General features: G+C 43.6%; 3 protein-coding genes, 1 long non-coding RNA gene and 2 other non-coding genes across 14 annotated transcripts; 4 read left to right on the top strand and 2 right to left on the bottom strand.

The window, feature by feature from the left end:
• The first annotated feature begins 69,029 nt into the window (after nt 1–69,029).
• Nucleotides 69,030–69,136, top strand: LOC133041072 (U6 spliceosomal RNA). Its single transcript, XR_009689131.1, has one exon. It is a non-coding gene; the product is annotated as a U6 spliceosomal RNA (small nuclear RNA).
• A 35,404-nt stretch (nt 69,137–104,540) lies between these two features.
• On the top strand, nt 104,541–131,103 carry TMEM45B (transmembrane protein 45B). Of its 3 annotated transcripts, XR_009696951.1 has the most exons (7): nt 104,542–104,691; nt 124,386–124,581; nt 125,056–125,262; nt 126,227–126,411; nt 126,863–127,008; nt 128,030–128,274; nt 130,465–131,103. XR_009696951.1 is itself a non-coding variant. In XM_061166617.1 (6 exons), the coding sequence occupies exons 2-6, from the start codon at nt 124,401–124,403 to the stop codon at nt 128,139–128,141; spliced, it is 831 nt and encodes a 276-aa protein (XP_061022600.1). In that variant the 5' UTR covers nt 104,542–104,691; nt 124,386–124,400; the 3' UTR covers nt 128,142–128,534. The 3 variants fall into 3 exon arrangements, 2 of the variants coding, with proteins under 2 accessions (XP_061022612.1, XP_061022600.1); XM_061166617.1 differs by lacking the exon at nt 130,465–131,103 and having other exon boundaries at nt 128,030–128,534; XM_061166629.1 differs by lacking the exons at nt 126,863–127,008; nt 130,465–131,103 and having other exon boundaries at nt 104,541–104,691; nt 128,030–128,534.
• Nucleotides 131,056–164,599, bottom strand: NFRKB (nuclear factor related to kappaB binding protein). 3 transcript variants are annotated; one of them, XM_061166605.1, is made up of 26 exons: nt 164,482–164,599; nt 161,690–161,845; nt 158,993–159,194; nt 154,074–154,201; nt 153,204–153,378; nt 152,564–152,665; nt 151,894–151,967; nt 150,986–151,070; nt 150,467–150,647; nt 150,146–150,254; nt 149,791–149,917; nt 149,468–149,533; nt 146,924–147,003; nt 146,772–146,818; nt 143,441–143,501; nt 142,649–142,823; nt 141,739–141,845; nt 140,878–141,001; nt 140,637–140,716; nt 140,326–140,546; nt 139,963–140,230; nt 139,147–139,359; nt 136,171–136,938; nt 133,466–133,572; nt 132,707–132,842; nt 131,056–132,599 (listed from the first exon to the last, which is right to left on the bottom strand). In XM_061166605.1, the coding sequence occupies exons 2-26, from the start codon at nt 161,822–161,824 to the stop codon at nt 132,474–132,476; spliced, it is 3,897 nt and encodes a 1,298-aa protein (XP_061022588.1). In that variant the 5' UTR covers nt 161,825–161,845; nt 164,482–164,599; the 3' UTR covers nt 131,056–132,473. The 3 variants fall into 3 exon arrangements, with proteins under 3 accessions (XP_061022588.1, XP_061022590.1, XP_061022589.1); XM_061166607.1 differs by having other exon boundaries at nt 140,640–140,716; XM_061166606.1 differs by having other exon boundaries at nt 143,441–143,498.
• On the top strand, nt 143,223–143,294 carry TRNAC-GCA (transfer RNA cysteine (anticodon GCA)). The gene has a single exon. It is a non-coding gene; the product is annotated as a tRNA-Cys (tRNA).
• Nucleotides 164,600–165,618: 1,019 nt separating the features above from the next.
• Nucleotides 165,619–257,401, bottom strand: PRDM10 (PR/SET domain 10). 4 transcript variants are annotated; one of them, XM_061166601.1, is made up of 22 exons: nt 257,273–257,400; nt 226,836–227,017; nt 224,344–224,508; nt 222,360–222,419; nt 206,329–206,554; nt 204,293–204,534; nt 202,067–202,270; nt 200,421–200,493; nt 197,844–197,961; nt 194,879–195,008; nt 194,141–194,383; nt 188,388–188,735; nt 186,221–186,376; nt 184,248–184,427; nt 182,877–182,987; nt 181,211–181,411; nt 180,392–180,535; nt 179,338–179,508; nt 177,070–177,210; nt 173,975–174,143; nt 171,032–171,135; nt 165,619–168,550 (listed from the first exon to the last, which is right to left on the bottom strand). In XM_061166601.1, the coding sequence occupies exons 2-22, from the start codon at nt 226,902–226,904 to the stop codon at nt 168,353–168,355; spliced, it is 3,453 nt and encodes a 1,150-aa protein (XP_061022584.1). In that variant the 5' UTR covers nt 226,905–227,017; nt 257,273–257,400; the 3' UTR covers nt 165,619–168,352. The 4 variants fall into 4 exon arrangements, with proteins under 4 accessions (XP_061022584.1, XP_061022585.1, XP_061022586.1 ...); XM_061166602.1 differs by lacking the exon at nt 257,273–257,400 and adding an exon at nt 227,134–228,073; XM_061166603.1 differs by lacking the exon at nt 177,070–177,210 and having other exon boundaries at nt 257,273–257,401.
• Nucleotides 257,402–266,650: 9,249 nt separating this feature from the next.
• LOC133066428 (uncharacterized) lies at nt 266,651–278,183 on the top strand. 2 transcript variants are annotated; one of them, XR_009695136.1, is made up of 5 exons: nt 266,651–266,725; nt 268,359–268,450; nt 273,567–273,759; nt 274,801–274,988; nt 277,588–278,183. It is a non-coding gene; the product is annotated as an uncharacterized LOC133066428 (long non-coding RNA). The 2 variants fall into 2 exon arrangements; XR_009695135.1 differs by lacking the exon at nt 277,588–278,183 and adding an exon at nt 275,336–276,299.
• The last annotated feature ends 10,175 nt before the right edge of the window (nt 278,184–288,358 follow it).

Here is a 288,358-nt window from a genome sequence, read left to right as displayed (position 1 = left end):
ACCCTCTCTACCCTATTACCCAGACTGGAGCTAACCTTCTCTTGATCAGAAGTAATCAACTCCAAGAGTCAGAATGTCCAGTGGTTTCTTTAACAGACACGATCGGTCCAATTATATGGGCAGCGTACACACCGTGAAGCTCACTCATAATGGCATAAGAGTACGGATGAGGAACTAGAACCCGTGAAAGGAATACTTGCTTGCCAGAAAACTGTGCAGCTCTATGCGGTGGGAAGAGAGACATCTACGGAGAACTCCTCTGACACACACGTGTGCGCTTCCTCCTTGAATGCGTGACATACAGGAGATGCCTATCAAAACGATTCACTGAATACAGTGAAACTGACCAATTGCTTACTCAACTTAACAAAAGATATCTGATCACATTTAAATTGCTTTCCCGATGGACGACTGCACTCGTGACGTTCATAAACCAAGCAGACACTCTGTTTGAACTAAGAACCTCAATGACTTCTTACTGCATTTAGAATCAAATCTTACCATTGACCTCCAAGCCAGCGCATGACATGGTCCCCCTCTTTCTCTCCAGTCAATCTCTCCGTGACTTACTACATTTTGTCCATCATGTCTGACTCTTTTGCCATCCCATGGAATACAGTCTGCCAGTCTCCCCTGTCCATGGGAATTTCCAGGCAAGGATACTGGAGTGGGTTGCCATTTCCTTCTCTGACTTATTATGTTTGCTAACTTGTGATTTCTTTACTGTTTCAGCTCTTTCCCGTGTTTGTGTGGTGCTGATCCCCCTGCCCTATTCTCCACCCGAATAATTCCCACAGGGGTTCAACCCTGTTGAAGCACGTATATCAGACTGATGCTAGGACATGGCAGGAATGTATCTGCCAAAGAGGCTCCTGAGACAACGCTCCTCTAAGGGTAGGAAGCATCCAGCTACTAAAAGGAGCTCAACTGTCAGCACTATTCGTTGAAATAAAAAGTGATTCTAGACTGGCATGGGCCTATCACTATTATTTGTTTCATTAGTCTCACTAACAGAGACCTCTGATTTAAAGATTGTTGTGTAAAATCAGGAATAGCTTTTTTCTCTTCTGAGAAATTGGTTCACTACATAAGCAAAAATGAGTTGAATCCCTTCTCATTTAGTTAGTTGCTTGTTCAATGCTCACTTCCTCCTCCTCCTTTGATGATTGAACCTTGATTTTATTTGGGGTGGTGCTGCATGAAGCTAAATGCTTGCTTCTGCATCTTCCCTGAAAGCTCCTAGTGTCTGGGTGGCTGATGATACATATGCAGGATGTTCTTGTGGAAAAATTATGTTTTCTTGGGGAAAGGAATGAATGTACCTGACAAAGTCTTTCCCCCTTTCCCACACTTTCCTCCCTTAAATGTGGACATGATGTCTGGATCTCCAGCAGCCATCTGCTCACCGTGAAATAACAAACACGAAGCAAAGGTCAAGAGATTCTCAGAGACGCTGGCCTGACGTCACAAGCTCCTGAACAACTCTATCATGTATTTATTTCCAGTTCTCCATGACCCTTCTCCATTTATTTAGAGAATCAAACATGTTCATAGAGTCTAAATAGCTGCTGTGTTTTTGTATTCAGGTACGACTGCTGTGTATGTGACCCCATGCTTCAGTAAAGCTAGAAAGCCCTCGAAGTTCTGAATCCTCATGGTGGTTTGTGGGGAAGCAAAGGGGACTATGTCTTTTCTTACTTGTCTCAAATTCAGTGTAAAATGACAATTGAGACAGTTTCCTGAAACTTTCATTTCCAAATTGGCAACGACTACAATTGGCAGTGTTCAACTAAGACCAACTTACTGAATTCTGGAAGTGGAGACATGGACAGAGCCCATAAGTGAAAGAAGTCTTAGTCCACACCCCTCACTCCATGATGGATCAAGGGACTGCCTATAACCAGTAGTGATATCAATGTCCCAAATAACACAAACAATAGGATATCCATACTTATTATGGATACTTATTAAACTCTTTATTCTGAAAGGAGAGGACATGTTTTATTTTTCAAGCATCCATGGAACTGTCATATGGATTGGTTTCTGAGGCCTGTTTAGTAAGAGGGCTTTGGATAAATGTTGATTCTCCAATTTTACCAAAACTCTAGAGATGCTCTGTCCAACATGGTAGGCACTAGACACTGGCAGCTATTTAAATTTAAGTGAGTGAAAATTACATAAAACTTTAATTAGAGTTCTTTAGACTTGCTTGCCACCTGTGGCTACAGATATAGAACTTTTCCATCATTGCAGAAAGTTCCACTGAACAACGATGCTCTAGAGACTGAGACACAGGCTGCATGGCTTGGATGTTCTTCAGCAAGTAGCATATACAACTGGTTTGATTACCACCAGAATGTAAGCTCTGCAGGGGAAGATATTTTTGTCAGAATTATGCACTGCTCTATCTCTAATGCCTAGATGATCATCTGCACACATCTGGTGGTCAATAAATAATTGGTTCTCAATTCAGTTAGGAATAGCACGAAGTATGTCTTATTCTCAAAATTGCTTGCACTTTTCTTGGCCTTGAACACTCAATCTGGCTAGAGCACTCATCTCATTTTCTTTCCAATCTACTTCTATTTAAATTTTAGTCCAGTCTAATTATTTCCATAATCTGGTTAAAATGGAAAGACTCACTCTTTCCCTCCTGTTGTAGGGGAAACCCCAGTTCTTCCCCACTGTGTTTCTCTCCTATGTGTCTCCTTGGCTGTGCACACAGAACCCTTCACTCCAGATGCTTCTGGTCAGAGGATGTCACTGCTGCTGCTGCTAAGTCGCTTCAGTCGTGTCCGACTCTGTGCGACCCCATAGACGGCAACCCACCAGGCTCCCCCGTCCCTGGGATTCTCCAGGCAAGAACACTGGAGTGGGTTGCCATTTCCTTCTCCAAAGCATGAAAGTGAAAAGTGAAAGTGAAGTCGCTCAGTCGTGTCCGACTCTTAGCAACCCGATGGACTGCAGCCTACCAGGCTCCTCCATCCATGGGATTTTCCAGGCAAGAGTACTGGAGTGGGTTGCCATTGCCTTCTCCGGGTCAGAGGATGGGTAGAGGCTTATCCCCACCACAAGCAAATCTCTGTGACACCAGCTGGGTGTCCCATGGTTTAACTCAGTTCTGATACTATCTACCTGGAGGCTGCATTGGGTCCCACAGATTAAGGACTCAGCCCCACAAGATCACCCCCCTACACACATATACACACTCTCTCTCTCTCTCTCTCTCGCCTCTTTTCAGATGCCAGTCACAAACCCAGGTTGTCACCTGTGCTTCTGTTCAGATTGCTACAGAACACACGTCCCAAGGACCCCTCCTTTGGTGTGACTAGTTTGCTAGAGTGGCTCACAGAACCCGGGGAAACACGTTTACCAGTTCATTAAGGGGTATGATACAGGATCCAGATGGGCAACCAGATGAAGAGATGCGCAGGGTGGGGTCTGGGAGGGTCCCGACACAGGAGGTGTGTCCCTGTGGGCTTGGGGTGCATAAGTCTCCCATTGTGGACGAGTTCACCCCTGGGAAGCCCCTCAACCCGCACTTCAGGGATTTGATGAAGGCTTCATTGCCCCATTTCCAGCCCCTCTCCCCCCTCTGGAAGACGAGGGTTTGGGCTGAACATTTCAAGCTTCTAATGATGGTTTGGTCTTCCTGATGATCAACCCCCCTCCAGGAACCCACCTAGACTCACCTCATTAGAACAAAAGATGCTTCCCATACTTTTATTGCTTAAGAAATTACAAGGGTTTTCAGGAGTTCTGTGCTGGGAATCAGGGGCAGAATCCAATAGAGGTATTTTCTGTTATCTCACCTTCATCCATTTATTAAAATCTCAGTTTCATTCAGGAAAATATACTGTCCAATTCAAATGCTACTTTTAGAGTCCCATGCATCTTTTCTCTCCAGTGTTCACATAGGACATTCACTCTAGCCTCCTCTCTCTCTCTCTCTTTCTCTTTCTTTCTTCTATTGCTGGTTCTCCTGTCCTCATCTGACCCCCAGAGTGCAAACTTCAGGAAGCCCTTCTCTCAACTGTCTTGTTCAGGTGAAGAGGCAGAAGCAGGGGAAGAAAGAAGAGATTCTGACTTACAGTGGGCAGAGGCGTCTCCAGTTGTGGTCATAGCTGTCAAGGTGATCTTATTGTATGAGGCTGTATCATTCTCTTGGGGCCTCACTGAGGCCCCCTTCATCTTGGAAGAGGTTCTTTAGCCTCTGCCAGAAAAACAACCACTATTGCCAGGGGTCTTCCCTGGTGGCTCAGATGATAAAGAATCTGCCGGCAAAGCAGGAGACCTGGGTTCGATTCCTAGGTTAGGAAGATCCCCTGGAGAAGGGAATGGCAACCCACTCCAGTACACTTGCCTGGAGAATTCCATGGACAGAGGAGCCTGAGGGGCTACAGTCCATGGGGTTGTAAAGAGTCAGACACGACTGGGCGATGAACACTTTGACTTCAATGCCACTCTGGCTTTTCTTTCTTTTTTATTTTGGCCACACCACTCACCACACAGGATCTCAGTTTTCCATGAGTTTTCCAGGGATCAAACTCATGCCTCCTGCCTTGGGAGCGTGGAGCCTTAAACACTGGACTGCCAGGGAAGTCCCACTCTGGTTTTTCCTAACAGCTGCTCATTTATGCTTCCCGTTTTCAATATTGGTATTTCTTTTAAAATACTTCTTATACTTATTTTAAATCGTTTGTTCCACTCCACTAATTATCCTTCTAGAATAAGCACCATATTGTGCATCTTCCTTTTTAATCCTTAAGTGACTCAAATGGTTGCTTGTTCTTGTGAGACCATATCCGTTTGACAGCGTCAGTTTCTTTGGATGCTCAGAAGAAGATAGTGAGCTTGGATATATAATTTGGCATTGTTGACATATATGTGATATTTAAAACCGTAGAAATGGATGAGATCACCCAGGGAGAAAGGATGGAGAGTGAGCCAAGAGGATTATGATAGAGCTGAAAGGAATTCTAATATTTAAAGGCTAGAGAAAAGAAGAGGAATCAGCAAAAAAATCCTGAGAACCTGGGGTAAGAGGAACACAGGCAGGCCATGGTGTCAAGAAGTCAAGAGTGTTTCAGAAAGGCGGGCGTGGGCTTTGGTGTCAAATTCTTGTCAGATCTGTTTTAAGTGAAGTGAGAAGTGAAAAGCCTGCCTTTGCAAACAAAAAGCAACAATTTCACTCAACACTTTGGACTTCATGAAGTCTGTGGAGATTTTCTTGTTACCGTTTTTCTGTATGGCAAGCACAAAGACAGACGTGAAATAGCAAAAATCTCTGCTTTCCACCGCAGAGTAAATTCACACCCACAGCCACCTCAATCACCACCTACCTCAAGAGGGACTGCCAGGCAGTGCATGGAAGAAGCTGACTTCTGCCGTGGGCTTCTACACACAAAAGAGAAGAAGAGCTTTGGCCCAGAGGTTAGTCAAGATATGGATGCCTCTTGACATGCTAACCCTCAGAAGCAGGGAGATTACCTACTCCCCAGAGATGAGTTAGATTCTCAGTTAACATCTTACAAGCAGTCAGACAGAATGTGAGAACTGGATGAAACAAACAGTCCCAAGGTTTCCAGACTGTGTCCTGCCAGGTTTAGGGGGATACTCGACATCTTGATCCAAATGATAGATAGGAAGATAGATAGATTAGATGGACAGATAATAGATAGGGAGATAGGAAAATATATAGATAGGTCACATAGAGAAAGAAAAAGATAAGATAGATAGATAGATAGATAAAGAAATGTATATATTTAACAAAATAGTGTGTACATACAAATATAGTTTATGTCAGTTTTTAACGCACTGGAGACAAACAATTGCATTAACTTGTCGGATGACTGTAGGTGAATTTTGGACAGACCTCAGTTGAAAGCATAGCCACCATCTTGAAACTGTAAGACAAGCTGCTTAAAAACATACAGATCATTTGAACTACCCATCTTTGCGTTTCAGAGACTTATTGATACAAAATAGGTCAATGGGACAGAAATGCAAATATCATGCATAAATGCAGATTTCTAGTAATTAAAATAGCATGACTGTTATAATTGAACTTTGTATGTGTTGTTTAACATAGAAAATGGTATCTAATAACAAAACACCACGTTTGTTTTTTTTTTTCTTTTCCTCGGGGGGTCCTTTCCTTAGTTTCCTCTTTTTTTTTTTTTTTTTTTTTACATTTTTTACTGAAACGTAACAAACACACAGAAAAGACCATGAATCTTAAGCTTCATGAAAGTTCATAAAGAAAACACATTTATGTAATATTAGCAGTAGACCCCCGACCAGATGCCCTCTCATACCTGCTCTTCATCACTCTCTTTCTCCTCCCTAAAGATAAGTTCTACTCTGACACCATAAATTCATACTACCTATTTTTAAACTTTATATAAATGAAATAATACAAAATAGACCCTTTCAGGACTAGATTCTTTTGATAACATTGTACTTATAAGAATTACATATTTTACTATGTACAACAGTAATTCATTCTCACAGACATTTAGAATTTTATTATATGAATGTACCAAATTTATCTGTTTTACTTTCAATGGACACTGAAAGTTTTGTCTGTTTTTTAATTATTACAAAGGACAATTATGATTATTCATTACACATATTTTGTTATGAAAGAACTTGGTGTTTATAGGATGTACGTACTTAACATGAGTGGACTCTGTGGACTGTGTTAGTCCCTCAGTCGTGTCTCACTCTTTGCGACCCCACGAACTGTAGCCTGCCAGGCTTAGCTCTCCATGGAATTCTCCAGGCAAGAATACTGGGATGGATTGCCATTCCCTTCTCCAGAGGAACTTCCCAACCCCGGGATCAAACCCTGGGCTCCTGCCTCGCAGGCAGATTCTTTCCCATTTGAGCTACAGGGAAGTCTACTTAACATGAGTAGATAAAGACAAATCATTTTTCAAAGTGGTTGTATGACTATCCAAAGCCATCTATAGATTTGATGCAATCCTTACCCAAATCACAAAGGCATTTTTCACAGAAATAAAAGAAACAATCCTAAAATTCATATGGAACCATAAAAGACTCTGACTAGCCAAAGTAACATCTAAAAAAAGAACAAAACTGGAGGCTTTATACTTCTTTATTTCAAATTTTATTATAAAATTATAATAATAAATAAAAGCAACATGTTATTGTCATTGAAAACAGACATAGTAACCAATGAAACAGACTTAAAGCCTAGAAATAAACACATACATATACAGTCAACTAACCAAAGAGTCAAGAATACTCAATGGAGAAAGGACAGTCTCTTCAGTGATTGGTGCTAGAAAAAACTGGATATTCATAGGCAAAAGAATGAAATTGGATTTCTCTCTTACAACCACCATAAAAATTAACCTGAAAAGGATTAAAGACTAAATGTAAGACCTGAAATCATAAAACTCTTGGAAGAAAACATTAGCCTTTGACACTGGTCTTCACAAAAATGTTTTTGGCTGTGATGCCACAACCACAAACAACAAAAGCAAAAATAAATAAGTGGGACTGCAACAAGTTAAAAGACTTCTGCAGAGCAGAAGAAGCAACCAACAAAATTAATGGGCAACCTACAGAATGGGAGAATATATCAGCAAGCCATATATCTCTGATAAAGTGTTATTAACCAAAATATATAAAGAATTCATGCAATTCACTAATAATAATAATATGATTTTTTAAATGGGTAGAAAACCTGAATAGATATTTTTTCAAATAAGACATACCCACAGCCAACAGGTACCTGAAAAGATGTTTAACATCACTAAACTTCAGCGAAATGCAAATCAAAATCACAGTAAGGTATCATCTCGCACCTGCCATTACAGCTATTATCAGAAAAGGAGAGATAAGAAATGTTCCTGAGGATGTAGAGAAATGAGAATCCTCGAGCACTGTTGGTGGGAAAGTAAACTGGTGCAGAGTTGAGTTCAGTCATCAAGTCGTGTCCGACTCTTGCAACCCCATGGACTGCAGCACACCAGGCCTCCCTGTGCCTCACCTTCTCCCAGAATTTGCCCAAGTTCATGTCTATTGAATCGGTACAGCCACTATGGAAAATTGGTGCAGCCACTATGGAAAACAGTAGGGAGGTTCCTCAAAAAATTAAAATATAATGATTTTTACTATATAATATTGAAGAGCTCTCTGCACCCCCTCCATGCTAGTCACAACATTATTCACAATAGCCAAATTATGGAAACAACCTAAGTTGTTCTATGGGTATCTATATTTCAAACAATCACTAAGTAAATTATAACATTCTAAGGCAGAATTTTCAGAGTCTGCCATTACATGTGGGAGAATTAGGGACCTGTGACAAGATGTTAAAAAGGTCTTTCCTTGTGGCTAAAGGCTCAAAGCCTAGGGTAAAAGTAATAGAGGCCCATATATTCTGAAGAGGTACTGCACGGCTATAGCACAACCTACTAAAAAGTGGCCAAACTGGCCTCATGACCATTACTTTCAAAAGCCTATATAACATAATGCTAGAGATTCATTGAAGGAAAAATTCTTTGGAGGAAACTCACAGGAGTAAAGAAAGTTACCTCATTTCCCTTTTCTCTCTATAGCTAAAAAATTATTGATCCAGCAATTAATGAGTACTCACCATGTATTAAAACTGCACTAAGTCCTATAAAAGATTTATCTCATTTAATTATCACAGTATTCCTAGGAGGTAAACACTTGTACCTGCCTGGCCCTGAGAGTGAGCACCTCTGTAAATTTCATGCCCTGGATGCCTTTCTGCTTCACCCTGGTCCTGCCCTCACTAGAGAGAAATAAATACTAAAATAAAAACAAAATCCCACACTCCCCAATCTCTCAGACTGTGTCCAACTTGGGTTTTAACCATTGGATCCACTTGAGTGGTCCAAAAAGGTGGGAGTGAACAGAGGCTCCTTTTCTTTGCTGTTTATGTCAGCAGGTGATGTCCTGAACATCTGAGAATCAAGACACAGTAGTGACAGCCTGGCTTGGCATCCCAGTGCCCAGGGCCCAGTTCCACGGGTGTCCAGCGACATTTGTGACAAAGACAGTGGCTTCCTGATCCCTGGATTGCAGCTCTTGTGATGTGCTCTTGAGCACAACGATTTCAACCCTTGACTCCATTTTGCAGCAATTCCAATTATTTTGAAGCACCTAATTTTGCATATTAAGTCCCTTTCTGCTTAAGAGATCCAGAGTGGTTTGTGCTTCATGCACTGAACCCTGAAAGCAGCAATGGATACAGAATAACACTGGTATTTGATTTCATTTTTTTGCTTTGCCTTAATAGACACATCAAACACATTACCTAGATAGAGTCAAGCTTTTCCCATCTGGAACTCACTCTGTTACCATGAGCCAAAACAGCCATGGAAAGCAGGGTCAGCTGGTACTCCCATCCAGGCACCAAGAGCTGGCATGTTCTTAGCTCTGCATTAAAGGCAACTCTGGGGAAAGACACCATTCTATTGAGCTAAGTCAGATCACCCTGAAAACTATTCACTCTGCCCTTATGGCCAGAGCCATACACTCTTTCCCAAATTACTGATATTCAGGTTTCCTTTGTTAAAAAAGAAAGAAAAGAAAGAAAATTAATAAACAGAAGCCTCAATTAAATAGAGCTGGAAGATCAGAACAAGGCACTCTCATGCCCTTAGAGAATAGCAGAGCCCAAGAAGAAGACGCAAGACTCTTATTTCCTGGCAAGGATTCAGCCAATGAAAAACTGTGGACTCCTGGTTCACTCCAGCCTTCCCAGCTTCCTTGTCCCCTCTATAAAAGGGTTCTCCTTCTTGGCCACTTGGGGAGGCGCACACAGCTCGCCATGGCTGCAGACCCGGAATTGCTATTCTCCACCGATCTTGCATAAACCCACCTTTGTTGAAAAAAATACCAGGCCGTCAATCTGCTTCAGATCAACACCTTCTTGGCCATATCTCTAGCCCTTCCAGGGTCACCTCTCAAGTCTCCCTACTGAGCTTGACCTTGGTGGTCCCCTTGAACTCTGCCTCCGGGCACACATAAATCTTTGTTCGGTCTCTGCTTCCATCACATCCACCCTGTGCATCCCAGTCTTTATCCTGCCAACCTGCATACTGGGGCACTAATATTCCCGTTCCTATTTTTGATTCGGGAAGGAAAATCACCAGAAATCTGCAGTAAATAAAAAAGCAGTGATGTTTTTGGCAGGACTCTAGCCTTCTCTCAGCGGGATCTTTTTTTGCCTGCAAGGCAGCTTAATCATAACTTTAATGATGTCTCCCCACTGCTTAATATGGTGCTGCCCTTGTCTCTAGAGCCAGGCATAGTGTGGACACAGGGCACCTGGGGCTTCTACATGTTTGAGTTGTCAGACTCAGTTCTTGGAAAGCTGTTAATTTCCTCTGAGGTAATTTGACTGTGATTAAGTTAAGCTGCCACCAGGTGGACATGGGAGCCTTCGTTAAGCCGTTTTAATCTCAGTAGCCAGACTCCCTATAGGCATAATAAAGTGAAGAGAAAATGTAGTTTGATTTCCACTTAATTGAGTTTAAAAAAATAAACAAAAAGAAAACATAGCAGTTTAGCATACTACTTAGACAGAATTAAAATGGAGTAGTATAAAATATATCTCACTCATGTGTTTAACCAATATTTATTGAATACCTGCAATGTGAAAAAGATGGCTTTAGAATCAGGGATGGGGCAGAGAACATAATAAACCAAACACCTGACTTCATAGAGCTTATGTCATGGGGAAAAAAACACAACAAACAAATAAAAATACATATTTCCCTTATATAACATTATAAATTATGATCTATGATAGCATAGTATATAATGATATGATACAATGATATAATACATGCCCCTATGCATACTAGCCTATAAAGACAGATAAAATCACAATAGTGATTTTACTAACTCTCATGCCCCACCAAGCTGTCCACGAAAGACCTTACCACACTACTGAATTTCTCTTGTCCCCAGCGCTGAAGTATTTCTGGAATTTTTTAATATATATGTCAATTATACTGATGCATAGTCTGGGCAGTAATTTCAGTCAGCTACCACGAGGTTCACACCAGCCACAATGAATGTTTATACCGAGTACTCATCACCCACCAGGAGCCATTGAAAGCAGGTGCCTGCTTTCATCTTCTCCTACTTACTGGTCAAATAGACATTTATTAAATATCCACTTTGACCCAGCAGGAAATAAGACAGCTATGCCTCTGTCCTCAGAGAGCTTATAAACTTGTGGTGAAGAAAGACAAGGAAAAGAAACAGAACTATGAATGAGAGTGACTTGAAGTACAGAATACCATGAGTTCATCTAAAAGGGGAAGCTACAAAAGGACAGATGCTTGGAGAACTGGATTCTGAGCACAGTCACATGTGGCCTGAGACGTAGAAGATGAGCAGGAGGTGACTAGGGGAACAGAGTGGAAGGATGCTCTCCACAGACGGAATAGCACACCCAGCAATTCTGAGATGTGACTCAGTTCAGGCAGAGCGTCTCCTGCCCAGCACATCTATCCACGTTCCAGGGCACTCAAGACACAAACAACGAGCTGAGAAGAAATAACAGCAACTGGATACAATCTCCCACCTAAACCAACTAAAAATCAAGACATAATAAAATAATGAAAGCATTAGACATTAGGCATCAAGGGACAGTGCTGAGTGACTAGAAATAAACAGACTTAACCCTATCATTTCCCATTCTACTTCCTAGAGAGAGTTCAGCAGAAAGAACCCAGTGGAGCCCAGCACCTCAACAAGTTAAGGAAATAGAGTTAGATAAGAGACAGGAGAAACAGAAAAAAAAATGGAAGAAATAAGGATTATACATTATCCAAAACTACAATCCCACTGCTCTAAGAATCTCAACAAATCTTAAGCTCAAGAAATGTGAGGAAAACTACACCATGACAAATTTCTTAAAACCGACGATAAATAGAAAACCCAGAAGTTACATAGAAAAGAACATATGTCAGAAGGACGACAGCAGATTATTCATTAAAAACAGTACAAGCCAGAACTACTTTAAAGTACTGAGAGGAAAAAGACTTTGATGCTACATTTTTTTTAACCCAGTGGAAATATCTTTCAAAAATGAGTGTGGAACAAAAAATATTTCAGACATTAAAAATCTGAAAGAATTAATTACCAGAAGACCTGCTCTACAAGAAAAGTTAAAGAAACTGTTTCAGGTTAAAAAAATAAACAAAACAGATAATAGTTCCAATCTATACAAAAGCACCAGAAATGGAAACTATATAGGTCTGTGTGAAGCTAATTTTCCTATTATTTGAAGACCTTTAAGAAATATTATACTGCTAATGCAAAAATAACAATACATTATGGGTTTATTAATACAACATACATAGAATAAAAATATGTTAAAAATAACACAAAAGGAAAGAAAAGAAAACTGAAATATACTGTTGGAAAATTCTTGCTATGCATATAATATGCTATCACTGAAAAGTGGATTTTGACAAGTTAAAGCTTCATATTATAATGCAACTGAACACAACAAAGATATATAGCTAATAAGTTACAGAGGTATAAAATGGCATTATAATAAATACACAATTTAAAGGAATGCAGAAAAATATGAAAAGAGAAAATAAATAATTGACAGGACAAATAGGAAACAAATAGTAAGATAGTAGATTTAAATCCAGCCATATCAATAATTAAATTAAATGTAAGTGGCCTAAACACATGAATTAAAAGATAGGGATCTCAGATTGAATAAAAATAAATAAAACAAGAAATAACATATTATTCAGTCTCCAAAATCTCTCTTAAATATGAGACAAAAGCAGATGAAAATTAAAAGGGTAGGAAAAGATACAACACTAATCAAAAGAAAGTTAGAATAACAATATTAACACAAGACAAAGTAGATTTCAGAGGAAACAATATTATCAGAAATAAAGAGCTCATTCATAAAGTTAAGTGTATTAATTTATTGAAAGGATATAAAAATCCTAATAATTTGTGCACCTAAAAATTTTTCAAAAAATATTTAGAAAAAAGCAGAGAGAACCGAAGGATGTATAGACAAATTCACAATAGGAGGCATCAATGCTGCTCTTTCAAAAACTGATAGAACAACTAAACCAAAAATAAGTAAGGATATATTAAGGATATATCAACCAATTTGATCTAATTGACATTTACAGAATGTGCCACCTAACAATAGCAGAATATATCTTTCCAAATTTATACAGAACACAAACCAAGGCATATCATATTCTGGACCAATATATAAAAAATTTTTAAGTATTCATGTCATACAAAGCAAGTTTTCTGAACACAGCGAAAGTAAATTAGAAATAAACTGCAGAAAAATATGTGGAAAAATCCCCAAATATTTGGAAACTGGTGACACACTGCTAAGTAGTATGTTAAACAGAGTAAGAATCAATAGCAAAATTAGAGAGCATTTTGAACTAAAAGTATTATATATAGTATATTATATAGATAATACATAACACAAACATACATCATAATATGTCAAAATTTGTGAGATACAGTTAGTACAATAGTAGGAGGGAAATATATAGCACTAAATATCCATCTCAAAAATAATCTCAAATCAATGACTTCAGCTTCCACCTTAAGAAAAAGAAAAACAAATACCCCCAAGTAAACAGAAGAAAGGAAATGATAAAGATCAGAATGAAGTCAGTGAAACAGATAATAGAAAAGCAACATAGAAAATCTGTGACAACGGAAGTTCATTCATGGAAAAGATCAGTGAGATTCCATGCATATTAAAGTGATTATAGGGCAAAACTATGAACAACTTTATGTAAATAAATTCAACAATCTACATGAAATGGAATAATTTCTTTAAAGACACAAGCCATCGGACTTCACTCACGAAAAAAAAAATAGATAACCAGAATAGCCCTAAATCTATTAAGAGATTGAATGTATAGCTATAAACCTTTCTACAAACCTTCCTACTAGATACCCAGACAACCTCACTGAAGAATTTTATCAAACATTTAAGGAATAAATAAAGATTAACTTTGATACTCTACTCCTAGTTATATATCCAAAAGATACAAAAGCATGTGTCCATGCCAAAATTTGCATGTGCATCTTTATACCAAATTTTCAATAGTCAAAATCAACACACAACCCACATAGAGATAAACAGGTAAGTGGGTTAACAAATTGTAGTATATTCATACAATGGAATATTACTCAGTAGTAAAAAGGAAAATGCTTTTAATATTTTGATATGTGCAACAACATGAATGAATCTCAGAATAAGTATGTTAAATACAAAAGGCCAGGAAAAATGAATTCTTCTATTTCTAGAAATTTCTAGAAAATGCAAACTCACTTGTAATTACAGAAAGCAGATTAATGGTTGCCTGAAGATATGGAGGTCTACGAGATTCTTAAGGGAAAGATTAAAATGGGACATAAGGAAAGTTTTGAGGTAATGGATATGTTCATTATCTTCATAACAGTGATAACTTCACCTTTGCTCAGTCATGTCTGACTCTTTATGACCCTTTGGACTGTAGCCTGCCAGGCTCCTCTATCCATGGGACTTCCCAGACAAGAATACTGCAGTGGATTACCATTTCCTCCTCCAGGGGATCTTCCCAATCCAGGGATCAAACCTGTGTCTCTTACATCTTTATATATAAAATTGGACACAACTGAGAATTATATATAATATACAAAATATTTTCAAATTGAAATGTACAGCTTATTATATATGAATTTTATCTCAATAAATCTGTTTCTTAAAAAATCAGTGTTGCAAGATTGTTTTTGTCTGAGAGGTAAGAGAGCCCCAATGCCACCCTTGAGTAGACTTGGCCAGAATGACAGCAAGGCCTTGCCCTGGTGCTTCCAAGTCATGAGAAAGTACCAATGAGGGAGTCTGCTCCATTTTCACTTCTGCACTCACTTCTCTTCAGAGGACACAGAGCAGAACCTGGGGCATTTAGGGTCGGGGTGCTACACGCTCTGTGCTCCTACACATCCATGCAGCAGAGACTGCACTGTGCTCAGAATCACTCCCCTTTAAGACCCTGAGACTCTCTGTTGAACGCAGTTCAAGATTGTAGGCCAGGTTCCTCTTTCCTGGGGATGAGCACCCTCCTGGGAATCCCTATCATTTCACATCCCAAGTTACATTTTGTAGATTCTTTACTAGGTTGCCAAACTTTTTTTGTTTTTGGCCATGCTCCACAGAATGTGGGATCGTCGTTACCTGACCAGGGATCAATCCTGTGCCCCCTGCATTGGAAGTGTAGAGTCTTAACCACTCGACCGGCAGGGAAATCTCAGGTTGCCAAACACTGATGGACTTGTCTGAACTCTGCCTATGACTTCTATCTTCCACATTTAAAGGGAAAGGCAATTAAAGCAACACTTCTGAAAAATAGAAATAATTACCCACTTAATTTATCAATCATTGCTTAATCTATGCTTGGTTTTCCCTGCAGGCTTGAGTTGAATAATTTCTTCACTTCAGCTAAGTCTGTAGACCTCAGTTAAAAGCCCCTCTGTGCATAGATGCACAATTCTGAGTTTTTAGCATTTTCACCAGTTTTCTCTCGGCAATGTTTCTTCTTTAGAGGCTCTAATTCTCCTGACAAGGGTATATAATTTTAAAAGGCTTTTGTTACGGATCCTTTTCTAAGCACTCTGGGACCCAGCTTGTGGAAGGCTGGGATGGAATCCTGGTAAACAATGAGGGCGCCCCTTTGGGTGTGAAGGGGAGACAGCAGCAGGACAGGCCATATTCACTCCCATAGGAAATCTCATCTTGCCTCATGAATTCCAAGATATACGTAGCAAGCAGACAACAGGGGTCCATTGTTCTAGTTAACCACTTGCTAAGTCTCCATTTTCAACTAAGCAGGGAAGACAACACAGACTCTTAACCATATGCTATGATCCTTTCTTATAACTGCTAAGTCTACCATGAGTCTGTTTATTACAAAATTCTGATTACATTCAGATACCAAAAGCATCAAGCATATGCAAACAAATAACCTTAACCTCAGAGACAATTGAATGTGCTGCTCATTACAGAAAACTCGGATCCACTGAAAAATTCTGTTTTAATCTGTCTTCCTCTTTCACTCTTTTTCGTATTTTTTTCACCCAGAGATCTCTCAGGCTTTCATCTCTAATATAAATTTTCTGTGCCTTGTAATAGCCTGAAGAAACCATCTGTAAAAAACATTTCAGTGAATCCTGTCATCCCCAGCCATCTGATTTTCCTGCTTACCTTGGGTGTTTTCATCTTCCCTGGGCAAACACACAGACTCACAGTCCTACACTAATTCATCTTTCCTTCTCCCCTTCACTTTCACAACACTTCCAGAAGCCAGACCAGTCCTGCAGCAGAGAATCACCTAAGTTCACATCACAACCAAAACTTCAAATGGGTAAAAGACAAACATAAAATGATATAATACCATCACAAGCACTTCTTACACATGTTTCTTTGGAGGAAGAGAAAGCCAGTCCCTTGTTCTGCCCAGTAGTCCTCCCACCTTGCCCCACAGTTCCTATCAGATAAGGGAAATCTCAATATATTGCCTAAGCTTACCTTTTAAACAAAAGTGCGTCTCCTTGCCAGTGTTTATGATTCAGCTTCTTTTGAAAAGTTATGTCCCTGTTCTGTTATAAATTCAAGCTTATATGAATTTTAAAACATATTTAAGCTGAACGTGAACATATTCTGAAACAAACACAGGCCCAAGGAGGTGAGAGAATCTCAGAATCTTTATATATGAAATCTCAAAATCTACCCACTGGTTAATGGTTTATCAGAATATGAAGCTGTAAGCTGACCATGCCTCGGTGTCCTGCATTGTGGACTGGTATTGTAAGGACTCTGTAAGGACTTTTTCTAGTACTGTAAGGACCCTGGTCCCAAGATGCTGGCCCTAGAATCTTAGCATTCAAGAAAATTCTTTGACAATACAAATATTGAAAATTTAATAGAATTTTCCTATCAGAACCTGTTGCATTTCTATACACTAATAGTGAACTAAGAGAAAGAGAAATTAAGGAAACAAACCCATTTACAATTGCATCAAGAAGAATCAAATACTTAGGAATAAACCTAATTAAGGAGGTAAAAGATCAATACTCAAAAAAGTTTAGGATATGAATGAAAGAAATTGATGACAACACAAATAGATGGAAATACATACCATGATCATGAATTAGAAGAACGTATATTGTTAAAATGACCATACTACACAAGGCAACCTTGTGATGTGATGCAAGCCCTATCAAAACGGGTGCATGCATGCTCAATTGCTCAGTCAAGCCCAGCTCTTTGACCACATGGATTGGCCAAAACAATATGATACTGGCAAAAAAACTGACATTTAGATTAACAGGACAGAACAGAGAGATCAGAAATAAATCTACACACTTATGGTCAATTAACCTACAACAAAAGAGGCAAGAACATACAACAAAGAAAAGACAGTTCTTTCAGCAAGTGGTGCTGGGAAAGCTAGACAGCTACATGTAAAAGAATGAAATTAGAACATTTTCTCACATAAACAAAAATTAACTCAATGGATTAAAGACCTAAACTTAAGACTGAAAACTGTAAAACTAATAGAAGGAAACATAGGCAGAACACTCTTTGACATAACTCATGGTAATATTTTTTTGTATCTGTCTCCTAAAGCAAAGGAAACAAAAGCAAAAATAAACAAATAAGACCTAATTCAACTTCAAAGTTTTTGCACAGAAAAGAAAAACATCAAAAAATGACAGTACTCTTTACAGATGAGGAAACTGAGGCACAGAGAAATGAAAGAGCTTTTCCATGGGCATATAGACAGGAAATGGAAGAGCTGGGATTGAAAATATGTGAAACATGCTTTCACACTTAACCACAAAACTGTCCAATGTGATGACCAAATTTTTAATAATACAAACAAGAATCAAAAACAAAAGGAAGGAAGGAAAGAAAGGGTAGAGGTAAAAAAGAAGTCTAAGTAGGAGGTGAAAGACTTCCAGATTAGGAATAATTTGTAAGACAGGGAGTAGAAATCAGAAATCAAATATGAGGCCAGAGAAAAACATGATCTGAAAGGATACATGCATCCCAACATTCAATGAAGCACTGTTTACAATAGCCAAGACAAGGAAGCAAGCTCAGTGTCCATCAACAGAGGAATGAATAAAGAAGATGTGGTATGTTTATACAAAAGAATATTACTCAGCCATCATAAAGAATGAAATAGCACCATTTGCAGCAACATGGATGGTCATAGTAGAGATTGTCATACTGAGTGAAGCAAGTCACACAGAGAAGGAGAAACATTGTGAGACATCCCTTATAGGTGGAATCTAAAAAGAAATAATACAAATGAACTTATAAAACAGAGACTCACAGACATAGAGAGTGAATTTAGGGTTGCCAGGGGGAAGGGACAGTTAGGGAGTTTGGGTGGAGAGGTACACACTGCTGTATTTAAAATAGATAACCAACAAGGGCCTATTGTATAGCACACGGATCTCTGCTCAAGGTCATGTGGCAGTCTGGATGGGAGGAAGTTTGAGGGAGAATGGATACATGTACATGTGTGGCTGAGTCCCCTTGCTGGCCACCTGAAACAGTCACAACACTGTTCATCAGCTTTATCCCAATACAAAATAAAAATTTAAAGAAATCAGATATGAGGGAGCAAGATCACACAGGGATAAAAAACCATGCACAGAGACTCAGAGTCAAGAATAGACAGGCACATCCCACAGACAGAACAGAACCACCGCAGTGGTGACTTGGGATGAATTTTGACCTTGTGGATCAAGCTGAAGAATTCACACTTCATTTTATTTTGTCCGCTCTAATCCCTCCACCATGCCCCAGAAACATACACAGCTAATTTCCCATAAAAGCTATTCAACCATGTTCACAGTTCATTGGAAATTAGAAGAATGCAAATTATCCATAAACACTGCCCTGTACATCAAAGCCAGCAGATTCCAACAGAGAACAGATATCAACTCACAACTCTCTCCTTTCACTTTAGCAAAACAGCTGGATTATGTCTCCCATTTACTGGCAGACTGATAGAGCTTAAATCTCTCTTCTCACTTCTGAACATCTTGGAGCCTATGTCTTTATTGACATTTACCCTGGAGATGACAGCCAACAACCCTGGCTGTCATATCATCACTGGGCCTAGAGTAAGTATAACCAAAGTTATAAGAGAGTGATCTGATTCACTCATTGAATACAAGAGTATAAAAAACTTAAACCATATGAAAATTGAATAAAATGAAGCATTAAAGTGCTTGGTATGACTATGTGTGTGCTAAATCGCTTCACTCACGTCTGACTCTTTGCAACCCCCTGGACTACAGCCCGCCAGACTCCTCTGTCCATGGGATCCTCCAGTCAAGAATACTGGAGTGGGTAACCATGCCCTTCTCCAGGGGATCTTCCTGACCCAGGGATCGAACCCCCATCTCTCATGTCTCCTGCAATGGCAGATGTGTTCTTCACCACTAGCGCCACCTGGGAAGCCATAATGACTGGCCCATAGTAAGAGCTTAAAATGATAACTGCTATCATTAGCCACAGCAGCTAGATAACTTGGAAATTTCAACTCATGAAATCATCACCATACTATCAACATTTTATTATCTAGCCCACAGAACACTGAAGTTCTTGTAGAAAATACATAACACACTCCTCTGATAAGGTTCTTTTTGAATCCCTAAGTCTGCAGAAGACTTCTCTCAAGTGCCATGGGAGAGGGGACCCCAGTAGTCCTGAGCTAGGATATTCTTGAACAGTCAAGGCCAAATTCCAGTTGCAGCAAAAGGTTTTGGCTCTCAGGGCCTAGACCTGCTCCCCAGCTGTCCCAGCTCAAACAGAAGCAGCAAGAAGTACCCATAACGTTCCCCATAGGCTATGCTGATGAACATACTCTGCACTGGGATTCCTGCCTGGAAGCAGGAGGATGACGGGCACTGGATACCCAGGAGGCAGGAAGAAGAAATCTGCGCTTTCCATATGCGCAAGCCCTTTTATCAAGGCCTTTATCAACCAACGATCAGCATTAAGTCAACAGAATGAGTGGGGTGGCTGTTCTTCAGCCTGGAGTTGGGTAAGTTTTAATTCACGAAGTCTTCAGATGTGCAGGCCTTTGATGAGTTGGGGGGGAAAGATGAGGAGATGGGATGATCTAGGACTTTAAGATGAGAAAGGATGGTGCAAAGAGGATGAGCAGCTGTGTTCCATTTTCTCCGATGACACATCGGAAGGATGGACTGAGCTGCAGCAGGAATATCTGGGTGAGTATCCCAGTGCCCCAGCAAGCCTGCAGCCCCACTGCCCTGCAGCCCTGCCGTGTTCACCTCCAAGTCTCCAGCCTGGATGCTTTCTCTTTAGAGGTGCCCAGTACCTGGTGGGCAGTTTCCACCTGGCAGGTGGTCCAGCTCAATCCATCTGGATGCTGAGTTTTCATGCTGCCTCCATTACCTACCAGTTCTGTTCCACCTGAGAACTCCACGCTCAGACAGTAATAACCAGCTGCCAGATTGGGTTTTATACTGGATATAAATTAATGTTTTAATTGGTTTTATTTCCAGTCGAATGTGGAGTATGGGACAAGAGAAGGATACTGACAGGATTTCAGAAAAGCATTTGATTTCACTCTATCACAGCATCCTAGAAGAGATACACTAAAAATGTGGACGCCCCCCCTTTCCCCAGAACCCGTCTGCATCTCAGAGTAATAAACTTTCCATTTCGGTGGAGGAATGAAGCTATTTGTCAGTTCCAATGTCAAGAATGAATGCAATTCAAATTCTCCAGCCATTTATTTCAACAATTCTCTACTCTACAGCTGCAATAACTTAACATAAGAAATAGCTGTTCACTCGATGTAAAACTTGCAAACCTGGTTCCACAAGGCATATTTCTAAAAAAAATAATGAATCTGGAAGGCCTGCTGGGTAAGATGCTCCATCCATCTTGGTGCAGTGGTAACACCCAGGACCACTGGAGCACTTTCCTCCTCCATCCTAGGCTCAGGAGAAACATCCCAGGGGGCCAATCTTCACTTCCCTCTTCATTACCATTGTGATAATTGCTGCCGTTTTCTCACAAACATTCACGATTCATCATCCTTCCTCCTTAAACCTGATGTGTTGATGACACCCAAATGGCCCTAAATGTGAAACCTTCAATGACTGAGACATCGAGAAAAATTAGAGATAATGATAAAATTTTTCATTTCACCCCCGACAAGTCGCTATTGCAGATGGCTATGGAAGACAGACCTGAGTTGCAGCAGGAGAATGGCTCTGTGTGACTGGCAGGATGAGGAGGAGTCTCCTAGGAAACCTACTGACAGAAAGTACAAGGCATCCATATTCAGTGTCTGGCCTGGGGCTGAGTACCACACCTTGATGTTGGGAAGAATCTTCTAATTTTATTCAGCATTACAAAGAAACAAGCTGTCAATCCATGAACAGCCATAAAAAAAACTGAACTGTATATTAGCAAGTGAAAGAAGACAATCTGAAAAGTCTGCATGCTTCATGATTCCAAACTCTATGACACTCTGGCAAAAACAAAACTATGAAAACATTAAAAAGATCAGTGGTTGCCAGTGGGGATGATTGGATGCAGCACAAAGGATTTGGGAGGCAATGAAACTATTCTAGACAATACTGTAATTGTGGATACTTGTCGCACATTTGTCAAAACTCACAGAAAGTACAACACAAAGAGTGAACCCTAATGGAAACATGGCCTTTGGGTGATAACAATGTCAGTGGAGGTTCATCGATGATAACAAATGCACCTCTAAGGTGCGGGAGGTCGGGAGGTCAACAATGCAGACGGCTTTGCACTAGCAGGGGTAGAAGGCAGTTGGGAACACTCAGTAGTTTCTGCTCAGTTTTTCTATGAACTTCAAACTGCTCTAAAATATTAAGTCAATTTTCTGCAGAGTGAATAGCGAGACCCTCTCTCGTGACAGATTCTTCTGAAGTCCTCATTCCTTTGATTGAATTATGACCGACTGAAGCAGCAAAGGGTCACAGCACATCGTAGAAACTCTTTCAAAAATCATTTATCCACTACTTCACCAACCAGTTACTGAGGCACTGGAGAAAGCTCTGAGGGTCTAAAAATAATGCAACCCTGAGCCTGGCCTTGAGGAGCTCATGGTAAAGTGGAAGAGACAGACCTGCCAATGACTGTACTGAGAAGCAGTACTGTCTTAATGCAGTAAATGCAAGTAGTTGTGGGAGCCCAGAGGAGAGAGAGAAAGTGGCCTGGAGGAAACTTCTGGTAAATACTCAGTGAGATATCACTCACGGTCCCTTCCTAGGTGCATTTGGTGACAACTGTTCAAGGTCAGGAGGGGCGGCCATGAGAAGATACCCCTCGTCCAAGGTAAGGAGCAGCAGCTGTGCTTTGCTGGAGCAGCCGTGAAGAAATACCCCACATCCAAGGTAAGAGAAACCCAAGTAAGACGGTAGGTGTTGCAAGAGGGCATCAGAAGGCAGACACACTAAAACCATAATCACAGAAAACTAGCCAATCTGATCACACAGACCACAGCCTTGTCTAACTCAATGAAACTAATCCATGCCATGTGGGGCCACCCAAGACAGTAGGGTCATGGTGGAGAGGTCTGACATAATGTGGTCCACTGGAGAAGGGAATGGCAAACCTCTTCAGTATTGTTGCGTTGAGAACCCCATGAACAGTATGAGAAGGCAAAATGATAGGATACTGAAAGAGGAACTCCCCAGGTCGGTGGGTGCCCAATATGCTACTGGAGATCAGTGGAGAAATAACTCCAGAAAGAATGAAGGGATGGAGCCAAAGCAAAAACAATACCCAGTTGTGGATGGGACTGGTGATAGAAGCAATATCCGATGCTGTAAAGAGCAATATCGCGTAGGAACCTGGAATGTTAGATCCATGAATCAAGGCAAATTGGAAGTGGTCAAACAGGAGATGGCAAGAGTGAATGTCAACATTCTAGGAATCAGTGAACTAAAATGGATTGGAATGGGTGAATTTAACTCAGATGACCATTATATCTACTACTGTGAGCAGGAATCCCTTAGAATAAATGGAGTAGCCATCATAGTCAACAAAAGAGTCTGAAATGCAGTACTTGGATGCAAACTCAAAAATGACAGAATGATCTCTGTTCATTTCCAAGGCAAACCATTCAATATCACAGTAATCCAAGCCTATGCCCCAACCAGTAATGCTGAAGAAGCTGAAGTTGAATGGTTCTATGAAGACCTACAAGACCTTTTAGAACTAACACCCAAAAAAGATGTCCTTTTCATTATAGGGGACTGGAATGCAAAAGTAGGAAGTCAGGAAACACCTGGAGTAACAGGCAAATTTGGCCTTGGAGTACAGAATGAAGCAGGGCAAAGGCTAATAGAGTTTTGCCAAGAGAACGCACTAGTGGCAAACACCCTCTTCCAACAACACAAGGGAAGACTCTACACATGGACATCACCAGATGGTCAACCCCGAAATCAGATTGATTATATTCTTTGCAGCCAAAGATGGAGAAGCTCTATACAGTCAGCAAAAACAAGACCAGGAGCTGACTGGCTCAGATCATGAACTCCTTATTGCCAAGTTCAGACTTAAATTGAAGAAAGTAGGGATAATCACTAGACCATTCAGGTATGACCTAAATCAAATCCCTTATGACTATACAGTTGAAGTGAGAAATAGATTTAAGGCACTAGATCTGATAGACAGAGAGCCTGATGAACTATGGACGGAAGTTCATAACATTGTACAGGAGACAGGGATCAAGACCATCCCCATGGAAAAGAAATGCAAAAAGGCAAAATGGTTGTCTGAGGAGGCCTTACAAATAGCTGCAAAATGAAGAGAAGTGAAAAGCAAAGGAGAAAAGGAAACATATTCCCATTTGAATGCAGAGTTCCAAAGACTAGCCAGGAGAGATAAGAAAGACTTCCTCAGCGATCAATGCAAAGAAATACAGGAAAACAACAAAATGGGAAAGACTAGAGATCTCTTCAAGACAATTAGAGATACCAAGGGAACATTTCATGCAAAGATGGGCTCAATAAAGGACAGAAATGGTATGGACCTAACAGAAGCAGAAGATATTAAGAAGAAGAATCCACAGAAGAACTGTACAAAAAAGATCTTCATGACCCAGATAATCAGGATGGTGTGATCACTCACCTAAAGCCAGACATTCTGGAATGTGAAGTCAAGTGGGCCTTAGGAAGAATCACTACAAGCAAAGCTAATGGAGGTGATAGAACTCCAGTTGAGCTATTTCAAATCCTGAAAGATGATGCTGTGAAAGTGCTACACTCAATATGCCAGCAAATTTGGAAAACTCAGCAGTGGTCACAGGACTGGAAAAGGTCAGTTTTCATTCCAATCCCTAAGAAAGGCAATCCCAAAGAATGCTCAAACTACTGCACAATTGCACTCATCTCACACGCTAGTAAAGTAATGCTCAAAATTCTCCAAGCCGGGCTTCAGCAATAGTGAACCGAGAACTTCCAGATGTTCAAGCTGGTTTTAGAAAAGGCAGAGGAACCAGAGATCAAATTGTCAATATCTGCTGGATCACAGACAAAGCAAGAGAGTTCCAGAAAAACATCTATTTCTGCTTTATTGCCTACGCCAAAGCCTTCGACTGTGTGGATCACAACAAACTGTGGAAAATTCTGAAGGAGATGGGAATACCAGGCCACCTGACCTGCCTCTTAAGAAACCTGTATGCAAATCAGGAAGCAACAGTTAGAACTGGACATGGAACAACAGACTGGTTCCAAATAGGAAAAGGAGTACATCAAGGTTGCATATTGTCACCCTGCTTATTTAACTTATATGAAGAGTACATCATGAGAAATGCTGGGTTGGAAGAAGCACAAGCTGGAATCAAGATTGCCAGGAGAAATATCAATAACCTCAGATAGGCAGATGACACCACCCTTATGGCAGAAAGTGAAGAGGAACTAAAAAGCCTTTTGATGAAAGTGAACGAGGAGAGTGAAAAAGTTGGCTTAAAGCTTAACATTCAGAAAACTAAGATCATGGCATCTGGTCCCATCACTTCATGGGAACTAGATGGGGAGACAGAGGAAACAGTGTCAGACTTTATTTTTCTGGGCTCCAAAATCACTGCAGATGGTGACTGCAGCCATGAAATTAAAAGACGCTTACTCCTTGGAAGGAAAGTTATGACCAACCTAGATAGCATATTGAAAAGCAGAGACATTACTTTGCCAACAAAGGTCCATCTAGTCAAGGCTATGGTTTTTCCAGTGGTCATGTATGGATATGAGAGTTGCACTGTGAAGAAAGCTGAGCACCGAAAAATTGATGCTTTTGAACTATGGTATTGGAGAAGACTCTTGAGAGTCCCTTGGACCTCAAGGAGATCCAACCAGTCCATCCTAAAGGCGATCAGTCCTGGATGTTCATTGGAAGGACTGATGCTGAAGCTGAAACTCCAATACTTTGGCCACCTGATGCGAAGAGCTGACTCATTGAAAAAGACCCTGACACTGGGAGGGATTGGAGGCAGGAGGTGAAGGGGACGACAGAAGATGAGATGGCTGGATGGCATCACCGACTCGATGGACATGGGTTTGAGTAAACTCCGGGAGTTGGTGATGGACAGGGAGGCCTGGCATGCTGCAGTTCATTGGGTCTCAAAGAGTCGGAGATGACTGAGTGACTGAACTGAACTGAACTGAGTATCAAGATATACAGGAACTCATACAAGTAAATAGCAAAAAACAAACAAAAAATCCAATTAAAAATGGAAAATCACCTGAATAGACATTTTTTCCAAGGAAGACATACCTGAAAATGTATGTCTTTCATCATCACTAATCAGGGAAATGCAAAAAAATGAAACCTCACCTCACATCTCTTAGGATGTCTATTCTCAAAGAGAACTGACCTGAATTGTGCTGGGCATCGCACAGGGGGCAGTAGTGGGCCAGAGGACACAGCCCCTGTGTCAGGGAGATTACAGTTTAAAAGCCTCTATTTTAATTACTGAAGAACAGATATTTAAGCTGAACCAGGTTAATAAAAAAAATTTTGTGTGTTGAAATCACAGATGATTAAGAGGGAGATTAGACGTGGTCTGTTACAGTGGTTCGCAGACCTAGTCACACACAAGCACTGCATGGCAACCTTTAGTTAACATCATAGGCAAGTTTCAACACAAATTTAATCAGAATGTCTGGCAGCTGAGAGTAGGTACCGTGTTTCTTAAATCTCCCTGATTCTGGTACATAGTGAGGATTGAAAGTGCCTGCTAACCTAGCCCTCCCTTTTTCCTGATTATGACTCCAAGTCCAAAGGTTGAGGTCAAGATGACAGAGCTAGTCAATACAACAAATCCATAATGCAACTTAAGAACGATAACATTACCAGTTTTGTTGTTGTTGTTTAGTCACTAAGTCATGTCCTATCTTTATAGCCCCATGGACTTTAGCCTGCCAGCCTCCTCTGATCATGGGATTCTCCAGGCAAGAATACAGGAGTGGGTTGCCATTTCCCTCTCCACAGGATCTTTGCAATCCAGGGATCAAATCCACGTCTCCTGCATCTCCTGTATTGGCAAGTGGGTTCTTTACCAACACCTTGCATCTACATGATTCAATCCCGCTGGTCCTGGTTCCCCAAATAGTAACCACTACACCGAATTTTATAATTGCCTTTTTTGTAATTTTACCCCATATATATGCTCAATTTACCTAAATAACGTTTCTTGGTGTGGCTTGGTTTTGTGCTCCATAATGAAGCTATTTGCCATATGTAGTCGTAGGACCTTGCTTTGGACCAGCAGCAATAACATGACTCAAAAACTTGTTAGAAATGCAGAATCTAGGGCATTAGCCCAGATCCACTCAATGAGAATCTCTGTTTTAACACTATGCCTGCATTATACATTTGGAGAAGCACTGTTGTTTTGTCACTGAGATTTATCCAAGCTGTTACATGTAGGTGTAGTTCTGGGAATGAGTAGTTAGGGTGTTTCCTTTTTTTTTTTTTTTTGTATTATGAAAACTACTGCTATGAACAATTTTATCTGTCTCTTAGTGTATATATGAAGAGTTTTTACCGGATATATACGCTGGAGGGGGACTGATAGGAAATAAACTACATAAATGTTTCATTTCACTGGGCCAAATTGTTTTCCAAAGTTCTTTAAAATTCACATACTTACCAGAGTGTGTAAGAGCTCCTGCTAATTTACATATATTCTAATATTAAATATTGTTAGATCTTTGATTTTTGCCTATCTGATGGATGTACTTATAATCTTGGTTTATATTTTTCTGATTTACTAATGAGTTTTTAAATAATTTTAAGTGTTTTCTCATCATTCTTATTTTCTCTTCTATGGAATGGCTGTTCACTGACTTTGCCACTTTGTTCACTGAGTTATTTGGATATCTTTCTTGATAGTTTGTAGTGTCTTTTTATATTTACAGATACCAATGCATTTTCAAATACGTGTTACAAATAACTTCTGCTAATACATGGCTAGTCTTTCCACTTTCTTTATCATGACTTTGATGAACAGAAATTCTAAGTTCTATTGCAATAAAATTCATCATTCCTTCTATCTTAGTGATTTCTGTCTTTTTAAAATATATTTCTTTACCCTGAGATTTTAAACACATTTTCCCACATTTTCTTCAAACAGTCTTAAAGTTTTGTTTCCATATTAAGTCCTTAATCCATCTGGAATTGATTTTTGTGCTCTTTTCACAGTCAAGATTTTATGTCATTTTTTTTGGTGTGGAAAAAATCAATTGTCCCAGAACTGTTATTGAACACTCCCTTCTTTCTGCTTTCCTCCAGTTAATCTAGAAGCTTCTTGGATTATATATGTTCCTCAATCTGTTTCAGGACTCTTTCTTGTTTCATTGGACAATATGCCAGTCCTCACACCAAAGGCACAGCCTTAACTACCATAATTTTGTAAGAAATTTGACCCCTGGTGGGGCAAGTTCTTCTGCCTATTCTTCTCCTTTAGTATCTGAGTATTTAATTTCCGTTTATATTATAAAATCAATCTGTCATGTTTCACTCAAAACAATGTTGGTATTTTCATTGGGATTTCAGTATAAATCATTTTGAGAAGAATTAATTTCTTTATAGTATTGAGAATTTCTTCCCCATGGGCACTGATCATTAATGTCTTTCAATCAAATTTTATAATCTTCTCCACACAGTTTTTACACATGTTTTGTTAGATTTATACTTAATTATCCCTTTTAAAATTTTATCATAAATTTTATTTTTTAATATTCTTTTCTAATGTTTTATTGATAATATGTAGAAATGTAAGTAATTTCTTAACACTGTTCTTTAGAAGTCACTTAGATAAACCCTCTCATTACTTCCAATAATTATTAATAAATTATTTGAGGTTTGTATATTGATAAGTCACTACCACTGAAAAGACAACAGTTTTGCTTCTTATTTCCAATTGACATGTGATGCAGAGACTGCTATATATATGTAATTATACTTATTATAGTATAGTTATATATGCGGGCTTCTCTGGCGGCTCAGTGGTAAAGAATTTGCCTGCCATTGCAGGAGACATGGGTTCAATCGCTGGGTTGGAAAGACCCCCTGGAGAAGGAAATGGCAACCCACTCCAGTATTCTTGCCTGGGACGTCCCATGGACAGAGGAGCCTGACAGGTTACAGTCCATGGAATCACAATCAAGCTGGACACAATCAATCGACTGAGCACACACACACAACACACAACTGCTACCTAGGTGTGACCAAATAATCGAGTTCAGGGCAATAGGTCACGAGCAGAAGTATTATGTGACGCTTCCATGCCATAACCTTAAGACAGGCTGCAATCCAATTGACTAAAACTAAGATTTGGGGTCTGGCTGTCTTAGAAAAGTCAACTGACCTTATATCCCCAAACAAGAGGCAATGAGCTTGCTACCCAGAACCTTTCTCAAGATCCCCCAGTAAATGTTCTACCAACTGGAAAACAGGAGATAATCCAGTGGCACAGATCAGATTAAGGATGACACCTTCGCACACCAGACTATCTTTGCAAATGGCCCTAATACAGCTACCATTCAATAAAGAAGGCTGAGCACCAAAGAACTGATGCTTTCCAGCTGTGGTGCTGGAGAAGGCTCTTGAGAGTCCCTTGGACATCAAGGAGATCAACCCAATCAATCCTAAAAGAAATCAACCCTGAGTATTCATTGGAAGTACTGATGCTGAAGCTGAAGCTCCAATACATTGGCCACCTGATGCGAAGAGCTGACTCATTGGAAAAGGCCCTGATGTTGGGAAAGATTGAAGGCAGGAGGAGAAGAAGGTGACAGAGGATGAGATGGTTGGATGGCATCACCGACTCAATGGACATACATTTGAGCAAACTCCAAGAGATAGGGAGGGATAGAGAAGCCTGGCATGCTGCAGCATGGGGTAACAAGGAGTTGGACACAACTGAGTGAATGAACAACAATAATCACTCAATTGACCGAGAGCTATGAGCTGAGCACAAAAATTAGTAAGTAAAACAGATTTCAAAGATGTAAAAACTACAATCCACAGTGATCACCAGATGTGTTTACTTTTACATGGAACTCATTAGAAACTCAAAGACTGAAAGCTGTTTAGTTTGTGAGGCATCACATTAATGCAAAATCCAAGCCCCTTGCCTATAAACGTGTAAGACTGTTTAGTTCTTAAAGCCACACTCAGGCCTCAAAACTGTACTAGCAGGAACTGGGCTGTGAAGAGTGTGCAGCTCCAAAAGGCATATTTTCCAATACCTTTTCTAGATACGTCTGTACAGAACAGTGGGAAAGGAAGAAACAAAAGCAAAAATAGAAACGGGATGAAGACAATGAACTGATACTGGACTAACTTCCAGAGAGCAAGGGCAGTCAGCTGGCCTAGGCAAGCTCCAGCCCTGCTGCCAAAGTGGGTGCTGTCCCAACTCACGTCCAGCAAGATCTGATGACCTTCGGTGTTTCTCATTCTTTGCTTTCCAAGTAGGAGTTTCATTCTAATTATCTTTCCTTATTTCCTTGTTTGTATTAGTAAAGATAAAGGCTAGGTTGTTACAGAAAACAGACACCAGAATAGAAGTTTATTTTGTTCTGAGCTAATATTCCTAAGAAAATGGACTCTAAGAGTTAATCCAAGATCTTAGGCTGGCAGGGCAGAGCTGTCATCCTTAACAAAAGTTGTAGCCTCTTTTCCTGAGTCTACAAGGAATTTGTCCATTTCTTGCTGGCTAGGAGTCCATAGTGAGTATCTTGTCATTAAGGAGGTAACATAAAAGGTACTCACATCACTTTTACATGTATTGCACTGACCTCATGTTTGTTATATGTCCACCCCTTACTGCAAGGGCTTCCCTGGTAGTCCAGCTGGTAAAGAATCCACCTGCAATGCAGGAGACCCCTATTCAATTCCTGTGTTGGAAAGATCCGCTGGAGAAGACTCCAGTGGATAGACTACCCACTTCAGTATTCTTGGGCTTCCCTGGTGGTTCAGCTGGTACAGAATCCACCTGCAATGTGGAAGACCTGGGTTCTATCCCTGGGTTGGGAAGAGCCCCTGGAGAAGGGAAAGGCTACCCCCTCCAGTATTCTGGCCTGGAGAATTCCATGGACTGTATAGTCCCTGGGGTCACAAAGAGTCAGACACGACTGAGCCACTTTCACTTTTTCACTACAGGGGAGTTTACAAAATTTGGTCAGTTACCAGAGCATCTATGTGTCTGTCTAAAACTCTACTATATTTCTTTTTAACTTTAAACTTTTTATTTTGTATTGGGGTATAGCCGATTAACAATGTTGTGGGAGTTTCAGGTGAACGTCAAAGGGACTCAGCCATACATACACATGTATCCATCCATTCTCCCCTAAAACCCCCCTCCTATCCAGGCTGGCACATAACATTGAGCAGAGTTCCATACAATAGGGCTTTTTGTTGATTATCCATTTTAAATATAGCAGTGTGTACATGACCTTCCCAATAAATCTCTACTATTAAAATGAGGAAACGGAGAAGAAATTTCTGGAGACAATTAGCAAGCCCATTTACCCATTTTTTACACTGAGTGTGAAGTTTTGGGATGTAGGTAGTCTGCCTCTTAATTTCTTGTCAGTAAACCACGAGAAGGTAGAAGATGACCTGAAAGAACATCACCCAGATAGTTAGATTTTGAACCAGGTGCATGACCTGAAGAAGAGTTTTGCTCTATGTGTGGGGAGAAGAGTTCCCATAAGGGGGACAGTGGCAGTTTTCTCAGTTAAACCTAGGAGAGAAAATGTACAAGGATATCCATCATGCCATTATTTGTTGACAGGATGTGGAAGGAAATCTAACCATTTGTCTCTGGGAGAGTAAATACATAAACGTGTTAGATGCACACAATGGTTTCCTATATAGCAGAGAGCAGTAGTCGATTAGATGTATGCATGGTTACATAAATGAAACTTAAGGACATGTTGCTAAGTTTCAAAAATGATTTATGCCTTAAAGCCATTTGTATAAATGTAAAATACACAAAAATCCCACATGCATATCTGTATGAACTCCAGCAAAAATAATACAAATTAATTTGTTATAGTAGTGACTCGTGGTAGGGGAAATAATGAGGAGTCAAAAGAAAAAGATGGAAAATTAAAAGAGAAGGTCCCTTCAACATGTACACACTGCTATATTTAAAATGGATAACCAACAAGGTTCCCATGTAGAGCACAAGAATCTCTGCTCAAAGTTTCGTGGCAGCCTGGATGGGAGGGGATCTTGGGGGAGAATGGATACGTGTATATGTATGGCTGAGTCCCTCTGCTGTCCACCTGAAACTTACACCACTCTTAATTGGCTATACTCCAATGCAAAATAAAAAGTTAAATATAAATTAATTTTTTAAAAGAAAGATAAACTTAACTTCTTTAGAAAATAAAATATCTTCTGCCCAAAACAAGAAAAAAGTTATCTGTATAGACCAACCTTACCTGCCATGAATTGCATGGTTCACCATGGTGAACCATGATTCACCCTTTGCATCTGAGATCTGAAAAGAAAAAAAAAAAAAGAGTGACTTACGAATGACTCAGAAGGTAAAGAATCTGCCTGTGATGCAGGAGATCTGGTTCAATCCCTAGGTTGGGAAGATCTCATGGGGGAGGAAATGGCTACCCACTCCAGTATTCTTGCCTGGAGAATCCAATGGACAGAGGAGCCTGGCGGGCTACAGTTCAAGGGGTCATGAAGAGTTAGACACAACTGAATGACTAACTGTGATAAAAGAGCAGTGAGACTTTCACATTGAAAAAGATGAAGTAAGAGGGTCATATCCCCCCTCCCTCCTGAAACAATTATAAAATAAGAAAAAAAACATATGAAACGATGCCTCTAAGACACTTGACATTAGACAACTCACAATGTGATCCCTGAGAAACAAGAAAAAACAAGGTGATATCTATAATCACGTTGCTAATCAATGGCCTAAAGAGGGTTTCCAGATCACACTGTAGGCAAGAACTGGTGCTCTGATTTGAGAGGCTGTAACTGGACATCTTAAGGCCAAGGTGGCTAGAGCTTGCAGGGCAGCGTACTGGAGAGAAGAAATCTGAACAAAAAGAGAGCAAGAATCTCTGCAGAGAATACCTCTAAAATCTCCCACTGAGCACTGATCAGCACACGCAAGGGAGGAGACTGCCCAAAACCAGCGGAGCAGACTCTCCAACAGATCAGAGGAGACGGCACCCAACACTGACGCAGGGTGAGAAGAGTACAGTTTGCTGGTAAGCCACACTAGAAAGTCTAATAATTCAAAAAACATCAGGTATGGTACCCAGGTGCCTCAGTGGTAAAGAATCGGCCTGCCAGTGCAGGAGACCTGGGTTTGATCCCTGGGTTGGGAAGATTCCCCTGGAGAAGGAAATGCAACCCACTCCTGTATTCTTGCCTGGAGAACCCCGTGGTCAGAGGAGGCTGGCGGGCTATAGTCCATGGGGTCGCAAAAGAGTCAGACACAGCTTAGTGACTAAACAACAAATGGTCCCCAGAAGGATTTAGTTGGGCAAAATTAGCCCCAACCCAAACATTGCTCTGGTCCTACCTAACAATGCTGAAACATTAAGACCTAAAATTATCAGTTGATTCCAAGTAACTTAACCATGTCTTAGAACAAAGCTCAAGAATATTTATAGAAGGGACATATGTGTACACACAACCCATTCATATTGTCATACAGAGGAAATCAACACAACGTTGTAAAGCAATTATCCTCCAATTAAAAATAAATTTTAAAAAAGAATATTTATAGGAATAGAAAATATCTAGCATATAACAAGATAAAATTTACAATTTATGACATCCAATAAACAATTACCAGGTGTGCAAAGAAGCAGGGAAAAATACGCTAAATGTAATTTTAAAAATGAGTCTCAATAAAAGCCATCTAGAAATGATACAGAACATGGGATCAGTAGACAAGGACATAACAATATCCCATGTGTTCCAGAATCTAGAGGAAATATTTACCTGTTAGAGATGGGGAACGTCTTTTTCAGTTCCCAAATTGGACTTCAAGAGATGATAACTACAATTTCTGAGATAGAAAATACAGTAGGTATATTAATAGTATATTAGATATTGCAAAAGAAAATATGAGTGAGTTTGAAGACATAGCAATAGACAACTATTCAGCACAAAATGTGGAGAGGAAAAAGACAAAAACAACTAAAACTGCACAGAGCCTCAGTGAGCTGTTTGGCAGTTTCAAGAGACCTAATATATGTATTTTTGGAGTCTGAAAAAAGAGGATATAGTGCAGAAATACAAGTGAAAAATAGTAACCAAAATTTTCCCACAACTGATAAAAGCTATACTTCCACAGATCTAAAAACCTCAAGCACAAGAAACACGAAGAAAAATACAAGAAGGAACATCATAATCAAACCAGTAAAAAACCAGAGTTTAAGAGAAAAATTCAAAGCAGTCAGAGATAAAAGTTGTGTTTTATATAGTGGAACAAAGGTAGAAATGATAGTAGATTTCTCATCAGAAATTATGGAATCCAGAAGAAATATCCTTAAAGAACTGAGAGAAAAAAAAGTAGCTGTCAACAACTTTGAAATCCATTTCCAGAGAATACACCTTTCAAAGGTGAAATAAAGACATTTTCAGGCATAAAAAATTGTGGACATTTTTATCACCAGCGGAATTACACCACAAAGAATGTTAAGGACTCTTTCAGGCAGAAAGAAAATGATTCCCAAAGGAAATATGTCTCTACCAGAGAAATGGCCCCCAGAGATGGTAGCTACATCTGTAAATATTTAAAAAAATGTTTTTATTACCTAAGTCTCTTTAAAAGACAGTTCACTCGTTAAAGCAAAAATAATAAAATATATTTTGGGACTTACAAAGTGTGCTGAAGTTAAATGCCTGACAATACTACCACCATGGTCAGGAAGAGAAAGATGGAAGTAGACCGCTGCAATATTCTTAAATCATATGTAAAGTGGTATAATGCTACCTGAAAGTAGACTGCCTTACATTAACTATGTATCTTATAAACCTTAAATGAAGCACTTCAAAAATTATAGCAAATGAGGTAATAAAGAAGAAAATAGAGTATCATTAAAATGTTCATTTAATCCAAAAGAGGGAAGACAAACAGAAAAAAAAAAAAAAAAGAATAGATGGGACTAATGGAATATAAATAGCAAGATGGTAGACTGAAACTCAAATATAAATTGGTATATTAAATACAGAATGTCAGAACATCCACATAGATTTTAAAAAGCAAGAAATAACTACATGCCTTCAAGAAACCCACTTTAAACAAAACACAAATGTGTTAGAAATAAATGCACAAAAACTACATAATCATTTTAGCAGTAATCAAAAGAACACTAGATGACAGCTTGAAAGATCTTGTTAGCTAAATTTGTAGCAGAGCATAAAAAAAGAATAACGGCAGAAAAATGGAAAATGAGGGACTTCCCAATTCATTCTTTAAGATCACCATTCCTCTGATATCCAAACCTAAGAGATTTTAAGAAAAGGGAAATATAGCTATACACATCCATCAAAAATATAGGCACAAAAATTCTTCACAAAATTTTAGCCAATTTAATCTAATAATATTTTTAAATGGGCTTCCCTCATAGCTCAGTTGGTAAAGAATCCGCCTGCAATGAAGTAGACCCCAGTTCAATGCTTGGGTTGGGAAGATCTCCTGGAGAAGGGATAGGCTACCCACTCCAATATTTCTAAAAGAATAATATATTATGATCAAAAGGGGCTTATCCCAAGAATCCAAGGTTGGATTAGCATTAGAATGTTAGGCAAAGAAATGTATTAACAGACCATGTGATTATCTCAATAGATACAGAAAAATTATTAGATGATGTGAATATTAGTTTCAATGCATTGACTTGGCTAGGCATGGTATCCAATTATTTAATCAACATCAATCTAGGTGTAGCTGTGAAACTGTTTTGTAGGTGTGGCCAACATCTACAATCAATTGACTTTAAGTAAAGAAGATTGCCCTTGCTTATGTGGGTAAGCTTCATCCCAACAGTTGAAAGGTCTTCAGACCAAACACAGATTTTTCAGATGAGAACTTCTGCCTCAACACTGCAGCATAGGTTTCTGCCTGTGATTTGCCCAATAAATTATGGATATGCCAGGTGTTACAGCTGCATGTGGCAATTCCTTGAAATAAATCTATAGATAGATAAATCATTTATACATAAAATATACATTTATTACTTAGATAATATATTCAAGTGAAAGTGGCAGTCATTCAGTCCTGTCCAACTCTTTGCAACCCCATGGACTGTAGCCCACCAGGCTCCTCTGTCCATGGAATTTTCCAGGCAGGAATACTAGAGTGGGTAGCCATTCCCTTCTCCAGGGGATCTTCCCCACCCAGGGATCGAACCCGGGTCTCCTGCATTGCAGGCAGATTCTTTACCATCTGAGCCACCAGGAAAGCCCAATATATTCATAATATATATTATCTATAATAATATGTACTTGTTCTTTAAATTCTCTATATATATGTAGGATGTGTCTATATATAAATGTGTGTGTGTATATATATATATATATATATAGAGAGAGAGAGAGAGAGAGAAACAGAATCTTAAGTATAAGTTTTATGAATTGGTTCAGAACCTCTGGAATTGGTTCTCTAATCAGACTATATTTAAAGGCATTAATGACTATTATGAGCGGTAAAGAAGCACTGATAAGATGCAGGTGTGATGTGGCAAGAGATACACAAATATCTTCTTTGGATACTCTAATCAAATACTTATGAAAGGCAAGTTTCTGGGTGACCATGTATCTGATATCTAGCTTAGTTAAAAGAGGGGCTTCCCCAGTGGATCAGTGGTAAAGAATTCACCTGCAAAGCAGGAGACGTAGGGATCCCTGGGTCAGGAAGATGCCCTGGAGAAGGAAATGACAACCCACTCCAGTATTCTTGCCTGGAAAATCCCATGGACAGAGGAGCCTGGCGGTCTACAATTCACAGGGTCGCAAAGAGTCTCACACAACTGAAGTGACTGAACATGGATTCATTAGTTAAAAGAACAAGGATGATGAGACTGACCAGCTGCTCCTCAGTGCACTGGAAAAGCAGGAAATTAAGAGTTCAGGGCCTCGAGTTCCCAGATCAAACTCAGCATCCATTACCTGAAAGTGTCATCCCCGAAAGAAAGCTGCATCTCCTAGAGTTGCAGAACTGAGATTTCCAAAAATCTAACCCAGAACTTCATCCTACAAGCAGCTGACTTACAAAGCAAACTGAATTCTCCACGTCACAGCCTATGTTCTGTTAAACTGAGGGCACTGTCTGGGAAGGAAGGGGTTCCTAAATACTGGAAAGGAAACTGATGAAGCTGGCAGGTACTGAACCCTTAAATGCCCATCTTCTCTGCCAGGAGAAGCAGCCCTCCTCCCCTGTCTGAAGAGGGTGGCCCAGTTTTGCCCGAGGAAGCTCTAATGACCCGTCCTGAGTAAATGCCCTGCAAGATGCTGCTGGTTCCCCTTGGCTACACGCCCCCGCCCCCCCCCCCAGGATGACTTATTTTTGCTCCTAGATCTAAGGGTGTGCGTGCTAAGTCACTTCAGTCATGTCCAACTCTGCGACCCCATGGACTGCAGCACGCCAGGCTTCCCTGTCCACCATCTCCTGGAGTTTGCTCAAACACATGTCCATCAAGTCGGTGATGCCATCCAATCAGCTCATCTTCTGTTGCCCTCTTCTCCTCCTGTCCTCAATCTTTCCCAGCCTCAGGGTCTTTTCCCGTTACTGATACTAATGATGAATTACAATTCATGTTCACTCCTAGGGTTAAGAGGAAAGAGCACCTCTGGTTCTTCACCTGCTCTTGAAATTCAGACCATACCTTCATAAACTCTCCATGAACAGTAAAGGTTTTTCCAGTTAAGAAAATACACATCAGGGTCTTTTCCAATGAGTCAGCTTTTCAGATCAGGTGGCATGCTGCAGTCCACGGAGTCACAGAGTCGGACACAACTTAGCGACTGAACAACAGGGAGATAACCTGAGCCCACCCATCTGTGAAGGGCTATAAGGAAGTGATACTGAGGCATCCCTCTGCCTGCGCCTGCCATTCTAGGAGATATTTGCAAGAATTAAATGGTCTTTTTACTTTGTCTCCTCACTGCCTCCATCTCTGATCCATAAAAGAACATGTCATCCAGGCTCCAGGAGGATGGTTATTTGGAGCTGCTGGTCTGCCCTCTTCTTGAACAGCTGGTTTTCTGAATAAAGTCATATTCCTTGCCCCAACACCTCATCTCTCGGATTTATTGACCTGTCTTGCGGCAAGCAAAGCGAACTTGGGCTCGGTAACAGCATCAGTTTTTCCATTCCTCCTATAACTGTATCACATAGTATTTGTCTTTCTCTTCCGACTTACTTCACTTACTAGAGTTATCTGTAATTTTATCTAGGTTCCTGAAGTGTGCATTATTTGATTCATTTCAAACCTGAGTCATATTCAATTGTGTACATATTTCAGTTTTCCTTTATCCATTCAGCTGACCCTGGATGGTGAGCATCTTGTAAGATGCTTTATGGCCATGTGTATGCCTTCTTTGGAGAAATGTTCATTAGATCTTTGGCCCACTGTTTTTATTGCGTTGTTTGTTTTTTTGATATTGAGCTTCAGGAACTGCTTTCATGTTTTGGAGATGAATTCCTTGTAGGTATTTTCATTTGCAATTTTTTTTTCCATTTTGCGCATAGTCTTTTTCTGTCATTCATGGTTTCCTTGGCTGTGCAAATGCTTTTAATGTTAATTAGGTACCAACTGAGCTATGAGGGAAACTGTTAACTAGGTTACATTTGTTTATTTTTGTATTATTTTTCATTCTTGTAAGAGATGGGTCTGAAAAGATCTTGCTGTGATTTATGTCAAAGCATGTGCTTGCTATATTTTCCTCAAGAGTTTTATACTGCCCTAACTCCCATTCGGATGTTTAAACTCTTTGGGATTATTTTTCTGTATGGTGTTAGGGAGCATCCTCATTTCATTCTCCTTTTCATTGTTTCAGGAAGCTGCACGCTGTCCTCCACAGTGGCTGGTCCCAATTTCCATCGCCAGCATCCATGGAGGAGGGTTCCCTTTTCTCCATCCCCTCTCCATCATTGACTCTTTGTAGAGATTTTGACAGTGGGCATTCAGGAACCTCACACGATGATATCTCGTGGTAGTTCTGATTTGCGTTTCTCCAGTATTTAGCAATGTTGACATCACTTTATGGGATATATTTTTCAAAGGGTGTGAGTTAAACTTGCCCTCTGAAATTGGCTTCTTGGACGTCTGCTCTGTTTTGAATTCTATTTCCATGAACCACCCTCCCCCCCAGGACATTTCTTCAGAGCAGGTGTATTTTACTGACAGCCCTCCCGGCCTCTGTTTTCATCAGCACAGCTTGTCAAGTTGTTGTTACAGAACATGGCCACAAGGAGGCAGCATTTCTCCACTCCACACCTTTTTTTTTTTTTTTTTTCGTAATTTCATTTTCAAGTTATATTGGAGTAGAGTTGATTTCCGATGTTGTGTCTTAAGTGTCCAAGAACCTCATTCAGTTATACAAGGACATAAATCTATTCTTGTCCTGGGTTCTTTCTGGTCATATAGGTTATTGCAATTTCTTTCTGTAGAGTTCTGTGTATAACTCAGTCGGACAGCTTTGATTATCTATTTGACATATTTTATATATTATATATTTATTATATTATACATTATATAATATATATTATATTATATTATTGTACATTATATATTTATTATATTATTTATATATTATATATTATATTTAGCATATTATATATATGCTAATGGAGAAGGAAACGGCAACCCACTCCAGTGTTCTTGCCTGGAGAATCCCAGGAATGGTAGCGCCTGGTGGGCTGCCGTCTATGCGGTCGCACAGAGTCGGACACGACTGAAGCGACTTAGCAGCAGCAGCAGAAGCATATATGCTAAATCCAAAAAGTTTATCCCTCTTCTTAAATTTTTTTTATAATCATTAGTTGGTTTTTGAAGTTTGTGAGTCTGTTTCTCTTTTGTACAATAGTTCATTTTTAAGGATTTATTGATTCCACCTGTATCTTATGATTTTTGTTTTTTCTCAGTGATTTACTTCATGTGATGATAATAATTTTCTCAGGATCTGAGCTGGGAGTGGGATTGCCAGATCTTAAGGTACCTGTCTGTTTAGTTTCTTAGGGAAGCTCCTTGCTGTTTCCCATAGAGGCTGCATGCATTTAAGCATTTACATTTCCACCCAGAGTGTAGAAGGAGTCACATTTTCCCTACGCCCTCCGCAGCGTTTATTCTTTGTAGATCTTTCTGTTAAATGGCCATTCTCACTGGTGTGAGGTATTTCATTAATGGGGTTTTGATTTGCACTGATTTAATCATTCATGAGGTGGAGTGTCTTTTAGATCTTGTGAGTACAATTTACCTCTTGAAATTGGCTTCTTGAACATTGGCCCTGATTTGAATTCTTTTTTTATTTATGCCAGGAAGTTACCTGAGGGCAGGTGTCATTTAAAGCCCTCAGGGCCTTGTGAGTATTAAGAGCCCATTCAGTTCAGTTCAGTCGCTCAGTCGTGTCCGACTCTTTGCGACCCCATGAACCGCAGCACGCCAGGCCTCCCTGTCCATCACCAGCTCCCGGAGTCCACTAGCACTGGTTTTAAACTTGTTATGGCAAAGGGCCACGAGGCAGCAGCATTTCTTCCTGCCCAACTCTGGTTCCTTAGGCAGCAACCACAGCCTGAGGGAAAGTCTTGTTCCTGGATTGTCAACCCCAGAGGAATGTGCCAGAAGAGAAACCAAGGCTTGCGTCTCCTGACTTCTTCCCTGTTACCCAGTATCCCCGGGACACATCCCAATCCCCCCAGCGCCTGTGGGAGGCGCTGTCATCCGTAGGTGCGGTGACCCTAAGGAAGGAGGCTGGAGCTGGGAACCCCACCCCCAAGAAGCATGGAGCCCAGGGGACCATTCGGAGCTCTTCCAGCCCAGAGGCTCCAGTATCCTCTGCCTGCTGGAGGCTTGACTTCAGTGTTGGAGGGCCGGGGCAGAGCTCAGCAGGTACTCCAGGCCCACGGGGGCTCCGTGGCTGGCACACTTTGTCCAGCTCCCTCAGCCCCAGACACTCCAGCCCTGGGACTGCAGCCTACTCAGGCTCCACGGATGTGGCACCAGCAGAGGTCATCAAGGCCTGAGGGACATAGAGTCAGCATTTCTTTTTTCTTTTTTTTTTTTAAATTTTAACGTCAATTGATTATATCAGTTCAGTTCAGTCGCTCAGTCATGTCCAACTCTTTGCGACCCCATAGACTGCAGCAGCCAGGCTTCCCTGTCCATCAACCAACTCCCGGAGCTTGCTCAAGCTCATGTCCATCGAGTGGGTGATGCCATCTAACCATCTCATCCTCTGTCATCCCCTTCTCCTCCCACCTTCAATCTTTCCCAGACTCAGGGTCTTTTCCAACGAGTCTGTTCTTCACATCAGACGGCCAAAATATTGGAGCGTCAGCTTCAGCATCTGTCCTTCCAATGAATATTCAGGACTGATCTCCTTTAGGATTGACTGGTTGGATCTCCTTGCAGTCCAAGGGACTCTCAAGAGTCTTCTCCAACACCACAGTTCAAAAGCATCAATTCTTTGGTGCTCAGCTTTCTTTATAGTCCAACTCTCACATCCATACATGACTACTGGAAAAACCATAGCTTTGACTAGATGGAACTTTGTCAGCAAATGAGTATATAGGCGATTTAGAACATTGTGGGGAGTTGGGATGGGTTTCTGTTAGATGTACAGCAATTTGATTCACTCATACATCACTCATATACATAAATGTATATATGTTCTTTCTTGGCTTCTTTTCCTCTATAGATCATTACAGTAGGGTTCTTTGTGCTATCTAGGGGTCCCTGTGGGTTACTATCTAAATAGTAGCGTGTGTGTGTTTATCTGAACTGTTGCTTGCCAAAATCTTGGACGTCTCTGCCCACTGAAGCTGAATAAAATATATGGAGAGAGAGTTTGGAGGAAATGGAAAGTTGGCTTTTATTCTCAGCCAGCAGAGAGGGGAATACAGTAGACTCTTGCCTCAAGAACTGTGCCCCCCACTCCATGAGGGGTCTAGAAACTTATATATGGCAAGAGCTCCTAGTCAGGAGTCAGTGATGAGAAACAAAGGTGATAGGATCTTGATTTCTTCCTCTCACATTGTTTCAAAGACAATCATAGGCTGGTGTCAGTAACCCAGTAATTGAGTCTGGCAGTTCGGTGGCTCTGCAGCCTGCTTTCTGATATGTAACTACAAGGGGAAGGGTGATGTAAGGGTAAACACTAGTTAGGGGGTGTATTTAGCATAGAGTCAAAGGAAAATAAGTTTGAAGTGTAGCTCCTGTGGAGTTAGGGGGCAGAAAAACAAACTTAGTTACAGGCATGCAGAATTAAGAGCAGTTACAGTAAAACTAGGAATTTTTTAAAACAGACCTGTTCACTGTTCTCTTTATCTCCTTTGTTCTCAGAAAAGGGAAAGAAAAAAATACTCCTTCCTCCTTTTTCCTTTTTACTGCAACAAAATCCCCCCTGTCGGGGTACTCCCTCCATATCAATGGAGGAAGGGAATTAGGTATCTTTCTTGTCTGGCTGAGGACAAAACTTCAGGTTTTCTCTGACAATCACCAGCTGTTCAGCCCAGGGGCCCATCTATCTCCTACTTTAAATTTTCCTTGAGAGATGTGAACCCCAAGAAATCTTTATTGGGGTGATGAGGACAGATGATCAGTCTTCTGTAACTTCAATGCTGACACAGGACTCATAGACCCTACCTAGTTGGGATCATGGAGCTCTTGTCCTGTTTTATTAAGGGGACCCAGGGTTATTTTTGTGGTATTCCCACAGGATCTGTTCAGAGGAGTGGCTGTGATCTCTTTGGGGGCATGGGTTTTCTTTCCACATCATCATTATCTTGATATAAATCTGTTGTCATCTGGAGGAGACAAAACAGATACTGAAAAGAAAGTGAAAAAGAGGGCATAGTTCAGTAAAAGATTTACTGGTAGCTCAGATGATAAAGAATGAGCCTGCAATGTGGGAGACCTGGGTTCAATCCCTGGGTTGGGAAGATCCCCTGGAGAAGGAAATGGCAACCTGCTCCAGTGTTCTTGCCTAGAAAATCCCATGGACAGAGGAGCCTGTCAGGCTGCTGTCCATGGAGTTGCAAAGAGTCGGACATGACTGAGAGACTTTCATTTTCAGGGGTCAAAAAAGGAGTAAGAACCAAGTTATGTTTTAAGACAATTTTGATTGTGGTCCAGGTAGGGTCAATGTCTGGGTCTTCCTGTCCAAAGCAATGGAGCCATTTGGACTCAGAAGTAATTGAAGGAATGACAACCTGAACATTAATAGACAAAATAGAGAAGGCTGAGGTTAAGTCTGAATCCTAATTTAGACTTAACACTTCAAGGAGACTTGGAGTCAGGTAGCCAGTTGTCTAGGTTTATCTAAGTAGATCTTAACCTTTAATATGCTTATTGGTCATTACACATGTGGGGTTTTTTTTTTTTCAACATATGATCCAGAGCAATTTCATTGTCTAAACATGTAAGTTACAAGAAGAGATCTTTAAAAAAATATATATATATGGTTGTAGTCACCTGCTGCTGGCAGATTTTGTTTTTAGAATGGCTGATGGCATCCTAAGTCTGACAAAGCTCAGACTTAACAATGCCAAGACGTGTCTGAAATCACACCACAGCGTCACCTAGTTATTTCCATAGCTACTCTGTTTTGACTTTAATTGCAATTTGTCTTTATAGCCAAGCAACTGTCACTGTCAATAATGCTAGTGTTTCTCTAGGTATGAGAAGATAGATGCAAGAATCACGGGTCATGAAAATAAACAAATGGGACCTAATTAAACTTAAAAGCTTTTGCACAATGAAGGAAACTATAAGCAAGGTGAAAAGACAGCCTTCAGAATGGGAGAAAATAATAGCAAATGAAGCAACTGACAAAGAATTAATCTCGAAAATATACAAGCAGCTCCTGCAGCTCAATTCCAGAAAAATAAATGACCCAATCAAAAAATGGGCCAAAGAACTAAACAGACATTTCTCCAAGGGAGACATACAGATGACTAACAAACACATGAGAAGATGCTCAACATCGCTCATTATCAGAGAAATGCAAATCAAAACCACAATGAGGTACTATTTCTCGCCAGTCAGAATGATCGCTATCCAAAAGTCTACAAACAATAAATGATGGAGAGGGTGCGGAGAAAAAGGAACCCTCTTACACTGTTGGTGGGAATGCAAACTAGTAAGCCACTATGGAGAACAGTGTGGAGATTTCTTAAAAAACTGGAATTAGAACTGCCATATGACCCAGCAATCCCACTGCTGGGCATACACACTGAGGAAACCAGAATTGAAAGAGACACGTGCACCCCAATGTTCATCGCAGCACTGTTTATAATAGCCAGAACATGGAAGCAACCTAGATGTCCGTCGGCAGATGAATGGATAAGGAAGCTGTGGTACATTCACACAATGCAATATTACTCAGCCATTAAAAAGAATGCATTTGAATCAGTTCTAATGAGGTGGATGAAATTGGAGCCTATTATACAGAGTGAAGTAAGTCAGAAAGAAAGGCACCAATACAGTATACTAACACATATATATGGAATTTAGAAAGATGGTAACGATGACCCTATATGAGAGAGAGCAAAAGAGACACAGGTATATAGAACAGTCTTTTGGACTCTGTGGGAGAAGGCGAGGGTGGGATGATTTGAGAGGGTAGCATTGAAACGTGTATATTATCATATGTGAAGTGGATCACCGGTCCAGGTTCGACGCATGAGACAGGGTGCCCAGGGCTGGTGCAGTGGGATGACCCTGGGGGATGGGATGGGGAGGGAGGTGGGAGGGGGGTTCTGGATGGGGAATACATGTGCACCCATGGCTGATTCATGTCGATGTTTGGGAAAAACCACTACAGTATTGTAAAGTGATTAGCCTCCAATTAAAATTAATAAATTAATTTTTTAAAAATAAATAAAAAGAAACAAATATCATATCTTAATGCATGTTTATGGAATCTAGAGAGCTTGCACTGATGAACCTACCTGCAGGGCAGCAACAGAGATGCAGACACGGAGAACAGACTTGTGGACAAGACAGGGGAAGGAGGAGGTGGGACAAACGGAGAGAGTAGCAAGGGAACATCTGCACCGTCATATGTAACATAGATGGCCAGTGGGAATGTGCTGTATGCGTCAGGGGGCTCAGACCACTGCTCTGTGACCACCTAGAGGGGTGGGATGGGGTGGGAGGTGGGAGGGAGGTTCAAGACGGAGGGGACATATGTTCACAGATGTGTACCGATGGCTGATTCATGGTGATGTATGGCAGAAAGCAACACAATATTGCTAAGCAATTATCCTTCCATAGAAATTAAATTTTTAAAATATATTCATCACCTAAGAGTTGAGAGTTATGCTTTATTCAGCAGGAACTTTTAGGACTTAAGCAAGGAGACAGCATCTCAAGTAACCCTGAAAGAAACGGTTTGAGGAGGTTGAGGGAGGAGCTGGGTTATATAAAAGTTTTGCTGCAAAAAGGCAGGTAGTTGGAATGTTGAAAATATTTTTGTGAATTAACGGAAACCAGATATCCAAAAAAAAAAAAAAAAAAGAATCAGGGGACATAAAAATCCTTTTCTTAAAGTGTCTAACTATCTGAAGTCCTCTTCTGCCAGTTTTTCCAGAGCACAGAGTGCCTCATTCCTAATTTCCAGCCTGAATTCCTTTCACAGGGAGTTGAAGGTCAGCAGCTTCAGTGGCCATGATTTAATCTTTGTAGAGATAGATGGCAAGTGCCAATTTCTAGTTGGCAGAGCCCCTTTAGGGTCATGAATCTGACCATGGTTTGGGGACATTACAGGACCATCTTGTCCCACAGTGCTAGGAATGCTCATTCCCAGGTCTGGTGACAATTTCATTGACAGGCCACTCAACGTGCTGTTATTAGACTAGGCCATAAAACAAAATGGCATTCAAAATTCTCTAGATTACTTGTACTTCCCAGTCTCTTGTGGCCCAGGAAAATATTCCATTGATTGACCAGGTGAGGGGATCTTATGATATCAATAGTGGCCTGAAATGACTATAAATTTTCTCTTTTAAGATAAGTTTCCTAAGAGTCAACCAAATAGAGCCATGGAGTGGAGAAACCCACCAAGGTAACTCAGAAGTGCTGGACACAGGGAACTGGTACAAACCCAACAATGGGACTGACTTTTAAAACTAGCATAGGATCATGTCTATGGGAGAAAAACATTTGATTCATATGCAAAGGCCCAAGAGGTCAAGAAAACATTATAAAGGATCACATGAACCAGGTCGAGGATCTCGGGCAAGTTGGCTACTACTGATGTCATTTTTTTATTCTCATGTGAGTGTAGTTTTTCCCTTGAGCATTGTTGGAAGGTGATTTTGAGACCAGCAGTCCTCTCTACAGTTTCTCTCTATAGGCCAGTCCAGTGCAGGGAAACTTTGTGAGTGGAAATTAATCCAAGAGTTCATTCGCTTCAGTTCTACTGTGCATCAGCTATGTTAAGAGTGCCTGATAAGGGTCCTTCTGTCCAGGTTAGTGATAGTCCTGTGAATTGTGTCTTTTCCAGAATGTGTGATCCTCTGATTGCAGGTCATGAGGCACCTGATCTTTATCCAAAGATAGATTAGTGAAATAAACTTTAGGAACAAACTTGGAGTGTCCCTTAACAGTTCAATTAAGCTTTTCAGCGATATAACACAACAGCAAGGAACTAATTGGGAAGTGAGCCTTGGCAAACACAGACCCTAATTAACAAAACTAGAATTCAATATTTCGTGAAACAAACAAACAAAAAAATTCTGTGTGTATGTGAGACCATTAACCTCACAGCCAGGGAATACTTTATCCCATCAAATAAAATGAGGTTTGTCAGGCGGGCTGGGAAAAGCCAAGCACCCATCTTGGATTTCCCATAACACTGACTGTTTGATTTAAACATAGTTACTCACTTAGCCAGAGTAAGTGAAAGATTTCAGAGGGAGTTCAAAATCTAAAAAAAAAAAAAACTTGTACCATCGACAAAATTCTTTTATTGGGTTCTACTTTCCACAAAACTTCTTTTTACTTTCTGTCTCTCTTTCCATTCAGAAACAGTCACCTGTAAGCCAGGTCTACTCTTTTTTTTTTTTTGGTTTAAATCTCAGGCACAGTGGACTGTGTATCTCAAGGACATGATAAGAGTTAATTTCAGGTTTTTTTCTAGGCATGTTTTTAACAAGCTAACTGTTCTTAATTGCATATGCAAAAAGAACTGTTTTTTTAATTTTAAAAGAAATTTTGTCTTAGACAATTTTCTCCAGAGTCTAAAGGATTTTGTGGCCACACTGTTTTTTCTCTTTTTGTAGTCTTAATTTTTATATTACTTTTTAGAATTAGAGATATCTCATGTATATAATCTGTTCAGTTCAGTTCAGTTCAGTCGCTCAGTCGTGTCTGACTCTCTGCGACCCCATGAACTGAAGCACACCAGGCCTCCCTGTCCATCACCAGCTCCCGGAGTTTACCCAAACTCGTGTCCATTGAGTCGGTGATGCCATCCAGCCATCTCATCCTCTGTCATCCCCTTCTCCTCCTGCCCTCAATCCCCTCCCAGCATCAGGGTCATTTCCAATGAGCCAGCTCTTAGCATCAGGTGGCCAAAGTATTGGAGTTTCAGCTTCAACATAATGAACACCCGGGACTGATCTCCTTTAGGATGGACTGGTTGGATCTCCTTGAAGTCCAAGGGACTCTCAAGAGTCTTCTGCAACACCACAGTTCAAAAGCATCAAGTTGTCGGCACTCAGCTTTCTTTATAGTCCACCTCCCACATCCATACATGACTACTGGAAAAACCATAGCCTTGACTAGACAGATCTTTGTTGGCAAAGTAATGTCTCTGCTTTTTAATATGTGTCTAGGTTGGTCATAACTTTCCTTCCAAGGAGTAAGCGTCTTTTAACTTCATGGCTGCAATCACCATCTGCAGTGATTTGGGAGCCCAAAAAAATAAAGCCAGCCACTGTTTCCACTGTTTCCCCATCTATTTGCCATGAAGAGATGAGACCAGATGCCATGATCTTAGTTTTCTGAATGTTGAGCTTTAAGCCAACTTATTCATTCTCCTCTTTCACTTTCAACAAGAGGCTCTTTAGTTCTTCTTCACCTTCAGCCATAAGGGTGGTGCTATCTGCATATCTGAGGTTATTGATATTTCTCCTGCAATCTTGATTCCAGCTTGTGCTTCCTCCAGCCCAGCGTTTCTCATGATGAACTCTGCATATAAGTTAAATAAGCAGGGTGACAATATACAGCCTTGACGTACTCCTTTTCCTATTTGGAACCAGTCTATTGTTCCATGTCCAGTTCTAACTGTTGCTTCCTGACCTGCATACAGGTTTCTCAAGAGGCAGGTCAGGGGGTCTGGTATTCCCATCTCCTTCAGAATTTGCCACAGTTTATTGTGATCCACACAGTCAAAGGCTTTTGCATAGTCAATAAAGCAGAAATAGATGTTTTTCTGGAACTCTCTTGCTTTTTTGATGATCCAGCAGATGTTTGCAATTTGATCTCTGGTTCCTCTGCCTTTTCTAAAACCAGCTTGAACATCTGGAAGTTCACAGTTCACGTATTGCTGAAGCCTGGCTTGGATAATTTTGAGCATTACTTTACTAGCGTGTGAGATGAGTGCAATTGTGCAGTAGTTTGAGCATTCTTTTGTTTGGGATTGGAATGAAAACTGACGTTTTTCCAGTCCTGTGGTCACTGCTGAGTTTTCCAAATTTGCTGGAATATTGAGTGCAGCACTTTCACAGCATCATCTTTCAGGATTTGAAATAGCTCAACTGGAATTCCATCACATCCACTAGCTTTGTTCGTAGTGATGCTTTCTAAGGCCCACTTCACTTCACATTCCAGAATGTCTGGCTCTAGGTGAGTGATCACACCATCCTGATTATCTGGGTCATGAAGATCTTTTTTGTACAGTTCTTCTGTGTATTCTTGCCACCTCTCCTTAATATTTTCTGCTTCTGCCAGGTCCTTACCATTTCTGTCCTTTATTGAGCCCATCTTAGCATGAAATGTTCCCTTGGTATATCTAATTTTCTTGAAGAGATCGCTAGTCTTTCCCATTCTACTGTTTTCCTCTATTTCTTTGCATTGACCACTGAGGAAGACTTTCTTATCTCTCCTGGCTATTCTTTGGAACTCTGCATTCAAATGGGTATATCTTTCCTTTTCTCCTTTGCTTTTCACTTCTCTTCTTTTCTCACATTATATGTGTACACAGACATAAACGGGCACACTGGAGATCTCACGGCTTCAATTAAAAGCATAGTTATGAATCAGGTATTACAATATAAACTTACTAGTATCGGGGGAATGTGTAATTTTCCCAGTTCTGTCTCACCGCAGCAAAAATTTGAAGCAGTGGACTGGTGTTACAGTTCAGTTACAGCTCAGTTTTATTTGGCAAGCAAAGGAAAATACATCCTCAAGGCATGAATGGAGGCCAACCCAACAGACAAGAAGAGAAGAGAGAGGCTCAGTTGTGGCTCCTCTTTTTATGTTTTTTCTTCTCCCCCCGAGTCTGCACTATGTAAATTGGGCTAGCCAGGAGGGCTGTTTGTTTCACCTGAGGTTCTCACTCAGGTCCTCGGACTGTCCTTTGTTGTATATTCATGGGCTTTATCCTTTCTTTGTCTTTTAGCCATCCCTGTTTTGGACTCCTTTTTCCTATTCTAACTACCTAACACTAGTTCATAAGCATTTGGTATACATTAAGCCTGCTAGTTCAGATGACCAAGGCCTTCTATCTGTAAATTTGGCTGAGGGAACTTTATTTAAAAGTGCCATGCTTTTCCCTTGGTTGCAAATACAAAGAGAAATACCATATGTTATCACTTATCTAACTGAAATCTAAAATATGACAAAAATGAACTTATCCATGAAACAGAAACAGACTCGCAGATACAGAGAACTAGTGGTTACCAGTGGGGAGAGGGAGGTGGGAGGGGCAAGATAGGTGTAGGGCATTAAGAGATAGAAACTACTATACATAAAATCAATGAGCTATAAGGATATATTACACAACACAAAGAGATATAGCCTTTATTTCTAATACCTTTAAATGGAGTATAATCCATACAAGTACAGAATCACAGTTGTACACCCAAAACCAATACAGTATTGTAAATAAACTGTACTTCAACTTAAAAAATTGTTGATGGCTATCTACAAAAATAAATTAATCAAAATGAAAAAAATTAGCAAAATAAAAATGGGATTTTTTTAAAAAATAGAAGATTCCATCAAGAAACTAATTTTGATGAGAATTTTAAAAATCACACAAAGTAGCTTTACTTTTTTAATTTTTCCTTTCCAAGAACTTATTAGTCAAGTCAAGCCAATTAATCTAACTAACACTGATCCTTACCAAGCTAAGAGCAGTAAGCACATTTTTATCACGAAGTGTTTCCAAGACACCTCTAGTTGGCAAAGTCCTTGAACTCTAACCTTTCTTGTCACTAATTGTAGCTACTTCAGGAACAATATTGTTTTGGTGGCAATATCATGTGGCCCAACAGGTCCTAAGACCCATTACCAAGGGTTTTTTTAACTAAGCAACTGAAAAAAAAAAAAGAAGTGCTGTTTTTTGTCTTATCACTGTTAAATTCTCATTGGAGAGAGTCACGTGTGAAGTTTTTAGCCCCAAAGCCTTCTATTCTCATCCCAAAGTGTGCCTGTCTTGCCTCACTAGGAATCTGGGAACTGCGAAGTGAAGAGATTACCCTGTTGAAGGAGCTGGGAAGTGGCCAGTTTGGAGCAATACATCTGGGCAAGTGGAAGGGGCAGGGTGATGTTGCTGTGAAGGTGATCAAGGAGCTCCGTGTCAGAAGATGAATTCTTCCCAGAGGCCCAGACCACGAGGTAAGATTCTTCTGGGGAATCGTGGTTTAGTCCTCACCATGAGAGGACCTTCATGCCAACAGGTTGCCCCTAATATCTGTAGGGCCTGAATCAAGAGTCCACATATCATAGAATATACAATGGAATACTATTTGGCCATAAAAAATAAAATAATGCCCTTTGAGCAACATGGATGGACCTAGAAAAAAGCATATTAAGTGAAGACACAGAAAGACAAATATCATATGTTATTACTTAGGAGTGGAATCTAAACTTTGATGCAAATGAACTTCTTGACAAAACGGAAACAGTCTCAGACATACAAAACAAACATAGCGTTATCAAAGGGGAAAGGGATGGGGGATGAATTAGGAATTTGCCACTCACATACACACTGCTATATATAAAATAGATAAGATCCTGCTCCATAGCACACCAGGGCTTCCCTCGTGGCTCAGATGGTAAAGAATCTGCCTGCAATGCAGGAGACCCAGGTTCGATCCCTGGGTCGGTAAGATCCCATGCAGAAGGAAATGGCTACCCACTCCAGTATTCTTGCCTGGAGAATCCCATGGACAGAGGAGCCTGGCAGGCGACAGTCCATGGTGTTGCAGCGAGTCAAATACAACTGAGTGACTAACACCACTTCACTCTATAGCACAGGGAACTATACTCAGTATTTGTAATAACCTAATAATTGGAAAAGACCCTGATGCTGGGAGGGATTGGGGGCAGGAGGAGAAGGGGACGACAGAGGATGAGATGGCTGGATGGCATCACCAACTCGATGGGCATAAGCTTGAGTAAACTCAGGGAATTTGTGATGGACAGGGAGGCCTGGTGTGCTGCGATTCATGGGGTCGCAAAGAGTCGGACACGACTGAGCGACTGAACTGAACTGAACTGAACAATCTGAAATCTAATAACCTGAAAGCATGTGTGAGGATGTGTTTATATATATATACATATGTGTATATATTTATATTTATATGACTGAGTCCCTTTGCTGTACCCCTGGAGCTAACACAACAACATAAAACAATTACTCTTCAATGGAAAATGTCCCAGTTTTCATATCATTGATACAAATATTTGGAGTTCTAAATCAATTTAACACACTATTACGCAAAATCGGCTCTATGTGAGCAGAATCCTTTGTCTGGGCCCGTCTTCATGAACACACACTCTCCCAGTGTCGGCGGCTCCTGCACTCAGAAGGGCTCCGTGCTTGGTTTAAGGCTGTGCTGGCAGCATCCACGTTCTTAATAATTCCTACACAAGGATTCCTGCATTTTCATTCTGCCCTGACCCCTGCCAATGATGCAGTTCATCGAGTCTCTGGCAATTGTGCTGTCATAAAATCGGGGAAGGGGCCTTGATGTCAGAACAGAAAAATCTGCAGAAACTCCCTCAGGCTCATGGTGTAAGCCCCGCGTCCTGGTGTAACTTTAAAACATATATTTTGCGATTAGAGTGCTGGTAATCCTATAGAATCTGAAAAAGTTATTAACAATTGGCCTAGACATACAGAAAGAGGTCAAGCTATATCACCAGGGCAAACTGTTCCACCTCAGATGGAACGGTCAAACTGAGGCCTGAGATGTGGGAAGTGTCAGGTGACATAGTGGTCTCACCATGGGTCCCCTGGGCAGTGACTGAATTTGCTCAAGGGACAGCTTTCATTGGGAGGTGGACCTCGGTCCCAGCACAAGCCTTCCCTTTGAAGGGACCAATGCACATCTTTAAGGGAGCAATGCACATCTGCTCAAAGATGCATAACAAGCTCATCACCTTGAGGAACATGATAACGCATGTCCCTATAGTTAACCAAGAAGAAAAGGAATAACCAAAGATTTTATAAATCCTTATCTGTGAAAAAATTGTCAAGTTGGCATGTTAAACTTAGTTTACACATCTGAAATGTAAAGGATCATCCTATAATGCTCCTCGTTGTTAATTATCAGAGAAATGCAAATCAAACCTACACTGAGGTACCACCTCACACTGGTCAGAATGGCCATCATTAAAAACTCTGAAATAACAAGCATTGGAGAGGGTGTGGAGAAAAAGGAACCCTCGGACACTGTTGGTGGGAATGTAAATTGAGAACAGAGAACAGCATGGTGGTTCCTCAAAAAACTAAAATAGAGTTACCATATGATCCAGCAATCCCACTCCTAGCCATACATTAAGACAAAGCTATAATTCAAAAAGATACATGTGGTATTAAAAAAAAACAAAACTGTATATACCAGCTACAGATCTGACAAGAAACCTTTACTCGCACATGTGAGATATCAAATTTGCCTTCACATATTGCCTGCTATATGTAGACCCTTGGTTCATACTCCATGTAACCACACACTGTCATAAATAAATCCAATTTGAATTTGAGCCTTAATTTTAGGATGCAGTTTCCCTCTAGCCACATAGGAGCATTCCCTTTTCTCCAGGCCCTGTTTCCCTGGTATGACATTTCAAACCTCAAAAACTGTTACTTGTTGATATGAATATCAATTTCACTTTAGCTCAGTTTGAACAGAGAAGCAAAAAATCAGGGGAGGGACCTATTTTTTCTGTTTTCTTCATGGAGAAAAATGAAACTGTCAGAAGAAAAATTACCTGCGGCTCATGTGCTCTTTGAGTCACTCATTGTTTGCAGGAATTTGCTTTTATTATTTTTTTCAAGTGTGAGCTTTGATTCATATAATAACAAATAACAGAATTAAAAGACATTAGTTTGAAATGATGGCTTGTTTCTGCCTAGAAATTCTGAACCAAAGGAACAAACGGAAACCACAAAGATCAGGGTGCCAAGCTTTTAAGAATATTATTTTAGGTTGCAAATAACTAGTGTGGTTGAAATTTCAGCAATACATCTTTATTCTGATAATATATATATATATATTCTTTTCCAGAAGGTTTGCAGTGTGGCCGCCTCCTGCTGGAAGCCTGGGATGCTGGAATCAGGCCACATCCTGTGTGTCTTTGACACTGGGCTGCACTATAAAAAATTCCCAGCTCGCCCCTGGATCCTGAATGTAGGGAAAAAGCAAATTAGCCAAGATGGCGATGTCAGGCTCTCTCACCCCACGGCCTCCCGCTCCGGCCCCACGTTTTGTAAATACGTGGTTAGTATCAGCCGAGCGCACTTACAGCACAGCGCATGCGCCTCACGAGGTACCCGCCTGGCCGCAGACCTCTTTTGCTCTGCAAACGTCAGTTAAGTTCCACCAAAGAAGCCCTTGCGGCTGTGTTATGGCCGCGTCCGCTGGATCACCACGAGACCAGAGAATACAGCGAGTCTGCTGTTGCAGCCGTTGCGCCAGTCAGGAGACATTAAACGAGTCTGCAGTTCCTACGGCTCCCCAGGTTTTCTTCCAGCTTGCCTGCTCGCCCCTTGCCGACCTTGGGTTCAACGAACAGTGAGATACAGTCAGACGCTGACCATCACGTGGCCAAAGCAATCGGTAACACTGTGTTTTGCCTGTTGGAACGTTCAGTGACACAGATTCTTTCAGTTTCACCCTGACCTGATGTGGGTGAAGGGTGAGCTCGCGGATTATTTCCTCTTCAAGAAATGCACATCCTAGTTCCCACGCGAGGGTGAGCTACCCCGTCCAAAGATGAGAGACCCTGCATGTGTGTGACCTGTGCGTCCTGGGAGAGCAGCTTTAAGCTAGTTTAAACCTGACCAAGGTCTGTGAAAAAGTTGGCTTAAAGCTCAACATTCAGAAAACTAAGATCATGGCATCCAGTCCCATCACTTCAAGGCAAATAGATGGGGAAACAGTGGAAACAGTGGCTGGCTTCATTTTGGGGGGCTCCAAAATCACTGCAAATGGTGACTGCAGCCATGAAATTAAAAGACGCTTACTCCTTGGAGGGAGTTATGACCAACCTAGACAGCATGTTAAAAAGCAGAGACATTACTTTGTCAACAAAGATCCATCTAGTCAAGGTTATGGTTTTCCAATAGTCATGTATGGATGTGAGAGTTGGACTATAAAGAAAGCTGAGTGCCGACAACTTGATGCTTTTGAACTGTGGTGTTGGAGAAGACTCTTGAGAGTCCTTTGGACTGCAGGGAGATCCAACCAGTCCATCCTAAAGGGATCAGTCCTGGGTGTTCATGTTGAAGCTGAAACTCCAATGCTTTGGCCACCTGATGCTAAGAGCTGATTCATTTGAAAAGACCCTGATGCTGGGAAAGATTGAGGGCAGGAGGAGAAGGGGATAACAGAGGACGAGATGGTTGGATGGCATCACCGACTCGATGGACATGGGTTTGGGTGGACTCCGGGAGTTGGTGATGGACAGGGAGGCCTGGTGTGCTGTGGTTCATGGGGTCACAAAGAGTCAGACACGACTGAGCGACTGAACTGAACTGAAGGTCTGTCTACATGGCAGATTTAGACCTCTCCAAGTCCTGTCTACACTGAGGATGTTTAAATGAGACCATGTGCTTCTACAATGAGAACGTTTAGACCTGACCCTGTTCTGTCTACAGGAGGACTGGAGACCTGGGTAGAGACCTGGCCTGGCCTCTGTCCTGGAAACTCCACGCCTATGTCTGAATGTCAGAGCTCAGACGTCGGGGGTCTGGAGCTGAGGTGGGCTTCTCTGGGTAACATGCTCTTCTCTGAGTGGGTTCCATGGCTCTCCCAGGGGTCAGTGCTGCAGCAGGCTCTGAGTCTCTCCCCTGCCAGATTCACCTTCCCTGGGGCTCCTGGAGATGCCTCAGGTGGGCTACCTGGTAACCATTCCAATTTTCCAGCACATTCAGGTTGAGTAGGGAGGCAGGTTCACCGGGTGGATAGACTGCAGGACACATGGATCAGGCAAAAAGCCAATGGGATCAGGTGAGGTTGCTGCCGTGACCTCCTTCAGGTCGACCGTCCTACTCAGCAGAGACCAGCCCTGCCCCTCGTCTTCCAGCCCTGCGTCTGGCGTGTTTTCTCAGCTCCTCAGCGGGAGGAGAAAGGACCGAGCCTGCCAGAACCAAGGTAGTGCGCTCAGCATGATCATGACAGCTGTAGAAACAGTTACTATCACAGAACCAAAGGGAAAAGGGGAGGACTTCTCTGGGACAATGTGGGGAGAGGAGACCGACCCTACACTTCTTTCTACCAAGCCAGGAGGTTACAGGAACCCCCTCGTTTCTGCCTTAGGGGTCCAACCAGCAGAGACCTGGTGTCTTAACCAAGGGTCGCGGGGCCCCAGGTGCAGGTAGTGTCGCCTTGGAGACTGTGGACGTGTGTCCCCGGTTCAGTCCTGGGGATTGTGTGGGTCTCACCCCAGGCACATGGGTCAGGAACCTGTACCCGGAGACCCCCTGTCTGCTCTTTACCTGCTGTGTGTCTCGTCCTCTCTGAGATTCCCAGCATCCGAATTGAGGGTGTTGCCCTGATTAACCCGTGGTCCTTTTTCTCCTCTTCATCTTGTCACTTTCATTTGAGGTCAGGCAGCTTCAAGTGGGTTCCTGCTCTGTATTCTGCTGAGTGAGAACATTTGGGGTGTCACATTACTGTCATAACATATCACATCTAATCATTGGGGTCACCCGTGTCTGGTTTCCCCTACACCAAGCTGAGGTAATTTAATTTTTATTTTTTATTGGAGCAGAGTGAATTTTCATTGTTTTGTTAGTTTTATGTATACAGGAACTCAATTAGATTTTACCTATGTGTGTGTCTATTCTTCTTCCTCTTTATCCCTCATATAGGTTATTACAGTTTGTTCAAGAGAGTCCCCTGTTCTATTCAGTAGGTCATAATTGATTATCAATTTGATATTAGCATGTATGTTTTAACTCAAAACTCTTAATTTATCCTTCCCTTTTAACTTTGCTTTGATCATCATAATTTGGTTTTCTTAGTGTGAGAGTCTATTTCTATTTTGTAAATTAGTTTTTTGGTATGAATTGATAGATTCCACTTGTGTGTGATATCTTATGATATTTACTTTCCCACCAAGATTGTATGAGGATACCCTTTTCTGTACATCCTCTGCAGTATTTATTTTTTGTAGCTCTTTTCCATGATGATGGCCATTGTGATTATGTGAGGTGATACCTCATTGTAGTTTGATTGGCATTGATTTGATCATTATTGATGTGGAGTATCTTTCCATGTGCTTTTATTATTTTACACCTTCTGAGTACAATTTACCTCTTGAATCTGGCCCCTTGAAACTTGGCCCTTTTGGCAATTTGGAATTCTTTTCTGATGATTTGCCCCAGCACATTTCTCGAGGGCAGGTGTCATTTAAAGCCCTGTTGAACTTGTTACTATTAGAAGCCCTTCAGCACCTGTTTTAAGATATGTATATAAATATGACACAGCTAGTTGCCCCCTGCCCCCTCTCAACTTTCTTTTTTGGTAACCACTAGATTCTTTTCCAAGTCTGTGAGACTGTTTCTCTTTTGTAATAAGTTCTTTGTATCCATTTATAGATTCCACCAGAAATGATATCCTATGGTGCTTTCCCTTTCTCACTTCACATAGTATGATCACCTCTAGTTTCTTCCCAATAACCGGATATGGCATTATTTCATCCTTGTTTATTTCTGAGTAATATTGTATTGTGTATAACCCCATCTTTGTATCCATTCATCTGTCATTGTACACTTAATTCGCTTCCCTGTCTTGGCTATTGTACCTAGTGCTGCCATGATTGTTGGGATGAAGATATCTTTTAAATTTTTGGTGTTTTTCTGGATCTATGCCTAGGTAAATTATGTTAATGCCTATGAAATTAAAAGATGCTTGCTCCTTGGAAGAAAAGTTATGACCAACCTAGACAGCATATTAAAAAGCAGAGACATTACTTTGCCAACAAAGGTCTGTCTAGTCAAAGCTATGGTTTTTCCAGTGGTCATGTATGGATGTGAGAGTTGGACTATAAAGAAAGCTGAGCACCAAAGAATTGATGCTTTTGAATTGTGCTGTTGGAGAAGACTCTTGGAAATCTCTTGGACAGCAAGGAGATCCAACCAGTCCATCCTAAAGGAAATCAGTCCTGAATATTCATTGGAAGGACTGATGTTGAAGCTGAAACTCCAACACTTAGGCCACCTGATGCAAAGAGCTGACTCATTTGAAAAGACCCTGATGCTGGGAAAGATTGAAGGTGGGAGAAGAAGGGGACGACAGAGGATGAGATGGTTGGATGGGATCACCAACTCAATGGGCACGAGTTTGAGTAAACTCCGGGAGTTGGTTATGGACAGGGAGGCCTGGCATGCTGCAGTCTATGGGGTCGCAAAGAGTCAGACACAACTGAGCAACTGAACTGAACTGATACCTAGGTATGGGGTTGCTGGGTCACTTGGTACTTCAATGCTCAGTTCTTTAAAGAACCTCCATGGTGTTCTCCCTAGTGGGTGTATCCATGTACATTCCCACCCACAGTGGGAGGGTTTCCTTCTCTCCACACCTTCTGCAGAGTTTATTGCTATGAATTTTTTGAGATGGTCATTCTGACCAATGTGAGGTGATACCTCAATGGACTATTGATTTCTCCTTCTCTAAAAATTAGTGATGTTAAGCACCTTTTCATGTGCTTTATGGCCATCTCTGAGCCTTCTTTGGAGAAATGTGCATATAGATCTTTGGCTGATTTTTACTGGATTGTTTGGGGTTTTTTTTTTCCATTTATTTTTATTAGTTGGAGGCTAATTACTTTACAATATTGTAGTGGTTTTTGCCATACATTGACATGAATCAGCCATGGATTTACATGTATTCCCCATCCCGATCCCCTCTCCCTCCTCCCTCTCCATCCCATCCCTCTGGGTCTTCTTCCCAGTGCACCAGCCCTGAGCACTTGTCTCATGCATCCAACCTGGGTTGGTGATCTGTTTCACCCTTGATAGTATACTTGTTTCAATGCTGTTTGTTTTTTGATATTGCTCTGTAGGACTTGTTTGTATGTGTTGGAGGCAAATTCCCCTGGATATCTTCGTTTGCAAGAATTTTTTCCATTCTGAGGGGTTTTTTTTTTTTTTTTTCACTGCAGGTGTCTTTGTTGTGCAAATGCTTTTAATGTTTATTAGGTCCCATTTGTTTGTTTGTTTTATTTGTCCTGATTTTAAGAGGTGGATCAAAAAAGAACTTGCTGCATTTTATGTCGATGTGTGTTCTGCTTTTTTCCTTATAAGTTTCATTGTATCTGTCTGTTTATTTAGGCCGTTAATCTACTTGCAGTTTATTTTTGTATGCGGCATTAGGAGTTTTCTAATTTCATTCTAACTTTCTTCTGCCCAGTGTCCTACACAGTGGGTGCTCCCATTTTCCATTCCCAGCAACAGTGTAGGAGGACTCTCTTTTCTCCACACCCTCTGCAGCATTTATTGTTTGCAGAGTATCTGCCTGTGACCATTTTGACCAGTGTGAGGTGATAACTCATCAGTGAAGTTTTGATTTGCATTTCTCTCATATTTAGCAATGTTGACATCCTTTCATGTGATTTTTTTTGAAACTGTGAGTTAAAACTTATATATTGAAAATGGCTTCTTAAAATCCTGCCCTATTTTTAATATTTTTCCAATGCCCTCCCCTAGGACATTTGTTGAGGGCAGGTGTGTTTTACTTACAGCCCCACAGGCCTTGTGAATATTAAGTGCCCATCAGCAATGGTTTCAAAGTTGCTGTGGAAATGGCCACAGGGCAGCATGTCTTTATGCCCAACTCTGCTTACTGGGGGGACCAGAGCCTTAGGGAAAGTCCTGTTCCTGGATTGTCAGAGTGGAAAGTGACAGGAGAAACACCCAAGGCTTGTGTCCCATTCCTTCTTCCTTCCCCCATCCCCTGGACAAATCTCAGTTCCTTTAACACCACTATGTAGATGGTGCTTTCATCCATAGGTGGGGAGACCCCCAGGAAGGAGGCTGGAGGTGGGAACCCCAACACCAGGAGACGTGGAGCCCATGGGGCTTTTCAAAGCTCTTCCAGCCCAGAGGCTCCCCATCCTTCGGGAGCAGTAGGCATAGTTTCACTGCAGGAGGACCCCCTGGGTCTGGAGGTTGTGGGCCCGTGCAGAGGGGAGGAGGCACGCCAGGTCCACGGGGCAGGGCTCATTGGCTGGTACATCCTCCCCAGCTCCATCATCCCCAAGACAGTCCATCCTTGGGAAACAAGCCTGCCCAGGCTTCAGGGATGTGCCAGCAGCCCAGGTCTCCAAGGCCTGAGGGAAATAGAATCAGTTTCTCTTTTTATAATTTGTATTTCATAGTGGTATATAGGTGACTTACGATGTTTTAGGATGTGGGCTTTTTTTTTTTTTTTTTTTTGATCTTTGTTTTAGGTATGATTCCCTTTGCATAGATGTAGACATGTCCTTTTCTGGGTTCCCTTCCCATATAGTTTATTATGCGGTGTTGATTAAGGGTCCTCACTGACTATTTTATAAAGAGTAGTGTGTGTTATGTTCATTTGAAAGTGAAAGTCGCTCAGTCGTGTCTGACTTTTTGCAACCCCATGAACTATATAGTCTGTGGAATTCTCCAGGCCCGAATACTGGAGTGGGTAGCCTTTCCCTTTTCCAGGGGATCTTCCCGACCCAGGAATCGAACCGGTGTCTCCTGCATTGCAGGTGGATTCTTTACCAACTGAGCCATGGGGGAAGCCCACTTACACCTGCTCATTTCTCACCACACCACCTTTCCTCGTTGGTAACCATAAGGTGCTTTGCTATGTCCTGAGGCCCTTTCTATTTGGTAAATAAGTTCATTTGTGTCCATTTTTAGACTCCACCTCTAAGTGATACCATATGATGGTTGTCCTTCTTTGTCTGACTTCGCTTTTTATGATCCTCTCTACTTCCTTGTTGCTGGACAGGGCATGATGTCATCCTTTTTATGGCTGAGTGATATCGCTCTGTGTGTGTCCCCATCTTCTGTATCCACTCATCTGTCCTTCTCTGATTAGCCTGCTTTCTTATCCTGGCTAGTGGGACCGAGACCGAGGGTTACCTGTGCTTTAAAATTTTAGGTTTGCTCTGGATTTATTTCCAGGTATTGGATCGCTGGGTCCTAAGGTACTTCTGTGTTATTTTTGGAATGAACATCCATACTATTCTCCCTGTTGGACATACTATGTGATTGCAAAGAACGCTGCAGGAGGGTTCCCTTCTCTCCACACCCTCTCTAGCATTGATTGTTTGTCGAGTGTTTGGCCATGGCCACTCTGACCAGTGTGATGTGGTATTTCGCTGTAGCTTGGATTTGTATTTCTCTAATGTTTAGTGATGTTGACATTTTTTCATGTGATTTTTTAAAAGCCTGTGAATTAAACTTACATCTTGAAATTGGCTTCTTCCAAAATTGGCCTGCCTTCTTTTGGATTCTTTTTCGATGACAACCCCTAGGATTTTTTTCGAGGGCAGCTGTTGTTTACTTCCAGTCCCTGGATCCTTGTGAATATTAAATGCCCAACAGCACGGCTCTTCATGATGTTATTACAGAAAATGGCCACAAGGCGGCAGCACTTCTTCATGCCGAATGCTTTTTTTTTTTTTTTTTTTTTCTTGTAAATTCCTTGTTATCTTCTACTGGAATAGAGTGGATTTCTGGTGTTGTGTTTGTTTCAGGAACTTGATTCAGTTATACATAGATGCTTATTCTCTTTAGGGTTCTTTTTTGCGTATAGGCAATTACAGTATGTTCAGTAAACTTCCTATGCTGTTCAGTAGGTACTTTTTAACCCTCTAATTGATATGTGTGTGTGTGTGTGTGTGTGTGTGTGTGTGTATGTTACTTCCAATCTCTTAATTTATTCCGCTTGTATCTGGAGGTGGGGGTCTCTCCAGAGGGAAACAGGAGCTCCAGGTTCATTTCGGGGACACACCATCTGCTACATGCTCCCAGCTCGCTCTGCCCCAGGACACTCCAGCCTTGGCGCCCAATCCAGTCGGGCTCCAGGGATGTGACACCACAAGTCACGATGCCTTGAGGGGAACAGAGTCGGAATATCCTTTCCGTTTTATCTGTCTTCATCCCATCATTTGAGCTGGAGCATACAGGTGAATTGCAACCTTGTGAGTGTTTTGCTTTTTCCTTTTCCTTCTGTGACAAACCGTTTCACTTCTACATAGTGAAATATGAATATGTGACTTGTTGGGGTTTTTCCTTTATAGGTGAATACAGAGCGTGGAGTAAGTTTCCTTCTGTTACATGGTGGGTCCCGCTCACTTGTTTTATCAACAGAAATGTTCATGTATTAGTCTGAAGCAGCTCATTTCTCCATGCCCCTCATCTTTATATCTTAGTGACCAGAAGTTTCTTTTCTAAGTCAGTGAGCCTGTGACTCCAGGCAGTAAGTTCACTTGTATCCATCTGTAGATTACATGGAGAAGTGATATACTATGGTATTAGTCTCTCCCTGTCTCCCTTCCTTCACTTGGAATGATCATCTCCACTTTCTTTCCTTAAGCTGATCTGGGCACTTTTTCCTACTTCTTTATGGCTGAGATATATCGCACTGTGTACACGTACCCCACCCCACTGTGTATCCCTTCACCTGTGCTTCCACAACTAACTTGCTTTTCTGTCTTGGCTGTTGTACATAGTGGAGCCAAAGTTGCAAGGTTTCCCAACTCTTAAAATTTTGGTGTCTCAACCTGGCTGCCTCGACCCCAGATGAGTCCAGACATGAGACCCAAGCCTGCTCAGGCTCCTGGAATGGAAGAGCAGCCCGTCAGGGAGGTGGGAGGGGATAGGCTAGGCATTGCTTTCTATTCCTTTTCTCTAGTCTCATGCCTGTGCTACTTTGGAGTATAGTCTATTTGCAGTTTTGTGCTTGTCTTCAGGGTACAACCACGTGATTCACTAATGACATATACATACAGCTTATCTGGTTTTTTTTGGATTCTTTTCCCATAGAGGTTATTGCAGAAGGTTGAACAAAGTACCCTGGGTTGAACATCAGGCTCTTCCTGAGAGTCTATTAGAGAGACAGATTTCTGTGTATATTTGGTGGGAAGGAAGGAAATAATGATTTTGCATTATCCATTACAGATAGAGATTTCTCTGTATATGTTAGGGGTACAAATTTCTGTCTATTTGGAAGAAAGAAAGGACAGAGATTTGTTATTACAGATACAGATTTCTGGGTATATGTTAGCCCTGACCTACTAATTCAGCCTTGTTTTTTCACGTTTTCTTTGAACATTCTATTTGTGTTTGAATTCTCAGAGTCGCTTTTGTGGTGTAAGTTTGTTCCTTTGTATCTCTTTTTTTATTTTGCCTAGAAGGGACATCATATGCTTTTTTCTTTCTCTGTCTGGCCGAGTTCACCTAGACTATATTCCTCCAAGGTACATCTTTGTGATTATTACTGGGATAATTTCATAATTTCAGTGGCCTCTTTTCATGGCTGAGTGGTACCCCATTGTATACATGTACCACATCTTCTTTAACTTTTAATCTGTTCAGAGATATCTTGCTAGTTCTATGTCTTGGCTGTAATAAGTAGTGCTACAGTGAATGTGGGGTAAATGTGTCTTTTTGAATGATGGTTTTCTCAGGATATAGGCCCAGATGTGGGTATGTCAGATCATCGGCTGCCCTCTCTTGAAATCTTATTTTCTGGCATGCAGACAAATAAACTTTCTAGCAGCTGTTGCTAATGTCCATTCCAATGACCATGTTGGGAGGGTTCACTCTTCTAGCTGTTGCCCACATTTATTGTTTGTAGAATTGTGAGTATGGCCATTCTGACAGGTGAGCTTTTATCTCTTACTGTCACTTTGATTGACATTTACCCTGTCATATTTAGGGATATAGAGCATCTTGTTCTCTGGCCATTTGGGGGTTGTGTTTTTTTTTTTTTTTTTTTTTCTTTATCTTAAAGGTGTATGGAGAATTTACCTTACAGTTGGCCTCTTCAAAGCCGGTTGTGTTTGCAGTTGATTTCTGCAATAATCGCCCCAGGTCGTTTTCTGAGGGCAGCTGTCATTGACAGCCCCACAGGCCTTGTGACTTGGAGGTGCCATAAGCGCAGGTGCTAAAGTTGTAGTTACAGGAATGTCCACAAGGCGGCAGCACGTCTTCATGCCCATCTTCGCTTCCACCTGAACCAGAGCCTTAGGGAAAGGCAGCTTCCTGGGCTGTGAATTAGTGTGGAATGTGCTGAGCAAACACCCAAGGGCTTGCGTCTCACTATTTCTTCTCCCTGCAACTTCACCTCCCACCTCCAGAATCACGCGTACCTGGGACACCCCTCCCTGCTGAGGTGCCTAGGAGGCCGCACTCTCAGGAAGGAAGCTTCAGCTGGGCACCCCAGCCCCGTGGATCTGGATACTTGGTGACTTTGCCCTGGTCCTCGTGGCCAGACGGTCGTGTCACCGTCACCAGGGTGCACAGGGCGAACCAGAAGGTTCAGGTATAAGAGGGGCCTCAATGCGGGGCAAACGTCGGGCTGTGTCAACACTGCAGGTCCAGCCTCGGGACTCAGATCTACTCTGCTTCCAGGGATCAGAGAGCATCTCAAGTCAGGGAGGCTGGAGGGAATAAACTAGGCATTGCTTCCTTTCCTTTCATTTTTCTTTAATCTCATGCTGATGTTATGCTGAAGTATAGACCAGTGTATTTTGTTCTTGTACAAAAGACTGATTCAGTTATGAAATATACATCCACAGATTTGCATTTTTTTATTCTTTTGCCATAGAGGTTATGGAACAAGGTGGAGTAAGCTCTCTGTGGTGAACAGAGAGCTTCCCAGAGAGTCCCTGGGAAGTAACAGTTAGAGAAGCAAATCTTTTGTACAGGTGCAAGGAAAGAAGAAAGGAGATAGTCCTTGTGGATTATCTATAACAGTGATAGATTTCCTTGTATAAGTTAGAGATAAATAATCCTGTATAAATGTGCATGAAAGAAAGGAAGGAAGGAGAAAATCCTTGTGGATGATCTAATAGAGGTACAGACTTCAGTGCATATGTAGAAGGAAGGAAGGAAATAATCTATGTAGTTTTATCTATACACACATAGATTTCTATATACAGATCAGTTCTGACTTAAATTCATGCCTGGTTGTTTCCTTTTTTTCTTAAATTTGATTTGTGTTTGAATCTCTAGAGATTCCCAGGTGGCTCAGTGGTAACGGTTCCACCTACCAATACAGGATACGTGGGTTTGATCCCTGGGTCAGAACAATCCTCTGGAGGAGGAAATGGCAACCCACTCCAGTATCCATGCCTGGAGAACCCTTGAACAGAGGAGCCTGGCAGGCTATATAGCCCATGAGGTCACAAAGGGCCGGACATGACTGAGCACGCATGCAGTAAAAATGATACCTCAGAGTCTCTCTTTGTGCCTTAAATCATTGCCCCTGTATCTCTTTGTTTCTTAATATTGCCTAAAAGGGACATCGATGAAGGGAAGATTTCAATGACGGGCACCTTGCCAGGCTGTGTGGAACCCATCCCTGTCCAGCCCTGGGAATCAGGCCTACTCCGGTTCCGGTGATCAGGTGGCATGCAAGTCAGGGAGGGTGGAGAGAATACACAGGCATTGCTTTTCTCCCCGCTCTGTTCTTTTATCTCATGCTGATGCCCTGCTGAAGTGTAGTAAATTTGCAGATTTTGCATGCCCTCAGAGTACAACAGACTTATTCAGTTATTATATATAAATAAAGCGTATTTGTACCTTTGGTTCTTTTGCCGGAGAAGTGATTGATAAAGGTGGAGTAAAGTTCTCTGTACTGAACACCAGGTTCCTGTGGAGTAACTGGTAGAGATCCAGTGTTTCTGAATCATAGAAGGAGCAAAGGATGGTCATTGTGGATTATGGATTAGAGACAGATTTCTATATATTTGTTAGTGATAAATATTTCTGTGTCTATTTGCATGGAAGGAGGACGGAAGGAAGGAGGTAATCCTTATGGATTCAGTTCAGTCACTCAGTCGTGTCCAACTCTTTGCAACCCCATGGACTGCAGCACGCCAGGCTTCCCTGTCCTTCACCAACTGCTGGAGCTTGCTCAAACTCATGTCCATCAAGTTGGACACAGATAGAGTTCTGTGTATACATTAGAACCAACTTCTAAACTATCTGTGGCCGTTCCCCTGCCATATTTTTTTTTAATTCCTGTTTTGTGTTTTAATCTAAGAGCCTCATTGTGTGTTTTTAATTACTTCCCATGTATCTCTTTTTAAAATAGTGCCTAGAAGAGACATCATATGCTTTATTTTCCTCTGTTGCTGAGTTCACTTTTTGTATAATCCTCCAAGGTTCATTCTTGTGGGGAGAAGTATCATAATTTCATAATTTCAGTGGCAGTTTTTCATGTCTGAGTAATAGCCTATTGTATATAAGTACCACATTTATTGACCATTTAATTTTTGACGAACCTTTTCTTGGTTCTGTGTTCTGGTTTTTGGAAGTAGCAGTGCAGTGAACGTTGGGATGCATGTGTCATTTTGAATGATGGTTTTTCATAGCACTGGCCCAGGCGTGGGTATTGAAATCCTAGGCTTTGCTCTCTTGAATTTTTTTGTTTTGGCCAGTGGAGGCTATTCTTTCAGGGGTTGTTGCCAATTTCCATTCCCCTGAAACTTGCAGGAGGGTTGAATCATCTCCCGGCGCTCTCCCCCATTTAGGGTTTGCAGAAGGCAGGATGGCCATTCTGTCAGATGGAATGTGGTTTCTTGTTGTCAATTTGATTAGTATTCCTCCTGTAATAATTAGCAATGCTGAACATCTTGTCCTGTGACTGCTTAGGGTTATCTTCCTGAAAGGGTGTGGGGAAATTTATGTTTGCAATTGGCTTCTTGAAAGCCGGTTGTGTTTGGAACTGATTTCTGCAGTACTCACCCCAGGTCTCCTTTCCTGAGGGCAGCTGTCATTAACAGCTCCGCAGGCCTTGGTACTTGGAGGTGCCAGTAAGCACCTTGTAGTTATAGGAAATGTCCACAAGGTGGAAGCACTTCTTCATGCTCATCTCTGCTTCCATCGGGAACCAGTTCAGTTCAGTTCAGCAGCTCAGTCGTGTCTGACTCTTTGTGACCCCATGGACTGAAGCACTCCAGGCCTCCCTGTCCATCACCAACTCCTGGAGTTTACTCAAACTCATGCCCATCGAGTCGGTGATGCCATCCAGCCATCTCATTCTCTGTCGTCCCCTTCTCCTGCCCTCAATCCCTCCCAGCATCAGGGCCTTTTCCAATGAGTCAGTTCTTCACATCAGGTGGCCAAAGTATTGGAGTTTCAGCTTCAACTTCAGTCCTTCCAGTGAATATTCAGGACTGATTTCCTTTAGGATTGACTGGTTGGATCTCCTTGCAGTCCAAGGGACTCTCAAGAGTCTTCTCCAACACCACAGTTCAAAAGCATCAATTCTTCAGCACTCAGCTTTCTTTATGGTCCAACTCTCAAATCCACACATCACTACTGGAAACCCTGCTTATTTAACTTATATGCAGAGTACATCATGCGAAATGCCAGGCTGGATGAAGCACAAGCTGGAATCAAGATTGCTGGGGGAAACATCAATAACCTCAAATACGCAGATGACACCACCCTTATGGCAGAAAGTGAAGAAGAACTAAAGAGCCTCTTGATGAAAGTGAAAGCAGAGAGTGAAAAAGTTGGCTTAAAACTCAACATTCAGACAACTAAGATCATGGCACCCAGTCCCATCACCTCATGGCAAATAGATGGGGAAACAATAGACACAAGGAGAGACTTTACTTTGGGGGGCTCCAAAATCACTGCAGATCGTGACTGAAGCTGTGAAACTGAAAGATGCTTGCTCCTTGGAAGAAAAGCTGTGACCAACCTAGACAGCATATTAAAAAGCAGAGACATTACTTTGCCAACAAAGATCCATCTAGTCAAAGCTATGGTTTTTCCAGTGGTCACCTATAAGCACAGCCTCAGGGAAAGGCAGCTTCCAGGGCTGTGAATTAGTGTGGAATGTGCTGAGCAAGCACCCAAGGGCTTGTGTCTCACTCTCTTCCCCCGAAGCTTCACCTCTCCCCTCCAGAATCACATGTACCTGGGACATCCCTCCCTGCCGAGGTGCCTAGGAGGCTGCACTCTCGGGAAGGAGGCTTCAGCTGGGGATCCCAGCCCCGCAGGTCTGGATACTTGGTGACTTGACCCTGGTCCTTGAGGCCAGACGGCCATGTCACCATCAGAGTGCACGGGGTGAACAAGACAGTTCAGGTTTAAGAGGGGTCTCAGTGCAGGGCACCCTACCACATGTGTCAACCCCAACCCAGTCCAGCCTTGGGACTGAAACCTACTCTGGTTCCAGGGATCAGCTAGCATCCAGGGACATTTGAGGGGATAAGCTAGGCAATACTTTCCTTTCTTTTGTTTTTCTTAAATCTCATGCTGGGTCACACACCTGGGTCTTAATCACCTGGGTCACACAGCCTGTGGCATAAGCCCTCTTGGAGGAGGTCGCCATTAATCCCATCATAGAGCAGATGACCCACAAATCGCAGAACGATTATACCAAAGAAATTCTTGCACTGTTGAGAAAGTTCAGGACCCACAACAGATTTCCCAACCAGGGTATCTGACAAAGGGACTGAGAATGCCCAGGGAATTTGATTTTGGAAGCCAGTGGGATTTGATTACAGAACTCACACAGGACTGGGGAAACAGACTCTTGGAGGGTATAAACAAAACCTTGTGCAACTAGGACCCGGGAGAAAAGGGCAGTGACCCCACAGACATTGACCCAGACTTGCCTGTGTGTGTCCAGGAGTCTCCAGCGGAGGTGTGGGTCAGCAGTGGCCTGCTGCAGGGTGGGGGGTGCTGAGTGTGACAGTGTGTGCAAGGGACCTTTTGAAGGAGGTTGTCATTATCTTCATGACCTCCACCATAGTTTGTCTCAGGTCAAACAACAGGGGGAGAATACAGCCCCACCCATCAACAGAAAATTGGATTAAAGATTTGCTGAGCATGGCCCCATCCATCAGAATAAGACCCAGTTTCCCCTCCAAGTCAGTCTCTCCCATCAGGAAGCTTCCATAAGTCTCTTATCCTTATCCATCAGAGAGCAGAATGAATGAAAACCACAATCAAAGAAAACTAATCAAACTGATCACAGGGACCACAGCCTTGTCTAACTCAATGAAACTATGAGCCATGCCATGTAGGGCCACCCAAGACAGATGGGTCATGGTGGAGAGTTCTGACAAAAAATGATCCACTGGAGAAGGGGATGGGAAACCACTTCAGTATTCGTGTATTGAGAACTCAGTAAGTAGTATGAAAAGGCAAAAAGATATGATACTGAAAGATGAACTGCCCAGGGTGGTAGGTGACCAATATTCTACTGGAGAAGAGTGGAGAAATAACTCCAGAAAGAATGAAGAGACAGGACCCAAAGTGAAATGATGCCCAGCTGTGAATGTGACTCATGATGAAAGTAAAGTCTGTGCTCGCTTTGGCAGCACATATACTAAAAGTGGAATGACACAGAGAAGATTAGCATGGCCCCTGTGCAAGGATGACATGCAAATTCGTGAAGCGTTCCATATTTTTAAAGCAATCTTGAGAAAGAAGAATGGAACTGGAGGAATCAAACTGCCTGACTTCAGGCTCTACTACAAAGCCACAGTCATCAAGACAGTATGGTAGTGGCACAAAGACAGAAATATAGATCAATGGAACAGAATAGAAAGCCCAGAGATAAATCCACGTACCTATGGACACCTTATCTTCAACAAAGGAGGCAAGAATATACAATGGAAAAAAAACAACCTCTTTAAGAAGTGGTGCTGGGAAAACTGGTCAACCAGTTGTAAAAGAATGAAACTAGAACACCTTCTAACACCATACACAAAAATAAACTCAAAATGGATTAGAGATCTAAATGTAAGACCAGAAACTATAAAACTCCTAGAGGAGAACATAGGCAAAACACTCTCCGACATAAATCACAGCAAGATCGTCTATGACCCAGCTCCCAGAATATTGGAAATAAAAGCAAAAATAAATAAATAGGACCTAATTAAACTTAAAAGCTTTTGCACAACAAAGGAAACTATAAGCAAGGTGAAAAGACAGCCTTCAGAATGGGAGAAAATAATAGCAAATGAAGCAAGAGACAAAGGATTAATCTAAAAAATATACAAGCAACTCCTGCAGCTCAATTCCAGAAAAATAAATGACCCAATCAAAAAATGGGCCAAAGATCTAAACAGATATTTTTCCAAAGAAGACATACAGATGGCTAACAAACACATGAAAAGATGTTCAACATCATTCATTATCAGAGAAATGCAAATCAAAACTTCAATAAAGTACCATTACACACCAGTCAGAATGGCTGCTATCCAAAAGTCTACAAGCAATAAATGCTGGAGAGGGTGTGGAGAAAAGGGAACCCTCTTACACTGTTGGTGGGAATGCAAACTAGTACAGCCACTATGGAGAACAGTGTGGAGATTCCTTAAAAAACTGGAAATAGAACTGCCATATGACCCAGCAATCCCACTCCTGGGCATACACACTGAGGAAACCAGATTTGAAAGAGACACGTGCACCCCAATGTTCATCGCAGCACTGTTTATAATAGCCAGGACATGGAAACAACCTAGATGCCCATCAGCAGACGAATGGATAAGGAAGCTGTGGTACATATACACCATGGAATATTACTCAGCCATTAAAAAGAATTCATTTGAATCAGTTCTAATGAGATGGATGAAACTGGAGCCCATTATACAGAGTGAAGTAAGCCAGAAAGATAAAGACCAATACAGTATACTAACGCATATATATGGAATTTAGAAAGATGGTAACGATAATCCTATAGGCAAAACAGAAAAAGAGACACAGATATATAGAACAGACTTTTAGACTCTGTGGGAGAAGGCGAGGGTGGGATGTTCTGAGAGAATAGCATTGAAACAAGTATACTATCAAGGGTGAAACAGATCACCAGCCCAGGTTGGATGCGTGAGACAAGTGCTCAGGGCTGGTGCACTGGGAAGACCCAGAGGGATGGGGTGGGGAGGGAGGCGGGAGGGGGGATCGGGATGGGGAACACATGTAAATCCATGGCTGATTCATGTCAATGTATGGCAAAAACCACTACAATATTTTAAAGTAATTAGCCTCCAACTAATAAAAATAAATGGGAAAAAAAAAAAAAAGCTGAGCACCAAAGGAAAAAAAAAGAAAGTAAAGTCCATGCTATAAAGAACAATATTGCATAGTAACCTGGAATGTTAGGTCCATGAAACAAGGTAAATTAGTGGTCAAACAGGAGATAGCAAGAGTGAATATTGACATTTTAGGTATCAGTGAACTAAAATGGACTGGAATGGGGAAATTTAATTCAGATGACCATTTTATCTACTACTATGGGCAAGAATTCCTTAGAAGAAATGGAGTAGCCCTTACAGTCAACAAAGGAGTCCGAAATGGAATACTTGGGTGCAATCCCAAAAACAACAGAATGATCTCTGTTCATTTCCAAGGCAAACCACTCAATATCACAGTAATCCAAGTCTATGCCCTGACCAGTAATACTGAAGAAGCTGCAGTTGAATGGTTCTATGAAGACGTACAAGACCTTCTAGAACTAACACCCAAAAAAGATATCCTTTTCATCGTAGGGCACTGGGATGCAAAAGTAGGAAATCAAGAGATACCTCGAGTAACAGGCAAAATTGGCGTTGGAGTACAAAATGAGGCAGGGCAAAGGCTAAAAGAGTTTTGCAAGAGAATGCACTGGTCATAGCAAACACCCTCTTCCAACAACACAAGAGAAGATTCTACACATAGACATCACTAGATGGTCAATACCGAAATCAGATTGATTATATTCTTTGCAGCCAAAGATGAAGAAGCGCTATTGGTTCAGTTCAGTTGCTCAGTCATGTCCGACTCTTTGCAACCCCATGAACTGCAGCATGCCAGGCCTCCCTGTCCAACACCAACTCCCAGAGCCCACCCAAACTCATGTCCATTGAGTCAGTGATGCCATCCAACCATCTCATTCTCTGTCATCCCCCTCTCCTCCTGCCCTCAATCTTTCCCAGCATCAGGGTCATTTCAAATGAGTCAGCTCTTAGCATCAGGTGGCCAAAGTATTGGAATTTCAGCTTCAACATAATGAACACCCAGGACTGATCTCCTTTAGGATGGACTGGTTGGATTTCCTTGCAGTCCAAGAGACTCTCAAGAGTCTTCTCCAACACCACAGTTCAAAGGCATCAATTCTTTGGCGCTCAATTTTCTTTATAGTCCAACTCTCACATCCATACATGACCACTGAAAAACCATAGCCCTGACTAAATGGACCTTTGTTGGCCAAGTAATGTCTCTGCTTTTTAATATGCTGTCTAGGTTGGTCATAACTTTTCTTCCAAGGAGCAAACGTCTTTTAATTTCATGGTTGCAGTCACCACCTGCAGTGGTTTTGGAGCCCAAAAATATAAACTATGACCATTTCCATCGTTTCCCCATCTATTTGCCATGAAGTGATAGGACCAGATGCCATGATCTTAGTTTTTTGAATGTTGAGTTTAAAGCCAACTTTTTCACTCTCCTCTTTCACTTTCATCAAGAGGCTCTTCAGTTCCTCTTCACTTTCTGCCATAAGGGTGGTGTCATCTGCATATCTGAGGTTATTGATATTTCCCCCAGCAATCTTGATTACAGGTTGTGCTTCATCCAGCCTGGCATTTCGCATGATGTACTCTGCATATAAGTTAAATAAGCAGGGTGACAATATACAGCCTTGACATATTGTTTTCCCAAATTTGGAACCAGTCTGTTGTTCCATGTCTGGTTCTAACTGTTGCTTCTTGACCTGCATACAGGTTTCTCAGGAGGCAGGTGAGGTGGTCTGGTATTCCCATCTCTTGAAGAATTTTCCACAGTTTGTTGTGATCCACACAGTCAAAGGCTGTGTAGTTCTAAATGTCCAAAATGTGCTTTTAGGTTTTAAAGACACATATCTGTTCACATTTGGACTTTCCCCATACTGTTTATGAGATATTGTCAGTAGAAATCTTTTGGTATACCTAGGTCCTTATTGGGAGAAGGCAATGGCACCCCACTCCAGTACTCTTGCCTGGAAAATACCGTGGATGGAGGAGCCTGGTAGGCTGCAGTCCACGGAGTCGCTAAGAGTCGGACACGACTGAGCGACTTCACTTTCACTTTTCACTTTCACTCATTAGAGAAGGCAATGGCACCCCACTCTAGTACTCTTGCCTGGAGAATCCCAGGGATGGCAGAGCCTGGTGGGCTGACGTCTATGGGGTCACACAGAGTCGGACACGACTGAAGTGACTTAGCAGCAGTAGGTCCTTATTGATTTTCCTCTTTATATGGAATGACTATATTTGTTTCATCTAAGACTTTGGATTTATTCTTGCACCACTCTATCTCCTTTACTATGGGTAACTTTGGTTTTTAAGTCTCTGAATCAATTCTGTTAGTTCGTTGGTGTGTATATTTAGATTCTAACTGTAAGTGATATGAGACTTTTCTGTGACTGACTTCTTCACTTAGTTAGATTACCCCTAGTTTTGTCTATGTTCTTCAAATTTAATTATTTCATTCTTTCTTGGCTGAGTCATATTACATTGTGTACCTGTGTCACATATTCATTATCTATTCACTTCTCCCAAAATACTGTGTTTGCCTCCATTTGTTGGATATTATAAATCTAGTCCAGTGCAACTTGGCTGCATGAATTTTTCAAAATTTTGCTTTCTCCTCAAGCACTGTTTGTTGTGGTTCTGCAGAATTTTATGGTAGACCTATTTTTATCTCTTGAAGGCAGTTCTATACTTCTCTCTATAGTGACCTTTATCATTTACATGTGACTAGGACCTTTGTGTTAGCTGCTCTGTTCTGTCTGACTCTTTGCAACCCCATGGGCGGTAGCCCGCCAGGCTCCTCTGTCCATGGGACCCTCCAGGCAAGAACACTGGAGTGGGGAGCTGTTAGCGATCAAGGGATAGAGCCCCTGGTCTCCTGAATTGCTTTACAGGATACCATTTTCTCCATGCCTTTCCCACCATTGATTCTTTGTAGGTTTTTCATGACGGCCTCTCAGGTTGATGGAGAGTGATCCCTCCTTGTAGTTATGATTTGCGTGTCTGTCATAAGTCACCAGGTTCAGCAGCTTTTCATGGACTATTTTTTTAAACAGCATATGAAGTTACTTTAGAAATTTTCTTCTTGATTGCTTGCCCAGTTTTTATTATTTTCAATTGGTTTCCCTTAAAAATGTTTCAAGTGCGACTATCAGTTAATGCCCAGTAGTCCTTGTGAATGTGAAGTAACCATGAACAATAATTAGAATGTTGATTTTTCGGAAAGGACCACTGGTGGCCGAATTTCTTCTTGCCCTACACTTGTTACTATGGTAACCGGAGACTTAGCCTTTAGTCCTGGTTCCTTGTTGAAAATCAGTTTGGAATGTGAGAGCTTGTGTGTCATTACTTCATCTTTTTTTCTTTTTTTTTTTTTAAGTAGAGGTAATGTGTATTTTTATTAAAGTAAATTTGACTTACATTGTTGTTTTTCCTCTAGAGTTTCGAAACTTTGTTCTTTTATACTGGTGCATGTATCTATTCATGTTTGTTTTCTTTTTTTCCCCACATATAGGTTATTTTAAAGTATTTAATACACTTCTCTTGGTAATGTAGTTCCATGTAGGTTATATATTTTACATGCTTCTTTGGTGTAAGTTGATCCCAACCTCCGCCTAATTAACCCTTCCACCACCAATTTAACCCTTCCACCACCAATTTTTTTTTTTTTCTGGTGGATAATTAAGATTTCCTAAGATATGTGGTTATTTGGAATCTAAATGAGCTTATTGGGAACAATTTCCCAATCCTCCCTGCAAGTGATATCATAATTTCTATTTTCCTAGTTAATGACTTCTCTTACTAAGATTCTCTCTCTACAAATGACGTATGTCTGCAAATGACATTATTTCAATTTCTTCATGCTTGAATCATATTCCATTGTGTAGATGTATGATTTTTCCTTCACCCATTCATCTGTGCCCATGAAATTTCTTTCATTTCAGGTCTTCCTGATTGTGTACCCTATTGCAATGCACTCCTTGGTGCATGTGTGTTTCAAATTCAGGTTTTCTCGGTGTATATTCATAGGAGTGGGACTATGGCGTCTTAATGCACTTTCATTTTTACCTTAAAAATGCCCTTCCATGTTGGTTTTTATAAGGCTGTTACCAATGACATCCCACCAGCATGAAAAAGGGGCCCTCTTTTCCTAACCCCACTGCAGCATTCTTGAATGTAGACTTTTTGATAGTGGCCTTTTGCCTTCAATACGGTGGTACATCATTGTCATTTAGATTTTCAGTGTCTCATGATTTGCCTTATTGTGTAACTTTTTATGTGCTATATTCTAAACATTTACCTTCTTATATTTTCTTGTGATAGTTTTCCCTGTTGCATTTTTTCTATTATATTCCTTTTTTTTTTTTTTTTTTTTTTCTGAGTGTAGGTAGAATTTAAGTTCCCTAAAGGACAGGGAAGGCTGGCATGCTGCAATGCATAGGATCACAAAACAAGCCAGTTTAGCAACTGAACAGCAAAGCAATTATTTATAGGTTGCTCTGTGGGGGCAGGATTCCCTCGTGTCCAGCTGATGTTACTCATGATATGAGAACCTAAGTGAAATTTCTGCTTTGGGATTGTAAATTCGAATGGAGTGTGCCAGAACAGACACCCAAAGGCTTGTGTCTCCTTCCCAATTTTTTTCATTAAATACAATTTTATTTCTCATTGTAAGTAAGAAAGTGTTAGCTGTTCAGTCATGTTAGACCCTTTGTGACCCCATGGACTGTGTAGCCTGCCAGGCTCCTGTGCCCGTGGAATTTTCCAGGCAAGAATACTGGACTGGGTTGCCATTTCTTTCTCCAGGTATCTTCCCAACTCAGGGATCAAACCTGGGTTTCACCATCTGAGCCACCACAATATGTATGTGTGTGTGTGTGTGTGTGTGTGTTGATGTAGGTTGCAGGTATACAAAATCTTCTTTTTAATTTTAAGTATATATATATTCACATTGAATTTCTTTCCTATCTAATTTATTACGCAATGTTGATAATACTCGCTTGGTATACCTAGGTCCTTGTGGATTATCTATTTCATATGGAATGGTTATATTAGTTATGTCTAACCTTTTGAATATATATCTCTTGCCCCTTCATTTTCCTTCAGTAAGCCTAAGTTTGTCTTTAAATCTGAGTCTTTTTATGTTTTACTCAGTTAATTCATTGGTGTATCATTTTACTTTCTACCTATAAGTGATAGCATATATCCTATGATAATTGTATTTTTCTCCTTCTGACCTTTACATAGTTTGATTATCCCAAGTTTGTATATGTCCCTGAAAATTGCATTATTTGACTTTTTTTTTCCTGGGTGAATCACTTTGTGTCTATGTGTCATTTCTTCTTTACGCATTCATCTCTCCATAAATGTTTTGAATGCTTCCATTTGTTACATACTGCAAGTTGTAGGCCAGGACACACTGGCTGCATGAGCCTTTTCAAAATCTTGATTTTCCTTAAATACTGTATGACATGGTTCTGCAGGGTCTATTTTCCTCTCATAAAGCAGTCCCACACCCCTCCCCGTAGTGATTCTTACCATTCAGATGCCACTAGGCCATAACAGGGTTCCTTTTTCTCCATGTCTTTTCTACCATTACCCTTTTTGAATTTTTCTGATGCCTGTTCACACAGGTCCAGAGTGACCTCCTGTTGTTGTTTTGATTTTATGTCTGTCATAATTCAGCAGGTTTACCTAGGCTCTTTATTAAATACTGTGAGCAAAATTTGCTGAAGAAATATCCTTCTTGGTAGTCTGTCCTGTTTTTTTACTATTTTTAATTTGTTTCCCATGAAAAGGTTTTAAGTGCAGGTATCTTTTAGAGCCCAGCTATTCCTGGGCTCTATATGAAGTGCTCGTGAACAATAGTTTTAAGGTTTTTGTTTAGGAAATAGCACAGGGCATTACTTCATGACCTGGTGTGGGTACTACGGTAATCGGAGTGTTAGGGGTAGTCCTGCTTCCTGGTCATAAATTAGAGTGAAATGTGAGATTATTAGCCACCACACTTTGGGTCTGATTATTTCTTCTTTGTTTTCTTAAATAATGTGTTTTTTATTGGAGTAAAGTTGACTTACAATGTTGTGTGGGCTCTAGTGATACAGAATCTTGTTTACTTATAGCCAGGCGTGGATCTTTTCATGTTGTTTTTTTTTTTTTTTTCACAACTAGGTTATTACAGAATGTTTAGTACAATACTCTTAGTACTGTCAGACTATGTTGATGATATATTTTACATTAGTCATTGGTATAATTTTATCACAATCTCTTAATTTAGTCCTTCAACCTACCATTTCCTTTTGGCAATTATAACTTTATTTACTCAGACAATATGGTCATTTCATATGTAAATGAGTTCATTGAGAACAGTTTCTCCTTTCCACACACAATAGATATCATAGGATATTACTTTTCTTGTTGTGATTTAGTTCAGTTCCTGTGATTATCTCTAGACTGTTCTATATTACTGCAAATGACACTAGTTCATTTTTGTCATGGCAGAATCATATTCTGTAGTGTACTTTATGACTTGTTCTTTATCCATTCGTGTGACCATGTACATCTTGTTTCCTTCCTTGTCTTGGCTAATAGACATCCTGTTCCAGTGTACTCTGGGTGCTTTAGTTATTTAAATTCTGATGTCTCTGCATTTATTCTTAGGAATGGACTGCCAGATCATGTGGCAGCTCTATTTTTGACTTTAAAAGTTACTTCCCTATTAGTTCATATAATGGCAGTGACCAGTTACATCCTACCAGTTAAAAAAAAAAAAAGTCCCCTTTTTAAAACCTGACACCAGCATTTCTTGAATGTAGATTCCTTGTTAGTGGTCTTTTTTACTTCTCTGAGGTGATACTTTGTTGTTGTTTAAATTTTCATCCTCTCTGATTTGCCACATTGCATAATTTTAATGAACTCTTTCTTTCTTTAAGCACTGGAAATTTATTTACCTTTTGATATTTTGTTCTCATAGTTTGCCCTGTTTTACATTTTTTATTAGTTTCCCTTAATTTTTATTTTATTTTTTTTGATGGCAGTTAACATTTAGAGTCCATCAAATTTTGCAAATCTTAACTGCCTATAGGGAAGAGTTTTTAGGTGGCTGTTGCAGAGCATGGTCAAAGGTAACAGAGGTTCCTCTTGTCCAAGTGTGGTTACTGAGGCAATGAGAGCCTTATCAAAGTGCTGAATTAGGGTTTTACATTAGAGGGGAGTCAATTGTAACAAACACACAAAGTTGTGTGTTTCTTTCACTTTTTAAATAAATATACCTTAAGTCCTTATTGTAATTATCATTAAGTATACTTTCTCATTCTCCAATGCAAGTTCCTTTGAATTATAGTTGTTCAAAATGTGATCTTTAATTTTAGATATACATATATCTATTCATGTTCATACTTTTCCCCATATTGGTTATTAGAGATTGTTGATAGAACTCCCTTGGTATACCTAGGTCCTTGTTAATTATTTTACATGGAATGATTATTGTTACATCTAAAGTTTTAAATTTATTCCTGGCCCCATTCCTAACTCACTGAGTAAGCATGAGTTTGTTTTTTTTAATCTTTGAGTCTGCTTGTGTTTTCTCAGTTAATTCATTGGAATGTATTTTTAGAGTCTAACTGTAAGCAATGTATTTGTCTTTGTCTGATTCTGACTTCTTCACTTAGTTTGATTGTCCCTGGTTTTGTCTGTGTTACTGAAAATATCTTTATTTCTTCTTTTTCCTACTGAGTCATATTGCATTGTGTACATGTGTCCCATCTTCTTTATCCATTCACCTTTCCAAAAACATTTTGTTTGCCTTCATTCATTGTAGGTTGTAAATTTAGGCCAGTGTACCCTTGGGTGCTCTTTTCAAAAGCATACACAGTGTACATTTCTCAAAATCTTATTTTCTCCTCAAGCACTCTTGGGTGTATTTCTGCAGGATTTTATAGTAGGTCTATTTTTATCTCATGAAGGCAGTTTCATACTTCTCTCTGTAGTGATCTCTACCATTTATGTGCTACTTATTCTTTGCAGATTTCTCATGATGGCCTTTCACAGTGGCACTGAGTGAAGCCTCATTGGAGTTATGATTTGCATGTCTGTCATAATTCGTGACGTTCAACAGCTTTTCATGAATTTTTTAAAAGTTTTAAATTTAAGAAAAAAATTTTTAAACATCTTTTCTCCTTGAGTGTCAGCACGCTTAGTTGCTCAGTCCTGTCCTACTCTTTGTGACCCTATGAACTGTAGCCTGCCAGGCTCCTCTGTCTAAGGGATTTTTCAGGCAAGAATACTGGAGTGGGTTGCCACTTCATCTTCCAGGGGATCTTCCTGACTCAGGGATCAAATCTGCGTCTCCTGTGTCTCCTGAACTGCAGGAGGATTCTTTACCCGCTGAGCCATCAAGGAAGCCCTTGATTGTCCTCTTTTCTTATTTTCCGTTTGTTTCCCTTACTTTTTTTTAAAATGCAGGCATCTCTACGAGCCCAGCAGTTCTTGCGAATAGGAGCTGACTGTGAGCCATAGATTAAATGGTGCTTTTCTGGGAATGTCCGCAGGGCGGCAGAGTTTCTTCCTGCCCTGCTCAGTTCAGTTCAGTTGCTCTCAAGAGTCTTCTCCAGCACCACAGTTCAAAAGCATCAATTCTTCGGTGCTCAGCTTTCTTTATGGTCCAACTCTCACCTGCATACATGACTACTGGAAAAACCATAGCTTTGACCAGACAGACCTCTGTCGGCAAAGTAATATCTCTGCTTTTTAATATGCATTGCCTTAATAAGCAATGTAGACAAAGACATTTGTCCTTTGCTCCTCCTTGAGAGCCCCAGACTCCTTATCAACCTTTTAATATGTGTCTCATTACTTCATCGTTTTTTTAAAGAGTTAATCTCTATATTTTTATTAGAGTAAATTTGATTACAATGTCATTTTTTCCTCTAAAGTTCCCAAACTTTGTTCACATCTTACCATGCGGGTATGTATTCATTGTTGGTATTTTTTTCGCATAGAGATTATTTCAGAGTGTTTAATATTCCTCCCTTGGTAATGAAGGTCCATGCTACATATTTTATATCCTTCATTGAATACATTAATCCCAGTCTCCTAATATAAATTTAAACCCACCATTTCCTTTTGTAATTACAAATTCATTTCCTATGATGTATGGTTATTTCAAAAGTAAATATGCTTCTTGGAAACAATTTCTCAGTCCCACCTGTGAGTGATAGAATATGACATTTCTATTTTCTTCCTGACTGACTGCTTTTACGATGTTTATCTCTGGATCTGCGTTCCTGCAAATGAGATTAGCTCATTTTTCACAGCGGGGTCATGTTCCATCATGTAGATATGTGCCTTGTTCTTCATATATTCATCTCTGCATGTGTATTTTCTTTCATGTCTTACGTAAGTGTACGTCCTGCGACAGTGCTCTTTTGCGTACATTTATTTATCAAAATATATTTCCTCTGCACCTATTTGTACAAGTTTGACTGCCAGATCATAGTGCCCTGTGTTTTTATAGTCACTACACACTTCCACATTGGTCTTTATAATGGATTTGCTAATTACATCCCACAAGTATCCGAAAGGGATCACTTTAATTATCCCCACTGTATAATTTCCTCAGTGTAGATTTATAGATACTGGCCTTCTGATTTCCCTGTCTTGATCTTGTTTTTTTTTTTTTTATGTTAGTGTCTCTAATGAATTGCATTATGGTGAACTTTTCTATGTGTTATTTTCTTAAACATTGCAGTTGTATTTACTTTTTGATATTTTCTCTGATAGCTTCCCTATTTTACATTTTTTATTCATTATCCCTTGTATATGTTTTTAAGGGTGGGGTCATTAGGGCATGGAAAATCTTGTGACTATTAACTGCCCATTACCCATAATTGTCAGGTTGCGACAGCAGGAAGCGCCACAAGACGGCAGAAGTTCCTCGTGTTAACTGTGGCCACACAAGCAATGAGAGCCTAAGGGAAAGTCCTGATTTGGGGCTATAATTCAGAGCGGAGCATACCACAGCAATTGCTGAAAACTCGTGTCTCACTTTTTTTTTTAATTAAATATGCCTTTAGTTATAATTGAAGTAACATTGACAGACAAGGTGATATAGGTTATAGTGTATAAGTGGTTATTAAATTTTAAATATACATATATAGATTCACATTCAGGTATTTAAGCAATTTATTACTACAGAATATAGACAGATCATACATAGTATACCTAGGTTTGAATTGATAATCAATTTTATAGGACACTGGACATAAAGAGCTGAGACTACAAGAGGTTTCATAACATACACAACCGGAGAGTCATCAAGAGGTCTCACAGACAACAGGAGCTGAGTGTCTGCATAGAGGTCTCACAGCTATATACAAGGTGAGCATCTGCCGAGGGGCTTCCTTGGAACACCCGCTGAGTGAAAGCCTCCAGGCCCCATAGGTGCACAAAAGATGTCTTACTCGAAGCCATGCAGCTATAAACGAGCTCAGCTTTGCCTAAAGGCCTCATAGTAAGACACGAGCTGAGCATCTGCCTAGAGCCCTCACGGTCCCACAGGAGCTGAGCATCTGCCTCGAGGTCTCTAGACAGGCACAAGCTGAGCATCTGGCTAAAGGCCTCATAGGCCCACAGGAGCTGAGCATCAGCCTAGAGTCTTCACAAGAAACAGGAGCTGAGAGTCTCTCTAGAGGCCTCTGAGGCTCACAGGGTCTGAGCATCTGCCTAGAGGCCTCATATTATACTCAAGATGAGTGTCTGCCTTCACGTCTCTAGACAGACACAAACTGAACGTCTCTCTAGAGGCCTCATATTATACTCAAGCTGAGCATCTGCCTTGAGGTCCTTAGACAGACTAAAGCTGAGGTCTGCCTAAAGGCCGCATAGGACCACAGGAGCAGAATGTCTGCCTAGAGGCCTCAGAGGCCCACAGGATCTGAGCATCCGCCTAGAGGACTCATTTTATACACAAGCTGAGCATCTGCCTTGACGTCTCTAGACAGACACAAGCTGAGCCTCTGTCTAGAGGCCTCATAGGAAAACAGGAGCTGAGCGTCTGTCTAGAGGCCTCTAGGCCCACAGGAGCTGAGAGTCTGCCCAGAGGCCTCATAGGAAAACAAGATCAGAAAGTCTGCCTAGAGGCCTCACAGAAACACAGGAGCTGAGCTTCTGCCTAGAGAACTCATAGTTATACTCAAGCTGAGGACCTGTTACAGGCCTCTGAGTTATACATCAGCTGAGTGTCTGCCCAGAGGCCTCAGTTATACGTGAGCTGAGCGTCTTCATAGAGGCCTCATGGTTATACACAAGCTGAGCGCTAGCCTGAGTCCTCATAGCTGTATACAAGCTGAGCATCTGCCTAGAGGTCTCCTAGTTATACACCATCTTAGCCTCCTCTTTGTGGCCTCGTATTTATACGTGAGCTGAGGATACGCCTAGTGGCCTCATAGTTATACATGAGCTGAAATTTTGCCTAGAGGCCCCATTGGACAGATGATCTGAGGGTGAGCCTAGAGGCCTCAAACTTATACATGAGCTGACAGTTTGAATAAAAGTATCATTGTTATCCACAAGCTGAGAGTCTACCTACAGGCCTCGTAGTTATACAAGCTGAACGTCTAACTAGAGGCCTCATATTTGTGCACAAAGTGAGCATATGCCTGGAAGCTTCAAGGTACAACACCAGCAGTTCTATATCCCAAGAAAACCACCATTCATAGACACACACCCCGCTGTTCACTGTAGCACAACATCCAATAGGCAAGGCAGGGAACCACAAAATTTCCACTCACAGCTAAAGCTTAAACAAAATGTGGTATATATATACAGTGGACTATTACTCAGTCATAAAAGGCATTACTGAAATTATGGTATTTTCCACTCTTCTCTACAAAGTTGGACCTTGAAGGATCACGTGCTAAGTGAAATCCGATATACAAAGAAAGAAACTAGCAGATAAAGAACATTCCAGGCAAAATTAAAACAAGATAAAAAAGGAACTAATTTACAACATAAAAGGAGCCTTTGAAAAATCAAACACAAAAAAATATTAAAAAAAAAAAAGGTCAGTATGATATGCAGGAGATTGGGATTAACATACACAAAGAAATCCATTACTCCAACATATACACCAAAATCTGTATATGTATAGATAATCCACAAGAATTCATTCCTCCTTCCTTTGACATTCACATAAAATAGGTATCTCTGATAGATACTGCACAAGAATCTGATGATCAGCCCAGGGAATTTTTCTCTACCTTCTGCAATCACCTGTGTGGAAAAAGAACCCGAAGAAGATGAATCAAGCATCTGTAATGCTCAAAACAAACTCAAAACCACCAATCAGCTCTATTCAAATGTAGCACTGGCATGAGACTAAAGAAAACATAAAGAAATAACAGCAATATCTATCTCATTCCTTCCAGCCTCCCTGATTTGGGCTGCTGCCCCTTCCCTGGAACCTGAGCAGGCTTGGTTCCCATGACTGGGATGGGGGCGTGACCCCGGAGAGGGGGCCCTTAGTTTAGAGCCCGAGTACACCCGCTCTGTCTGGTTTGCTCAGTCTGGGACCACACTCCCTCATGCACCCAAAGGATGGGGGCACACCCTCTGCCTTCGAGGACCTTGGAAAGCTCACCTAGTCACCAGGGGTCCTGGTGATGGGGTCCCCAATTCAAGTCTCCATCCTGAGAGTGCAGCCTCCTAGGCCCCTTAGCAGGGGTTGTGGCCCAGGCTGGGATGAGTCTTAGAGGGGAGGGGAGGGGAGTAGCTTTAGGGGAAGAAGCAGTGAGACACAAGCCCTGGAGTGTTGCTCAGGCCCATTCCACTCAAATCCCTGTCCTTGGAAGCTGACTCTCAAGGCTCCGGTTTGCAGGAGGACCAGAGTTGAGAATGAAGAAGTGCTGCCGCCTAATGGACATTTTCTGTAACTACAACTTGATCACTTGGGCTGACTGACACCTTTCAATTCATAAGGCTTGTGGGCCTGTGACAGCTGCCCTCAGGAAATGTCCAGGGGCTGGTATTGGCGGAGATCAATTCCAAACACAACCAAGTGTGCACAAGCCAACTACAACAGGTATATTCCTCAAACCCCTAACAGAAAAAAAAAATAAGAGGAAAACAAAACCAAACGGGCACAGGAAAGATGTTCAGCATCTCTAATTATGAAACAAGGAATGTCAACACACCACCAAGACATCAAATCCCACCATGGAGAATGCACATCCTCACATGTCTACAAACAGTAAATGCAGGAGAGAGGCAGCAGATGATGGAACCCCACCACGTGATGACTAGAAACGGACAAAGCCAAAAACCCCATAGAAAACATAGCCTCTCCATACCGGGGGAAAAAAAAAAAAAAAAAAAAAAAACCCTTTCAAGAGACCTAAGCCTAGGATCTGACATACCCACACCTGACCTCATATCCCAAGAAAGCCATCATTCAAAAAGACACGTGACCCCCACATTCACTGCAGCACCACCTTCAGTACCAGAGCCAGAGTCCCAAGAACATTTTAACTGACAGATTGAAGCTTCAGGAAAATATGGTACAATATACAATGGCGATTACTCAGCCAGGAAAAGCCACCACGGAAGTGATGCAGTTGTGCCATTGGTCGACACAAGGATGATCCTTGGAGGAGCACACACTAAGAGTGTGATGACAGCCAGAGAGAGGAAGAGAAAAGGAAGTGATATCCCTTGTAGGAAAACTTTAAGACTTTATAGGGGAAGTGATTTAAACACAAACTAAGTCCATTAGAATTCAAACACAACCAAGCATTTCTTTAAAAACACACACAAAGGGTCAGGAATAAACTTTGTGCATCTACAGCAAAGTTTCACCTCACACTGGTCCCCATCACCATCATCGAAGAGATCTACAGAGAATAAATACTCCAGAGAATGTACAGAAAATGGAATCCTCCTACATTCTGGAGGGAATATAAATGATGAAGCCACAATGTAAACAGCGTGGCGGTTCCTTAAAATGCTAAACACAGTGGTGATATATGATCCTATGATCCTATTCCTGGCCATAGATCCAGAGAAAATAATGATCTGTGCACCTTGATGTTTACCGCAGCACTATTTACAATAGCCAAGACATAGAATCCACCAAAATGACCATTGACAGAGAAATGAAGACTACATTGTCTTCATTTTTTTCACAGGAATACTATTCAGCCTTAGAGCAAAATAATTAGACTGGCAGCAGCATGGATGAACTGATAAATTTCATCTAAATGATGTAAATCAGAAAAAAGACAAATATCCTAAGATATCACTTACAGGTGGAATCTATAAAACCATACCAATGAACTAATGTACAAAAGAGAAACAGACTCACAGCCCGAGAAAACCAAATTATGTTTACTAAAAGAAAGGTAGAGGAGAAGGATAAAGTAAGAGTTTGAGATGAAAATATATACACTAATATATATTAATTTGATAATGAAAAAAGAGCTACTGAATAGAACCGGGAACTTTACTGAATAAACTGTAATAACCTATATGAGGAAAAAACAGAAAAAGAATAGATAGGTGTCTGTGTATAACTGAGGGCTTCCCTTGTGGCTCAGCTGGTAAAGAATCTTCCTGCAATGTGGGAGACCTGTGTTTGATCCCTGGATTGGGAAGATCCCTTGGAGAAAGAAAAGGCTATCCACTCCAGTATTCTGGCCTGGAGAATTCCATGGACTGTATAGTCCTTGGGGTCACAAAGAGTTGGACACGACTGAGCGACGTTCACACATGTATAACTGAATCAAGTTCATGTACACGTAAAACAAAACACTGAAAATCAATTCTACTACAATACAAAATGAAAATGAAATTACATGAGGTCAGTCTGGAGGATACCAGACACTGGTGACCCTATGAATTAGATATATGACACGTCATGATATGAATAAGACACCACCAAAGGTTTTCACTCAGCAGAACACACCGCAGCAACTCACTCAAAGGTCCTGACCTCAAATGAAAGCAACAAGAAAACAGAAGAAAAAGGACCATGGGTTAATCAGGGCAACAGCCTCAGTTCAGAGGCTGGGAATCTCAGAGGAGAAAGACACGCTGCAAGTAAGGAGCAGACGTGGGGTCTCCAGGTTCCTGACCCATGAGGATGGGGTGAGGCCCACACAGTCCCCAGACCCCGCACCTGGGGACACACGTCCACAGTCTACAAAGTGATGCCCCCTCCCCAGTCCCTGCACCTGGAGTCGCATGACCCTTGCTTGGGACACCAGGTCTCTGCTGGTTGGACCCCTAAGGTTACATTCCTGTAGCCTCCGGGGACAGTAGAAAGAAGTGTAGGGTTGGTCTCCTCTCCCCACTCTTGTCCCAGACAAGTCCTGCTCTTTACTCTGGTTCTGTGTGATATGAACGGTTTCTACAGCTGCCATGATAATGTTGAACACACTATCTTGGTTCTGGGTGGCTCTGTCTGTCTTGTCCCGCTGAGATGATGAGAAAACAGGAGAGCTGGGCTGGAAGTCAAGCAGCAGCTCTGTCCTCTTCTAAGGAGAGTCGACCGGAAGGAGATCACAGCGGCAACCTCACCTGCGGCCCACCGACTTCTTGCCTGATCCCTGGCATCACTTCAGCAGGTGAACCTGCCTCCCTACTCAACCTGAATGTGCTGGTAAATTGGAATGATTACCAGGTAGCCCACCTGAGGAGCCTCCATGCCCCAGGGAAGGTGAACCTGGCAGGGGAGAGACTCAGAGCCTGCCGCAGCACTGCCCCTGGGAAGGCCATGGAACCCACTCAGAGAAGAGCACGTTACCCAGAGAAGCCCACCTCAGCTCCAGGTCCCCGACATCTGAGCTCTGACATTAAGACGCAGGCGCGGAGTTTCCCAGAACAGAGGCCCGGCCAGGTCTCTACCCAGGTCTCCATGTCCCAGTGCACACAGAACAAGGTCAGGTCTAAATGTTCGCATTGTAGAAGCACACGGTCATGTCTAAACGTCATCAGTGTAGACAGGACTTTGTTCACTCGCTCTACATTCATATATAAATAAAAGAAATTCTACCACTTTCATATATGAAATATGCACCTCTACTTTCAAACAGAAAATATAGAAAAAGTTACCACTTTCATATATGAAATGTGCATCTCCATTTTCATATATGAAATAGAGAAAATATTAAAATAATGTCATTTTCAGCAATATGAACCTAGAGATTATGCTACCAAGTGAAGTAAGTCAGGAAGACAATGAAAAATACCATGATATCATTTTATGTGGTATTTAATATATGAATGAATTCATATGAAATGAATTTATCTCTGAAGCAGACTCACTGATATAGACTACTAACGGTTACCAGTGGTGAGAGGGGGCAAGGTAAGTAAGGTACACATACCACTGTATGTAAATACAAAACTAGGAAGTCAAGAGATACTTGGAGTCACGGACAAGTTTGACCTTGGAGAACAAAATGAAGCAGGGCAAAGGCTAAATCAGACTTTTGCCAAGAGAATGCACTGGCCATAGCAAACACCCTCTTCCAACAACACAAGACTCTATACATGGACATCACCTGATGGTCAATATCAAAATCAGACTGATTATATTCAGCCAAAGAGGGAGAAGCTCTATACAGTCAGCAAAAACAAGACCTGGAGCTGACTGTGACTCAGATTATGAACTCCTTATTGCAAAATTCAGACTTAAATTGAAGACAGAAGGCAAAACCACTAGGCTATTCAGGTATGATCTAAATCAAATCCCTTACGATTATACAGCGGAAGTGAGAAATAGATGCAAGGGATCAGATCTGATAGAGTGCCTGAAGAACTATGGACAGAGGTTCGTAACATTGTACAAGAGGCAGTGATCAAAAGCATTCCCAAGAAAAAGAAATGTGAAAAGGCAAAATGGTTGTCTGAGAAGCCCTTACAAATAGCTGAGAAAAGAAGAGAAGTGAAAGGCAAAGGAGAAAAGGAAAGATATATCCATCTGAATGCAGAGTTCCAAAGAATAGCAAGGAGAGATAAGAAAGTCTTCCTCAGCAATCAATGCAAAGAACTAGAGGAAAACAATAGAATGGGAAAGAGTAGAGATCTCATCAAGAAAATTAGAGATACCAAGGGAACATTTCATGCAAAGATGAGCACAATAAAGGACAGAAATGGTATGAACCTAACAAAAGCAGAAGATATTAAGAAGAGATGGCAGGAACACATAAAAAAACTGTACAAAAAAGGTCTTAATGACCCAGATAATCACAATGGTGTGATCACTCACCTAGAGACGGACATCATGGAATGTGAAGTCAAGTGGGCCTCAGGAAGTATCACTGCAAACAAAGCTAGTGGAGGTGACGGAATTCCAGTTGAGCTATTTCAAATCCTAAAAGATGATGCTGTGAAAGTGCTGCACTCAATATGCCAGCAAATTTGGAAAACTCAGCAGTGGCCACAGGACTGGAAAAGGTCAGTTTTCATTCCAATCCCAAAGAAAGGCAACGCCAAAGAATGCTCAAACTACCACACAATTGCACTCATCTCACACTCTAGTAAAGTAATGCTCAAAATTCTCCAAGTCAGGTTTCAGCAATACGTGAACCTAGAACTTCCAGATGTTCAAGCTGGTTTTAGAAAAGGCAGAGGAACCAGATATCAAATTGCCAACATCCTTGTTGGATAATATAAAAAGCAAGAGAAAAAGAAAAACATCTACTTCTGCTTCATTGACTGTGTTAAAGACTTTGTGTGGACCACAACAAACACCAGAAAATTCTAGACATGGGAATACCAGACCACCTTACCTGCCTCCTGAGTAATCTGTATGCAGGTCAAGAAGCCACTTTTAGAACCAGACATGGAAATTGGGACTGGCTCCAAACTGGGAAAGGAGTACTTCAGGGCTTATATTATCACCTGCTTATTTAACTTATATGCAGAGTACATCATGCAAAATGCCAGGCTGAATGAAGGACAAGCTGGATTCAAGATTCCTAGGAGAAATATAATAAACTTAGATATGCAGATAACACCACCCTAATGGCAGAAAATGAAGAACAACTAAAGAGCCTCTTGATGAAGGTGAAAGAGGAGAGTGAAAAAGGTGGTTTAAAACTCAACATTCAAAAAACTAAGATCATGGCACCCAGTCCCATCACTTAATGGCAAACAGATGGGGAAACAATGACAGACTATTTTCTTGGGTTCCAAAATCACTGCAGACAGTGACTGCAGCCATGAAATTAAAAGACGCTTGCCCTTTGGAAGAACAGCTATGACAAACCTAGACAGCATATTAAAAAGCAGAGACATAATAAAAATAAATGAAAAATAAATAAATAAAAAGCAGAGACATTAATTTTGCAACAAAAGTCTGTATAGTCAAAGCTTTCATTTTTCCAGTAGTCATGTATGGATGTGAGAGTTGGACCGTAAAGAAGGCTGAGTGATGAAGAATTGATGCTTTCAAACTGTGGTGCTGGAGAAGACTGTTGAGAGTCCCTTGGACACAAGGAGATCAAACCAGTGACTCCTAAAGGAAATCAACACTGAATTTTCATTGGAAGGACTGATACTGAAGCTCCAATACTTTGGCCACCTGATTCGAAGAGAAGGACAGAGAAGCAAGGTATGATGCAGTCCATGGGGTCACAAAGAGTTGGACACAACTGAGTGAATGAACAACAGGAATTTCCTCACACAGTTCACAACCACCATTGTCCAAATGTGAACAAACATAAATGCTGGAAAAAGTGAAAAAAAGAGAACCCTCCTACGGAGAGCAATGTACAGGTTTTTTAGGAAATGATAATAAAATGAAATTAGAATACTCTCTAACAGCATACAGAAAAATAGACTAAATAGACTAAAGATCTAAATAAAAGGATATATATATAATGAAACTCTTGAGGAAACCAGCAGAACACTCTGTGACATAAAATGAAGCAAGTCCTTTTTTAACCCATCTCTTAGAATCATGAAAAGTAAAACATAAATAAATGGGACCTAATTCCCCTTTAAAGCACTGGCACAGCAGAGGAAACCATAAACTTAACAAAAGACAACCCTCCAAATGGAACTATATTTGCAAACAAAAATACCCATGAGGAATTTCTCTCTAAAACATACAAACAGCTTGTGCACCTCACTATCAAAGAAACAACCCAGTCAAATAGAGGCACAAGATTTAAATGGACCTTTCTCCACAGAAGACAGAGAGATGGCCCTGAAGCACATGAAAGCATGCTCAGCATCTGTAAGTATTAGAGAACTGCGAATCACAAGTACAGTGTGGCATCACCTCACCCACGTCAGGAAGGTCAGCACAGAAAATCTACAACAGTAAGTGCTGGAGCGGGAATGGAGGAAAAGAGCCCTCCTCCCTGTTGGTGGGAATGAAAGACAGGAAACCCACAAAGGAGAACAGGACAAAGTTTCATCTAAAACTAAACCGAAAAGTACCATAGGACCCAGCAATCCCAGTCCTGGGCACAGATCCAGAGAAAACCATAATCTTTTTTGTTTTTATTTATTTATTTATTTATTTTTTATTAGTTGGAGCCTAATTACTTCACAACATTTCAGTGGGTTTTGTCATGCATTGATATGAATCAGCCATGGATTTACACGTAGTCCCCATCCCGATCCCCCCTCCCACCTCCCTCTCCACCCGATTCCTCTGGGTCTTCCCAGTGCACCAGGCCCGAGCACTTGTCTCATGCATCCCACCTCGGCTGGTGATCTGTTTCACCATAGATAATGTACATGCTGTTCTTTCGAAACATCCCACCCTCACCTTCTCCCACAGAGTTCAAAAGTCTGTTCTGTACTTCTGTGTCTCTTTTTCTGTTTTGCATATAGGGTTATCGTTACCATCTTTCTAAATTCCATATATATGTGTTAGTAGGCTGTAATGTTCTTTATCTTTCTGGCTTACTTCACTCTGTATAATGGGCTCCAGTTTCATCCATCTCATTAGAACTGGTTCAAATGAATTCTTTTTAACGGCTGAGTAATATTCCATGGTGTATATGTACCACAGCTTCCTTTTCCATTCATCTGCTGATGGGCATCTAGGTTGCTTCCATGTCCTGGCAATTATCAACAGTGCTGCGATGAACATTGGGGTGCACGTGTCTCTTTCAGATCTGGTTTCCTCAGTGTGTATGCCCAGAAGTGGGATTGCTGGGTCATATGGCAGTTCTATTTCCAGTTTTTTAAGAAATCTCCACACTGTTTTCCATAGCGGCTGTACTAGTTTGCATTCCCACCAACAGTGTAAGAGGGTTCCCTTTTCTCCACACCCTCTCCAGCATTTATTGCTTGTAGACTTTTGGATAGCAGCCATCCTGACTGGCGTGTAATGGTACCTCATTGTGGTTTTGATTTGCATTTCTCTAATAATGAGTGATGTTGAGCATCTTTTCATGTAGAAAACCATAATCTTAAAAGACAGGTGCCCCTCAACGTTCATGGCAGCACTATTTACAAGAGCCAAGACATGGATGAAGCCTAAGTGGATAAGGACAGATGAATGGGTAAACAAGATGAGGTACACGCACACAGAGCAATATCAGTCAGTCATAAAAAGGATGACATCATGCCATGTCCAGCAACAAGGAAGTAGAGACGATCATACTAAGTGAGACAAAGAAAGACAAGTATCATATGATAACACTTAGTGGTGGAGTCTAAAAATGGATACACATGAACTTCCTTACCAAAGAGAAAGAAGATGGTGGTGAGAAATGAACAGGTGGAGATGAACATACACACTCTTTATAAAATGATCAACAAGGACCCTTAATCAACACTGCATAATAAACTATATGGGAAGGAAACGCAAAAAAGGACATGTCCACATCAGCACAGGGAACCATGTTTGGTGTACACCTAAAACAAACACACCCTACAACATTGTAAGGCACCTCTACACTAATACAAAATACAAATTATAAAAAGAGAATGCTGACTCTATTTCCCTCAGGCCTCGGTGACCTGGGCTGCTGGCACATCCCTGAAGCCTGGGCAGACTTGGTCCCCAAGGATGGACTGTCTTGGGGCTGATGGAGCTGGGGAGGATGTACCAGCCAATGAGCCCCGCCCCGTGGACCTGGCGTGCCTGCTCCCCTCTGCACAGGCCCACAACCTCCAGACCCAGGGGGTCCTCCTGCAGTGAAACTATGCCTACTGCACCCGAAGGATGGGGAGCCTCTGGGCTGGAAAAGCTTTGAAAATCCCCATGGGCTCCATGTCTCCTGGTATTAGGGTTCCCATCTCCAGGCTCATTCTTTAGGGTCACCCCATCTGTGGATGAAAGCACCCTCCACAGAGTGGGATTGCAGAAATTGGGATTTGTCCAGGGGATAGGGGTAAGGAAGGAAGAAGGAATGGGACACAAGCCTTGGGTGTTTCTTCTGGCACATTCCACTCTAATTGACAATCCAGGAACAAGACTTTCCCTAAGGCTCTGGTTCCCCCAGTTACCAGAGTTGGGCATAAACACATCCTGCCACCTTGTGGTCATTTCCCACAACAAACCTTTGAAACCAATGCTGATGGGCACTTAATATTCACAAGGCCTGTGGGGCTGTAAATAAAAAGCACCTGCCCTCAAGAAATGTCCTAGGGAAGGTCACCAGAAAATCAAAACAGGGCAGATGTTCAAAAAGCCAATTTGAGTAAGCTAACTTACACTGTTTTTAAAAAGAATGACATGAAATGATGTCAGTATCACTAAATATGAGAGAAATGCAAATCAAAACTTCAGATACCTCACACCAGGTCAGAATGGCCATAGACAGAAACTCTACAAACAGTAAATGCTGGAGAGGGTATGGAAAAGAGGGAACTCTCCTACACCCGATGCTGGAAATGGAAATAGAAAACAGCCACAGTGGAGGACACCAAGCAGGTTTCTTGGCAATAAAAATGAAAATGAAATTAGAATACTCCCTAACACCATACAGAAAAAGAAACTCCAGACAGATTAAAGATCTAAATAAAAGGAGAGATACTATGAAACTCTTGAGGAAGAAAGCAGAACACACTTTGACATAAAGTTCAGCATTTGTGATCATGAAAAATAAAAAGAAACAAATGGAACCTAATAAGCATTAAAAGCATTTGCACAGCAAAGGAAACCATCAGTTAAAGAAAAAGACAACCCTCAGAATGGAAATAATTCTTGCAACCGAAGATACCCCCAGGGAATTTATCTCCAACACATACAAACAACCTGTACAGCTCAACAACAACTCACCTAACAAAAAATCGTCCAACGATCTAAATGCACATTTCCCCAAAGAAGTCAGAGATGGCCATAAAGCACATGAAAAGATGCTCAGCATCACTAGTTCTTAGAGAAAGGCAACTCAAATATACTATGAGTTATCACTTCACATTGATCAATCAGAATGACCATCTCAAAAAATCTACAAGTATAAATTCTAAAGAGGGTGTGGAGAGAAGGGAACCCTCCTACACTGTTGGTAGGAATGTAAATCAGTATACCCACTAGGGAGAACATTATGGAGGTTCTTAAAAAACTCAAGTGATGCAGTAATTTCATACCAAGGCATGAATCCAGAGAAAACCAAAATTTATAGACAACTACACACAAACATCATGGTACCACTGGGTACAATAGCCAAGACGCAGAAGCAACTTAAGTGTTCATGAACGGATGAATGGATACAGAAGATGGGGTACATACACACAATGCAATATTACTCAGACATAGAGAAGGGTGAAATAATGCCACATCCAGTTACAGGGAAGAAACTATAGGTGATCATACTAAGTGACGTGAGATGGGAAAAGACAGTATCATCTACTATTACTTCTGGTGGAATCTAAAAAAGGGTATGAATGAACTTCATTAGAAAGAGAGACAGATCCACAGACTTAGAAAAGAAACTTATGGCTACCAAATAAGAAAAGGGTGAGGAGTAACTAGCTCTGTTCCAGTCAAAATATACACCTTAAAACAAGTGCTGTTGTTGTCTAGACGCTCAGCCGTGTCCAACTCTTTGCCACCCCGTGGACTGTAGCCCACCAGGCTCCTCTGTCCTTGGGGTTTCCCAGGCAAGAGAACTGGAGTGGGCTGCCAAGCCCTCCTCAAGGGGATCTTCCCAACTCAGGGATCAAACCCGCGTCCCTGCATTGCAGGGGGATTCTTTACCACTAACGCACCGGGAAAGCCTCACACTGGAATGTTACTCAGCCATAAAACAAAACAAAACAATCATACTGGCAGCACCACTGATGGACTTTCATACTAAGTGAGGTAAGTCAGAGAAAAACAGACAAATATCCTAAGATATCACATAGAGGTGGAATCTATAAATTCATACCAATAAACTAATGTACAAAACAAAACCAGACTCACAGCCTGAGAAAACCAAATTATGATTATCAAAAGAAAGTTATAAGGGAGGAATAAATTAAGAGTTTGGGATGAAAATATACACACTAATATATATATCAAGTTAATAATGAAAAAGGACCTACTGAATAGAATAGGGAACTCTACTGGAAAAAAAATCTGTAATATCCTATATGAGGAAAAAAATAAAAAAAGGATAGACATCCATGTATAACTGAATCAAGTTCATGTATACTTAAAACAAACAAAATATTGGAAATAAACTCTAGTCCAACATAAAATAACAACAAGTTACATATTAAATTACATGAACTCTTTCTAGAGGAAACCAGACCGTGGTGACCCTATGAATTAGATGTGATGTGTTATGACATTAATATGACACCACCGAAGGTTTTCACTCAGCAGAACACACAGCAGCTACCCACTCAAAGGCGCCTGACCTTATATGAATGCAACCAGAGGAACAGAAGAAAAAGGACCCACAAGTTAGTCAGGGCAACACCCTCAACTCAGAGGATGGGAATCTCAGAGGGGACAAGACATGCTGGAGGTAAAGAGCAGACATAGGGTCTCCAGGTACAGTTCCTGACTCATGAGGATGGGATGAGACCCACACAATTCCCAGACCCAGCACATTTCCACAGCCTCCAAGGTGATTCCACATCCCAGACACTGCACTTGGGGTCACACAACCCTTGCTTAGGACACCAGTTTCTGCTGGTTGGACCCCTAAGGTGGAAACAAGTGGGTTCCTGTAACCTTCTGGCTTGGTAGAAAGAAGTGTAGGGTCGGTCTCCTCTCCCCACATTGTCCCAGAGAAGTCCTCCTCTTTTCCCTTTGGTTCTGTGATATTAACTGTTTCTACAGCTGTCATGATCATGCTGAGCACACTATCTTAGTTCTGGCAGGCTCAGTCCTTTCTTGTCCCGCTGAGGAGCTGAGAAAACACGCCAGACGCAGGGCTGGAAGATGAGGGGCAGGGCTGGTCTCTGCTGAGTAGGACGGTCGACATGAAGGCACAACCTCACCTGATCCCATTGACTTTTTGCCTGATCCATGTGCCCTGTAGTCAATCCACCAGGTGCCTGCCCCCCTTCTCGCCATGTTCGTCCTGGTGAATTGGCATAATTACCAGGTAGCCCACCTGACGAGTCCCCGGGAGCCCCAGGGAGGGGGAACCTCTCAGGGGTAAAGAGGCAAACAGGTACAGGCCTGTATAAAGTGAATACACTAAAGAATTAATTCCTAAACACAAGTGAAGCTCTCGCATGTTCTTCCCTCTCTCTTAGCTTTGTGTGTGGGGTCTCCCTGCACACGATCCTGACCCACACAGATGGGGTGAGACTCACACAGCCCCCAGACCCCCCACCTGAGGTCACACCTCCCCTCGGTCAGGACACCATGGCTGTGGTCAGCGGGCCCCCAGTGTGTAAACCAGCCAGGTCCTGGGGCCTCCCGGGCCCCTAGAAAGAAGTGAAGGGTCCCCTCCTCTCCCACAGTGGTCCCTGAGTAAGTCAGGCCCCTCCTGTTTCCACTTTGGTTCTGTGTGATTTTTTGCTGGTTTGAAAGCTCGTGCTGGAGGTGAACACACTACCTTGGTTCTGGGTGGCTCTGTCTATCTTGTCCCGCTGAGATGATGAGAAAACAGGAGAGCTGGGCTGAAGGACAAGCGGCAGCTCTGTCCTCTTCTGAGGAGAGTCGACCAGGAGGAGCTCACAGCGGCAACCTCACCTGCTGCCCGCCGACTTCTTGCCCGATCCCTGGAATCAGTTCACCAGGTAAACCTGCCTCCCTTCTCAACCTGAATGTGCTGGAAAATTGGAATGATTACCAGGTAGCCCACCCGAGGAGCCTCCATGCCCCAGGGAAGGTGAATCTGGCAGGGGAGAGACTCAGAGCCTGCCGCAGCACTGCCCCTGGGAGGGCCATGGAACCCACTCAGAGAAGAGCACGTTACCCAGAGAAGCCCACCTCAGCTCCAGGCCCCCGACGTCTGAGCTCTGACATTAAGACGCAGGCGCGGAGTTTCCCAGGACAGAGGCCAGGCCAGGTCTCTACCCAGGTCTCCAGTCCTAGTGCACGGAACAGGGTTAGGTCTAAATGTTCTCATTGTAGAAAGTACACGGTCATGTCTAAACATCATCAGTGTAGAGAGGCTTAAATCTACCATTAACTGGTAGATTTAATTTAAACTTGGTCAGGTTTAACTTAGCTTAAAGCTGCTCTCCCAGGAGGCACAGGTCACACAGGTGCAGAATCTCTCACTGTTGGAGGGGGTTCACCCTCATGTGGACTAAGATGTACATTTCTTGAAGAAGAAATCATCACTGGGTTCCACATTTTACCCACATCAGGAAACAGAAAGAATCTGTGTCATTTCAACAGGCAAAAGAAACTGTCACCAATTTCTCTGCCCACATGATGGTCAGGATTCAGGAGACAGCCAGGAATTTCTTAGAGTGCAGCCCAGTGTCCTGTAAAGACAGACAGATGCTGATTCCAGCATCACAGGCTTCCAGCAGGAGGTGGCCATACTGCAAACCTTCTGGAAAAGGATATTCTTTATCAGAGAAAAATGTATTGTTGAGATTACAAGTGTACTAGCTATTATTTGCAAACCTAAAATATTCTTAAAACCTTGGCACCCTGATCTTTGTCATTCCCGTTGGTTCCTTTGTATTCAGATTTTCTGGTAAAGCCTCTGCCTGCAATGCGTGAGACTCGTGGTCAATCCCTGGGTTGGAAAGATCCCCTGGAGAAGGAAATGGCAACCCACTCCAGTATTCTTGCCTGGAGAATCCCATGGACAGAGGAGCCTGATAGGCTACTGTTCACGGGGTCGCAAACAGACAGGACTGAGCGACTTCACTTTCACTTTCTAGGTAGAAGCGAGCCATCATTTCAAACTAGTTTCTTCTAATTCTGTATTTCTTAGCATATCAATGAAAGGTCACACTTGAAAAAAATATATAAGAAAATTCCTGAAACAATTAGTGACTCAGCCCACAAACTGCATATATTTCATCTTCTAACAGTTTCATTTTTCTCCCTGAGGAAACCTGAAAAAATAGGCCCCCTGATTTTTTTCCTTCTCTGATCTCTGTTCATTTCCAAGGCAAAGCATTCAATAACACAGTAATCCAAGTCTATGCCCCAACCACAAATGCCGAAGACACTGAAGTTAAACGGTTCTACAAAGACCTTCAAGACCTTCTGGTCAGTTCAGTCAGTTCAGTTGCTCAGCCATGTCCGACCATGAACTGCAGCACGCCAGGCTGCCCTGTCCATCACCGACTCCTGGAGCTTGCTCAAACTCATGTCCATAGAGTCGGTGATGCCATCCAACCATCTCATCCTCTGTCATCCTCTTCTCCTCCAGCCTTCAATCTTGCCCAGCATCAGGGTCTTTTCCAGTGAGTCAGTTCTTCACATCAGGTGGCCAAAGTAATGAAGCTTCAGCGTCAGCGTCAGTCCTTCCAATGAATATTCAGGACTGATTTCCTTTAGGACTGACTGGTTTGATCCTTCTAGAAATAACACCAAAAAAGATGTTTTTGCATCATAGGGGACTGGAATGCAAAAGTAGGAAGTCAAGAGATACCTGGAATAACAAGCAAGTTTGGCCTTGGAGTACAAAATGAAGCAGGGGAAAGGTTAACAGACTTTTGCCAAGAGAATGTACTGGTCGTAGCAAACACCCTCTTCCAACAACACAAGAGAAGACTCTACACATAGACGTCACCAGATGGTCAATACCGAAATCAGACTGATTATATTCTTTGCAGCCAAAGATTTAGAAGCTCTCTACAGTGAGCAAAAGCAAGACTGAGAGCTGACTGTGGCTCAGATCATGAACTCCTTATTGCCAAATTCAGACTTAAATTGAAAGTAGGGAAATCCACTAGACCATTCAGGTATGACCTAAATCAAATCCCTTACAATTATATAGTGGAAGTGGAAAATAAATTCAAGGGATTATATCTGATAGACAGAGTGCCTGAAGAACTATGGACTGAGGTTCATAACACTGTACGGGAGGCAGTGATCAAAACCATCCCCAAGGGAAAAAAAAGTGCAAAAAGGCAAAATGGTTGAGGAGGCCCTACAAATAGTTGAGAAGAGAAGTGAAAGGCAAAGGAGAAAAGGAAAGATATATCCATCTGAATGAAGAGTTCCAAAGAATAGCAAGGAGAGATAAGAAAGCCTTCCTCAGTGATCAATGCAAAGAAATAGAGGAAGACAATAGAATGGGAAAGACTAGCGATCTCTTCAAGAAAATTAGAGATACCAAGGGAACATTTCATGCAAAGATGGGCTCAATAAAGGACAGAAATGGTATGGACCTAACAGAAGCAGAAGATATTAAGAAGAGGTGGCAAGAATACACAGGAGAACTATACAAAAAAGATCTTCACGACCCAGATAATCAGGATGGTGTGATCACTCACCTAGAGCCAGACATTCTGGAATGTGAGGTCAAGTGGGCCTTGGGAAGCATCACTGAGAACAAAGCTAGTGCAGGTGATGGAATTCCAGCTGAGCTGTTTCAAATCCTAAAGGATGATGCTGTTAAAGTGCTGCACTCAATATGCCAGCAAAACTGGAAAACTCAGCAGTAGCCATAGGACTGGAAAAGGTCAATTTTCATTCTAATCCCAAAGAAGGGTAGTGCCAAAAAAGAAGGGCAACGCCAAAGAATGTTCAAACTACCACACAATTGCACTCATTTCACATGCTAGCAAAGTAATGCTCAAAATTCTTCAAGCTAGTCTTCAACAGTACATGAACAGAAAACTTCCAGATGTTCAAGCTGGATTTAGAAAAGGCAGAGGAACCAGAGATCAAATTGCCAACATCCATCGGCCCATAGAAAAAGCAAGATAATTCCAGAAAAATATCTACTTCTGCTTCATTAATTACACTAAAGCCTTTGACCGTGTGGATCACAACAAACTGTAGAAAATCCTTCAAGAGATGGGAATACCAGACCACCTTAACTGCCTCCTGAGAAACCTGTATGCAGGTCAAGAAGCAACAGTTAGAATCAGACATGGAACAACAGACTGGTTCAAAATTGGGAAAGGAGTGCATCAAGGCTGTATATTGTCACCCTGCTTTTTTTATCTTATATGCAGAGTACATCATGAGAAATGCCATGCTGGATGAAGCACAAGCTGGAATCAAGACTGGAGAAATACCAATAACCTCAGATATGCAGATGATACCACCCTTAATTGCCAAAAGTGAAGAAGAACTAAAGAGCCTCGTGATGAAGGTGAAAAAGATGGCTTAAAACTCAACATTCAGATTACTAAGATCATGGCATCAGATCCTATCACTCCATGGCAAATGGAAAACAGTGATAGACTTTATTTTTTTGGGATCCAAAATCACTGCAGACAGTGACTGTAGCCATAAAGTTAAAAGATGCTTGCTCCTAGGAAAAAAAGCTATGACCAACCTAGACACCGTATTAAAAAGCAGAGACATTACTTTACCGACAAAGTCCATGTAGTCAAAGCTATGGTTTTTCCAGTAGTCATGTACGGAAACAGATGTGAGAGTTGGACCATAAAAAACAGAGTGCCAAAAAATTGATGCTTTCAAACTGTGGTCCTGGAGAAGATTCTTGACAGTCTCTTGGACTGCAAGGAGATCAAACCAGTCAATCCTAAAGAAAATCACTCCTGAATATTCATTGGAGGGACATATGTTGAAGCTGAAGCTCCAATACTTTGGCCACCTGATTCGAAGAGCCAACTCACTGGAAAAGACTCTGATACTGGGAAAGATTGAAGGCGGAAGAGAAGGGAAGACAGAGGACAAGATTGTTGGATGGCATCACTGACTCAATGCACATGAGTTTGAGCAAACTCTGGGAAATGGTGGACAGGGTAGCCTGGCGTGCTGCAGTCCATGGGGTCTCAAAGAGTTGGACATGCCTGAGTGACTTAACAACAACAACATATCATAGAAAGGGCATGCTACACCATATTTAACTACTCGCATATTGAGAAACATTTGCTATAATAAATAATTCTGCAGTCAGAATCTTTAAGGTTTTTTTTTTTATGCTATACACGTGTGTGTGTGTGTGTGTGTGTGTGTGTGTGCACTTAGTCACTCAATCATGTCTGACTCTTTGTGACCACATGGACTGTAGCCCACCAGGCTACCCTATCCTTGGAATTTTCCAGGCAAGAATACTGGAGTGGGTTGCCACTTCCTACTCCAGGGGATCCTCCCAACCCAGGGATTGAACCTGTGTTTCTTGCATCTCCTGCATTGACAGGTAGACTCTTTGCCACTGTGCCACCTGGGAGCCCCTAAAGTTCTTAGGATTTATTGAGTCTATGCAGAGTCTCCAAACTGTGATTACTGGTAGATGGTATGTTTAGATCTTCATTTAATTCATTTAAAAAATATTTATTTTAGGCCATGTGATATCTTAGTTGCAATGCAGAGGATCTTTTGTTGTGACACTCAGGCTTAGTTGCCCCGTGGTATGTGGAATCTTAGTTCCCCAACCAGAAATGGAACCCAAAGCCCAGCATTGGAAGGTGGATTCTTAACCACTGGACCACCAGGAAAGTCCCTATTTAATACATTTTAAATTTTTGTTTGTTCAGGGTATCAAGCAGGAAGGAATGTGTTCTATGTTAGGTTATGGATTTGGCTGCAGGTGAGATGGCTGGATGGCATCATCGACTTGATGGGCATGAGTTTGAGTTAACTCCGGGAGTTGGTGATGGACAGGGAGGCCTGGTGTGCTGCGATTCATGGGGTCGCAAAGAGTTGGACACGACTGAGCGACTGAACTGAACTGAACAAAAACTTCCAATAGCTATTACTTATATAACAGTCAATTATGTCAGCAATATTTATAAAATAAACCATTTCCCATTGAATTAAAATGCCCTCCTTGTGTTTATTTAGGCAAACCTACAATTGATCTGTTTCTAAATGCTAATTTGTTCCCTTTTTTTTTTTATGTAGACAATTTTTAAAGTCTTTATTGAATTTGTGGAATATTGCTTGTTTTTTTAAATTGCTGTTAGTTTTTTTTTTCCTTTTTTTAAATTTTATTTTATTTTTAATTGAAGGATAATTGCAATATGGTGATGGTCTGCCATACATCAACATAAATCAGCCATAGGCATACATATGTCCCCTCCCTCTTAAACATCCCTCCCACTTCCCTCCCCCCTCCCAGCTCTCTAGATTATTACAGAGCTATTGCTTCTATTTTCTGTTTTTGTTTTTTGACCTCAAGGCATGTGGGGTTTTAACTCCCTGACCAGGGGTTGAACCCTCACCCACTACATGGAAGGTGAAGTCTTAACCGCTGGACTGCCAGGGAAGTCCCTAAACTGTTCCTTTGTGTGTGTGTGTGTGTGTGTGTGTGTGTGTGTGTGTGTGTGTGTGTGTAATAAAGTTTTATTAAAGTATAAAGGAGATAAAGAAAGCTTCTGACATAGGCATCAGAAAGGGGCAAAAGAGTACCCCTTTGCTAGTGTTAGCAATGGAGTTATATACTCTCCAATGAATCCAAAGAATGTCTAGAGGTTGCAAAGACCTCACCAGACCCACTCCCATAATTTACATTTTAAGATAACAGAGTTGGCTAGAAGGTTTAATCCAAAGATTGTCCTCAGGCAGGATACATCCTTGTAAAGACCAGACCTACTCCCATAATTTACATTTTAAGATAACAGAATTAGCCAGAGGGTTTAATCCAAAGACTGTCCTCAGGCAGGATACATTATTGTTATATAATCCTAAGGAATGTAGAGGGAAAAAAGTGAAAAAGTTTGTCCTTTCTTCCTCCTTGAATATCCCAGACCTCTCTCTCCTTGGGGACCCCTAGACTTCTTATCAACCTGCCTAGGAAATGACTCTCTCATTTTCCCCTTTCCTTTTAGGAGAATTATGTTGCCTAGGGAAAAGGGGCGTCGTTCTCATTCCATAACTGCTTCCGAGCTGACAAGGGGCGTTTTCCCTAAATTGGTGAGGCAACATATTCTCCTAATCCTCATAGTGAGGATGTCTGATCCAGGGGCTCCAAGTAATAGTTGGAGGAGGCTGTGGCACTCATAGGAGCTCGGACAACTATTTGTAAATTAAAAGCTTTTAGACGGTTAGAAAACCCATTATACAGTTACAGATGTAAGGCAAAATAGTCATTAAACCAAGTTAAAATCAAAATGAAAAGTCACATTATGTCCATAGTTACATCAGTCCATCTTAAGGTTGTTAGATGTCATCAGTTTAAGAAGAGGCATCACATGCGATTGTTGAAGGTATTTGCAGACTTGGAGAAAGTCCTTTCCTTGAAGTGGAGATGTCCACCATGGGACGCCTTCCACTGATGAAGAGGGGAGTGCTCCGCAGACCCAGCAATTGTGGAATGCAGCACAGGAGTGAGCCCAGGACAGGAAGGCATTGTCTTGAGGATCAAACGGCAGACTCAGGATTTCTGGAGTCAGCAGAAGTAGACTCACATAGATTATCAGGCCCATCTTGTCCTGAGGATCCCGGACGAGCCCCCAAGATGAAAGGTTGTTGCTGAAACGATGAGATGCGGGATTCTTGGCCTCCAGAGGAGATGAATTCAATCCGGGGCCAGAGACGAGGCTGGATCGCTAAGAGCTTTTGTGTAATAAAGTTTTATTAAAGTATAAAGGAGATAGAGAAAGCTTCTGACATAGGCATCAGAAGGGGGCAAAAGAGTACCCCTGTTCCATTTTTATATTAAAAGAGTTTTATAATAATTGTTAGCTGCTCTTATTATATTAATTTATAGTTGTTGATATCTTAGTAACTTATCTTCTGTTAACTGTTTGATTTAAGCTATTTGATTTATACTATTTCCACAGATCAAGTTAAAGTCGGTCAAACTTGTTTTGTAAAAACTGGTTTGTCCTGGCACCTGGATATTATCATTTGAGGCAGAGGTCATTTTCTTAGTTCCGGGTTTTCAATGTTAAGAAGCATCTCTACCCCCACTGTGACTACAGCTAAGACATCACATATTTGTTTCATCAATATAGCCTTAGAGGAAAAGAAACCATTACTGAAGTAAAAGCCTGATCACAGCAGAGATCTAGAGAGAGGGACCGAATTTCCCAGGGTAACTGGACTCCACCTTACCACTCATTTCACAAACAATGGGTGTGAGCAAGCGTCAGGACGAGCTCTAATGTTAAATCAATTCCCAAGTTGATGGGAAATTGAAGAACTGCTCTCCAGCCCCTGGCTCTGGCACACTATCCATCTCAAGTTTGTGGCTCCATTAGCCTCTTAACTGACAGCACTGCCTCTGGCATGGTCTCCTGATAGCACTGCCTCTGGCATCGTCTGTCTATAGAGGAAAATTTTGGTCAGGTTTATGCCTTATGCGCAAAAGTCCTTCCTTTGACTTCGGAGAGAAGCTATGTGATCAAAAGAAGCTGCACTTGGGATCCTGTCTCAGTCATGTCCAACTCTTTGTGACCCCATGGACTGTAGCCTGCCAGGATCCTCTGTCCACGAGACTTCCCAGGCAAGAATACTGGCGTCATTTCCTTCTCCAAGGGATCTTCCCCACCCCTGGATCGAAGCCACATTTCCTACGTTGGCTGGCGGGTTCTTTACTACTGAGCCACCTGGCAAGCCCAGAGAATACCCTTTGTCTCGCTCCAAAACCTAAATAGAGCATCTCTTCTGTGAACCCTTCCTGGTTTCCAACGCCTGCAACAATGAAGTGAGCTGGAAAGCATATGGCTTCTCGGGTCTCAGCCCTGACTTCCTGTGGCCCCTGTGAAGCTTTTACCAGGGGCATCTGTCCACACTCCTCTCCCAAGTTCTGATCGGTGGGTCTGAAATATAGCTATGGCTCTTGCATTATTTTAACTTCCACAGGGGCTGGGCAACAGATGGGGTGGGAATAAATGCAATAGGCCAACCCTTTAACTTAGAGATGAGGGCATAGAGACCACAAAACACTACACAGACAGACGTGTGTTCCCTCCTGGAAATAGATCCTTCAAAGACTGGGACTTGAACTCCTCTGCAGCAGTGTCTCCAGAACCTAGAACTGCATCTACCTAGTAGGCTGATTTGTTGGCAGAATTGTGCAGTGAATGAGTGAATATAATGTCAAGCTTCAGCCAGAAAACTGGTCCAAGATAGCGCACTGGAGCCTGTGGAAGGTGCTCCCCCACTAGTTTGCTGGGTTATTTACCCTGTTTGCTTGACTTAAACAGTCTTCCTTGCACCAGCCTGCGCTGTCGCCTCCCAGGCTCTCTAATTGCGTTGCATCATAGGAAGTCAAGGTTAGTCACAGCCAGCCATAGGTAACCGGGCCCGGTCCCTGTGCGAGCACACGCCTTAGGGAGTGTCTGGAGTCTGGGGAAAATGGGGCAGGAAGGTCAGGGGCGTGGAGACCAGCGCGGGCTTTGAGACGGGAGGCCCAGCACCCGGGCAGTTGCGGGAGGTGGAGCGGGAACGGGGAGGGCCGGTTGGTGGCGGCCTGGCTGAGAGGGAGGGGCCGTCAAACCTGCTGGGTGGCGGCTGCACTCTGCGCGCAGCAAGGCAACGGACCGACGGCCTGGAGGCGCTCGGCGCAGGTGAGACGCTGGCTGCGGGCAGAGGGCTCGGAGAGCGGCCAACGAAGGGGGCTCGGTCAGGGGAGGCGGCGCGACTCGAAAGGGCAGGGAGGCGCTGGAGGCCGAGGGATGGGAAGCTGACCCGGGGCCCCCTCGGGGCTGGCCGATGGCGCACCTGGCGGCTCCCACCTCGCCCCGAACCTGTGTCCGATCGCGGGCTGCCCTGGGGTGAATATTGCTGCGTCTCCAGCCTGGCAGGGCTACCGTGTCGCCCGGGGAGACGAGCTCCCCAGTGTGAAGCCCCAGCATCCGTTCCGCCCCAGAATCGGAAACTCCCGCGGCGACGGCTGGCGTCCCGCCTGGAGACCAGAGCTGTATTGCGTCCGAGGCTCATGGTGCATCTACAGCGACCCTCAATGGGCAGTTCCACCCCCAGGAGGGCGCCCACCACACCCCTCCTTAGGCCAGGAGGTTAACAGCAAGAGGCGATTGACAGATATTGTCCCCTGAGCCATTATTTAGCTTCCACGAAGAGGCTAGTGGGCCGAGAGATGTGAGGGGCAGAGGGTGAAGGTTAGCGGTGCTTGGAGAGGTTTTAGGTGTTCCTGTCTGGGTCCAGAGGGAGAACCCCTGGAGACAGGAGCTAACCCTAGACGTGAGAAGGGTTTGTGTTGCAACAACGGGGAAACCAGTCACTTTCTGAAATAAATCACTTTAAAATTTTAGCCAGGCGCCTGTCTAAAAGTAGCGGAAATGACCCCTTCCTTCACGTTCTCTTCCACCACACGGCCCTCTGCGACTGCCGTTTTCCTCGCATCTCTGACCCTTGGCACAGTCGCCCCACCCATGGCTCTGCTTGGCTCATAAACTGACAAATGGATTTTACCTGTATTTTTACATTCACTTTAATAGGTAATGTAGCTTATGGTTAAAGGAAATGTGTCCTGTTTTTAACCCGATGTGCAACACATTCAATACAATCTGGGTTTTGCTCCATGTTGAACACCCCGTTGGGGAGAAAAATACTACACTGTGAGCTATGCAGCCGACACCTGCTCTTCATGACTGAGAGCTTGTCTGCTTGATATGATGTAGTTACCCTCTGTTCCAGCGTCTCTGGAAAAGTTGTGGGATTAATATGAGGGCTCTATTAATATGGCCCCTTAATTTTACAAGGGGAGGGCACCTGACATCGGGTGAGAAAGAAGGTGTGGTTTCTGGTTATGAATTATCTGTTCCGGTACTACAGGAGGCAAACATTCAATTTTCTTTTCAAAGACCTTGGATTTCCTCTCACTTCATCCATACACAGTGGAAACAGTGGCTTGCTTATCTCACACTCTGCAATTTTCCTTACATTCTATGGATTCCTCCCTGCCCCTACTGGGGGGTGTTGGTCATGATGGGCTAGGTGAAGTTATTGAATCTCACCAGTAACTTTATTTAAAGCATGACACCAATATATCCTTGGTAATGCGTCTTCCCTAATCTTAGCACAGGGCATTTCAAAACTGTTGGGATTTGGCCAGGGCTGAGGGAAAAGGGGGATATAAAGAAAGAAAAACTTCCGCTTTCTTATCTCACCACCACCTTCAAGGTAACGTTGGCTGTCATGCTCAGTTGGTCAAAGTACAGATGTTACCTATCTATGTAGGCTGTAATCGAAAGATTATCTCTTTCCCTCAAGTGCATCTGCTCATTGAAAATGGATAAAGGCAATTTTCCTGTACATAGGGCCACTCCCGTAGCCAAAGTTCCTGTTATTGCAAACCTGTTTATGATTGTAAGAGAGCAGAAGTCACTATTGTGTCATCAGCTAATGGCTGCATCTGTAGACAAATCTCCAGTCTACACTTGTTTCTATAGACAGGTTTTATAGCAAAAACTAGATTATTCACAATACTATACAATATTGAATATGGACAATTATTAGCCAAAGATAAGTGATGTAATTCCCACGTTTTGTTTGAACCCAGCTTCCCTTTTAACCAGCCAGCCCTCTCCCCTGGGGTGAGAAACAGAGATGATTTTAATTTTAGCTGTTTTTGTTTCTCTTGTCTGCTCGCCTACATAAAAATAAAATGGGTCTCAAGGTACACGACAGAAGGAAGAAGGAGACTCGAAAGATCTATCCACCTTGTGTGAGGAATTAAGCAGCAAACATCAAAGCACGCTCGTGTATTCCCCTGGCAGGATTTAGATGTCTAAGCCATTATCCATCTCTTCCTGGTATCAGATCATAATGGGGTTTTACAGAGTACGGGGCACTTTCCTTAATAAGCAGCATTGTGAGGTCAGAGTGTTGTTGTTGCTCTTTAGTCACTAAGTCGTGTCCAACGCTTTTGTGACCCCACAGACTGTAGCCCGCCAGGCTCCTCTATCCCTGGGATTTCCCAGGCAAGAATACTGGAATAGGTTGCCATTTCCTTTCCAGGGCATCTTCCCCACCCAGGGATTGAACCCACATCTCCTCCATTGGCAGGCGGGTTCTTTACTGTTGAGTCACCAGCGAGGTCAGGGTTACAGCCCTATTTCATAAACGAGGAAACAGACAGAAAGACAGTTTCTGTCCCAGGCCTATGTGGCAGAGCCAGATTTCAAGCCAGAAATCCCTCTATGACATCACAACTCCTCATGTGTTCTTTGTCGCTTAGTTTGTTTAATTTAGATTGGGGGGTGGTTTGTGTTTTGTTTGGTTTATATTTTGACTTGAACTCATAGAGTCTAAATATAGAAACACTCTTTTGGGTACATTTCAGAGCCATCTTTGTTCAATGTGATCACAAAATATTTTAGGGCTGAGGATAGCCTTAAAGATTATTAAGACCAATCTTCTTGTTTTCAAAGAAGAAAAGTGGATTCAGGGAAAATTAAACAATCCCATGAAGCTTCCCCAAATGTACTTTGCTAATGGATTACAGAGAAAACCTAGGTCTCCCAGTGTCCAGACAGTTGCTATTTCTGACATGTGGTCTCCTAAAGACTTCCTACCTACATAAATTGAATGGATAATTTCCATTGACTCTGTTGCTTTAGGGTCTGTGACAGCAAGCCATAGCCCCTCTGAATCCTGAACTCAGATACCTGTAGATTCTTCTACTCTAACTGTATTCCACACTACATGAGGGAAAGAATCTTATTTATCAGGCCTATTGTGTCATTCCTAGCACACTGCCAAAAGCACTAAAAAAAAAAGTGTTCAATATACAGTATATCAAACACACTTTTGAATAAGTATCAGATGTCATGAGGACTTCGTGTAGCTACAAGTCACAGAAGACCCTGCTATGGGGGGCTCAGTAAGTAAGGAGTTTGTTCTCCTCAGCACCAGATGTCTGGAGGTGCAAAGTCCAGAGCTAGAGTAGGCTCATTCCACTCTTATCATGCTTTCAGCCTCACCTGAGGACAGGCAGCTCTTCTGTGCTTAATAGAAAGAAGGGCAGAAGCCATGTACCACTTGAGTCTGTCCCTTTTTTATAATATAATAAGTCTCCTGTATATGAACCTTCAAGTTGTGAACTTTCAAAGATGTGAACATGCCTTCCATCACCATCACGTGTGAGGGTAACTGCAGCCTGCCCTCTGTCTCTTGTTGCTGACGATCCTTCAGCTCAACTATCTCCCCTCTCCTCTCCTTCCTCGTCAGTAACTCTTCTTGCCTGTTCACGCAACACCAGCCCCTGTGTGCCTGCTGTCTAATGTACTACTGTACATTTCAAGGGACTGTTCAGTTCAGTTCAGTCACTCAGTCGTGTCTGACTCTCTGTGACTCCATGGACTGCAGCATGCCAGGCTTCCCTGTCCATCACCAACTCCTGAAGCTCGTACCAACTCCTGGAGAAGTACCCACTACAAGATACTGTACTATAGGATTAAAAATATTTTCATTATTTTTGTGTATGTTTTTTATACATTATTTGTGTGAAAAGTATTATAAACCTATTACAGTACAGTACTATACAGCCAATTGTATTGGGTACCTAGGCTAACTTTATTGGATTTACAAACAAATTGGACTTACAAACACACTCTCAGGGCTTCCCTGGTGATCCAGTGATCCTGCCTAGCAAGATACTGGTTTGATGCCTGCTATGGCAAGATCCCACATGCCATGGAGCAACTAAGCCCATGAGCCACAACTACTGAACCAGCACTCCAGAGCCCTTGACCCATACTCCGCAACAAGAAGCCTGCACACCTCAGCTACAGGATAGCCCAGGCTCGCCACAACTAGAGAAAAGCCTGATGCAGTAATGACGACCCGACTCAGCCTCCCTCAAAAAGGGAGAGACTCAGAACCGACCTTGTTCATATGTAGGGGACTTACTGCAACATTAAGATCTTTCCAGGAAGCTCCACTCAGTAGACCCCTTACATCTCACAACCACCCCAAACTGTAAGGAGCCTGAGAAAATCTAAATCTAGTGTTTTAGTTGGATGTGTTGCCAATACAGCAAAACAAGGATCCTGTGAATAAGGAAGAAAGGATATCTGGTAAAGCAAATAGCAGCATCTGCCACAGTGTGTTTTATGGGTCACTGACTCTGTTTTCTACATCTGCTGTTGTTTTTCATTTTATTTACTTTTTTATTGTTTGGTTAACTAAAAAGAAATAAATAAGACAGTGGATCTAGGGAACTTTTTGAAATTGTAGGTTCCAAGTCTGGCCCTGAGAAATGCTGATTATTTAGGTCTGGGATGGGTCTATGAATCTGAATTATAAACTGGGCACTGCAGGTAATTTGAATGCAGTTGGTCACGGGACTACAACTTGAAAAACACTGAATTTGGAGGAGTTTGGTAAAGGCTGCTTCATTTTATTCCAACAGCTTTCTGTCTCACTCCTCTTGAGGCTATCACTTTTTTTTTTTTTAATTCCCCATTTTGGTCAAAACAAATAAAATAGAAAAGATAGGAAAATTAGAATTCGGATTCAAGAGATCCAACATCTAAGTAATTAATGTAAGTTTCAGGAAGAATAGTAGGAATTATATAACAGAAGAAAACCACCCACAACTGAAGAGTATGATTTTTAGATTGAAAAGGTAAAGTACTTAGAACAATAACCAAACCAAACAAAAAAAGCCCAACATCAATTTACAACACTGAAATATCAGAGCATGAGGATAAAAGAAGAGAAGGCCCTACAAACATAGTTTTAAAGAATCTGCCTGCCAATGCAGGAGGCACAAGAGATGTGGATTAATCCCTGGGTCAGGAAGATTCCCTGGAGAAGGAAGTGGCAACCCACTCCAGTACTCTGGCCCAGAAAATTCCATGGACAGAGGAGCGTGGTGGGCTACAGTCCATGGGGTTGCAGAGTTGGATATGACTGAGCACACACACACATACACAAAAATCTGTTAAGTTCTACAAGGTTTTTACGGAGTCAATACTAAGCTACCTCTCCTAAAGCAACCACTTTCAATGCTTTTTGCTATGTTTTTCTTATATTTACTACCATTTTCCCAAATAACATGCAAATATTGGCTCTTTTTTTGTACACCATTCTGGATAATATCTGCTGACATTCTACCTTGAAGGATGAGGTTATTTATTTTTTTTTATGCAGCCATCATCATGGTTTATTTTTTTTCCCAGTTATTTTTATTAGTTGGAGGCTAATTACTTTACAATATTGTAGTGGTTTTTGCCATCCATTGACATGAATCAGCCATGGGTTCACATGTATTCCCCATCCTGAACCCCCCTCCCACCTCCCTCCCCATCCCATCCCTCTGGGTCATCCCAGTGCACCAGCCCCGAGCACTTGTCTCATGCATCCAATGAGGTTATTTTTTAAATTAATTTATTTTTTAATTGAAGGATAATTGCTTTACAGAATTTTGTTGTTTTCTGTCAAACCTCAACATGAATCAGTCACAGGAAGGATGAGGCTTTAGCTCTCTTAAATGCTATAATTCTACCTCACATTCACTTCCCTTTCTTGCAAGGTCTCTATATAGTTATATTCTAATATTTTCTGATATAGTAATATTTAGGGTTTACATTTTTATGCCTATGTAAATATTCACAACTCAACCATGTGATAAACCAAGAGTTTTTACACCTCTTTTCTTGTATACCTCTTCTCTGCCCACTGGAGTTAGTCATTGCTGCATCTTCTTCAATTGCTTACGTTTTGGGTACGCATTACTATTAAGCTGGCCAATACGTTCATTTGTGTTTTTCTGTAACATGGAAAAAACTGAGTGAACTTTTTGATCAACCCGGTACTTCCAGTCTATCCTTTGACAAGATGGTAAAATCTCAGTAGTTAATCAACATCAAGTAAGTAGCCAGTTTGATTTTTTCTTTCTTGGAAACGTCTCTGACTCGCCAGCCCCCATTCCTTCTCTGAGCTCCTTCTTATCCTGGGAGCTCCTGGTTGGCCCTCCTTCCTGACTTTTCCTCCGGGTTCACCAGCTCAACTTGGAGGGTTGTGATTGCCAATGACTGTGACATCTTTTGCAGTTGACATGGCAGGAAACATTCCACTGCTCAGTGTTAATAGAGTGAGAACAGGTTTATCTGGCGTAGGCTGAACTCAAGTTTGAGGAAAGCTAAGTGTTTTCAAACCTGTCTATGGGAAATGGGAGAAAGAGCTTGCCAGAGCAAGAAGGGCCACTAGTGAAGCCAGAGGCTGGGCAGCCATCTTGTTCACTGAGAAAGTGCTGGACAACTTCACTGAAAGTGGGGTAGGGAAATATGTTAAACTTTTTTTCCCTTGTTGCTTGAAAAATAACCCATCTTTCAAGTCCAGATATCCCCCTTTTACTCTAAGTATGTTGAAGTGGCAACTGGTAACTGGCCCTCTGTTGATGACATCCGTAAGCTGACTTTCATCTTCCTTCACCATGACTCAACTGGCTCAAATTCTGTTAACATAAGTTCTTAAACTGAAATGTCAGAGTTTGGAGCAGAGAAAGGTTTATAGCTAGGCCACATAAGGAGATAAGGTGGCTCAAGTCCTAAAAAGCCCAAGGTCCCTTAAGGGTTTCAGCAAAGCATCTTTAAAAGGCGGGTTGGGCGCGTGGGGGTGGGGGTGGGGGTGGGGGTCTCAGAGTAAAGGTGCACAATTCTCTGACTAGCTGATGGTGAGGCAATAGGGTGATGTCACAGGAGTTAACCTTATCCGTCCTTAGGCTCCAGGAGGTCTGTGGCTATATGCACAAGGTCATCAAGTAGTTAACATCTTCCACTTGCTAGAGAAGGGGAGGTTTTTACATCTGCAAAACAACTCAGGAAATGTGCATCAAATACTGTTATCTGGGTACTTCAGTTCAGTCTCTCAGTCGTGTCAGACTCTTTGCAACCCCATGGGCTGCAGCACGCCAGGCTTCCCTGTCCATCACCAACTCCTGGAGCTTGCTCAAACTCATGTCCATCAAGTTAGTAAGGCCATCCAACCATCTCATCCTCTGTCATCCCCTTCTCCTCCTGCCTTCAATCTTTCCCAGCATCAGGGTCTTTTCCAATGAGTCTGTTCTTTGCATCAGGTGACAAAAGTATTTCAGCTTCAGCTTCAACATCAGTCCTTTCAATGAATTCATAAAGGAGCTAAAGCAGAGGATATGGGGAAAGTTCCCATAGGGTCCTTCTCAGTTACAGTTCATTTTTTGTTTCACAAAGGGATTTTAGAATTAGGAAGGTCCATGGAAATTACCTCTTCCAAACTATATCCATTTAACTGTAGAAAAACACACATACACACACAATGTGAGAGTTTCCAATTAAGTTTTATTTAGGACAAAATGAGGACCACAGGCCAGGAGACAGCATTTCAGATGGCTCTGAGAAACTGCAAGGGAGGAACTGGGATATATAGGAGTTTTGTAACAAAGGACAGGTAGTTTCCTCTGTGCTCAGGGAATATCTCCTGGAGAAGGAAATGGTGACCCACTCTACTAATCTTGCCTGGAGAATCCCATTAAAAGAGGAGCTGATGGGCTACAGTTCATGGAGTTACAAAAAGTCAGACACGATTGAATGACTAAGAATTTCACTTCTTCCTTCCACCCTGTTGGAGAGGGGAATTGTTCTTGGACTGTTCCTGAGTTGGAACTGGTTCATTGGAGAACTATTTCTCATGAGGTATAAGCCTACACTAGTTGGAATTAGTCCATTTGTTTTGTAGGGTAAGGTTTATTTAGTTGGGAACCAATTCAATTGGAATCAGTTCTTTGGGGAACTAGTTCTTGTCTGGATAGGCGGCCTAGTTGGAATTTGTTCATTTATTTTGCAGGGTAAATTTATTTACCTGAGTTGGAAATTGGTTCATCTGTGCATCAGTGTTGGACTGTGTCATTTGTGTAGGAATTTGCCTACATCTTTTGTGTTTTGGTGCTATCAAACTTATAAAAATGGGATTTATTTCACCTATCCCGAAGCAAAACTCTTTGGGGCATATATTAGATACATTAAGATCAGAAGAGCAATGGACCCTGAATGGCTCACAATTATACAGTCTCACAGTTAGAAGCATTTTGCAAAAGAGAGAAACACTGATAACGAACCAAGGCCAAGGGCTCCCCTGGTCATGAGGCATCCAATTCTGTTGACTTAAAAAACAGTCACAACCTGAAAGTTGAGAGTTATGTTTCATTCAGTGGGAATTTTTAAGCCCGGGAAACAGCATCTCAAGTGACCCTCAAGAGAACTGCTCCAAGGAATGAATGGAGAAGCCAGGTTAAATAGAAGCTTGCAACAAAAAGGAGGTAGTCTGAACATCATAAGTATTCTGTGAATTAAAGAAAACCAGATATCCCAAGTTAAGGAATTTAGTACTTTTCTATGTGTGGGAAGACATAAGAGTCTGGGCTCACTGAAATCATTCCTTTCATATGCATCTCAGCTATCTGGGGCCAGTGTCCTGTGTTTTCACATCCTGAGTTCCTCCAGGCTTACCATAGGGAGTGGCTGCAGCCTGATGGTTATGAGATCACGCAGGTATTCTCCTCCTTCCTGGATGCCCTGAGGGCTCAGAAGCTTACACTGGAAAGCCAGATTCACTGACGACTGTGAAATCCCTGTTTACAGTGTGGCAGGAAATATTCCATTTCTCAGTTCTGATTTCCCCTACAGGAGCCCCAGGTAAACTGACAGTGGAGAGCTTCAGCTCCAGCTTGGGGAGCTCTGCCTGTGAAGAAAAACTCTCTGTACAAGGCATTTTGAACAAAGGCCACAGGTCTAGTGGGACTGGGAAGTCACATTAGTGTGGCTTTCTGACTGGCTCTGGTTTGGTTTATTCTGGTTATTGTGGCAACACACAGACATCTAGTACTAACTGCTGGAGCTTAAACGAGAAGAACTTCTTTTAAGGCTCCCCCCTCCCCACCCCCGCTTCTCATTTCTTTCTCCTCAAACTCTCTGCAAACAGGCAAGTGGCTATGGAAGCAATTGAGGAACTCTGAGCCAGGCTTACTCTCTGAAATGTTCTGAAGGTCCCACAGCCCACTGTGCCCCAGTAGCTGCCACCCAGTTGAGTGAGGACTGTCCTCTCCTCTTTCTCCTTTAAGCTGAGCAACAGGCCAATTAAAACTGTGTGGGCATGGGTCAGGCCTTAAAAGCCATTAGGGCACCTGCCACTTGAAGGCTCCCATGACAGGATAAGCGGGTCACAGAACAGACCAGGCTACCAGGCAGGGCGTCTTCCCCCACAGCAAGGTTCCCATGTGCCATCTGGCACATACTGGTTCAAGCAAAATACTGAGCCCACTCCCCTGGCCACCACTTTCCTGGCAGAATCATAAGGCAGCCTGTCTTTCCTCTTACCTTCACCTCTTTCCCCTTGGTATTAAACAACGGGGAAACCTAGTCATCCTAGGAGAAACCTGCCTGTATCTTTGAGATGTAAATGTCCCATCTGGGTCTTCTCAGGAACCCTCCTCTCTGTTGTCTTTTAAAATGCCAATTTTAGAGAAGGTAATTTAGAAGTTGGCCTGTCCAAGGTAACTAGAAATCCTAAATTCTCTTCCTGCAAATATTCAGCTGTCTAACAGGTGAGCTTGACTTGTTCCATGTGGCAGTAACCCAATTTTAATACAACCTCTTTTGTAAACCGATCAGTTTTACATTGCTGTACCTAACTCAGGGCTTACATCTTGAAATAAGAAGCAAGGCTTCTCTATTTGTGTGTTTGTATGTGGTGATGGAAGTTTATTGAACAGCTAGGTCACTCCCAAGTAAAGTAAGTAAGATACTGAAACATTAATTACTGAATACTGGCTTCCTTTTACAGAGAAACTAAAGATATCTTTGACTATTAATGAATGTTTGGTGCCATCTTGAGATGTTCTCTAAGAAAGCAAATAATTTAAAAAATTATCACTGGTATTTATGCTCACCAATAAGGTCAGTTCATGGTTGCTGAAGGAAAGTAGGATGTGTGTTTTCAGTAAAGAAGGCATGTAGAATGGAATTGCTTTTTTTTTTTGGAATTGCATTTTTATTAAGGAAAAAGGAAGTAAGTCTGATTTAGAGGTGACTAAGTTACCTCTAATGATAAGCAAAATAAGTGATGACTACAGAAAGGTTTGTGGAAAGTGACACTGAGGAAAGAATCTTGCACATGCTACAAGTTTTCTGATGATGTTGAACCACGTTTATAACAAATTTTAAGTTCTTTACTTTTACACGATTTGCTCTGTATTTGCTTTTGAAATCTTTGTTACTTTGGCTAAGTAAATAACTATTGTTTCACAATGACCTATGACCCTATTGTGTTTTAAGTTTTTTTAAGTTTCTTTGGACAAAACTTTCCAGATCAAGTTATAATAAAGTTCTTTTGACCTCTAGCTAACTTTGGGATGCTTCCAAGAGCCCCTGAAACACCCCAAAGGGAGATATTAAACTAATTAGGTTCACTTACTGTATTAAATTACATGGGAAGTGTTGTCAAATGAGTAATACATCGTCTTAGGTTATATAGTGTGGTAAATGGTACAGGGATTCTACATACTATGTGGAATTCTGATATGTCTTGGCAATATATTATCAATCATAATTCTAGTTGTTATCTGAAGCAGTTGCATGTCACAACAGCAACTGGGCTGCTTTGTCAACTGCACTGTCATCAGGTTTAAACCCGAGTTCTTAAGTCTTTTGTTACTATAGACAGTTATGGTTTCACTGTGATGCCTTTGCAAAAATACCTCCCCTTCAAGATTTATAAAAAGGACTTTGGGATAAATACAAGTTTCTGACTTTCTGACCATAGTGCTGAACTGAGTAAGAAATTGAAGAATTCTAATGGGAAACCTGTTGGCTTCATAAAGCTGTTAACAAAAAGAAATAGTTACCTAGGACTGAGTGAACTGGTAAATATGGTCATAATTTTTGTGGTTTCCATCTAAAAATTACTGGTTCAAACCTATGTTTTCCAGGTATAAGAAAAACCTCCTCCTTAAACTAATTATGACTTACAGTAACTTGGTAAATTTTACCTTTTGTGAGCAGAAATGAAACATTTACCTTTCTTTCCCCGCCCCCCCCCCCCCCCATCTGGTTGATCCTGCCAGTAACATATGCTTGTCTCAAAGATTAAGCCATGCAAAAGTTAAGTGTGGCCAGTACAATGAAACTGCAAACAGCTCATTAAATCAGTTATGGCTTCTTTGGTTGCTCGATTATTGCAACTGGATTACAATTAGTTACACTGATCACTGTTTGTTCTTTGGTGAGCACTGTGTCTCCCTATGCAGTATATCACTGTCCAATGTTACTAGCTGTTATTACTTACATCCTGCCTAAAGTTGAAGATTGTTGTTTCTGACAGTAATCAAAGTGTAATCAGGCCTCCAACAAAACTTCTATGGCTAAACATCTTGAGAAAATAGATCATATTTATAACATAAAACAATTGTTAATAGTGTGATTCTAGGTATGGGATGACGCAACAAGGGAAAATGTCTTCTGGATTATAATTAGAGAGAACCCAGAGAATCTTTAATTATTGATGGGGCCTGGTCCAAAATTTAGCAACTGGAATGGCATATCAAGAATTTTTGCCTGAACTGGGATGAGTCTTCCAGCACCATGGGATAAAAGTTGATCATGAAATGTCTCCCAAATATTGGTCAAATTCCTAACCAAGAAGGGAAGACCTGGGAAGTGCAATCAGCAGTTGCAGCCCTCCAACATGAGCCAGCGAGCCCTGAGGAAGGAGAATACCTGCCATCTGGCGATCATCAGATGGAGGCCACTCCCTAAGATGAACCCTGAGGAATACAGGACCGCAGGGCCCAGATAGCTGACACTATCAAGGAAACGATTTTAATGAACCCTGACTCTTGCATCTTCCCATACACAGAAAAGCACAATTCTTTAACTTAAAATGCTGGCTCCTGGGTTTGAAGTTCAATATTTCCAAGTCTATAGGACTAAAGTAGGGACTCTCAAGGGGAACAAAGGAAGACAAGTCTCAACATTTGGGACACTGGCATTGGTGGTGGACACTCTGAAAAAGACCCATGGGACAGAGCAATTAGAAGAGTCATTGCCCCCTTTCCCACAAGACTCTGGAATGAATTTGGACAGTGGGAAACTGTTTCAGGGAAAAATCAATTCTAACTCCAAGTTGGAACTGTTTATTTGACCTGCTTTTCATTGCTTTTTTATCATAATCATGCATAATGGCCTGCCTCAGAGAATCCTGCCCCTCTGCCTGACTGTTAAAAGTGCCTTTGTTCAGGACTGTCCACCATAGATGGCAGAAACGGAGAAATTATCACATTCTCTGCCAGAGGCTTACCATTTAGGAGATGTTTGCAAGATTAATGGTCTTTTTACTTTGTTTCCTCAATCTATAAAAGAACCTAGCATCCAGACCCGGACAAGATGGTTATTTTGAGACAATAGTCTGCATCTTCTGTCTCCTGGCTCTCCAAAGTAGCATTCCTTGCCTCAATACCTCGTCTCCAATTCATTGGCCTGTCATGTGGTGAGCAGAGCAAGCTTGGACTCGGTAGCAGCAGGAAATATTCCATTTCTTATATTAAACAAAGAAATTCTGATCCTAAGAGCTTATGCATCTTACTCAAGATCATGGAGTAAGTTCGCAGCAAACTTTGGACCCAGGTCTTCTGACTCAGAGGCTAAAGTTCTTTATTAGAGCTTCAGAAATAGTGAGACTTAGCCCAGGTTTGTTCTTCAGTCCTTAAGATCCCAGTACCACCTGATTTTCAGGACAGTTTGATAAGGCAATCAAGAAACATCCAGCTCCAATGCCAGCCCTTCTGTGGAGCCTTCTCAAATTCTCTGTTGAGAGTTACTCTATGTTCCCAGGCAATCACTGTCAGTATACCTCATGATGTTCAACTTTTCACAAGTATCTAGTTCCCTGCTAGATTATAGACCCTTTGCTAGTAGGGATCCTTTCTTATGCATCAAGTCTTGTATTTCATAGGTGCATGTCAAGGAGAAAAAAAAGGTGGAATGAGATCATCTTTTTTTGAGGAATTAAATGAAGCTGGGAGGTAATTGAGCTCATTTTTTTTGTTGTTTTTTGGCTGTACTGGTTCTTCATTGTGGCAAATGGGCTGCTCTAGTTACGGCACTTGGGCTCCAGAGCATGCAGGCTCAGCAGTTGTGGCTCACAGGCTTAGTAGGATCTTACGAGTAGGATCACTCACGTAGGATCTTAGTTCCCTTACCAGGGATAGAACCCATGTCCTCTGCACTGGAAGGCAGAATCTTAACCACCAGACCACCAGGGAAGTTCCTAACTGAGCTCTTGTTCATGGTAATTCTGTTCCATATCATAATGCATTCATGCCAGAACAAGGTTCAGACTCATTCTGGTCTTACTCCTTTTGACCATGCTGTTCTAAGAACCCATCTCACAGAGAAAATAACAAAGGTATACTAACTGTCAAATTCTGAAGACAAGTGATGGACTTCAGAGGTGCTTGAGGTCTCCTAGGCTAGCACAGAGTAGGGATACACCTTGCCTGAAGTTCAGGAGTAAGCCACAGTCACATTGGCCTGTTGGGACTTTCAACACCACACCCTGTGATTCTCCTGCCTTCTATTGCTTAAGCAGCTCACAGGGCTGGTAAACAAGGAGCGGTGTGAGCAAAACTGAGTCAGGCACTGCTGGTTCTATTCCAAAGTAAACGCAGACCAGAAATCCTGAGTGTTTCTCCTGGGAAGGACAGATTCAGGAAGTATAAAAACCATGCTCTGCAGTAGAAGAATACGCTATATTCTTCCCATAACCTATGCCCAACTGGCCAAACACATCCCCTGTTCCCATTTAAAAAAAAAAACCACCACCCAGCCACTACCATCTGCAAGGTGACATGAAGGTTCACAGTGACGTCCCCACCTCCGGGTCAGCCACTCAAAGCAAAGGACGGTAGCCTTCGTTCTAAGAGAGAGGACTCAGTTTCTCCTTCATTGAACATGGGAACGGGAATTAGAGGATCATGGAAGAGACAAAACTGATACTTATTACATACTTGTTTCTAGTTAGCTCCTAGACATTTTCAGTTCATCCTCACAAGATCCCTGTGAGGTAGACGTTAAGGTCCCTTTTTAGAAAGAGGCGTACTGAGATTCAGTGAGTATAGGGGACTCAGCCAAGGTCTTTGACTTTTGAGTAGACTGTTTTTTTCCATTCCCAATAGAGACAATTTCAAGACTTAATGCATTCTCCCCACCCCTGCCCTCACATACATACCTCATGGAAGAGAATAACATCTGGTCTTTTTGGTAAAGACAGTAGTTGATGGTAGGGCACAGAGAAGAGTGCTGGGCAACATCATCCAGCCACAGGGATGCCTGGCTGCAACCACCTCTCGGCCCTTGTACCCACACTATATGCAATACTTGTTTTTCAAGTAAGCTTCAGTGATATTTCCCTCTATAACCTTCCTCCTCTTTCCCTCAGGCTGGAGTTCTCCCTTTATTGTCACAACACTGTACACTGTATTAGAATAGTTAATTTGTGTGTCACAGTAGCTAAATTACCCTTCTTCAGCACAGTTTGACGTTATTGTAGGCAAAGCCCTCCCCTGAAGATTGATGAAATCCATTTTCAAGAATAAAAAGGAGATAAGGGCACCAAGACAATTCAGTGGGGGAAAGAAGAGTCTTTTCAACAAATAGCAGGGATAACTATATAATTATAAAGCAATCATACCACATGCCCAGGGGACAGCCAGAAATGCTTAATGAACAGCATGATATACTCTCAAGTTATCTTCCATATTGTTTTCCCTGTTCCTGCAACCACATACCCATACACATGTATACAAATACCTGGGACATTCAGTGCTACATAAAATAGGATTGTATTATAAGTGGTCTTTTCCATCTTTCCCGTCTCCGCCAACAGAACCTCATGGAAAGCCTTACAGAAGAATAGGCGTTAACACTAATTCCTTCTTGACAGTGGTCATATAACATTCCACAGTGAAGACTATCCCATGGTGAAGCAGAGGTCCAGCCTGTGACACTTGGTAGTCTACGCATCTGTATCCTGTCATCACAAATTTGAGGAAATTGGCTTTAATGCTCCCCTTGCTGTGGATGCCAAGTCCTAGATTCTGCTAATTTTGAGAAAGAAAATGAAACACCTGAGAAAGAAAATGAAATTCATTTTTCCTGTTTCTTTTTCTGATCCTCTCACTCACCTCCATACACCCTTTCCTTCACAGTTCCTACTTTGCCCATCTACAATAGAGGGAAGCACTGGATTTGTTTTAAAAGGCACCGTATTAACTACAGGCAAACGGCGCCACCCGTGGCTTCTCCTTTCCTCTGCACCACCTCCCCTGCTCCTAGGACTCTCCTTTCCTTGCTCCCGACTCTTCCCCACTCTCACCTCCTCTTCGTCGACTTCTACCTTGTCTTACATTTCAATTACCTTAAATGAGAAAGAAGGAATACAGATGGGGGGGGGGGGGGATGGTTAAAAACTAGGAATATAAGGAAAGAGATGAAGCCTTAATGTTCCATTTCCAGTGATCTCTGCATGAAAAGTTGCCCAAACCTCTAGCCTTCTTGATTTCCAGCCTTAGCTCAAAGCTACTATCCCTCAAAACATTTAAACCTCCCTTCATACTCCCATTTTATCTCATGTGATATCAAAAGAGAATAAACATATTAAAAGCAAGGAAATTTGTCTTTGTGGAAAGAAAGTGAAAGTTGCTCAGTCATGTCCGCCTCTTTGCCACCCCCGTGGACTATACAGTCCATGGAATTCTCCAGGCCAGAATACTGGAGTGGGTAGCCTTTCCCTTCTCCAGGGGATCTTCCCAACCCAGGGATGGAACCCAGGTCTCCCGCATTGGAAGCAGATTCTTTACCAACTGAGCTATCAGGGAAGCCCATCTCTGTGAAACCACTTTCTAATGTTTTCCTATCTATAGCCTTTCCTTAGATTGAAGTATTTTACAGGATTCTGTGTATTCAAGGACCCTCACCCCTTAAATGTTTACTATTTAATATTTCACAATTTTTTTTAAGCTGGACTTTTCAAGGACTTAAGTCTATCTGAATAGTATTGTACAAATTATTAGAAGTCTACATTTTTACTGTTCTGTTTGAAATTACTTCATTTCCTCTTTTTCAAGACTGGACCCATCGTCACTCTCTAGACACTCTATAATGTAGCTAATCTAATAACCTATTGGGCTTCCCAGGTGACTCAGTGGTAAAGAATCTGCCTGCCAATGCAGGAGACGTGTTCAATCCCAGGGCTGGGAAATCCCCTGGAGAAGGAAATGGCAACCCACTCCAGTATTCTTGCCTGGGAAATCAAATGGACAGAGGAGCTTGGTGGGCTGTAGTCCAGGTAGTTGCAAAAAGAGTTGGACATGACTGAACGACTGAACAACAACCTATTAATTTGTGCTTTTTAAACTTTTTATTTGATATTGGAGCATAGTTGATTTACAATGTTGTGATTGTTTCAGATATACAGCAAAGTGATTCAGTTATGTATACACATGTCCTATTCTTTTTCAAACTCTTTTCCCATTTAGGTTGTTACATAATATCGAGCAGAGGTCCCTGTGCTATATACAGTGGGTCTTTGTGGCAATAACTTATTGATTTAATGGAAGAAACTTCCCCTGCTCCTCTCCCCTGTCAAATCAGGATACTTGGCCTTCCAAGAAGAACACAGGAAGTTAAAACTGGTTTCTCCAGACAAGGTGCAGGTCCTAGGATCCATTGGTGTGAATTTTGAAACAGGTAGATGGGAAGGGTGAGGCTGGACAAACTGGGCGGTCGCCACTCAAGCAGACAAGGGCTGTTTCCATTTAGGGTTCTGCTTTTCAGAAAAACGGGGAAGGGCAAGGAGGATTTGCAAAGGTGGCTTTCTGTTCTCTGATTAGGAAAGCAAAGGAGTGTCACAGGCTTGATCAGGAGAGGAACAGGGTTAACCATTACATGAAAATATAAATTTTGAAAAATGTTTTCCAGTAGAGGATTAATAAAGAATGAGAAGGGGGCCTTCCAGTAATGGCAATGGATAGGCAATTCCTTTCTGCAGCCCCTGCCCCCCTCCCCCTCCACAATAAGCATACCGCTAGACAAATTTACCAAAACCACCTATTTCTAGGAACTGGAAATTGGCCAAGGTAGACAATAAATGGAGAAGCTGTGGTGACTGTTAAGGTACTTCTTAAATAGGGTCCTGGAATGCCGCATGGTGAGCCTGTTGACAAAAGCCTACAAGAGAAGTGAAATAGAAAAACTGGTTACCCATGGGACCTGGATGAGCCCATTATGGGGGGCAAGGTGGGAGGAGGACAAGGCAGTGTGCAGGCAGAAGGGGCAGGACTGCGGACACACGCCCTTACTAGGGTCCACAGATGGACTGTTTCAGGGTTCCCAGGGAAGCCAAACTGGTCAATTCAGACCAAAAAGAGCAGGGTTTGGGTATGCTTTGCAGGCTTCTCATCCGAGGGGTACACTGTGGGGAAGGCCCTGGGACATCACATTGTTTATCACTGTGACTCAGCAGCTGTTTCAAGGGCATGCTCACAAGAGGTTAGTGTCAGTTCAAAGCCCCTGCAAGCCACCTGCCACACAAAAGGTGCCAAGGCAGCGATGTTACGGAGGAGCTCAGCTAGACTCTCACCAGCAGCATTTATTAAGAAATGATTTAGACCTTCAGGTAAGAACGGTGGGAGACTGTGGCCTTCTGGCTGCACCCTAATGGGGTCCCCCCCACCCCGACTCAGTCCACATGACTTACTAAGATTTTTGTTTAATGGTTGACCATTTTTTTTTAAGCTTTTATTGAATTTGTTACAATACTGTTTCTGTTTTAGTTTTTTGGCCACATAGCATGTGGGATCCTAGCTCTCCGACCAGGGATCAAACCCCAAGTAAATATTAACCACTGGTTTACAAGGGAAGTCCCCCTCAGTCTGTGACTTTTACATAAGGTGGTGCTGGCCATGAAAACAAGTCACTCGGCTGCCTGTACAGACTCAGCTCATGACAGTGATGGGGGCAGGCTAAGAAAAGTTTGGCTTCATGGCATAAACATGGGAACGAATGCTGGGCAGTAAGCAGGGGAAATAAATGCACAGCTTTGCTAGCCTGAAGTCACAGCCCCAGCTGCGTGAGCAGCAGGCCAACTTGGAATTTAACAGGGAAAACCCTAGAAATGAGTCACAGAATAGTTGAGATAAAGCTCTCTGCATATCTCTGGCTGAATGACAGGCTTTGTCATTTTAGCAAATCTGAATGACCTTATACTTAGAGGGGTATAAAAAAAACCTTAATTTTTCAAATTAGGTGAAAAAACAGTTATTTTCAACAGAACATCTTTACAGTATTAATTATCAATTAGCATTCCCATTCACATCTTTTGCCCATTCTTATGTGGTCTTTTCCTTACTAATGTGTAACAGCTCCGTAGCAGAATAGCCATTTATCACAGCTCCTGCAGACGTCTTCCTGAATGGTTTGCCTTCTGATTGTTTCATATGTAAGATGCTTATGCAGGTGACTTTCTCTTTTTGAAGTCCCTCTTTACCCTTATGTTTAGGAAGGTTTTTCTATTCTAAGATCAGGAAATATTTACCCATCCTCTGTTCCCTCCGTTCTATTAAAAAAAAAAATTTAGCTGCTCCTGATCTTAGCTGCAGCACTGATTTTCTAGATGCGACATGCAAACTCTTAGTTGCAGCATGTGGGATCTAGTTCCCTGACCAGAGATGGAACCTGGGCCCTTGCACTGGGAGCTCGGAGTCTTTGCCACTGGACCACCAGCGAAGTCCCCCCAACCCTTTTATTTTACCCATTTTTTTAAAGCCTTGGACTTCCCTGGTGACTCAGATGGTAAAGAATTTGCCTGCATTGCAGGAGACCCAGGTTTGATCCCTGGTTTAGGAAGATCCCCTGGAGAAGGAACGGCTACCCACTCCAGTATTTTTGCCTGGGAAATCCCATGGACAGAGGAGCTTGGCAGCCTGTAGTCCTTGGGATCACAAAGAGTCAGACATAACTGGGCAACCAACAATTTCACTTTAAAAAAAAAAAAAGCCTCAGAGCTAGTATATTCTCCTGGGCTTGTTAACTTACTGAACAGATAAGACTTCAGTGATATAACACAGGTTTGTTCCATGAGAAGGAGGGGCTCTTTCTTACTACAGCTTACAACTTGGAAGCCTGAGTCATGGATCATGTTTCCTACAGAAACAACTACTTATGTCTTCATCCAGCCACCTAACAGCTGTCACCTTACTCTTTAGGTGTCCTGGGACTTGATGGCGAACTTCAAGGGCCACGCGCTCCCTGGGAGCTTCTTCTTGATAGTTGGACTGTGGTGGTCGGTGAAACACCCACTGAAGTACTTTTATCAAAAGGAGAAGAGCAGCCAACTAACCCATCACTACCAGCGTCTCGAGATCATCGAAGCTGCAATCAGAACTTTGTTTTCAGTCATCGGTAAGGTTGGGGGTCATCTGACTCAGGGAATTCTCATCAAACCCAGAACCCGTAAGCCATCTCCTGGCCCCTGTGAAACAAGTTTCTCCATCGGTAGGGGTAACGGAGAATTTTCATGTGGGGGCTAAATATCCTACCATAGCGTCCACTGTGTACCAAGCTTCGGTAGGCTGACAGTTGATAGCACCTTTGGTGTTGGTTGTTTAGTCACTAAGTTGTGTCTGACTCTTTTGCGACCCCATGGACTGTGGTTGTGTGGCTGCATTCCTATTGCTCTTTGTCCCCCTAAGGAACAACACAGGCACGTGTCTGCAGACTTCTTGGCAAATAGCTTACATGGAAATAATGGCATCAGGCAGCAATGTGGGTCCACAGGGCCGTGGCCACCCCCACTTGTCCCTGAGGGTCACTTGGCCATCTGTTGGTCCTGGAGCGGTTCTCCCCTCCCTGACCTCCATTCTCGTTTCCCTGCAGGGATCCTGGCAGAGCAGTTTGTTCCTGATGGGCCCCACCTCCACCTGTACCACGAGGACCACTGGGTAAAACTCATGAACTGGCAGCACAGCACCATGTACCTGTTCTTCGCAGTCTCGGGCATCGTGGACATGCTGACCTACCTCATCACCCACGTCCCCCTGGGGCTGGACAGACTGGTTATGGCTTTGGCCGCCTTCAATGAAGGTAACGAAGTGGTATGGATGGAGATTTAGAGGGACTGGACCACAAAAGATCAGAAATATTGAGACTTTAGTTACCTTCCCCAGAAAATCCCACTCTCTGAACTTGAAAACCCTACACAGGACCTGATCCTGTGCCCTGGATGGTACAAATGAGAGACTCCATAAAGCAGTGCAGGACAGTACGGATTTTTAGCCGAAGTCAGGTGGTGTCAGTGGTAAAGAACCCGCCAGCTAATGCAGGAGATGCAAGGGACACAGGTTCGATCCCTGGGTCAGGACGAGCCCCTGGAGAAGGGAATGGCAATCCACTCCAGTATTCTTGCCTGGAGAATCCCATGGATGGAGGAGCCTGGCAGGCTACAGTCCATAGGGTTGCAGCATTGGACAGGACTGAAGCAACTTATTAGCACGCTAGGCACAGACGACTCCTGCCCGCCTGCGCGGCCCCTCCACACAACATGAGGCAAGGGGGTGACCCTCTGGTTAGGGGAGAAGGGCTCTGCACCTCACCCTGATGCAGCGCAGTCACTGTCTGGCTCCATCAGAAGGCCCACCAGCAGCCAGCACACAGCTCCCAGGGTAACTCATGTTAACTGGGAAAATGCAAGCATGTCGTGATCCAACCCCTTCATCTGCTTCTGTACTGCAGGAAGAACTGAATAAAGGCGGAAGGAGGGTAAGACTGAATTTCAGGTATACACAGACAATTTGTCACACCTCAGCAACATCTCACCATCCTGTATTGTATCCTACCATCTCGGTGAAGAGGTGTTACGATTCATCCTGTGCTGCTTACACACTTACACACGCACACACACACACATCCTGCATCAGAGGGTTGCCCCCGAGCGTGACGTGAACTGACTTCCTGAGTGCTGGAAGCTCCAGCTTTCACACAGACACTTCCCAGCAAGGCTGAGGTCGGGAGAGGACCCTCGGGCCTGATGGTCCTCTGCTCCGCTCAGGCTTTCTCTTCTACTACCACGTGCACAACCGGCCGCCGCTGGACCAGCACATCCACTCCCTGCTGCTGTGTGCTGTATTCGGAGGCGCCCTCAGCCTCGCCGTGGAGGTAGTCCTTCGGGACAACGTCGTGCTGGAACTCTTCCGCACCAGCCTCCTCCTCCTTCAGGGCACCTGGTTCTGGCAGGTAAGCCCACGCTCCTCACCTGCTGTGAGCCAGGATGAAGCAGGTGTGCTGAGCAGGCCAGGAGAGGCAGCACTGATGCATCACGCGTAGGGCCTTAGGGCCCGCTTCTCTGCCCACTGCCCATGACCTGTGTGACCTTAGCCATCCACATCCTGCTGACGCATAAACAAGAGAGCAGGCCAAGGCTGTCCCTGACCGACCTTCCCAGCAGAGCTACTAATACCGTTATCAGGCTCTCTTTGAGAGACTGCTCATCTGCAACGTGGGCCCTGAAACTTTAAGCAAGAACCCAGACCTAACTGAGAGCGATTGCCTGCAGAGGCCGCTCAACACCAGCAGAGGGGTGGGCTGTGAGCTGTCTGGGTAACTGCGAATACCCTGGCGGGCTTGTGGGCTTCGCGGGTCCAACTAACCTAACGGCAAAGCTGGCTCCTCTGTTTTAATCTGCCAGATTGGGTTCGTGCTGTTCCCACCTTTTGGAGGCCCTGAATGGGACCAGAACAATGATGACAACATCATGTTCATCACCATGTGCTTCTGCTGGCACTACCTGGCTGCGCTCTGCATCGTGGCCGCCAGCTACTCGCTAGTTTACTGGTAGGTCCAAGAGGAGGTGACTCTTGTCAAGTGTGTCTTCCTCACCAGCCCTGTCCTGGAAATGTAGCACCCCACACTGTTCTTATCTCCAGTGACCACCTCTCCCAAGTAAGCAGTGCAAACATCCACCACGTGATGAGGGCCAGCCATATGCCTACTTCTGTGTGCCTGCACACGAGGGTGATGAAATCTGAGAAGGCAAAGGACCTCTCGGGTCACAGAGATCGGACAGACCCGGGTTTTGAAGGCAGTTCTGGTGGGTTTCAGGTCGGAGGTTTGACAGGAGCAGCTCTGCATCAGGACTCTGTCCTGGTTCACTCGGAGCCCATCACCTACGTGCTGGGTCCAGGCACACACGCCCCTCAGGTGAGACGTGACAGCAGCAGGCGTTCACTACAGCACTGGTACTCCAGGTCACGAGAGCAGCTCTGAGTGCCAGGCACTGCCTGTGCCCCAGCACTGTGGTTACGCTTAGTGTATAAGTCACCTCGCTTCACACTCCCCTGTGAAGGATGCACGTGATGTCTGTAGCTGGGGAAAACAAGGCTTCGCAAGACTGGGTAACTGGGTCAAGGTCACCCCAGGAGTAAACAGCAGAGCCCAAGTCTAACCACCATGCACCTGGTCCTACTAGTTCTGTGTTGTCAGAGATGCCACGTTCTCTCCTGGTTCCTGATTTCCCTACCCAATGCAGAGATGCTTCACCCAGAGAGTTCCACACACATTAAACAGCAGGCAAACAGGCCATGGTTCCTTTCAGTTCTACTGCCCGGTCTGTGAAATGATTACCTGGGGGTGGGGGGAGACCGAGGTCCAGTCTCAGCTACAACACTAACCTGTAAATACTACTGACTGTGAGGCCCTTCATCTACCACAGAGTCCTGTCTAAGCAGCCAGAAAGGTAGTATTTGAAAGAGACAGAGAGAATGCCCTGAGAGCCGGGGAATGCCTCTGCACCCCTGGGTGAGGGAATATGTCAACCTGGGGGCTCACCCATCTGCCCTTGCTGTCCCCGTTACAGCTTCCTGACGCGGGTGAAGAGGCTGGAAGACAGAGAAGTCATTGGGATTCAGAAGCTGAGGTCGGATCACACATACCGGAAGGCCCTCCTGAGTGGCTCAGATGAGGAGTAGGGGCGGCTCCCGGTCAGCAGCGGAGGGTGGCGTGTCCTGTAGGCGCGCGGTCAGCGGGCCAGCTCCCTGCCTCCGCTGCTGCCCTTACTGTGATCTGCTCCCAGGGTCCCACCTTCTCGCTTAACCAACTAAGGTCCGTTGGGTGTGCTATTCTGTGGAGAAAAATGAAGTCAACCTTTATGTGCGTCTCAGAATAAGGAGAAATCAGAGTGAAAGTTTTAGAACAGAAAGTGACCTCCTGGATGAATTCAGGATACAAACCCAGAAGAATTTACTGTTTTGATAATTTAGCCCTGTTTCTCTCAAATGAGGCAGGTACTTTCCTATCAGAAATCAAGTCAATGACAGAACCTTTAGAGAGACAATTCTAATTTAAGTAAAATAATACACAAGCTTTGGTATTTTAAGTATTACTTGTTAAGCATCTCCTAACTAATCCTAATACTCCAGAAGATTGTATTACCACTCACTATTGATAAACAACGAGGTTGAGCCAAAGTGACTTTGTATTTAACCAGGAAGCCAGTCTGGTCCAGCTGAGGGCTGAACTCAGATGTTCTTACTTCTCAGAAGTACCTAATGACAGGGTGCTGAGAGACCTCCATGAGGCAGAGAGAAAAGTCAGGTCAAGGGAGGCCTTGAATTTAAATATAGCTGAAAGCAAAGAATAAGAATCCTGCAAATCCTTCAAAGAATGTGAATCTTGAATAGGTAACCAACACTGGATATGCAAGTCTTAATTCTGGATCTTTTTTTCTTTTTTAAACTTCCTTCAACAAATATTTATTAAAGATTTACTTTGCACCAGCATAGCAATGGTTGTTAAGGATTATAAAATATGTGTCCAGCATCGAGTTCAGCTAAAGGGAGAGCTATAAGCAGTTCCATGCAGGGTGACTGGTGTCCCCAGGACATGAAGGCGGGGGCAGTGCCCTGTAGAAAAGCACATCCCAGGCAGTGAGAATCCAGCTATGAACTCTCCAGGGAAGAAAATGTAGAGTTAATCAGGCTCTCTAAGAGTGGGTTAGGACAGACGTGAAAAGCCGTGTGGACCCCCAGTGCCACTCACTCGTACAGGATTTCCCAGACCTCGAAATGCACTCAGTCTCGTGAGGTTCTCACAACTGCCTGCACTGCAAGAACATGGGGCACTTCATGGAACAGGACTAGCCTAAGGCCACAAAGTCACTAAGCCCCTAAGGCAGTCCTCAGCAACACTGAGAGGCCAGCTCCTCTGTCCTGCACCCTCCACTACTGCACACCAACCCGGCAGAGGCCACTTGTGTGAAGCACGGATGCTCTGTGGAAGGAATGCTATACTTACATGACAGGCAACCAGCCTCCCAGGGTGAGCCAGCAGCTCAGGGATTAAGAACGAGCTACCTGGAGACACTGACTGAATTCTGAGAGGAGAACCCTTGGATTCCCTTTCAGGATTCACTTTGATCTGCCTGCTAAGTAGGAACCCAAACGTTCACTGGTCAAGTCCTGAATGAAGCAAGTTCTATTACTGGTAATTAATGTAAAACATGTTCTTTCCTCAGGGACTGGAGATGAGAAGAAAGAACCCAGTCCCAGTCTTCCTTTCACTGGGAGGGGACAAAACACTTTAGGGAATTGCAGCATTTTCTCCAAAGTGAGGGACCGAGGTGTCGAGGGTCACACAATATGTTAAAACTTGTTTTGACACCCTCTGCACAGCACAGGTTGAGACACCTTCACGGGGGTGTGTGTGATGAAGTACCAACCCATCACGATGCCCTGTACCAAATCTAGTCTCAGATATGTGATCTGAATACCTACACCAGCCTCTGAACCAAATTCTTCTGGATTTGTTCCCCCCAAACCCCCATGATAGTTCCCATGTCTCTATAAGACCCCTGAGGGCTGCCAGAAGCAGCCAGAGCTGCTGGCAGCGTCACTCGAGCAGCTTGGGGGGAGGAGGGGCTGCCACCCCGGGGACCCACAGACAGGCTGGGCAGGTAGCACCAGGTCACACATCACCAGGGTTCTGAAAAAAACCTGTCTGCTAGGATGTAAATGTCTGTGGGCACCAAGGAGACAGTCAGAGTCAGGTGACTTCAGCAGAAAGTGGGGGTGAGGGTTGAGGCTGGACACGTCATTAAATCATTTGTTAAGTAAATTCAGAAGGGGTTTGTTTTAACCAGCAGTAAACAGCAGAGCCAGGATTCCTCAAATTACTGCCTCTTTCTCACCCGGAAACCAGGACCCGGGGTTTCCACGTGCAATGTGCTGCAGGCAGTGACGCCATGTGGACACACTCTCCTTTACTCAGCTCAGAGGCCGTTTTCCCTCCCTGCAGGCTCCTCATCTCCCCATCACCAACCTCCTCTCTGCGCCAGCCCTCCACCACCCATCAAGAGCTCCATCCCGCCCCGCCCATTCACCCCTGCAATCTGGCCCCCAGGTTCACCCCTCCCGGCTCAGGGCGGCCACCAGGTCTCACCAGAACACATCACTTCCCCGCAGAAAGGCAGCAAAGAGGGCGCTTGACCTACAACCAGAAGACTGCACTCACATCTTGGTTCTCTCTAACCTCAACTCGGACACAGATTCTCTCAGTTGAAAGAGGGATGACTGCGCCTGTTTCACAGATCTGCTTTAGGAATCAAACGTCTTTGAGTCCAGTGATCTGCTCTAACTTTCTCTGCACCACTGCAACTTGCCTGATACTCAACTTCCAGCCAGCAACCCCTCCCAAAGATGCCATTCCACTTCTCTGCCCTCCAACTCCACTTCCTCACCCTGACCCCGTCAAAGATTGTCACGGAACTTTCATGGGTGAGGAAAACATTCTTAATAACCCAGATACTTTTCTGAGAGACAGAAAAGCCCCATGGCTGCAGAAAAGCTTTACCACCCAACGCCCATTCCGATATGAAAGAGGCACATATTGTTGACAACCAGTGGTTTTAATTACATTTTAAAACAGCATTCTGAGCTCTGCCTATGGCTCAGTGGAGACTGAGAACCGTGAACAGTCAGGAGCTAATGACAATAAACCCAGACCCATCTCCTCTGCAGCTGGTGCTGCCTTGTGGCCACATACCCCCCAGCCCCACCATATTGTGGTGCAGAAGCAGCAAAGTTCTACTCAATGGGTCATGTAGGAAATTTTTTGGACTTGAGGCTGTGCAGTCTCTGTGACAACTACTGAGTTCTGCCTTCTAACTGGAAGCAGCCACAGACCATACCTAAGTGAATGGGTGTGGGCTATGTTCCAGTAAAACTTTATTTACAAAACCAGGTAGCCAGCCCAAGGAGCAAGATTTGCTGACTCTTGCTCTGGAGCAAAGCAAAACGTATCATCTCTGAACCACAATAAAGCTTGTGCTGCAAAAGCAGTTATGTATCCTGGCCTCTGCCTGCTCTGTCCACTGGCTCTGGACGTACATGTAGACAGGTTTGACAAGGACGACAGAGTCAGCAGGTGAAGGGTGGACCACAGTCAAGATCCTGACTGCCCGTCTTTAAGCAGAGCTACCACATTAATTCCACTTCTGGGACCCCACATGACCTCACTGCCCACGTTTCTCCCCCACCTCATGGCCACTCTGTTACCAGGCAGCGATCAAGTCAGCCTCTAACTTACTAGGAATCTTGCCGTTCTTTCACTCTGGTCAAAAAATTAAGTAAATCTGCCTGCAATGCAGGAGACCTGGATTCGATCCCTGGGTCAGGAAGATCCCCTGGAGAAGGAAATGGCATCCCACTCCAGTATTCTTGCCTGGAGAATTCCATGGACAGAGAAGCCTGGCTTGCTGCAGTCCATAGGGCTGCAAAGAGTCGGACACTACTGAAGCAACTTAAGACGCGTTTTTGGGGGTGGGGGCATGTCTAAGCCCAGGTTTCTACTTGATAGAGATGTACAACAGCTTTTTGCAAAAAATGTCACATAAAAATATCTGGACACAGAACACCGACCCAGACCACCAATCACAGACAAGACCAGGGTAAACACAATCCCTGCACAGAACAAGTCTCGCTCACCATCCACATACCAGTGACATCAGCCCGTCCCCAGTGTCTCCTCTCGGGAGAGCTGGGCTCGTGTGACCACGGTGAGTTCACACGCCCCCACCAGAGACACTTCTCCTGGACCAGACAAGACAGAGCCCGGGGGCCCAGGACACCTGGCGCGGCCCACTCCCCGCGGAGCGCGGCTGGGCGGCCAGCGTACTGCTGCTGGCCTTCCTCAGACAGACCCCCACCCAGCCAGGTGGAGGGGGGCGAGGCAGCCACCACGCTCCTGCCTTCCCAGCCCGAAGGCCGACTGGCGTGGCGTCCCGCCGCCGAACGTCTTCCTGAGAATCACTGCTGCTCAGGCGCCTGCTTAGGAGATGGGGCCGTGGTCACGACGACAGTGGAGACGGCCTTGGAGGAACCGGAGGCTGTTCCCTGCTGGAGGTGGGATGCGGGGACTGTCTGGATGCGCACCTGTTCACAGAAAGAGTGTCTGGTGGGCAGATGGCCAGCGGCCCGCAGTGAGGATGAGCACATGGGGAAGGGAGCAGCCCGAGCCCCGCCAGGGCCCTGGGCCTCACCTGCGTGGCCTGACCCTGCTGCTGGAGCTGCTGCAGCTGCTGGGCCGTGAGGAAGCTGACCGGCTTGTTGCCCGCGATGAGCTTCGCGCCCGCCGGCATGGTAGTGAGGATGATGTTGCGGCCCAACCCACCGAGGCTGTGGGGAAGAGGCGTGAGGCCAGGCCCAGGCCCGGGGACCTCAGCCCTGGACTGACAGGACCCCAGTCAGGTCCCCCCCTTCTTCCAGCTGCCACACTCTCATGTCAGACAAAGGCCCCTGGTGCTCTGGATCAAAAGGCTCGACGTCTACTCGGTGCCCGGCCGGGGTCAGGATGGGTGTCGGGAGGTGTGCGCTCCCAGCCAGAAACCCGACCCCAGGGCAGCTGCCCTGAGACCCAGACTCCTGCCTTCACCTTCGCTCTTGTCAAGTCAGAGCCATAAAGGCCTGGCCCCAGGGAGGCCCTCGCCATCTGCGCCATCACACCCTAGGGTCTGACTTCAAGGGGAGCTTCCCTAACAGCACGCTGGTCACCGCCCTCTCCACCCAGTAAGTCCTGTCGGTCCCTTGCTCTGTCCCCAGAGACAAGGTTAGTTCACTGTTCCTACAGAATGAGCCTGATGGCAGTACTGACCTCACTTTATCCCCAGCACCTGAAACAACTTCGGGTGCTTCAGACACTGTCAAGCACAATGAAGGAGCCCAGGAAACCAGCCGCCTTCCCCATACCCTCATGTCCAGGAGCCCCCAGCACTGCCTCCCCCATTCCCCACAGCACTTACTTGGCCCCCAGGTTGCCTTTGATGATGGGGGCTGTGACCACACTCTTGCCCTTCATGGGCTGGCTGATAACAGACAGCGGAACTGTGATCCGTGTAGGCAGCTTCCCCTACAGAGAAAAAGAATCAGGTTTATCGGAAGGAGGAGGCAAGGACCACCACCCAGCGTCACCCAGGGGCCGCAGGAGCCGAGGGGTTCTCTGCGGGGCCCAGTGCTCCTATAGCTGGGGTCCAGATATAGACCAAGGGGTCGTGTGTCTGTGAGCCTCCTCCTTCCTGCCGAATCAGAGCAGCAGAGTGCACCTGCCGGCATCAGGATAAAACGTGCTCCTGAGCCACAAGGGAAAGCGTGTTCCCTTCAACACAGTAGCGTCAGGGCTCCCAGAGGGGAGGCTCTCACTCACCCACGCACCCTGACACTTGGCACACAGCAGCCTGGCGGAGGACCCGAGCCGGGACAGAGGTGATCAGTTGTTGTCACGGTTAGGTGCAGAACAGCGGAGCGCACAGCAGGGCACATTCCTGGGTGCCGTTCTTCCCAGAGATGAGGGAGATGAGCTGGGGACACTGATACTAACCACACCCAAGAGAGAAGTGCACCCCACAGTGAAGAGTGTGGGAGGAGCGCAGAGGGAGCTGGACACGCCTGGCGTGTCTGGGACTTCAGGATGGTCGGCGTAGGTCACCACGGCCACCAGTTTTTAGGTTGCCTGGTTTTAACCTTTGGTTGATAAAGTTTATATATGGTAAAATCTTGTGTAAATCTGACTTGAAAACTTGAAAAAAAAACTTGAAAAACTCGAGAGGAGCAGTTGACAAGATGCAAAGAAAAGGAATCAATATTTCCTACAGGCAAGCTGATTCTACAGGAGCCAGGCACTCAGGAGGAAACCTGTCTCCCGGGCCAGACACTGATCTCCAAATGACTCAACCGCATGCAGCCCCTTAGAAAGCACTGAACAATGCCAGCAGGCCAGAGAACACAGCCAGGCGGTGCCTTCAGGGAACCGACTGGGGCTGCACTGCTGTCTTAAGAAGCCCAGTGCTGGGAAGACTTCAGAGCAGCATCCACCGACCAAGCGTCCCTCTGTGAGCTAAGTAACCAGCTGCCTAGGCACCACCCCTCAACCTGCCTGCCCACCCGGAGCTCTCCGCTTACAGTCACCCCGACTGATGACCACAAGCTGGATGCCGTGGGACACACCTGTGTCAGAAGGACTCAAGAGAAAAGTGGATCAAGTGAGCGCCTCGTTGCTTAATTCTCTGATGTGAGAACCTGAACAAACATCTCCTTTAAAGCCACACTGCACTTTAGGGTTGGTTGGCTGGCTTTACTACCGTATTGGTCCTCCTCTCCCCATCACTCTGGATTTTATCTTAATTGGTGAGGTTTTACTATACGGCTTACTTAGAGAAGTCAGACTGTGTTCTGTACTGTCAAGATGCACCCACCATACAGAAGAGTGCCCCTTACCTGGAGGCTAAAGAATAAACACCTGCACCCCAAAACACACCTGTTGATACAGGGATCTAGCTTATGGTAAGGGTAGTATCTCAAATTAATTGGGAAGAGACATACTACTCAACGATGCTGGAATAATGTGAAAAATGTAAGATGAGCTCTATCACACATGACATTCACAGAAATACATTTCAAGTGGATTTATCCACTATACTTTTTTTAAACTCTAAAAATATTTTATGAAAATGAGAACCGACGTCTTCATAACCCTGGGCTAAGGCATAAGACGGTGAAACCTAGGAACCAGAAAATGCTGATGATCTAATCAGATAAAATACCTGCAGAGCAAAAAGGCTTCATATGCAAGGTTAAAAAATGACAGACTAGAAGAAAATATTTTCTACACATATGAGAACTAATATGTGGGAAATATAAAGGTCGGTAGAAACTCACACAACATGGAAATCCCAGAAAAACACCCCAGAAAAACAATGGCAAAGATCCCATTCACTCCTGGAGAGCCCTCACCAGCCCCCCAACGAAGGGACGCCCATCCCCCTCAAAGACGAGGAAGAGAGAAAAAGAACTCTCTTCACCAGTAAGACGGGGACATAAAGATTTACAGAACAGGCTCTCAAGTGCTGGTTAGGGGATAAGGGAAACAGAAGGCTAGCTGATGGAGCGTAAGCTGGTGTGGTCTTTCTCTGAACACAGCGGGAGTGTCAGAATGTTTGAAGCGTACCTCCCTGACCCACTCCAAGAACCTCCACTCCCGAAACACTGCCCCGTGTTCACACACACAAACAGGCCACGTAGCACCGGTGTTAACAAGGGACAGCGATGTCACTAAAAGGGCACAGTCTCTGCGTAGAATCTGCAACAACCCCCAAGATGTACTTTTAAATGAACAAAGCAAATAACAGAACAATATATAGACTGAGGTTTCTCATAGGAATCTTAAAATTGTACATATGTATGAAAACGCTCAGAAAAAGGACTTGGAGGATAAATGGCAAAACAACACTAGTGACGAGCCTCATGAAAGGGGAACCAGAGGGTGGGAAGAGAAAGCTTGTCTTTACACCACGCACCTCCACGCTGCTTTGCTGTTACGGGAACTACTGCCTGTGCCACACTTTCGTAAATGTGTTTCAGAACTAAACAAGAGTCATCTAGTGAATAATCCTGTCCGGGTCAAAAGAGGAGACAGACTGGGCTTCTAGTCTACACCCCTGAAATTACTCACGGCCTGCGAAGTGGAGACGACCGCGGTGCTGACTGGGACCTGCCGCACGGCAGGGGCTCCGGTCCCGATGCTGATGGGGGCACTGGCCGCCCCAGAAGCCACAGCCACAGTCTTGGACACGGCAGCGTTCACACTGGGCAAGGACACGGCCGACGTATGAACAGTTCCAGACCCACCGGCCACTGAGGGCCCCTGCTTGGTGTGGGCTGCGACCGTGATGGTCTGGCCTGCTTTGGGGGGCATCACCCCCAGGCCCTGCACGATGCGAATGGTGGCAGCTGGTTTTGCTTCCGATGAGGCCACTGTGTTTTTCCCCTTCTGGTCGGCCACGCTCACGCCAAGCGCTGGCATCAAGCGAAAAGCTGAACTCGAGGCTTCCGCCGGCTTGAGATCAGGAGTCACTTTGACCACAGTGGTCCCTGTCGGAGTGGACGACGGGGCAGCAGCCACACCGGCCTTGGCAGGGCTGTCAGTGGCATGAACGGGGTTGGATGTGACGTGGAGGGTCGCCGAGATGCCTTTGCCCGTGGCGCCGGCGCCTGTCCCAAAGAGGTCCTGGGTCAGTTTGACTGTGGTGACCTGGGACTTGGCCAGCGTGGCCATCATGTCTGGGGTGATGCGCAGCACCGTCTGGCCCTTGGCGTCCGTGGTGATGGAGGAGGGTGGGAGACGCAGCACATCCTTGCCCTGGATCCGGAAGTTGGTGGCTGTGAGGGGGACACTGCTGCCCGTCTGGGGCTTCACGCCCAGCTGCCCAGTGATCGCCACCTGCAGGGGAAGCAGCACACTGACAGAGGTCTTCTCGGGGCTCAACGGGTTTCAGGGGAAAGCTGGGGAACCTCCATTGCAAGAGATGTGTGTTTCATGTACTTTCCTAACTTTTTATTTTGAAAAATGGAGGACGGTCACCAAAGCAGAGAACAGACTAACAAATTCGCGTACCACCAGCTTCAGAAGTCACCAGATGGCCAAAAGTATCTACTTTTCCCCACTCTTCAGGGGCCTGGGTGGAGGGAGGGAGGAGTCAAAATATTTAAAGTAAACTGGTAACTATCATTTTGCTCATCAACACACTCGTCCCTGGGTAGCCAAGGCTGCTCCAGGCCTTCACATAAAATAGCCCAGAACCAAATTTAAAATAACTATCTTTTCTTATCTAATAACTACCTGGTAAATATTATAAGACACGCTCACATTTCTCCTACTGTCTCAAAAACATCTAATTATGGCTGAGCCAACCTCCACTTTGAGGCAGCACCAGGCTCGGTGCTGAAGGGCATAAGCCCTGGGGCCAGACTTCCCAGGTTTTCACACCACGCCTACTGACCTACGGCCAAAGTCCACATGCAACAGGTGTGACCCTCCTAGCTGGGAACTGTGTCTAGTGAGCCACCCCCCACCTCTGCTGGACCACTAAGTGTCACAGTGCTGCCCCCCCCCCCCCCCCCCCGCAAAAGCATGCCCACCCCTGCCTCACTCCACATCCCCCTGCAGCCTCAGGTCTCTGCTCTCAGCGAAAGCAAGGCTATCTATCACTGTCTCCCCTGTCACGCCTCACATTCTATTGTGAACCTGTTCCCCAAAATTCATGACCCAGTGTTCCGGTCAAGTTCACTCACTACCCCTGTCCACTGAGTGCTCACTTCTCAGGCCTCGTTTCACGCCCTACACATGCCTAATGCTGGAGCTACACGGCTGCTACCCCCACCCATGTGGGTTCCCTACTTCTGCTCTGGGCTCCCAGCGCCCACAGTGCCAAGTAGGGTTTTCTTTTTTTTAATTTATATATTTTTAATTGAAAGACAATTGCTTTACAGTATCATGATGGTTTGTATCAAACATCAACATCAATCAGCCATAGTTACCCTATGTTCTCTTCACTTGAACATCCCTCCCAGCTCCCTCCCCAAGCAGGAATTTCTTTAAGTGAAAACTAGGTCAAGTCATCCCAGCCCACAATCTTTCCACATCTCCCATCATATCTAAATTAAAGGCAAAGTCTGACCTGACTTAACTGCTGGCAACCTCGCCTTCTAACACCTTCACACTTGCTCAGGAGCTTCCAACTGCTTTCTTGTCGTTCCTCACACACTCCTGATGGAGGCCTCCTCACGTGCCATTCCCACGCCTGGGAGGCTGGGCCCGGCCAAGCGCAGCATGGCCTGCTCCCCAGCTTCGCTCACCTCGCTCAAGAGGCCCCTCCCCAGACGGGCCTTCTCTCATCAGCCGCCACCTCAGCCTATCGCCCTTGACCCTGCCACACCGCTGACCGACTGTCACGGCCTTGTACCGACCCGGAAGTACTTGCTTGTCCCCCATGTGACAGGTGACACTACAAGCCCCGGGACAGCAGGGACCTGGTCTGTGTGATTCGCCCCCTGACCCCACACCCTGCACAGTGCCCGGGACACAGAAGGCACTCAAGAAGCCTTCGTTTGATGAAGAAATAACTTTGCTTCATCGTTAGTGGTTCCGCTTCTTCACAGTAAAAGGGGAATAACGAAAGTGGCGGCCCCACGGTGTCATGAGAACGACAGCTCTCAGCATCTACAGCACGTTCAGCACCGCGCAGGCCCTGCCCTCAGCAGTCGGCGCGATTCTGCCCAGCCAGTCCCTGCAGCTCAACGGTTATCTTCGCGCACACACCTCCATGAAAGCACAGACAGACATGTTCCGTTTCTACAAGTAGAAAGTGAAATGCCAACAATGCCTGTCCAGCTATTCTACAGGCTTTTAGGTAAGTAAATCCGTGAAAAGTTGACTCCAAATCCAAAGACTCAGCTACTAAATCCTGAATTTCATGGAAAGAAACGGAAAACCCAGCATCAGGATCTCCCAAGCTTGCACTGCCCTTGCTGGAAACTCACACCTGAATAGAAATGAACTCAGAATCAGAGGTCACAAACCACTAAGGTCTCCAACTGTCCTCTGATTCTGGACAAAGGACTCGGACCCGCCCAGGGAGGCTTCGTGTACCTGCTTGATAATGTTCTGTCCTGCGACGTTCTGAAGAACGGCCGCCGTGGGGGTGCTGGGAGCAGAGCCCCCAGGAGAGCTGGTGGCAGGCTTGCTCGCAGGATTGGCCGCTGCAGAGAGACTTGTCACCGTGAGCCCCGCCGACCCGGGTCCCGGCCGCTGCACGGTGGCTGTCGCTGTCTGCGCTTTGACCGGAACGGTGGCCAGGACTGTCTAGTTCCGGGCAGGAGGCCGAGAGCTTAATTAGACCGGAAGCTGCAGACCGGCACCCAGAGAGGTCTCCAGCTGTCACCACCCAAGACGCACTCCCCCAGGAGGTCTTCTAAGCTTACAGTGCTGAGCGCTCACTACCCCTGAAACGGACAGTGTGGAGCTCTGACGTGCTGGTAGAAGAGCTTAACTTGCAGAAACACTTTCATGTCTAACATCTCACGTTAACCACGCAAGGAGAGGGGAGACACCATACCCCTTCGCAGCACAGGAGCCTGAGGCAGGCCCTTGTCTACGGCCCCACAGCCAGTGGCCTGGAGAAGGTTAGAGTCAGAAGGCGCCTGACACCGAGAATCACAGGCCTCTCTCGCATCCCACCTCCACGCACCACGTTCCTGATGTCACAAACTGGGGTACATCACTAAACTTCCCACAGTTCTGACTCCCAATGTGCAAACACCACTCACAACTCAGCCACCGGGCTCTGGGCATTAACTGAGCTGTTGTGATAAATGCCGTCAGCAGCAACAGTGACGCAGGTCCTTGGTCCCGACCTGGACTGGCCACCGGACTCAGGAGCCCACCCGAGCAGCCCGTCCCTCTTACCTGGGGCCCGCCTTTGGCCTGTGCGCCAGGGGCCGGCATTCGGATCTGCGTTCCCGTAGGCATCGGTGGAAGTGCCGGGGCTGGCCCCGCTGGCTGCGTCACGGAGGGAAGGCTGGGTGGGGCCACCACCCGCACCTGGGGGAGCCCAGCCGAGCCCGAGTGGCTCACGACACGGGCAGCAGCCTGAGAACTCGGCGGGGTCTGGCTGGATGCTGGGGACAGCATGGTTCCCAGCTGCGGCATGGTTGGTGAGGACACGAGAAGAACACTGCAAGGAGCACCCAGGGAAACAAGACACAACTCAGGACACCATGCGGAAGGAGCCTGCAGGGAGAAGGCCCGACAGAAAGCAGAATCACTCACCCTGACGTAGACTTGGCCGGTTCTGAGACTGTCGTGGGGCCACTCTTGTTCACTGGCGGCACTGGCGGTGGGGAGATCGGCGTGGCAGGCAGAGCAGGCGTGGTGGGCGTCACGGGCGTGACTGGGGTCGGGGGCATGCTGGAGTCGCTGAGGCTCAGCTGGCTCTGCTCGGACGGGCCGCCGCTCAGGACCTTCACCGGACCCTCCTTGCTGCTGGACTTCTGCACACACACGGGAGGGAACACACGTGGCGTCAGCAAGGTGGCAGGGACAGCTCGGCCCCTCCACCGCCGTCCCACGAGGTCACTCACCACCTTGGACGGAGGCTTGGGCTTCTGCTGGAGGGCTTTCCTGGCTTTGGCTGCAGCTGCTTGGGCTTGGTGGATCCGCTCTGTGGGCAAGAGTGGGCAGCTGAGCTCAGGAAGGAGGGTGGTCTCACTGAAAGCCAGGGCTCCGTCTCCCTGCACAGTGGCGTCCTGCCTGAATGCCAAGAAGGAGAAGGGTGGGGCTGGGACAGAACATCAGGGCACCCTGGGCTAGCGGGGCACAGACCAAACTCCTCCTCGCTGCGGTCCCGATGCAAGTAGATCCACAGCTTCCGCCCGATGTCATACTTCACGCATGGGTCCTTCTCATAATGCAGCCGGTCCAGGGCGCCGCTCACCACTGTGTTCACCTGAGACCCAGGACAAGGGGAAGGAAAACCACCGGCTCAGATGCCAGAGGAAAACCCGGGGTCGGGGAGAGGAGGCACAGCCCCCACACAGAGCCTACTCCCAGTGGCTCACCTGTCACTCGGCAAAACAAGAAACATTGAGTCCTGGGGGATAGAGTCACCCTGAGGACGGTGAGTTGAGGACCCTCAGCAGATGCTGAAGCCAAGCCTCACCGTCAGCAAGGTCACAGGGCAGCTCTGCTCACCCTTCTCCAGACTCCTTTCTTTTGGGTTTTTTTTTGGCCACGCCGCTCAGCTTGTGGGATCTTAGTTTCCCAACAGGAGACTGAACCTAGGCCCTTGGCACTGAAAGTTCAGAATCCTGACCACTGGACCACTGGGAAATTCCTCAGCAGTTTTATTAAATTTGTTATTCCAGTCTGTATTCCCTCATGTGGGCTTCCCAGGTGGTTCCAGTGGTAAAGAACCCACCTGCCAATACAGGAGACATAAGAAAGGAAGGTTCGAACCCTGAGTTGGGAAGATCCCCTGGAGGAGGGCATGGCAACCCACTCCAGTATTCTGGCCTGGAGAATCCCCATGGACAGAGGAGCCTGGCAGAGTACAGTCCATGGGGTTGCAAAGAGTAGCAAAGAGTCGGACACGCCTGAAGTGACTTGGCACGCACATTCTGTATCCCCCTGTAAGGATCCTTAAACAACCCCCGAACAAAACCCGAGCAGCGCCTCCCCTCACACCTGCGTGCTGGTGACGTCGGGTGCCAGGAACTGGGAGTCCTTGAGCAGCTCACAGATCTCCGCCCGCGTGCCCTCCCCGTTGGGCAGCCGTGCTGCCGCATCACGAACTGACACCAGAAACAGCAAAGAGCACGTTAGCAGGGTTCCTGGGGGAGCCATCCCTCAGCTGCTGACCCAGCAGCAGGGGGACACGGCCCTCTGGGGGTGGCTTCCTCCACACCCCTCACACTTTCAGCCAAGGCTGAAGGCCCTGAACTTGACAGTTCACGGGGTCCAGGAGAAAATTACAACTTAAACTGAAACTTAGCATTTCCTCCCACTGTGAGCCAAGGCTGGCACGACCTTTGCTGGCATACGTTGCCAACCACACGCTGGCAGTGCTGTGATGTTCTAACAGAAATCAGACGATTTCTTACCACAGCACAGCTGCTGCAACAACTCAAAGTATCATTCCTACTCATCACTACGCAGGAATCAGAGGAGCCACACCACCTGCGGCAATGTCACATCATTTATCATAATAAAGACCTATTTCTGCACCATAAACCTGCTTGAATATTTTTGCAATATGACTGGTTTCTTTCATAACTGTGCATTTTATTTCAGGCATTTAAAAACCTAATTCTGAGAAGGGGTCCAGAGGTTACCAGACTGCCAAAAATTAATGGTACAAAAAAGGTGAAAAATCTCACCTTTAAAAAAATCCTAGTCTGGAGGAAGCAAATTCTGGCACCTAAGCTAACTGAACAATTCCTAAAGGAACATAAACTTGAGCACAGAATGCAGGAAGAAAACAAGGATTCCCTGTGACTCTCTGGGCAGGAGCCCACCCTCCACGTCCCCACTGAAAAGCTTCCTGGAGCTACACTGACCCTCCAGCCTTTGCTGGGGGGTAGGGGTGGGGGCGCACCCAGGGACAGGATGGTGACGTAGGCGGGCCGGTCAGAGCGCAGCAGGGAGTGCTCCCGTGCCTTGTTGAGCGAGGTCTCCTTGTCGAACACACCCTTCACGGGCCCCACCACGGACTCGAAGCCGTGCATGCGGAAGGTAAAGGCTTTGTGGGGCTGGCTGTACCGGTAGCGCTCCTGTCAAGAGAACAGACAGAGCTCCTGAGTCAGTCAGAGGGGTCTCTCCAGCCACCCCAAGCAGTAAGGGGTTGGCCTGGAGAGACTGGAACAAGGAGGAATCAGGCTATTCCACTAGGACCACTAAGCCGACCAGAGTGGGGAAAGGATGACCCCCAAAGGCCAGGCACTAGCAAAGTCATCAAGAAGTCAGTGTGTTTGGTTATCTGCAGAAAAACCATCAAAAGGTTTCTCATTCCCCTCCTCACATCATCTCTGCTCCGGAAAAGCAATCCAGACTAAAGCAACAGCTTAGGTTAAGAGTGTGAGCTGCTTCCAAGAATTTTGGGCTCAGAGCATCTCTTCACCTGGTCTCGCAGACACAGAGATTTACACTGGGTTCCAGTTTGTTCAAGGATTTCCCTGGTGGCTCAGATGGTAAAGCGTCTGCCTGCAATGCAGGAGACCCAGGTTCGATCCCTGGGTCGGGAAGATCCTCTGGAGAAGGAAATGGCAACCCACTCCAGTACTCTTGTCTAGAAAATCCCATGGATGGAGAAGTGTGGTAGGCCCACGGGGTTGCAAAGAGTTGGACACGACTGAGCAACTTCCCTTCCCTTCTTCCAGTTTGTTCTCACCTGCTCCTGAAAAACTCGCTTCTCCTCCCCCGTGCTGGGCCGCACCACGTAGTCAGTCCTTCTGGAACACAAAGACCCATGGGTACACTGCACTCCACCAGCGCCCAGAACCAGCGGGCCCATCACCCCTTCTCCAGCGTCCAGAATCACCAGGGTCCATCACCCCTTCTCTAGCACTCAGAACCACCAGGGTCCATCACCCCCTCTCCAGTGCCCAGAACCACCAGGGTCCATCACCCCTTCTCCAGCGCCCAGGACCACCAGGCCCATCACCCCTTCTCCAGCGCCCAGAACCACCAGGCCCATCACCCCTTCTCCAGCGCCCAGAACCACCAGGCCCATCACCCCTTCTCCAGTATGCAGAACCACCAGGGTCTATCACCCCTTCTCCAGCACCCAGAACCACCAGGCCTATCACCCCTTCTCCAGCGCCCAGAAGCACCAGGGTCCAACACCCCTTCTCCAGCACCCAGAACCACCAGGCCCATCACCCCTTCTCCAGCGCCCAGGACCACCAGGCCCATCACCCCTTCTCCAGCGCCCAGAACCAGCAGACCCATCAGCCCTTCTCCAGCGCCCAGAACCAGCAGGCCCATCACCCCTTCTCCAGCACTCAGAACCACCAGGCCCATCACCCCTTCTCCAGCGCCCAGAACCACCAGGCCCATCACCCCTTCTCCAGCACCCAGAACCACCAGGCCCATCACCCCTTCTCCAGTATCCAGAACCACCAGGGCCATCACCCCTTCTCCAGCGCCCAGAACCACCAGACCCATCACCCCTTCTCCAGTATCCAGAACCACCAGGGTCCATCACCCCTTCTCCAGCACCCAGAACCACCAGGCCTATCACCCCTTCTCCAGTATCCAGAACCACCAGGGTCCAACACCCCTTCTCCAGCGCCCAGAACCACCAGGCCCATCACCCCTTCTCTAGCACCCAGAACCACCAGGCCCATCATCCCTTCTCCAGCGTCCAGAACCACCAGACCAGACCCATCAGCCCTTCTCCAGCGCCCAGAACCAGCAGGCCCATCACCCCTTCTCCAGCACTCAGAACCACCAGGCCCATCACCCCTTCTCCAGCGCCCAGAACCACCAGGCCCATCACCCCTTCTCCAGCGCCCAGAACCACCAGGCGAATCACCAGGCCCATCACCCCTTCTCCAGTATCCAGAACCACCAGGCCCATCAGCCCTTCTCCAGCGCCCAGAACCACCAGGCCCATCACCCCTTCTCCAGTATCCAGAACCACCAGGGTCTATCACCCCTTCTCCAGCGCCCAGAACCACCAGGCCCATCACCCCTTCTCCAGCGCCCAGAACCACCAGGCCCATCACCCCTTCTCCAGCGCCCAGAACCACCAGGCCCATCACCCCTTCTCCAGCACCCAGAACCACCAGGCCTATCACTCCTTCTCCAGCGCCCAGGACCACCAGGCCCATCACCCCTTCTCCAGCGCCCAGAACCACCAGGCCCATCACCCCTTCTCCAGCACCCAGAACCACCAGGCCCATCACCCCTTCTCCAGCGCCCAGAACCACCAGGCCCATCACCCCTTCTCCAGCACCCAGAACCACCAGGCCCATCACCCCTTCTCCAGTATCCAGAACCACCAGGGTCCATCACCCCTTCTCCAGCACCCAGAACCACCAGGCCTATCACCCCTTCTCCAGTATCCAGAACCACCAGGGTCTAACACCCCCTTCTCCAGCGCCCAGAACCACCAGGCCCATCAGCCCTTCTCCAGCGCCCAGAACCAGCAGGCCCATCACCCCTTCTCCAGCACTCAGAACCACCAGGCCCATCACCCCTTCTCCAGTATCCAGAACCACCAGGGTCCATCACCCCTTCTCCAGCACCCAGAACCACCAGGCCTATCACCCCTTCTCCAGTATCCAGAACCACCAGGGTCTAACACCCCCTTCTCCAGCGCCCAGAACCACCAGGCCCATCAGCCCTTCTCCAGCGCCCAGAACCAGCAGGCCCATCACCCCTTCTCCAGCACTCAGAACCACCAGGCCCATCACCCCTTCTCCAGCGCCCAGAACCACCAGACCCATCACCCCTTCTCCAGTATCCAGAACCACCAGGGTCCATCACCCCTTCTCCAGCACCCAGAACCACCAGGCCCATCACCCCTTCTCCAGTATCCAGAACCACCAGGGTCCAACACCCCTTCTCCAGCGCCCAGAACCACCAGGCCCATCACCCCTTCTCTAGCACCCAGAACCACCAGGCCCATCATCCCTTCTCCAGCGTCCAGAACCACCAGACCCATCAGCCCTTCTCCAGCGCCCAGAACCAGCAGGCCCATCACCCCTTCTCCAGCACTCAGAACCACCAGGCCCATCACCCCTTCTCCAGCGCCCAGAACCACCAGGCCCATCACCCCTTCTCCAGCGCCCAGAACCACCAGGCGAATCACCAGGCCCATCACCCCTTCTCCAGTATCCAGAACCACCAGGGTCTATCACCCCTTCTCCAGCGCCCAGAACCACCAGGCCCATCAGCCCTTCTCCAGCGCCCAGAACCAGCAGGCCCATCACCCCTTCTCCAGTATCCAGAACCACCAGGGTCTATCACCCCTTCTCCAGCGCCCAGAACCACCAGGCCCATCACCCCTTCTCCAGCGCCCAGAACCACCAGGCCCATCACTCCTTCTCCAGCGCCCAGGACCACCAGGCCCATCACCCCTTCTCCAGCGCCCAGAACCACCAGGCCCATCACCCCTTCTCCAGCACCCAGAACCACCAGGCCCATCACCCCTTCTCCAGCGCCCAGAACCACCAGGCCCATCACCCCTTCTCCAGCACCCAGAACCACCAGGCCCATCACCCCTTCTCCAGTATCCAGAACCACCAGGGTCCATCACCCCTTCTCCAGCACCCAGAACCACCAGGCCTATCACCCCTTCTCCAGTATCCAGAACCACCAGGGTCCAACACCCCCTTCTCCAGCGCCCAGAACCACCAGGCCCATTACCCCTTCTCTAGTACCCAGAACCACCAGGCCCATCACCCCTTCTCCAGCATCCAGAACCACCAGACCCATCAGCCCTTCTCCAGCACCCAGAACCACCATTCTGCACGGGAACTGAAGGGAGACCAGGGAAAAGCACACACCTGTAGGTGGATCCTGCCACTCAGGCTCCTGGGGCAACACTCCTACTCTGGGAGCATGCTGCCCCCCGGGGAGGCTGAGGCGGGCAAGGACCCAGGGACCCAATCTCTCTGGCTCTGACATACAAGGACATGTCAGCACAACCAGGGCGGGACCAGGACAAGGGTTTCCTGGGGCACCAGCCTCAGTCAGGGCACTGCTATACTCACACCCGAGGAACAGGCGTTGTGGCATCTGAGCTGTCTTCAGTTTCTTGCTGGAGAAAGGAAAACAGTGACAGGTCAATGGACTGAAGAATTCCAGTTAACTCAAGGGTTCTGGAAGCCCAAGACGAGAGAGCTGGCGGTTCTCAACAACATACCTTACAGAAGGCCTGGTCTTTGGTTTCCAGCCACAGCTGGAAGAGTGCAGCTAACTCCTTTTCATTATCTTGGGACTGGCCTATTAGAACAAAAAGGCAAAAAGTAACAACAGTGTGATCTAAAGGCACAGTGTAAGGACCCCACTTCCTCCTCCTCACTGTACCTATGCCCGAGGAAGAACCTGCCAGGACCATGGCAATGGTCCTGTGTACAGAAGAACCCTCGGCCTGGATGTCCACAGGCAGGATGAAGGTGGACTGCTGTCTGACAACACTCAGAAATTAACTTGAAACCAACTTGAAGGGATTAAAAGCCTGACAGGATTAACTTCAAGTGTCTGATGGACATCCACACAGGCTGTCTAGTCAGCACCTTAACTCCTCAGCCACTCCCACAATCACAACTAGACCTTGACATTCTCTAAAACAGGAATCTTCAAGATGCCTAATCCAGTTTCTCAACCCTGGTAATGCGGGATTACCTGGAAACTTTTGAAAATGCGAGGCTCAGGCTCTCCCAAACCAACCAATCAGAACAGGTGTGGGGAAGGCCCAGGCATCAGAATTTTTTAAAGTTTCCCAGGACATTCCTGGCAGTCCAGTGCTCAAGACTCCATGATTCCAATGCATGAGGTGCTGGTTTGAACCCTGATCAGGGAATGAAGATCCCACATGCTATGCAGCACGGCCAACAAAAAAATTTTTTAAATAAATAACAACAACAGATAACACTGCAGAAAGCGTGGTCCAGATCCACTGTCTCCCTAACTGGAGGAGAGCTGCAGGAGAGGGCCCTGAAAGCCAGGACATGCAACTCTCCACAGCGCACGCAGAGGTCAGCTTTGTGGTTGTTTGCCTACATCCGGTCTCTGGCTGCCCTGCACAGGGCAGAGCTGAGCAGCTGCAGCAGAAACATCTGACCCACAAGCCCCAGACACTCCCTGGTTGGGTCAGGCCTATCGCCCCCAGCCCCACGCCAGCTGGACCCATGGCCTCAGCACACCTCTGCCCACAGCCTGCATCACTCCTCCAAGAGCATCACCATTTCTTCCATGTCCACAGGCCCTGTCTTGACCTCCTGAGCTGTAGGAACCATGGTGGCTAATGAACACTCCCCATCCCGAGTCAGACCTCATGGCTTCCTCCCCACTCTGCGGTCACTGCTTCCGGTGTCCCCCTCTGCCTCTCCCACCTCAGAGTCTCTCAAGGCTTCATCCCAGGCCCTCCGGCCTCCTCAGTGGGCCCATGCCTCAGGCTTCTCTTACTGCACATGCCCACAGCTCTCTACCCTGAGTCTCCGGTCTGGACTCTAAACCCACCATCCACTCAACACCCCAAAGGAAGCTCAAGGCAGCATGTCCATAACCACACGCATGCTCCTCACCCTCACCAAGCCTGACATCCTCCCCAGCTGCCCATGGTGGAGTCCGTTCACCAGGTCCAAGTCCAGCACCAGTGACACTTGACACCGTCTTCCTTCACTCCCCACACAGTCCATAACCACCTCTCTAGCTTTTACCTAAAACTCTGAAGTTCATCCATTCTCCCTACCCAGGTCCAGATTATCATTATCTCTTTGCAGGCTGGTGTGATCCTGAAAGGAAGCTTCCCCGCCCCACTGACCCACACCACTCCCTCCACGGGAGCCTCTTCCCCTCTCGCTGCCGGGCTGGTCCCCAGCCATCGTGAAGAACTCTGCTCAAATGACCTTTCCCAGGACAGCTGTCTCGAACTCTGCATGCACACCACATCAATGCCTCATTACTACCCCTACCAGCACTTTCCCTCACAGAACGTGCACGTTTGCTATTTGAGTTATTTGTTCCCCAAACAAGTCTTAAGATCCACGAAGGGAGCTCACTGTTTACGTCATCAACCATTATACCCCCAACACCTAACACCGCCTGACACCTAGAAGGTGAATCACTGTTGTAAGGAAGGAATGAACCTACTGCTTCACAAGCTTCTCTCTGTGTTTCTCTTCACAGACCACTGGACAGAGTGGAGAGAGATCTGAGTATTTCCACAGGAAATCAACACGAATCTTCCTCTCATCACCAAGTTATTTCAAGTACACGTTACTACAGCTTATGTGGTAAGTGGGACTTTACAAGTTTATAACAAAGGAAGCCTTTCCTGTAGAAACAGCTTACTTGGGGCTGCCTGACACATTATCCTCAACAACAAAGCCCATTTTAGGAAAGAAAAGCAATTGTATTACTGTAAGTTACCCTAAAGGCACAGATACAAATGATAGAAACACAGGTGCTACTCTAAGACACCCCACAGATTTCGATTCAGCAGCCCTGGGGAGCATCGGGACACAGGCAACTTCACCTTAGCCAAAACCCAATGGGGTTCACGAACTTAGACCGTGAGAGTTCCTAAGGGCCTGGAAGGATCCTCTTACTAAGCAAAACAAGGCCTAACACTGCCCTTCTCAACATTCTCGTGGCCTGCACTGCCCGGAAGGCACCAGAAGCTTAGGGGAGAAAACAAGAGAAAGAGAACCTCTGTGACAGGTCAGTGGTGTGCAGTACTCACCAAGCAGTTTCCACTGCTGGGTTTTCTCCTTGAATTCAACAAACGGAGAGAAGCTGGATGGCACAGCTACAAGAAATGGACACCCGTGAGCAAGCCACACAGGCCAGAGAGTGCTGAACCCAGAACCACCGACTGCCCAGGGCTGGGAGGTCACTTCTGTGCATCAGTGGCGTATCAGGGCAGCACAGCCCATCGCCACATGGCGTCAGGCAGAGTCATGATGGATCCAAGCAGTGAGGCTGCATTCTAATAGGAGAATCAGATAAAGGCGAGGCTGGGTGGGAGGGAGGGAGATACTGACCCTACAGAAAAAAGCACCTTACCACGGCTTTCTCCAGCAAGATACTGCAGGGCTGGTAATACCAACTCTGCCCAGTTGGGGGCCGAGGAGAACCAGCTATTGAGGGAGCTGGCTGGAGAGGACTGCCAGTCCAAAACCCGCTCTTCTAGCTGAGGGAGAGAGAAAAGGCAGGACGGGGTTAGATTTCCCCTGTTTCAACACACCAGCAATTCTATGGCTGTGCTGGAACGAGCCAGCGGTGTCTGCCCAGTGAGCCCAAGTCACAAAGCAAGCTGGCTGCAGAACTCTGGGGAGAGCCCAGAATTCTCAAGCCACAGTCGGCTGAAGATTTCTACCACCTGAAATCGCAGTGCCCTTGGCTCTTCCTAAACTCTCACCAAAGGAAGGCTAGCCTGTCCCTCCAGCAGCAGGATCTCCAGCAGGAGAGAGAAGAAGCTGGAAGATATTTCATTGATTCCAAGGCAAGGCTTGAGATCTTCGAGAGGCCTAGTAAGGGAAGAAAAAGATAAGGACCACCAAAAAAAAAAACACCACACCTCTCAGTTGCTGTAGGCCCTCCAAGCCTACTAGCAGTCACGGATGCAGTTCAGTGAAGGACCACACCACGCACTTTCCCCAGGACCCTGGGAGGACTCGGGGCTTAGAGGAGGCACCCGCACAGGGGTAGCCCTGAGCCATGAACCCCTCTGCTCACTTACTCTTCCTTGATGGCAGGTATGGCCAGAGGGGATGGAGCCTGCGAGAGGGGTGGGAGCCCTTCGGGACCGCTCAGGGATTCGGCCAGGTCCTCTACCTCTGACTTGATCAATTTTATTTTCTTCTTCTTCCTTTCCTCTTTTTCTTTAACCTTTTTTTTAAGGACAGCCAAGTCATATAGGGCTGGAGGAAAAAACAACATGTCATAAAACTACAACTTCTACATCAGGAAATGAGGGAACTTATCTGCTTATTATTTTCCCAAGGCCCACTAGCAAATGAAAGAAAAGCCTCAGTAATAAGACACAGTTTTGTTTTTAAAACCAAACCCAATGAGTGCTTTAAAAAGCCAGTGATCTGTTGATCTGATTTAATAACCATTCTCCACCTACAAATCCATAAAAGGCGATAACGAAACAAAGACCATCAGCAAGGAGGAGGCTGCAGCTACATCTCCTTCTGCGCTATGCAGAGGCCTGTGTGAGCAGACACCAGCCAGACGTTCTGCAGGATGTTCTTACCTGCTAGCGAGCCCTTCCGGCCGGCGTTCACTCGAGTCATGATGTCATTCAGAGTCAAGTCCCCTGTCAACAGGTCCGGATGATCCTAGACACGATATTCAGAGATGTGTTATCAAGGCCCCAGAGAGGAGCCAGACATTGCTGGTGATTTTGCCCATGTACCTAACAGACACAATTAGATGGTAGGTGTGCTTGAGGAAACTGTGTTGAGTTTAAAACACACACAGAGAAAAACTACTGCTCTTTCTAACAGGGCAGAGGAGAACCTTTCATGTGTGGCATTCAAAGTTCATAAAGCTCTCGTGCATTCTTTATATGTTCTTCAAATAGTACTGTTAGGTGATGCTATATTTTACAAAGACTGACAATGTCGCTCAGAGAAATGAAGGGATTCACCCAACATCATGGTGAGCGGAAAAGACAGAGACAGAACTTGGATTTAACTCCCATGGAGACTCTGCCCATCTCGCCCCTCTGCCTTAGAAGGACTGCCTTTCCTTCCTCCACTGCACTCTCTGGCTTGGCGTTACCTTGATCTGGTGGTGTGGAGCAATAGAAACATAAAATGTGGGAGGAGCTCAGGCTCTGATGCTTGGCTCTGCTGCTTGCTAGCCATCAGGCAGAAGACAAGCCCCCTGGCCTCTCTGAGACCTGCAAACTGGACATAGTGATTCACACAGCGGTACTGTCCTAAAGGCTAGATCCGACAACACGGTGAGCATGTCTTATGAAGTCCAAGAGTTTGCCCTCTCCTCACATTTTCGGTGTTCCTGGGCTTCCATGCTGCTCCTGCCCTCTAACAAGTACAAGGAAAGGGGACTGAGGACGCAGTGACTCCATGTATGGTCCTCAGGACGCCCGCTCGGAGATCAGATTGACAAGCTACCGACCACCCCCTCCAATCTTACTGGTTGGTATTTCCGCTTCTCGTGGTGCTTCTTTAACATGATCTTCAGGTCGCTGTCCCCCAGCTCTATTTTATCTGAGGGAAAAGGAATTAAACCACATGGATAGTCCTTATTTCCAGAGGGCTCAGACTCACATTTTCCTGGCCGCTTTAGTATTCAAAAGGAAGACTTTTCTGGGTTTCCCTTCTGAATCGTGTGCTGCAAGTACCGCAGTCTTAAAATATGGACAGTCACTGACTCAACTCTGCAGCTCTTCTGTAAGCTGGTCAGTAACAATAACCTCCGTACTCAGCTGCTCCTGAAACGCCTAGAAGTTTCTCCAGTCTTCTTTGATTCCTATCCAATTAAAAATATTCTCTAATTCCATGGACGTGCCAAGAAACTGTTATGCCTCTGGTTACCACTCTTGTTCTATTATTAAACTGTCCCTTAGTATTATTAAGATTCTGCTTTCTCTAGGCCAAAATGCCAGCTGATCAAATCCTAAGGGAAATTTTCATAGTAAAGGAAGAAATGCTAGCTGGCCTATTTGTAAAAAAGTAGAGCCAAGCAAAAACTTCTCCAAACCTCCCGGTTCTAAGGAACACTGATCTTTCCTGGCAGGAAGAAGCCAGTGCCGCTCCCACCACCACACCCCCCCGCCACGCCCCGGCCCCCGAGCAGCGCTCACCTGCAGTTTTCATGTCCGTGGTGGAGAGAGTGGGCACCACCCTGAGAGGAACAGCCGGGCTCGGGGAGCGTGCTGGGGAGCTTGGAAGCCACGAGCTGAGATCTTCAAAAGAAAAGTTTCCTTGTAAATCCAACATGGCCTTGGACCCCGGCAGGGGAGACCGGCCAAGTGGTCGTTTGGGTTCAAGATGGCTAGGCCAACAAGCAGGAAGCCAGGTTCCAGCACTCCCTCCGGACGCCCCCCACCCCCACCCCGGTCGGACTGTAGCTCTGAGGTCACGTAAGCAGCTTTTCCAGGAGGAGAGACATCCACGGTGTTGGGTCACTGTGGAGGCCAGGTCACTACGCCCCTCCTGTGGGGAAGCAGTCCTCTCGAGCAGCTGGCAGAACCAGAGAGCCCGCAGTAGGGCCGCGGGCACCCGAGCGCCAGGAGTGAAGTGGTCTGCAGTCACAGCCACCCAGCGGGAGTGCCTCAGGGCGGGAGGACCAGGGACTCCGAGCTCCACTCCCGGCCCAGACAGACCACAGTGCAGAGGCATGTCTTCCTCATCGCGGGGGTGGGGAAACGGTGCCCACCGCTCCAGGCGGACAAGCAGCTGCGGTGGAGACGGACGCCAGCCCCAGGGCCCGAGGGCACGCACCCTCCTCGTCGGAGGACAGCGCCGTGTCCCCACACTCCTCCTTCACCTCCCGCAGGACCTTCAGGTAGCGCTGCTGGGTGCGCCACTCCCGCTCCTCGGGTGCGCGCGACGGCCAGGGCCGCTTCTGCCGGCATGGGAAGGCAGGGCCGCTCCGCCGGGCCATCTCCAGCAGGTCCTGCAAACACAACAGACAGGATGGGGTCCTGGCAGCGTACTCTGGCTGGTCCCCCAAGTCCCTGCTTCCCTCTCTTCTTCAACAAGCTCAATTCCCTCCCTCCGATCACAAAGATGCTCATGGATGAATACGTTCAAATAAAAGGGGCTTCTACTGATTATGGTGGAAAATCCCAAATCGGAGAGCCACTCCATCGAGAAGGAATACTTACACCAGACACCTGAGTATTTTCACACCGAAACTTACAGGTCCTCTAAGGATCATAACTACCTGACCCTGAGGCCTCCCGAGGCTGGTCCAGACCTGGGGCCACTAAACCTGGCTCCCCTTGGCACCCAGACGTGAAACTGAGGGCAACCTGGTTCTCCTGAATGACCCACCACGGACTTGAAAGCCACCTCTCTGGGTAAATAAAGAAGCTATGACATTTCATCGATTCTAAGACGTATCCTTTTTCCCCTCTGTCCTAACATCTGAAAATGCAGCTGGTATGACAAAACCCACTGGAAAAAAATAATAATAATAATAAAAAAAAAAAAAAAAAGAAAATGCAGCTGAAGAAGGAAGGGTGCACTTGGCCGTGTTAGGGGTGGACAGGCAGCTTCCGTCCTCGTGGTCTTTCCTTGCTGCCCCGCCCCGCCGCTTAGGGTCACCAGGTGCGTGTCCGCGCAGCTCCCAGGACGGGGGACACTTACACTGCGCGAGGCCAGGATCTGTTTCAGCAGCCGGTGGAAGTACTGCTGCTGGGAGCTGAGGTAGCGCTTGTACTGCGACCGGAAGCACAGCTGCCGATACTTGACCACCTCGGGGTTGAAGTGTCCGTCTGCAGGAACAGGCACAGCCACGTCAGCCACCGTCCACGTGGGCTGGGGTGGGGACAGCTCTGCACTGACCAGGGGACGGTGCTGGGGGAGGGGGCGCGAAGGGCGGTGGGGAGACACAGGAAGCACACACGCCGGGACTCGACTCCCTGAGGCTGTGCGGGAACCAACCTGGAACAATCCTCAAGAGCAAGAAGAGTCGCCCGAGAGGCGGCGACATAAAATGAGGCCTGATTAGAGCAATCGTGGGAAACAGCAACTAACGAACACGGGTCAGTTTCATGGGTGCGCATTGTATATGCTGTTTTTCAGCTTTTCTTATGTTTAAAAAATTTCAAGATTGGGAGTGATATATATATATACTACTACGTATAAGATAGATAAGATAATGAGAACCTACTGTATAGCTTGGGGAACTCTACGGGTTTGAAGCAGGAGAATAACACAACCAAGAGCAAAAGATAAAGATGGTCACCACCGCAGTGGTCCAGGTGAGGGCCGACAGTGGCCTGGTCCCACCTTGTCCCCCCACATCCAGTGCAGAGCCGAGGCCCCAGGAGGCCTACAGACCCTGCTGTGCGGGCCCCATGCATCGCAGCCTCTTCTTCCACCAGCCTCCCTTCTGCTCCCTCCACCCCAGCCCCACTGGCCTCCATGCTATTTCCCAAGTGCACCATACTTCCCCGAGGCCTTTCTCCTTCGCGCCCTTCCACCTGCAAGGCTTCCTGCTAAGACCCAGTGTCTTCACAGCTTGCTCCTCAGATCTTCACGCAGCCTCTGTCCAAATGCACCTCATCAGAGAAGCCCTACCCAACTACCACCCAAGACAGCTCCTTCGTGTCACCCCCAAGCCCACGACCCTTCCTGAGTCTCTGCAGTGCGTAACACCGAGACACACTTGCTTATCTATCATCTTGTTTTCCCCTATTAGAATTAAGAGCATGACTACAGCTCCAGAACCTTGAAGAAAGGCATATGTCAGCTGATCAGTTAAGTAGTGCTTAAGTGAGCAGCAGTAGAGCCCTGAGATGTATTTCAAGGGACAAAGATTAGACCTGCTGACAGCCTGGATGCTGGGGCAGGAAGAGGAGCGTGGTACCCAGATCACTCGACACGGGCAACTGGTGCCATCATGGGAGCTGCAGTGAGAGAAGTCCGTTTTGGAATATTAGATTTAAGCAGGGTGCTACAATGTGAACTTAAGGAGACAGATGGAACAGCTAATCTCAGAGAGCTAAAACATGGCATCAAAATGTCTGTTTTTATTCGAACCGCCTTGAATGACATTCCGACGTAATCAATAAGAGCAAACACTTGGAACAGCACCTGACACATAACTGTCACCGTATAAGGGCCGTGCATATAGTAACTCACCTCATCTCCACAACCCCTCTTCCCTGCATAAAGAAGATACCACTACATTCTCACATTCCAGAAGAGCCTGAGGCGTGGGGAAAGTATATAACTTGTCCAAGGTCACACAGCTGAAGGGGGAAACTGAGTCTGAAAACAGGCCATCCAGCTCGAGAGCTCAAGCTCTCAGCCACCACGTTGTAACGCTGCCTGCTGTAGAGAAATAGGGAATTTGACTTTTAAGGAGAGAGGCAAGAGTTTAATGCTACTGATGCTGACATACAGGAACTGGATGGAAATTCTACTTCTTTACCTCTGTACTTCTCTGATGTGACCTTCCTTCAGTCTTTAGCTTCCCCAACTTTTGACAACCACAACAGACAAATGCTCTGTTAAAATAGAATTCTGAGTACATCAAACTAAAGAAAACACATCATTAAAATCAACTGGTTTTAGTATTCTTAATGTGGTCACTGTAAGTTTTTTACCTGAACATGTGGCTCACGTAGTATTTCCATTGCCCGCGCTGAGCCACAGAGCAGGGGAAAATGCAACTACAGCTCTGGGTGAGGTTGGTAAGAGGGCAAAAGAGCCTGGTAGGTGGTGGGTTTTATTCCAAGTGAAGACAATTGGCAAATATTCTGAAAACTGAAACTTTGAGATGCTCCCGCTGGTGGCTGTGTGGAGATGGTGTCTGAAGTAGCCCCAGTAGGAGCTCCCAGAGAAGAGCTAGTAGATGGGAGCAGGCAAGTAAGGAAGGAGAGTGGGCCTAATGGCAGGAGCAGAGGCAGGAACAGTGAGTCAATGAGGACTCAGCAGAGAGGGGTATGCTGGAAGGGTGTGCAAGGCCCAGAAGGAAGTCAGGAACGGGAGGGCCACGAGTGCAAAGTGGGGAGGCGAAGGCCTCACTTCAGACATCAGACATTATGGTCAAGACATCAGACATTACGGATGGGTTAAGAAGAGAACTGAAAATCATCTGCTGATCTGCAAATTGCATTTTCACTGAAAAGAAATATGGACCAGAGGAAAAAATGAGCACTGGCACAAGTAGCAAAATAAGAATATGGGCCACACAGTAGCATAATAGTGTTAAATTTCATACTAACATTCAGAATTTAAATTCAATACAGTACTTTATGTATTTCTGAACTTGATCATTTCTGGTTACCTAAGAGAATGTTCGTGCTTTTCAGAGATGAATGCTGAAAAATTAGGATTTTTCAAGTGGTTCAGGCAAACTAAAAATAGTGGTAATAAGCACAATAAGGACAAGAAAATAAATGGGGCAAAATGTTAATAGTTGGTGAACCTGGTGAGGAGTATGTGGGTGTCAATTACAGATTTTTATCACTTTTCTGTAGGTTTGAAGTTTAAAATTTAGAAAGATACTGACAGGTGCAGGGGACAGCCCCCCAAGGACTGCAAGCTATGATGTCTTGCCAGAAGTTTGGAGAAAAGGGAAAATGACAGATGATGATGAAGGGGACAATGGTTAAGGACTTTTTCAGTGTGAGATCCCTGATCCCATCTACAGACTGAAATAAGAACAAGTACAGCAAATACACACGGTGGAACAACTGCTAAGAAATGAGGTCCCGGAGGACGCAAAACATGAAAAGAGCAAGAGCTGGCGTCAGCTTTAAACGAAGAAAGGTCCTTCCTCCAAGATAAGTAGGTGAGGGGGCAATGACCACAGTGAGCTGGGGTGCGGCTATAAGTAGGAAGCCGAGTCCCTGGCAGATGAGGCTTTCCTCAGAAACAGAAGACCGGGGAGTCTGAGAAGCATCTGGGCTTAAGAAGAAAAAGGAGTCTATCTAAAACATTACCAGGAAAACAAAACCAAAGGTAAGAGAACTGGCAGCAATGCCAACTCGGTCAAGACACATAACCACAGTAACCATGGTGACGCAGCCATCCTGATCAACACTGGACCTGAAACACGATGCAGGACAGTGAGAAGCACAGAACTCCTACCTTGACGTTCCTTGTCTGCATCCTCACCAGGACCATCACTTTGATTTGGAAGGAAACATGCCAACGTCACAGACAGTCCCTGACATGGCCTCAACCACCAACCAGGCCTACTACTTAACTCTCACCTGAGAAGTGGCTTCAGCCACATAAACCTTGGCCAACCAGAGGGGAAATCCTCCTTAATAACCCACCAAAGAAGGGAACACTCATTTGAACCCCCAAGATAATGAGGTATGAAATGATAAGCTTTTTCTCCCCAATATTTCTGCAGCTGTCAAACTGTCCAGTTTAACAAAACTCAAGAGGTGGTGTTTTTCAGGGGCTCCTGCCAAAGCAAAGTCACCCCAGAAATCGCGAAGGGGAGAAGCACCTTCTGTGACTCTCCATGGGACAGGGAGCAAAGGGGACTTTAGAGTAACCCCTAACCCATTCTGGAATCTCCAGTGTCATTACGGATTCAGGAAAGGATTGGTGGGTGCTAAAACCACTGGGGAAAACAAAGGCTTTTTGAAGATAAGATTATCACATGGTCCCTAAATATGACCCTATAGATTGCATATTAATTACAGGAGGAGAAAGGTACCCTTACAGTCAGTAGGCCCGGCAGACACCACAGAACCAAGTGATCAAAACCAAGACTGACATCACATGCCCTCTGTGGGGGATGGGTGAGGGGATGAAATTTCCCATTTCCTTTCTTGGCAAAATGTTTAACCCAAATTTAAATCGTGAGGAAGCAATGGTAACTCCCCAGAAAGCAAGACATTTTACAGTTCAAGTGTCCTGGGCTTGTCACAAATATATTTTGAAAGACAAGGGGGAAAAGGTCCTAGATTTAGGGAGCTGAGAGACAGGAAATCCATACACCACACACAAACCATGAGCACAACCTGGATTTCAAAGTTGACCATAAAGGACACTGAACCACTGGGAAAATCTGAACAAGGACTACTATGCTATTACCTGTTCACTGTGAAGTTTCTCGGGTGTGGTATTAACACTGTGATTATGTGGAAGGACGTCTTTGCTAAGAGATACACTACATGCTAAAGCGCCTGGTGGGAAAGTGTCAACTTTTCTGCAGGAAAAAAGTGTATGCGCATCACACACACATAAATATGTGCAACAAACCAAATGGTAAACTGACATGAATGAATGAATTCGTGAATTCTTTAGTGAATTCTGATGACTGTTCTTAAAGGGTGTCCTCAAGATGCTAATAATGTTTTGCTTCTTAATCTCAGTGGTGGCTACACAGCTGGATTCATATAACAAATCAATGAGCAATGTCTACTATGATTTACGTTTCCTATTAAGTGAAAATTTTTTATTAAAAAGAAGAACAGCCACTCTGAGTGGACAGCGTCTGCACATAAAAGCAGAGTAACGTGAAAGGAGTACGCACAGAAGGGGGCGTGTTCCCACTCCCAAGCCTCTAAAGACAAGACTGTGGGGCTACATACCTCGGAAAAGCTTCTGGGCGATGTGCAGAGGGTTCCCAAAGCGGAAGTTCTCGCCACTGAACAGGGCGAGGATGAGCTGATTCTGCTGCTCCATGCTGTCTTCAGGAAAGCGGGGCAGAAACTGCTGGAGATGTTCACGCTGCGAGTCGCTCAGCACTTCCTGCCACGTTGAGAGGCTGACTACATCGAAGAAGATCTCGGGCTGGGAGAATCAGAAAAGCAGGAGGAAAGCAAACGAGAAAAAAAACAGTTTTTAAGTTTTCTGTGCATAAGTGGTGAAATACACATAACATGAAATCTACCATTCTGTCCATCTTAGGGTGTACGGTTCAGTGGCATTAAATACACTTACAATGTTGTGCAATCATCAACACCATCCAAGTTTTTATGTTTTTTAAACAAACTAAAATTCCTTTGATCTTTACCCAATTCTGAAATCTTGAGAGATTTGTCAGGAATCCCCTGGCAGGCCAGTGGTTAAGACTTCGTGCTTTCACTGCTGGGGCCCAGGTTCAACCCCTGGTTGGGGAACTAATATACCAAAAGCCGCACAGGACAGCCAAAAAAAAAAAAAAAAAAAAACTTGAGAGATCAGTAAAGATTACATATAAACCACAATGTTATACCCAGCAGTAAATAATAATCCTCAGGAAAATGAGCTCAGCAGAGAGAATCTCATTTAGAAACCACTTCTGCCAACAGGGGATAGGATGGTGAACATCTCAGTTCAGCTCAAGATGAGGGGCAGAAAAAGTCCATGTGGGAGGCAAGAACTCTAAGAGCTGAGGGCATCTGCTGAGAACACGAAGCAGCAGGACCAGGTCTGTTCTCCACTTGGCAGTTATGTACAGGACACATCCTAAGTGCCGTGTGCTAAGATGGACGAGTGCGTATACTGTCTGGAGGGAGAATAATTAAACAAGCTATTGCAATGGAGTGGAAGTTTACCCGCGAGTACACGGGAGAAGCACACTCCCCAGACTTACAATCTCAGAGAACACCTTTCACATGAGGTGACTTATCTAAGACAGCAAGGGATAAGAGGAGAATGCGCTGAGGCAGAAGGGTTAAAAACCCACAGAGCAAAACCCAGAGTAATAAAAGAGTAACTACTACAAAACAAAGGACAGCAGCAACCTTTAGGGGCAATAGAGAGGGAGAAGAGGAGAGTTAGCATTCAAGTGGGGGCTCCACAGGTGTTTTATTACTGCTTAAACCTCATACATATATATATATATATGTGGGTGTGTGTACATGTGTGCACTTTATACATTCTTATGTGAGACACCTTTCACTTTTTAATTTAAAAAAAAAAAAAAGTTCAGGGGACTTTCCTGGTGGTCCATCAGCTAAGACTCCACTCCGCCCTAAGTAAGACCCGCTTCAACCAAGTAAATAAATAGATAAACAGAAGTCCAGGCAACATCAAGAAGCTCAAGAAGAAAGGGCAAGGGAAGCAGCAGACAGTAAGACAGGAGCAAGGGACCTAGGAACACGGTGAGTACTTATGACTTTATCCTAAATGACAAGGACAGACAGCAGGGAGACAGTGAAGGGTATAAGCAGGAGACACCCAAGAGACCAACCACCTGCAGGTGTCTCAGCAGGCAGCCAACACAGCACCTCCAGCTCCCTGTCTCAGACCTCCCTGCACAAACCTGCTTCTGCACACCACGTTACTACTGGCATCTCAGCATCTGGCACAGAGCAAGCACTTAGGGCAAACAAGTGCTTGCTGGCTGACTGAACGACATACAGAGGTTTACTTGAAAGAGCATGCAAAGAAAACATGGATGGGAAAGACATATTCCAAGTCCAGTAGCTGTTACTTTGCGAAAGGAGGCAATACGGGCAAAATGCTGGCTTTAATTTTATCTACAATTTTTAACACAAGATGAAAGAAAAATCTGAACACAAGATGAAAGAAAAATATGACTAAATGAAAGTATCTTCCCAAACTGAATGCATGGATGTTCACCACATGATACTCTATACCTGTCCGTATATTTGAACTTCGGCAAAATAAACAAATAAACACATGTTTCAGCATACCTAGTGCCTTGCACATAATAAGCATTAAATAAATGGTAAGCCACCTTAACAATGATGACTGCACAGCTCAACTGTGAAAAGTGGTCAAAAGCACACTATTAATACTCTCTCAAGAAATGAACTATTAATTGACTAGAAAGCTGGTTACCTTATGGACAGATAATGTATGCATTCTGTATCATGATTCACAACTTGGGTAAACATCTAATATAAAAGATATACACAATTCAGTCCTTAAATATAAAACTTCTTGGGACAGCTCTGGCGATCCAGTGGTTAATAAGACTGCTTTCACTGCACAGTGGTGCAAGTTCAATTCCTGCTTGGGGAACTTAAGATCCCGCAGGCTGAGCGGCCAAATAATTAAAAAAGAAAAAAAATCTAGCGAATTGTTGAAAATTGTCTTGTTAAAATATGGCTTATGCCATATTATCGAGTGAACATGTGATTAAACATGTAGAATGAAGCTTATACTTTCTTCCTTAATCAGAATATTAAACAGATTTACACTTAAAACATCGCTCTGGTTGCAATGTAGAAAATCAGAAAGAAGGGAGCACAAAAGACTGAAAACTTGCAGAGTGTATTAAAGAGTGTAGAGAAGAACTCTTAGACGGAAACAACAGTGTGGCTGTCACTACTCACGTCCTCCAGAAGGTCCTCAGGCAGACTAACCCTGGTGCCCCCCAGGAGGCAGTCCTCCATGATCCGCGAGCCGTGGCCATCCCCACACGGGCCCAGTTCCAAGGGATCCGTCAGCATATGGTCCAAGGAATCCATTGTTTATGTTCCACAAGTAAGCTAGACAAATCCATGCAGTCAAACCATGAGACACAAAGGCAGAAACCTCAGGGATCTCTTGACACTAATGTTCCTTCACAAAATATCCAACCCAGAAAATATTCAATCTCTAATTTCTTCTTTTACCTTATCCTTAAAACCAGCTGCTGCTGCTGCTAAGTCGCTTCAGTCGTGTCCGACTCTGTGCGACCCCATAGACGGCAGCCCACCAGGCTCCCCCGTCCCTGGGAATCTCCAGGCAAGAACACTGGAGTGGGTTGCCATGTCCTTCTCCAATGTGTGAAAGTCAAGTCACTCAGTCGTGTCCAACTCCTAGCGACCCTGTGGACTGCAGCCTACAAGGCTCCTCCATCCACGGGATTTTCCAGGCAAGAGTACAGGGGTGGGTTGTCATTGCCGTCTCCGTCCTTAAACCCTAACCACTGCCAAACAGCTCTTCTCCCTCCCTCTCACCACACCCTCATCAGAATTTCACATCTTATCCAGTAGGTCTCCCCCAATACTCAGAACACTTCTACAGCAACTCCCCAATTAACAGAATTTCTTATACCTTCATTTTACACACAAGCAAAATGAGACTTATAGATTAAATGATAACTAGGTCAGAGTCCACCATTTAGACTTCCCTAAGGGACTAACACTTTCACTACTTTTGGGGCTTCCTTGGTGGCTCAGATGGTAAAGAATCTGCCTGCAATGCAAGATCGACCTAGGTTTTGATACCCGGGTCGGGAAGATCCCCTGGAGAAGGGAATGGCTACCCACTCCAGTGTTTAAGAGAATTCCACAGACAGAAGAGCCTGGTGGGCTACAGTCCATGGGGTCACAAAGAGTCAGACATGACTGAGCGACCAACACTTGAAATCTCTCACACTAATATAGTTTACTTAATATTGTTTTTTTAAGCAACTCTTTGTTGTTCCCTCATAAAAGAAATGACTGAAAATCCAGAGACTAGTGAAGTTCAGAAAGTAACACTAAGTTAATGAGGGCCTGTTAAGTGCCAGGCCTTTCATGTACCTGATTTAATTCTTGTAAGTGTGCAAGACAGGGTTATTACATCTACAGATACTAAAACCTAGGATCAGAATAGGTAAGCAACTTGCCCAACCCCAGACGCAGGACTGAAATTCAGGTGAGCAGGACTGCAAATCCATGTTCTTAACATTAAAAGTCAGTGGCCAATGCACTTTAGTTGGTCCAGCTGATATGTATAACCATGTAAACATCATGCTATTTTTCTCCTTCCTATAATAAGTGAACACTGTTGGCTACCTTTAGAAACATACATATGAAAATTTTTTCAGAGAGCATCTCATAAGGCTGATGGCTGGAATTAGGTGCAAAGCAGAGGCCATAGTTATTAACAACTGGTCCAAGGGGAGGCTGAACTCAACCACTCTACAAACATTTGCTAAACCCCTTCTCCAACTCTGATTCCTACCAAATGGAAAGGAATAAAAACAGGTTTAATAAACACCAAACTCCTAGTCTCATCTCAGTGACTCTGAGCACATCTTACCTAACCAGCTATCAAATTCTTTACCTAAGATGAAGAGGAGCAGGACCTGGTCCTCTGGTCCTCTCTACAGTTATTTCCAATCATGAAATGCAGTGAATCATTTCCAGATGGATGCATTCATATAGCTTAATGCAGTCATGTAATGACTTCTCATTCTGAAAAACTCTCAAAGGATAAAGAGCAGGCCTGTAATATTACTGTTAAAACAAGCACCTTTCCCCTAATTATTTCAAGTTATCTGGAAGAGATGTCAGATCTACATAATGATATAGTGGAAAGACTCCTGTTCAAAGCAGCTGAGTGGTCCCCAAGGGACTATGTCCCATCACCCTTCAGTACACGATGAAGGACAGCATCTTGAACACCTCTGACGCCTAAATTACTGACACCATTGAGAAAGCACAATGCATTTGCCTTTAATAAAACTTTTATAAACAAAACAAAAAAGTAGATGCAACCTGATGCCCAGAATAAAGCCCTCTTAACAGAACTGGCACCGAAGAGGGTAACAGCTGCAGGGTTTTACCTGACTCTTAGGAGAACCACCTGTTTCACAAACTGCTCACCAGTTTCTTCAATTACACTGAACGGATCGCTAAATGTAACCTATCCCGGTGGCAACCTTTGCCCTGCAACTACTCTTTAGAGAATCTCAAAACACAAGAAAGCAGGCAGCTGCCAAAGGGTCGGGACCCCGGAAGCCAAGGGTTTTTTTAGGGTTTTTAACTCTTGCGACGTCCTGCACCGCTTGACCAACCAGGAAGGCCTCTCTCCCCAAGGCCCTTCCTCTGCACCTGGGAGAACCTTCCCTCCCGGCCCCTCCCCAACACAGAAGTTAAACTCCAGGCTCTGGCCGCGGCAGCCGCCCGCTTCAAACTGCAAACCCCTCCGCAGCCCCCAGGCCCGGGTCCCGCGCCACCTCCGCGCCCAAGGCCCCTCCCCCACACCGCGCTAACCCTAACCCCCACCCACCCAGGCCGCCCGGCTCCCACCGCGCCCGCTCCCCTGCCTCGAGCCCGAGGGAGCAGCGACCCTCGGAGACCCGGCCGATCGCTTCCTCCCTCTGCTCCCCACACAACACTTTAACGCTTTCGCCGCCCCGGCCCGCCCTCACCTGCGCCGCGGGAGCCGGTCTCGTAACCCGCCGCACCTCTCAGCCCGCGGGCTCCCAGACCGGACGCGCTCGCTCCCGCAAGGCGTCTCGGTGCGTGCACGCTCCGGGGTCGGGCGGCGGAAGGGGCGGGGCTGCGCGGGGCGGGGCCTGGAAGTGCAGGGGGCGTGGCTTTCGGGGCGGGGCCGGAGGTGCCGGGGCGGGGCTCGCGAGGCACACAGCCTGTAGTGCCGAGAGCCCGCGGGGCTGGACTTTAGAGGGCCGGCTGCTGCCTGGCTCGTTAATCTCACCAGGCTTAGAAGTGTCCGGAGGGCGAACCCGGTGTGGCCAGTCTTTACCTGGGCGCGAGCTCCAGAGCCCATAAGTGAGTGAATGCAGTTTTATTAGCTAACGTTTGCAGAGCGCAATACCCTGCTCCTGGCACCTGAGCACTTTCCATCCAAGAATCTTTGTACCAGCCACGTGGTGCGCTGTTAGCTCCTATTTTGTGATTTCTCAAGTTTCATCGAGGAGAAGGCTGATCAGAGCCTGTGCCGCTCCCACTAACCCCGGCGTGGCCCCAGTTCTCTCTCCCATCCCTGGACCCTCGACGTTCAGAAAGAAAGTACACACATTTAAAATACATTTTAAATCAAACTCTATAGTCTTCTCTCTATTACTATACCTTCTCTCAACTATTCTCGATAGTTAAGAACCTAGGCCCCTTTCTTCTAACTCGCTAGGTTTTATTTTGAACGGCTTCGAACTTCTTATTACACAGGTACTTCCAACCAGTTGTTCAGGGACTGTCCTCTGTTCTCTGCATAGAAATAAGTCAGACAAGCTGGCAGGCCAAACTAGTGCTCCTCCCTGCTTGGAAAATAGTGGTTCCCAAACAAAGCCAATCTCTGTTCCCTCGCTGACTGCACGCCTGCCTCTAGTTCCCTTTAGACTGTTGGGAGGCATCTGGAATCACACACCACCAACTAAAAGGACAGGGGAACAACGTTCCATACTGTCAGCCATAAATTCCCAGACCTTGTGTCTCTGACCACACCAAAGTAAACCAAAGAGTCAAAACAATGCAAGTTGTACTATTAAAAAAAAAAAAGTAACTATCAGAAGCTCTTATATTTTGTACACATACAAACAAGAAGGATGTTTATTAAAAAAAATATTTATTAATTTTTACACCTGCTGAGTAGCACAAGACTATTAACACTATAACTCACTGAATGTACATAAATGTTCACATTTAAATAACAGGGTAGGGTCAATATTTCCAACCTGTGGGTCAGCTTCAGCATCTCACGAAGTGCTTTTTAGCCCTATACGTCCTAAGAGTTTTTTGAAAGGATAATTCCAAATCAGAAAACAATTCAAGAAGACCAAAAGAATAGATTTTCCCAGAATAACAGTAAGTTTACATGATGAAATATCTGTTTATGTGGGCACAAATCAAACAGTAAAAATGTAAAATCTGTATGTAACCTACTCCAAAATTTCCACACTGCACTGAAGTCTACAGTGCCAGCGTGTCCTAGGAGAGACCACAGTATAAACAGTGGCTACAAAATTTTTTTTCAAATTGGGTCTTAGATGGCTTATCATCTGCCACCTCTTCAAATCCAAGTCCTTTTCAAAATCCATTACCTTAAAATAAATGTGCTGAATACCTGATCTTAAAGCAAAATTGTTTGGCTCAACTGCCACACCTGCATCTCTGGTTGATAATATACAAATTATCAATAGTTCTAGAGTCCTTACTTATTCCACATAAGGACGAAAAAAAAAAAAAAAAGGAAAAGAAAGAACTTAAATGGGAAAGAAACAGAAGTCCTTCCACAATATTTTTTCTCTTCTGTGTATCTTAAAACTTGAAATAGCTGGCATAAAATGAACATTCCATTCAATGATAGTTTTCCATCTTAGTCAATAAGTTATTCCTGAGGGGAGGGAGGTACATTGCTGGTTCAAATAAAAAAAGGAACCCAACAGGGCCAAAAAATTAACTGGACCTTTGGGAAAGCTTGATTTTCTTTACCTAGCAAATCTTTTGAGGCTGAACACTAGGAGATTTGTAATCATCACAGTGGAGGACTGTGGGACTCAGAATCTCTACATTGTGACACACAGTCTGTATTTTCTGTTGAAAACATCAGCATTACCTCTTTGTTACCAAAGATACAGAGTCCATTTTCATTTTCCACACAACTACCTAAGAACTCTCAGGTTCTCTTAGTGCCTAAATTTTCAGGGCTAACTACATGAATGAGGTCTCAGTAATAAAGTGCAAAATCTACATATTAGTAAAGTTACTTCAATAGAATTGCTTACTTTTCAGAAAGGTATCTTTACCATAAAGAAGCTACTATACTTCTTAATTTGTAGAGCCAGTTTTTACCCAGAAATGTAAATAAAATAAATTAGTTAACTTCATTTGAAACTGAAGGTCGGTCTTCCTGTTCTGGAATGATAAATTCTACCATTTCCATAATTATTCTAAAAAATGTATGTCACAAAAAGTTGCTAAAATACCTACTGGTTTCTGTAATGTTTTATGTGCACAACTGGAATGTACAGTAAAAGGAAGGGAAATACCTTCCCCCACTGAATTCATAGCTACTAAGACTCCCAAACTCCAGGAACAATGATAAGAAAAACTATCATTGAGGCAGAATTTTCTCCCTCTCCCAACTAACAATGTAATATGAAGACTGGGTTTCTTCCAGATCCCTTATAATTGCCCTAACAGACATTATAAATGGTCCCACCTTTTAAAATTTTCCCCCAAGGTGTGAAGTTAGTTATCTTACCAAAAGGCCCAGATGAATTGCAATATATTTAAAGTGTTAAGAAATAAGGATGACCACCTTTCCATCCAACCTGAAAGAATGTTCATTTTAAGACAGTATTGGAAGGACTAAAATACACTGCACGCACGCTGTGAGCGAGGGTTGCAGGTACACCTGGGAAGGGCAAGGGTTCGCCCTTTATCAACGAGTGGTAAACGGATCCTGAAAGGCAGGACAAGGTCTCAGTGCTTCTCACTCTCTGTATAGTTGCTTTAGCCATTTTTCTTGATACTGTCATCTCCAGTATCTCCTTCATACAAGTTCAACCAGAGAATGGGAGAGCAAGCTTTAAGGTGGGAGTTTAAATTCCGCTGACATCAGGCAACCTTTCCTTGTACAGGGAGTCCATAGTTGTGGAGTAATAAAGTAAGATCTATCAGAACACAAGGTTCTGACCTAATCTGCTAAGGACCAGGGTCTGTGCAAAGCACTACCAACAGCCCAACAGTGCTTTTCCCCAAAATGGCAAGTTTTTTAAAAATCAGCAATAAGAAAAATTTAGATGACAGTTTTTCCTTCAGACCATCATAAGGTTTCATCATTGTAATTTTCATATTCAGTGGGCTCCCTTTGTTATATTACTGAAAATGCAAACTCACAAGAGGAAGCAGTTCTACCTAATATGCGCCTACAAAATGCCCCTTTGCCTTTGGTGCCGTGGCTTGGGATTAAGAAGTCCAATGGCCGTGGACTTGGCACATCCTTTCTCCACCTTTGGTACAACACAATACATCTTAATATTTCCACAAAGGAAAAGTAAGGCTTATCCATGTGTTAAAAAACCAGTTCAAGAGCAAGGCAAAGTTTTTCCATCTTGAAATCTGAATGACCTCCATTCCATGGCAGGAACTCCTAGGGTTTGAAGAGTCCACTTGGTAAAGATGATCTGGATAAAATAAGCCCTGGTGAGGATCAAAACTGTGATTTCCAAACTCTTGAGTGAATGATAAATCTTAAAAAGGAGTTGTGTCAGAAGCTTCCAGACATATGAATAAGAAAAGACATGATGTGACTGCTTGATTCTGGCTTGAGGGTGGGAGTTAGGGTTTAGTGATATGCACTTCACTGTTCCCATTCCCGTTGGTGGTGGTTGTGATGATGTACTGGGTGGGCTGTTGGCTGGTGGTCTGGGGGTCCAAGTCACTGTGTGCAGCTGGCTGAACCTGGACTCCTCCAGAGAGAGCAGATGCTTGCTTTTCCTCCAATTCTGATTGACTTTCTGATAACACATAATGACCCTAGAGCAGGAAGAAAAGGATCTTTAGAAATCTGAGGCCAGAAGTTGGGGTGAGAGCCATGGGGAGGGTGGGGGGCGGAGGAGAGAAGGAATATGCAAAGAAATGTTCTAAGGGGAACCCAAAAAGGCACCTATGGGGGGAGATGGTTACCTAAGTCCTTTAGAGGGGATGGTCCAGCCACAGAAGTAGACTACAAAGGTGACTTAAAGGAGGACCTTGGTTGTCCTACCAAATGATAGAGTGAGGAACATCAAGTACAGAAATTTGCATCATGATGGTAACCTACCTGGCAAATGAAATGTGCTATATATTGTCCCTAAGGATTTAGAAATTCATAAAATAAGGTGACTGTGTCAATTAATGTCTAAAGGCAAATACAAAATGGGTCAAAGAAGAGATAGTTAAATTATCCTTAAAGAGGCAGAATGACCCCCCCAAGTCAAGATCAATGGTTCCCAGAGTTCAGAATTTCAAAGACCCAGCAAAATTAAGGTAAGAATTAATGTTCCCAAATTTTAATTTGCCAAGTGAAATCATTTTTTAAATGCTGCTGTCAAATGAGAGACATTTTAACACTCAAAAGCACAGGAAGAATACAGTCTTAGAATAAAGTCCTTTGCATTGAATAAATTTGACTTTATGAAGACATACACTGTTTTAATTTTTCCTCATTTTTCCCTCTGATCATGAAAAACATCTCCATGTCAGCTACCTTAACATTTTTAAAGAAAAGATGTGTCTGTCAGAAGGAAGATTGATCAGCTATATAGATTGAGAGAGAAAAAAGCCACGGAGGAAAACTCTGGTAGCAGCCTTTCCAAGGACTGTCCAGAGAGAAAGCCACAGCCAAATATGAATTTGATTTATCTGGGGCATATGTTCTGAGTCCATGCTCATCAAAGCAACTCTCTGATCAGCATTTGGTTTCCCAAATGGGTCTTCCTCTAGCTGCAGGGGGCTGGTTCTCAACCAAGGGTCCATGGACACCTAAGTGGTTCATAGGTGGGCTGCAGATAATCTATGACCAAAACTGTTTAGTCGCTCAGTCATGTCTGACTCTTTGTGATGCCATGGACTGTAGCCCACCAGGCTCCTCTGTCCATAGGATTTCCCAGGCAAGAATACTGAAGTGGGTTGCCATTTCCTTCTCCAGGGGATCTTCCCGACCCAGGGATTGAACTCAAGTCTTCTGCATTGGCAGGCAGATTCTTTACCACTGAGCCACCAGGGAAGCCCCATGTATACTGTGGCAGGGCCTAAAAAGAGTCAGTAAGTCCTTGTGGGACTCACAAAAAAGAGCAAAAACTTCACTCACCATGCCAAGGAGACCATTCCATTCTACATTAGTTACTGTTCCCATGACAAAAGTGTTACTCCAGATTTATACAACTCTCCTTAGTCTAGTTAATATGAATTCGTGTGCTGAGAAATGAGTGAGCTCTTGGTGTGATTTGGGGGAAAAAAAAAAAAAAAAAGCCAGGTTTCTGAGGCTACTAAACTACCCTGTTACACATTGAGGCCTCTTGGGCAGTAATCAGTCTTCCCCTGGGCACATCCCAATATCCCAGGCCAGTTAAGAATATCTTTCTTAATTTAAATTTCAAACTCTGTCTTCCAGAGGCAGGCCAGAAGAACCCAGTGAGGATAAAAACAGAGTAGCAGATGCAATACAACAAAATAATTTATGGCAGGGAATTCCCTGGCAGTCCAGTCAGTAGGACTCTGCTCTCACAACTGAGGGTCTGGATTCCTGGTCAGGGAATTAGGAACCCACAAGCTGCACGGCATGGCCAAAAAAAAAAAAAGAGAGAGAATTTCATAACACATTCATTATATTATTCTCTCCCTACTTGAGGATCAACAATCATGAAGACTCATATACTTTCTAAGAAACACATAAAAAGATGATCAATTATCTACATGTATCTATATGTATGGGCTTCCCTGGTGGCTCAGTGGTAAAAGAATCTGCCTGCCAATGCAGGAGATGCAGGTTCCATCCCTGCGTCAGGAAGATCCCCTGGAGAAGGAAATGGCAACCACTCCAGTATGCTTGCCTGGAGAATCCCATGGACAGAGGAGCCACGCAGGCTACAATCCACGGGGTCACAAAAGAGTCACGCATGACTTAGTGACTAAACAACAACACAACAAATACATATATGGATCCAGAAGGTTCACTGTTGTTATTAATTGAATACATCTTTCTTGAGCATTTGCTATAGCCCAGCTTCCTGTGCAAGACATTAAGGATAAAGACTAAGACCCAGCTTTTGAGGAATTCATTGCCTAGTAGAAAAAGGTGGTGAACCAATAATTGAAATAAGCTGTGCTATAATACAGTACCACAAGATATTATGGGAAAACAGAAGATATACTTCTAACTCAGATATGAAGAGTTTGGGAGGAGAAGAGTTTGGGAGGAGGGCGGGGCTGGTGCAGCACGGGAAACAGAAAAGCCCTCCAAGCAGCACAGCTTACCGGAGTGACCGCCTTCACCTGGCCAGTGGTGACTGGAGTTGCCACACCACTGTCTGTAATCACAAACTGACCTGGGGGAAGTGTCATCATTTGAATCTCCGATGCTGAAAAACAGGAAAGAACCACAGTTCGGTGGTCTCACATTTCAATACAAGTGGTAGAAACAAATATCTCACCAGTGACCGCATTTCCTACTGAGTCATTTTCCATGGGTTTGCTTGCTCCCAGAGTCTTATGTTGATGTGATTAGATAAAACAAGGAGACAATTCATTATTTTGAAAACTGGTAAATTAAGGAGATGAGCCAAGTATTTAAAGCATTTATCCTGCCATTCCTGTGCAAATCATACCCCACAATAACCTGACAGTTAATATAAAACTGTTTTCATTATGGAAGTTTCCCAGCAATAAGTGTATAAAGGATGATAGAATCAAGGGACTTCCCTAGTGGTGCAGTGGCTAAGACTCTGCTCTCCCAATTCAGGGGGCCCGGGTTCGATCCCTGGTCAGGGGACAAGGTCCCATATGATGCAATTAAAAGATCCCGTGTGCTGCAGCTAAGACCCAGTGCAGCCAAGTACATAAATGTTTATTGAAAAAGAAGAAGAGTGTGATAGCATCAGAACAGCACAACTCTGCAGTGCCTAATGAAATGGCGGGGTAAAGGAAACAAACAAGCGTCATGTGCCTCCTGATGGAGGTACTATCAACAGATACGGAATGTTTGGAGGGCAAAAAACAGAATCTGATCTGATCAAGCCTCTAGATTTAACTGCCCATCTATAGGAAATAAAAGAGACAGAGGAAAGCATCTTAAATGACAATACAGGGATGTCAACAGCAAAATTCGGAAGGTAGGGAACACAAGTGACCCAGTTTCTTCAACATATTAACTGCAACTTAGGAGAAAGAAAGAGAACACATATATAAACAAAACTCAACAGACATGATCAATGGCAATGTATGGCCCTTATTTGGAACCCAATTTGAAAAACCAACTGTCAAAAAAAACATTTATGAGACAGTCACAGAAATATGAACCCCGGATATTTGACAGCATTAAACAGTTACTGTAATTTATTTTTAGGTGTGATAACGACACTGGAGTTGTGCTTTTTGTTTTCACTGCCTTGATTTTAGAGATAGATACTAACATATTTATGGATGAAATGATGTGGATTATATTATATAGTTGGAGGACCTGGGAGAGAACGACAGTGGGTACATAGCAAACAAGACTGCCCGTGAGCTGGTAAGTGTTGAAGCTGGATAATTGGTACAGGGGAGTTCATTACTGTTCTATTTGTGTGGGCATATTTTTGTGTTTATATATATGGTTTTGGGGGGTTTTTCCCCCAACACTGCACACCTTTATGTGATCTTAGTTCCCCCACCAGGGATCGAACCCACACCCTTCACAGTGAAAGCGCTGAGTCCGAACCATTGGACTGCCAGGGAATTCCCTATTTTTGTATATTTTAAACTTTTTTCCCAAATAAGAAATTTCAGATCATTTCACCAGGTTAGAATGCTAGTTATTACTATGACTACCATGACTGTCGGCATCATTCCATATTCTTCTCACGGGAATGAAACTGAGTGTAGTCTATTTACCAGGATTACTGGGGTTCATCATGAGGAAGAGTACTTCCCTGACACACACTAGGCTCAGCTCCCATTGTGACCACCAGTATTTAAGAGAATAGATTGTAAAGAAACAGTAGCATTTGAGCCTGTCTCCACACCAAATCTACGTAACACAGCCTAAGATCAATCACAGCAGAGATGGACCCAAAAACAAAATCAGTAGTAAGACAGAGACTAACACAGCCCCTGTTCTCCTAGTTCCTGCTATGGAGCTCTTAACTGTTACTATTCCTGTTTCTTCCATGTCCTCAGTGATAAAGGTCTCATACTTTTCAGCTGACACCCAAAGCTGTTGTCCCCACCAAGATTTCTACTTGTTCTGACCTTTGGCAGCCAGCCCAACTGGTTCTGGTAACACGAACCTCAGGGTTTTGAAATCAGCTACTCATGTATCTGTCTCCACCTGATGCGAAGAGCCGACTCACTGGAAAAGACCCTGATGCTGGGAAAGGTTGAGGGTAGGAAGAGAAGGGGACGACAGAGGATGAGATGGTTGAATGGCATCACCGACTCAATGGACATGGGTTTGAGCAAATTCCGGGAGTTGGTGATGGACAGGGAAACCTGACATGCTGCAGTCCATGGGGTTCCAAAGAGTCGGACACGACTGAGTGACTAAATAACAATGAGATAACAGTTTCTTTGAGCCCAAGACTGTCTGGTGAGGAGGAGCAGCACAGTGTGCTGGTTTAGAGTGTAAACTCTGCACCCAAGCTGCCTGGGTCCTAGTCCTCTCTTTAGTAGCTATGTTCCTTGGATGAGTTACTCTGTGTCCAAACTGCCTTACCTATAAAATGCAAGTACTGATAACTTATCTAGGAGGCTGCTGTGAATATTAGATGTGATATAGATTCAGTTTAGAATCCTTCCTCGCACACAGTAAAAGCTTAATGAAACTTGGTTAGCATGATTATTGTGTGGTGTTACGTGTATGAAAGTCAATATTCATCTTTTGTACACACAGGGTCTTGCACAGTGATTGATATATACACATTCTATAAACACAGCTAGAACAGATCAACCATGACCTGAAATCCTAAATGCAGCTACTGTACTACTTAAACCGCCTGCCTTCACTTGCTCCAGCAATATTCCTGACTTATCAGAAAAATGTCATTTCAGGGTGGCCCTGACATCAGACGCTGCCTGAATTGAGAAACGCATTGAGGTACAAGCTCCGCAGAGTGTAGAAAATGGCTAATGAACCTTTAATCCAGAAAATCGATGATAAAGCCGATGAAATTCAGCCCTGTAGCTGCAGGTCCCCCACCTGCAGTAAGTGCCAGCCTTACTTACGGTAGCCACGGAAGGAATTCCAGGTGTTGGGGAGGTACGTGTGCTGGACCGTGGAGCCCTGGGGAGGCGGCTGGAGGGCCTGGCCCTGTGAGGAGCTACCTGCGACATGCGAGGGGCTGAGCCCCTGCTGAGACTGCTGTGGGGAGGGACTCAGTGGCTGCCCAGTCACCTGGGGAGAAAGAGAGTGGGATGCATGAACTGTCAACCAGTTGCTGAAGAAAATAAATCATGCTCATGGGAATTGTAACGCTGAGTGCAAAACTGTTAAAATAGTAAATTTTATTCTGGACTGCACCATATTGCATGCAGAATCTTAGTTCCCCGACCTGGGATTGAACTCATGCCTCCTGCAGTGGAAGGGTGGAGTCTTAACCACTGGACCACCAGGGGAGTCCCTAAAATTAGACCTATTTTAAATAAGAACAGAATTAATGAAAAGCAATCATAACCATGAAATCCTAATTACTTTCCAAAGGATGATTATCTACAAGGGTACCCAAAGACTTAATTGTTAGAAAAGTAAATGAATGGAAAAAAAAAAAAAAGAAAAGTAAATGAATGGAAGTATAATTATCTTCATTGCATAGTTTAAAAAAAAAAAAAACTAAAAAGCTCAATGACTTTCCTATGTCACAAAGCTAGCCTGTAATTTAACACAAACTGAAGTTGAACCCAGAAGTTGAAATCTCCATTTCCGTGTACTAGATACCCCCCAGTTAGTGGAGATAAACACAGGGACCCATTCTGTCTACAGGATAAACAAGCCCCCCCCCCACCACCACCACTGTCTGCCACTCAAGCCGTCCACCCTTCAGTTCCAAAACACCTTCCTGGCCTTGTTTCCAAGCACGATTTCCTGTCACTAACACACCACATCACAATTTACAGACACACCACAATTTCCCACGTCTGTGTCTGTCTCACTCATCCCCCCGTGTCTTTCTCACAATGAGAGCATATTCAGATCATACAGCCTCCCCCAGTTACCATGTCAAAATCACACCCTCCTCTAAGACCTAACTCAGACACCACTTCTACATGATTTTCTTTGATTTCCTGCTAAGCACCATCTTTCCCTCCACTGAGCTCCCATAACTGTATGACATGTCCACGTCATCCTCAGACGCGGGCCCGTAACCTAATGACACATCCACGTCATCCTCAGATGTGGGCAAGAGGCACCCTGCAGGGATGTTGGCCGGCCCTTCTCAGGTGAGGCCTCCTGGACCTTGGAAATGGCCCTGTACCCACTTCCAGGACCCACACAAGTCCCTCCTCTGAGCATGGCCTCCCGCAGGGGTCCTGTCTCCCGCACAGGGCTCCTCTAACTGTATTCAGGCACCTGAGACCAATGGGGTGGCCTGGATTGCCAATTGCAGGGGTGTGGATAGAGCTGAGACATGTGGGTCGAGGCCCCGTGAGTGCAAGATGGAGCCTGGGTGAGGAGAAGAGGGCAGCAGACAGCCCCTGCTTCCCAAAGGAAGATAGAACAGCCGCCTCATCCTGACAAGGGACTCTGAGGAGCCCGTCCTGGTCCTTCAGCCTCCAGTTCCTTTGAAAAACTCAGAAGTGTGATGTTAGTGGGCCAGAGAAACTCATGGCCCCTTGTGGATAGAGCCCAAGCTGCCTGTCTTGGGCTGGGACAAGTCACCAGAAACCTCACACTAGAAGGAGAGGAGGGGCAATCAGACAGCAAGCAGCAGAACCCCCCCTCCACCCGCCACCAAAAAAAAATAAATAGGAGGGCAGAGAAAGTGCATGTTTATCCTACGGATTTCCATAGCAGTTGGAGCCAGGAAAAGAGGGACACAAAAGAGGAAGCAGTTGGAGACCACAAAAAAAGGGCTTCCCTGGTGGCTCAATGGTAAAGAATCTGCCTGCCAAGGCAGGACGTGGGCTCGATCCCTGAGTTGGGTAGATCCCCCGGAGGAGGGCATGGCAACCCACTACGGAAGAATCCCATGGACCGAAGAGCCTGATGGGCAACAGTCCATGGGGTCCCAAAGAGCGGACACAACTTAGCAACTAAATGTCAACGACAACAATCCTGTTCCCTACTTCCTCCCACCTCTACCTGGCCACTGCCAGTGCCAGCCATGTGTTTGGCAGAAAAACACATTTAAAATTTTTTAATTGTTTTTTAAATTTCATTTTTACTGTTTTCCAGTGCACACTATTTTGGTATAACAGCTAATTTTGCACAAGTCTGTAAATATTATCCCACTGCATTGTGGATTTAATTTTTAATTAGCACTATCCACTTTATTTAATATCCATGGTTACTTCATGTATATTTTCCAATGTGATTATTATGAAAGTACCTATGTCAAGCAGGGAGACAGAACATATTTATTTAATGGTTGGTGGGTTTGAGTGAAACCTTTAACTACTCATACAATGACATGCGGCCTTCATATGTGCTCTTGTCCTGGCCCCTGTGAATGTCAGGAGAGAGTCTATGGGCATCCTTTATGGTTCAGGTACCTTCCCTTCATGCCCTGTTTGCTTGTGTGCATGTGTTACATCCCTACCAGACTCTAAGCTCTTGAGGGCAAGATGTAGAAAAGTTTCCTGCAAAGAGTAATAATTTAATAAATATTTTGCAAGCAGATGCAGCTCTGCTTTTGGAGAAGGAAATGGCAACTCATTCCAGTGTTCTGCTTTCTCAATGAAGGCCTCTATCACTCAAACACAGTAATCCTTCACAATATCACTGCTCTAAAATTACAGAAACAACACTGCTCTTGCCAGCCGTCATCCAGCCACCCAGAACAGACCTCTAGGAGATCAGAGGTCAGGCTCCATCCAGACAGGGGAGGCTGAGCACTCAATGGTGTGTCCCTAATGCAGGCACACTCAGTCACTCAGGGGATCCTGCTGACCCAGGGATGGAACCTGGATCTCCTGGCAAGCGATTCTTTACCAGTGAGCCACTGGAGGCAAAGATGACTTTTAAAGGCCCCCAAATAAAAGATATCACTCCCATAGTCAAGGAGACTAGGTCTGAGATAACGTCTCTCCGCTCTTAGTATGTCTTCAGAGTCCCTGAGGCCACGTTATCCCGAGACTAGTCCCTGGAGCAGGGGCCAGCGTACCTGGGATGTGGACACAGCAGGCGCAGGGGGCTCGGTGACCTGGATGTGCTGCACCTGGATGGCGTGCTGTGTGTAGGTCTGAGGGTCGTGGAGCTGGGCGACATCCACCGTGGACTGCTGGGACTGGTGTGGGGAAGTGGCCTGTGGGAGGAGAAACCCAGACCCATGCTGAGTACAGTTCAGGGAAAGCCTTCCAGAGAGAAAGTGCAGCTGAAACCATGTCTCCCAGAAGAGATGGGACTTCAGAGCCAGAGCTCGGTCCCAAGAGCCCACACTGAAGCCAAGCTGGCAAACATCGGAGGAAAATACAGCCTTAAAAATTATGCTTGCTAGCCTAGATGTCCAGCAGCAGACAAACGGATAAGGAAGTTGTGGTATATATGCACGATGGAAAACTACTCAATTATAAAAAGGTACACATTTGAGTCAGTTCTAATGAGGTGGATGAAACTGGAGTCTATTATACAGAGTGAAGTAAGTCAGAAAGAGAAACACCAATACACTATATTAACACATATATATGGAATTTAGAAAGACGCTAATAACGATCCTATATGCAAGGCAGCAAAAGAGACATAGATGTAAAGAACAGACTTTTGGACTATGTGGGAGAAGGTCAGGGTGGGGTGATTTGAGAGAATAGAATTGAAACATGTATATTACCATATGTAAAGCAGATGAGCAGTGCAAGTTTGATGCATGAAGGAGGGCACTCAAAGCTGGTGCTCTGGGACAACCCAGAGGGATGGGGTGGGGAGGGAGGTAGGATGAGAATTCAGGATAGGGGGACACGTGTGCATCCAGGGCTGATTCAGGTCGATGTATGGCAAAAACCACCACAATATTGTAAAATAATTATATCCCAATTAAAATAAATTAATTTTAAAAATTTTGCTTACTAACCATGAAACAGTAATGTGATTTAATACTGGAAGGGAAACGAGGGAATATAGCTCCTAATAAGAAGCTGAATGAGAAGCTCTCAGGAATCAAAAATCTTTTCCCCTTAAATTTCAATTAAATGTAATGGCCTACCTACCCTTTATCAGCTAAAAGAGATCAAAGTAGAGAAGTTGCTTTTGGCTTGTCACTCTTGATCACTAGAACAGTGGTTCCTAACCTTATTTGTAGCACAGACATCTGTGAACATGTGGCCAAAGTAGAGATACTTTTTCCAAAATAATGTACATATGTATCACAGATTACAGACAACTTCAGATATTCAAAGATTCTTCCAAAGCCTAGAATCAGTAACACTGCTATATATTAAAAAAATAACCCTCCTATAAAAAAAATAAAGAACAGTCAATGACAACTTCCAATTTCCTGCTTTCATACTAGCTTTAAATCTTCAGAGTCCAGTTTATTTCAAAGCAAAACATTTGTTCATGTGTGCCTTGAGTACAATTTCTCAGCATAATTAAGTGAAACAATAGTTTGGGGAGGATTTTTTCCTTTCAGCTCCTGAATCAGTAAGAATGAGCTACTAATTACCTTTCAGAAGGAAAAATTATACCTCACTACTAATAAGGTACTGATACTCAAAATTCACAATTATTCCTTATAAGCTCCCACTGATAGACATCATTCAATGCCCAGGTAGGGGCTGATCAAACAGGTTCCTCAACAAGTAGTCAGCCTGGATGCCCAAGGTAAGGGTTCAGAAGAGGCTCACACCATCCTGCAGTAGGACAGGATAATGGTACACACCACAGCCAGTATGCTAGCTAGCTGCACGTTTTCTCTAGCGTCTAGAGAAAATCTCCTGGAGAAGGCAATGGCACCCCACTCCAGTACTCTTGCCTGGAAACTCCCATGGACGGAGGAGCCTGGTAGGCTGCAGTCCATGGGGTCGCCGCTAGGAGTCAGACATAACTGAGCGACTTCACTTTCACTTTTCACTTTCATGCATTGGAGAAGGACATGGCAACCCACTCCAGTGTTCTTGCCTGGAGAATCCCAGGGACGGGGGAGCCTGGTGGGCTGCCGTCTATGGGGTCGCACAGTTGGACACGACTGAAGCGACTTAGCAGTAGCAGCAGAGAAAATCTCTAGACACTATTGACAGAAATCCCTTACACCGCTGAGTCTAGAGCCATCAACAGCAGGGTCTGTACAAATGCCTCCGACTCCAAGCTGACAAGCACAGTGATGTAGGGCCCAGCTCCAGCTCTGAGCATACGGTGCTTTAGGTGACCCCCACTGCCCTACTGACTGATGGCAATACGGTATTCACGCAGGTAAAGAGAAATAAACGCAGGACAGTACCGGAGCCACCTGCACCACTTGAAGCTGTATGTGCTGAGGCTGCTGCAGGCCGGACGTAGACTGTGACACAGGAATGTACTGGATTCTCTGATAGTCCCCTTGTGGTGTTCGGTAATCCGTCGTTAAGGTCTGGGACAGCTCTGTCATTGCCTGGGTTAGCAGGTCTGTCGTCTAGACAAATGACAAGAAGCACATTGCTAATAACACTGCTGGTTGTAGCTTTTCAGTGCTCTGAAATTCTACAAAATTTGGTTTGTCTTGGGACTTCCCTGGTCCAGTGTTAAGACTCTGGGTTCCCCATGCAGGGGACATGGGGTCGATCCCTGGTTGGAGACCTAAATTCCGACGTACCACACAGCTCAATCAAAAAAAAAATTTTTTTCTTTGGTTTGTCTTACTGGTGGATCAGGGGACTACAGATAAGTCCTAAGCACAGATAGAAAAAAATCCAAAGTTAAGAAGATGTTGGGGGACTTCCTTGGTGGTCAGGTGGCTAAGACTCAGAACTCCCAATGCAGGGGGCCTGGGTTTGATCCCCGGTCAGGGGACAACAGATTCCTCATGCTGCACCTAAAAGAGTTTACATGTTGCAGCTAAAAGATCCTGTGTGTGTCTGGCAGAAACCAACACGACAATGTAAAGCAACTATCCTTCAATTACAAATAAATAAATTTAGAAAAAGATCCTGTGTGGCACAACTAGGATCTGATGTAGCCAAATAGATAAATAAATATTAAAAAAAAGAAAAAGTAGAAGGTGCTGGAAGATGACCTCTCTATCTCAGTCTATCTGTGTCGGGCAGGGGAGTTACCCCAGAGGTTCTGAGAGCCTTGGGATGAACAGGCAGCATTGAGGACTTCCTGCTGTTCCTTTCACAGACAGCTTTGGGAAGCACCAACTGGGAGACCCAGGCATAAACATTATACCTTGCATAGGACACTGAAGGGTGGGGGGCTACATCTCCAGCCAATTAAATGCCAAGAGACACGTGGCCTTGGCACTGGAGCTGTGGCAGGCAGGAAGGATAGGAGAGGCGCTTTGTGCTCACACTTACCACCACAGTCTCTCCAGTGGCGCTGTCGGTCGTCAGGACAGCGGGCGTGGCACTGATCACAGCCGTGGTCAGAGGTGTGTGAATGGTGTTGGGGAGCTGGGCGTACTCTGGGTGCTTCTTTCGAATGTGTTGTACCATCTTGGTCTGAAAAATGGCAAAAAACAAGAATAATTACTAGAATTGGTTATTTTCAAGCTTTCCCAAATGCAAATCCTCCAATGGTTCCTAAAGTCTTTCATGTTATGCTTTTTCTTAAAAAAAAAAAAAAAAGTCAGAGCAACACTGACTCTACTTGCCTTTCCAGAAGTGGGACAATGGCATGTATGAAAGGGAAAAAAGAGGTGTGTGACTCCTCCCGCCTCCAGCTCCGGCCCCCCACCCCCTGCCATGCTGTCAGGCAAGGTCAGGATACCTCACATAAGCCCTCATCCCACCCAAACCTGCAGCAATCGGTGATAAGCCCCCAAGCAAAAGTGACTCGCTTTTCAGGAACCATCATTTAAGTTCTTAGGTAGTGCTGCTGCAAGCCTGAGCTCATAAACCACGAGCACAGAATATTCAAATCCGAGGCCATCCTCGGACCAAGGGAAAAGGACACCATTGGAGGGCTTGGGCTCTCAGATGCCGCTAATTCTGGAGACAGTCCATCTGTATTCTCTTCCTGTCCTGTACTGTGGTCCCTGATCACAGAAAGCAGCTCCTCTAGCCCCCCCACCAACGCAGAAGAAGCCATCACAGCACCCGGACGAGAAGCTGTCTTAAGTCAGGTTTCCCTAAACTGGGACCTCGGTTCCCAGGCGGCCCGAGCCGTCCACGTACCTTGCTGCTGTACTGTTTGGAGCAGTGAGGGCAGCAGACGGGCGGGGTGGCTATGGTGCCCGTGAGCTGGGTGTGGGTGCTCAGCATAGGGTCTGGCTCTCCGGGGCCCGCGGGGCGAAGTTTCCGAATGCTTGGCGGAAGCTCGGCCCCGGGATGGTTCTTCAGAATATGGGCTTTTCGCTTGCTGGCACTTTTGTAAACCTGAAAATTCAAAAGTTTTGCCGTGAAAGCAGTATATAGTTCTGCTGTCTTGCTTAAAGTCAACTAACAATTTCACTACAAGGAAATGAGAAAGAGCATTCATATAGCCCAAAATAAAATATATTAACAGACATATTGAAGGATAATGAGGATATAACATACATTAGAATAACATAAGAACATAATATGGGACTTCCCAGGTGGTTCAGTGGTAAAAGAATCCACCTGTGAATGCAGGAGACGGAGGAGATGTGGGTTCGATCCCGGGGTCAGGAAGATCCCCTGGAGGAGGAAATGGCAACCCATTCCAGTATTGTTGCCTGGAGAATCCCATGGACAGAGAAGCCGGGTGGGCTACAGTCCACAGGGTTGTAAAGAGTCAGACACGACTGAGCAACGGAGCACAAAACGCAGGGCAAGAACATAATAGATACGTGAGGCATCTTCTTGAAGTTATGCGTCTAAGATAGAAATAGTAAAAATATCTCTACCTTTATCTAAAGTTTAAGAGGTAGATACATAGTCACAGAAAGAACTGCTTCTAAGGCCAGCTCACCCTTTAGACTTTCTGAGAAAACTCTCGTGTGATGCATGTAGTTGACTCATACGCCAAAGAACCTTCCAAAACAGCAAGTCTAATAGCAACTAGAACCCACAGTGGTGAATCTGTGCTTTAAAAATGTTTCTTGCTTTTAAGTTGACACTACTTATATATAGCTTACACCTTATACAGCTAACATTGGATAAGGGAACAATATTACAATGAAACAATAAACGTATATTCTATTCCTATCTTCTTCCTAACTACTAAAAATCAAGAATGTACAAGTACAAGCAGAGTATTACACCATAAAACTTCTTCACATCCTACTCAATCTTCTAGAAACACAAAATGCACTGTAGGATGATAAGCACTCTCATTTGAGAGCTTGCGAATTTAAAACCAATTCATAAACCAAACTCTTGGCAGTAAGCCTCTTCTTCTATAGCAAAAAAAAAAAAGAAAAATCACAGAGAGAAGAAACAACCAGAAAAGCAAAGTCAACTAATTTTGAAGAAAAAAAATTTGACTTAAAATGAGGGTGCATTTCTAGTCCTTTCTTGTCTAAATGGAAAACTGCTGAGACAGAGAACTATCTGTTAAGAGAAACTGCGAGATCCTAGTATGTATTTGTGTGTGTGTATGCTCAGTCACTCAGTTATGTCCGACTCTACGCGACCCCATAAACTGTAGCCCTCCAGGCTCCTCTGTCCATGGGATTCTCCAGGCAAGAATACTGGAGTGGGTTGCCATTTCCTTCTCCAGGGATCTTCCCGACCCAGGGATTGAACCCATGATCGATGGCAGGCGGACTCTACTGCTGAGCCGTGTAGGAAGCCCAGTATGAATTTATACACGCAGACAAGCCAGCCCTGAGAGGAGCTCCCACAAAGGTCCGTCCTCCTGCGGGCCGTTTCCTTTTACCTTATCACAATACTGACAGAAGTAGTCACGGTTGGGCTTTATGATGGGTAGAGTTAACTCTGGCACCTCTTCTATCTTCATGTCTGGGTGCCTCTTTGATAAGTGATTTACCTAAAAGGAAAAAAAAGCAAATGAGAAAATGAGATCCCATTACAAGCACTGAACAAACACCTCCGATATTGACTGCTGGAAGTTGAAGTTCTCTGAAGCAACGTCCCAAAACGTAAGGCATTCGGCCAGAACCAGCATGGCCAGGTCCCTCTGAGACCAAAGCATTAACAGGAGTTAATGGTAATTCAGCAAATTACTGAAGGTGAACTGGGTTGCTGTGGATTCCATTAACAGCCTTTGACCAAAAGAAAAGGAAAATTACACTAGCAGGAATTTCTTTAGTGAATTCTACTGATGGAAGCCTGTCTCTCATTACTTAGGGCCCTAACCTTACTGAGGATGTTGAATAGAATGCAAACGAAGGCTCTGTATTATAAGTAATGGTCTCCGAAAGAGAAATATCAGAAATATCGTATGATATCTCTCATATGTAGAATCTATAAAGAAATGATACAAATGAACTTATTTACAAAACAGAAACAGACTCACTGACTTAGAGAAAGAATTTACAGTTGCCAGAGGGGAAGAATGGAGGGAAGGGGTAGTCAGGGAGTTTGGCATTGATGTGTACACACCACTATATTTAAAATGGATGACCAACAAGGACCTGTTGGAGAGCACAGGGAACTCTGCTCAATGTTAGGTTGCAGCCCAGGTGGGAGGGGAGTTTGAGGGAGAATGGATAAATGTATATGTATACAGCTGAATCCCTTTGCTGTCCGCCTGAAACTATCACAACATTGTTAATCAACTATACCCAAATATAAAAGTTAAAAGTTAAAAAAAATTAAATAACGGTCTCCAACTTTACTGGCAGGTTCTGGCAGAAATACATGTTGCAAAAACTGTCATCGGAGCAAAATGAATTGAGAACCAGCTCTGCTGGTGTCTCTGCTAAGCTGGTCCCCATGCCCTGCCTAGATGGAAAGTCCCGTCTACTGTTGTGTCATATCTGGGACAATCAGAGTGGGCGGCTGGGGGAGAGAACCCCACCAGAAAGGCCAGTTTAGGAACACAGAAGAGAAGAGGGAAAGAAAACACACAGCAAAGCAAAGCAAAACTATCGAGGAAAAGTGATCACAAAGACCCCTTCCAAGAGACACCAGGAATGAACCATGGCGAGGGTGGGCAAGGGGCCTGGGGAGGAGAGGAGCCCCAAGCTGGGAACTGTCTGTCTCCCTGTCGTGCCCAGCCAGTGAGGAAACCCGGTGACAGGTTGCGTGCAGAACTCTGTTTAGGTATAGGGCAGCGGACACTGACCAGCATGCCCCGCCTCCGGAAGCCCATCATGCAGAGGCGGCACTTGAACGTGAAGCTGTCGTAGTCGGTGGACGTGATGCGGGGCTTGAATGTCTTGGAGCGGCTGCTGCGGTCGGCTTTCTTGGCCTCCCTCTCAGGATTGTGCATCCTTTGCATGTGCTCCCGGAGTTTGTCTTTCCGCTGTTTGCAGAGAATTTTTGAGAAGGCAGTAGGTGGTGGTGGGGATAGAAAAATTTTAATTGAAGAGATTTAAAGAAAAAAAATCAATACTAGTTAGCAGTAACAGGACCCACCAGGCTGCATCCAAGTTGCTAGAAGGTACAAGGATGCGGCAACACTGGCTGGGAATCATTCCATTCACCAGGGAGTAAGTGCATTGCAGTGAGCTGGGCTTTAAAATAACCATTCAGTTTGAAAGCTACACACTGACTTCTGAGAAGAAAGACTTGGCATTTATGTAGAAGCAATCAAAGGGCACATGGAATAAATTTGGTATTAAGAACTGCAAGATAAATTGATCATGAATGGTAGGTGATACTGGATTTACAAAGCCATATATGTACTCAATTCCCACATGTTTTGTTCTTTTAAAACAATTCCCACAAGTTCTCACACACATCATGGCATTCCTCTAAACCCCGAGTGAATTTAAGTGTTTTTCACCATACGGATTTACAAGTGTGTAAGCAGTTATACTACCCGCTATGGATGGGGTACACGATCTAGGTCAAAGTCACAGCTTTCAGTCTGATGATGTGATCGAGGGATACAGGTTGACATGAGTCCACAGACAGAAAATTAGGCAGAGCCCATCCTGAATAAAAACAAACTCCAAAAATGCCAGCTCCCTGATCCAATGAGACTCTGCTGTCAGACATGTAATTACATGGCTGTTGGTCTTACAGAGACTTTGAACCTTTCCATCAGACCAGTTCTTTCCACATTTTGGCTCAAGGATGTTTCTGTAACCTCCTTCATTTTTCAGCACATCTATGTAACAAACATTTCTTGAATGCCCACCGTGCTAAGTTCAGAGGTACATGGCCAGGCAGCCCCACCAACCTCCACATTCTACACAGGCCTCCTTTTCAAGGCAGTTTTCCCCTCCTGAATCCATTTCTGAGTCTTTTCTAGTTTCTACGACAGGATGACCTACACTCATATTCTGCAGAGTGTCTCTCAGTGACATCTTTGCAGAAACATCTGGCTTCCCAAGGAAGCTTGTTTTACCATTTTCACAATGATTTGTTTAACTCTTATCTCTGAGTCTCCTATGGGGTTTTCCTTTGCTTTCTTCTAAATTCTAGGCATGTTATTATACTTCTTATCTTTTATCTTAATCCCAGAAGTCATTAACATTCCCCAAAGGAGCCTAACCCTCTCAACATCCCATACACTTCCCACTTCCACTGGATGATGTCCTGATGACCTAGGGCTCAATTATCAGACTCTTACACTTCATAAATGCTCAAGAAAAAAATCTCTTGATTTGATGGGTAAATATATTGTCCTCTTAGGAATTCCTTGATAGCAGTTTAGTTCTATTCATCGTACACTTGGATTCTTGTAGGTGATGCATTATTACTCTATTTGGAGATATGAATTAATTATTTGGGGAAATTACAGTGAGTTTCCTCTTTAATTTTTGGGCTTCCTTGGTGGCTCAGTTGGTAAAGAATCTGCCTGCAATGCAGGAGAACTGGGTTAGATCCCTGGGTCAGGAAGATCCCCTGGAGAAGGAAACGGCAACCCACTCTGGTATTCTTGCCTGGAAAATCCCATGGACAGAGGAGCCTGCTGGGGACAGTCCATGGGGTCACAAAGAGTCGGACACGACTGAGCGACTATCACTTTCAAATCAAACATAGACACAAAGAACAGCTCAAGTCCCTGCTGTGAGCACAGGGGAAACACCCTCAAAATGAGCAGGCTCGTCCTCGGCGTGACAGCCTCAGTGGTCCCCTGGGTCGCACCTTAAACTGCTTCCCACACGTGGAGCACAGGAAGTCCTTGCGGTCCGAGTGCCGGAGCATGTGCAGACGCAGCTTGTCGGGACGGCAGAAGGCCTTGTCGCACTCCGTACACTGGTAGATCTTCTCTGAGTGGAAGCTGCGCACGTGCTTCTTCACCTGGCAGAGAAGACACGGAAAGTCAGGGAAAACGACAGGAGGCAGCTCGCCAACACTAGAGGGAGCCAGCTGCATTGCCTTGGATTCTCATCAGCCTGGCCTGGGAGCCAATCGCGTGTGACTGATAACTAACCTCAGTGAGAGCATCCTTTCCACAGTGGCCAGAAAACCTTACTGGCCTCCACCTCCCAGGACTTGAGAGGAGGAAGAAAATGCTTGCTTAGTCCAAGCCCTGATCGCCTGGGCCACATTTGTCTCCCTCCCTCTTTTTTTTTTTTTTTAAAAAAAGATTAAAAGTAAGAGTTTCTTTGGATTTAAATGAATCTTGGCAAAAATTAAATATAAGAAGACAGAAAATAATTCTTTCTCGCTTTTTCCTGCTTCCAATATGGATACAAACAATCTAGCCCCTTGCAGTAATAGGTCCTTTTACACCCTTCCATAAAATCAGCTTCTGAAGAATTAAAGACATGCGTGCATGTGTGCTCAGTCTCTTGTACGTGTCCGACTCTTTGGAACCCACCAGGCTCCTCTGTCCATGGATTTTCCCAGACAGGAATACTGGAATGAGTTGCCATTTCCTCCTCCAGGGGAGTCTCTTGCATCTCCTGCATTGGCAGGTGGATTCTTTACCATTAAAGACACGAATTCAATGATACAAAACACATTACCCATTTATGAGGACTATACAACACCAGCATCCTTTCCCCTTACTTGAGACTTATTCCCTGTACTTTCAGATAACTTAAATAAAAGAATATGGCCTCTGAAGTCTCTCAGTCATAAATATCCAGTGAAGAAGAGTTATGTATGGGGCCTAGGTATTGAGCTATCAAACCATTCCTATAAGATTTGTCCTTTATTATTTTCAGAGTCTCTTGTGCCATTAAATTCTACACTAATGCAACTCTTCAAGGTTACAAAATTAAAATTAAAAAAAAATTTAAGCAGAAACTTACTTAAGTGTTTTTGTAAAGTGAGAAAATTACCAAGACTCTCAATACTAGCAGAGTGAGTGAGTGAGCGAAGTCGCTCAGTTGTGTCCAACTCTTTGCAACCCCATGGACTGTAGCCTGCCAGGCTCCTCCATCCATGGGATTTTCCAGGCAAGAATACTGGAGTGGGTTGCCATTTCCTTCTCCAATACTAGCAGAACTATGATTAAATCTCAGTTTTCTTTTGGTAATTTAAAAACCAGAGAGGGGGATGTTTTTATTATTGAACACAGGTCTCCCACACTGCAGGTGGATTCTTTATCATCTGAGCCACCAGGGAAACTCATTAGATATTTAGACTCACTTATTCATTCACTAGCATATAACACTATTATCACTTGAAGTCCAAATGAAATCATGAATATTCTGGAATTTATCCTGACCCCATTTTGCTCCAGAATATAACACGGGGAGGAGGTCAGTGTTTAAAACCAAAGTATACTGGCACTTTCCTTGTGGGCCAATGGTTAGGAGTCCACTCTTCAAAAGCAGGGGGTACAGGTTTGATCCAGGATTGGGAGCTAAAATCCCCCATGCTGTACAATATGGTCCTCCCCCAAAAAATCAGTATGTTATATACCAACTTACTCTATCATTTCCTTCCAAAATGCACCACCTTAGTAGCCTAAGACAGAAAGCCACAGTGATGGGGGGAAAATGTTTCCAGGCAGGAAATGGGAGCCTGTCTTCTACAGGTGCTACGTATTTTATAAGTAGTGAGTATTGGCAGGGATGAAGAAAGACTTTTTTAAAAAATTATAACCAGATCTGAGTGCTTATTTCCTGTAATATAACTTAAATGCTTAAATGCCAATGTCTTATTTGGACAATTAAGGGTCGCAGTCATCTTCTATTTATCAAAAGCAGTTTGAAGAGATATCATTCTCCAACTATGAAGTTGTTGTCAAGAAGGGGGATGAAAGATACAGATAATGGGCCATCTCAATTTTCCAAAAACAGCTGTTTTTCTTTCCTAAAAACGGCAGTACTCGGGCATCTCAGCAGTTGGTACTCACCTGGATAAAATCTGGGAACCGTTTCTTACAAGTTGGGCAGCTGAAGTAGCCATCATTGATATGAATGGCCACGTGATCTTTCAACAAATCAAGGCGGTCAAAGGATTCTGGGCAAAAAATGCAAGAGTATGTCTTCTGGTCCGAGTGGAGCTTCATGTGGCTCTCCAAGGACGCACTGCTGATGAAGCCCTTGTTACAGAGGTCACAGGTCAACGGGCAGTTCCCCTCCCGCCCATGGAAGCGCAAGTGTTGGTCCAGTTTGTCCTTCTCACGGAAGGCCTTCCCACACTGCAAGCATTTAAAAGGCCGGAAAGACTTCCGAATAAACAGATGCTGCAGAGCTGCATTCTGAAAGACACACACAAATGGGATTACTTAGTGAGTAGGCCAAATGTGCAAGCAGCTCACACATTTATAGGAAGAGAGGACGATCTCAGCAATCACAGACTTTCCATAGAAATTAAACTAGGATACACTGTTGAAAGAAGATTTTTTTTCTGGCAGAGACCTTAAAAATGAAGCCATCTTCAAAGAAGTTCATCTTGAAAAGACAGACTTTGTGTTTTGTTTTATGCCTACGTGTGTGTGCTTTCTTCTGAAAGGATCTAAGTCACATTCAAAAAATAAGAGTTGTACAATAGAACAAATCCCAGAGTCAAGTAGAATAAAAATTGAAGATTTGGAAGAAATGACTTGGGGTGAGTGACACATGCACGATGAGGTGGGAGCAAGTCAGCCAAATGTTACTTGTTGAAGTCCTTGAGCCAAAGAATTTGAAGCTTGATTAAGACATTTAGCAAAACTAAAGATAATAAAAAGAACTGAAGCGTAGCAGGGGCTGGAGGAAGGAGGCAGTGGACATGGAATTTCTTTTGAGGATGATGAAAATGTTCCGGGACTAGTGGTGATGGTTGTACCACTTTGGGAGTATTCTAAAAACACTACAAAAGAGTGAATTTTATAGTACATGAATTGAATATCAGTTTATGAAAAAGAACTCAAAGAGAACAAAGATACAGATTTACATGGATGTGTTTGCTGCTGAGATAAGATATATAAGCACACGTCCTAAATGGAATATGTGCCTTAATTATGTCCTACTTAAGAAATGCTCCTCAGTGTAGCTAGTTAGTGCCACTGGTTAGAATTCCTCGCTAACTGGGTTAAGCTTATTGCTTTGTTCCCTGTGTAGACCAGTCAATTCTGCTCTTTTCTTTTTTCTCAGTTACAGATTGCACGTCTAATGCTGATTAGCCATCTCGTGAATTCATGCATTGTTATAAGGAATCCAAGTGCGAGAATATGGATACTTAGTACAAATTCATCACCACCACTGGGAAAACAACTCTGCTCTCTACTGACAGCAAATCAACAGACTCATCTTTCACACAGACAATACAGATTCAATATTTCAGTTCTACTATACTACATAAATTCCTCAAAACACTGGGAGGAAAGCTCTAGACAACTATGAGGGAGGAAAATAATTTCTCAAAAAATATATCTGTGAATGGGTATGCTTATGGCTCATACTGCAGAATTCACCTGCAATGCAGGAGACACGGGTTTGATCCCTGGTTGGGAAGATTCCCTGGAGAAAAGAATGGCTACCCACTCCAGTATTCTTGCCTGGGAAATCCCATGGACAGAAGAGCCTGGCGGGCTACAGTCCATGGAGTCTCAAAGAGGTGGATACAACTGAGTGACTAACACTCTCACTTTCATGCTTAAGTAACTATAAGAGAATAATAGTTAAAGGATTAATGGAGATCTTAATGCATTATTTGTGCAATGGAAAATAGTATAATGAACAATGTTGAAACTCTTAAGCTTCAAATTACTTATAAGTAGCAACTTCTAAACTAAATTTGTTGTGAAATAATCTCTTAGGGGAGACGCAAAATAATTATTGTCAATTTTTTAATTTATTATTACTGTAAAGAATTTTGAACATAGTTCCTATGTAACAGGAAACATCTTTCTCAGGGTTTCTCTAACAAGGCTGGGAGAGATATTTCACCTACTCATTTATCTTGAGTAAATATTTAGCAATTCTGTCATCTTCCCAAGCTGACTGGCGTTGCATCATATTTTATTCTCCTTTGAATCTAGATCTCTTTAAAAAGCTGAGTTCATAGAAAGTGTCAATAAGTTTGTGAATTAATGAAATGTATCTCATGTGAAAAATCAAAAAGAATGATTCCCAGATCTTTTCTGCAGCATCTGAAGAGGTTGTAAACAAAAAACCTTTTTGAAATCAGCCAGGGAGCTCTCTTCCACTTCATTATACAGCTTAGCAGTCACCTAATCTCGCTACTCTATCTGGAAAGATACTTCTTTTACATAAAAGCTCTCACTATTCTGGCTACTTTCCAGACTTTAAATATTCCAAATGAACAAATGCTATCATGAGGTTGAGAGGTTCAAGGCACAGGGTGCTCAGGAAATCTAATCATCATTTCCTTTACCCAGGTTCAGTGATGTTTCCAAGGGCAGAGAGTGCACAGCAACTGATCTTGGTCCCTCAGGGGTTCCACTTCCCCTTGGGCGCCAAATCTGGCTCGCGGTTTTATTTGAGTTCATTATGCTTATAAGTCTCCTGTCGTCTCTGTTTAGTGTGAGTGTCCTCAGACACTGGATCTAAACCCAGCAGCGGCTCCACTTTCTTAGCTCTGTGGACAAACCTTGTCTTGACCATCTTTGTGATTTCCACGTAGCCCTGGACGCTGGCTACATACAGGAACCAGACTGCATCTGTGATCAAATAATCTTGCTGGGGCCCCTTCATTACAAGGCAGTGGAAGTGCTGAAACTGCCCACTCCCTCTCCCCACTTGGAGGCCATCTCTACACATCTTCTGCACGGCAGAGCTGTGATTGGTACATATTTTCTAGAAGCTATAATGAGAAAGGGCAGAGGCAGCAAAGATGAATCCCAGAGTTGCCGCTGGCCAACAACTCTGTGCTGGATGGAACATAAGTTGCCGAAATGGTAGAGATGCTAAAACCTGTGATGAGGGATTCTATTCACATTTAAGTGAGTCCTGAGATGACAGATTCTGTGCAGGCAAAACCCAAAAAAATGTTTCTAAAGTCTGAAATGAATAGCGAAAGGAACCTAAATTATTGACCAATTTTCATATTATTTTGACCCTGACACTAAAAGGAAATCAATCATGTTTGTTTGCCTTTGAAAAAAAAAGAACAACTTTCCTCTGGTCTATTTTCTGCCTGGTTTTCAAAACCTCTGTTGGGCCAGTCCTACCCAGTATCTCTCTCCACTCTCCTCCAGCTGGCGCCCATGCTCAGGTCAGACCAACGTGCGCAGTGCCCATAACCACACCAAGCACATTCCTGGGTCTCAGCCTTTGAAGTTACGGCTGCCCTCCTCTGAAACAGTCTCCCTTCCTCCTGTCTGTCTTTCAAGGACCAGTTTAACTCTCACTTCATCTATGAATTATCCCCTGAATCCAGCTTTCTTTAAACCTTTCACTCTTCCAACTTTCTCTAGTAATTATAGGCTCTACCTTTCCCTGGGTCAGGAAGATCCCCTGGAGGAGAGCACGGCAACCAACTTCAGTATTCTTGCTTGGGAAATCCCATGGACAGAGGAGCCTGGCAGGCTCTAGTCCATGGGCTTGCAAAGAGTCGGACAGGACTGAATGACTGAGCATGCATGTATGCACGCACCTTTAAATGTGCCACTGAACTGTGACCCAGCTTCCACTGGCATTGTGTCCCTAATTAGACTGGAAGATCCCAGCAGACAGGACTCCAGTGAAAATTCTCCTATGCACCTCGACAGTACTGGGCATCCAGTCAGAACTTGGTGTCATTTCAGAAGGCATTTCAGAACACTCAGCTGTCTCAGAGCTGGAAGGGACCTTGGAGATCACTCAGTCCTACCCTTCATTTCACGTATGAGCACACTGCAGCCCACAATTTACTCACTGATTCTTTGAAAATAAATTAGCATTATTCGTTAACTAATTTGCATTGACTGTAGCAACCAAACTGTAGTTTCCACCAGGATTTAGTAAGTACGGGTTGCAAAGAACAGTAGGTCAGGCAGACACTTAAATAGCATTCTGTTATGTGAGTGAAACACAGGAAACAGACATACCTGCAGCTCCAACTGAGCAGGCAGCATTAGAGGAGAGAAAAATAGTTACATTACCAATGGGGTTGGAAGGCTTCCCTTCAGTGGGTCATTACCAATCTGGATAGAAGAGATGAAAAAATACATAGCCCTGCTTCTTAGAATGTGTGAGAAGGTAAAAAAACAAAACCAGCTCACCTAAGACTGACTGCCAAAAGCCACATGCATGTGGTTTTTGCTTTGATACAAGGAAACTTGTTCCAAAACCAGTGACCCAATTCATTCCAGAACACACGTACAACCACGGCCGCACTAGGCTTGCACACCCACGCCTCACAACACGTGTGAGCTTTAATTTTTGCCTTCAAAAAAATTAAATCTAGGAAGCAAGTCTCTGGACCTAGTAAGAAATCAGAATGGCCAAAGCGAAAAGACAGCAGTTGCACAAGAGAGAGAGGAAAGCAGACTGGGAATCGTGTAGCATGATGGATAGAAGGTATTCATAGCCCTTTGCTGTTCTGGTCTGTTTTCCTGTATGCCTATGTTTGCTTTTGAAATAATATTCACAGAGCTATAAGGTTCATAGGTTTCCATTTCAGGACCCTCATAAAGGCTATTCAGCCTGACTGCTCAGAATCCCGTCCGCGATGCCATTCAGAACAAATGTATAAATGTATTTTTACATAAAGACTCAGACAAGACTATCGTTCAAGTTTTGTCTGTGCCTTCTAGCCTATAGGCAAATTAGACTGAAAGAAACATAAGCTGAAATGAGCGTTCATCTAGAAACTGCAAAGCTTGGGAAGATACACAAACAATCTCTTTCATCCACATATAAAAGACTAAGAAATGTCTTTAAACAGCTTGCTGCCACAAACATGGATTTAAGTCATTGTTTTCTGGATGTCAATTGTCCGCACAGGCACTGAGCCCGCAAAACCACACGGCTTTCCACCTGCAGCTTTCCACCTGCGTCTCCCGCAGGTCCAAATGCACACTCAATGCTATCTGTTAAATACGGACAAAATACACCTGGCCAGGCAGCCACTGATGGAGGCCCTGCAGCCACACGGTCTGAAGTCAAATGTGGGTTACACAGGAGAGAAGACACCGCCCGACCCCCACACCTGGAGCTTAGCTCCGCACTGTCCCCGTGTCTGGGCCGCACCTGCCAGATCTGCTTGGACTCAGGTCCCTGTGCATTGACGAGACATGGCATTTGCCAGTCTCCCATTGGAAACTGTTGACAACCAAATTAAACCCCAAATTGACTTGAGAGCTCTGATCAGGCACAGATTAGCCTGGCTTCAATGTAAATAACTATTACAGCTCACTGTACTCATTTCTCCATTTCCAATCTGTGAGTTTAGGGTCCAGGACACTATCCTACTCTACCCACACTAGTCTGGAGGCTGCCAAGAGCCAGGCTTCCGTGTCACTGCTAAATTGATGGAATCTAGGACCAGCCATGCCAGCCTGCCATGGGACACGGAGGCCCTGAGAAACAGTTCACACTTTCTTCCAAAACAAACAAGGGCTTGAGCAGCGGGTGGTGAACAGCATGGCGCCTACAGAGCCGGCCCGCCTGCAGGAGAGTCGGCGCCCATGCGGTGGGCGGACGGGGTGGGGAAGGGGGGACTGGGCATCCCGCCTACCCGGATGCGCTTGGCACGGCGCATGTCGTCGGCCGTCAGGGTGCTCTGAGCGGGCAGCACGCTCTCCTCATGCTGGGGCTGCAGGTGTAGCTCGTGCGTGTCCGGCTCCTGCTCCAGAGAAGGTGGGGCTTCGGGCGGCAGCTGAGGGAGCGGGAGGGTGGGCTGCTCTGGTTGGTCCAGCCCGTTAGGAGTCGCGGCTTCAGCCTCATCAAACTGCTCCTTGGTGGAAAAATGCAACAGGTCCTGAAATCACAAGAACCAGGAGTTATTTCCCTGCCTAGACAGACGTCCATGCAAGGACTTAGAACTGCTGCTTTATGTTTTAAATGATTAGCCTCATAATGCTCAGAAAAGATTATTTTCCTCCGGAGAAAATGAATTAGGTAACCATTCACAGGATATAAAAACCATGACATATTCCAGATCACTTTATGAGGAAAAAAGAAGGCAGGATTCTTCTGGAATATCATAATTTCAATTGCCTGAACTAATTAAACGGAGGCCCCCATAATGTCTCTGGACAGTTTCAAATCTTTAGGGCTGCAAAGTTGGGCTTCTGTTATAAGTAACATTTAAAAATACGTTCTTTGGAGTCTTTGATCAGACTTTAATTAACAGGCAGTGTTGACAGGCAGGACTGTCAGCCTCGGTAAGGCGTTTGTGTTTCAGTCCAGTGACAGTTCTAAGTTCTCTGAGCAGGCGTCCAAGAAGAGTTCCTGCTTTCCCCTCCCCCCTTACCTGTGTCCCATCATCACACTTTTCCCCATTTTCGCTGGTTATCTCCAAGCGGATAAATTTGGGAGGACGTCCTGGCCTTCGACCAGGGCCAAACCGCCTCTTGCCTCGGCCCCTTCCTCTGCCTCTTGCTCTGGGGACAAGAGATCGGGTGATAAATAGTCACAGCTACATAATACTCCACAACAAATATTTCCCTAAATGATCCAGAGTAACCCCAGATTACTTGATTTCCACTCACTTTATTTCTTTTCCTGATTTTTTTTCTAATGTAGACGATCATTTTGCCAATACACGCTATCTCAATTTCTCATCTTTCCCTGTCTATATAGCTCAAAGAGACATCTTAAATTATTCAGAATAAAGGGAGCTTTAAAAATTCAAAGTGCTGACACCATTTTGCCACTGGACATTCTGAAAGCTCGAACACATCTCCACAGTTATGCGAGCGATGCAGACAGGACAAAACACACCGAGTCTGGTGTGTGTCCTAGAGACAAGATTCGGGTCTTTCCCCTTGCTCACCTCACATTCCTTCCATGGAACCTGGCTAGAGTTAAAGATATGTTCTTGCTTTACTATTATCTTCTGGGAGGCCAGAACGAATTTCTAACTCAGTGGTTCAATAATACATCCAATAAATGCCAAATGAATTTTATCCCCTTTGAAAGGTTTCTAACATACAAAAGTTCCTTAATCAAAGGGATTCAAAAAAGTATGTCACTAAAATCTCCTTTAGAAGACATGTGTGCAAGGTGTGTTTAAAATCAATCAGACTGTGCTTTATTCTTCCACTCATGTACTTAACAATTTAATTAAAACTGTAGATTTTTTCCAAGGGCTTTTAAAAGATCCTTTTGTATGGGAAATTCTGAACCTCGGCAAATATGGCAAATACAAGCCCAGTGTACTCACTACCTCATTTCAATACTTATCAGCTCATGACCAGTTTTATTCTATCTGAATCCTCACCACTTGTCCCACACACATACCCATTAGACTATTTTGAAATAAATCCCAGACATCATTTCATCTCATTCATATTCATAAATATTTAAATACATATCTCTAAAACATAAAGATATATAAATGTATATATAAAATACATATCTCCACAATACCATTATCGCAACTGATAGTTGCTCAATGTTTATTAAATCTAGTCAAAGTTCAGATTTGCCTGATTGTCTCAAATTTCTTTCAGCAGTTGGCTAATGAACATTTTGTCTGCGGTGCGCCCTGCCTGGGGCTCAGCACTAAAAGACGGGAAGTTATCCCAATAGTTCTTACCCTCAGGAGTCCAGCAGAGGCAGCAGGCGTATAAACCAACACTCGCAAGAGGGTATAAAAGATGTTATAACAGAGCCACGATGGAGTGTTTGGGGTGCCCTGGAGGAAGTGCAGGACAGAACGCTTGCTGTGCCCTCCACACACCTCAGCCGTTTGCTCCCGAGGTCACACCTTGCCCTTGTCGTCCTCGGTAGCTGCAGTACCCCAGGACCCTGATGCCATGCCTCGTCCATCCCAACACCATGTCCTAACTTTCCAGTTCACCCCTCGGGCACCTGAACTCCCAGATCCTGCACCCTCACCACCATCTCCAGTCCTGTAGCCTGTCAGCAGTCTTGTGTCCCCTTCCTGTTTTCCCTCCCTTCTTCCACTCATCACCTCCAAAGCCCATCACTGGACTCGCTCGCGTGCACATGCTCTTCCCCCACCCTGCTGCTTCATCACTCTCTCTGCGTTGCAGGCGCTTGCTGAAACCCACTCCGTGCCCTCCCTGCACAGACACCCTCCCAGTGAGAGACACGGGGTGAGGACGTGGCCTTGACTCATGAGAGCCCCCAGTGAGCGCTTAATGCTGAAGGCAATCACACCACACTTGCCTGGAGTATTTACTCTCCCACGTTCCTGAAGGTCATTTCACACCACCTTCTCTCTTCTCAAATTCTATAAACACTGGCAAGCCTACGTCTGTCCCACTGAAACTACCCCAATCCAAACCACTCTCATTTTTCATCCAAACTGTTGAAATAGTTTCTAACCAGACTCCCTGTCTTCCTTCTTACTGCAATATAACCTAAGTGCTGTTTTTACTTTTATCCACAGTGATGTTTGGGCTTCCCAGATGGTGCTAGTAGTAAAGAAGCCAGCCACCAATGCAGGAGACTCAGGTTTGACCCCTGGCTCAGGAATATCTCCTGGAGAAGGGAATGACAACCCACTCCAGTATTCTTGCCTGGAGAATCCCATGGACAGAGGAGCCTGGCGGGCTACAGTCTATGGAGTCACGAAGAGTCAGGCACGCTGAAGGGACTGAGCACACACACATAGTGATGTTTAGAAATATAATTGACATCATAATATCCCTTGCTCAGCAGCCTCTGAAGACTTCTTATCACACACAGAATGAAATTCAAATCTCCTATCACTATCATCAGGCCTACGTGATCCAGCTGCTGCCCGCCTCACCCTGTGGAATTCTCCTTCATTTACTCCTTTTTCCTTTTCTTTATATAGGAATAAACACAGGACTTAGTTTAATGAAGGAATCTTACCTTTGAAGAGTTTGAAAATCAGAGGTGCAGGTTATTTCAAAGGTGTATGCTATCTCAAGAATTCCTGTTTCAGAATCTAGTTAGGGGAGATGTTTACTAAGGTGGAAAGATCTCCTAATGCTGGGTATTGATTATGCTTGTTAAGGGAGATGTTTACTAAGGCGGAAAGATTTCCTATTGCTAGGTATGCATTATTCTGGAAAAGACACAAGTTGTGATGAGGACCAGGGGAGGAAAGCAAATGATGCATAAGAAATGTCCTTCAGCAGCCTAACTGGTTATCTGTCTACACACTCACCCATGTGCATACAGACACACACACACACACCCCCTCATACATTCAGAGATGATACAGAAATGACTCTGGAACTTTAAACACTAAGTTTGTGAAACCTTCCCCCTCATTATACCTGCTGAACACATCCAGTTTCTCATCGTGAGAATTGAGATGCTGCTGCAGCTGTTCAGAGCTTATAAATCGGCGGTTGCATTCATAGCAGGGCCAATTCTTCTCTTGCTCTCGAAGAACTGCAGCCATAGGAGAGAGACCATGGAGGCTGGTGACCAATTGGCACCAATAAAAGTCAAATGCCTGGCACTCCCACCGTTCTCACCTCACCGTAGCCCAGTGCTCATAGATACCCAATGTCTGCTGTTTTGTTTTAAAAGCAAAGGCTCAAGTTTGACAGAAAGTAGTTTCGGGGATCTGGTTTTCTGATATATTCACATAAGACATCAAAAGAACAAAAACCGTGTGCTACCCTCTCCCACCCCCAACACACACACAACCTTACCCCACTGGGAAGACAAGGTGTGCTACAATGGGAATGTGTATGCAGATAATCCAGTAATTCAGATTCAAGCTTCATAATCAGAGGGTATAGTGTATCACACAAATAACTGGAAGATGAATGCTCAATATCATCACTTTAGCGAAAGATTCACAAGCACGGGTTCAAGCTGATTATACCCGTACCCTATGACCCAGCAATTCCACTCCTAGATGTGCACCCAATAGAAATATGCACATATGTTCAGTAAAGGACATGTAAGAAAGTTCACAGTGGTACCTTCACATCAGCCAGACACTGGACACTGGAAATGACTTTGTCGAACAAGAAAGACTGTGGCTGACTTTTGTCCCCTAGGAAATAGCCTCACAACTTTTGGAATTTCCCAAGTAAATGGCATGTCTTTGTCACTCCTGGTGATCTGTGACCATACCTGAGCTTATGCTAATGAGATGGTCCAGATGGAGCCAGCTGTGCCTGGAAAACCACGCACCTGAAAACAGGACTGTAGCTTTGAGTGAGGGAGGGGAGCCGGGGCTGGAGAGGCGGTCCAGTCATGGGCCGAGGATCCAACAGATCACACCACTGTGATGATGCCTCGCCAAGAGCTCTGGACACAGAAGCTCAGGTGAGCCTCCCACACCAGTGATGACACATTGGGCCTCCAGGGCTGTGACACAGGCGCTTCTCGTTTGGGACCCTCCCAAACTTTGCCCTAAGTGTCTCTTCATTTGGCTGGTCCTGACGTGTGTGCTTTATGATAAAATGGCAATTCTAAGCCAAGCACTTTTCTGACCTCTGTGCACCATTCTAGGGAATTATTAGACCTAAAAGGGTAGTGGAAACTCCCTAAATGCTACTAGTCTAGTTGCTCAGAAGTGCAGGGGGCATGGGATCCCCCTCACTTGAGGACGGTGCCTGAAGTAGAGAGAGTCTCGTGGAGGACTCTGTCCTTGACCTGTGATGTAACCTAACTCTAACTAGTCAGTGTCAGAGTTGCATAGTTCAACCCAAACTTCTGTGCTGAAAATAGATAAATTACTTGTGGTATATTCAATACTTTGGCCACCTGATGCAAAGAGTTGACTCATTGGAAAAGACCCTGATGTTGGGAAAGATTGAAGGTAGGAGGAGAAGGGGATGAGGGAGGATGAGATGGTTGGATGGCATCACCGACTCAATGGAAATGAGTTTGAGCAAACTCTGGCAGATGGTGAAGGACAGGGAAGCCTGGCATGCTGCAGTCCATGGGGTCACCAAGAATCGGACACAACTTAGCGACTGAACAACAACAAATTCACACAAGAGAAAACAAAATGGCAAAGAAAATGAACAAATTACAATAATACACTATAGTATGGGAAAATCTCACAAACAAAAGATTCTCACATGCCAGAAGTATATGTGCCACATAATTCCATGTAAACAAAGTTCAGTAACAAGCAGATAGTATCTGTGGTGTTGAAGTTGGGAAATAGTTATACTTGGGAGTGAAGAGGAATTAGAAGGTGCCAGGGACTCCTGGGGCTGTGGCCCCCTCTGTGTCTTGACCTGGGTCCCCAGGTATCCTCATGCTGTGAAAATTCATCAGGCTGTTATTTATGACTTTGTACTTTTCTGGACATAGACTGTACTTCAGTGACATTTACTTTCACAACAAAGACAATGCCTGCCTTGCTATGTTCAGAGATGATTACATCAAGATAAGAATCATCCTCTGATCTAGGTTCTAATTTAATATTTGGACTTTTCATTATATTAAATACTATTTTCTAGAGCCTATGAAAGAAATGTAAATATGTCATTGTCATTTGATCCTAGAATTACACAAGGATATTTAGTTCTAAAAATAAACCCAACTAGAGTATCTTAAATATACAGAGAGAGAAAAATTAGGGACTGCATAAAATATAAGTCAGGGCTTCCCTGGTGGCTCAGAGGTAAAGAATCCACCTGCAATGCAGGAGATATGGGTTCAATTCCAGGGTTGGAAAGATCCCCTTAAGAAGGAAATGGCAACCCACTCCAATATTCTTGCCTGGGAAATCCCATGGACAGAGGAGCCTGACAGGCTACAGTCCATGGGGTTGCAAGAGTCAGACATGACTTAGTGACTAAATCACCACCAAAGATGTAAGTAATATATACAATTTACAATCAATACAAGAAATTAAAAAAAAAACAAAATCCAAGTACCTTTCCGCTCTTCCTCAGAAATGTCATGGATTTTCCGGTTCACAAACTCGGCGTAGGAAGCAGCATACCACACCTACAAGAGCCAAGCACGTCATCAGGGACGAAGGACATCACAGGATGCACTCCAGAGGCTTCAGTTCCTCCTCCTGCTCACAGAAAACAACCCAGGTTTCCCACAGCAAGCCAACAAACTAACAAAGGAAGCCGCACTGTGCGCTGACCCCGCTGGCACAGACGGTCAGTCAGGAAGTTCACACGGCAAGGCACACACGGTGTGTGGGTCTTTTTTTTTCCATGTTCTATACAGTAGGTCCTTGTTGGTTATCCATTTTAAGTGTTTTCTTAATCCTTTTTAAAAAACTGTTTTTGTTATTACAACAACTTCACAAGAGATAACATCAGTCGTCTCTTGATCTAATGAAACAGAGCCTCTTCTGATTTTTTTATCTGTTTAAACACAGGTTTCCACACAGCTGCGGTCACAGTGGCTCCACCCTCACACTGCTGGGGTTACCAGAGCCACCCTGCCCTCCTGAGTCTCTGCCCCCATCCCACCCCGGGGAGGTTGCTTCTGCTTCCTGTCTGGCTCACCCTCCCCTCTACAACTCCTAAACAGTGCTGCTTCTGGAAGCTGAGTCCACGTCCAGGGCCTTCTCATTTCTCCCCAAGGTGATCACATCTGTTTGCAGCCAACTCTGTGCTAATGACTCTCAAATTACCACATGCATCCCAGACCCTCCCTCTCCTTCCCTCTATCTACATTCTACCACCTGCCCGATGGAGCCGGCCCAGAACTGGCTTCTAGACACTTCTCTGCTCACCTACCTTTCTCATCTCAACAAACACCCCACCTTCCACCCATTTGCTCAGACTTGAACACTAAAGGTTGTGTGTGTGTGTGTGTGTGTGTGTGTGTGCTCAGTCGTGTCCAGCTCTTTGCCACCCATGGACTGTAGCCCACCATGCTCTGTCCATGGCATTTCCTAGGCAAGAATACTGGAATGGGTTTCCATGTCCTTCTCCAGGTGAGCTTCCCAACCCAGGGATCAAACCCAGATCTCCTGCATTGGCAGGCAGATTCTTTACCACTAAGGCACCAGGGAAGCCCAAAATGAAGTGAAGTAACTCCATCTTTAATCAACAGACCTGTCTGTACCCCCAAAATAACTACTTCCTAATTCCTCACCCCCTGGGACTAATACCTTTGGTAGACCCCAAAGTCATACACTTCTTATTCTGCTTTATTTGTGGGATTATTACAAGGGTACAGCAACTTCCCTGGTGTCCAGTGGTTAAGAATCCACCCACCAAGGCAGCAGACATGGGTTTGACCCCTGGTCTGGGAAGATTTCACATGTCTCAGGGCAACTAGGCCCAAATACCACAACTAACAAAGCCTGTAAACCCTAGAGCCCATGTTCTGCAACTAGAAAAAAGCCCTCTTGCAGCAAAGAAGACCCAGTGTAGCCAAATAAATAAATAAAATTTAGAAGTGTATAGTACACAGCAAGTACTCATAAATAGGTGAACTACAAGAAAAGGACCTTTTTTTTAAAGACTACTACTTCGAGGGGAAAGACAAAAAGTGTGAAAAGCATGAAGAAATCACAATTCCCAGCAGAGTGGCCACTGCCCCAGAGCTGTACCTTGAGCTCCTGCTTGGGCTCCACGTTCTTGATTGTTGTATAGTACACGTGGTGGCCATACTGATATGCCACCAGGTTCTGCTCCAGGTGGTTCTGAGCCGGACGTACGAACATCATCCAGTTACAGAGGGTCTCGTCCGACAACTCAAACCAAAGATCTTCATGCAAATCCCTGTCCTTTCTGTCCCCTTTATCGAGAGAAACCTGCAACCAGAGTGAAAGTGAAAAGACACATACACAGAAAACCTCTAACATCATAGGTAGTTGTGTAATAATATGCAAAATACTGTTCTTTAAATTAACCAGATACATTGGTTCTCCCCTTTGTATCTGGAAAGATACTAGAATTGTGTCTTCCCAAATGAAAAAGGGAAAAGATGCTTTCTAACGACCCACTCATAGGATTACCTAGCAAAATCTAAAAGTCAACACACTGACTGTACAGCTTTGGCTGGCATTTCATCATTAACTAACACATCAAAAAATGCTATTGATAAGCCAGAAAGTGCAAGCAAAATACTCTCCGGTTCATTGTAAGTGGCTTCCTTTGGGCTTTCAACTGCATTCATTTATAACGTGGAGCCTGGTGACAGATCATTCTCTCTACAAAGTGATATTCTTTCTTGGACGTCTTGAGCTCTCACCAAGAAAATCTCCCCATGACAGCTGCTGATTTCTCAAAAACACACCCCATATATTCTCTCCGCCCACTGTTCTTTCCCAGTTCTCCAGAGTGGCTCTCAGAAAGCAGACAGCAGAGGCTTTCAATCAAAGCAAAAGCATAGAAAGTGAGGAACAGACATCAGTATACGCATACTTGAACATTCTGTGAACTATTCTTTAGCAGAAGATTCAACAGGATAGACCTGTTTCAAAGACTGAAAAAGAGGTTTTCCTAAAAACATTCTGAGCACTTCACAGATGATACTGATGTTGTTTAGTCACTAAGTTGTATATGACTCTTTGCCACCCCATGAACTGTAGCCCTCCTCTGTCCATGGGATGTCCTAGGCAAAAACACTGGAGTGGGTTGTCATTTCCTTCTCCAGGGGATCTGTCCGACACAGAGAAGGAACCTATGTCTCCTGCATTGGCAGGAGGATTCTTTACCACTGAGCCACCAGGGAAGCCCAACAGATGACACGAGTCAACGTAATTCTCTTTGTATTCCAGTCAAAGTCCAACACAGAGAAGGAACCTATGTCTCCTGCATTGGCAGGAGGATTCTTTACCACTGAGCCACCAGGGAAGCCCAACAGATGACACGAGTCAACGTAATTCTCTTTGTATTCCAGTCAAAGTTAATATTCAAAAAAAAACTTGTCAAGCCTCTATTATAGGCTGAACTGGTTTCCCCCATAATTCATACATTGAAGTCCCAGCCCCTAGTAGCTCAGACTGGGATTGCATTTGGAGGCAAAGCTTTGGAAGAGGTGATGAAGTCATCAGAGCAGGTCCCAGTCTCAACTGACTGGTGTCCTTACAGGACGGGGAGATCAGGACAAAGAGAAGAACCAGAGGCGCTGAGCACATAGGGACCGCCCAGTGCCAAGGCAGCCACCTGCAGGGACCACCCAGTGCCAAGGCAGCCACCTGCAGGGACTGCCCAGTGCCAAGGCAGCCACCTGCAAGCCAAGGGCCGTGACCTCAGAGGGAGCCAGCTCTGCCTGTACCTTGGCCTTGGACTTCCAGCCTCCTGCAGTGTGACAAAACAAACATACATTGTTTAAGTCCCCTGGTCTGTGGTGTTTGGTCCTAGAAGCCCTCGAAGACTAGTCCAGCCCCTGAGAATGACAAGAGCTCAGAATTATTCACATAAGGCTTCAGGGTCTGAGGGCTTCCCCGGTGGCTCAGAGGTAAGACTCTGCTGTCAACGCAGGAGATGCAGGTTTGATTCCTGGGTCGGGAAGATCCCCTGGAGAAGGAAATGGCAACCCACTCCAGTATTCTTGTCTGGGAAATCTCATGGACAGAGGAGCCTGGCAGGCTACAGTCTACAGGGTTGCAAAGAGTCAGACAGGACTAAGAAACTGAGCACTCTGTGGTCTGAAACTGTACCGTCCATGTTATTGGTAAGAGAAAACATCTACATTTAAATCAGTCAGGCATAGAAAGAAAATCACAGTGAACAACTGCTATGAGACTGAATTGAGAGACTCAGTGGGAAAATGCATACCCCTTACAAGTCATCAGGACAGGAGGGGACTGGGACAAAGCGTACACTACCTTGAGGTGGATGTAACAGTCCTTCAGCTCTGATTCCCTGACCAGTGGCCCCTCCACGGGGCCAAACTGGGTGCGCTTGGGGATGCGCCTCTTGGAGAACACGCCGCCCAGGAACCTGTCAATGTAGAGCACCAGCGGGAGGCTGGCCCGTGCCCGTGTCAGCACCGGCCGGTTGGGGATCGGGTGCAGGGGGCCGTGCTTCGGGCACACGGAAGAGTGTGCGTTGTTACACTCCTCACACCCTGCACAAGAAAGAAAGCCTCTAGGTAACGGGCTCGGGGGAAAGGGTCCTAACCTGGAGAACCCCCATCTCTGAGTTTTTCAGACCAAATTCAATCAGCTCCTACAACTGCACAACCCATTCCACTGTCATACATGACTCTCCAGAGACTGGGAGAATCCTGGTCTTTTCTTTCAATATCAGGCAGAATTAGCTTGTGGCCTGCCAAAAATAATAAGCAGGCTGTGACTTATTTCTCTACTGGATGTCCATTTGAAGAGTGGCACTAAATTTACAAGTCAACGTGGCTGAGTACAGCAAAAACAAACACAGCATGGTCAAGCAACTACACTCCAATTTTAAAAAAAGTAAAAAAAAAAAAGTTTATAGATCAAATAAAACATGTCTCATGTCTGGAAAGAGGAAAGAAGTGCTTATTAGTTGCTTAAATGTTGCAAAATCTGATGAAACAAATGAGGTAAATTTTATAGTATGTAAACTATAGGTCAATAAACCTGTTTTTTTTTTTTTTTTTGAAAACCTGACAATATTGTCAGTTTCCTTAAAGGGAGCTATAGAAACAGTACTGTTGAATTTGAGATTCCCATGCATACTGCGTGAAGATAATGCTGAAATGAATGAATTTAGCATCCCATCCTTCATCCACCCGATGACACAACGAGGCCAGCCCTGATATGTATGTTCAGCTCATTCTGGGAGCGATGGGTTTGCACTAAGTGTCCACATCCACCCACTCTTTCCCAGGGTCCCCCATCTGGAGCTTACCACCAGGCTGTGATGTGTACAACAGAGGAAAGAGACTGCGTCCCACAGAGAGCAGAGTCCTGACTCAACACATCTAATCAACCAATAACATCTCACCCAGCTCTGGCTGTGGGGTGGCCTGGCTTAGGAAACAGGTATGTTCAATTTCTACAACTCTCCAACAATGGAGAGCTACCTTGTGTTCATATTTATAGGATTAAAGTGACTTCATGTGTATTTGACTAAGGAGTTGCCCTGAAAACAAGAATTCAAAGCAAAGCAAAACGAGGAAATTCTCTGTTGGGTACGGAGATGAACACAGACCCCAGGCAAACAGCCTCACCATCACCACGCAAAGGATCCCGGGAGAGATACAGTGAGACAACAAAGCTCTGCATGGTCTTGTAACTCGAAAGAGGAGATAAGGACTCTGTCATCTATGTGGAACATTGGTAGGCAGCAGCAGCGGCTTGGTAGAAGGAAGCAGGCCCCTCCAAGCAGGCAGGACAGACGGGCAGTAGTGTCGGCTGACCATGGGCACCAGCAACCGGACCACCTGCATTTGAACCCTGACTCCTGCAACAACTGAGCAGGACCTCTAGAAAGCTGCCGACTTCACAAGCCCATGGAGAGCATTGCTCGAGTTAGGAAGCTAGTGCAGAGCACTAGTGCCTGGGGTGTAACAGGCGTCTTTTTACAGTAGGCATTTTTTAAGGTTGGTACGAAGAGAGGTGAAGCACCAAATACGTGAAAGAGGGAATGGCCGGATCTGCCAGGACTGGACACCATCATGGCCTGGCGGCTGGAGCTCTGAGATCAGAGGCCGAGGCTTGGTCCTGACCCAGCCCCGGCCCCTGTGACCCCAGCAGGCTGCCCGGCTTCCTCCGGTAGCCGCTCGTGGGTGCGATCGGAGCTCTAGCAGCAGCCAGCACCTCCCTCCCTGGCTGCCCGAGGATGACAAGAAGGGGCACCTTTGGAGAGGCGAGCAGAGTCTGCACTGGGAGCTCTAGCAGAGGGGCCCACCCCGCGCCCAAGAAGCAGCTCCACTTACACAAGTCGTGCGGGTCGAAGGGCCGAGGGGGGTCAGGTTCCCAGTCGTCCAGGTCAGTGTCCTCACCGTCTTCCTCCTCCTCGTCCTCAGAATCCTCATCCTCGTCCTCGTCCTCCTCCTCCTTGGCCTCCAGTCTGGCCATGGGGTTCTGAAGAGTCGCCAGAGGGTCCGAGCCATCCACACTCTCGATTGAGGGTAACACCTGGTTGTGCACGGGCAGCGAGGCCTGGACAAGGTTTAATCACGACGTCAGCACAGCCCACGTGGGGTCGGAGGGGACCCGGACACACAGAACACGAGGTTTTTGTGGAAGGCACTCCAGTATTCTTGCCTGGGAAACCCCACGGACAGAGGAGCCTGGGGGTCTACAGTCCACGGGGTCACAGAGAGTCGGACACGACTGAGCGACTAACGCACACGCACACACTCTTCTCACCAGCCTCCTCCGAGGCCATGCAGAAAGGCCTGTCTATGGGCAGTAATGAGGAAGTTGTTTTCATTTTTGCTGTTTCTGTCCCACATCTGGACTCCTTTCATGTCAGCAAGAGTTTCAAACCTCACAAGCCCCCGCCAGAGGGCTGGGGACCCTCATACTGACCCCAGCCTTCAAGTCCCACCTCCTCGCTCTCTCAGCCTTTCCAAATTTGCTTGAGAGGCCTGCCCTGCCTGCCCGGAGACTTCAAATATGAAAGTAACAAACCTTTCCAGGACCTTCTGGAGCATGTATGGTGCCAAGAGCCGCAACATCTGATCTTGGTTCTGGGTGGGGGCCCTCCTGCCTCTGCAGGTGGCCACACCTTAGTGCAGCTAAAGGCCTGACTGGTTTGCAACCATGTGGCTTTAGAACTTTACACGTGGTGCAAGATGCAGGCGGCAGAATTCAGTGGGTATGGGTGCACTTTCACACACTCCAGAGAGGTCAAGGTTTGTTAAGAAGGAAAGAGATGCCTACTTGGTTCATCATGCTGAAATTATCTTTTGCAAATAAGACATGGTTTATGTCATAGATTAGATTAATGCCACTTTACCAAATACGCTGGAAGAAAGTAATGGTGCCTTGAGAGTCCTCACCTGGGGTTATACACCATCCAGGCCCTCTTATGCAAGGGTATTTCTCCTGACCTGTTAGCACCATTAGTCATACTCAAGCTACTTCCCTTGTCTGTATCTTTCCTCCCGTAGAATGCTCGGACTTCCCTTTAGGCAATCTCCTAAGCCCTGTCCTCTTCCGCCTCTCTGGGAACCATCTCTGCTCTCTCTCCTGTACATCTGCAGTCATAGAAGCCCACCTGACAACACCATCCAGCCCACCCAGCAGCCCAAATGGTTCTGAAATAGCTCAGGAATGTTACCGGGGGAGAGCCCCCCAAATTTCCTCTCAAGTTAGACCAAGTAAATCCGCCCCTCCAATAAGTTAGACCACCCCTCCGCCACATGAAGACAGCTCCTCCGGTAGTTCAAGACCAAAACCCCTAGGTCATGGACTCATTTCTCATAAGACGAACCGTCCAGATCCCTCAGGGTCTTGCTGTGTCCATCAGCCCTCAGTGGGTCCCCACCAGCCTGCACCTGCACTCACTGGAGACGGCCACTTCCTAGCACTGCTCCATCAGGACTCTGCAGGTCCCCGAGACCCCTGGGCCTAGCTGTCCCCTCACAGAGTATATGGAACTCCTATCTCCTGCTCAGGACTTAAACAGCGGATTTTTACTTAAATGGCAATTTATCCCTAGGAAATTTCATCGTACCGCCTCTTCCTTTCTTCCAGCCAGGCAAGATCTTTCAGAACCTTGGTTCTCACATCTCACACCTTGGCTGCCCCCCTAGCTTGGTCTCCATTGCCCATTTGCGTGCATTTTCACCTGAGTCCAGCTTGCTGCTCCAACTGCACAGCAGGGATGGAGACTACAGGTTTTGGAGTCAGACAGATTTGGATTAAACTCCTGGCTCCACTACTCAGCAGGTGAACAAACTTCTCTGAACCTGTGTTTCTTTATCTGTAAAAAGGACATGGTAATACACACCTCATAAGCTGTTGTGAGGATTAAATGGAATGATGTGTGCATGAGGCCAGTAGTAATGTCCAGCATTTAGTAAGCGTTTACTATTAATAATAATTATTATTATCATAAGTCCTTTAAGGACCGAAGCAACAGCACGTGTTTCCTCTACAGCCCTAAAAGGCTGCTGGGCATGCGGCAGGTGGCCAGGGGAGGTCAGGTTGCGGAGAGGTGGTTGGCCCTTTGGAAAGGATGTCAATCCCTCTAGGCGTCTAAAGGGACTCTGCTGATCGTCACAGAAAAGTACGTTTTCAGTTGTGCATCTACATCTAAGAACTTCTTAAACTCCGTGAAGAAATAGTATTGTGGGCGTTTACAGAATCTGACCTGCTCTGGCAATTAAAGGTCACTGCCCAACATGAGAAACCCTCAGGCTGAAGAGGGCAGATAAGATCAGCTGCTCAAACAGCACCTGCATGTTTGAACTGTGCATTCACTCAGCCCAGGAGCCCAGACTCATTCATGACATTCCACCTGCAGCTCAGGGCCTGGTACAAATGACAGGAGGACACGATTCTAGGACATGCTCCTGCTTCAACTTCAATAGAAACAAGAAAATGCCCATTGCGGTGAGGTCTCAACAAGGAAAAAAGAGCAGGGACTTCTGGCCACGAAACTCCATCTGCCACCCCTCTGGGTCCTCACTTGCTTGGCTCCCGCTTGCTATCTCAGAGCGTGGCTCTGGCATCACCCTTAGCTTTGAGCCACTTAAACTCTATGCCAGCGTTAGGGATGAATGTTATCACACACTGAGCAAACCAAAGCATACATCCACCTCCACTCCTCATAAATTCTTCATCTCTTTGCAGAGCTGACCTGAAAGAATAAAATCGGCAATTGAGAGTTACTCCTGTGAAGCTGCGATGTTATTTTTTCCCAACTGATGCTGCTAGAAAGACTGTGGTCAGGCAAGTTACTGCTGGCTTCTCGCCACTGCTGAAAAGCTGACATTAAAACAGACTGACAACCTCTTCATCCCCAGGCTGCAACTCTCCTCAAAGGCTGTGGCAAGGAAAAGGCTGGAAGGCTTCAGCAGTATCTAGAGCAGGGATTCCCAGCCTCCAGGATCTAATAATGCCTGATGATCTGAGGTGGAGTTGATGCAATAATAAGAGAAATAAAGTGCACAGTAAATGGAATGTGCTTGAATCATCCTGAAACCATCCCCCTTCTGGGTCTGTAGAAAAACTGTCTTCTAGGAAACAGGTCCCTGGTGCCAAAAAGGTGGGGGGCCACTGAAAGAGAACTGATACTATACACACAGATGGGACATACACCAGAATCATGAGACTTTCTGTTGAAAAGCACAGCTGATCATCACTTTGTAGGTAAGAACTGTGTATATCAGACAGCCTGGACCTTAACACGCAGGAGGCAGGTGTTACAGATTTGTTTAATTAATAATTCAAATTCAGCTGCCATTCACTGAGTGCCAGGCATACATTTAAGCTCCTTTGAGGCCAAATCATTTTACCACCAGCTCCTGAGAGGCAGAGATGAAATCCACACTCTGATTTGACCTGGCTTTCCCACTGCCTCACAATGGCCCCTGCGGCGTGGGGTCTGTTCGAGGAGGAGGTAAACAGTACACACACCTCGTGGGCTGAGCAACAAGCTAACACACCTGCTCCTGAGGCAGCAGCCAGGCAGCAGGGTGGGGAGCCGTGGGTGTCAACTCCACTTGGAGGGAAAGAATAGTAACAAAGAAGAGTGTACGCCCCTGCACGTTGTCACCCACCGTAAAACGTGGGAGAGGAAAAGGAATTTGTTAAAGTCATGGTATACTTTCTCCTTCCCACTTAGCATCACTCTTGGTAATTATTTCTGAAACGGCATCACGCATTGCAGGACACAATTTATCTGAGAGGGAACTATGAAACGACGCTGGACGGCAGCAAACACAACAGAATGCTCTGGGTTCCTGCTGAGGCCAATTATGGGGGCAGCATATTTTCCTCACAGTGTGTGGGCAGTCACACATGGCCTTGCTCAGAAACAAAGCAGAGACTGCGCTTCTAGGTCTGGGAGTTCCATGCCTTCCTTACGGACGGGTGAATGCATCTATGAACAAGGCTTCACGTGGATGTCGCTACTGCTAAAGACAACTGAAAGCAGGAACCTTTTTGCTAAGGATAAAAGAAAAAAAAAAAGGCACTATCATCTATGTTAAATCCTCACTCCAACCTTCTATCCAGAATTTATCCAGGTCACAGAACAAACCGATGATCACTGAGGTGTTACAGCCAGAAATAAAAACTGTGCCGGTTGAAAGGAAACTGCAGTAAAGACAGAGGCGAGGCAGGGGTGACAGTGTCTGTAATGCTGGGTTCACAGAGCTGTCTGAGTACAACTTTTCTTTTGTGCAAAACATGAAACAGGCAGGTTGTTTCAGGAGATGGGAGAAGATGAAGGGCCCTTTGAGGTGCAAAGGACAACAAAACCTCTAATTAAAACGATACCTTAAAATTAAAACAACAAAATGCCGCTTTGCTTATCAGATTGGCACAATTTTAAAAGAATGCAAATACCCAGTATGGAAATGGGAGAGCTCACATATTGTTGGTGGGAATGTAAACTTTTTCCGTATCGGAGACACAATTTGAAGGTCCTATCAAAACTTTCCCATTTATACTTATAAATTTCAAACATATCTCAAATAGAATAGTGTCATAGATGTTATCCATCAGTCACTCAGCTTCAAAAATTATCAACTTACGGCTCACCTCTCTTCAACTGTTCACCCACCCACCTTCCCCCTCACTGGATTGTTTTGAAGCAAACTTCAAACACTATTCACTTTCATCTCTAAGTAGTTCAGTAGATAACTCTTTTTTTAAAAAGGACTTTTATATTTTATTATCATACCTAAAAAAAAAAATCACCCCTTAATATCATCAAATATCCAGTTATTGTTAGGAGTTCCCCCAACTGTTTCACATTCTTTTCTTTTTTACAGTAGGATTGTTCATGTCAGAACCCAAACAAGGTCTGCCTGTTGCACCTGACTGATACATCTCTGAAGTTTCCTTTAATCAGAAAGTTCCTTTGCTCTTTTTCTCTGCAATTTGTCTGCTTCTCACACTGTAGACTGTGCTGACTGCATCCTTGGGGCCTTATAACTTGTTCCGCTTTGTTGACTGTGCCTCCTACTCACTGGCAGTGAAGCCTAGAGACTCGATCAGATTCAGCTTTCATTTGGGGGGAGGAAGAGGAATACCTCCTAAGTGGTAAAACACAAGAGGAGGCACACAAGATCAGGAACCCTATAATGAATGCTCTCTCTTTGTAGTTATGTCAAGTGTTCAGGGGGTAAGCTGGTCCATTCACTACAAAGTGCCTCCTCAGCTTTTTCCTGATGACAGGAGATGAGAAATGGTGATGCTCTAAGCCAATCATCCCCTTTCACTTATTAGCTGGATGCTCCCTTAATGAAATTTCCCTCATCAAGTGAGGATATTCCGGGGGAAAGGCTGGATTCGTACCCATCACTTACCACTTTTCCCATAACACTGTGGTCTCCTAGCATCCTCAGAAACTGACCAAAGAGTATTTCTTTTCCTATCAGGATGAATTCGTGGGTTTTAAATATATGTAATGTATTTCAATCTATCAGAGATTTTTTCCTTTTTAATGGGTCAAATTGTATCCCCCATTTTGGACTCTTCAGTTACATCTTGAGTTCTTTTCCCAGGACCCTGAAGAGAAATTTTTATCAATATTTGCTTCCTTTCATTCTGATAAGACAGGATGTTTCAGGTAGATGTTTCAGGCATATCTCCAGCCCCAGAGCTAGAATCTGCCATTTTTCTAAGTAGCCCTGATTCCTCTTATTGGGAAGTTGTATTTAGAGACCACACAGAATCATTGCTACTGGACTGATGACTACATCCAAACCTTTTCAGTGGACAGAATTAGAAAATCTATTTTCTAAGAGAAAAAAATCCTGAATTTATACTGATATTCTAATTCAAATTTAGGATTCAAAAATTTTTTTTTGATTCAAACTTTTTATTTAACTTGTGTGATTTTTATATTTGTATCTTTCTTCACTTTCACAAAAATCTTGATTCTTAAATAATTTAAAATGTGAATATCTTCAGTATCTATCATTTCTCTTTGGAGAATTTACTCTAAGGAAATAATCTGATATGACATCTATGACAGCGTTCTGCCTACTAGCAAAAAAGGAAGAAAGGAAGGGAGAAAGAAAGAACCTACATATACAAACAATCGACATTTTAGGAATCAGTGAACTAAAATTGACTGGAATGGGTGAATTTAATTCAGAGGACCATTATATCTACTACTGTGGGCAAGAATCCCTTAGCAGAAAAGGAGTAGCTCTCATAAGCAACAAAAGAGTCCAAAATGCAGTACTTGGATGCAATCTCAAAAATGACAGAATGATCTCTGTTCGTTTCCAAGACAAACCATTCAATATCACAGTAATCCAAATCTATGCCCCAACCAGTAATGCTGAAGAAGCTGATGTTGAACCGTTCTATGATAATGTACAAGACCTTCTAGAACTAACACCCAAAAAAGATGTCCTTTTCACCTTGCATTCCACAGGGGACTGGAATGCAAAAGTAGGAAGTCGAGAGATAACTGAGTAACAGGCAGGTTTGGCTTTGGAGTACAGAATGAAGCAGGGCAAAGGCTAATAGAGTTTTCCAGGAGAATACACTGGTCACAAAAAACACCCTCTTCCAAAAACACAAGAGAAGACTACACATGGACATCACCAGATGGTCAATACCGAAATCAGACTGATTATAGTCTTTGCAGCCGAAGATGCAGAAGCTCTATAGTCAGCAAAAACAAGACCAGGAACTGACTGTGGCTCAGATTTGCAATAACTCCTTATTGCAAAATACAGACTTAAATCGAAGAAAGTAGGGAAAACCACTAGACCATTCAGGTATGACCTAAATCAAATCCCTTACGATTATACAGTGGAAGTGACAAATAGATTCAAGGGATTAGATCTGATAGACAGAGTGCCTGAAGAACTATGGATGGACATTCGTGACATTATACAAGAGGCAGTGATCAAGACCATCCCCAAGAAAAAGAAATGCAAAAAGGCAAAATGGTTGTCTGAAGAGGCCTTACAAATAGCTGTGAAAAGAAGAGAAGCTAAAGGCAAAGAAGAAAAGGAAAGATATACCCAGTTGAATGCAGAGTTCCAAAGAATAGCAAGGAGAGAGAAGAAAGCCTCCCTCAGTGATCAGTGAAAAGAAATAGAGGAAAACAATAGAATGGGAAAGACTAGAGATCTCTTCAAGAAAATTAAAGATTCCAAGGGAACATTTCATGCAAAGAAGGGCACAATAAAAGACAGAAACGGTATGGACGTAACAGAAGCAGAAAATATTAAGCAGAGGTGGCAAGAATATACAGAAGAAATATACAAAAAAGATCTTCATGATCCAGATAACCATGATGCCGTGATCACTCACCTAGAGCCAGATATCCTGGAATGCGAAGTCACGTAGGCCTTAAGAAGCATCACTATGAACAAAGTTAGTGGAGATGATGGAATTACATTTGAGTGCTTTCAAATCCTAAAAGATGATGCTATGAAAGTGCTACACTCAATATGCCAGCAAATTTGGAAAATTCAGCAGTGGCCACAGGACTGGACAAGGTCAGTTTTCATTCCAATCCCAAAGAAGGGCAATGCCAAAGAATGTTCAAACTACCACACAATTGCACTCATCTCGCACGCTAGTAAATGGTCAAAATTCTCCACGCCAGGCTTCAACAGTACGTGAACTGTGAACTTCCAGATGTTACAGCTGAGTTTAGAAAAGGCAGAGGAACCACAGATTCAATTGCCAACACTCGTTAGATCACAGAAAAAAACAAGAGTTCCAGAAAAACATCTACTTCTGCTTTACTAATTATGCCAAAGTCTTTGACTGTGTAGATCACAATAAACTAGAAAATTCTTCAAGAGATGGGAATATCAGACCACCTGACTTGCCTCCTGAGAAATCTGTATGCAGGTCAAGAAGCAAAAGTTAGAACTGGACATGGAACAACAAACTGGCTCCAAATTTGGAAAGGAGTATGTCAAGGCTGTTATTGTCACTCTGCTTTTTAACTTATGTGCAGAGTACATCATGTGAAATGCCGGGCTGGATGAAGCACAAGCTGGAATCAAGATTGTCGGGAGAAATACCAACAACCTCAGATATGCAGATGCCACCACCCTTATGGCAGAAACTGAAGAGAAACTAAAGAGCCTCTTGATGAAGGTGAAAGAGGCGAGTGAAAAAGCTGGTTTAAAACTCAACATTCAAAAAACGAACATCATGGCATCTGGTCCCATCACTTCATGGCAAATAGATGGGGAAACAATGGAAATAGTGACAGACTTTAATTTCTTGGGCTCCAAAATCACTGCAGATGGTAACTGCAGCCATGAAATTAAAAGATGCTTGCTCCTTGGAAGAAAAGCTATGACCAACCTAGACAGCACATTAAAAAGCAGAGACATTACTTTGTCGACAAAGGTCCATCTAGCCAAAGCTACGGCTTTTCCAGTAGTCATGTATGGATGTAAGAGTTGGACTGTAAAGAAAGCTGAGCGCCTAAGAATTGATGCTTTTAAACTGCAGTCTTGGAGAAGACTCTTTAGAGTCCCTTGGACTGCAAGGAGATCAAATCAGTCAATCCTAAAGGAAATCAGTCCTGAATGTGCACTGGAAGGACGGATGCTGAAGCTGAAACTCCAATACTTTGGCTACCTGATGCAAAGAACTGACTCATTGGAAAAGACTCGGATGCTGGAAAATATTGAAGGAAGGAGGAGAAGGGGATGACAGAGGATGAGATGGTTGGATGGCATCACCAACTCAATGGACATGAGCTTGAGCAAGCTCCGGGAGTTGGTGAAGGACAGAGAAGCCTGGCATGCTGCAGTCCATAGGGTCACCAAGAGAAAGACACAATTGAGCGATTAAACTAATACAAACAATGGTTGAAGAATATGAATGATAGTAAATCCCCATAATAGAACACTGTAGCACCAACAAAAATGATGATACAGCTTTTCAGGATGTTATTAAAAGAAAAAAATATTATCAAGTTGAAAGCTACTTTAAAAGGAAAAAAAATCAAATAAAGTAGTTAAAAATACAATGAACTAGTGAATAAAAACATAAAACCCCAAACAAAACATCAGCAAACCAAATCCAGACATACAAGAAAAGGAGTTTATAATAGAATGAAAGGCTGGCTTAACTTTCAGTGGTGGTTTAGTTGCTAAGTTGTGTCTGAGTCCTGAGACCCCAGTGGACTGTAGCCAGCCAGGCTTCTCTATCCATGGGACTCTGCAGTCAAGAATACTGGAGTGGGTTGCCATTTCCTTCTCCAGGGAATCTTTCTTACCCAGGGATCAAACTGAGGTCTCCTACATTGCAGGCAGATACTTAGGTGGATTATTTACTGACTGATCCACTAGGCAAGTCTGTGACTTAACTTTTAAATATCAATTAATATAATTTACCCTATTAACAATGAAGAGAAAAATCTCAACAGATTTTTAAAAAAAGCATTTGGTAAAAATCAACATCCATAAAAAAAAAAAAATCAACATCCATGAATAACAATCAACATCAATCAATAATAAACATTCATTAAAAACCATAAAGGAAGCTTTCTTCATCGATGTGTTCTTTTTATAAAAATTCTGCCTGCAGGGGATGACTTCCCTGTCCAGCAGTTAAGACCCCATGCTTCCACTGAAGGGGGTGAGGGTTCAATCCCTGGTTGGGGAACTAAGATCCCATGTGCCATGTGGTATAGCCGAAGGAAAAAAAAATCCCTGCACTGAACGTCATTCTTCATAGTGAAGTAGTGAAAGTTTTCCCTCTGCAATTAGGAAGGAAAACGAGTAACCTCCGCATCTACCAGCACCAACTCCATTCACTAATGGATTGGGGATCCTAGCCAGCAGAGCAAAGGGGAACAAAAGAAGAAATAAAACTGAAAGACGTAAATGAGCAAACATGGCAAAATAGAAACAGTTACAGACAGAGAACAAACAGATGGTTACTAGAGTAGCAGAGGGTGGGGGATGGAAAGAAATAGGTGTGGCAAATTAAGAGGTACAGGCTCCTAGCTGCAAAATAAATGAGTCATAGGTATGAAACGTGCAGTGTGGGGAATACAGTCAGTACACAGTATCTTTGTATGGTGACATGTCATAACTAGACATCATGGAATATGTGAAATGTATAGAAAAAAAAAATCACTATGTTGTGTAACAGGAACTAACCCAGTGTTGTAGGTCAATTATACTTCAAAAACAAACTAAACACAGGGCTGCCATATGACCCAGCAATCCCAGCCCTGGGCATATACTGTGAGAAAACCACAACTCAAAAAGACATATGTATTTTTTTTATTACAGGACTATTTACAATAGCCAGGACATGGAAGCAACCTAGACATCCAGCAACAGATGAATGGGTAAAGCAGCTGTGGTACGTGTATACAATGGAATATTACTCAACCATAAAAAGGAATGAGACTGAATCGGCTGTAGTGATGTGGATGAAGCTAGAGCCTCCCTACAGAGTGAAGAAAGTCAGAAACAGAAAAACAGATACCATATATTAACACATATATGTGGAATCTAGAAAAGTGCTACTGATGAGCCTATCTGCAGGGCAGGAATAGAGATACAGACGTAGAGAATGGACCTGTGGACACAGTGGGTGAGGAGACGGGGGAAGAACTGAGAGAGCAGCACTGACATACACATATCACCGTGTGTGAACCAGACAGTAGTGGGAACCCTCTCTAGAGCACAGACAGCTCAGCGTGGAGCTCCGTGATGACCTAGAGAGGTGGGAGGCAGGGATGGAGAGAGGCTCAAGAGGGAAGGGATATATTTATACACAGAGCTGATTCATGTTGTTGTACAGCAGAAACTAATATAACTTTGTCAAGCAATTATATTCTAATTTAAGAAATTAAAAAAAATAGATCATACTTGTGGTTACCAGAGGTGGGGGTGGGGAGAGGGGATGGATGAAGGTGGTCAAAACGTACAAACTTCCACTTACAAAATAAGTCCTAGGAGTGTAATGAATAGTATGATAAATAAAATTAACACTGCTGTGTTATACACAAAAGCTGTTAAGAGAATAAATCCTAAGAGTTCTCATCACCAAAAAAAGTTTTTTTTCTACTTTTTTAATTTTGGAGATGATGGATGTTCACTAAACTTACTGTGGCAATCATTTCATGATGCATGTAAATCAAATCATTATGCTGTACACCTCAAACTTACAATACAGTGCTGTATGTTAATTATATCTCAATAAAACCAAAGGAAAAAAGGTATAAAGACTGCAAAGAAGTAAAAATGTCAGTATTCATAGACAACATAATTACTTACCAAGAAAATCTAACTATAGCTTATAAAAGGAAATTTTTAAAAATTATACCATAATTTACAATACCATCAAAAGACACCAAATATCTAACAGTAAGTCTATTGAAAGACCTCTACCCATAAGAAAATTTTTGAACTTTCATTCAAAACTCAGGGATACTGCTATATATAAAATAGACAGCCAACAAGGACCTACTGTGTAGCACAGGGACCTATATTCAATAGCTTATAATAAGAGATAATGGAAGAGAATGTAAAAAAAGAAGAATACACATATGTATACACGTATGTGCAACTGAATCACTGTGCTATACACCTGACACACAATACTGTCAATCAACTATATTTCTATAAAAATGCTAAAAATAAATAGATAAATAAAACTCAGGGATAGAACATATTCACAGATTAGAAGACTTAATATTATATAAGACGTCAATTTTTCACAAACTGACCTATAGGTGCAATGAAATGCCAGTAAGTTTCCCACAGGACTTTGGTGGAAACTTCCAGGCTGATTCTACAATGTGTATGGAAAAGCAAGTGAAGTTGTGAAAGTGAAAGTCGCTCAGTCATGTCCAACTCTTTGCGACCCCATGGACTATACAGTTCATGGAATTCTCCAGGTCAGAATACAGGAGCGGGTAGCCTTTCCCTTCTCCAGAGCATCTTCCCAACCCAGGGATCAATCCCAGTCCTCCCGCACTGTGGGCAGATTCTTTACCAGCTGAGCCACCAGGGAAGCATGAAAAGCAAAGGGACAAGAAACTCTTGAAGAACTTAGTAGAACTTGTCACACTCCTGGATAAATTGTGGCACATTCATAAAACTGAACATGATACAGCTATAAAAACAGAAGGAGAAATAACCACAGCCACACCAAACAACATGAACTCATGACTCTCCCAAGCACGATGTTAAACAAGAGAACAAAACAGAAAGGAAACCAGACTAAGGTATTCCACTTATATAAAGTTCAAAACCATGGAAAACCAGTCTAAGGTGTGTGACCTTTGAGGAGAAGGGAAGGAGCAGTGATTAGCAGAAAGCATAAGGATGGCTTTTAGGAGGTGAGGTTTGTGTGTGTGTGTGTGTGTGTGTGTGTGTGTCTGACTCTTTTCGACCCCATAGACTGTAGCCCGCCAGGCTCCTCTGTCCACAGAATTTTCCAGGCAAGAATACTGGAGTGAGTTGCCACTTCCTACTCCAGGAGATCTTCCAGACCCAGGTATTGAACCTTCATTTCTCACGTCTCCTGCATTGGCAGGCAGGTTCTTTATCCCTGAGCCACCTAGGTAGCCTTTAGGAGATGGTAATGTTCTGTTATTTAATCTGGGTGTTGGTTAACTCACATCATTGCATTATAGCTTATAATTTTTTGCACTTTTCTATGTATATGTTATAATTTAATCAGAAAGCTTAAAAACACGGTAAGGAAATATGAGGGACACAAAAGAAATTACACAAATAAAATGGAAAAGAATATATATAAAAATGATCAGAGAAAATGTTAGGTACAGAAAATAAAACCAATATACTCACACTGATATTCCTGGGAAGATGAACACATCAAATGAAACTAAAAAGATCTTCAAAAATCTAATAGATGAAAATGTTCCCAAAACATCTTAACCTATCATCAAAAGGATACACCCTGTCCTAGGGAATTCTTATTCATGTGCTGGTGAAGTCACTAGACTTCAAAGAAAAACTTCAAGGATAAAGAAAGACTCAAACAGGCATTAAGATAGAGAAGGAATGAGGAAAATAATCAAAATTAGACTCAAGATTTCTGCAAAAGTAAATGCCAGGAGATAACAGAGCAGAATTCTAAATAGCTGTGGTTACTGAATAGAACAGAAATGTATTAGTTATAATAATAACACAACTAATCCCAAACAGTGGGGGAGGGAAGCGGGGGAGGGGTCAGTGTGCCGAGTCAGGTCATCACAGCAGGAGGTGAAGACTAAGGGGACCAGAGCTCAGGACAGGTTAGGAAAACAGGAGTACATTAAGTTTAAAGTATTTAGATTGATAATAGCATTTAGGGCACAATTTCCCTCTATCTGTTTATCTTTGTTTTATGTCTGAAAGAAGTCTAAAATAATAGTTACCAACTGTAAGTTAATGAAGATGTTTCTGGGCAGAATTTGTTTGGGTTTTTACATACTTTCTTTTTTGCATTGCTTCAACTTTTTTATGAAAAAAAAAAAATCATTACTCTAAAAATGAGTAAATGAATTAATCATCTAGAAATACCAAGGCATTTCATTTTGCTTTCTTCCTATTCAGATATAAAAATGAATTAAATCTAGCCATTGCTTGTTTGGTAGAATCAATAAATATTCAGAGAAATAGACATGATTTGTCTTTATCAAGAATAAACTTAATTAGTACAAAATTCTAAAATAAAATAGTAACTCTGCTACATAATATTTGTGTCTCCCCTAATTTATACATGTCCAAATCTAATCCCCAGTGTGATGAAGTTAGGAGGTAGGGCCTGTGAAAGGTGATTAGGTCATGAGGGTGGAGCCCCTATGAATGGGATGAGTGCCCTTCTACAAGACCCCATAGGGCGGCCTCGCCCTGTCTGCCATGGAGGACACAGTGAGAAGTCAGCCATCTGTGAATAAGCAGAGGGTTCTCACTAGACAACAAATCTATTGGCACCTTGGTCTTGGACTTCACAAACTCCAGAACTGTGACAAATAAATTTCTGTTGTTTATAACCCACCCAGTATATGGTAGGAGCTTCCCAGGTAGCTCAGCAGTAAAGAATCTGCCTGCCAATGCAAGAGACACAGGAGATCCCCGAAGGAAATGGCAACCCACTCCAGTATTCTTGACTGGGAAATCCTATGGACAGACGAACCTGATGGGCCACAATTCACGGGATTGAAAAGAGTTGGACATGCCTGAGCAGCTGAGCAAAGGGACACGTGCTATGTATGATGTGTTGTTACAGCAGCCCCAATGTACTAAGACAAACTCTCATTCAAGTCGACAGACCTCACAAAACTGTAGGTCACTAGCAATCAGGAAAAGGCAATGGCAACCCACTCCAGTGTTCTTGCCTGGAGAATCCCAGGGACGGGGGAGCCTGGTGGGCTGCCGTCTCTGGGGTCGCACAGAGTTGGACACAACTGAAGCAACTTAGGAGCAGCAGCAGCAATCAGGAATAAATTCAGCCATAAGTGATACGACAAAGACCCCTAATTTTCTCTAGATTCCATAAATAATATCAACACAACTACTGTTCACTTTTCAAATTTTAAAATCTAATTATCCAAGGACTTCCCTGGCAGTCCAGTGACTAAACTCAACTTCTACTGCAGGTGGCATGGGTTCAATCCCTCACAGAAGAACTAAGATTTCACACGCTGCACAGCATACTCAAAAATAAAACAGGATAACAACGTCCCATCGATTTAAAAACATAATAATAAAATAAAATGGAAGTATACAAATCACCTGCTAAGAAATATGAAAAGCAAAAAGTGCCTACTGATGAGTAAGCTTACTTAGTAATCACTCATGACACTCAGTGGTACAGCTGAATAACAGTCATACTAGCCATCATGAAAATAAAACTATTTGGAGTCACATTCTTCTTAGGGTAGGGCTGACAATTATCTAGCTTTTGCACCTTCTTTATCACTTTGATAACCAGAAGAAAAATAAGGAAGAAGTCCCTCAAAATCAAATAGGATATATTAGAAATAGAGGTAAAAGAAAAGAAATGTTTTAAAAGAAAACCAAGAAGAATCTCAATTCTCAGATACTAGAAGGAAGAAAGTTGCCACTAAGGGTATAGGCAATTTAAGCAGGAATTTTACCCCAAGATTTTAAAACAGATTATCATACTAAGTCAGAGAAAGACAAATATCATATGATATCACTTATATGTGGAATCTAAAATGTGATACAGATGAATTTATTTACAAAAGAGAAACAGACTCACAGACTTAGAAAACAGACTTGTAGTTACCAAAGGGAAAAGAGGGGTAGGTATAAATAAAAAATGGACAGACAGCAAGGTCCTACTATATAGCACACGGAACTATATTCAGAATCCTGTAATAAACCATAAAGAAAAGAACATTAAAAAAGAATATATATATAAATATAGATATAACTGAATCACTGTGCTATATAACTTAAACTAACACAATATTACAAATCAACTATAATTCAATAATCAAAAAAAAAAGAACAAGTACTAAAATGTTTCCAAATTTTCGCAGACACTTTTGAAATTCAGGATTATTCTTTGGAACTTGAACCAATACCCAGTTAATATCCTTATTTTAATTTAATGCTTAAATTTCCCTGACAAATCATTTTTGTATTACCAAAGTATTTCAATACATACTGGTTGGAGTGTGTTAGTGTTGCGTTCTGCTTTGTCTTCATTAACAGACATCGAGAATATTCTAAACACATGAGACACAGACATTCAGAGAATGTGCAGTGCAGAGGGTTGAGGGCATTCCAGGAAAGGGTAACCTCATAATATTATCCACAAACAACAAGAAGGCAAAAAAGCGACTCATTACCTGCTGAGCTGCAGCATCCTGCTGGACATAAGCTACTTGGCCTGGGTCTGTAAACAGCGTCTAAACAAACAACAACAACAACAATGACTTATCAATAGATCTTTAGACAGCTTGTCTATGCAGGAAAAATTATCCTACTGCTAAGCACCAATTCCTGAGAGAGTTAACTCTCAAATAGCTAGTAATAATCTTTCATTAATAAAGAAGATAAAGACAGTAATTCTATATTTTGCCAAAGCCTTTCATTCATATGTCCTCAAAGAGATTGTAAAAGCTAACTCTCTCCATTGGCTAACACACTGCACACTTTGTGATTTTACTCTAAAGCAAAGCCTCTCCTGAGATTGAATGTCACAGTTAATTAAAAAGGCATTCCATGAACAAGGGGGCATGCATTCTCACGTAACACTCTGTCACAGGGGTAGACTTGCAATTAAATGAAAATGGTTGGAGATACACCGACAAATAGAAGAATACTGTATACCCAAGGATTACAACTCTTTCCAATATAAATGCACACTCAGCAGATGTAGAAAATAAATAAATAAACTGCATTTAATGTTCCATAGACTTTTTTTTGAGTAAAGCCAGTAAGATGATAATTTTCAAAGTTCTCATTATAAACATTAATTGGCTGATGGTCATGATAACTAAAGAAGGAAAACCTTCAAAATTATTTTAGTTGGGACACCACAAGAAATCTCCAATCCAAAAACGTATTCCTTCCTCTAAAACTTTTAAATGACTCTAATTTGCCTAAGGCTTTAGCAAATTTATGGTCATAGGAACCACGGTTAAGTGCTGATTCCAAAGAACTGTAAAAGAGAATTTCAGCAAGCTTCAGATTTCTTACATTTGACGTTTAAAAACTATCATAACTCAGACATTTCGTAACATAGTAATGATCTAAAAGTTGGGCACAGGACATTCTTTACATAATCTACCTGTTCTTATTTCAGTATAGCTGAGGGCCTAAAACTGAGAAGGGCTATTCCATAAGTAACTCTCAGGCAATTTCACCTTTAAATAGATTTGAAACGCATTTATTGGGTGGGTCTCATTTCTTCTTGGGAGTGCTTTGAGTCTCTTGGTCAAGTATTGCATGAGGGCAAATTTTTATTACCAGGATCCCACTACAAAAACTATGGAACTGGGGACTTCCCTGGAGGATCAATGGTTAAGACTTCACCATCCAATGCAGGGATGTAGGTTCAACCCTGATGGGAGAGCTAAGATCCCACATGCCTCTCAGCCAAAAAACCAAAAGCATAAAAACAGAAGCAACATTGTAACAAATTCAATGAAGACTTTTAAAATGGCCCACGTCAAAAAAAAATTTTGAAACAAAAATCAATGGAACTGATTTCTAATCTATTTAAAAGTGCTATGTACATTATAAAGTGCTAAAGATACAAAGCAACATTTATATATTGGGGGATATTCCTGTTATGCATTTGGAAACCAACACTCAGAGTCACTAGCCAAAAAAATGAGAAGCAGTTATAATTGTACAGCTTTTACCCTCACTTCTATACAGTCCTAAAAATCAATAAGTTATTAGTAAATAGCAGTTAACAAGCTAGTAGAATCTCTCACTTACACGTTTAACTGAAATAATGTGCATGTTCCCACTGAGATTCATCTTGATTAGGTTACACAAAAATAAATGCCATGTTTGGCCTGGTTCTTGATACTGAGGAAAAGTAACAGGCTGATAATCTTGTTTATAACAATAATCAATCAATATCAACAGTCAGTGGGGAAAATACCTCATTCCAGGTTAGTGCTTTAACTCCTTACATTTAATTTAAATAAATAAACCACATCTTCCTCTGCCAAGATGGTTATAAGCTCCTTGAGAGCACACATGTCATCTGCATATTTTCTGCATCACCTACCAGCAGCACAGTGACTGGCAGAGCGTAAACCTAAGGGATGAATTACCAGATTAACAAACAAGCCATCAACCACGGTCCCAACGTGCCTGCGCAGCTTCCACGGGATGGATGTAGACCAGTGTGTGCTGAGGACCATCCACGGAGGCGTAGGAGGCACCATCTGCCGTGTACACCACCTGCTGCGGCGGACGGACCTGGTCATCGGTGTAGACGATCTGGGCCACGGTTCCAGCGTCTGGAACAAAATGCACCTGGGGCAAAAAAAACAGCAAGTACGAAGCGATCACCCTTGTGGAACCCACGCTGTAGCACAAAGACGGGGAACTGACTGAGAACACCACACACTTGCATTTCTAAAAGATCTCCATGAAAGAAGAATGCAGTGAATGAATGGGTCTTCATCTGTGCTGAGTTAGTGACTTGGCAGAGGGATTCAAGGACCTTCTCACTGATTTTTACTTAATATTAGGCAACCGATTTAAACACCCCTTTGCCTCAAATATCAACCGCAGGTCTCTCTTTTGGGGAATGCTGAGAAGAAATGTGACAGAAGATTCCTGATGGACAACACTACCAAACTATAAAACACAGATTATTCTATAATGTGGAAAAATATGTCAAGACCCAAAAGTCAGTTGCTTTCAACACGTCATAAAAATTCTACTTTCTAATGAAGAGTACCTTTTGGCAAACACATTAAAACAAGGTCACTTGCTTTCATACAAATTCTTTTGTCCTCCATGGCTGTCCTGTAGGCAAGGGGTGAATGTCTGCTGACTTGGTGAATGTAACAGAACTTTTCTTTGCCAAGTAGATAAGGACACAAAAAATTCTATGAATGTACTTTTCAGGGGTTTTGGATAACTATTTCAGTTGTCACCAGGGGAAATAATCTTCTGTCTATGAAGAACGAAAGCAAAAACTGATTCTGTAAAGCGCTTTCTGAGCAGTCAGCTTTGGAGGTTTGAGTTCCTGCAGGCTGGCACACAGCCTAGTGTTTGATATTGAAGGTACAAAGCAGATGGTCAAAGTACACATTTGGGAGAGAAATAATTTATGTGCTTATATTGAAGTCAGGCCCTCTTAGGTCGGAATCTTTACTCTTATACTGTCTTGGCTTTACACATAATTTTTTATTTCAGTTTTTCCAGTGGAGAACAGATCCCAAAGATGACATAAGCTAATTCAACCCACAGAAAGAAAACTAAAGACAAGATGCAGTCAAGCACCATGTAAATAAAACAAACTTCCACTTTAGCACTAAGTGATTACCCCAGCTTCTACATAAATCTGCTCTGCCCATGAAGATACAGTTTGCACAAGAATTGGGCTTTTGAAATATTTCTGCAATTTTAAGTGCTGCAAGATAATTTTGTGAGTTTAGATTTGTTCATTAACATCAAAATCTTTAACTAGTTTCGGTGCTTAAAAAAAATTTTTCCCCTTGAGAGTTATCCAAACTCTGCAACTTGGTCTTCATCACTAAGTACTTGGCTAAACCAGGATTCTTGGATGGGAAAAGAAATATTGCAAGGGATGGGGTGCAACAAAGGGTGCTGAGGTCTGCTGTCTATTGTCTGGCTACCTGCAAATGTGGACCCTATTTATTAATGGACTACATTTTTGTTTATAAACAAAGTACCCCAAAATATATAGCTACATGAAAGTAGCCTTCCAGGTAGCTTCCATGAGAATCAAAACAGCATTCTTAATTATTCTGCTGGAAGCTTCTCTGGTACCTTTTTCTCAGTATTCAGACACAGACTTTTAGATAATTTCTGATGATTGATTTTATGTACTGTAACATTAGTTATACTACTTAAATCAAACATAATATGTATATTTAAAGGCTTCAGTGTAAATTTTCTGATAACTTGGCAACTGAACAACTATGGTTATGTAATTTGATGAAAATGAAATTACATATATATCGTAATGCTTTAAAATGAAGTTTCATACTTTGGTCACATATAAAACATGGCTCCCTACGACTGCTGACTCTTACCAAAATTCAAATCCATACCAAAAATGCAGAGATTCACTTTTGCTAAGGACAGTCAAAAGAATGTGTAGCTGGTTAGTAGAGCAATTTGAAAGGCAGTGATATCTGAATAAGTGACTAACCTCCAGAGCTGTTGATTCACTGGGACAACTTTCAATGAGAAGTTTACATTCTGAATTTGAAAAGAAAAGGAAAAGCCACTCACTTTATAGACATACCTTGTACCTCACTACACACAAAAAATCAAAACCCTTTCCTGGATAACATAAAAGAAACCCTGCAGTTTGAAGCTTTCACCATGAAATAAAATGGAGCAGTGAAGAGGATTATGACAGTAAACTGGGGGGAAGGCAGAGAAGCCCATGGGTGGTATGCAGCTTCTTGAAATCACAGCAACCTGTGCAGATGGAGCATTCGAAGCGCTGAAATACTGCCTATTCCTTACGTACCATGTCTGGCCATCAGCTCCCGCCTTGCCCCGCAACACTATACAGGAGCTGCCATTTCTCTAGCTGTCAGCAAACTCTACCAACTAAAACACCGCGGTCAGTGCCCAGCTGGGAGAGCACTTTTCACCTGTGCGGCGTTCTCCTCGTGCTCTGCAGCCGGGGGCCACACGTGTGAGCTTTCATCTTTGGAATCCATCCCCTCCCGGCTGGACAGCGGCCCGGGCACCTAGAGTTGTGCGAGGTGAAGGACAGTCATCTGTCTCCCACACATGTGCTCGTCAGGGACAGGAAGGCCTCTCTGCAGCATGCCTGAGAAAAAGAGAACAGGACCCAAGACTTTAAATACATGAATGCATTTTAATAAGTTACAGTCTCAGCCACAAGGAGGAAAAAAAAAAATTAAAGCTTTGTAAGAGATAACACACCTGGGCAAAAAAGGTGAAAATGGAGAAATTATATGTAATAATGACACAGTGTACTGCGTGCACGCTCTGCTCTGGGCACATGTCGGGTGGATGGAGGCTTTATCACAAACACTGAGGGCGGTCCTTAGTTCTCCCCAGGAGGAGGATGACGAGGTCCCCACATATTAAAGGCAGTCAAGTGCTGGGCTGACACCAAATCTTACTGCTGCTCAGCCAGCTCGTCCCTGTTCGCACACCTGTCGAGACACTGACTTCCTATACCACCAACTCAATACGAAAAGCAGCATAATAAAAGTCACAAAATAGGGGAAAATGGCAGGTGGAGGCAGCCAAATTTTCTGGGCCACAGTTTGGTGAATACAGATACCAACTTTGTTTCCTATGGAGTCAATACAGGAGTGATGAGCTGGCAAATCAAAGCCTCTCTAAACATCAATGGGCACAAAACCTTTATCTTGAAATATGACTATTTTCCAAAACCGATGGAATCAATCTTCCCTTTTGATGATGATAAAACACTGATGGTTTAAAGGTCACATGAGATCCGCTGTTTAACAGGGCAGCCGGGCCTGATACACCTCCTGGCGCTAGCCCAGTAAATGGCATCATAGACAGGCGAGGCCAAGCTGCTCAGAACACCACTCAACTAAAGGTGAGAAGGACCAGAACCCTGCCAGAACTTTCTCCACTGTGAAATAACCTGAGAAACATTCTGAAGCTATGCATGCTCCAGCCTCTGAACTGGAATAAGGCCCATGGAAGAAAAGAAACTGGGACACACAGCATCGGGGTGTCTGGGATACAGAATGGCCACGTCTGAACCACCTGGGAGCCTCTCGGGAGCCAGGGAGGGGCGTGCTCCCGTTCAGCTGCATCACTAGCATCCTCACTCCAACAGAAGCTGCCCCACCACACACACTCGCCCTGCGCCCTCCAGAGGATCCTGCAAACAATGCCCCCGTCAACAGCAGGTGACTGCAAGCAAAGGGGCTATAATGTTCTCTATCTTGTATCTAGACTGGGTGGCGGATACATAGGGAATTCACATGTCAAAAGCCATCAACCTATCAGTTAAAAGAGGTGAAATTTATGATGTGTAAATTACACCTACCATCCTGTCTTTTTGTTAGGCATATCTTCCTTATATAGTAGTACTATTTAAGCATACATAAAAAGATAGAGTTAGATGTACAGTATGTGAATTAAACTTCAACAAAGTTGTTATATATTTCTTAAAAGGAACAAAAGTGTTCAGAAACTCAGAGGAATGTCACTGATAATATAAAGAGCTATAGGAAGATAATCACAAAATTGTACAAAAGGAGATAAAAACTGTACAAGAGGCCTGATATTATAAAATCAGAAAATGTTCCACATTGGAAAAGTTTTTTAATTTTTTTTTATTTTGAAATAATTTCAGATGGAAAAGCAACAAAAATAGTACAAAGAATTTCTGTATTTCTTCACTGTTCCCCTAAATGTTAACATTTTACCATGTTTGCTTTATTATTCTCTCTCCTCTTTCATCCTCTCTCTCTCTTTTTCATCCTCTCTCTTTTTTTAACTTAAACTATTTGAGAGTAAGTTGCAGCCACAAAACCCCTTTACTACTAAATTCTTAAGTGCCTATTTCCTAAAAGAAGGATATTTTCTCACAGAACCACAGTACTCCAATCAAAATCAGGATATTAACAGTGCTATTACCTAACTTACAGACCACATTCAACTTTTGCCAATTGTCTGATTACCGTCCTTTGCAGAGAAGGAAAGCCCGCTTTTTCTGGCCAAGGGTCCACTCTGGCCTCACACACGGCGTGTCCCTGCCAACATGTCCTGTCAGTCCCCTCCGACTGGGAACAGTCCCCAGTCTTTCCTAGTTCTCCATGACCTTGACATTTTAGAGACTCACAGGCCATTTATTTTTCAGAAGGTCCCTTAATTTGAGTTCATCTGATGTCTCTTCATGGTTAGACTCAGGACACCTATTTTCAACAGGAATTAATACAACAACAACAAAAAATGCTATGCTTTTCCCATACAGGAATCGGAGATTTTAGTTTTTAAACTTAGTTGATCAATTGCACAAACACCCAAGTACACATTGGGATGCAGCGAGGATGGAGGCAGGTTTAACTCCCATACTCAGAAAATACACCAGCCCAGAGTGCCTTTCTTATTTGTTTTCATTTCTAGCAAGCTGCCTGTTATTTCTTTTATTTTTAGTTATATACTTTCAATAGGTGGCAAATTTAGTTGACTCAAAATTCAAAAGGCACAAAAAGGTGTACGGTGGACAATCTTGCTACCTGGAATCTCTTACCAGTCTTCAGAACCAATTCAGAGTATCGATTTCTTATCTATTCTTCCAAAGATATTTTATACAAGCAATTTCTATTATATATAAACAAAAATATAAATACTCCCTGCTTCTCAAAAACCACAAACGGCATCATAGTATTGATTGTATGATTCTATACAAAGCAGCATCTCTTTTGAACCGTATTTATTCCATATAATACCATCCCTTTTACATTGTTCCAGATCCCTGTAGCATTTGTTCCTTCTTTACTATAGCTTTATCATTTCATTGTATGAACATATCATAATGTATCTAATTTTATGTTGATAAATGGTTATTTTCAATGTCTGTGATGAGTAAGTTTGGACATACATGTTATATGTTGAATTCTTGTATCTTGAATTCCTAACTGAAGGGTGATATGCAGTCAGTTAAAGTGGCTGTGTGACTGTTAGGTACCTTACTTTCTAACTCCAGCACTGGGGCTGTCCGCTCCCTGTGCCTGGCACATGAGGGTCTGGGGACACAGAGGGAGATGCTCTGACCTGCATAGGAGGCAGAGTAGCTACAAGCTTGGGCTCTGGACCCAGATTTCGGCAGCAGTTCTGTGACTTCAGTGATGTTAGGCAGAACATGGATGTGCTCTAAATCACTCTCCTTCTCCTTAAAATCGGGATCATAAGGTTATTGAGAGAACATGAGATAATGCACGTAAGATGCTCACTTCACATAATGCCTGCCCCATGATAAGCACTCACCAAGTAGCTTTAAAATAAGGCATTCATTCAATCATATCGCATCTTTCTGTCTGTGTGCCTCCCCATCTCAACTCTAAGTTCCTTCATGTCAAGGAATGTAAGTCACTCTAGATCTAGCGTGTGGCAGGTCCTTGATCATGTGTATGGATTGGTTGCTGGGGGAAAAAAGAAGACACCTGATTCCTAAGCGGGTATCCACAGATGACTTCTTGGAGAAGATGAAAGTTAAAGGATGAACAGGAACAAGAAAACAGAGATGGGATATTTACTCCAGACTAAAATATCTTTCTTCTAATCTTACCAAGATAAAGAAGTAGACATAACATGACATAAAATACCAGAAACCACATAAAGCAAGGATAAAGGGGGAAAAAAAAGGAAATAACCACTTAGTAGATGGGGGTAAAATAACAGAACAGTTCATTGACACACAGGAAAGCCTGCTAGTAAAGTTTAGTATTACAGATGTGAGATATTGCCCAAAATGGCACTTCCCAATCACTTTCCCTTGTGGCTCAGCTGGTAAAGATTCCACCTGCAATGTGGGAAACTTGGGTTCGATCCCTGGATTGGGATGATCCCCTGGAGAAGGGAAAGGCTATCCACCCCAGTATTCTAGCCTGGAGAATTCCATGGACTGTATAGTTCATGGGGTCGCAAAGAATTAGACACGACTGAGCAACTTTCACTCACTCACTCACTCAATCATCTTAAACTACTGTTAGCACATAAAGAAGCCCAAGATGGTGACGACGCTTTCATTCAAAAAATGTTTGGAATCTAAAGCACTGATACAGAATACCCAGTTCTTGTTCTTTAAGATAAACTAACAAGACCTACGGAGCTTCTGTAACTACTGAATTACTCAAAACAGTGTGATATTCTTCAATTATCTGTTGTTTAATAAACTGTTCAAGAAAACTGAATTCTAGGTATGAGTCCGCTCCTAAGTAAGTCACTTGAAATCCTCTAGCATCAGCACTGTCAACTGTAAAACCAAAGTATAAAAGGGTTTCTGGCCTTAAGCTTTGATGGGAAGCAGCAGAGAACAGTAGAAAATCCACAGACCCTGAGTTGAGCACCCGGGCTTCCCCATTAGCTCAGCTGCTCAGCAGTTACATCCCTTGGCCAAATTACATATGCTCCCGGAGCCTCGATATCATCCTATGTAAAATGGAGATGATAATGACCTCCTGGTGTTACTGTGAGGGTTACATGACATGTGTCAAACTCCCAGGCATAGATCTAGCACATGGTGGTACTCCAATATGCCAATTTTCACATTTTTCCTGATGAACTGTAAGAGCTTCAGAATTTTCAAAACATTTTATATTTTTTTAACTTAGCAATTTGCCCAATAACAACTGCCCTGTACCTGGACATCCTTCATAGCAAGACTTGTCATATTTGATTTCCTTTATTTCACGGCACAGTTTATAGAGCTCTGTTGATCTTGATTTATAGGCAATGGGCCAGGGACAGGAAGGATTCCAGGAAGTACCTTAGCGCTGTCCAACAGGAGGGTGCTGACAGACTCTGTGAGCTGGGGACAGAGTTCTCTGCTCCTCTTCTCAACCTCAAAGAACCTGGGAGCCACAAACTGTAGCTTGTCTAGAGAATGGCCACACATCGTTCTTTCTTTCACCCACTGTCCAAAATGTCAGACACTTCATTTCCAGGAAAAGCAGCATTCCTATCCTCTCTAATGATTTTATGGGCTTCCCTGAAAGCCCATTGGTAAAGAATCCACCTGCAGTGCAGGAGACCCCCGTTCGATTCCTGGGTCAGGAAGATTCACTGGAGAAGGGATAGGCTACCCACTCCAGTATTCTTGGGCTTCCCTTGTGGCTCAGCTGGTAAAGAATCCACCTGCAATGCAGGAGACCTGGGTTCGATCCCTGGGTTGGTTATTCAACAGATATTTATTAAATTTATTAATAAATTTATTAAATTAGTATGTGCCAGGTACTATTCTAGGTCATATGTATTAATATACATTATAGGTACTGGTGGTAAAGAATCCAGCTGCCAATGCAGGAGAGGTAAGAGGTGTGGGTTCAATCCCTGGGTCGGGAAGATCTCCTGGAGGAGGAAAGAGCAATCCACTCCAGTGTTTTTGCCTGGGAAACCCCATGGGCAAAGGAACCTGGTGGCTACAGTCCATGGGGTGACAAAGAGTCAGACATGACTAAACATACACACAGATGAATAAAGAGTGTAACAATATAATTGAAAGTATGAGGCTTAGAATCAGACAAATCTGATTCTATGCCCCCAAATCTATCACATGTTTACTAGGGTATGACATTAGTAAGCCACAGACTGAGTCTCAGTCTCCTCATTGGAAAATCCAAATTATCTGCCCGGCATGGTTGTTGTAAGAGTAAACAAACAGTCCACGTTTCATCGTCTTTAATGTACTTTTTTTCACCTGCTCATGCTTCTGAACAAGGGTCTACTCCACCACACTGGGCTCTATAGTAACTATCATCCAGATGGTGGTAAGGATGCGGACACACTGCCCACTCGAGTGTGACCTTGCTCGCCGCCCTTCATTAGTTCTGTCCTCGCTTCACTGAGTCAGTGTGTTGTCAGCACTAGACACCCTGAGTGGAGCTGCCACTTTAAATGTCTTCAAAAAGATGACACTATAATTTGGCATTAAACCAAGAGGCATATGAACAGCAGCTGGGCATAAATTTGATTAGGGAAGCACACATCCATCACAGGAAAAATGACCTTGCCCACCAAATCTATGGTACGTGAGTATGAGACAGGGCAGCATGAATGATGCTGCATTGTGCGATGTTATTACTGAGACATGTGGAAACACACGCCTGCCACAGGCTGAGTGAGAAAACAACAGGATCACAACTCCCAGAATGGGTAGGAGTTGCTTGCAGGAGATTCCAGGTGACAGCAGAAACACTGGTGACACAGAGACAGTAATGACTCTGAGCCAAAAGTGATTCTCAAGAGTCAGATTCTGAAACTGACAATATTTAGGAGTATCTTGAACATTTCACTTATATTTTCACTTCCACGTATGTTCATGAATGATACCAATCCATGCCCAAATGAATCTAAAAGAGTTCTTTCAACAAGTATACAATAAAAATTCTAAGTAGCAGACAGCTCTTGTATCAGAGTTTAGTTGGCAAGGCTTGTCCTTTCATAATGATACATAAAATAATTGTTTCTTACCAGCAACATCTTAGATTCAATACAACATGACAGCATTTGGGATCACAGAGCATAATGATGAATATTCAAAAAATAGTAGCAATTTTTTTTTCATGCTTTGTGAACATCGAGCATTAAAGGTGAGCGAGAACTCTGCTCCCTTGGAGCTCACAGTCTAGTGGGAGGGAAGGGTGGCTGGCTTCCCAACTCACAGGGGATGCCTGCATGGTTAAGACTGACACCGAGGAACAGTAAGGGGGAAGAAGGCAAGAGAGACACCTGCCTTTCCAGCCGGTTCACAGGTAAGGCAGCCCTGAGCCAGACAATGGAGTGGCCCAGGGGTCCAGCCTCCATCTCATCAACCCTCCTCATAGTTCCCATGTTTCCCAGATGCTGCTCACCCCATACCACCCACCAGCCTGGTTCCCACCATCACTGGCCCTCTTGGGCTGAAAGGAGCCAGTTCTCCAGAACCACTTAGGACATGGAATCAAGAAGCTCCTGTTTCATGACCTGCACGAAGAGGTGGAAGAAGAGGCCCAGACCCACCTTCAGAGGCAGATGGGCACATTACTGAGCCTCAGAAACACTGAGGCTGCAGCAGAGGGTTCTGTGCTGGGGTGGCATGGCATCGTCCAGATACATCATTCTTTACATGGAGAAGTGTGCTGCATTCTAAACGGCAGGCATGCAAACCGACTTTTCTGGCCCATTACAAAGTAACCAGCAGAAACTGCTAACCCCTTCCCTGAATTCTAACAGACATGAGTCAGGGAGAGAAGCTAGAGGCAGGCTGACACGCTTGCAAAATGGATATAAAAACTGTGGAAAGCAACGGAGGAGGTGGCTTCGCAGTCTGCGGAGGGAGCAGGGGGGTGGGGTCTGGAGACAGAACAGAAGGGGACCAGCCCCCAGGGTGGGGGGCGCTGTCTTCTCCCTGAGCATCTGGTGCCACCAGCACCAGAGTGCAGACACTGGGCAGCCAGCAGCTGGGAAACGTCAAGCAAGCACGAGAAGGCTGGGGGAGCAGACTCCAAGGGGGCCCGCCAGCTGCCTCTCCCCGGGGCAGGGCAGAGTGTGCAGCACAGAAGAGTTCCCCTGGGGCAGACAGAGGATGGCTGGGCCCAGAGGCTGCCTGGCCTGGTGCACAAACAATTGCTTCTTTTTGTCTGCTTAAAAATTTTTTTTCTTTTCAATTTTGGATCTTCATTGCTGCGCGCGGCTTTTCTCTAGTTCAGAGAGCGGGGGTGTGAGGGCTTCTCATTGCAGTGGCTTCTCTTGTTTTGGAGCATGGGCTCCAGGGCATGCAGGCTTCAGCAGCTGTGGATCACGGGCTCTAGTTGCCCTGACCAACGACCAGGGATCAAACCCATATCCCCTGCGTTGGCAGGTGGATTCTTGACCACTGAACCACCAGAGAACTCTCTGTTTGTTGAACCTTTCAGCTTTCTTTGAATGAGCAGGGATAGCATAAAAAGAGCATCCTTCAGGAATACCTATGTGGAAATTTGTCTCCATTTAAAGCAGTGAGGCCTGAACTTACTTTAGGTTAGTTACACTGGAACAGGATCGCAGCCACTCGAACGACAACTTCAATTTGCTGTACTGACATTAGAGCAGGCTTCGGAGTCAGACAACCTGACTTAAAGTCATGGATCTGCCACTTGTAGCTTTTGACAGTTTGTTTACTCTCTCTGAGCTTCAGTGTCCTCATCTATTGGATAAAAACCTGAAGAATAATAGGTGTGTAGCAGTAGATAACTGTAACTAATGTACACAATACAAAACCACCTTTGTGTCAAGAAACAGAAAGGAAACCCTTTGAAGTCATATTTAAGATTAGATCCCACTTAGAAAAGGAAAAGAGTGATTCATGCTAGGTACAGAGGGGAGGAAAAAAACCACTTTCATTAAAGCACTAAGTTATAAAAAAGGGAAAGAACGATAATGGGGAATCTAATTCTGTGACACAGCATAATAGGATTTCAGAACTAGGAGAGAAACCCCAAGCCCGTGGTTCTCAGATATGTTCACAATACAGGACCACAGAGTTCTCGCCATGAAATATTTACCTCTAATGTCACAAAACGACATTCCATAACATTGTATAGCACTATATGCCAGGCATATTCTAAGTATTCTGCATGGGTTGATTCATTTAGCTTTCACAATAACCATGAAGTTTGTACATGATTGTCTCTACTTTATAGGTGAGGGACAGAAAGAGAGGGGTTAGGTGACTTGCCCAGGGTCACAGAGCTGGGAGGAGTCTGTATGTGGCAGAGCTGTGATACAAGCCCGGGCACCTGCTTCTGAGCCCAGGTGGAGGCTCCCACGCCACCCTGCTTCTCCATCCACAAACTAAGATCACTGCTCTAAGATTTCAGCATAAATGGCTCCATTATCTGAGTCATATAAATATCATATCCAATCTCATCTTACAGTTCTTTAAACTATCCAATTAAGCAAGACTAGGTATTCCCGCATCTTCCACTAACTTTTTTTGCTCCTTGTTCATTTGTCACCTCCCAGTGCTAAGTTGATTGGCAGTAATAACAATAAACAGTTAAAGAAATTTCAAGGGATAAGAACCTCAAAATTAAGAAAATTCTATCCATTGTTTTTACTTAAATGGAGAAAACACATTGGCCCAGCTCGAGAACACTATTTGGGGAGAGGGTAGTTTGGGAACCACTCATCTAGGACAGCTTCCATCTTAGAGAAGCTTCCATCCGGCCAGCCCTCTGGCTCGTGAGCCTGGTGCAGCCGAGGGAAGACAGTGTGGCCTGGCCAAGCTCAGGACGGGCCGGGCTGCCGTGTGCCAGCACCGGCCTGAGGAGTCGCGGTCAATCCGTTCAGCTGATTTAATGTCATGACACCCAAGAAAGCTGATTAACCTCACAATTCAGAAGACACGACAGGACATTGTCACAGCAAGTGCTCCACTCTACACACCTGACCATCACTGCGTGACTGAGGTGCTGCAGCAAGCCTGCAAGCTATAAGACCAGACGTTCAGACTGGCAGATGAAAAAGACAGGGTACATATATGTGTAACGGAACATGACTCCGTCATAAAAGAGAGCAAAATGATGCTATTTGCAGCAACACAGATGGACCTGAAAGTGAAGTCAGACAGAGAAAGACAAATATGCTATGATATCACTTACATGTGGAATCTAAAGTGAAAGTCAAGTCGCTCAGTTGTGTCCGACTCTTTGGGACCCCATGGACTGTAGCCTACCAGGCTTCTCCGTCCATGGGATTTTCCAGGCAAGAATACTGGAGTGGGTTGCCATTTCCTTCTCCAGGAGATCTTCCCGACCCAGGGATTGAACCCGTGTCTCCCACATTGTAGGCAGACTCTTTACCGTCTGAGCCACCTGGGAAGCCCTAAATTATGACACAAATGAACATATCTATAAAAGAGAAACAGACTCACAGACATAGACAACAGACATGTGGTTATGGTGGGGTTGGGGAGAGATGGACTGGGAGCTTGGGATAGCAGACGCGACCTAGCAATATGCAGAATGGATAAACAACAAAGCCCGACTGTATAGCACAGCAAACTGTAGTCAATAGTCTTTAATAATCTATAATGGAAAAGATTATGAAAACATATATAAATATATACATATGCATAGCTGAATCACTTTGCTATATACCAAAACCTAATACAACACTGTAAATCAACTATATTTTAATAAATAAATTAATTCATTATAAGTTGGGGGGGAAAAGCTTCTACAATGTTCACTCATTTGGAATGGGAAGTTGAGATTTTTACATTTCATTGATATCTGGAAGAAAGAGGTTTCTTTTTCTTACCAGTTCTAAAAACTAAACTTGGTTCTAAATGGTGAACAGGAATTGGTAGGGGAAGTAACAATGGACACATGACAAAATTACACAGATTTCAACACAAACTCCCCATTCTTGCTGAAAAGGGGAAGACCAAATACTCCATCACAGAGTTTCTCAATTTTAAAAATTCACAAAAAATTACTGTAATTTCATTGAGAAAAAATGAAAATGAGAAGTGAAAACTATCAGCAACATTCTTGCCTTGCCTGGCAAGGTGCCCCACGCCCAGCAGACACTGTTTATTCGGGCTTCACCTCAGCCAGAGCGGCCTACAGATCACAAAAGGCAAAGGGACCACAGACAGAATGCCAACTCGACCACAGTTCTGGGTCTGGTCAGCCTGAGGTCACTCTGTCTATCAGAGCCCAGTTCCATGGGACCACTCTGACCCCAGCTCAAGAGCTCCTGGGAACCTGTAAGTGAGGGCAGAGAAGTAGGACTAAAATATCATTTTTTAACTCCACAAGGAACTATTAATAAAATAAGCACACTTTCAGGGAAGGGAAATATGCCTAAAAAACTAAGAAGTTTCTAAGGAAGAAAATAATCAGGGAACCAGACTTTTATAAAAGCTTTTCATGAAATTTTTTTCTTTTTATAAAAGAAATTTTTTAAATTATAATAACAAATCTTTGACTAGGTGCCAAATAAAAGAGGGGGTTTTAATTAAGCAGTTATGGACTGGGGATATTTCCCTATAAGCAGAGAAGTCTAAGGGTAAAGAAAGGATGAAAAAGGCATCATAATGGGGTCCTCCGGGTATTTCTTCTACCAATGCCATTCACATTTGTTACAAATGCTGGCAATGAAGTAAATAGTGAAATGCACAAGACTACAGAAAAACTCCAGATAAAATTTTATGCCACTGGAAAAACTCCAGAAAAACCTTCAGAAACCAGATAAGTGAGTGGGAGACAACGGCCGACAAATTGCAGCATAATTGGCACTTGTAATATTAACAAGACAGAACCACCTGTTACAATCTAAACACTCTGCAGACAGAATCCTGACAGGCCAGGGGTTAGCATTTGGTGCTTCACGGCCAGGGCCAGGGCTCAACCCTGGCTCAATCTTTCTAATTTGTTTCTGGACATAAACAAGAATGACACTGTGTAACCAGAAGAGAGCTGAACAGAATATTCTCTCCTTAAAAAAAAAAAAAAGAAAAGAAAACAGATTAGAAAATACAGCAAGCAAGGAATGAGATATACCAGGCAGGTCTGAAATGGTCACCTTGGCCGTTTCTACTCCTCTCCGTGTGTGTCTCTGCTTTCCACTTCCCTACAGAAATTGTACTAAATCCCCTACAGAAATTCCTCCTGCCTTTCTTGTGCACAAAAAAGGGCTTCAGAGACTATCAACTAAGGGTACTCTTCTTTGAAAGAAGGTTATTTTTTTCCAGTCAGGGCTGTGGCACTCCTTTCTTCATGCCTCAAAAGAGGCATGCCAGCAAATCTTTCTTTCTTTGTGTCAGCCCAAGAAATGTGGGCTTTATTTCCTACTTCAGATAAGAACTTTTCATGCACCAAAAAAAACAAAGATTGATCCTCCCACCCCATTTGACAGTTTGTTAGCAATACATTAGAACCCCATCAAGTCATTCAAAACAACTCCTACTGTACACTTAAAAGAAAGAAAAACCCAGACTAAGGACATGTTGGAGGTCTAAGCCAGACAATTCTACATTCATATCCTTGAGAGTTCAAAAGGAACCAGCACTCAGTCTGAGTTCTAAAGAATGGTAAACCTTGATGTTTGCTTTTCCTTTTCTACAAAGAAGAGCTGGCTGGCTGGCAAAACGTGAAGCCAGTTTCAAAGAGAAATCTATCAGGAGTCCTCCATTCTTCTCTTACAAAATTTCAGGTGGAAACCTCAAATAGCAGCATATCACAGGCCTACAAAGGTCCGTATGGTCAAAGCTACAGTTTTTCCAGAATTCATATACAGATGTGAGAGTTGGACCATAAAGAAGGCTGAGCACTGAAGAACTGATACATTCAAATTGTGGTGCTGAAGAAGACTCTTAAGAGTCCCTTGGACTGCAAGGAAATCAAACCAGTCAGTCCTAAAGGAAATCAACCCTGAATACTCACTGGAAGGACTGAGGCTGTAGCTGAAGCTCCAATACTTTGGACACCATATGTGAAGCACCAAATCATTGGAAAAGATCCTGATGCTGGGAAAGATTAAAGGCAAAAGGAGAAGGGGATGACAGAGGATGAGATGGTTGGACGACATCACTGACTCAATGGACATGAGTTTGAGCAAACTCTAGGAGATGGCGAAAGACAAGGAAGCCTGATGTGCTGGAGTTCACGGGGTCACAAAGAGTCAGACACGACCTAGCGATCGAACAACAACGACAAAACAACAGGCCTAGAGAGAAGCACACAAATCAGGAGCGTCCAACTTGAGGGATGCTCACAAAGTGAATATGCGTGGAAAGGAACAGAAAGCCACCAGCTCCTGAGTTCGCATGGCACCCTCTCCCAAAGGCACCACCACTCCCCACCACCCTCAGCAGGCTGCAGAAGGGCCCTGCATTCCATCCAGCTGAGTCGAGGCCAGTCTGCAGTTTCTAAAGGACCAGAGAACAGAGTCTCCTTCTAGGTTTGACCTTCTGGAAGTGGCAATGAGAAGTTCAAGATATTTCCTAGGAAGCCTCTTCCTTGGTGGGCTCTGAATTCCAATTTTTTTCTTCTCAGCAAAGCGAAACTACCCAAATCCCACTCTGCTATTCAGCTGCTTAGGGCTTGACTTGTGAGCCTCCTGACCAGCCCGACCTAGTCAACAAATACCTTGAGGGAAAAACCAGATGTGGGGTATGGTGCATTAGGCTGCCTCCTTGCCTCTGGGATGCTGGCCCCTCAGTTCTGAAAGCTTTTGCAGCCCTTCACCCAGAATCTCTTATCTCTCCAGCCCCACAAGGCAGCCTAAAGCACTACCTGTCTCTTCGCCTCTCAGCAGCCCTTACCAACCAGCTTCCCAGCCTCCTGGGAATCAGAAAATGCTCCAAGGGGGAAAGCAGGTGCAGAGAGCGGGGCACACTTTAATAAGCACCTTTCCCCTGGATCTGACCACTCAGAACTGGCTGCCTCGGGAGGAAACTGAGGGCAATCCCAGGGGGATGAGACTGGAAAACAGTTTCTCTTTGACCTTGTGACTGTGTTTCTCAAAATCTGTGGACACCAGTTACAGCACACCCTGGTAAGAAAAAGCACTCTGATGTGACATACCTGATACGACAAAGCACAAGCAATCTACACCCAGAATCACTTAACAGGTCATTGTTTTTCTGAGGACTGGAAAAGCAATGAGAAAGCTTTGGAATATAGGCAGTGTCTAAAAATATTGTGCTGTTATTAAAATGTGATTCTCCCAACTTTGAAATGAAATATTCCTCCCTCATCCTTCCTGATACACTGTGATGGAGGAAACGTTCCCTGTCTAACCCAAGCCAGACTCTTCACCTGGGCTGGCCGGCAGCCAGTGTCCACCGGTCCCCTCAGAGGCTGCACCCGACCCTATGCCTCTCTGCGGCATCATAGCTCCCTCCCTGTTGGAACATTCACATCAGCAAATGTGAACAGTATCTCCTAACTTTACTGTGCACTTTTCTAAAACAGCTGTTATATTTCAATTGATTGTTTACATATAAAAAACTTTCCCTTGAGCCCGCCTCCCTGCTCACCTACCCCTCTCTGCTGCTCTTACAAGCAATAAAGAGCTGTCTACATCCACCTTCACTTCCTTACTTCCTCACCCCACATTCCCTCCCCAGTTGGCCTCTTCTTCTACCTCTCCAGGTTCTCATCTCACTTGACCTATGCAACATTCACACCCTCCTTAAACTCTTCTCTCCACCTCCTAACATGGAACTTCCCTGGTTTCCTCCGGCCTCTCTGCCACCTCCTTTATAAGCTCACTCGCTGGGCCAACCCTTAAAGGCTGTGCCAGTCAGCCTCTCCTTCTCCTTCCAGCTTTACACCCTCCCAGGGCTCAGGCCAGCCTTCAGGGCTTTCACAGAGGCTCTGCTAGGATTCAAATGGCCACCTCCTCCTCCTCATTCAGATTTCAAGGTCAGTGCTACCCCCTCAGCAGGCCTTTCCTGTTCCCCGTCCCCATGCTGCTCTCCCATAACACTCTACAGAGCATGCACCATCAGTTAAGTGATGCACACATTTTGTGCAGAGTCTGTGTCCCCTGCCACCTGCCTCGGGGGAACGCAGCTGCCCAAGAGCACCCTCACCCGACGGGGCAAGGCAGGGCCCTCAGCACCTTGAATCCGGCCAGGAGCAGACAGTCACCACCGTTTCTGGGCGAGTCTCCTACCTCAGAGGAAACTTGTTACTTAACAAAGACCCTCTTAGGATGAATATATAATGCATTACCACGAAAATGATGGTGCATAACTGCTTCCGTGGTAAAGAAGCTAAGTTTGTGTGTGATATCAATATTTACAACTGAACTTTAATGAGCTGAAAAGAAAAAAACATGAAGGGGAAAAAGTAAATTACTCAAGACATTATGTAGTACCATAAACTAGCAAATGCGAATATCCTAAGGGGAACTGAAATCACACCAACTGTAAGATTACCAAGGTACATGGAACCCAGCCACTCCCACCTGACACAAAATCAAAATCAGTCCTAGTAAACGCAAAGCCAAATATGATGGAAAATGCTGAGCCAAATATGACACTAAAAGACACTCTCTGAGAAGTCCACTCATTTCAGCCCCAGGTGCAGATCTTGATGTCTGAAGGTATAGTTTCTGAAGTTTCCACAACCATGACCTGTGTCATGCCCACAATGGCACTATCACATTTGTTCAGATATCGCCATCACCATCACACACAGAGGAGACCACCTCACAGTGGGTGAGTTCAGTTCAGTTCAGTCACTCAGTCATGTCTAACTCTTTGTGACCCCATGGACTGCAGCATGCCAGGCTTCCCTGTCCATCACCAGCTCCCAGAGCTTGCTCAAACTCATGTCCATTGAGTCGGTGATGCTATCCAACCATCTCATCCTCTGTTGTCCCCTTCTCCTCCTGCCTTCAATCTTTCCTAGCACCAGGGTCTTTTCCAATGAGCCAGTTCTTCGCATCAGGTGGCCAAAGTATTGGAGCTTCGGCTTCAGCATCAGTCCTTCCAGTGAGTATTCAGGGTTGATTTCCTTTAGGATTCACTGGTTTGATCTCCTTGCAGTCCAACAGACTCGCAAGCGTCTTCTCCATCACCACAGTTCAAAAGCATCACTTCTTCAGCACTCAGCTTTCTTTACGGTCCAACTCTCACATCCATACATGACTACTGGAAAAACCATAGCTTTGACTACATGGACTTTTGTCAGCAAAGTAATGTCACTGCTTTTTAATATGCTCTCTAGGTTGGTCACAGCTTGTCTTCCAAGGAGCAAGTGTCTTTTCATTTCATGGCTTCAGTCACCATCTGCAGTGATTTTGGAACTCCCCCAAAAAAAGTATCTCACTGTTTTCATTGTTTCTCCATCTATTTGCCACGAAGTGATGGGACTGGATGCCATGGTCTTAGTTTTCTGAATGTTGAGTTTTAAGCCAGCTTTTTCACTCTCCTCTTTCACTTTCATCAAGAGGCTCCTCTGTTCTTCACTTTCTGCCATAAGAGTGGTGTTATCTGCATATCTGAGGTTTTGATATTTCTCCCGGCAATCTTGATTCCAGCTTGTGCTTCATCCAGCCCAGCATTTCACATGATGAACTCTGTATATAAGTTAAAAATCAGTGGTGACAATATACAGCCTTGACATACTCCTTTCCCATTTTGATTTTCACTGTTCCATGTCCAATTTTAACTGTTGCTTCTTGACCTGCACACAGGTTTCTCAGGAGGCACGTAAGGTGGTCTGATATTCCCATCTCTTGAAGAATTTTCCACAGTTTGTCATGATCCACAGTCAAAAGCTTTAGTGTAGTCAATAAAGCAGAAGTAGATGGTTTTCTGGAACTCTCTTGCTTTTTTGATGATCCAACAGATGTTGGCAATTTGATCTCTGGTTCCTCTGCCTTTTCTAAATCCAGCTTGAATATCTGGAAGTTCTTGGTTCACATACTGTTGAAGCCTGGCTTGGAGAATTTTGAGCATTTACTAGCGTGTGAGATGAGTGCAATTGTGTGGTAGTTCGAGCATTCTTTGGCGTTGCCTTTCTTTGGGATTGGAATGAAAACTGATCTTTTCCAGTCCTGTGGCCACTGTTGAGTTTTTCAAATTTGCTGGCATATTGAGTGCATCACTTTCTCAGCATCATCTTTTAGGATTTGAAATAGCTCAACTGGAATTCCATCACCTCTACTAGCTTTGTTCATAGTGATGCTTCCTAAGGCCCACTTGACTTCAGACTCCAGGTGAGTGATCACACCATTGTGGTTATCTGGGTCATTAAAACCTTTTTTGTACAGTTCTTCCGTGTATTCTTGCCACCTTTTCATAATATCCTCTACTTCTGTTAGGTCCATACCATTTCTGCCCTTTATTGTGCCCATCTTTGCATGAAATGTTCCTTTGGCATCTCATTTTCTTGAAGAGATCGCTAGTCTTTCCCATTCTATTGTTTTCCTCTATTTCTTTGCATTGATCACTGAGAAAGGGTTTCTTATCTCTCCTTGCTATTCTTTGGAACTCTGCATTCAGATGGATATATCTTTGCTTTTCTCCTTTGCCTTTAGCTTCTCTTCTTTTCTCAGCTATTTGTAAGGCCTCCTCAGACAACCATTTTGCCTTTTTGTATTTTTCTTGGGGATGGTCTTAATCACTGCCTCCTATATAACGTCACAAACCTCTGCCCATAATTCTTCCGGTACTCTGTCTATCAGATCTAATCCCTTGAATCTATTTGTCACTTCCACTGTACACGATGTAAGGGATTTGATTTAGGTCATACCTGAATGGGCTAATGGATTTCCCTACTTTCTCCAATTTAACTCTGAATTTGGCAGTAAGGGGTTCATGATCTGAGCAACAGTTAGCTCCTGGTTTTTTTTTTTGCTGACTGTATATAGCTTCTCTATCTTTGGCTGCAAAGAATATAATCAATCTGATTTTGGTATTAACTATCTGGTGACGTCCATGTGTAGAATCATCTCCTGTGCTGTAGGAAGAGGGTGTTTGCTATGACCAGTGCATTCTCTTGGAAAAAGTGTTAGCCTTTGCCTTATGTCATTTTATACTCCAAGGGCAAGTCTGCCTGTTACCCCAGGTATCTCGACTTCCTACTTTTGCATTCCAGTACCTTATGATGAAAAGGACATCTCTTTTCAGTGTTGGTTCTAGAAGGTCTTGTAGGTCATCATAGAACAGTTCAACTTCAGCTTCTTCAGCATTACTGGTTGGGGCATAGACTTGGATTACTGTGATATTGAATGGTTTGTCTTGGAAATAAACAGAGATCCCTCTGTCATTTTTGAGATTGCACCCAAGTACTCCATTTCAGACTCTTTTGTTGCCTATGAGAGCTACTCCTTTTCTGCTAAGGGATTCTTGCCCACAGAAGTAGATATAATGGTCATCTGAAATAAATTCACCCATTTCAGTCAATTTTAGTTCACTGATTTCTAAAATGTCAATGTACACTCTTGCCATCTCCTGTTTGACCACTTCCAATTTACCTTGATTCATGGACGTAACATTCCAGGTTCCTATGCAATGTTGTTCTTTACAGCATCAGACTTTACTTCCATCATCAGCCACATCTACTCCTGGACATTGCTTTTGCTTTGGCTCCACCTCTTCATTCTTTCTGGAGTTATTTCTTCACTCTTCTCCAGCAGCATATTGGGCACCTACCAACCTGGGGAGTTTATCTTTCAGTGTCATATATTTTTGCCTTTTCATACTGTTCATGGGGTTCTTAAGGCAGGAATACTGAAGTGGTTTGCCATTCCCTTCCAGTGGACACCTGGGAAACACTGGTAAATGTTCTTGGTTGTAGCTGTTCTTGTTACTGATTGTTGTTCAGTCACTAAGTCGGGTGTGACTCTTTGCAACCCCATGGACTGCAACATGCCAGGCTTTCCTGTCCTTCACTATTTCCCAGAGTTCGTTCAAACCCACATCCACTGTATCAGTGATGCCATCCAACCATCTTATCCTCTGTCACTCCCTTCACCTCCTACCCTCAGTCTTTCCTAGCATCAGGGTCTTTTCCTGTTACTGATACTAACTATTAATACACCTTAACAATTCAAGTTGACTCCTAAGGTTAAGAGGAAAGAGCACCCCTGGTTCTTCACCTGATATTGTGTAAGCAGAACATTCTTGAAATTCATTTCATACACTCATAAACTCTCCACTAACAGTAAAGGTTTTCCCAGCTAAGAAAATATTACAGCATACCTCAGCTTCAGAATTCTAGTTGAACATAAGGAAAAAATACAACATATTGCAACTTCAGAATTCTAATTGAACATAGCTTGTGCTTAGTCTCTCCGTCATGTTCAACTCTTTATGACCCCATGGACTGTAGTTCGCCAGACTCCTCTGTCCATGGGGATTCTCTAGGCAAAAATACTGGAGGGGGTTGCCAAGCTCTCCTCCAGGGGATCTTCCCTACCCAGGGATCAAACCTAGGTCTCCCACATTGCAGGCAGATTCTTTACTGTCTGAGCCACCAAGGAAGCCCATGAATACTAGAGTGGGTGGCCTATCCCTTCTTCAGGGGATCTTCCCAACCCAGGCATTTAACCCGGGTCTCCTGCACTGCAGGCAGATTCCTAACCAGCTGCGCTACCAGGGAAGCCCACTGAACATAGTTTATGTACCCTCAACTTCAGCAAAATATTCACCTATATCCTTAACACTGGCAACATCTTTTATGATAACTAACTACACAAAGTTGCCTTTGTTAATGATCTTGTAGCTTCTATTATGCTTATTTTGGCAGTGTACTTTAATCTTCTCAATTTCATTAAAAATTCTGAAACAGAAACAGCTAATAGCAAGTGTTGGTGAGTAAGTAGGAAAACTGGAACCCTCATACACCGCTGGTGAGAATGTAAAACGCTGCAATCAGTGGAAAACAGTCTGGTGATTTCCTAAGGCTAAACACAGTTAACCAAATGACCCAGAGCTTTGCCACCAAGGTATAAAAAACCCAAGGGAACCCAAGGGAAATAAAAACGTAGGTCCACAGAAAAACTTGTACATGAACATTCTTAGCAGCATTATTCATAATAGCTATAAAGTGGAAACAACCTAAACATTCATCAACTGATGAACAGAGATAAAATATGGTACATCCATATAATGGAATACTACTCAGCAAAAGGAGAGGAATACTGACACATACTGCAATAAGAATGAACCTTTAAAACTTTGCTAAGTGAAAGAAGCTGGTCACAAAGGACCACACATTGAATTTATATGACACAGCAGAAAAGACAAATCACTAGAGATAGAAAATGGATAAGTGGTTGCCCAGAGATTGGGGTGAAATGGGGAATTACGGGGTAATGGCTAAGAGATATAGAGTTTCTTTTGAAGTTGTGAAAATATTTTAAAATTGATTGTGTTGACAGTTGTATAACCGTGAATACACTAAAGCCACTAAACTGTATGCTTTAACTGAGTGAATTGTATGGTATGTGAATTATACCTCAAGCTGTTTTTCTTTTTAATAAAGAATAATTTTTATTTTACAGCAGAAAATAGGAAAGGATAGGAATTAAGTTGGCACATCAATTAACAGAATGAACAACAGAACATGTTCAAACTGTTTTTTAGAAAGAAAAGATGGGCGTTTAAATCAATGCTAACCTTTGAGGAAACCATTTGGCAATAAACATCAAGAATCTTTATATACAGGGAGATAGAGACAGAAAGAAAGAGAATATTTGCTTCTAGAGTAAATATAAGGGCATTTCTGATGAACACAGCTTGAGAAGGTTTCAAAGGCAACAGAAATTGAGGCTATGTTCAGGGACTGGTGTGTGTACAAGAGAGAAAAGCCTCAAACACAGTTAAGGATGGGCTCTAAGACTTCAAAGTGAAGAATTACAATTCCCAACATCCGTGAACTGGTTTTATCAGATTCACCTAAGGGCCTAGGCAAAAAGACACATTCCAGAGTTACACTCTTGAAATTCCAGATTCTCTCCACTGCAAAGGTAGAGGGGAAGAGTAGGAGTCTTTGTTTATGAACCTCTCCAGAGGATGCTGAAGTCAGCCGGTCGTGGCCAACTCTTGCACAAAGGCAAGAAACATATTTTATCACGGTAATAACACTTTTTTGGAGAATCATTCTAAAAGCAATATGAAGGACTGATTATACTGACGCCAGGAACTGCCTTTAGGAAGCACTGGGCAAAGACTGGGCTTTCCTGGTGGCTAAGACGGTAAAGAATTCTTCCTGCAATGAAGGAGACCTGACTTTGAATCCCTGGGTCGGGAAGATCCCCTGGAGAAGGGAATGGCAACCCACTCCAGTATTCTTGCCTGGAGAATCTCATGGACAGAGGAGCCTGGCGGGCTACAGTCCATGGGGTTGCAAAGAATTGGACACAACTGAGCAATAAGCACAGGTAATGATCAGAGCACTTAACTCGTACTCCAACTTCATGATATTAGTAACTATTGATGGCTGATGCACACTGAAGATTACTTGTAAATTCTAGTAATATGAAATGTCCAGAATAGGCAGATCTATAGAGACAGAAATATCCCCTGGAGATGGGGTTGTCAGGTGAACGGGAGTGACTACCAATGGATATAGGGTTTCTTTCTGCAGTGCTGAAAATGTTTTCAATTTAAATTGTGTTGATGGCTGCAAACCTTTGCATATAAGCTAAAAAATTAACTATAATGGGTATATTTTATGGCATATGAATTATATCTACTAAATCTGTTAAATAATTTAATTCAAAATTTTAAATTTTTAAAAAATCTTTAAAAATCTAGAAAAAAAACTTTAAAAATTAAATAATTGCATCAATTTCCCCAAAAATAATAATTATTAATTATTATTCATGGGAATTTCTTGGCACTCTAGTGGCAGGACTCTGAACTTTCACCGCCAAGGGCAGTTGGTTAAGTCTCCCTGGTCAGGAAACTAAGATGCAGAAAGCTGTGCACTGTGGCCAAAAAGAAAGGAAAACAGAACTTTAGTGCCCAAAGTCACCTTTTAAAAAGAGAGATCTTTTATTACCAAACAAAAACTCGGCAAGAATCTTTATACCCTTCTTCAAAATATGCGTCTTACCAGCTTCTCTAATACGTCTGTGGTATGAATGTCTTAGAATTCTGAAAAGGCTGGTGGTGGTTACTTCAGGTGGTCTTCCTTGCCAATCAGATTACTCTCATGCACACTTGATTTTCCAGCTTTCCTTAGCCACGTGATAACAAGCAAATCTGTTCTATGCACTTATCAGGAATATTTGAAACAAGCTTTGTACGCAAATATGGGTCTATGAGGAACATCTGAAGACTGAACGATTGATACGAATGACTCATCAAATAATATGCAGCATCCACGTTTTCTGACTGTGGATAACACAGCTCTGAGCACAATCCCTCCAGCCCCCTTTCTCAACAGAAGCATCTGTTCTCGAGAGAACTGGCAGGAGTACAAGTACAGCCTGTGGCCCAGGCACACCTATAGACAGAAAGCTATCTGGCCCACATATCGCAAGCTCCTCACTGAAACAACAATCGCAGTAACTAAATAGGAGACTCGCAGGTGGGTCTTCTGGGGCCCTGGAACCCGCACTTAACAGAGGGCTCCAGGTGCTAACTGTGACTCGATGATCACAAATCCAGGTTAGCGTAAAATACTAGGTCATGTTAAGAGGCATAATCTCAAGTACTAAGCTGTCCCCTCAATAAATTCAAGTGCTTCAAAATGTTTTAACTAGAAAAAAAAGAAGTATTTAAATTGCATAGAGGAAATTATTCTAGAGCACAGGTTTCCTATTTTAACATCATGTGTATAACTCAAGAGAAGACAGTGTGACTACCCATTCACTCTGCATGAAACACTCTCTTCCTGAAATAAGCCCAGCCTTTTGTTCCAGCAGACTGGACCATGGCCCTGTCCCAGGACTAAGAAGCCAGATGACACTGGCTCCAAGTAATTCCCTTTGTTATCCAGTTCAGTCCCCCTGTGAACAGGTAATATGGGTCTCACCTACTGTTCATGTTCAAATTCTCACTCCTCAGCCTTGGTCCCTTGTTCACAAAGTTAAATATGAAACACGGAATGGTCAAAAATAAGCATTTGATTAACAAAATAGTATGCCCAGACAGATGACACGATGAGGCAGTTATTGCCTCCATAAAAACTCTGTATTAATGGCATATAATTAATATGCTGTTCTAATTTCAACCTCCTCCAACTTCATAAAACTATTACAGGAAGCCAGTGGGACTTCCCTGATTCAGTTGGCAAAGAATCCACCTGCAATACAGGAGACCCTGGTTTGATTCCTGGGTCAGGAAGATCTGAGGTGGAAGGGATAGGTTCCCCACTCCAGTATTCTTGGGCTGCCCTGGTGGCTCAGACAGTAAAGAATCTGTCTGCAATGCAGGAGACCTGGGTTTGATCCCTGGGTTGGGAAGGTCCCCTGGAGAAGGGAAAGGCTATCCATTCCAGTATTCTGGCCTGGAGAATTCCATGGGTGTATAGTCCATGGGGTCACAAAGAGTCGGACACGACTGAGCGACTTTCACTTCACTACACTTCATAGGAAGCCAGCATTCACCACTGGCCTGGTATTCAGAGATATCTTGTACAAGTCAGGACATTTCTCCAAGTGTTTTCTCAGTACAGAGTGGTGGGAAAATACTGGATGTGAGGCAAGTTCTTTATCTTGATCTTGACAACTGGAACCCACAGACAGATTTAATTGAGCAAATTAATCAACAGCCAGGGATAAGCAACTACAAAGCTATAGTGAAGGGTACTCACCATAAAAATTCAAATAATAATTTTTAAACATAAAAATATTTACTAAAGGCCTATTCTGTGCCAGCATGGTTTTAGGAAATGAAGACCAGTCTGGATATTATCGGTTCCCTAGTGGCTCAGATGGTAAAGAACCTGCCAGCAATGCAAGAGACCCAGGTTCAATCCCTGGGTCAGGAAGATCTCCTGGAGAAGGGAATGGCTAACCAATCTAGTATTCTTGCCTGGAGAATTCCATGGACAGAGGAGCCTGGGCTACAGTCCATGGGGTTGCAAAGAGTCAGACCCAACTGTTTTAGGAAATGAAGACCAGACTGGATATTATTAAAAGATCCATCAGAGAAGGAAAAAAATATTTACCACTGTGCCAAAATACAGCTACCTGTTTACAGAACACAGCAGCCCTCAAATATGAATTCAGTCAACTCATATCAGGGAAATTAATTACCCCAAATATTCTTCCGGGTTCTGTGATGCATACGAATTTCTCTAATAGTGTAATACCTGGGCTTTGGCGTCTGCATGTCTTTGACTTTCCAGGCAATGCCAAAAGGTTTTCCTAAGTGGTCATACCAGTTTCTATTTCTACCAGCCAGGTATGACTGTTCTATTGCCCAACAACTTCAGGACTTGGTATTGCCAACTTCAAGTTAGGTATGTGTTTGCCAACTTTAGGTTCACAGTAACACAGCACTCTGGTTGTAATTTGCATTTCCTTGATTATTAACAAGGTTGAGCACCTTCTCATATGTTTATTAGACACCTGGATTTCTTCTTTTCAGAAGTGCCTGCTCAAGACTTTTACCCTTATTCTGTTAGTGCAGGTAACATCTTAAATAAAGATACCCTCTTTAGACTGAGGTCATGAATTTAGTTATCAATGTCAACTTCTTAAAGTTGTGTTGTTTGGCCTTTTATCTGCCATGCCTCCTGGGTCATAAATCAAATGTTTGACTGTATGAGAGACTGTTTCTGTACTCCTTGGGGTGTTCAGTTGGTTTATTGCTCTACCCTGGTGCCAGGATCACACTGTCTTTATTTAACTCTTCTTCATCTCTGGAACATAAGTTTTTCCAACTTCGTTTTCTTTTTCAAGAGTGTCTTGCTTTATCTCAGGCCTTGACAAAAAATTTATTAGCTTGTTTAGTTTTTGCTTTTCAGTTTGCTAGGATTACATTAAATCCATAAGTCAGTTTCCAAAAAATTGATTCTTTACAATATTAAATCTTTCAGTCCTCAAAGCAGTCTCTCCATTTATTTAGAGTTTACTTGGAGTCACTCAGTAAAGTTTTGGATTTTTTTATGTAGCGGTCTTATAAAGATTTTGTTAGAATTAAAATATACCTCCTATAGTTTATAACTGTTGAAAAACCACAAATCTGAAAAAGAGATGATTTTTAAAATGAAGTATAAAAAGATACAATTGTTCAATGAGATTCCTAAGGTTTGGGAAAACTATGTATATATATAAGGATCAACTTCCTTAAATTGTTTTATCTTTTTTTTTTTTTATTTCATTTTGTTTTTGTTTTCATTTTCTGTGATTTTTTTTCTTTTCAACTTTTAATTCTTTTCAACTTTCTTAAAATTTTTAAATGAAACAAAGTTAATCAAAGTACAATTACTGCTCCATAATTTAGTTTTAATTCTAGAACTATTGCTTTGTGGTTACTTCACACCTTACTTCAGTGGCTTAAAAATACTTGAGAAAACTTATGTGTTACATAAACAAGTATCCTAAATGGCTATTGGCCGCTGGTGCTTGTTTATCAAGTTATGAAGCACTTGAAATCGAGAAAACTTTCAATTCATCACTTTAAGAGAAAAAGGATAAAAGAAAAGATAAATAAATAATGAGTAAGAGGCTGAATCTTATAAAAATACACACCACTGCCTGGGACTGAGGACCCAGTCCTTGCTCCCGCCACTTTTATGCTAAACTTATGTCTCCTTTTTTTCACTTGTAAACCCCTGTTGCCACTATCACACAGTAAGAATTAAACGTGAAAAGTCAAACACAAAGCAATAATTAGTCAAAGGATTACAGCTATTCCTCTATCAGAAAAACATTATAACAAGTTTGCCTATAATGATGGTTTGCGGTGAGACTGAAAATAACCCCCAAGCAAAACCTTCAAGCAATGCCAACAAGATGGTGAGATGTGCATACAAAAGTAAGAATTGTGAAGGAGAGGGAGGAAAATTCTCCTTCTCACTTTAATGTCTTATGTTAATTGCACTCACTCCTTTATTCCCACAGGACACAGACTAAACACAGCACAGCACAACTAAAAGGCACTTTCGAACTGCATTCTATATGAGGGGACTACAAAAATGTTCCAAGCTTCTAGGAATTTACAACACATTTAGGAAGCAAGAAATGAGCACAAATAGTTGCTCCACGATATTGTGTGCGCTCAGTCGTGTCTGACTCTCTGTGACGCCATGAACTGTAGCCCACCAGGCTCCTCTGTTCACAGGATTTCCTAGGCAAGAATATCGGAGCACACTGCCATTTTTTCTCCAGGGGATCGTCTCGATCCAGGGAATCAAACCCTCCTGCATCTCTGCACTGGCACGCAGATTCTGTACCACTGTGCCACCTGGCAAGCCTGGTACTACTACACCCCATCAATAATTAAGAAACTAGTTTAATAATTTGATAAAGAAACTAAGGCTTACAGAAGTTAACTAATGGGCCTAAGATCACAGCCAGTCAACTGAGCTGAGTTCTGAAGATAGGTTTTTTTGCCCCACAGGGCCCATGCTGTTAAATTGGACACTGCATCAAACCATCACACAGGGTAGTAAAATCAAATAAAAATAAGAATTTTTTTTTAAAGTATAGTGTCTCATCTACTTTTTTTTTTCTTGGCTAGGCCACTTGGCCTGCAGGATCCTACTTCCCTGACCAAAGGATGGAACCCATGCCTCTTGCAGTGGAAGAGCAGAGTTTTAACCACTGGACTGCCAGGGAAGTCCCAAAAGAATACCATTCTTTTAACTGTGTTTAAAAGGATAGTTGTCCCATGAGCTGGTCCAAAGTGTTCCACACTTAAAAGCAAACAATTGTGGCCCTTTCTTTAATCACAGGAGAAAAAAATAAATCGTGAGCTTGATTTTCTCAATTTCAAGTTTCTCTCAGAAATATTTCTTAAATCTTTGAAAACCAGTCCATTATAAAAATCAATGAGTAAGTAGCAGACCAAGCTGGGGAAAATTCAGCTGATTATGCTTAGCTCAACGTTTTCTTTAATGGATTATGTGCTTAACAGATGTCATTTCATTATTTTAAGTTCAATGATTAATTGAATATATTAATTCAGTAACAGTTAACTCAATTACCTGGAAGTGGTTTTAAGATTAAGGTATTCTTCGGAAGAATAATAGTGCTTCTGTGAGAGCTATCATAAAGCACTAAAAGAAATCAGATACATCTACCATAAGCAGTATCTTTTGGCTGAAACTATAGAAACAAAGAGATAATACATTGTATGATGATTTACTGCCACCTGGGAGCAGACAGCCCCACGGGACTAAGGTGGCTGTTGTTATCAGGCAAAGCCACACATGCAAGCCATAAACATAATTTCAAATCTTACAGCGGGCACATTTGTTTAAAGTACAGGCTAAATTAATTGCAATAATATATTTATTAATATGGGATTGGCGACATATTATCATTTCGACACGTAATCAGTATTTTAGAAATTGAAATATTTCATTGTTTTTACACTAAATCTCAAAATCTGGCCTGTAAGTCACACACACGGCACTAGCCACTGGACCAGACAGCACAGGTCTGAGACACAGGAAGAGACTGTGGCTACAATCAGAGAGTCAGAGTGCGGCATGTGGGTAGAAAAGTGGGGATTCGGCTCCAGTGTTCCAGTGCTGAGACAAAAAAGTCTGTTTGCAGGTTCACCTTCCAGCAATCTCTATGTTTGGAGTTATTAAAGCCCTGCACATTATTGTTTCATAAGTGCAATAATGAGTGTTTTATAATTTTATAATGAGTGTTTTCACCACATTTTTAGCTGGTCTTGCTATGACTGTAACTTGGGAGGATCTATAGTCTCTCTCCTCCCTCTCCATTTCTTCAACCCCAATTCTTTAGAATATTTCAAAGTTATCCAAAAAGAACCTACTGGCAGTCGCTGTCCACAACTTGAACATTTAAAATCTACAAAGGGGAAGCCTGAAACCACCAAAGGACTTTGGAAAGGGAGTGGGAAGAATGTTTCAGTACTAACAGTAATGTATCAAGTATCACAGAAAGGGCAAATAAACTGCTTTGCAGATAAAACTGGAAAGGCTACTGCTCAGAACGTCCCACGTTAAGTCCTGAACTAGGCTTACAATTTAGAGAAGAAATACGACCCAGGCCAGACACCCCTTAAGCAGTAATTCATGTAAACAGCATAAGGCCATAGAGGGAGAGGAAGAGTTCAAGAATGACCAACATAATAAAGTCAGAAAAGCTACCGTCTCACTTCCTGCCCCGATCCCCAGGAGAACTCCATGGGACCATTCTACACAGAGGTGGCCATAGCATTTCCTTAACTCACGGCTCTTTCTAGTCACCAGACCAATACTGCTAATCTATCAGAGCACCTATGACAAATTTAAACAGTAGCCAACAAATTCTGCTTGTGAAAATCATACAAATGGCTGGACAGGGTGTGTCTACACTCTCCAGGACTTAAGTGGGTGGGGAAAGACCGTATTGTACCGGGCATAGGTCAAAGAACATCAGTATTCTATTTTAGAACAAACTCTGGCTAAAAAAATCCAACATTGGGATGACAGGGTGTCTATGTAAGCCTACTAAGGAAACCAAAATTACAGTTCAGTATTTCTCAGCTCTTCAAACAATTCTACTTATTACTCAGAAATCTACTTCATTAGGTTACCTATGATAAATTTAAACAGCAATCAATAAATTCTACTTGTGAAAAACAGAAGGATCCAAATTTCCTAATTCCTTTAGTTCAGAGGATTTCATGATGGCCCCTTCAAATAATGGGGAAAAACTACTGAAAATAGCAAATCATCAGTGAAGTCATTAGGTAACTATCTACATTTTTAAAAGAGAAAAATAATAAGTAAACAACCCCCCCAAAAAAACCAGATATGAAAACCACATAACAAGTTTGTAAAAACATTTTCTATGCACATACAAAAGATTTGAAGTAACCAAAATACTAGTAGAAACTATCTCTGGTAATTGAACTTCAGATTAATTTTTACTTTTTATATACTATTTCTCTATTTTCTACAATGATCATGCCTTACTGTTAAAACTAGAAAAAAAAATTCAGACACGTGGAGATTGAACCAGTGCCAACCAATTTAGGATTACACTGGATTGATACACTATCCCTTATACCACTGTAGTATCTTAAAAAGTACTGAGGGCCCTTGAAGACCTGAGCTTCGCCTTATCTACAGCCTTATCTACCATACATACTCGATGGACACATTATCCCGAGGTGGGGCATACGGCAAAACATTAGAAAAAAATGGCTTATTCAGAAAAGCAGACAGCAGTTTAGCGCCCTTGAAAAACAAAGAAGAGCCAAGAATGGGTGCAAGGAATAAATAAGAGTTACAAAGTGGAAAAAAAAAAAAGTTTTGGTTCAAAATTTTTAAATGTGCATCTAGTATGAAACTGTTCACTTTATGTCAATTTCACTTCATTTAAAAACACAGAAGTTACTTTGTAAACATATTAGATTGAATCAACGCTGCTTTAAGGATGACTTTGCCTCAATCCATCTTTTTTCTCAGCCTTGCTTTTTCATTTCTAGAGCATCATGTAAGCACGGCTTCTCAACGTGGAAGCTGCTGCAGTGCCGTGGGAGGAGTGTGTGGGAGGGTACCCGGGGCACGCCGCGTATCTTCCTGCCCTCAAAGAGCTTCCAGCAAAAGGTAGAAAAATTAACAAAGGAGCGGGTCTGACCCAGAGGCCGCAAACCGTCACAAGCAGTTCTGTTTTTAAGGAAGGTTGCTTTTGAGTTTCAAGACCGTTTGGGGACGATGAGCCAGGCCAGATTTGAACAGGCGCAGACGGCACAGGGCCTGGGTGGGTGGGACGGCTCAGGCGCCGAACCCTCGGGTTCAGACCCAGAACCGGCTCATGCTTAGACGTAGGCAGACGCAGGCAGACTGAAAATGGAACGAAACCCACCAACCCGCCAGGCAAGGCTAGGCAGGCACGCACGCCCGCGATTCCAGAGCGCTGCGTTCGCTCTATTCGGTGGAGGGCCTGATACGGGGCCGCAGACTCAAAAGCGCTTAAGGAAAGCAAACGGTCGGCTGGCATCACCAACCGGCTCCCCAGAGGCCTCGGGCTAGACCCCGAGCGCACGTGGACCTCGGCCCGCGCCCTGCCCACTGCGGACACCGTCCACCACGACCGACCCACGCCGGCCACGCCGTCCGAGCAGGGCCTCGCCGGGTCCCGGGGACACCAGGAATCCACGGCAGGACGGCGGCGCGGCCTCCCGAGACAAAGCAGGGTGCCCGGTCCACGGAGCCCGCCGCCCCCGCGCCCGCCGGCCGAGACGGCCCGCCGCACCCCGAGCGCCCGGCCAACCGCCGCCGCAGGAGCGCGCAGGGCGCCCAACTGCCGTCCCGGCCCAACCAACGCGGGCAGGGGAGGAGAGGTGCGCGCGGCCGGCGGAGCGTGCGAGCCGCTCGGGGGTCGCGGGGGGGAGGCCGCGCGCGGGGAAGGCAGGGCGAAGAGGCGCCGGAGCCATGGCCGATCGCAGCGCCAGGAGGGCTCCGAGAGCGGATCTCGCCCCTTTCCCCTTGGAAGGTGCAGATGGTTTGACCCCCCACCCCGAGTGAGGTGCCTCGTCCCAGCCCCGGCTGGACTGTACCATCGGGCGGTGCCGCCGGGATTTCTCCCCCCCACCACCACCATCAAGTCCCCCCCCACCCGGGTCCGCGGTCGGTTGGCCCCGACCGGGCTCTGAGACGCGGAAAGAGCTTGGCGCCATTTTGGGTGGGACTAAGCAAAGACGAAACACCCTCCCAGTCGATGGGGTACTCTGGACGCTGGCTTATCCGGTTCCCCTAATCCTTTAGGTACTTACACGACGTTGGGTGAGGGGAGCTGGGAGATCAGCGGGTCCCCGGTCCTCTCTCCCTAGGGGTGATGGAAATCAAACCCCCCCCGCCACCTCCAGGTGGTTCTTCCCGCCGCAGAGTGGGAGCAGCATAAAAGGCGGGGCCTCATTAGCATAATCTGCCTGGCAACCTGATCTCGGCCTTATGTGATTGGTTGAACTCTGTAAACTCCGTGCCTCGCCTAGAGACGAGTAACGCCGGGGCGAATTGACAGGCCCAGATTTAAGACTCATGACCGAGATCCTGAGACGCTAATTCAGTCGGCGGAGAAGCCAAAAGGAGATTCACACGATGGCCCAATGACGGAAGGCCTCTTTATTTCGTGTTCTGCTGTTCGTTTCAAATCCAATCAAAGAGCGCGACTCAGGCAGCGCTCGCCTGCGTTTGTGCTCTAAGCCAATCAGAGAAGCCGACTCTCCGGATTCAGGGCCGGGACAGTTCGCAGGGACCCCCGGCTGCCCAGGTGGGGAGACTTGTACCCCAGGTCCGGAGGAGGGGCCGCTCGTCGGGTGCCCAGCTTTCCCCGCGGGCCCCGAGGACCCGCGTCCCGGGAGCCGCGCCTGGGCACCCGACGGGCCGACCTGCGGAGGCCCCGCCGAGCCCACGCCACGCGCGCAGCGGAGCGCAGCGCGGCCGGGACTCGCGCCCCTGCGCCTTGGAGCCGGGCCACGGAGTCTGGGCTCAGCCCGGCAGAACCCTAGAGCGCCACGCCGGCTCTCTCCTCTCCCCGTTACCGTGCTCAGAGGAAGTGATTTTCACAAACATGATCTTATTCAACCCTGGTTAACCCAGGGCTTCACTCACTCTCCTTTTAACCTCAGGTTTCCACATCGTACCATCCCAGAAAATTGAGCTCAGGTTTAACAGCTAGACAGCAGCCCTAATCCCCCCGCCCCTAATATGAATGACAACTAGCTCTTGAACAGATCTTGAACCTTCGGACCTTAAGGGGGCAGTCACCCTGTCCGTGACATCTACCTTGCTACGTTGTTTTGAAGATTAAGGGGAATTTACATGTAAAACAGCACACTAGAATTTAAACGGATAAAAGTATTAACGACGATGAAAGAGGCAAAATTGCTAAACTATTAGCTAACCAGGAAAAAAGTACAACTAAGTAAAAGATTCGAGAGTAGAAAACACTGACGGGAGATGAGGAGGAGGTAAAAATCATTCAACGATATCCTCTTTACTGTTATATGTTTTAAAAACTGGAAACAAAGTTTGGGAAATCTTGGGAAAACATGTCTTTAGAATTTCAAGACAGTTGACTACCTTGTAAGCAACTTGATGCCTAGCCAATGGCTTGTTCCTCCATGGACTCCTGTGCAAGCTGTCGTTAAACATTTGTTGAATTTAACTGAAAAGAAAGCATATTTTGGGCTGGATGAGGCAGACCTTAACATTTATAGTGAGAGGTGCTGTTGACTCATCACTGGATATAGACATGCGGAAGTCAGTGGCCTTAGGAAATTTTTTTTAACTTTTTATTTTATTGACATTTTAAAATTTTACTTTTGTGCGGGATCTTCTTTGCTGTGCACAAATTTTCTCTAGCTGCAGAGAGTGGGGGCTACTCTCTAGTTGCAGTGTACGGGTTTCTCACTGTGGTGGCTTCTCTTGTTGCCTTGAGGCATGTGGGTATCTTCCTGGACCAGGGATTGAACCCGTGTCCACTGCATTGGCAGGCAGATTCTTAATCTCTGGACCACCAGGAAAAGTCCCACAACTTTTTATTTTATATTGGGGTAGAGCCGATTAACAATGTTATGATAGTTTCAGCAAAGGGACTCATATACCATGTTACCATTCTCCCCCAAACTCCTCCCCTCCTATCTAGGCTACCACATAACATTGAGTAGAGTTCCCTGTGCTATATAGTAGGTGCCTTAGAAAAGATTATGTTGGTTAAGAGACCCACTTTTAGGTCTGGTGTGATGAGTAGACAATGCCAGAAGGGGACAGATCCACTGTCCCTGGAGAGGACTTAGCCTGTTCTCAGATTTAATATGATTGCATCCTCTCTGATGGATTGGGAGCAGCACAGCTGAGGCCTGGTGACCCTAAATGTTGCCAAAGAACCCAAAAAGGGAGCTTGCCATGAGAAATGGGGCTGTCTGGACTAGAGAGCCCAACTTAGCCTCATGGACTTGGAGAAAGTGTCTGAAACTTAGATTGCACAAAAAAATCGCTGAGTAAACACAACCCCAGCGATTTTTTATTCAGAAGGTTTGGAACAAGCCTTAGGAATCTGCCTTTTATATAAATGTTTAAATTAAATTTGCATACAGTAGAATTCTCTCTCTTCGGTATTGAATATGTTGTTGTTGTTTAGTCAGTAAGTCATGTCCATGTGTACTGTGTACCAATCACCATTGTAAATAATGAAGATGGAATGGGGAACCAAAAACAAAATGGGGCCCCTGCTCTCATGGAGCTTACATTCTGGTAGAGGCAACAGAAGAAAATTGATAAATGAGTAATTTCAGGTAACGATAAGTGCTTTGAAGAAAATAAAAGCAGAAAAATGCAAAGGAGAGAAAAATGCTGGCAATTTAAATAGAGGTGTCAAAGATATCTTTTCTAAGATGTTAACATTTGAGCTGAGACTTGATTGATGAAAAACAAAAAAAAGCCTGCCACGCTAAGGTCCTGGAGAACATTCCAGTCTGAGAGCAGCAAATTTAAGGGCATGATAGGGAAAGAAAAGTTTGTACATACTCATTTTTCCACCGAATGAATATTCACCAGATGGTTCTGATATGTCAGGCACTGTCCTAGGTGCTTTGAGATTTGTCAACATTATGAACAAAAGGAAAAACAACCCATAAAAATCCCTGCCTTTATGGAGCTTTTATCCTAACACACTGAAAAATACAATAAGTTGAGGGAACACAGGGCAAGGAGTATAGTGATTCAAAAAACCTTGGGGGCTGGGGATCCTTCCCTGGTGGCTCAGTGGTAAAGAATGCCTGACAATGCAGGCAATAAGGATTTAATCCCTGGGTCAGGAAGATCCCACATGCCAAGGAACAGCTGAGCCCATGGGCCTAGAGCCCATGCTCTGCACCAAGAAACCACTGCAGTGAGAAGCCTGCACACCACAGCTAAAGAGCAGCCCCTGCTCTCCGTAACTAGCAAAAGCCCATGTTTGTTGCTCAACAAACATCCAGCACAGCAAAAATAAATAAATACATCTTAAAAAAAAAAAAAAAACCTGGGAAAACAGGCAAAGGCCAGATCATATGTGGTTTTCAAGGCTATGATATAGAAGATTGTATTTAAAGTAGTTGGGGGTTCTAAGCAAAGATGTGATACATTATTTTGTTTTGTTTTAATGGTAACTGAGACTGCTCAAGGAAGCTTATCATGGTGGGGAAGGGAATGAATCAGGAGAAAAGGATAGTAAGTGTCTGTTGCAATATGATTTAAACAGGAAATGATGGTGATCTGGACTAAAACAGTAGTGTAAATGGGAGGAAAAGTACCAGTCAGTTTAGTTCAGTCGCTCAGTCCTGTCCGGCTCTTTCTGATCCCATGGACTTCAGTACACCAGGCTTCCCTGTCCATCACCAACTCCCAGAGCCTACTCACACTCATGTTCATTGAGTCAGTGATGCCATCCAACCATCTCATCCTCTGTTATCCCTTCTCCTCTCACCCTCAGTCTTTCCCAGGATAAGGGTCTTTTCACATGAGTCAGTTCTTCACATCAGGTGGCCAAAGTATTGGAGTTTCAGCTTCACCATCAGTCCTCCCAATGAAGTCATCTGTGTATCTGAGGTTATTGGTATTTCTCCCGGCAATCTTGATTCCCGCTTGTGCTTCATCCAGCCCGGCATTTTGCATGATGTACTCTGCATGTAAGTTAAATAAGCAGGGTGACAATATACAGCCTTGATGTGCTCCTTTGCCAATTTGGAACCAGTCTGTTGTTCCATGTCTGGTTCTAACTATTGCTTCTTGACCTGCATGCAGGTTTCTCAGGAGGCAGGTAAGGTGGTCTGGTATTCCCATCTCTTGAAGAATTTTCCACAGTTTGTGGTGATCCACACAGTCAAAGGCTTTGGTATAGTCAATAAAGCAGAAATAGATGTTTTTCTAGAACTCTCTTGCTTTTTTGATGATCCAATGGATGTTGGCAGTTTGATCTCTGGTTCCTTTGCCTTTTCTAAATCCAGCTTGAACATCTGGAAGTTCATGGTTCACATACTGTTGAAGCCTGGCTTGAAGAATTTTGAACATTGTTTTGCTAGCATGTGAGATGAGTTCAACTGTGCAGTAGTTTGGGCATTGTTTGGCATTGCCTTTCTTTGGGATTGGAATGAAAACTGATCTTTTCCAGTCCTGTGGCCACTGCTGAGTTTTCCAAATTTGCTGGCATATTGAGTGCATCACTTTCTCAGCATCATCTTTTAGGATTTGAAATAGCTCAACTGGAATTCCATCACCTACACTAGCTTTGTTTGTGGTGATGCTTCCTAAGGCCCACTTTACTTCACATTCCAGGATGTCTGGCTGTAGGTGAATGATCATACCATTGTGATTATCTGGATCATGAAGATCTTTTTTGTACAGTTCTCCTGTGTATTCTTGCCACCTCTTCTTTTCTGCTTCTGTTAGGTGCATACCGCTTCTGTCCTTTAGTGTGCCCATATTTGCATGAAATATTCCCTTTGGTATCTCTGATTTTCTTAAAGAGATCTCTAGTCTTTCCCATTCTATTGTTTTCCTCTATTTCTTTGCACTGATCGCTGAGGAAGGCTTTCTTGTCTCTCCTGGCTATTCTTTGGAACTCTGCATTCAAATGGGCATCTTTCCTTTTCTCCTTTTCTTTTCAATTCTCTTCTTTTCACAGCTATTTGTAAGGCCTCCTCAGATAGCCATTTTGCTTTTCTGCATTTCTTTTCCATGGGGATGGTCTTGATCCCTGTCTCCTGTACAATATCACGAACCTCTGTCCATAGTTCATCAGGCACTCTATCAGATCTAATGCCTTGAATCTATTTGTCACTTCCACTGTATAATCGTAAGGGATTTGATTTAGGTCATACCTGAATGGTCTAGTGGTTTTCCCTACTTTCTTCAATTTAACTCTGAATTTTGCAATAACGAGTTCATGATCTGAGCCACAGTCAGCTCCTGGTCTTATTTTTGCTGACTGTATATAGCTTTTCCATCTTTGGCTGCAAAGAATATAATCAATCTGATTTTGGTATTGACCATCTGGTGATGTCCATGTGTAGAGTCTTCTCTTGTATTGTGGGAAGAGTGTGTTTGCTGTGACCAGTGTGTTTTCTTGGCAAAACTCTATTAGCCTTTGCCCTGGTTCATTCTGTACTCAAGGCCAAATTTGCCTGTTACTCCAGATGTTTCTTAACTTCCTACTTCTGCATTCCAGTTCCCTATAATGAAAAGGACATCTTTTTTCCCATATAGGCCATTAATTACAGAGTATTGAGTAGAATTCCGTGTGCTATACAGTAGGTCCTTGTTAGTCATCTATTTTATATATAGTAGTTTGTATCTGCTAATCCCAGTTTCTAATTTATCCCTCCCCCCCATAAATGGTTGTTCAATACACAGGATTCCATGAAGTCTAATAAGATGAGGTCATCTAATGAGGATTAGACAAAGGAGAGGGTGTTTATAGAGGAAACAAAAGGGTCCAGGATTAAACTTTGGGGAGCTGCTGAATTCAGAGGTGAGAGACAGGAACCAACCAAAGAGGTGAAAGGGGAACCAACCAAAGAGATCATGAAGGCCAGTAAGACAGAACAGATGAGGGTGGAGTCTGAGAAGCCAAGGGAAGAGAGTACTTGAAAAAGTGTATAGTCACAGATGCAGCTAATGATGCTGAGAGGTAAAGAAAGATGAAAACAGATAACCAGAAAGATGGAGAGGAAGCAGCTGATCATTTGTCAATAGCAGCTTCAGGGAAGGGTTAGGAACTATAGTAGGAATCTTCTGAAGAAAGAGTGGGAGGTGAAGAGTGACATCTGCTGCCAATAGTATAGCAGATAAGATAGGCCAGTATAAACAACCGTTAATCAAAGGGTTTCCCTGGTGGCTCAGTGGTAAAGAATCTGCCTACCAACGCAGGAGACAAAGATTTGATCCCTGATCCAGGATGATCCCACCTGACCCTGTGGCACAACTACTGACTCAGTGTTCTAGAGCCTAGGAGCTGAAACTACTAAGCCCACATGCCTCAACTTCTTAATCCTGAGCACCCTAGAGCCTGCAATCTGAAACAAGAGAAGCCATCGTGATGCCTGGGCATCGCAACTAGACAGTAGCCCCCGCTTCCACAGCTAGAGAAAAGCCCTCACAGCAACGAAGACCCAGCATGCCAAAAATAAAATTCAGTAAATAAAATTTTAAAAAGAAAAACAACTAAAATGCTGTAAATGCTGTTTGAAAAAGAATTTTTTTTTTTAATGCATTACAGACCTGCATTAAAAAAAAACAGAGTGAGGACTCTACAAAGGTTAAAAACAAAGTCCATGAGTAAAAAAGGGAAAGCTCATCATTTCAGAAGAAAACTGATCAGAAGGAAAGGAATGCCAGAAGAAGAGCAACCATTTGGCAGCAAACATAAGAATTATTTGATTTTTTTTTCAAGCAAAAATGACAAATGGAAAAGTACTTCCCATCCAACATTGTTCCTTCAAGAAAACATTTTATGAATGTAGCTCAGTTTGAAGACTTTGGACCATAACTTAGATTTCAGTATGAGGGAGCCTGTGTGAGCAAGAATAATTATGAATATAATGATCCTGATATGGTTCCTCCTACGTGTAGTGATCTCATTGAGGGTTTCAGGCTGTGATCCAGGAAGATCCCGCGTGCCCATATACCACAATTATTGAGCCTGTGCTCTAGAACCAGGGAGTCACAACTACTGACTCCACGTGTAGAAACTTCATTGTGGGAAGACTCTTCTCAGAAATACAGTGTCAACAGATACCTGAGAATGAATACCAAAAAGAAACATTCCAATGTAAGGAATGTTGGGAATTTATACTGGAGGAACACTCACGAATATAATGAGTGTGGGAAAACCTTTAGCCAGAAGAAATACCTCAGAGACGAGGAGAAAATGCATACTGGAGACTGTGCATTCAGGCATGCGCTGAGTGGGGTCAAGTGTCTCTCACTCACTATTTCAAGTGTTCTGTTGAATCTCATTCCTCATTCTATATTTCAGAATCCACATAAGGAGGAAATCATATAAAAGTGATGAAGGTGGAAAAGCCTTCAGCTGTCATAGAAAAAGTTCATGCTCAGCTTTCTAAGGAGACACCTTGTAAATGTGTGGGAAAACTTGTATTCAAATGTCATCTCTCCTTCAGAATCAAAGAGGGCATGTGGAGAGACCCTGTGAGTATAAAGAGAGTGGGCAATCCCCACGTCCGTAGCAAATCTCATCTCACAGAGTGTGAGACAGTCCACTCTGGAAAGACTACCCTGAGTGTAAATCAATGTGGAAGTGTCTTTACCTAGAAGGAGTGCCTCATTACAGATCAAAACATTCACGCTGGAAAGGAACTCCGTGAATGTAATGAATGTGAAAAATCTGCAGACAAAAGGGAAAACCTCATTATTCATCAAATGCATGCAAGAGAGAAATCTTATGAATGTGGTAGCGATGAGAAAGTTTTTATTCTGAAGTCAAGCCTTAGTAGGTGCTTGAGAGGTCTTCCTGGAGATAAACCCTATGCATGTCATGAAGATGAGAATGTATTCAATGGCAAGTGAAACATCTCATTTGAGAGATACCCTGTAAATACAGTGAATGTGCAAAAACCTTCAGGCAGAAACTGTGCCACATTAAATATTACAGCATTCGTATAGGCGAAGCACCCTGTGAATGTACTAAGGGTGGAAAGCCTGTGGAATCGCACTGCTTATTGTATGTGAAGAACTCACACAGGTAAGAAACACGAATGTAAAGTGTGTGGAGAAGCCTACTCTCCACACATGAGAACCGATGCTGAAGGCGATGTCCAAAAACATGTGAATGGTAAATATACTGTAGTATATCTGCATGATGGAGTACTATCCAGTAATAAAAAGAGATAAACTTGGGACTTCCCTGGTGGTCCAATGGCGAAGACTCTGCCTTCCAACACAGTTCTGGGTGGGAGTTCAATCCCTGGTTGGGGAGCTAAGATCCTACATATCTCCTGGCCAAAAATCAAAACATTAAAAAAAAAAAAAAAAAGAAGCAATATTGTAACAAATTCAATAAAGACTTTTTAAAAAATGGTCCACATCAAAAAATAAATTTGAAAAAGAAATTAACTAAGAAAAACTATTGATACACAAAAGTGTGAAAGTGGGGGTGGAGGGAGGGCGGGTGGAGGGGTCGGGAGGAACGGGAAAAAAAAAAAAAAGAAAGTGTGAAAGTTTTAGTCGCTCAGTCCTGTCCAACTCTTTGCAACCCCATGGACTGTAGCCCACCAGGCTCCTCTGTCCATGGGATCCTCCAGGCAAGGATACTGGAGTGGGTAGCCATTCCTTTCTCCAGGAGATCTTCCTGACCCAGTGATCGAACTCAGTTCTCCCCTTTGCAAGCGGGTTCTTTGTCATCTGAGCCACCAGGGAAGTCCATTGATACAGTCCATCATGTAAATTAATCTTAAAATGCTGAGTGAAGAGCAGACCGAGAAAAAAAAAAGTACACACTTCATGATTCCATTTATATAAAATTCTAGACAAGTCAAGCTCACTGTAGCGATAGGAAGCAGATCTGACTGCCTGTGTGTAGGCAGGAGGGGGAGGGGTAACGAAGGAAGCTTCTGAGATGGGTATGTTCACTTTCCCAATGGTGGTGGTGGAGTCATGGATGTGTACATTTTTCAAAGCTGATTAAGGCACCCGCTTTAAACATGTGCAGTTTAATGGATGTCAGTTATACTTCAGTAAAGCTGTTCAGATTGTGGGGGATTTCTGACAGTTATTGCAAGTCAAGAAATGTTTTAAATTGGTTATGAATTTGAAAAGGAGAATTCAATTTCCATTTGTTTATAATATGATTAATATTTACCAAAGCTGCTTTGGTTTTTCAGGTAAACATAATATACACAAAAATACTAAAAGGTTTAAATATAACAATAAAGCACTACAAATCTTCTAAGACAGCCTACAAACACCATCTCTTCTAAGGACATCAGCAACCTTCTTCACCAAGATTTGAAACCAGGGAGCTGTAATGGGGGATAAAATCTGTAATGGAGGGACTTCCTTGGTGGCCCAGTGGCTGAGACTCCACCCTCCCAACGCAGGGGGCCGGGTTTCAGCCCCTGGTCAGGGAACTAGATCTCACATCCCAACTGAGAGGTCACATGCCACAGCTAAAGATCCTACATGCTGCAAGGAAGGCTGAAGATCCTGTGTGCCAAAGCTAAGACCCAGTAAGCCAAATATGTGTGTATGTATGTATAAGGGAGACAATAGGCATATTTTAATTGCATGTAAATAAAAATGTTGGTTAATATACCATAAACAAAGTCAATAAACAATGTGTTAAAATTTTTGCTATACAGAGAACAGAGTAATATCTTATAAATTTGTAAGAATGGGCAAACAGCCCAAAAGTAAAATAGACAAGGTACATTAAGAAAATTTCAAGGAAGATGAGCAAATCCAAATGCTCAAAACTATATAAAACATACTCAATTTACACATCAGGGAATGAAAATTAAATGATTATTCTATATCACTTCATGGTCATCAGAAAAAAATAGAACAGTAGCACCTATTGTTAGAGTGTTTTCATGTAAGGAATAGCACTGGAGTTGTTCCACTCGTTTTGGAAAGTAAGGTATTAATATCAATATTATGTATATATATATGTTACAGAAGATACCTACATAATCATTTAACTCAGCACTCCCCTTTCTGGTATTCTATCTAGAAGGAAAAAAGTCACCAGTATAAGGCATTTAATGTAGCATTTTCTGTAATGGCAAAAAAGCTGGAAATAGTCAAACTTTAATGGTACCTTCATGCCATAGTACAGCATGCAGGCATTAAATAGAATGAACTATAGCTATGTCACTGGGCTTGGAGTAATTTCTAAGAAATATTGTTGAATTAGAATGCAAAGTGAGAAGAGTGTGTTGTATCAGTCAGGACTCATGTAGAAAAACAGAACCAGTAGGGACATATATTCAGGGATTTATTGCGGGATTCGCTTTCACACCTGTAGGAACTAGCTGTTCTAGTCCAAAATCCACAGGGATGCCCAGGAGGGCAGCCGGAAGGGTTAAAGCTGGCGGTTCCAGCTCTGCTCTTCCAGGCTTTCAGCTGGTTAGATAAGACCTGCCTGCATAACTGAGTCACTCGCTGGTCATGGGTTGTAATCTCATCTACAAAATACACAACAACACTTAAATCATAACTCAGGACACATATATCTGACATCACATGGGTAATATTTCATTTTTGAAAAACAAATAATGAGAAAAATGTCTGTGTGTTTATGTATTTATGTACATATATATATAAGCAAATATGTGTACAAGTTATATGTACATGGTTGAGCATGGAGAAAAAAATCCTGAACAGTTACCTGTGTATATGGGCTAGGGTAATGTACAGTGGATGGGGGATGGAAGTAGCAGGTGGAGAAGAGGAGGAGGCTGCCAAGCAAGAAAAAGACTACAATGTTAAAAGCACAGTACTTCCCTGGCAGTCCAATGGTTAAGACTCTGCCTTCCACTTCAGGGGGCATGGGTTCCATCTCTGGACGGGGAACTAAGGTCACTTCTGCCCTGGGGTGTGGCCAAAAATTAAAAAAAAAAAAAAAAAAAACTGAGGAAGAGGCTGAAAAAATTTAAAAACATAAAATCCAGGCTATCATGTTATCATATTTTCATATTTGTGAATTTATATAAGATAATCTATGTGCATAAAAATATATAAAGACACTTTAAAACTAAAATACATATTTAGCAAGTATTCAATAGATAGTAAGAGTACTCGTTAATATTCTAAAATATCATAATCAAAGAGAACTATTCTTAAATATCTGTTTTAAAACAGAAAATTACCATGAACTGAATGGCTTGATCCAATAGACACCTGTTCTCTCACAGTCCTGGAGGCTAGAAGGTTGAAGACAAGGTACTGGCAAGGTCAGTTTCACTCTGAAGGCTCTGGGAAAGGATTCTTCCTTGGTTCATCTCAGCTTCTGCTGGGGGCTAACAATCCGTACATTCTTTGGCCTGTAGCATCATCACCCCAATCTCTGCCTCTGCTGTCTCATGAATGTCTTCCCCCTGTGAGTACATGTGTATATCCAAATCTCCTCCTAAGAGGACAACCATTGCTGGATTTAGGGCTCATCTTCATCTGATCACAGCAACAAGTAAGGTCAATATTCACAGGTAACAAAGCTTAGGACTTTAGCATATCTTTTTGTTGTTGTTGTTTAGTCACTAAGTCGTGTCTGACTCTTTGCGACCCCGTGGACTATATCCCGCCAGGTTCCTTTATCCATGGAATTTCCCAGGCAAGAATACTGGAGTGGGTTGCCATTTCTTCTCCAGGGGATCTTCCTGACCCAGGGATCAAACCCCCATCTCCTGCATTGCAGGTGTATTCTTTACCATGGATACAATTCAACCTGCTATAGTATATAACTTATGATAATTGACCACAATATTTTTGTTAAAAAGGAGAGAACAGCTATGTCACATGAATTGCAATTATTTAGCACTGCCCTGGTAGCTCAAATCAGTGCAATAAAATAGAAGACAAAAACAAGATAATTGTTGGAAAGAAGGGAAAAAGTCAGGGTTATGTGCAGAAGTCCAGAAGCTATCCATTGATACACAATTGGGTCTATAAGAGAGTTTGAAGTAGTGACCACACACACAATGTTGTTGTTGTTTAGTCGCTCAGTCATGTCGGACTCTTTGTGAGGCCACGGACTGTATCCCGCCAGGTTCCTTTATCCATGGAATTTCCCAGGCAAGAATATTGAAGTGGGTCGCAATTTCCTTTCTCCAGGGGAACTTCCCGACCCAGCGATCAAACCCACATCTCCTGCATTGGCAGGCGAGTTCACATTAGTTAAATACAAATTAATAGTTTTCCTTAACAGTAAAAAAATCATTAAGAAGCATCATAGAAAAATATGTAGATATGGAGGGCCTGCTACACACTTGGCTCTGTCCCTCAAGAAGTGAGACGTGTCTGAGGGACTTCCCTGGCAGTCAGTGGTTAAGACACCATGCTTCCCCTGCAGCGGGCACGGGTTCAATCCCCAGTTGGGGAACTAAGATCCTGCATGCTGCGCAGCGTGGCCAGAAAACAGAAAAAAAAAAAAAAGACATGCGATGGCTCAGTCATTCAGAGGACTTTCTGAGTCCCAGTGGCAAGGTCTCTGCTCCAGGTACCCCAACCTGCTTTAGCAGGTTGCCTGTGGTCTGCCCACTTACCATGGTTACTTTTTTTTTTTTTTTAACCATGGTTACTTTTAATCCTCTGTGCATTCCTCCCTGACAGCAGGAAACACAGCTGTGCAGTCTACAACGCTCTGTTCTCCGATCACTGTCGTTTGGTTCCAAAGCCGTTTGTAGGTAGCAGCGCCCAAGCCCCCTGTGTGATTTTGATGTTGTTGTTCACTCGCTATGTCCGACTCTCTGTGACCCCATGGGCTGTAGCCCACCAGGCTCTTCTGGCCATGGGATTTCCCAGGCAAGAATACTGGGGTGAGTTGTCATCTCCTTCTCCAGGGGATCTTCCCAGCCCAGGGATGGAACCTGCGTCTCCTCTGTCTCCTGCATTGCAGGCAGGTTCTTTACCCGCTAAGCCATCGGGGGAGACCCTGTGTGCCTTGACTTGTGGCTAAGCCATTGGAGTCACTGCCTTGCTGGTTGCTTATGAGAGGTCACTTTCTAAGCAGAAGCCAAGAGCTGTATTACATGTAGACTGTTTTAAACACACTGTGGCTGTTAGCCAACTTTCTTCTCCTGTTTATGATTTGGCTTCCCCTCTTGCTGAACGATTATGGGAGAAAATGACAGGACAAGACCACAGATAGCAAGAACAACAACTGCAGAATTTGATGGGAAAAGTAGGAATGGGGAGCAAAATGAAAAAAGAAACAACAAAATCACCACCACCACCAACTTCACTCAAGTAAGCTTTGCTGTGAATGACGTTTTCAAAAAACTCCCAGAAAACATTAAAGAAAAATACTTTCTAAGAATTTCCACAGTGAAACATTCAGAGCACCCTTTTCGGGTTGCTTAAAGCTTAATTAAAAAAAAAAAAAAGCGCAGGACAATTTCTATTTTGAGTTAAGCCTTTCTCTCTGTATAGCTTCAGCTTGCTGAGCCTTTCATGTGGATGGCCCCTTTTGACCTAAGTGAGATTGCAAATACGTTGGCCAACCAAACAGTAAACTGGGGTTAGTCTTATGCTGAGTGGCAGAAAGGAAATGGAAATTTTTTTTAGAAAACAAAACACTAAGCCAAATATAGCAAAGATTAAGATCCATAGAAATGTTGTTCTGAATATTGATGGGTAATCCATGAATAATCCTCAGAAATAGATATTGCTGATGCAAATCAGATGAAAAAAAATTGGGGTGGAATTTTTCCAGCACATATGATGATAAAGAAGAATAAAACACAGCATTACTGTTACCAGGGCCGTGGAGGCCTAATTTTAAAGACTGAGAGGAAGCTCAGTCCCATTGGCTAGAAAAGTGAGTGTGGACGTTGTTTAAGCCTTTTGTTCCTGCTCAGTAAATATTGACAAGAGACAGGTCCTGTATAGATTTAAATTTAAGACCTTTCCTGCTCCTTCCCAGTGTTTTTTTTTTTAACTCTGCTTCTGTGGTCACAGAATGTAAATATTCTCTTAACTTCTCTCTCTTGTCGTATTAAAATCACCAACCAAGGGCCTGGGATTTAAGCAGGATTCTTTCTTCTCAAGGCTGCTTTCAAACTCTAGTCTGGCATCAGATTTCATTTCAGTCAAGACAAAAATTAAATGCTTTTTATGTTTAAATTTTTTCATTTCCTCACCAGGAAGAAACATTAATCACTAATACCTGCAAACATAGTCATGGCTGGCGACTAAGTTTCTAGAAAAAGTACTTTTTAGTTTTGTTTGTTCACGCAGAAGTCACGCACACATTCAGCTTGTGTTCATGCCATAGTTAATCAGCCCACTCGCATGTCAGTGGTTGGAAAGTGTTTCCCCAGGTTAGAAAAGGAAAATAAGATCCTGGCTTTTAGCCTTGAGACTGTGGATTCCTCTAAAAACTTTTAGGCAAAGTACCATGTTCAAGATCTCAGGTGCATTTGTTGTGAAGGGAGATCTCATAGTTTCCTGCAGTCCAAGATCCCGTGAAGACAAGTAATCACTGCCTTATAACAATTACTAAAAACCAAAAGGCTTTTCTGTTGCATTCCATGTGCTTTCTTAATTGGCTCCCTCAATGTTTACCAAATTTTAATTCACAAATCATGTGGGGATCCTGTTTAAAATGCAGGTTATAATTCAGAAGGTCTAGGTCGACTCTGAGAGTCTGCATTCTTAACAAAATTTAAGGTGATGGTGTTACTGCTGGCCCATGGACCACACTTAAAGTAATAGCAAAAAATATGTCCAAAGAGGATCCTATGCAGAGCTTGGAAAATTTCACCTATTAAGATGATTCTAATACTATGTTTGTCAATATATCCTACTGTCTGATGAAGACAGGAAAGTAGACACTCACAGCGTTGACTTTCGCCACACTCAGAGTAAAGAATATATTCATGAGATGAAAAGAAACATTCTCCCCCACTGTTGGGAGGTCTGAAGTTGATTTTATAAATACCATACATCACGGGAACTCTCTGATTGAATTCCTTACTTTTCTATTTCTTCCATCCCCTGCCCCAGTCCATAGAATTGTTCACAGAGTTTCACAAGATGCTGTCTATTCCCCAAGTGCAGAATAGATATAAATTAATGATGCTCCTTTAAAAAAAAAAGTCATTGTTTCATTATATTCAAGAATGAAATATTACCCTCTTTGTTCATCCTCAGGCATATAAAGCCTTGTTACAAACAAGTTTAGAAATAAGCAAAACAAATTTATTTTATTATTCCAGTGAGGTAATATCATTGCTTTTTCATACATTCACCTTACTTTTCTTCTCTTCTGCTTTCTTTTTTTAATGCATTTTTTAAATTAAAGTATGGTCAAATATTCACAATATCTTCTGCTTCTTATGATTGACTCACTCATGACAATCAATATCTATCTGGAAGTTTTTTATTTTTTATTGAAGGATAATTGCTTTACAAAATTTGCTGTTTTCTGTCAAACCTCAACATGAATCAACCATAGGCATACATATACCCTCTCCCTTTTGAAACTCCCTCCCATCTCCCTTCCCATCTCACCCCTCTAGGTTGATACTGAGCCCCTATTTGAGTTTACATACAGCAAATTCCCATTGGCTATCTATTTTACATATGGTGATGTAAGTTTCCGTGTTACTCTTTCCATATATCTCACCCTCTCCTCCCTTCTCCCCATGTCCATAAGTCTTATCTGGAAGTTTTGCCAACGTCTGAAACTTAACACAAGAAATTTAGCAATTCCCCTTTCTCATTTATATGTATCTTCTATGACCCAAACACCTTGTGATCAAAACCTTAATATTTTGTTGGACTCTGTGTCAAGCTTCACCCTTAATCATTTACCAGATTCATCAAATCATCCTCTTGTTTTCAAAAACAATATTGAGAATTTCAAGTGGGAAAGAAGATGATGAACTATACTGGGTTTCCTCCCTCTGGCCCTAACTAAAAACTGTAGCCTCCTCTCTGAGATCTGAGGGGGAAAGACAACAGCAAAGAGAAAGAGAAGGTGCCAAAGAAGGAAAAGGTAGCACAAAGTGTGTTCCAATCATTTGCACCCCATCTTAACTGAGAGCAGGACCAAAGCCATTAAATAATAGTGCCATGTAATGTACAAGCTTGATAACTTGGGCTCTGCTGACAGACCTACTTCCAACAGTATTTCTAAGCATTCTTATGCCTTATCTGTCTCAACTGTAAAATGAGGATGATATTTTGGGTTGTCTTCCAAAATATTCATTCTTTCCTCTTTATTGACACATTTTTATTTAGTGATCTCATAGCCTCCTTTGCAACTAGAGGGGACCACGAGACATAGTTCTGACCAAAAAGATGTGATGGAGGTTCTTGAAAAGAGATATTCATGTCCTTTCTTTCCAGGAGGCAGATGCAATGTCTGGAGAAGTATCAGTGCCATTATGACTGGGAAAATGAAAGACATATGCTGAGAAGAGTGAAGAAAGAAGATAGGATTCTTGGTGATGTCATTGAGTCATACAAAAACTGGACTGGAGGAGTCCTTATTAAATGAAAGAAGAGAGGAAAAAAAAACACTGGACTTCTTTAAACTCTTGTAGGGTTCTCTATTACATGTAATACAAACCTGATAGACTATTTTACTGTCTTCGAGAATATTATTGTGTGATGTTTTTCAGTCACTCATTCATGTCCAATTCTTTGTGACCCCATAGTCTGCAGTACGTCAGCCTTCCCTGTCCTTCATTATCTCCCGAGGTTTGCTCAAACTCATGTCCATTGAGTCAACGATGCCCTCCAACCATCTCATCTTTTGTCATCCCCTTCTCCTCCTGCCCTTGGTCTTTCCCAGCATCAGGGTTTTTTCCAATGAGTTGGAATTAGTATGACAGCAAATATAAAAATGGTTAACACAGGGCATAGCACATAGTAAGCATGCAATAAATGTTAGTAGTTATCATTGCCATTATATTATTTTTATTATTCCCTGTGGCTTCATCATTCTTCCCACCTCTAATCCTGTAACACAAGTTATTTTGCATTCTACTTTATTTCCACATCCATCAAGCAAATCAAGCCACTCACTATGTTGCATCTGGACAGTAACCAACTCACCAAGTGTTTTAGTTGTGGCTTGAAAGATGAATTGTCTTAAATAGGCAGAGAAAAGGACCGGGCCTTATTGATGAGGGAAACAGAGGTGTCAACACAGATAGGGAGGTTGGAAAGCAGAGTGTAGCAGAAATTCCACACATTTCTGGAGGATTCGTGTGGGATAAGTTAGAGAATTTGGAGCCAGATTGTCAAGGATTTTCTATGACTAGCAAAGAGCAGGTCAAGGAATTTTTAGTCTATTTTCCTGTGAAAATTTTAGGACACTGTTTGGTTTGGGTTTGACACAGGAACTAATACAATTAAGGAAGTAGAAATACTTGATTCTTTTGCTTACTTGGCTGGCATTTCATTTGCTCAGTTATCACATGAGGAAGTTAAAGCAGATGCTCTCAAAACGTGGACCATTCTAGAGGTCTAAGAGTCACTGGGAATTATGAAAATATTCTAATATCTAAACTTGAGTTCAGAGCCTCAATTTCAATACTAACCTTGACTTTTTCACATTTCACATTTTGGGTCTAAGGAAATTTGCTGCTCCCTCAAGTCTCACTGGAAGCAAACTTCAATCATCTTATAAACTTCAAGAATCTGTAGCAGCAACCCTCGTTCACCCAACTTTCACACTCCTCTGTCAACCAGCTTGGGTACCAGTGAAATCCATCTTTGTCCTCCCCATTCTCCTACAGCTCACGCAGGATGCTGAATTCCAAGGTAAGCAGAACATTAACTTACAAATCAAATGTGATGGGACTTCCCTAGTGGTCCGGTAGTTAGTACTTCACCTTCCAATGCAGGAGGTTCCAGTTTTGTGGTCAGGGAGCTGAGATCCGACATACCTTATGGCTAAAAAACCAAAACATAAAACAGAAATTCAGTTCAGTTCAGGTGTTCAGTCGTGTCCGACTCTCTGCAACCCCATGGACGCAGGACACCAGGCTTCCCTGTCCATCACCAACTCCCAGAGTTTGCTCAGACTCATGTCCATTGAGTCGATGATGCCATCAACCATCTCAACCTCTGTTGTCCCCTTCTCCTCCTGCCTTCAATCTTTCTCCCAGCATCAGGGTCTCTTCCAGTGAGTCAGTTCTTCGCATCAGGTGGCCAAAGTATTGGAGTTTCAGCTTCAGCATCAGTCCTTTCAATGAACATTCAGGACTGATTTCCTTTAGGATTGACTGGTTTGATCTTGCAGAAAACAGAAGAAATATTATAACAAATTCAAATAAAGATTTTTAAAATGTTCTACATAAAAAAACCTTTAAATAATCAAATGTAATCATAGTACAAATGGCTTAATATCTAATAAATATGTTGTGCTTGTTTTTAAAAATAGGTTAACTATTTTTAAGTTCTAGTATATTGCCAATCATAAAGGAAAGCAAATGAAATACTTTTTAAAAATAAGGAATAATAATACTGCCATTCAAAGGGAAATGTGTTAATTTGGAGAGGTCTTCCTCTGTCAGTCTTTTTGGTGCCTTTTACATAGTTGTAATCATTCTGAATTTTAGTTTAATGTTATAGCACAAATGTTTTCCATGTTATCATATTTGCTTTATATGTAACTTTGTGATAGTTACATAACATTTTAAGTTTATCATGAAATATTTCATACAAAAAGACATAAGGAATGAATAGAATGAAATGCATGTATCCTCACAGAGCTTAAGAAATAAACCATAGAACGACAATACAATATCTGATGGCCTATTATTGCGAGGAAAAGACAACATAAAGCAGTGGACTATTACCATTGAAGTGCTGAAACAAAACAAGTAGGGGCAGTCGTTTAAAATTACGTCTGTGTAGGGGATATATGTATATGTATGGCTGATTCATTTTGATGTACAGTAGAAACTAACAACATTGTAATTGTAAAGCAACAATAGTCCAATTAAAATTAATGGAAAAAAAATCACAGGACCTAATATGTCATCATTGCCCAATAGATATTTGTAAGTGAAAAAAATAAGTCTATGCAAATCAACTATACATCAATAAAAAGTGAATAAATAAAGTAGTCTAAGAAGCTGAAAAGGACAAGGTGCTTTTATGAAGATAAAACCCCTCCCACAGCACAGTAATAACATGGTTACAGCGGTCACTTCTGTCAAGGGCAGAATAAAAAAGCAAGGGGACTCATTTTTCACTGAATGCCCTTCTGCGTCTTTCATACTGACTTCTGAATACCATTTAGCTGTTCAAAAACACTAAATACTTTTAAAGCCTAAATAATAAAAACAAGTATATCTTCCTGTTAAAAAACCTATGTTTCTTTTAATTTGCTATTTCATGCCTAACAATATGGCCAAGAGTTATTCAAATATACATTCATAAATCTAGAAGTGAAAATGAACAGCAAAGTCATTTCTCTCTTCTTCTAGAGAAAAAACAAGGCTGAGCTTTGAAACAGGGAAGTGCTTGCATCTGTTATATAAAAACTGTTCCTTATGAAATTGCTTTTTCATTCTAATGAAACGGCCCCAAATTGAAACATACTTCCTTCCCCCAAACAATGGCAGTATTTCATACTGCAAGCTGCTCTTTGGAACCCTATGGAATAGTCCATGGAATTCTTTAGGCCAGAATACTGGAGGTGATATTCTCCAGGTCCCTTCTCCAGAGGGTCTTCCCAACCCAGGGATTGAACCCAAGTCTCCCACATTGCAGGCAGATTCTTTACCAGCTTAGCCACCAGGGAAACCCTTATTAGATCTAGAAGTAATGAAAAGAAGCACAACACAGATAAGCTTAATCAGCAAAACTGGGGGGGCAGGGGTGGTTGTAAAATATAAGTAAAAACCAGGTTAAGCTTCAAGATAGTGAGAAGTGGTCTGGAATTTGAAAGCTCAATCTGCATTTAATTTTCACACTAACTTCCATGTACAGGGTGTATAGATGACTCAGAAAAAAATGCAATTTCATATTTTAAAGCCACAGTTTAATTCCCTGTACTACTTTAGGGAAAAGCAGCTTAGCATAATGGTTGACAGCACAATTTTGAGCTGGCCTAAATCACTTCCAATCATAGTTCTGTCACTTATTAGCTATACAAGTTTGGACCAATTGCCTTAATTTCCTCATCCAGAAAATGGGAATAATAATGGTACCTGTCTGATGTGGTTCTTGTAAAAATCAAATGAAGTGGCACAGTACTAAATTGCTTAGGACAGTGTATGAATGCATGCATGCTAAGTTGCTCAGTCGTGTCTGACTCTTTGTGACCCAAAGGACTCTAGACTGCCAGGTTTCTCTGTCCATGGGATTTTTCAGGCAAGAATACTAGAGTGGTTGCCATTTCCTTCTCCAGGGGATCTTCCCAACCCAGGAATCAAACCCAGGTCTCCTGCACTGCGGGCAGATTCTTTACCGTCTGAGCCACCAGGGAATATGACACGCAGTAAGCAGTCAGTAAATGCTTATATGTGTTTACAAATGTTACATAGCATTTTAACTAAGTATTAACCATGTTAATATAACCTTTATTGTTTAAAAACTGATTTGTCTCTGTGTAAAATATCTTCACTGCTTTTTATTATTCATCTGTACTTGAATAAACTTGACAAGTGTAAGCTATTGGAATAATGTACAAAAGTATTTTTTTAGAATGACTTCTATCTGCAGCCCTGGAAAAAGGAAGCTCCCTTGCCGCACAGTGCCATATATACACTCCCCAGGACTTTCGTCAAATGTAAATACACACAAAGTGTTTAAAGAAAGGAAAATTAAAAGTGGAGGGACTTCCCTGGCGGTGCAGTGGTTAGGACTCTGGCTTCCACTGCAGGGGCCACTGGTGCAATCCCTGGTCAGGGAACTAAGATACTGCAAGCCTCATGTTGCAGCCATAAGTAAATAAATAAAATAAACATAAAAAGTGGAATTCTATGATATATAAATTATATTCCAATAAAGCTATTTAAAAGATAAAAAATAAAATAAATAAATCTTTACAATACAATTCATACCTCTGTGTGATCATTCTCTCTGTAGCATAACTACTTTCTTAAATTCTGTGACTATTCAGTTCTTACAGTTCTCTATACTTTTACCACATACGTATGTATCCCCAAGTCATATGTAGTAACATTTGCATGTTTCAGACTCTACATAATTAATATCATACAGTTTGTATTCTACAACATGCTTATATGTTTTCCTCCATGCTGTGTTTATGGGAGTCATCAAGTCATATTTGTTATATCATATTTCATCAGATAAGTATACTATAATTTCTCTTGTGTTGAATATTTAGGTGGTTTGCAACCATACAGACTATATTTTGACAAATATCATTTAGCATATTGTATTTTTCTTCATGTAGGATTATTCTCTAAATGTAGATCCTCGAAGTGAAATTATCAAAAAGCATGAAGATTTTTTATATCCTTGACACATATTGTCAAAATGCTTTCCAAAAGGATTATACCAACTTTATATTCTCACCAGAAATATAGTACCTTGTTTCATCACATACTCCTTAGCCATGGATATTGCAAATTTTTTCTTTAATTTCAACTAGTTTGCTCAGCAAAAGATAGTATATTGATTTCTGGAGAAGTTGAAATTTTTCTGTTATCATATCACATCCTCTGTGATATGTCTTTCATGGCTTTTGCCCATCAAAGCTGTTGGAGAGGATTTTCTCGAAATTTAATAGCTTTTTATGTAACAATATATTAATCTGTTCTCAAATTTGCTATACATTTTTCCTAGGTTTGTTGTGTCCATGGTTTAGTTTCTAAATAATGCTTATTAGTATACAATGATGTGATCACTCACCTAGAGCCAGACATCCTGGCTGGAATGTGAAGTAAAGTGGGCCTTAGGAAATATCACCACAAACAAAGCTAGTAGAGGTGATGAAATTCCAGTTGAGCTATTTCAAATCCTAAAAGAGGATGCTGTAAAAGTGCTGCATTCAATATACCAGCAAATTTGGAAAGCTCAGCAGTGGCCACAAGACTGGAAAAGGTCAGTTTTCATCCCAATCCCAAAGAAGGGCAATGCCAAAGAATGTTCAAACTACCACACAATTGCACTCATTTCATACGTTAGCAAAGTAATGCTCAAAATTCTCCAAGCCAGGCTTCAACAGGTGGATTTAGAAAAGGCAGATACACCAGAGATAAAATGGCCAACATCTGTTGGATCATTGAAAAAACAAGAGAGTTCCAGAAAAAGATCTACTTTTGCTTTATTGACTATGCCAAAGCCTTTGACTGTGTGGATCACCACAAACTGTGGAAAATTCTTCAAGAGATGGGAATACCAGACCACCTTACCTGCCTCCTGAGAAACCTGTATTCAGGTCAAGAAGCAACAGTTAGAACCAGACATGGAACAACAGACTGGTTCCAAATTGAGAAAGGAGTATGTCAAGGCTGTATATTGTCACTCTCTTATTTAATTTAAATGCAGAGTATATCATGCGAAATGCTGGGCTGGGTGCAGCACAAGCTGGAATCAAGATTGTCAGGAGAAATATTAATAACCTCTGATATGCAGATGATACCACCCTTATGGCAGAAAATGAAGAGGAATAAAGAATCTCTTGATGAAAGTGAAAGAGGAGAGTGAAAAGATGAAAGTGAAAAAGCTGGCTTAAAGCTCAACATTCAAAAACTAAGATCAGAGCATCTGGTCCCATCATTTCATGGCAAATAGATGGGGAAACAATGGAAACAGTGACAGATTTTATTTTGGGGGGGTTCCAAAATTACTGCAGATGGTGACTGCAGCCTTGAAATTAAAAGACACTTGCTCCTTGGAAGTAAAGCTATGACCAACCTAGACAGCATATTAAAAAGCAGAGACATTACTTTGCCAACAAAGATTCGTCTAGTCAAAGCTATGGTTTTTCCCCATAGTCATGTATGGATGTGAGAGTTGGGCTATAAAGAAATGTGAGTGCTGAAGAACTGATGCTTTTGAATTGTGATGTTGGAGAAGACTCTTGAGAGTTCCTTGGACTGCAGGGAGATCAAACCAGTCAATCCTAAAGGAAATCTGTCCTGAATGTTCATTGGGAGGACTGATGTTGAAGCTGAAGTACTTTAGCCACCTGATGCGAAGAACTGACTCCCTGGAAAAGACCCTGATGCTGGGCAAGATTGAAGGCAGGAGGAGAAAGGATCAACAGAGGATGAGATGGTTGGATGGCATCACCGACTCGATGGACATGAGTTTGAGCAAGCTCCGGGAGTTGGTGATGGACAGGGAAGCGGGGCGTGCTGCAGTCCATGGGGTCGCCAAGAACAACTGATCAACTGAACTGAACTGTTAAAACTAAAAGTTTTAATAACTTGACTCTACTATAATGTCAGTTTGCTAATGTGGGTGAAAGTGAAAGTTGCTCAGTCATGTCCAACTCTAATGTGGGTGGTCATACACACAATAGATAAGAAATTCTGGTGGCCAAATCATTAATATAATCATTCAATTTACAAATGTGCTAATCTTCCCTGGTGGCTCAGACGGTAAAGAATCTCCCTGCAATGCAGAAGACCTGGGTTCTGTCCCTGGGTTGGGAAGATCCCCTGAAGAAAGGAATGGCTACCCACTCCAGTATTCTGGCCTGGAGAATCTCAGGAACAGAGGAGCCTGGCAGGCTATAGTCCATGTGGTCTCAAAGAGTCAAACATGACCGAGCGAAACTTTACGATTCTCTTAGTGGTCATAACTCATCCATTTCCTAGAACAGCACTGAAGGAACTGTTGAATGCTAAACACAGTGTAGTTTGTAAAGTGTGAGCAATTTTTAATCTTATGGAAAACTTTTGCTTATGTTTTCTTTCCTTTCTTTATTTTTGTTTTCCTGGAAAATATTTAGCCATTCACATTTAAATAACCATTGTGTGTACTCCGTTGCTGAGCTGTGTCCCACCCTTTGCAACCCTGTGGGCTGCAGCCCACCAGGTTCCTCTCCATGGTATTCTCCAGACAAGAATACTAGAGCAAGTTGCCATTTCTTTCTCCAGGGGATCTGCCCAACTCAGGATCAAACCCCTGTCTCCTGCGTCTCCTGCATTGCAGGCAGATTCTTTACCATTTCACCACTGGGGAAGCCTTCCCATGATCATTATATCCCTTCAAATAACATTTCACTGAACTGTGTAATGTTAGCAAACTAAGCAGCCTTGCTGTTTCTTCACAAATTTCTTTCACATTGAAGGGTGAGCACTTCCGTAATTTTAAAATAAAGATTTGGCCTTAAAAACAATTTAAGACACAGAGAAAGACAAATACAGGATTTCACTTCTGTGTGGAATCTGAAAAATAATACAAAACAGAAACAGACTCACAAACAAAGACGAACTTAAGGTTGCCAAAAGGGGGAAGGAGTGGGGAGGGATAAATTAGGAGTATAGGATTAATAGATACTTGCATACATAAAGGCTTCCGTGGCGGCTCAGATGGTAAAGAATGTGCCTGTAATGCAGGAGATCCGGGTTCAACCCCTGGGGCGGGCATGGCAATCCACTCCAATTTTCTTGCCTGGAGAATCCCATGGACAGATAAGCATGGTGGGCTACAACCCATGGGGTCACAAAGAGTTGGACATCACTGACATGACTTAGCATGCACACACACTATATATAAAGTAGATAACAAGGTAGCTCAGCTGGTAAAGAATCTTCCTGCAATGCAGGAGACCACAGTTTGATTCCTGGGTTGAAAAGATCCACTGGAGAAGGGATAGGTTATCCACTCCAGTATTCTTGGGCTTCCCTTGTGGCTCAGCTGGTAAAGACTCTGCCTGCAACTCGGGAGACATGGGTTTGATCCCTGGGTTAGGAAGATACCCTGGAGAAGGGAAAGGCTACCTACTCCAGTATTCTGGTCTGGAGAATTCCATGGACAGTATAGTCCAATGGGGTTGCAAAGAATCAGACAAGACCGAGTGACTTTAAAAATTATTGTATAGCACAGGGAACCATATCCAGTATCTTGTAATAACCTATAATGGAAAAGAATTAGAAAATATATGTATATAAATAACTGAATCACTTTGTTGTGAACCTGAAACTAGCACAATATTGTAAATCAGCTAAACTTCAATTAAAAATAATTTAAGACAGGTTGAAGGAATCAGTGACTTCACTAAGAAGGGAAAAGCAAACAGTGATATTTGCTTACCATTCTTATACCTCTTCTGTTATGAAGAAAGTTCTAGGAATTAGTAGAAGTCTCCTTTGAAGCCTCATAGAATTAACAGAGCTCTTCACAGGTCAGAACAACTATCATCTACCTTGAAGTATTTATTGATCACTGCTTTATGTCCAGACCTGCCACATGTGCTAGGAGATATAAAGAGAATGACCAAGAGATCCTTTCAGGTAGAGCAGAGGAGAAAAGAGAATAGTGAGAAATCTACCTGCAGGTTCCACAGCCAGGATACAAATTATCTTTGATAACCTGAAAGAATATGGGTTTTTTTCCCATTGTCACTGACAGCCTTAAAATATATTTTTTTCTTTCTTTTGGCTGTACTATAAATCAGTGGGCATCTTTAAATGTACAGACATGCCTGGTGCTACATTTGCCATATTTGCAATGCCATGAATCTAATAAAATTAAAAAAAAAAACACTCATCATTTCTCTTTGAATAAAAAAATGTGTTTTAGAAAGATAATTCAGGAACCAGTGTGGAAAATTGGCTGCAGAGAGGAGATACAGATGGAGGGTGACCATTGTGAGATGGATTCAGTAGTCCAGGTGAGATAAGGTGAAGGTCTGATGTTACAAGACTTCCTGCTAAGCACCGCAGGGAACAGAAGCTGAGCAAGACATGGCTCCTGCCGGGAAGGATGATTGAAGAAAAATGCCAAACTCCATGCTCATTTACCCTAACATAAGGCCCTTGGAGCCAGTGATGTAGAAAGCTGTGAATAAGAGAAGAGGACTCGTGTTAAAATCCTGCTGAAGGTGGAGGTTCTAAAAAGCAGTAATTCTTCCTTGATGTGTTAGGGCTGTCTCCCTTGTCCTTATGGAGTCCGTTTTTACAGCCTGCTGTTTGTGTTTTGACCGGCCATACGAAACAAGACAACGGGAACAATGCAGTCAGCAGTTGCCTGGGCTTGTTATCGGATGTGATTTCAATAACTAACTACTTGCTGACTCAGAGACGATAGGAAAGCACAAAATCTCCTCTCCCAGTTCTGTGGCCAGCCAAGCGATTACAAGACTGCCAAAGTCCACAGGGATGGGAGACCCAGCTGGCTCATTCACTGTGTCATCCATTAAGCAGGACCAAAGTTTCATTGCAAATTGAAAGAAATAAGTGAGTCATGTAAATCATTTCCGGGGCTTGGTGCTCAGGACCAGGTGGGAAAAGGAGACACCTTCCCTGGCCCAAGGTCCCATTACTCATCTGATGTCTCCAGTGGTTCCACAGAGGGAGTTGAGAGCAAAGCTACCGCGGCACTTCCCCCACCTCTCTGGAGAAAGCAGACGCCCAGCACAGAGCCTAGTCTCACAGGGAAGAACGGCAGGAATGTGGGATCAGATATGGCTGAGTACTGGCTTCGTCAAGGCTGGGTGACTTCCTGCAAGTCAGTTAAGCTCTTTCAGACTCAGATTTCCCACCTTTAAAGCAGTGGTCATGAAATGACCTCATATATCTCTGCAAAGCTTTTGGCTAAGATCAAGTGTGGTATGGGGGCTTTCCAGGTGACTCAGTGGTGAAGAACCTGCCTGCCAGTGCGGGAGATGCAAGAGATGTATGTTCCAGCCCCGGTCAGGAAGATCCACTGGAATCGGAAATGGCATCCCACTCCAGTATTCTTGCCTGGAGAACCCCATGGACAGAGGAGTCTGGCGGGCTACAGTCCACGGGGTCACAAACAGTCGGACATGACTAAGCACGCACAGAGCATCTCTGCAAAATAGTATATTAACAATACCTGGCACCCTCGAGCTTTGCTGGGAGGAATGTAAAATGTTGCCGCCTCTTTGGAAAACAGTTTGGCAGTTTCTTAAAAAGTTAAACATCAGTTTGCCATACAACCCAGCAATTCTATTCCTAGGCATCGGTCCAAGAGAAATGAAAACATATGTCACCACAAAGACTGATGTGTGAATGTTCATAGCCGCTTTATTCATGAGTGAACCACAAAAGCATTATACTAAGTGAAAGAAGCCACATTAAAAAAAAATCACATATTGCCTGAGCCCATTTACACCAGGAAAGGCAAATCCAGAAAAGACAAATCTATAGACACTTAAAGTAGGTTAGAGTTGCCTGGGGCTAGAAAGGAGGGAAGGGAAGAGACTGCAAGTGGGCAGGAGGGATTTGTCTGGGGTCATGGAAATGCTCTGAAATTGGACTGTGGTGGTGGGGATGCAGAACTCTGTAAAATTTACTAAAAGCCATTGAACATACACTTAAAATGGTGGAGTTTTATGAAATTTAAATCAGACCTCAATAAAGTTGTTTTTAGAAACCCACCAGACATGTATAGATACTCAATACTATAACAAATCACTAAATAATAATAATAGAAAATAAGTATCAATAATACATATTATATTTAATATAATAAATAATATATATTAATTAATAATAAATACATAATAATATTAATAATAAACATTTACTGGTAAGCTGCTTTACACGCTGAAACTCAATTCAACTCATTTATATCTAAGGCCTATTTCTAGTTTGAGTCTTTCAAACACCACTTTTACTATCTTTTCCTTATTCACTTAACATCAACACCTGTTATCAAGCAAATATTGTTTTTTAAACAAAATTACTTAAATAAAACTTAGATAAATTCACTTAAAAAATATCACTAAGGTAAACACAAAATCAGTATCATTTGTCATAAATAAAATGTACTGTGAAAATAAGCACAAGGAAAGCCAAACAATCTTGGTTTGCAGACAAGTGCTGTTACCTAAGGCAGCCAGGCTCTCTCTGCTTGAGAGAAGATACTGACAATACTAGCAAGGTGGTTTATACCAGCACCAAAGGGGAATTTGTCTCTGATGTAATCAGAACCCGGGACAGGTATTCCAGACTGAGAACAAAGCAGGTTTTTTTGTGCCTCCACCATCAATAGACTTGAAGACAATGGAAGCCAGATACCTTCTTAGGTTATCAGAGGTGGAAGGTGGCTGAGAATCCAGAAGAGCCCCCGGAAAGAGGGGCTGGGGAGGAGTGGGGACGGCCACGCTGACTCCCGACTTGGGCAGGAATTCTGCCTCCTCTGAGGCAGGATGTGGCCTGAGAGAGTCACTCGTGGGGACCACAGAATCGTAAGGGAGGAGATGGCACCCATCCACTGGAGGTTGGAAGCTGCCTCAGCCTGGAGCTGTGACCTCAACAGAGACACAGGCCTTGGAGACCGTGGGTGCTCCCCTCACTCCACCCCCGAAATGTGGAAAGTACGTGGAATGGGAGCTAAGGGACAGTCGAGGTGGTCGAGCCAGAGTTACCCTCTGATGTCGGGGAACTACTCAAGCTAATGAGAGAATCAGAATTTATTAAGACACCCAGAACAAGGGGACCTCAGTAGTCAAGATGTGTTAGCCAGAGAGGCAAGTGAGCCTGAGGGGATCAGACTTCATTTAGAGCAGAGACGTGTGTTCTCTCTTCCTTCTTTCCCAAAGTTATGGGAGAAAAAGATCCCACTGAGCATAGCAGAAGGGAAAAAAAATAAAACATTTCCAGTTTATGTTGTTGTTGAGTCGCTAAGTCATGTCTGACTCTGTGACATAATGGACTGTAGCCCACCAGGCTCCTCTGTCCATGGGATTTCCCACACAAGAATACTGGAGTGGGTTGCCATTTCCTTTTCCCCGGGAGTCTTCCTGACCCAGGGATTGAACTGGTGTCCCAGGATTGGCAGGCAGATTCTTTTCCACTGAGTCATGAGCTTCCTCTTTTGGGTTTATATCCCACTTGATTCCAGTTGTTCAATAAACTGTGTAGATGCCGTTTAAAACAACTTAAAAAGATCTCACTTTCACACTCTGCCATTCAACTGCTGCCTAGACTGTGACATCTAAAATTATCTCTGGTTCCGCCTACAGTTTAGGAAACGCAGCTCTAGGGAAAGTGAAGAGTTACCTTCAGCCCCACCTACATCCCTAGCGTTGCCAACCAGGATGATGAAAATGTGATAGAATGACAGCTAAACGGCTTCTCCTCCCAATCTTTATAAACCTTGTTCTGCCTCTTCCAAGCTACGGAGTCCATAAAATTTAGTAACATTCCTTCCCCAACCAAAATGACTATTTTTCTCTCAACCCCTCCCCCTTTCTATTTTTCTCACTTGCTCTACTTTGCTTTCTCCTTACTGATTTCTGGTTCTTGACTTTGTTTGGTCAGCAAGGGAGAACTGCTTCCCACTGCTGGCTCCAAGGATCAAAGGAGAATCCAGGGCACCACAAGAGGCAAAAGGTTGAGGAACAAAAACTTCTGCCTGCAGTGGTCAGGGTCTGAGTTCAGGTTCTGCCTGTAGCCCCGGGCAAGCTCCTGAACTACTTGAATTATGTTTATATATTAAATGGGATTAATAATATCTGTTTCCTATGAGGTTGTAAAGCTCAAATAAGGTAATGTGAAAATACATACCATCAGTTCAGTTCAGTTCAGTCGCTCAGTCGTGTCCGACTCTTTGTGACCCCATGAATTGCAGCACGCCAGGCCTCCCTGTCCATCACCAACTCCCAGAGTCTACTCAAACCCATGTCCATCGAGTCAGTGATGCCATCCAACCATCTCATCCTCTGTCGTCCACTTCTCCTCCTGCCCCCAACCCCTCTCAGCATCAGGGTCTTTTCTAATGAGTCAACTCTTCGCATGAGATGGCCGAAGTACTGGAGTTTCAGCTTCAGCATCAGTCCTTCCAATGAACACCCAGGACTGATCTCCTTTAGGATGGACTGGTTGGATCTCCTTGCAGTCCAAGGGACTCTCAAGAGTCTTCTCCAACACCACAGTTCAAAAGCATCAATTTTCGGTGCTCAGCTTTCTTCACAGTCCAACTCTCACATCCATACATGACCACTGGAAAAACCATAGCCTTGACCAGAGGACCTTTGTTGGCAAAGTAATGTCTCTGCTTTTTAATATGCTATCTAGGTTGATCATAACTTTCCTTCCAAGGAGTAAGCATTTTTTAATTTCTTGGCTGCAATCACCATCTGCAGTGATTTTGGAGCCCCCCAAAATAAAGTCTGACACTGTTTCCACTGTCTCCCCATCTATTTCCCATGAAGTGATGTGACTAGATGCCATGATCTTAGTTTCCTGAATGTTAAGCTTTAAGCCAACTTTTTCACTTTCCTCTTTCACTTTCATCAAGAGGCTTTTTAGTTCATCTTCAATTTCTGCCATAAGGGTGGTGTCATCTGTATATCTGAGGTTATTGATATTTCTCCCAGCAATCTTGATTCTAGCTTGTGCTTCTTCAAGCCCAGCATTTCTCATGATGTACTCTGCATATAAGTTAAATAAGCAGGGTGACAATATACAGCTTTGATGTATTCCTTTTCCTATTTGGAACCAGTCTGTTGTTCCATGTCCAGTTCTAACTGTTGCTTCCTGACCTGCATATAGGCTTCTCAAGAGGCAGGTCAGGTGGTCTGGTATTCCCATCTCTTTCAGAATTTTCCACAGTTTATTGTGATCCACACAGTCAACGGCTTTGGCGTAGTCAATAAAGCAGAAATAGATGTTTGTCTGGAACTCTCTTGCTTTTTTGATGATCCAGCGGATGTTGGCAATTTGATCTCTGGTTCCCCTGCCTTTTCTAAAACCAGCTTGAACATCTGGAAGTTCACGGTTCACATATTGCTGAAATCTGGCTTGGAGAGTTTTGAGCATTACTTTACTAGCATGTGAGATGAGTGCAATTGTGCGATAATTTGAGCATTCTTTGGGATTGCCTTTCTTAGGGATTGGAATGAAAACTGACCTTTTCCAGTCCTGTGGCCACTGCTGAGTTTTCCAAATTTGCCAGCATATTGAGTATCCTATAATTTTGCCTTCTCATACTGTTCATGGGGTTCTCAAGGCAAGAATGGTTTGCCTGAAGTGGTTTGCCATTCCCTTCTCCAGTGGACCAGATTC

The sequence above is a fragment of the Dama dama genome, chromosome 2, assembly GCF_033118175.1.
Source record: "Dama dama isolate Ldn47 chromosome 2, ASM3311817v1, whole genome shotgun sequence".
NCBI lineage: Eukaryota > Metazoa > Chordata > Mammalia > Artiodactyla > Cervidae > Dama > Dama dama.
This window is presented reverse-complemented; position numbering and strand designations above follow the sequence as displayed.

Bases quoted from the DNA above. Each gene is read 5' to 3' on its own strand.
- PRDM10 (XM_061166601.1), bottom strand. From the start codon at position 226,904: ATGGATTCCAAAGATGAAAGCTCACACGTGTGGCCCCCGGCTGCAGAG. The intron at 182,988-184,247 runs GTCAGTGTCCGC...TTTTCCTTTTAG, and splicing joins TCCGGAGGCGGGGCATGCTG to GTAAATCACTTATCAAAGAG. The intron at 180,536-181,210 runs GTACGTGGACGG...GCCATTTTTCAG, and splicing joins CCAAACAGTACAGCAGCAAG to ACCAAGATGGTACAACACAT.
- TMEM45B (XM_061166617.1), top strand. From the start codon at position 124,401: ATGGCGAACTTCAAGGGCCACGCGCTCCCTGGGAGCTTCTTCTTGATA. The intron at 125,263-126,226 runs GTAACGAAGTGG...TGCTCCGCTCAG, and splicing joins TTTGGCCGCCTTCAATGAAG to GCTTTCTCTTCTACTACCAC. The intron at 127,009-128,029 runs GTAGGTCCAAGA...TCCCCGTTACAG, and splicing joins AGCTACTCGCTAGTTTACTG to CTTCCTGACGCGGGTGAAGA.
- NFRKB (XM_061166605.1), bottom strand. From the start codon at position 161,824: ATGGATTCCTTGGACCATATGCTGACGGATCCCTTGGAACTGGGCCCG. The intron at 152,666-153,203 runs GTGCGTGCCCTC...TTTCTTTTGAAG, and splicing joins GCTGTCCTCCGACGAGGAGG to ATCTCAGCTCGTGGCTTCCA. The intron at 151,968-152,563 runs GTGAGCGCTGCT...CTTTTCCCTCAG, and splicing joins CACGGACATGAAAACTGCAG to ATAAAATAGAGCTGGGGGAC.